General features: G+C 41.8%; 3 protein-coding genes across 8 annotated transcripts; all 3 read right to left on the bottom strand.

Moving 5' to 3' along the window:
- Positions 1-18,057: 18,057 nt before the first annotated feature.
- Positions 18,058-36,194, bottom strand: LOC137328011 (coiled-coil domain-containing protein 34-like). 4 transcript variants are annotated; one of them, XM_067994072.1, is made up of 8 exons: positions 36,127-36,194; positions 33,439-33,772; positions 29,509-29,760; positions 27,451-27,592; positions 25,870-25,977; positions 20,926-21,084; positions 20,354-20,495; positions 18,058-18,483 (listed from the first exon to the last, which is right to left on the bottom strand). In XM_067994072.1, the coding sequence occupies exons 2-8, from the start codon at positions 33,753-33,755 to the stop codon at positions 18,278-18,280; spliced, it is 1,326 nt and encodes a 441-aa protein (XP_067850173.1). In that variant the 5' UTR covers positions 33,756-33,772; positions 36,127-36,194; the 3' UTR covers positions 18,058-18,277. The 4 variants fall into 4 exon arrangements, with proteins under 4 accessions (XP_067850173.1, XP_067850175.1, XP_067850172.1 ...); XM_067994074.1 differs by having other exon boundaries at positions 33,439-33,769; positions 36,127-36,165; XM_067994071.1 differs by lacking the exon at positions 36,127-36,194 and adding an exon at positions 36,034-36,090.
- Positions 36,195-56,034: 19,840 nt separating this feature from the next.
- lgr4 (leucine-rich repeat containing G protein-coupled receptor 4) lies at positions 56,035-203,118 on the bottom strand. 2 transcript variants are annotated; one of them, XM_067994065.1, is made up of 17 exons: positions 202,776-203,118; positions 152,736-152,807; positions 133,772-133,843; positions 125,778-125,849; positions 108,605-108,820; positions 102,166-102,237; positions 101,253-101,321; positions 98,845-98,916; positions 98,676-98,747; positions 92,595-92,666; positions 91,701-91,766; positions 81,441-81,512; positions 80,892-80,963; positions 79,325-79,450; positions 73,929-74,053; positions 63,021-63,092; positions 56,035-61,034 (listed from the first exon to the last, which is right to left on the bottom strand). In XM_067994065.1, exons 1-17 carry the CDS (start codon positions 203,057-203,059, stop codon positions 59,758-59,760), a joined length of 2,883 nt encoding a protein of 960 aa, XP_067850166.1. In that variant the 5' UTR covers positions 203,060-203,118; the 3' UTR covers positions 56,035-59,757. The 2 variants fall into 2 exon arrangements, with proteins under 2 accessions (XP_067850166.1, XP_067850167.1); XM_067994066.1 differs by lacking the exon at positions 133,772-133,843.
- Positions 203,119-247,258: 44,140 nt separating this feature from the next.
- lin7c (lin-7 homolog C (C. elegans)) lies at positions 247,259-274,435 on the bottom strand. 2 transcript variants are annotated; one of them, XM_067994085.1, is made up of 5 exons: positions 274,349-274,435; positions 267,608-267,726; positions 266,954-267,001; positions 257,936-258,145; positions 247,259-250,474 (listed from the first exon to the last, which is right to left on the bottom strand). In XM_067994085.1, the coding sequence occupies exons 1-5, from the start codon at positions 274,383-274,385 to the stop codon at positions 250,313-250,315; spliced, it is 576 nt and encodes a 191-aa protein (XP_067850186.1). In that variant the 5' UTR covers positions 274,386-274,435; the 3' UTR covers positions 247,259-250,312. The 2 variants fall into 2 exon arrangements, with proteins under 2 accessions (XP_067850186.1, XP_067850185.1); XM_067994084.1 differs by having other exon boundaries at positions 266,930-267,001.
- Between the last annotated feature and the right edge of the window lie 13,923 nt (positions 274,436-288,358).

Below are 288,358 nucleotides of genomic sequence, written 5' to 3' on the forward strand. Positions count from 1 at the left end.
ACTGGGGGAGTTGGGGAGAAGAATCTCTGGCATGAGCTGTTAAGAGTTCCATCATGAATTGGTGTGGGTAAGAAATAAGCGCCTCCCTGTGTCTGCATGAAGAGTCTCAGGATGAACCCAGTGCAGGGGAGTGGAAGGAGGGAGAAGAGTGCCAACATGAACTGTGAGAGGGGAGAAGAAGCATCAACTGGTGGGGTAGGGGGAGGAGATAAGACTGCCTCCATATTATTGTGACAACTGTATAAACAATTTAACAATACGATTTAGCAACAGAGTAACAATTCCTAGCCGCAATAGTAAATAATTTTCCTTTAAGAGGAAAGTACCCACAATTTTTACCACAATCTTCTGCTATACAAGGGATAGAATGAATATGCCTGCAGCTTAAGTTATGACAAGCCCGTGCTATGTTCAAGGCTATTTTCCAGTTGTCAGCTTTTTTTGAAGCTGTTGGTCAATTTTTGTTAGTTTTTTATGTTGGCATTTATGTGAGTCAGGGAATTATGACACATGTCATCTTTGCAGGTAATTTCAACAATGTACATTCTTCCAGTAATATGAGTAATACAGACAGTAAAGCAGAAGATAATTCCGAATTGGTGTACAACTGAGACTATTTGCTTACAATAATCCAGAATCAGCTGCTGAATCAACCAATAAACAAGTTCTTACATGAACAATATTTTTATCTGCATTAAGTTCCTGAAAAACCTGGCTGATATCAAATAGCAAAAAGATGTCTTGACTGTGAACTTTTATAGATTGTCTATGTTGTACTGAAGTTCAACAAGTTATCAGAGTACTCCAAATAGTAACCTCTTTCTAATGAAGCCGGGTTGATTGATCAACACTAGCTCAGTTGATATGGTCTCTCAACACAATGATCTACAAAGTAAACCTTTTTCTTTCAGGTTGCTATTTACCTGTTCCTCTGAAATTTTATAACTTATTGGCAGGTCTGTTTCAAAAGTTTTTGCTTGCTGGAACTGGCTGTGTCTCCAACCAGTGACTGTGTTAGCTGGAAACTACTAGTTCTGTTCACAAAGAAGGCTATGACCTTTGGGAAAAAAGCATAGGTTTCTTTTGAGCAGGATGTGTTGCTACTGACAGCTGGAGCTCTCGCTTGTCAACACTTTTGGACAGTCCCACGCTCTCCCAGGAAAGCATCAAAGAGGATGAAGTTTCAAATTATTCTTCTGGAAACAAAACTAAACACTGACCAAAAAACTGAAGACCCTTCTGCATTGGACAAGGCTTTGTTGTTTCTGCACAATCACAGGAGATTTTGATTACTACTTTAGGCGATTTTGAGTATCTTCATGAACTTCACCCAGACACCTATGCCATTCTCTGTATCGAAGATCCGAGGCCTCTGCTACAGTTACATCACAAAAAACTTTTTCAAAATCTTTACATTTACTTCCATATTGTCCTCAGGTTCAAAGATATAATTTTTCCATCAGCCGGCTGCAGTTTTTGAACTGAAACTGAACTGAAATTTAATCTGTAAATTTCATGTATCTCAGCTTTTCTCACAGATTTTAAGAAGAAAGAAAAAATTGCATAATAAGAAAACAAATGGATACACATACATACATTTATCTATATATATATATATATATATATATATACACAAACACATATGCACACATCTAATGGAGGTGTCTATAATGACAAATGGATTCAATAAGGTAGATAAAGATAAATCATTTCCTCTCTTGGGGGAATCCAAAGTAAAGGAGCATAATCTTAGAATTAGAGCTAGCCCACATACACATACAGATATAAGCAGATTTCCCATGATGTTGCTATGATGTATCAAAGGTTATGCTGTTCCAAGCCAAGATGGAAAGGGGTGCTGGGATGTACAAGCAGGGGAGGAGTACACATCTTCAGTGAAAGCATTTAGAAATAAGTTTGTAAGAGATCTTGTCAGAGACAGTGATGCAAGTGTTCATGATTGGTTCCTGGAAAATAAATGAAACAGTGTTTTCCTTACTTAAATTATGAGGACAGTTTGCATAAACTTGGCTTGTATTCCCTTAAGTGTAGAAGATTGAGGGGTGATCTAATCAAGGTGTTAATAATGATAAAAGGATTCAATAAGGTAAATAAAGATAAATAATTTCCTCTGGTGGGGGAATCCAAAACAAGGGGGCATAATCTTAAAATTAGAGCTAGCCCATTCAGGAGTGAAATCAGAAAGCACTTCTTCACACAAAGGGTAGTAGAAATCTGGAACTCTCTCCCCCAAAAAGCTATGGATGCTGGGTCAACTGAAGCTTTCAAGACTGAGATTGATAGATTTTTGTTAGGTAAGGGTATCAAGGGCTATGATGAAAGGTGTGTAATTGGGATTGAGGTACAGATCAGCCATAATTTAATTGAATGGCAGAAGAGGTTAGAGGGACTGAATGGGCTATTCATGTTCCCATGTTGGTTGAAACAGGGAGCCAGAACCTGGTTCATATGCTTTAGTCAATGTAATACACTCAGCTAAATGTTTTTCTTTAACTACATATTGAGTTACATTGATGTTATTCTATATTTAAAGCTAAGGGAGGTAGAACAAGTCCAGGGAACTATAGACTAGCTAGCTTAACGTCGATGGTAGGAAAGATAATGGAATCTTTACTCAAAGATGTCTTAGAAAAACATCTAGTGAACAAAAATATAATAAAGAATAGTCAGCACAGATTTCAGAAGGAAAAGTCATACTTGACCAACCTTATTGAATTCTTTGAAGAAGTAACAGAAAGAGGAGACAAGGGTAATGTAGTAGATGTAATATATTTGGATTTGCAAAAGGCCTTCGATAAGGTACCAGATTGTAGACTCATCACTAAGGTCAGAGCATGTGGAGTCAGGGGACAGGTAGCAGAATGGACAGCAAGTTGGCTGCAAAACAGCAAACAGAGAGTAGGGGTTAAGGGTAGCTACTCAGACTGACAAAAGGTGGGAAGTGGGGTTCCACAGGGATCGGTGCTGGAATCACTGTTGTTCACAATTTACATCAACAATTTGGACTTGGGAATCAAAAATACAATTTCAAAATTTGTGAACGACATGAAATTGGGGGTGTAGTTAATTCAAAAGAAGCGATATGAGGAAATATTTTTTTATGCAGCGAGTTGTAATGATCTGGAATGCACTGCCTGAAAGGGTGGTGGAAGCAGATTCAATAGTAACTTTCAAAAGGGAATTGGAGAAATACCTGAAGAGAAAAAAATTACAGGGCTATGAGGAAAGAGCAGGGGAATGGGACTAATTGGATAAGTCTTTCAAAGAACCAGCACAGACATGATGGGCCATATGGCCTCCTCCTGTGCTGTACCTATCATGATACCATGAAAGAAAGAATGCATTAAAATACAAGAAGACAGTAATAAACTTGCACAATGGGCATGTAATTGACAAATGAATTTCAATATAGATAAGTGTGAGGTGGTGCATTTTGGTAGGAAGAATAAGGAGGCCACATACTGCTTGGATAATAAGAGTCAAAATGGGGTAGAGGAGCAAAGGAATCTTGGGGTACAGATACACAAATTACTAAAAGTAGTGACACAGGTTAATAAGGCCATAAAAAAGGCATGATGTGGAGATGCCGGTGATGGACTGGGGTGGACAAATGTAAGGAATCTTACAACACCAGGTTATAGTCCAACAAATTTATTTTAAAATCACAAGCTTTCGGAGATTATCCCCTTCGTCAGGTGAATGAGTGAAAAGGTTCTCAAATCGCATATCTTATACTAGGCTGGGACAGCATCACACCAATCAAAAGGTGTCGTTGTTATTCAAACAGGCCAGTCACGGAGAACAGCACGTCCCAGTACACTGGATATACATTGTGTCAATTACACAGACGGACAGAAAGAAACCCAAATGGCAGAGAGAGAGAGAGAGAGAGAGAGAGGGAATATTAAAAACATAATTTTTTCCCCCTTTTTGCTGGTGGAGTTACGTGTAGCGTGACATGAACCCAAGATCCCGGTTGAGGCCGTCCTCATGGGTGCGGAACTTGGCTATCAACTTCTGCTCGACGATTTTGCGTTGTCGTGTGTCTCGAAGGCCGCCTTGGAGAACGCTTACCCGAAGATCGGGGGCTGAATGTCCAAGTTGAGTGGTTAGAATGTAGAATGTGCTACCACAAGGAGTAGTTGAGGCAAACAGCATAGATGCATTTAAGGGGAAGCTAGATAAGCACATGAGGGAGAAAGGAATAGAAGGGTATGGTGATAGGGGTAGACGATGTAGGGAGGGAGGAGGCTCATGAACGCTGACATGGACCAGTTGGGCCGAATGGCCTATTTCTGTACTGTAGACTCAATGTACATCAAGTTACAACAAGTCTCCAGCACAGAAACAGGCCATTCGGCCCAACTGGTCTATGCTAGCGTTTATGTTCCAATCGAGCCTCCTCCCTCCCGACTTCATCTACCCCAATCAGCATATCCTTCTATTCCTTTCTCCTTCGTGTGCTTCTCTCACTTCCCCTTAAATGCATCTATGCTATTTGCCTCATATCTGGCTTTTTGTTGGTTAATTATTGTATCTGACAATAATGAGCTGGTCTCAATGAAACTACAGTACTACTTTGACTGAATAAAAGTAATTGTTTCAACCACACCTTGCAGACATCGTAACTAATGGTGTGTGAGAGTAAGTGAGTGAGACAGACACAATAGTGTGGCCAATGACAAATATAGGGAAATCTGTAAATTTACATATAAAAGACTTATGTTTGTCAAACTCCATAATGTCATACTTTGTTACAAATGGAAACAATCTATCGAAGAAAAGAAAGCCATGCATTTCATCCTTGTCTGAAATTTACAAGTATTCTGCTGGCCCCTGTTTCACTGTAGAAATTTACAAGCACCTATAACTACTTGGATTACTAGAGAAAGCTGCTTAAGCATTGGCTGTAAAAGGACTGGCCAAGTCAGCCGCTAAACATTACAACTGTGCTCCAGACCAATTCAGAATTAACAGCCAGCAAACGGCTTCCAAGTGCAAGGAGACGGGGAACCGCTGAAATAGTTCCCAAATTTGAATTTTTTTTGGCTGCCACCCATGTTTTCTCAGTGAATTGGTGTCATTACTAAATATAAGTTTACTAACTTAACAGAAAAAATTCTATAAAATTCACATTAAAATGATCAAATAAACCTATAGAATGTGTGTGTTGGGCATATCTCTCAATTTTTTTTCTTAATCTCTGAGAAGCATGGGCTTGACCTCACAAAGGTACCCAAGAGCTGTCACTTAGGAACATAGGAACAGGAGTAGGCCATTCAGCCCCTCGTGCCTGCTCCGCCATTTGATAAGATCATGGCTGATCTGTGATCTAACTCCATATACCTGCCTTTGGCCCATATCCCTTAATACCTTTGGTTGCCAAAAAGCTATCTATCTCAGATTTAAATTTAGCAATTGAGCTAGTATCAATTGCCGTTTGCGGAAGAGAGTTCCAAACTTCTACCACCCTTTGTGTGTGGAAATGTTTTCTAATCTCACTCCTGAAAGGTCTGGCTCTAATTTTTAGACTGTGCCACCTACTCCTAAAATCCCCAACCAGCAGAAATAGTTTCTCTCTATCCACCCTATCTGTTCCCCTTAATATCTTATAAACTTCGATCAGATCACCCCTTAACCTTCGAAACTCGAGAGAATACAACCCCAATTTGTGTAATCTCTCCTCGTAACTTAACCCTTGAAGTCCGGGTATCATTCTAGTAAACCTACGCTGCACTCCCTCCACGGCCAATATGCACTTCCGAAGGTGCGGCGCCCAGAACTGCTCACAGTACTCCAGGTGCGGTCTAACCAGGGTTTTGTATAGCTGCAGCATAACTTCTGCCCCCTTGTACTCTTGTCCTCTAGATATAAAGGCCAGCATTCCATTAGCCTTATTGATTATTTTTTGCACCTGTTCATGACACTTCAATGATCTATGTACCTGAACCCCTAAGTCCCTTTGGACATCCACTGTTTTTAACTTTTTACCATTTAGAAAGTACCCTGTTCTATCCTTTTTTGATCCAAAGTGGATGACCTCACATTTGTCTACACTGAATTCCATTTGCCACAGTTTTGTCCATTCACCGAATCTATCAATATCCCTTTGTAATTTTATGTTTTCATCTACACTGCTTACAATACCACCAATCTTTGTGTCATCGGCAGACTTTCTATGCCTTCATCTAAGTCGTTAATAAATATTGTGAATAATTGAGGCCCCAAGACAGAGCCCTGTGGGACTCCACTAGTCACATCCTGCCAATGTGAGTACCTACCCATTATCCCTACTCTCCGTCGCCTTTCGCTCAGCCAACTTCCTAACCAAGTCCGTACTTTTCCCTCGATTCCATGGGCTTCTAACTTAGCTAACAGTCTCTTATGTGGGACCTTATCAGCAGAATGAAGAAACTTAACCAGGGAGTAGAATGTATCTCCAGCATGGACCAGTGTCACTGTAGAGAGGAGGGGGGTGGGGGGGCGGGGACGGAATGGTGGGAAAGAGTGTGCTCTCTTGATTTTTTAAAATTTTAAATTTTTTTAGTTTCAATCTGCTTCTCTAATCATTGGCAGTTGTGACATATTGGGCTTGATTTTTGCAGCCCCGAGCGGGTGCGTTCGTGGCGGGGAGGCTGCGAAAATTGGGGATTCCCGGGGCGGGTCCGGAGCCCGGCTCCAACCCACCCACTTCCGGGTTCCTCAGTGACGCGCTGACATGCACACGCAGCCCCCGCATGTGGGACTCCTGCCGGCAATTAAAGCCGGCGGGGTGCCACTTAAAGTGATCATTAAGGTATTTCAGGTCGTTTAGAGACCTGATCAACATGACATTTTAGGAGGGGTGGGATTTTGCAAACAACTGGGACTGTCTCCCGTACTGGGGGAAACACTCCCAGTTCAAATGGACGTGTTGCAGCCATCAGCCTGTGGCAGCTGCAAAGGTCCATTTGACAGGTGGGGACCCTCACTTATTGCAGGAGGCCACTCTGTCACTTTGGGCAAAGTTTGGCCTCCACCACTCTCCTAACAATAAAATTCACCAACTTGCACACTTACCCGGTGTCCGGACCCCCTCAAATGTACATCTTCCAGCCGCCGTAGCTGCAGTCATGACCAGCCTCGCCGTCCACCTCTGACACGTGGAGCTCCACAACACAGTGCTGTGACACATCCACCTGCACAGCAGGAGGGAGGGCAACGGCAGAGAGAGATGCGTCGCAGAAGGCACTACCCTCGCCACAAGGTCTACAGACTGAGGCTCAGCTTCCTGGACCTCTGTGAGCAGCAGTGCACACGAAGGCTCAGAGTCACTCGACATGTAGTCGTGGACATCTGCAGCTTCCTTCATGTCGAGCTGCTCCTGGTTGGCCCAAGCACCATCTTCTTACCTGTCGCTGTCAAAGTCACCACTGCCCTCAACAACTTCTCCTCCGCATCCTTCCAGAGTGCCACCGGGGACATCGCCGACGTCTCTCAGTCGTCTGCACAAAAGGGCCCTGCAAATACACCTGCACCCACTCTGCAGTGACACAATGGGTGGCATCAGTTGTGGGTCTTCATAGTGATCCTCAGGAAAGGGCATTATTGCACAAACCAGACAAGATTCGCAAAGACGTGGCAGTAGTGGTGACAATATAATATGTTATGTAAGTTGATCAGAAATTAAATATAGGTAAAAACCATGACAAACCCTCAAACACCCTTGTGCATCCCCTTCATGCTCACGACACGTTTGCCTTACACTTCCTACTGCACATATGTGATGCATGCCCTGTGGCTGCAGCACAAGTAGTGGCAGGTTGAGTGAGGCTGACCGTAAAAGAGATGCATGTGAGGGTGAGTATGGGATAGAGCCATGAGATTGTATGAGGATTGGGTTGAGTGGTGGCGGTGGGATCAGTACTGGCGAGGTGAGTAAGTGCAGGTAAAATGAGGATGAGCTTTGAGTGGGTGTGAGGAGTGATGTGATAGAGTAGTATTGGCAGTGCAGAAGGAGATGTGGGGTGGGGGCAGTGATGTGGCAGACGGAGTGTAGGGGAATGAGTAAGTGTACTCACTTCGGCTGACCTACTTAGGTCATTGAAGCGCCTCCTGCACTGTATGCAAGTGTGCGATATGTTGGTGGTGCAGGAGACCTCCTCTACCACCTCGAGCCAGGCCTTCTTGGTGGCAGAGGCAGGCCGCATCCTCCCGTCTGCCGGGGGGAAGATCTCTGTCCTCCCCCTCCTCCTCACCACATCCAATAATATCTGGAGTGAGGCATCATTAAACCTGGGAGCAGCCTTCCCCCTGAGCTGCTCCATGCTGTAATTTTTCCTATTTCCTGCAGCATCAGTCAGTGGAGGACTGCCCCTTCAAATAGGACTCCTCCAGCTGACAGGCTATGCTGCGCAGCTTTCCAGCGTGAAACCCGGAAGCAAAGGTAAGTGGCTCCAATTAGCCTGTGATTGCGTGCGGAGCACACTGATTTCACCGGACGCGTTACCCACGCGCCCAGTTGACCCCCCCGCTGCGAACCCGCCGCCTCCTAATATCGGGCCCATTAATTGCACATGGAGGTAGCAAGTAGGAAAAAAGGATGATTGTACCATAATCCTTATAGCAGAATCCAAATTGCTGAAAAGAATACTGATTTCAAAACTTTGAATTTTTAAAGGGCTATTCAATAACTTTAAAGATCTTTGAGTAGGATTAATTCAAATTCATATTTTCACTAGAACTATTATGGCAATGGCGTATATGGCAAGAACTACAAATAATACCATGTAGACAAAATCCAGAGGAAACAACAAAAATAAGTGCCTCTCTATGGTTAAACGCTGTCCAAATTCATCCTATTGTACGCTTGTGGTCTCTGAATAGATCGTCACAAAATTTAACACAATTGAGTCTTATATGATTACAGGTATCAGAGGTGATATTATAAACGTTTCCATAATAGTATTCAAATAAGGAATGGTGAGACACCTATTCAAATATTTTAAACTACAATACAAGAGTGAATTATGACAGCTGCATTTATAAACAATTTTACTTTTACTCGTTCCAATTTCAAGTAGTTTAAAGTATTATTTCTCTGTCAATGATTTGACATAGATGCAGCCCTTATCCCCTTTGATCCAAAAGCTAGACTTTTATCAGTAACCTGCTTGGTGCAGATTTCATGACCTTGAATTTTAATGACCCTTATTTGTTGTAGACTTCTTACTGGATTACCTATGCTACGATATGGCTTTTTAGAATTGGTGAAATTAAGTTCAGCCTGGAAATTTTACAGACTACAATACTTATATTTACAATAAAAATAAAAACCCATAACATTTGAATTCTGTAGTACTAAAACAAATGTAGGTATAATATTCACAAGAGGTTAATTACCCAATTTAATAATTACCCAATTCTGCAGAAGTTGTGAGAAAGTCCTTTAAAAAAAAATAAGAATCTCTCGTTGGGCAAATGCTGCCCAAATTCATTCTCTCGTACGCTTGCAGCCTCTGAATAGATCTCCACTTGTATGTAATGCAGCTTTTGCTTTATAGAGTTCCTCCTTCTATCTCAGAGCTTAGGTCAAATAGCAATTTGCAGCACAAGGTCAGTATTTAACTTCTAAAATTCCTTTATGATGAGCTAATATAAGGTTAAGATGAAACTGCTTTTGCATGCTTGATGAATAGGTATCCTGAATACGTAGATGCCTACAAAATGATATACGATTTAAACATACAATGGCAAATATTTTAACAACTTCAAAACATATGTATTTGAGGAATGCATCTGGAACTACACCTTATACAGCAGAAACCAGTCTCCTCTCTGTGCAGTCTCCAACCAGCACACATATTTCCAGACAAATGAGCTTGTCAACTTTGTGTCACCAGATGTTCCAATCAATCACTCGGTCATTGAAACAAATCCTTCTGAACCTTGGATTTTTTTTTTTAAAAACAGCCTATAAATCTTGAACAGCCGCTATCGCTGACCATTGTTTTTAAAAAGGCCATAAACAAAAGCACAAATTTGCAACATTTCGGTTGTGTTATGTCAAGATGAGTAATGGTATTAACAATGTGTCAGAGTTCTATACCATACAATTAAGTAATAAAATAAATTCAATAGAATACAACAACTTGCATTTAGATAGTGCCTTTAGGATAAAAAATTGTCCCAAGCTGCTTCAAAATAGGCTTCTAACCTTATACAGGTTCCTTACCGTACCAGTCTATTTGGCTATGATCATTTAAGTGTCTTGCTTACTTTTCAGAGAACTTCAATGTGGCTAAAAACGCTAAAGTCACAATGTCTGTATTTTGTAAACTAGTTGTGTCACTGAGTTTGATCTAAATAGTTATGCATTTAAGCCCAAGAGAATAAAGTGACAGTAAGATAATCAAATACAATGACAAATTATGTTAAAACATTCCATTATAACTAGATGTTCATGTAAATTTGGAAATAATTCAGAACCAAATTTGGGGGGGTGGCGATGAGGGGGGATTTCATTCATTATACTGCAATAGATACAGGACTCATCTACAAGTATACATTGGCTAGAAGCATGAATAGTTTTAGAAGCAGCCGTCAATGCTAACTATGAAAAAACAAAATTGCAGCTGTCCTAAATATACTTAATTTAGGACAACATATTCAGGATTTGTTTACATACTCTGTTTGAAAAATTGCAACCATTTTAGCAACGTAAACAACTCATCGTTTTATTTACCTTCTGGGGTCCAAGGCTCAAAAGTTCTAATGTATATTTTCAGCTGTAGTAACACTTCTTATGTATACCATACTTTCAACACTGTAAACTTGTGTAGATACTGCACCTAAGAATTTAAGGAAGATATTTTGAAATCCAATTCTTGACATGCAATTCCTTTAGGACAAACCTAGGGCTAGGATAAAGGTTATTTTTCAAACATTAATTTACACTTTTGAAACAAATATTTACAAGAAATTTAAGAACTCTGCTACAAAGACTTTCAACAAAACATATAAAACATACATTAAACACAAAAACAACTGGAGAATTTCTCCAAGGACTTGCAAAAATTATCAGGCTAATGAAGCTCCAAGTGGATAATCCATAGAGAATCTTTCCCATCCACCTCAACATTTTAGGAAAAACTAAATTACATGCTGCTTTTTTACATAATCCCTAAAGTATGATTCATACACAAGTTGGAAATCATAGCATCTTACAACAGCTTTCAGTATTTTTTCTTCCTGACTTTATGGTTTTAATGTTTGTCTAAATTGATGCTTACTTCATTTTAACATTAAATTATAGTCATCATGGCAATGGAAATGTTGCACTGCCCTCAGTATGAAAAGGATTTTAAAAGAACTGCAGAAACCTTTTACTCAACAGACTTTCTTATATCTACAACGTTGCTATTTAAGTATGATTATGGATTCCGGCACATTTATCTATAGTGATTTAAAAATTACACCCAACCATGCCTCTCCTGCAGTACCCGACATTACTGCCTCACTCCAGGAGTAAACTTTGTACTGCAAGGGAATTTCTGGTTTTGAGATAATCAAAAATTTCCACTTGAAGCACAGAGTCCATTCCTGCAACAGAACAGCTGTGTTGGGACTTAGTACAAGAAGGTCATGAATAGTACATTAAGGTGATAAACAGCCTGTGTGACCTGGATCGGATTGGGAGGAGAAAGTGCCTTTTTGACCTGTGGGGTGTGTTCAGGAGGAGTGACTCTGTGAACTAAGGAGATTGAGAGTGACTGTGTACTGGGGAGGAGGAGAGTGACTGTGAACTGGGGAGGAGGAGAGTGACTGTTGACTGTGAACTGGAATGGGGAGTGCCCCGGTGAATTGGATGGGATTGGAAGGGGGAAATGTCTGTGTTAACTGGATGTGATTGGAAGGAGAAAGTGCTCTTGCAAACTGGAGAGTTGAAGGGGGAAGAATGCCTCTGAAACTGGGGATAGAGTTCTATGGGGAAGAGCGTCTCTGAACTGATGAGGGATTGTTAGGAGAGACTCCCTTTATGAACCAAAGGGATTGAAAGGTAGAGTCTCTCCATAGTGGGTGAGGGGTTAAAGGCAAAGAGTACCTCTGTGAACTGGGGGGGGGTGGGGTTGGAGAATGGAAGGAGGAAGTGCCTCTGAAGTGCAGTAGACAATGGGAAGGGGATGGGGGGGGGGGTCGGAGAGAATGGCCCCGATATTTACGGGGAGGCGGGAAGGGAGCATGTTTGTGCAGGAGAAAACCAGAAATGCCGGGAACGTGGGGGTCCTGCTGAATTTAATGGCAAGACCTCATCATCATTTTTTAATTTCATTTCCCAGCTGGCAGCCAGATAGATTGAGTAGCGGTCGACTGCCGGGCGGGAAAACCTGTGGTAGAAGTGTGCAGCCGGGGAGCGCTTTTCCGATTTCCGGGGACGGTCTCCGGAAAGCGGAAAAGAATGGGGCAGGATGGGAGGGCTCGGAGGGCGGCAGTGAGGAAGGGAAAGATCAGTGCATAGTGGGGGCAGGGGGGGTGTTGGCAGATGGCGGGAGGGAGGCAGATCAAGGGGCAGGGAGGCAGATGGCCAGGTGTCGGCAGATCACGTCAGAAGATTTGCTCGAGGGGGAGGGGGAAAAGCATTCCTGCTTCTCCTGGCCCATAAGCAGTGCTTTAAAAAGCACTTACGTGCTGGATCTGGCAGTTCCTGCCTCCCTCCTGAGCCCTGGGAAACCCGATCCACAACCGTTAAATTTAGATGGCTGCCAAAATGTGAGGAACGGAGCTCCATTAACTTATTATAATCACGGCCCGCCTCTCCAGAGCGGGTTACTTGGACGCCCTCAAGCGTGCCACGGTTAGACTGGAAGTCGGCTCATTCACGGTGGGTTGGGGTCAGGGTCAGGTGAGAGAATGAGTGAACCTCTGAACTGCAGTAAGGAGAGTTAGCCTCTGTGTACTGGGAAAGACAGTTGAATGGGGAAGTCCCTCTGTGTAGCGGAGTGGGGTAGGAAGGAAAAAAATGTTGTTCAACTGAGGGGAAGGTGGATAGGGGAGAGTGTGTCTTTGAATAGGAGAGGGGGGGGGGGAAGGGTGCCTCTGAACTGTGGGGCATTAGGAGAAGGAAAATCTCTGAACTGGGGAATGCGTTAGATTGAGAGTGTGTCTCTGAACTGTGAGGAGGGGAAATTACAGAGGGAAGAGTGCTTCTATCGACTGAGACAGAAAATTACACAAAAAGCAATTTTTCTGAACTGGGGAGATTTGGAATTGAACTTGGAGGGGAGGTTGCGAAGAAAAAAACATCTCTGAGAACTGCGAGAGTTGGAGGTGTTTGTGGAAGGAAGTGAAGAATTGGAGTGCCTTTTTAAAAATATTCATTCCTGGGATGTGAGCGTTGCTGGCAAGGATGGCATTTATTGCCCAACGCTAGCTGCCCTGAGAACGTGGTGGTGGGCCTTCTTGATATAGCTGAGTTTCGGCAGGTTTCCTTCCCGAAAGGACATTAGTGGACCAGTTACGTTTTTACGACAATCCGACAGCTTCATGGTCACTTTTACTGAAACCAGTTTTTTGTTTCCAGATTTTTAAAAACTGAATTTAAATTCTCAAATTCTCAAGCCATGATGGGATATGAATTTACAGTCTATGGATTATTAGTCCAGTAACATAACCATTACGCTACCATATCTCTGAACTGGGGGAAAAAGGGGCTAATGAGCAAGAATGCCTCTATGAAAGGCGAGTACAGAGGTAGCTTTTGGGAAAGTAATAGCTCGGTTGCTCTGTTGAATAAGAAAAACAACTTACATTTATATAGCGTATTTCATGTTCTCAAGATGTTCCAAAATATTTTATAGGTTTACTTTTTGAAGTGCAGTCACTGTTGTTAATGTTGGCAGATATGGCTGTCAATTAGCACACTGCACGGTTCCACAAACATTATTGAGATAAATGACCAGTTAATCTGTTTTGGTGGCATGAGTGGAGGGATAAATGTTGGCCAGGGCACTTATTCTTAATACAAGATTAAAAGTAAATTGTGAACTAAAAGGTGTTTAAGATTAATCAGAATACATCAATTTTAGTGCAAAAATTCTATCTTTCAACATTTGATACAATTTTAAATTTGCTACCTATGTTCGCTCCCTGTCTCGGCTTTAAAACAAAGTCAGTTAGAACAATGCTCTGCAATGTAACATTTTGCTTTTTCTTGAAGTATTTCTTAGTGAAGTATTTGCTTGCAATCTAATCAGATGGCTTTAAAATGCCAGTTTTGGTTCAGAAGTTGATGTAGAATAAGTCTGAACAAAAGCTGTTTATAAGATATAAATGTAGGTTTTTGTCAGTGAGTAAATTAAATAAGGAAATGGATAATTGCTGCTTGAGGGCACATAGGAGATGTGGTGGCACTGGTTAAAACAGAATTGTTAAGAAGCAATTGGGCTCCAGGCTCAGTTCCATATATAGAACAGGACAATTTGAATTTGTCGGCATTGCTATTTTAAAAGTAACTACTGTAAACAGTGAACGAACGTATCAGTAAATAAATGCACCGCATGATGTGACGAACTGTACAGACCAGGAAAGTCCCATTTTCAATCCCTGGTGTGGGCGCCGAGTTAGCTGATTTCCCGACTTTCAGTCAGCACTTAATTTGCTGAAACTCCCCTTCTCCAGAAGTTCTTGATATGCAAGAAACTCAGGTCTACCTTACATCCAGAATGTCATTAGGTATGAGCGTACATTGAAATATTTAAATAATCAGAAGTAATGTTACTGTTCCAATATTTCTCATAATTACTGAGATCTGATTTCCCTAGATGTCAAATTTTGCTACAAATTTTTTTTGAACTGAGTGATCCTCAATAACGGCACATTTGTACTCCATCAGTGGAACTCTGAGCAAATTGCTCCCAAGTTTGCTTCACGTTTGGAGTCTCCATTCAGACAAGCACTTCTGAAATATGACCTTGAGAGGATTAATTTGGTGGTGATGTCGCAATGTATAATACACAAAACAGTTCGGTAATTTTTTAACCTTTACAATTATTTCTAACTTTATTCCCAGGCGGGTCAACCAATTGGAGGATGAGGTTTTACATTTTACGGATGTTTCTATTCTTGACCCTATTAAACATTGCCCTTTGGGACCCAAATTGCAAAAAAACTGCATTTATTCTACACTTTGAGATCTTTATCTTGGGTCAGAAACCACCAGACAGTCAAGTCTAGATATCACTTTGATCTGCTCTCAACTCTGTTTACAGAACATCTTTATCATTGCTGTGAAGTGGCAACCATTTTGCAGTTTTGAGGCATGGGAAGGAAGGAGTTAAGTTGAAAATGAGCAGGAAGGACAGTTGGAACATATGATAATGTGTGCATGATTAAATTAATGCTCTCAAGACCAACCGCAACATCGTCATCAAACCAGCGGACAAAGGAGGAGCCATAGTCATACAGAACAGAACGGACTATTGCAAAGAAGCATACCGACAACTGGACAACCAGGAACACCACAGACGGTAACCCACAGATCCGACCAAAGAACACACCCACCAGCTCAACAAACTGATCAAGACCTTCGATCCAGACCTTCAAAGCATCCTACGCACTCTCATCCCACGTACTCCCCGCGTGGGAGACTTCTACTGCCTCCCAAAGATACACAAAGCCAACACACCCGGACGTCCTATCGTATCAGGCAACGGAACCCTGTGTGAGAACCTCTCTGGATACATCGAGGGCATCCTGAAACCCATCGTACAGGGAACCCCCAGCTTCTGTCGCGACACTACAGACTTCCTACAAAAACTCAGTACCCACGGACCTGTTGAAACAGGAACACTTCTCACCACGATGGACATCTCGGCACTCGACACCAGTATCCCCCACGATGATGGCATCGCTGCGACAGCATCAATACTCAACACCAACAACAGCCAATCTCCGGACGCCATCCTACAACTCATCCGCTTCATCCTGGATCACAATGTCTTCACCTTCGATAACCAGTTCTTTACCCAAACACACGGAACAGCCATGGGGACCAAATTCGCACCCCAATACGCCAACATTTTCATGCACAAGTTCGAGCAGGACTTCTTCACTGCACAAGACCTCCAACCAACACTATACACCAGATACATCGACGACATTTTCTTTCTATGGACCCACGGCAAGGAATCACTAAAGAGACTACACGATAACATCAACAAGTTCCATCCCACCATCAAGCTCACCATGGACTACTCCTCAGAATCAGTTTCTTTCTTGGACACACGAATCTCCATCAAAGACGGGCACCTCAGCACCTCACTCTACCGCAAGCCCACGGACAACCTCACGATGCTCCACTTTTCCAGCTTCCACCCTAACCACGTCAAAGAGGCCATCCCCTATGGACAGGCCCTGCGAATACACACGGTCTGCTCAGACGAGGAGGAACGCGATGGACACCTACAGACGCTGAAAGACGCCCTAGTAAGAACGGGATATGACGCTCGACTCATCGATCGACAGTTCCGACGGGCCACAGCAAAAAATCGCATAGACCTCCTCAGGAGACTAACACGGGACGCAACCAACAGAGTACCCTTTGTCGTTCAGTACTTCCCCGGAGCGGAGAAACTACGCCATGTTCTCCGCAGCCTTCAACATGTCATCAATGAGGACAAACACCTCGCTATGGCCATCCCCACACCTCCACTACTTGCCTTTAAACAGCCACCCAACCTCAGACCATCGTTCGCAGCAAATTACCTAGCTTTCAAGAGAACAGCGTCCACGACACCACACAACCCTGCCACGGTAACCTCTGCAAGACATGCCAGATCATCGACACAGATACCACCATCACACGAGAGGACACCACCCACCAGGTGCATGGTTCATACTCCTGTGACTCGGCCAACGTTGTCTACCTCATACGTTGCAGGAAAGGATGCCCCAGAGCATGGTACATTTGCGAGACCATGCAGACGCTGCGACAACGGATGAACGGACACCGCGCAACAATCGCCAAACAGGAGGGTTCCCTCCCAGTCGGGGAACACTTCAGCAGTCATGGACATTCATCCACCGACCTTCGGGTAAGCGTACTCCAAGGCGGCCTTCGAGACACACGACAACGCAAAATCGTCGAGCAGAAATTGATAGCCAAGTTCCGCACCCATGAGGACGGCCTCAACCGGGATCTTGGGTTCATGTCACGCTACATGTTACCCCACCAGCGAACAAATGTTATCTGTTTTTAATATAACGGGTCAGTTGCTGTCTTTTCTATGTTTCTACCTCTCTATCTCTGTTTTTTTTTGTTTGTTGTTTTTTTTTGGTGATTTGTATATTCTGAGACCTGGCAGGTAACACCTGTCTGTCTGCACACTGATTGCCTTGGCAACGGGCAGTTGAAAAAACTGTCTGTAATCACCAAGCATTGTTCTGTGAATTATAAATGCGATTTAATTTCGAGGATTTCATTTTCACATCGTTCACCTGACGAAGGAAGAAGCCTCCGAAAGCTTGTGAATTTAAAATAAAATTGCTGGACTATAACTTGGTGTTGTAAAATTGTTTACCATGATTAAATTAGCAGAAGACAAAGGCCCTGATCACCTCAGCAATTGATTAAATTAGCAGCTTGAAAACTCATTTACCACAGGCCAAAACTGGGAGCAGCTGAAACGGCTGAGGGTAGCACAAACAGAAAAGAGTAATGCATCATATAAGGCAATGCACAAACTTATAACCAATCATGGAGTTAAGGGAAATAAGTGGGAGATTTGAATGTATAAAAAGGGATGATTCGAATAAAGCTATGGTACTGTCTGAAGAGCTTGTGCCTAGGCTGGACTGTATCCTGCTTATTGCACCATAACATTGAAATAAAGGCAAGACAAGAAACAAGGACAGAGTCTGCCTATCATTTTACCCCACGGATTTAACTTCATGCAGTAACACTAAAGATGATGTGTGAATGCATCATAAGCCAATTATTTTGCTTATCTCCACAACTTTATATTAATGACTGGCCTTCTGAAAGAAACACTCAAAACTGGATTTCATATTCTAGTGTATTGTTTAATGGCAATTAGGTACAACAAGGAGCAAAAGCAACTCTGATGAAACTTGGTGGGGAATATGAAACCATTTTTTAATTAAAATATAAATCTGCGATAAAAAATGTGTGATCATTACATTACTACCAAAAGAAAAAAATACAAAAGTGAAAATTTAAATAATGAAATGTATTAATGCTGTTAGAAAAAAAAAATAATTGTCATCTTGCTTTCCTAACAATAAGATTGTCCTTTGGTCGGAAAGCCACATTAGAATGCGCTCTATATAGATAAGTGGATTTTGGCTTCTCTTTTTGCTTGCAGGTTATTTTTTTAGTGTTATCTTCTGAACGTGGCACAGGGATGGGCTTCCATGGAATTGGATTGCAGTAACTTGGAACCGGATACGAAGTTCCATCATAGTACCCTGAAATACATTAATTACAAAATCAATGTAACAGGTACAAATCGCCTAAAAAGATACCACCCATTTCGTTGATACAACAAGAAATTTTGTCTCAAGACAACTCAGCCCACTCAATTCAAAGAAAAATATATGTGGAGCAGTGGGATATTTAATCTTTCCAGGACTGAAGCAGCAGTTGCAATCAAATGAAGGGCAGTAAAAAAAATAGAATTTTCATTACTTTCTTTAAAATTCAGCAATTTGCAGAAAGCCACTTCTAAGAAAAAGTCATATCTTTTTTCATTTCTGAAAGGAAGCAAGTTGGTGAATTGATGCTTCATTGTACTCTGTCATGAAGTGTTAGATTTGTATTCTTTTCACATTTCTCCATGAGTTTTGAATTTCAGCAAGCTGTCAAGGAGAGATGTAGAGTGGAGGCTAATGTACTTCACTATAGGTCATTTAGAATAGAAAGGAACTATTGTACATAAACAGAAGAAGCATTTCTTCCGCACAAGGCAAAATGTGAAAGAGAAAGAAACCCACCATATATGGCAAAAATTAGAATGTCCTCCAGTTTTGACACTGGAGAGAAATGTAAAATGAAGGCAAAAGACAAGGGAAACCTGAACCTTCTGCATATCTTCACAAACACTGATGGAAGCTGGAAGACATTTGTCAAACTGGAGTGCAGTAAACAGGAGACTGTTCTGGTTGTTATCAACCAAACAAGGGATGACAGCACTCAGCAGCACCAAAGCACTGCCATAGGGCAGGCTTACTTCCATACAGCACAACAGAAAACAGCAATGTGCAAGCAAAACCAGCTGTGAAGAACTGATTGAAACAAAGGCTGCTGATAAGATACCATAAGGAGATAGTACCAAAACACAGAAAGAACAAACTCTGAAGTCCCAGTAATGTTTTTATGGAAGCTATTTGCAAGCATCTTGGTGCCCTACAGGCAGCTGTCTGAAATTTGGTATGCGCTAGAAGCACAAAGTTAAGGATGGTCAAAAGAATGGAAGGTGGGATCTTGTGTGCTGCTTGAGTAGGAGTAGAATTTAATCGCTGACTCCTCAAAGAAAAATAATTATGTATTTTTTCCTCACTTGATTAAATTGGTGGTTAGTTTTCAGATCACAAAAAAATGAATATAGAGCACATTTTCAAACAAAAATCAAGAAACAATATCTGGCCACACTTCCATCAACAGCCCCAGATCATGCAATTAATCTCAAGCTCATTTGCATTGTACATTCTGCTTCACATCACGCTACCTGCAAAGCTCAAAGACAAATAATAAACAATACGTATAAAAATTCATAGAAGCTATAAGAATTCCTTTGCAGCCGCCAATCAACTAACTTCCAATTATACTTCTAGCCTAGTATACGCAAGCAGGAGCTAACCGTCTGTTGCCGCCTGTCATGGCGCTCCCATGAGCACAACCACTTAAAAAAGAAATGTGACTATATTTCCACTTATTATGCATATAACATACATGGGAATGTGTTCCAAGGCAGTAACGTATCTCAAGGTTAAAACATTCAAGCTTCACTAAGTTCACTTTGCGTCTAGTGAGTCATTTCAACCTTTCAACAAGCTATAATCTTGTAATATATTCCAGATCCTGCATTGTCCTATTTAATTCATAACGCTATTAAAGATTAAAAATTTACAAATTAGAGACAGCCCTTTGGAATAACAAAGTCTGAATACAACAATTTACATTTTATATCCATTTTATTCCGTGGCAGAAAATTTCAATTTCAATGTATGGTTTAATTTGCATTTCATAAGTGCAAAGTATGGTTTCAGTGGTGGAAAAGCTCACGTGGTAACAAGTGGTAACATTTAATTTAATTAGATATGGAAAAGTGGCACAAACCTGTGAGTTTACCATTAGCATAACCAAAGCTGCTTGGAACAGTCCGAGGTCTGGTTTTGACTTTTTCTAACCACTCTTGGAAAACCTTGTCTGCCTTTGCCTTCCTCTCTTGTGTTTCAGCTGTTTTTCTTTCTTCTTCATCCTGAACATACGAGACAAAAGAAATATTGTTTGCAATATTGCACAGCTATTGCTTACAGCAGCAAACCAGAACCAACAAGACAAGGAAAAATTCTCCTATTTGAAATGTGCTGATAATAATACAAGTGGAGACTGCTTACTATTTAATGCAAGGCACAGAAGCAGAGCAGTTCAACACTGCAGTTTAGTAACATATTGTCCAGAAACTATATACGCAATTGTCTTTTTAAAAACTGACTATAGCCTAGAAAATGTATACAAAGTCCTGTTATTGGGATGCTGTACCAGTTGCATTTAAAATTAAATTGTAGTATTTTTAAAAAAGAAATGTCATGGGTTACAGTGTGATACAGTTTTACAGTGTCATACTGTTTAACCAGATTCTTGTCAACATCACCAGAATAAAACAATCACAGGAAAGGTAATCTTACTTTTTCAATCTTTTTTGTCTCCATTTTCTGCAGCTTCTTTTTCTTAAGCCATTCTTGAAATTTTTCACTTGCTCTTTCTGCTGCTTGCCCTCTTTCTTGTTCCCTGGCCTTCTTTTCCTCCTGCTCCTTGTGAAGCTTCATTTCTTTCTCCAATAATTCCTGTATTCAATAAATTGCCCACACAATAAGCACGTGTACAGATTCATATTAACTTTCTTTACCTGCATCAGGCAGCTCCTTAGAATAGGATACAAAGACACATCAATTATCAAACAACAGGACAGAATATTCAATATCCAAAACTTATTTACACTACTGTGAAAGCCAATAATGCTAACGTTGTCATTTTCTAGGAGTTATGTAACAAGGTGGCAAACATGGTAGCATTATGTTCCCCCCCCCCCACCACCCCCCAACTTTTCCACAATAATTCTGACTGTAGTTACATACAACTCTCATTGACTAATATCAAGACCTCAGGTACTATTTTTATTTCAGTTATAACTGAGAACAAAACTCCTGTCACAGACACTTCTATGCTAAATACAAAATTTGACTGCAATAGACTCCTCAAATTCTACACCAATAAATTATATTTATACAGTATTCATATAATTAAAAATAGTGTGTCTAGCACACATCCATAGCTCTATGTATGACACCTCAACAGGGTACAGTAACAGAGTAGTTATGGCACTGGATTGGCAACCCAGAGGGCACAAGTTCAAATCCCATCCACAAAGGCAAGTTGTGGAACTGAATTCAATAAATCTGGCAATTTGTGGGCTAGCACTAGGGCTGCTGTAAAAATCCAACTGTTTTATTAATATCATTCAGGGAAAGAACCTGGACCACCTGGCCTAGATGTGACTCCAGTACCACACTACATGGTTGGCTCTGAACACTCTCAGGCCAATTAGGGACAGGCAATAAATACTGGGGGGAGGGGGGAAAGAGAGAATGGGGCAGAGAGCGAGAAAGGGAAAAGGGAAAGAGAAAGTGTTCACGGGATGAACAGAAAGAGTGGGTGATGCACAATGAGGGACATACAGAGGGGGTGAGATGTCATTCTCTTCCTGTAACTCTATCCATTGGTGCTGCAGAAAGAAATGCAGAAGTTAGGCAGGCACACGCAGAGCAAGCGGGAGACACACAGAGAGGAAAAGTGAAGTGAGAAAAGCATACGAGATGCAGAGAGAAAAAAGTGACATGAAAAGGGAATTAGAACGAGTGTAAGACAAATAAAGGTGGAGATAATGGGAAACAATGTGAGTTCCAGGAAGAGAGTCTGTTTTAATTTTTGTCTATGAACAATGCCACGCGAGTCAACTGGTATATCTAGATTATTTTATAAAAAGGGCTCAAAATATCTGCTTGGATGAATAATCACAGTGCAGGGAGGATATACTTTAGGTCCATTGTCACCTCTTAAGATCATAGCAATAATATTTTTTAAGTTCATTTTTAAATTTTGTGTGCTACAAACAGTGGTAAGGAGTAAGGAAGTTCTCCCGATGTCCTGGCCAATATTTATCCCTCAACCAACATCACAAAAACAGATTATCTGGTCATTATCACATTGTGTTTCTAGGACCTTGCTGTACGCAAATTGGCTGCCACATTTCCCTACATTACAATCGTGACTATGCTTAAAAATTATTTCATTGGCGGTAAAGCATTTTGGGATGTCCTGAGGTCATGAAAGGTGCTATATACATGGATGTTCTTTCTTTAAGTACCATTCAAAATATAATTAAGTACAATGACAAAATAACATTGTGAACATGTCATGTAATAAATGCATGGTTTTCTACTTGGTTATTGAAAGACAACAAATATCTCACTCTTCCAAAACTCCCTTTCAGCATATCATGCTTTTAAATGGCATCCAAAAGTAAGATTACATGGGGTTTATTGTAGCATGAACCAGAACAAGAACCCTGTCGGATTCAGTATTTGGTAATTAAAATCTCAGAAGGTGTGCTCTCTACAGTGCAAGATCTAAATATCAACTTTAGAATTAATTTGTTCTTGAACAAAAAATTCTAAGGAATTTCAACATGAATCAACAGCATGCACAATGGAGACAATAACTGCATATAATTCAAAGTCGAAGCATCACAACACAAAATCAAGCTGCGCACCCAGCCTACAAAGATACATCATCATGAATATGTTCCTTGGCAGCTACCTAATCCAGATTCTTTCATGAAGGGAGCAACAACCTGGGAGTAAACCTCTGACTCGCTGTCTTCAATATGACTTCATGATTGTCCAAAGGAAGGTATTTACACAACTGAACTGTGTAATATCTCTTCCTTCCCCAGAAAGTAAAGTTACAACATTTAAAATGATTCCATCCAGCAGATCAGCTGAGAAACAGATGAAACCCATTCCCAGCTTTGGAAAATGGATTTATGTGACAAGAAAAAATTGTATTATGACTAATTGGTTGAGAGGAGACCAGTTGCTCTCTGGATGTTTTCAAACATGATACCCTAAATTTTGTTCTCATTTGGGCACAGTATGAAGGGTAATATTTGCAGAAAAAGCTTAAAATACAACACACACAAATAAGCTAAATTTTGCTTTCTGTCAAATAACAACAATTTAAGTTTGATCTACTTTATGTCCAATAGTCTTTCAGTTAGTTATAACAATTGTTGATACTGATCCTTACCTTGGATGACCACATGGTACTGAAGGAATGTGCAAAAGTGTAAAAGGCACTACACTATTAGGCAAATAGAGAAATTAGGCTAAAACTAGGGTGCAATTATGTACCTTCTAGGCTACGTTCTAGTCAAGCCGTTTAAATTTATTTGAAAGGAAGTAAGGTTTTACATAGTATTGACAAGCTATAGTTCCTTTTTGCCTGCTGACATTGCTTAGTGAAAATTATTGCTGGCAAACGACAATTACCAGGAAATTGTGAAAGGTTTCTCAACAGGTGTCACTGTTTCAGCCATTTTATTTAATGTTATGTACACACTAGTTGATTGCCTGTGGTATTACACATGGGAAATCAGACAATATGAAGTGTTGAAAAGTTTCATAAGGAAAGTTAAAGGGTTCCAGAAAATTTGGGTCTTGTAAGTGCAGCTAGTGGCAAGAGGTCCAAGCAGAGAAAGAGGAGTTAGGGTTGTTACCATGAAAAAATGATGAGAAAAAAGTGAGGAAAGGTAAAAATCATCTGTAATTTATTAGAATTGGGGACATGAGTCTTGGGAGGATTTATAGTGTGTAGAGTTTTAAAACAAAAACACTGGGTGGGTGAGTAATAAAATGCCAGACAGGGAGTTAGACTAAAAGAAACAGCAACTCTGATAGTGTGACTTAAAAGAAAACACCAGAGATGTGGTTAAAAACAGAAACACTCAAGAGTGGCACTAAAGAAAAACACTAATATGGGGAGCAATAGTTCAAGAAAATAGCTGGATTGACACAAATGAAAACATGAATAATGCTATAGGGTCAGCTCTGACATACTGAACCCACCGCCCATCACAGAGCAAGATTAAAGCGACAAGAAAGAGACCATGGTCGAAGCAAAATTACAAAGCCCTAGGGCCAATTTAAAAAGAATACATTTCCTATAGAGCTCTGGTGGTCTGATTGTCGCTGGGGAGAAGAAGGCCCGGTGTGCTTTCCTCTCAATTACATTTTTTATTTTAGTCAGTGAAAGCTGAGCAACTTGTTTTTGAAAAGTGGCAAAAAACCTGCAGGCTCATTATCTGAAACAGGTTTAGGGAGCTTTCTCTCCTGTTGAGTTTTCTTATTAATGCCATTCTCCTCCAGCAGAAACAAAACACTTAGATTTATTTTTAAAAAAACCTTTTTCGCTGCCAGTTCAAGAGGGAGTGCAACCTGTTCCCCAGCTGGTGCTGTAAAGCAAATAGATAGTGCATCCCAGAAAATGACTCGCCCTCTAGGAGAGAGTGCTTGGCCTTTGTTTGTCACCTCCTTCTGTAGGGCATGTTGTAGTTTGGGAAATCAGTGGAACATTCCAAAATTCATATTCCATCTCTTGAGATGCAGCACATAGGTATTCCAATTTGCTGGATGCCATTTTTGAATGACAGTTTAAACATTCAACTGACAGCGTAGCAGAGTGTTTCTCTAGTTACTTGAACAATGGTGGTTCCTATATTATAACAGTAGCATTACAATACATGGCCATATTCTAAATATCATGTAGGAAGATAAAGTTTCTGACCCCAAAGTACTTGGGGAAGCGCAGTTGCAAATCTAATAATTCTTCTCAAACATAAATGTCTCCGTTGGCTTGGTCATCTATATCAGATGGAAGATGGACATATTCCAAACAATCGTTTGTATGGAGAGCTCACAGACTGCTTAAAGGCCATAGGTTCAGGTGCAATGATGATTGCAAAAGGGACGCCAAAGCATTTAACATTTACACTGCAAGATAGGAATCTGTGGCAAGCAACAGGCCACAATGGAGGACTGTGCTGCATCAGGCAGCCAGACGCTGAAGAGAAATGGCTCCTCTGCTCTTTCCCCATAGCCCTGCAATTTTTTCCTTTTTAAGTATATATCCAATTCCCCTTTGAAAGTTACTACTGAATTTGCCTACACCACCCTTTCAGGTAGTACATTCCAGATCGTAACAACTCGCTGCGTAAAAAAGTGTCTCCTCATCTCCCCTCTGGTTCTTTTGCCAATTATCTTCAATCTGTGTCCTTTGGTTATCGGCCCACCCGCCAATGGAAACAGTCTCTCCTTATTTACTCTAACAAAATCTCTCAATTTTCATTTAAAACTCCCCCTAAACCACCTCTGCTCTAAAGAGAACAATCCCAGCTTCTCTAATTTCTCCACATAACTGAAGTCCCTCATCCCTGGTAAATCTCCTTTGCATTCTCTCAGTTGCATGAACTGCCATAAATCAGAGCAAGGGACCCAAATTTATATTTTTTTTACCTTTTCAATTTTTCTATGCACCCAACGTTTATGCACTTCTTCTGCAAGCACTTTCTTCCTTTCAAGTTCTTCTTGCTCTTTCAACTTTGTCTGCTTTAATATCATCTCCTGCAATGTATAAAATATTTTTTACATTCAAAACTTAACTAAAGAAAGGCTAGAGAATGTTTAATCATTACAGTGAAATTTGTTTGTGGGAAAATTTTAAGTTTTACATTCTGTTGGATGAAATTTTTGACTGTCTCAATCAAAGCCAATGATATATAGATCACAAGATAGTTATAAATGAGGAAGGCTATACAGCCCATTTTAATTGATCAATCCAGAAAGATCCTAAAAAGATTCCAGAGTTTTCACCTCCACTATAGTTGGAGAACACCATTGTTTTTGATCCATTAATATTGCAACACTTCACAAGTAATCTCTTTTATATTGGTTTATACACTAATAGATTAGTTGCCTTAAACCAGAACATTTGGAACAACATCACAGATCTAATGTTCTTTCATTTTGCATTCCCATATCAATCGTCTCCATACATCAATCTCCCACTGATAGGAAAAAGCTTTTTTGACTCCTTGGGAGTTAATTCCCATTTTCTGTGGAATGCATTTTCCCCCCTAGTGGAACAGTCTGTTTTCTGCGAGATCATGTGTAGTGCTTGGTGCAGCATTTCAATGTCATGGCTTATAGGCTAAATACCAGCTATTACTGGGCTTCAAATGGTGCAAAGCAAGCTCAAATATTGTTTAATGGTTTAAATTGCTATTGTCACTAGAATTTCTGTAATCAGTTAAGCAATTGTACCTTGAAGCACCAAAGACTGGTTTTGCCAGACAAAAAAAAAAGCAGGAAATAACAGAGCTTCACTGCACTATGAAACACTCAGAAAAACATTCAAGATGAACAGTTGCAATAACTATTACTGTAATTTTATGGAGACCTGCAGTTGACAAAAAGTTGTCAAAATACCATTACTGGTATTATGAAAAATACAAATTAAAGAATACTCATGTTAAATCTAACTTGATTGGATGGTATAATTTATAACAAGACTATAGGAGAAATCAGATCAAAATTATATCCAGGTAACAGAAAAATCAATACGAATGCAGATTACTGCCAGTTTAGGAAGGGGAAAACAATTTTTTCACAATAAAAAAATTGGGGACAGTCTACACTAAAGATAGTTTAAATGACAGTCATACATAAATCTTTCCACAGTTTTTTGGGTCTCAAAAATATTTCAGGGCAACAGATTTAACCTGCTAAGGACTATTCCTGAAATTATTTTCATTCCTCACAAGCATTTTGTAACTAAAAAGCAACCACTAAATTGTGCTAAACAAGCTTTTTCTTCGAATTCCATTATAATCTACTAATCCATCATAGAAGCAACATTATTCACAGCAGCCTTTTAATGTCTTTGTTCTATAAACTTTAGCTATGCTTTTGTTTTTGGAATACTGAACTGAAAGCAAACAAAGACAACAGCACAATTTACTACAAATCCATTAGAAGCAATCTATATCATTCAATCTTTCAAGTACAGTAACACTGAAGCATAATTGAAGCACTTGCCTGTTGAGATTTGTTTTGTATTTCAATACGTTTTTCCTTTGCTTTTTTGATAAGCCACTCTTCCCAGGCAGTAAGATCAACTTCCTTAAAACGTTGTTCCTCCTCTTCACTTAGTTTTGCCTTTCTTAATGAAGCTTTAAGTCTTTGAAACAAATAAATTACTTTATTACAAAATTTATACAACACAGTCTACAAAAGGATTGCTGCAGACATTAAATGCATGAGCACCTGAATATATAGCACAGGAACAATGCAACGTTCAGATTTATCTTATTTTTATGGGTCCTCAATAACCTACACAGAAGATAAACAGCAACCAACAGTGATTTACAAACTACATCCCATCAAGCAATGAAATACAAAACAATCCAGGAGCATTGCACATGAATGAAAAAGAGACTAACAGTGCATTCATACTGCAGCTACCATTCAGAGATCAGTAGATAAAAGTAGAGGCACTAGCCAGGCAGCTACCTATTTATACTGCCTGGCTCCAATTCAATTTTTTCAACATTACAGGGGCTCTGTTAACACACAATTATATCAATTTGTGAGGATCCTCTCCCAGCTGCTAAATTTAAATGAGTGTGCAGGTGTGAGCGTCGACATTCTCAATATGTTTAAATAAGTTCTAGGTATGTTTACAAAGTGCTTAGGAAAGCTAACTTTTCAAACCAGATTGGATACTGAATTAGAGTTACACTCCATGTGGTTTCAAAGCAAAGTGATGTGAGGTTCCATTATCCAGGGGTCTCTCAACAGTTCCCTCTGGAGTTAGTCGGGACCCAACTTTGAAGTTAATACTAATACTTTAGCAGAAACTAGTTTGCAAGGACAGTGAAACTACAGTGTAAAGGTGCCCTAACATTTTTTGGTACAGGTTCTAACAGTGTAAATAAGAGTGTCTTTGGACCTAAATAAATTAATTCAGTGCTGTGCAGTTTAATTATATGATATCCATTGTTAGATGCATTTAATGAAATAATCAGTTCTAGTAACAGAAATCAATTACTGCAATCACTACAGGATTCTGTTTTCATTAGTCTATCAGATTATAGATTGCTCTTAAAGATTTAGATAGTGGGTTCTAAACCATGAACCTGTACAGTTTTAAACCACTGGAGTGGGTTATATGATCCATCATGACAGGTACTTTTTGTATTTGTAGTTTATACCACTTTTTAAGACAGAAACATATTAACAGCTTATTTCTAAAGCTTTTATAGAAGTACTGATTTGAAAACTGAAAATTAATTCTTCACTTGTTGAACCACACATGCATTAATTCTACTTTGTATACTGCATGGATATTCAAATATCTGTGTATTAAATTCTCTTTGAATCGTTCATCGTTTTCCTATGCTTTTTTTGCTAATTTTCTCCTGAAGGTATTGACTCCTTCAATGGCTCAAAAATCACTCTCCATTACGGCATCCAAGTGGCCATTAAACAAACATGAGCCTTGACAATGTCTATTTAACTGTGTGGGAGCATCATAGCAATTAATAAAACACAAACACAGAATGGTGCTTAACTGATACTTATTTGTATGAAAAATTTTAAATTCTTGAGTATCAGTGGCCTGTAAAATAGTTTAATAATAGGATTCACTGCTATTACATGCTAACAGTTAAACAGCATTCTTTGTTGATAAAAATGTGCAAAAAGTTAAAATTGTGGTTGAGGATTTCTCACGTATCTACATACTTAAGACCACTCTTGATAACTAAAGATTGATCTGAAATTCAGAATCACTCTTAATGTCCAAATATACTTTACTATCAATGGGCTGTAAACTTTTCTTGTCTTCACAGGAAACTGTACTAAACTATCCCGTTTTCACCCTATCTAAAATAAATATCAATATCAGCAGCAGGTCTGTTCAGATTCTGCAAATAGCCAATAAGTGTTTTTTTTAAACTGTAATCAGTGAGAATGTAAGCATCATTTTCCATATTTTTGGTTAAGGTTGAACTAAAAGTTTAATTTAGAAAATTAGTGTAATAATGAATTAATAACCGGTAACAGAACCAACAGGTGTATGGTGAAATGATGTACCTGGATGTTTGTGGTCTGACTGGAGTAAATATTGTTGATCTCTCTGACACAGCGTCCATCCGTCTGTTTGTAGTAGATGTCACCTTTTTATCTGAAGCTCTACTTGCAGGTGTTTTAGGGGCCTCAATCTCCCCCTCCTCACTTTCATAGCTGTCATGGTAAATAGGAGAGAGCAGAGAAGTGGTGGAATCTCTTGAAAACTCCAAATTACAACTCTTGTGTAGGGTTTCTCTTTTCAACCAACTGTTCTGCCTACATGGAATCAGAATAGTAGTTTAGAATTTTCCAGACTTAATTTGGAATAAACTTACCGCACAAGACAACATATTTTGTAAGCATTCCTTAAGTTGCGCAAATGTCTATGACAACACAGGTCTTCCGCACTATGAAATAACTATTATACCATATCACCTCTTTTATGAATGACATGATGTCAATGACAAACACTGGGCCAACAACCTATGATACTATAGCTAGTTGGTACAACTTTAATCAATAGATTTTAAATAATAAATATAAACACACTTGTGCTGCACTGAGGAATTCAGGCTATGATGAAGCAGAATAAGCCTGAGAACCAAATGACAAGCCTACAAGCTATCTACATGTTGCAAATGAACATGCAAATTTCTAATAAGGAAGTTACATGTTTAATGAAGAAATTAGCCCCATTTCTTGATGAAAAATCGTTCCATTTTAGCTTTGGCTGACAACTACAAGTACATCTTAAATTGAGTTTGAACAAATAATGTCAACAACCAATTAGAATGCAGGATGTCCATTGAAATGAATGTCGATTACAATAAGATATAAAGAAAACCCACAGGAATGAGCTCAATAATTATTTTTACTATGTTAGAAATCATCTTCATATGTGAAATTTAAAAATTACATCAATTAATCACAGGCTATATATACAGTTTTTCTGTTAAAAACACTAAACAAAAATCAACATTACTGTGCTTAGAGGACTTTACTGTAGATATAAGGTGAATGAGAACTGCAGATAGTGCTGAATGATTGTATCAGCCATGAATCCTTTCTACAGGATTGTGTGTAGGCCACAAGTAGCATGCAAATGGCACTGTGTTCAGTGCAGGTTATTCAACCACTTATGGACCAATTTTCAAGGCATAAGAGATTGTGGAGTATCAGCACAATAAAGGACACAACAGCTTTAACTCACAGCAGAAACAGAATTTGATTTTAAAAAACACAGATCAGTTAACATTGAGAAAGAAAAGACAAGTTAATGTTCCAGGTAGAACTCTTCTTCAGAGATGAAAATTAAAAGATAAACAAGCATTTCAGTACAATCAAAGAAAGGAGAAAAAAATAGACACTCCAATAAGAGGGCATTAAATGGGATGTGCCAGAGGACTGGAGAACCGCTAATGTAGTACCATTATTCAAGAAGGGGAGTAGGGAAAAACCGGGGAACTACAGGCCAGTGAGCCTAACATCAGTGGTAGGAAAATTATTGGAAAAAATTCTGAAGGACAAAATTAGTCTCCACTTGGAGAAGCAAGGATTAATCAGGGATAGTCAACATGGCTTTGTCAAGGGAAGATCATGTCTGACTAATTTGATTGAATTTTTTGAGGGGGTGACTAGGCGTGTGGATGAGGGTAACGCAGTGGATGTGGTATACATGGATTTCAGTAAGGCCTTCGATAAAGTCCCCCACAGGAGACTGGTCAAGAAGGTACGAGCCCATGGAATCCAGGGTGCCTTGGCACTTTGGATACAAAACTGGCTTAGTGGCAGAAGGCAGAGGGTGATGGTCGAAGGTTGTTTTTGTGACTGGAAGCCTGTGGCCAGTGGGGTACCACAGGGATCGGTGCTGGGTCCCTTGCTGTTTGTGGTCTACATTAATGACTTGGATATGAATGTAAAAGGTATGATCAGTAAGTTCGCTGATGATACAAAAATTGGTAGGGTGGTAAATAGCGAGGAGGATAGCCTCAGTCTGCAGGACGATATAGATGGGTTGGTCAGATGGGCGGAACAGTGGCAAATGGAATTTAACCCGGAAAAGTGCGAGGTGATGCACTTTGGAGGGACTAACAAGGCAAGGGAATACACAATGAATGGGAGGACCCTAGGCAAGGCAGAGGGATCTTGGTGTGCAAGTTCACAGATCCCTGAAGGCGGCGGAACAGGTAGATAAGGTGGTAAAGAAGGCATATGGGATACTTGCCTTTATTAGCCGAGGCATAGAATATAAGAGCAAGGAGGTTATGATGGAGCTGTATAAAACACTGGTTAGGCCACAGCTGGAGTACTGTGTGCAGTTCTGGTCGCCACACTACAGGAAGGATGTGATCGCTTTGGAGAGGGTGCAGAGGAGATTCACCAGGATGTTACCAGGGCTGGAGCGCTTCAGCTATGAAGAGAGACTGGGAAGATTGGGTTTGTTTTCCTTGGAGCAGAGGAGGCTGAGGGGGGACATGATTGAGGTGTACAAAATTATGAGGGGCACAGATAGGATGGATACGAAGGAGCTTTTTCCCTTCGTTGAGGGTTCTATAACAAGGGGGCATAGATTTAAGGTAAAAGGCGGGAGATTTAGAGGGGATTTGAGAAAGAACTTTTTCACCCAGAGGGTGGTTGGAGTCTGGAACTCACTGCCTGAAAGGGTTGTGGAGGCAGGAACCCTCACAACATTCAAGAAGCATTTGGATGAGCACTTGAAATGCCATAGCATACAAGGCTACGGACCAAATGCTGGAATATGGGATTAGAGTAGACAGGGCTTGATGGCCGGCGCGGACACGATGGGCTGAAGGGCCTCTATCCGTGCTGTATAACTCTATGACTCTATGAATGACTTGCAATCTGCTGAAAAGAAAAGGGGGATATTGTTAGATGATATAAAAGATCATCTTAGTGAGTGACTGAAAAGACATTAAAAACAAACGAAAATGAGGCCTACAAAGAAAAAGGTGTGAAAACAGAGGAAATTGGGAGGGGGGGGCGGAGAAAGCCTATAACTGCAGGTCTAAATATGAAAACCGAAATGCTAGAAAAACAGTGAATACATCAATAAAGAAAGAACAGGCCAACATCAACAGCACAGCCCCTTCATCAGAACTGTCTTTTACTTTTCCTCAGACAAACAGCTCCTCCACTGACCACCCCCCCCACCACAATCACCAGTATTCTTTACTGTAAATAAATTGAAGAATATTGTTAAGGTCTTAAGTTACTAGAGTCAATGATCAGTCCAGAGGGCTGTAGAGTGCCGAGGAAAAAAATGAAACTGTTCCTGAAGCTTGCAATGAACTTGGTTGAGACAGTGTAAAAGGCCAAAGACAGAGAGGTCAGAGTTAGAGCAAGAGGATGATCCACAGGTAACTCAGGGGCACACTTGCAGACAGAAGGGTATGTGAGGCAGAGCAATTACCTAATTGGCACTTTGTCTCCCCAGTGCTGTGGGGGCTACAGTGAGCAGAGAATACAGTATGGGATCGGAGGAAGAACATGTAAATTGTTGTTTTGCATAGAAGAACTGCTTGGGGCCTTGGACAGTGGTGCAGGAAGAGGGGAATGGACAGATGTACCTGCTGTGGTTGCATGGGAAAGACAGCTGAAATTAGAGTGGTAGAACAATGAACAAGCAGACTGGAGAAAATGGTCTCTCCAGAAAGTTAAGCTGGGAGGCAAAGATATGCATGATGCTGGAGTCATGTTGTAGGTGGCAGAAATGGCAAACGATCTGGCAAATTCAGAGGCTGATAGGACAGGTGGTTAGGAATAGGAGGGCAAGGGGAACCCAGTTACTGTTATGAATGGAGGAGGGGGGTGAAAATAAAGGTATGGAAAATAGGACTGACACTCAAGGGTTCTGTCAACCACTGTTGGAGAGAAACTTCTGTTGAAGAAAAGGAGATCATTTAACCTATGGTAGGCTGAAATGCAAAGGTATACCTCGATTCTTTTTGTCTGCCTGGAGTAGAAACTATTGGCCTTTTAGAAGTACTATCTAGCCAACTCCTTGGAGTAGATTCTGATTCTCTGCTTGAAATTCTGTTTGTCTGCTTGTTTGGAGACTCATTTTCCTCATCTTCACTTTCATAACTTTCATGGTAAATGGGAGAGAGCAGAGAAGTAGTAGAATCCGCTGAAGAGGATAAATCACAACTCTTGGGTTGGGCTTCAATTTCTGACCTAATGTTCTGCTGATATAGATTTGAATGGGAATTTTTTGTTTTCACATCTTCTTTTTCACTTAATGTTGAAGACATTCTTCACAGAAACTCTTCTGGTCAAAATAAAGACAGCATCAGAAGATTAAGGCTTCAAAAATGATACCAACCTTTATTAGAGATTTGCACAACATCATTTTACAGATCTTATCTGAAAGCTAAATGACATATTAGACAAATCAGTGCTGAAATGATAGCATGAAAAGGAGATTCCATTGCTGTACAATGTCACAATGAGGCATATTAAGCATATAGGAAAAATCTATTATGAGGAGTGGGAAATTCACACTAAGTTTTAACAATGTGCCAAGATTATATTAATTCATCATTTCAGACTGCTCTCATTATTAACATGTGACAAATCTGTAATCACCAATATTTCACCCTGGAGTTATATAGCTCAAAGTACCCTCTTCAAACGTGATCCAGGTTTGGAAGACCAAAATTGATAGTCTAACTGTACTATAAGGTGTTTTTCATAGCTCGTAGGTACAGTACAAATAGTTGCACATGCCCACCATTACAAAAATCCCGAGGACAAGTTACTGTATTAAAAGGATCTGTGGTATCCCACTTGCATTACTAGTTAAAAAAATCAGATCCCAACCCAATTGAGTTCATCACATTGATTTGGTTGTAACGTTTTACTTATTTGATGGAGGCAAAACAAAAGTACAACTTCATGGCTTTAATAACATGCTTGATCGATGTAGTTTGAATATGTACAGAAATACCTTTTTAAAAGGAAATTAAGCATTCAAAAGGTGCTCATAATCATGGCCAACTTTACATGATAAAAGCTACAATTAAAATGAGTTTATTTATTGCAGGCAGCAATAATTAAAACAAACTCAAGAGACTGGAGCCCATGATCATAGAATCATAAACAGTTACAGCATGACAACAGGCTACGTGAACCACAAAGTCTGCGCTGGTGCTATTCTCCACATCAGTCACTTAGTCTAACCCCACACACCTGTTCACCTTTGATATTGCTCTTGATTCTAGCTATTTAAGAATACAATTGTAGAGTACAATTGTACTTTTTTCACTGGCATTACTGATCTTGTGATTTTTTTACTCTTGCCTGGTTCTATGTTCTTTCCAACAGATTCAACACTTAAAAATCAATCTGCTGGCTGGGAATTTGTAAAATCAACAGTTCCTCTTTCTAATGCTCAGCTAGCACTTTGTTATTAATATTGATTACTTTGTACATGGAATGAATGTATAAATACTGAATCGATCCAAATTATAAATGCACCAGGAGACTACTTCAGATTTGCCAGGCAGCAAGCAAAACCAGTATGTACAGCTGCAATGCATAGTGAACTCACAGTTCCTGATTCCTACAGCCATATCTCCTCCCTAAATCTGAACCTGCCTAGGATGCAAGGAAAACTGCAGACCTTGATATCAGCAGCAATTTATCTCCCAAAACAGATTCAGACTGGGCTGATAGAACAAAGTGTAGAAGCACGCCCCTCTTACTTTCCCCCAACACACAATAGCATCTCCAACTACCTTGCCTGCCTCGACCTCTCTCTCCTCCTTTAAGACGCTCCTTAAAACCTCTTTGACTAAGCTTTTGGCCACCTGTCCTAATAGCTCATGTAACTCAGTGACAAATTTTATCTTACAATGCTCCTGTGAAGCACCTTGGGACGTTTTACAACATTAAAGGTGCTATATAAATACAAGCTGTTATTGTTGTCTACCGAGCCCTAGGAGTAACATCTAGTGCTTGATACAACCCTGAGAAGAAAAAAGGACTCACCACCCCCAAACTGACACCAACAAGAGCAGCCCCACAAAACATGGTACGTTTTTTTTCTCATATCAGTGGTTTTTCCCACAATTGGCCATGTCCAAAAAAAAGTTACAATTTTTGTGTGTGCGAAAACAAATACAGAAAGTGACAGCAGTGGTGCCTCTCCTTTCCTGGACCCATTGCTCCAGTTTTAGAGCCGTGACCTGCAGGGCTACGGACCAAATGCGGGAAAGTGGGATCAGTGCTGGGTGGCTCGTTTCCCAGTCGGCGCGGACACGATGGGCCGAACGGCCTCCTTCCGTGCCGTAAATTTGCTGCGATTCTATGATTTTACTTGTGCAAAAGACGTTCACGCTGCAAAGCGAGGGGGCTGCAACGTCCAGTTGGTCTGCACCTTGGCGCTGGGTCAAGGCGCTTCTTTTTTTTTTGTTTGCGGGTCCCGGGGCTTCGCAACGATGGTCACTTAAAAGTTAACGCAGAATCACCGCCAACAACACAGGCCGGACTCTCTCTCTCTCTGATCAGCTAATTCAGCTCTTTCTTTACCTTTCTGATCTGATCTGGCCTCAGCCTCTCCTCTCTCCTCTCTCCTCTCTCCTCCCCTCCCCTCTCCCCTCCCCTCACCTCACCTCACCTCACCTCCTCTCTCAGCTGCTGCGACAAACATGTCGGTCCCAAGGCCGGCCGCTCCCCACAATCCTCCGCGCGATGCTCCGGTCTCCACCAATCCGGGAGGCGCCCTGACACGCGGTGACGTCGCCTCCATGGTAACGGGCGCGGCCCAGCTGGCGAGAGGCGGTTTGTTTCGGTTGGTCCGTTGGTCAGCGCCGGCCGCTCACTCGGTGTCAGACTCACTCATTCCACTGTCGGGCTCTGGAAAAATGACACGCAGCTCCCATCTTATTTTTTTCTCCTCTCGTCAGCTTGCTGCCAGGCCTACTCTGCATTTCGGTATTTATTCCAGGTTTTTAAAATTTTTCTCTCTTTGCTCATAAATCTTTACTTCAGAACACATTTCACAAACTGTACAGATGATCCTTAAAAGTACGATAAATTTGCTGATGTTGACAGGTCTGAAATTTCGTGACATTCAAAAATGGCACAAATGTAGTTTTCACCTAGTTCTCTTCAGCTCCTCCTTGCCTGCTTTCCTCTATTGAATGTGGTGACTCATACTGGGTTATAGTTCCAATCACCGGCAAGCATTGGTATACCACCAAAGTGACAGTTCTTTATTTTTCGCTCGGCTTTTTCTTTAATTCGTTCATGTGATGTGGGCGTTGCTGGCGAGGCCGGCATTTATTGCCCATCTCTAATTGCCCTTGAGAAGGTGGTGGTGAGCCGTCTTCTTGAGCCGCTGCAGTCCGTGTGGTGAAGGTTCTCCCACAATGCTGTTAGGAAGGGAGTTCCAGGATTTTGACCCAGCGACGATGAAGGAACGGCGATATATTTCCAAGTCGGGATAGTGTGTGACTTGGAGGGGAACGTGCAGGTGGTGTTGTTCCCATGTGCCTGCTGCCCTTGTCCTTCTAGGTGATAGAGGTCGAGGCTTTGGGATGAGCTGTCGAAGAAGCCTTGGCGAGTTGCTCCATTACATCCTGTGGATGGTACACACTGCAGCCATGGTACGCCGGTGGTGAAGGGAGTGAATGTTTAGGGTGGTGCATGGGGTACCAATCAAGCGGGCTGCCTTGTCCTGGATGGTGTCGAGCTTCTTGAGTGTTGTTGGAGCTGCACTCATCCAGGCAAGTGGAGAGTATTCCATCACACTCCTGACTTGTGCTTTGTAGATGGTGGAAAGGCTTTGGGGAGTCAGGAGGTGAGTCACTCGCCGCAGAATACCCAGCTCTTGTAGCCACAGTATTTATATGGCTGGTCCAGTTAAGTTTCTGGTCAATGGTGACCCCCGGGATGTTGATGGTGGGGGATTCGGCGATGGTAATACCGTTGAATGTCATGGGGAGGTGGGTGGACACTCTCTTGGAGATGGTCATTGCCTGGCACTTGTCTGGCACGAATGTTACTTGCCACTTATCATCCCAAGCCTGGATGTTGTCCGGGTCTTGCTGCATGCGGGCACGGACTGCTTCATTATCTGAGGGGTTGCGAATGGAACTGAACACTGTGCAATCATCAACGAACATCCCCACTTCTGACCTTATGATGGAGGGAAGGTCATTGATAAAGCAGCTGAAGATGGTTGGGCCTAGGACACTGCCCTGAGGAACTCCTGCAGCAATGTCCTGGGACTGAGATGATTGGCCTCCAACAACCACTACCAGCTTCCTTTGTGCTAGGTATGACTCCAGCCACTGGAGAGTTTACCCCCTGATTCCCATTGACTTCAATTTTACTAGGGCTCCTTGGTGCCACACTCGGTCAAATGTCGCCTTGATGTCAAGGGCAGTCACTCTCACCTCACCTCTGGAATTCAGCTCTTTTGTCCATGTTTGGACCAAGGCTGTAATGAGGTCTGGAGCTGAGTGGTCCTGGTGGAACCCAAACTGAGTATCGGTGAGCAGGTTATTGGTGAGTAAGTGCCCCTTGATAGCCCCGTCGACAACACCTTCCATCACTTTGCTGATGATTGAGAGGAGACGGATGGGGCGGTAATTGGCCGGATTGGATTTGTCCTGCTTTTTGTGGACAGGACATACCTGGGCAATTTTCCACATTGTTGGGTCGATGCCAATGTTGTAGCTGTACTGGAATAGTTTGGCTAGTTCTGGAGCACAAGACTTCAGCACCACAGCTGGGATGTTGTCGGGGCCCATAGCCTTTGTTGTATCCAGTGCACTCAGCCGTTTCTTGATATCACATGGAGTGAATCGAATTGGCTGAAGACTGGCTTCTGTGATGGTGGGCATATTGGGAAGAGGCCGAGATGGATCATCCACTCAGCACTTCTGGCTGAAGATGTTTGCAAACGTCTCAGCCTTGTCTTTTGCACGCACGTGCTGGACTCTGCCATCATTGAAGATGGGGATGTTTACAGAGCCTCCCTCTCCCGTTAGTTGTTTAATTGTCCACCACCATTCACGACTGGATGTGGCAGGACTGCAGAGCTTTGATCTGATCTGTTGGTTGTGGAATCACTTAGCTCTGTCTATAGCATGTTGCTTCCACTGTTTAGCATGCATGTATTCCTGTGTGGTAGCTTCACCAGGTTGGCATCTCATTTTTAGGTATGCCAGGTGCTGCTCCTGGCATGCTCTTCTACATTCCTCATTGAATCAGGGTTGATCCCCTGGCTTGTTGGTAATGGTAGAGTGAGGAATATGCCGGGCCATGCGGTTACAGATTGTGCTGGAATACAATTCTGCTGCTGCTGATGGCCCACAGCACCTCATGGATGCCCAGTTTTGAGCTGCTAGATCTGTTCTGAATCTATCCCATTTAGCACGGTGGTAGTGCCACACAACACGTTGGATGGTGTCCTCAGTGTGAAGATGGGACTTCGTCTCCACAAGGACTGTGCGGTGGTCACTCCTACCAATACTGTTATGGACAGATGCATCTGCGACAGGTAGATTGGTGAGGACGAGGTCAAGTAGGTTTTTCCCTCGTGTTGGTTCGCTCACTACCTGCCGCAGGCCCAGTCTGGCAGCTACGTCCTTCAGAACTCGGCCAGCTTGGTCAGTAGTGGTGCTACCGAGCCACACTTGGTGATGGACATTGAAGTCCCCCACCCAGAGTACAATCTGTGCCCTTGCTACCCTCAGTGCTTCCTCCAAGTCGTGCTCAACATGGAGAAAGACTGATTCATCAGCTGAGGGAGGCCGGTAGATGGTACTTAGCAGTCGGTTTCCTTGCCCATGTTTGACCTGATGCCGTGAGATTTCATGGGGTCTGGAGTCAATGTTGAGGACTCCCAGGGCCACTCCCTCCTGACTGTATATTACTGTACCGCCACCTCTGGTGGGTCTGTCCTACCGGTGGGACAGGACATACCTAGGGATGGTGATGAAAGAGTCTGGGACATTGGCTGAAAAGTATGATTCTGTGAGTATGGCTATGTTAGGCTGTTGTTTGACTAGTCTGTGAAACAGCGCTCCCAATTTTGGCACAAATCCCCAGATATTAGTGAGGAGGACTTTGCAGGGTCGACTGGGCGGTTTGCCTTTGTTGTGTCCGGTGCCTAGTGGTCCAATGCCGGGTGGTCCGTCCGGTTTTATTCTTATGATCTTTTGTAGCGAGATCGCACAACTGAGTGGCTTGCTAGGCCATTTCAGAGAGCCTGTCTTTGTTTGAAGGCATTGAATCATTTTTTGCGGTACAGTTCTACAGGCACCTCTAGTACCTCACCCAAGTTGCCGTTTTTCACATTTGAGCTTAGCAGAGAGGGTTGGGAAGTTATCAGACCACAGGGCCCAACCCAATGCTGTCCAAACAATCACAGCAGGGATCAGGAGCAGGAACCATAGCCCATTTTCCATCCTTAACTCAGGGGCGCTATCAGCTAACTCAACACTTGGGGACGTGGGGGGAGAAGGAGATGAATCCTAGCAAGCATCTCAGTGCTGTACCTCTGGAGAAAGGTGGTGGCACCCATTTGCTTGGCTGCAAGACAGGTGTGAACTAGGGGGCCAGAAGAATTTTTAAAAAACAAGCCCATGAGTTTCTCTAATGATTGTTGTCAGGATAGACAAAGCCTACAGTCTTTGTCTCTATACCAGGAATGGGAGTCCTAGGCACCAGAGTCAACACTTAAAAATTTATTGGTGGAAATGATGGAGAGAACATACTTAACGCTGCAAAGGCTGCAGAAGACCTCACATTACAATCACTGAGCTCAATATTAGGACGATCAGCCCTCGGCTTTTCTATCTTTGCTGATGACTGCACAGTGTTCAGTTCCATTCGCAACCCCTCAGATAATGAAGCAGTCCGAGCCCGCATGCAGCAAGACCTGGACAACATCCAGGCTTGGGCTGATAAGTGGCAAGTAACAGTCGCGCCAGACAAGTGCCAGGCAATGACCGTCTCCAACAAGAGAGAGTCTAACCACCTCCCCTTGACATTCAACGGCATTACCATCGCCGAATCCCCCACCATCAACATCCTGGGGGTCACCATTGACCAGAAACTGAACTGGACCAGCCATATAAATACTGTGGCTACGAGAGCAGGTCAGAGGCTGGGTATTCTGCGGCGAGTGACTCACCTCCTGACTCCCCAAAGCCTTTCCACCATCTACAAGGCACAAGTCAGGAGTGTGATGGAATACTCTCCACTTGCCTGGATGAGTGCAGCTCCAACAACACTCAAGAAGCTCGACACCATCCAAGATAAAGCAGCCCGCTTGATTGGCACCCCATCCACCACCCTAAACATTCACTCCCTTCACCACCGGCACACTGTGGCTGCAGTGTGCACCATCCACAGGATGCACTGCAGCAATTCGCCAAGGCTTCTTCGACAGCACCTCCCAAACCCGCGACCTCTACCACCTAGAAGGACAAGAGCAGCAGGCGCATGGGAACAACACCACCTGCACGTTCCCCTCCAAGTCACACACCATCCCGACTTGGAAATATATCGCCGTTCCTTCATTGTCGCTGGGTCAAAATCCTGGAACTCCCTTCCTAACAGCACTGTGGGAGAACCGTCACCACACGGACTGCAGCGGTTCAAGAAGGCGGCGCACCACCACCTTCTCGAGGGCAATTAGGGATGGGCAATAAATGCTGGCCTCGCCAGCGACGTCCACATCCCGTGAACGAATAAAAAAAAGTCTCGCTTTTTATAACCTAGCTGTAAACCATTACCTCATGTTCTACATCCCGACCTTTACGCTCAACATTCATTAGCTCAGCATCTGAGAATGGTCATCTGCCCGATCCAGTTGGTACCGTTCAGGTAAGGGGTGCCTTAGCCTTCAGTCCATCCTTCACTGGTGGTCTCAAGGTAGAGAATGAGCTTCCAGCATGATAATACTCAGGGCTCAGGAAATTACATCATCTCTCTGCATGGTCAGGTTAGCCATGATGTGGAGATGCCGGTGATGGACTGGGGTGGACAAATGTAAGGAGTCTTACAACACCAGGTTATAGTCTAACAGTTTTATTTGAAATCACAAGCTTTCGGAGGCTTCCTCCTTCGTCAGGCTTCCTCCTTCCTCCTCACCTGACGAAGGAGGAAGTCTCCGAAAGCTTGTGATTTCAAATAAAACTGTTGGACTATAACCTGGTGTTGTAAGACTCCTTACATTGGTCAGGTTAGGGAGACGGTAAAAACAATTTCTTACATGGTTATAAGGCAAATATGCTTATCTACAAGAATGTCAAAAACTACACAAAGAACAAGTAACTGTCTTCACAAATCCATTTGCTACCAACCACGGGGGAGAGGGGGCGGACAGAAAGGAGACCTAAGGCCTTGCGAGTTATGCCTTATTTGAACATATTTTAAAATGCCGCCGCCAGCAGGTCCTGAAGAACTGTCTGCTGCATAATGCAGCCTTTAACACAAAATGGATTCCTTAATACAACCTTTCATGCAAGTGCTCCTAATATTGTCACAGGATCTTAGTTCTTTTCTCACTTTTATCTCCCTGTTCTCTGCTACTAATCTTTTGTCTCTCTCCATCTACGGATTTGAAGCATAAGCCAAGGGCAAGATCCTTGAGGTTTAGGAGACAATCGGGGACAGAGATTAAACCAGTTGCTTGAAGTTGACTCTTATGTTTCCTAATACTCCAACTTAGTATCATTGGTTTTAATTGTTACCATCCATTGCAGACACAAAAGGATAAAGAGCACGTATTGTGTCTGACCTCATAACTTATGCCAGCCTCACAAATTAGATATCAAACTGTTCCTGGTGCAGCATTCTATTTATACAAAAACAGTATGTTAAATTTCTTAATTTGTGACGTGCTTTTTTGTTAGTTTGGGATATAAAAGATTCATTGCTGATGGAATAATGGAGTCAAGAAAACTGGCACCTCAGGTTATTTTGTGGCCAACATTCTCAGTGGTATATTGGACTATTTTGTGGAGAGACGTGGCAGCCAATTTGCACACAGCTGGGTCTCACAAACACCAATAAGTTAAATAACCAATTAATCTTTTTTTGCTGCTATTGGTTGAGGGAAAAATGTTGGTCAGGACACTAGGAGAATTCTTCTGGGCTTCTTTGAATAGTGCCATGGGATCTTTTACATCTAACTGTGAGGATAAATGGGGACTCAGTTTAATATTTTCCCTCAACCAATAGCAGCAAAAAAAGATTAATTGGTTATTTAACTTATTGGTGTTTGTGAGACCTAGCTGTGTGCAAATTGGCTGCCACGTCTCTCCACAAAATAGTCCAATATACCACTGAGAATGTTGGCCACAAAATAACCTGAGGTGCCAGTTTTCTTGACTCCATTATTCCATCAGCAATGAATCTTTTATATCCCAAACTAACAAAAAAGCACGTCACAAATTAAGAAATTTAACATACTGTTTTTGTATAAATAGAATGCTGCACCAGGAACAGTTTGATATCTAATTTGTGAGGCTGGCATAAGTTATGAGGTCAGACACAATACGTGCTCTTTATCCTTTTGTGTCTGCAATGGATGGTAACAATTAAAACCAATGATACTAAGTTGGAGTATTAGGAAAGCAAGGTTGAATCGCAAATACGCAAAACAACAGTGAGCGCTCATGCAGTAGTCCCAATATAAGCAATTGATGGTACTTATCGTGCAGTAGTCCCAATATAAGCAATTGATGGTACTTATTGTGTGGCCTAGGAAATACTGTCAAGGAAAGCAGACTTGTAGATTGCTTCCTCCAGATTGGAGAATTGTACTCGGCCTTTTTGCTCTGGACAGTGTTTTATTCGTGGATACCATAGACAGACCATTATTGCTCAGAACAGAACGTTATTATAGTTGACAGGCCTGAATTGCTGTGGACAAACTAAAAATGCACACGTGAGTCAGGCTCGAACCTTTACTGGTCCTTTCAGGCTGCACTTTTTATTCGTTCATGGGATGTGGGCGTCACTGGCAAGGCCAGCATTTATTGCCCATCCCTAATTGCCCTTGAGAAGGTGGTTGTGAGCCGCCTTCTTGAACCGCCGCAGTCTGTGGTGAAGGTTCTCCCACAGTGCTGTTAGGAAGGGAGTTCCAGGACTTTGACCCAGTGACAATGAAGGAACAGCGATATATTTCCAAGTCGGGATGGTGTGTGACTTGGAGGGGAACATGCAGGTGGTGGTGTTCCCATGTGCCTGCTGCCCTTGTCCTTCTAGGTGGTAAAGGTCGTGGGTTTGGGAGGTGCTGTCGAAGAAGCCTTGGCGAGTTGCTGCAGTGCATCCTGTGGATGGTACTCACTGCAGCCACAGTGCGCCAGTGGTGAAGGGAGTGAATGTTTAGGGTGGTGGATGGGGTGCCAATCAAGTGGGCTGCTTTGTCCTGGATGGTGTCGAGCTTCTGGAGTGTTGTTGGAGCTACACTCGTCCAGGCAAGTGGAGAGTATTCCATCACACTCCTGACTTGTGCCTTGTAGATGGTGGAAGGGCTTTGGGGAGTGAGGTGAGTCACTCGCTGCAGAATACCCAGCCTCTGACCTGTTCTTATAGCCACAGTATTTATATGGCTGGTCCAGTTAAGTTTCTGGTCAATGGTGACCCCCAGGATGTTGATGGTGCGGGATTCGGCGATGATAATGCCGTTGAACATCATGGGGAGGTGGTTAGACTCTTTCTTGTTGGAGACGGTCATTGCCTGGCACTTGTCTGGCGCGACTGTTACTTGCCACTTATCAGCCCAAGCCTGGATGTAGTCCAGGTCTTGCTGCATGCGGACTCGGACTGCTTCATTATCTTAGGGGTTGTGAATGGAACTGAACACTGTGAAATCATCAGGAACATCCCCATTTCTGACCTTATGATGGAGGGAAGGTCATTGATGAAGCAGCTGAAGATAGTTGGGCCTAGGACACTGCCCTGAGGAACTCCTGCAGCAATGTCCTAGGCCCAATGAGATGATTGGCCTCCAACAACCACTACCATCTTCCTTTGTGCTAGGTATGACTCCAGCCACTGGAGAGTTTTCCCCCTGATTCTCATTGATTTCAGTTTTACTAGGGTTTCTTGGTGCCACACTCGGTCAAATGCCGCCTTGATGTCTAGGGCAGTCACTCTCACCTCACCTCTGGAATTCAGCTCTTTTGTCCATGATTGGACCAAGGCTGTAATGAGGCCTGGAGCCAAGTCGTCCTGACAGAACCCAAACTGAGCATCGGTGAGCAGGTTATTGGTGAGTAAGTGCCGCTTGATAGCCCCGTCGACGACACCTTCCATCACTTTGCTGATGATTGAGAGTAGACTGATGGGGCGGTTATTGGCTGGATTGGATTTGTCCTGCTTTTTGTGGACAGGACATACCTGGGCAATTTTTCACATTGTCGGGTAGATGCCAGTGCTGTAGCTGTACTGGAACAATTTGGCTAGAGGCGCGGCTAGTTCTGGAGCACTTCTCCTCCAGCTTGCTTTGTTTCTTGATGCTAAGTTCTTCCCAATCAGATCCTGTAGTAGCCAGCTCCCAGCTGACCCAACCTCTAGTGCATCAGCCAGCTACCTGCCCAATCTGGCCTAGAGTGCAATAGATTATAGGAGAGAGGTTAATTTTTGAAAAAGTACATTACATGCCAACTCTCCCTTGGCAGTGGAGGCTGGAAAAGTCTGATTTTAAGCTACCTGATGTCACCCCATGTGTTACAGTAGCTCGTCTCTCTGTGAATGCACTGCATCATCTCACAAACACACACACACACACAGAATAGGTGAGTTCTGGTTGCTTCAAGAAATCCTAAATCAGCTGTTTTGAAGCCACCAGCATGAAAAGTATATTTGTTGTGCCAGTGTGATCGTATACAGCTTTGCACTAATGATTCAACACACAATGGTGTCAAATCATCCTTCCAGGGAGGCACCCAGCAGAGGCTTGGCATTTTGCACATGAGGGAAGGAGAGTCATCTCTTGGACCACTCTGATGCAGCTCGAAATCATTAGCTTTATGGCAGGTTACCTGCTTGTTTAATTAGCCATAGATTTTGGCAGGTTACCTGCTTGTTTAATTAGCCATTAGCGGCAGAGGGTACGGTAGCATAGTGGTTATGTTACTGGGCTAATAATCCAGAGGCCTGGACTAAAATCCAGAGTCATGAGTTCAAATCCTGCCATGGCAGCTGGCGAATTTAAATTCAATTAATTAATTAAATTCAATTAATTAAATAAAAATCTGGAATTAAAATACTAGTATCAGTAATGATGGCCATGAAACTACCGGATTGTCGTAAAAACCCATCTGGTTCACTAATGCCCTTTAGGGAAGGAAGCCTGCCGCCCTTACCCGGTCTGGCCTATATGTGACTCCAGACCCACAGCAATGTGGTTGATTCTTAATTGCCCTCTGAAATGGCCTAGCAAGCCACTCAGTTGTAAAATCTCGCTACGAAAAGTCATAATAAGAATAAAACCGGACGGACCACCCGGCATCGGACCACTAGGCACCGGACACGACAACAGCAAAACACCAAGCCCAGTCGACCCTGCAAGGTCCTCCTTACTAACATCTGGGGACTTGTGCCAAAATTGGGAGAGCTGTCCCACAGACTAGTCAAGAACAGCCTGACATAGCCATACTCACAGAATCATATCTTTCAGCCAACGTCCCAGACTCTTCCATCACCATCCCTGGGTATGTCCTGTCCCACCGGCAGGACAGACCCACCAGAGGTGGCGGTACAGTGATATACAGTCAGGAGGGAGTCCTCAACATTGACTCTGGACCCCATGAAATCTCATGGCATCAGGTCAAACATGGGCAAGGAAACCTCCTGCTGATTACCACCTACCGTCCTCCCTCAGCTGATGAATCAGTCCTCCTCCATGTTGAACACCACTTGGAGGAAGCACTGAGGGTAGCAAGGGCACAAAATGTACTCTGGGTGGGGGACTTCAATGTCCATCACCAAGAGTGGCTCGGTAGCACCACTACTGACCGAGTCCTGAAGGACATAGCTGCTAGACTGGGCCTGCGGCAGGTGGTGAGCGAACCAACACGAGGGAAAAACTTACTTGACCTCGTCCTCACCAATCTACTTGTCGCAAATGCATCTGTCCATGACAGTATTGGTAGGAGTGACCACCGCACAGTCCTAGTGGAGATGAAATCCCGTCTTCGCACTGAGGACACCATCCAACGTGTTGTGTGGCACTACCACCGTGCTAAATGGGATAGATTCAGAACAGATCTAGCAGCTCAAAACTGGGCATCCATGAGGCACTGTGGGCCATCAGCAGCAGCAGAATTGTATTCCAGCACAATCTGTAACCTCATGGCCCGGCATATTCCTCACTCTACCATTACCAACAAGCCAGGGGATCAACCCTGGTTCAATAAGGAGTGTAGAAGAGCATGCCAGGAGCAGCACCAGGCGTACCGAAAAATGAGGTGCCAACCTGGTGAAGCTACAACTCAGGACTACATGCATGCTAAACAGCGGAAGCAACATGCTATAGACAGAGCAAAGCGATTCCACAACCAACGGATCAGATCAAAGCTCTGCAGTCCTGCCACATCCAGTCGTGAATGGTGGTGGACAATTAAACAACTAACGGGAGGAGGAGGCTCTGCAAACATCCCCATTCTCAATGATGGCGGAGTCCAGCACGTGAGTGCAAAAGACAAGGCTGAAGCGTTTGCAACCATCTTCAGCCAGAAGTGCCGAGTGGACAATCCATCTCAGCCTCCTCCCGATATCCCCACCATCACGGAAGCCAGTCTTCGGCCAATTCGATTCACTCCACGTGATATCAAGAAACGGCTGAGTGCACTGGATACAGCAAAGGCTATGGGCCCCGACAACATCCCAGCTGTCGTGCTGAAGGCTTGTGCTCCAGATCTAGCTGCGCCTCGAGCCAAGCTGTTCCAGTACAGCTACAACACTGGCATCCACCCGACAATGTGGAAAATTGCCCAGGTATGTCCTGTCCACAAAAAGCAGGACAAATCCAATCCGGCCAATTACCGCCCCATCAGTCTACTCTCAATCATCAGCAAAGTGATGGAAGGTGTCGTCGACAGTGCTATCAAGCGGCACTTACTCACCAATAACCTGCTCACCGATGCTCAGTTTGGGTTCCGCCAGGACCACTCGGCTCCAGACCTCATTACAGCCTTGGTCCAAACATGGTCAAAAGAGCTGAATTCCAGAGGTGAGGTGAGAGTGACTGCCCTTGACATCAAGGCAGCATTTGACCGAGTGTGGCACCAAGGAGCCCTAGTAAAATTGAAGTCAATGGGAATCAGGGGTAAACTCTCCAGTGGCTGGAGTCATACCTAGCACAAAGGAAGATGGTAGTGGTTGTTGGAGGCGAATCATCTCAGCCCCAGGGCATTGCTGCAGGAGTTCCTCAGGGCAGTGTCCTAGGCCCAACCATCTTCAGCTGCTTCATCAATGACCTTCCCTCCATCATAACGTCAGAAATGGGGATGTTCGCTGATGACTGCACAGTGTTCAGTTCCATTCGCAACCCCTCAGATAATGAAGCAGTCCAAGCCTGCATGCAGCAAGACCTGGACAACATCCAGGCTTGGGCTCATAAGTGGCAAGTAACATTCGCGCCAGATAAGTGCCAGGCAATGACCATCTCCAACAAGAGAGAGTCTAACCACCTCCCCTTGACATTCAACGGCATTACCATCGCCGAATCCCCCACCATCAACATCCTGGGGGTCACCATTGACCAGAAACTTAACTGGACCAGCCATATAAATACTGTGGCTACGAGAGCAGGTCAGAGGCTGGGTATTCTGCGGCGAGTGACTCACCTCCTGACTCCCCAAAGCCTTTCCACCATCTACAAGGCACAAGTCAGGAGTGTGATGGAATACTCTCCACTTGCCTGGATGAGTGCAGCTCCAACAACACTCAAGAAGCTCGACACCATCCAAGATAAAGCAGCCCGCTTGATTGGCACCCCATCCACCACCCTAAACATTCACTCCCTTCACCACCGGCGCACTGTGGCTGCAGTGTGCACCATCCACAGGATGCACTGCAGCAACTCGCCAAGGCTTCTTCGACAGCACCTCCCAAACCCGCGACCTCTACCACCTAGAAGGACAAGGGCAGCAGGCGCATGGGAACAACACCACCTGCACGTTCCCCTCCAAGTCGACTTGGAAATATATCGCCGTTCCTTCATTGTCACTGGGTCAAAATCCTGGAACTCCCTTCCTAACAGCACTGTGGGATAACCGTCACCACACGGACTGCAGCGGTTCAAGAAGGCGGCTCACCACCACCTTCTCGAGGGCAATTAGGGATGGGCAATAAATGCCGGCCTTGCCAGCGACGCCCACATCCCGTGAACGAATAAAAAAAAAAGATACTCTCTGCACTGTGCACTAAGAAAGGAAAAGTAGATCATTTTGTTAAGAAAATGTCATTCTGAACTAGAAAATCCCAAAAATTGCACTGATGGGCAATAATATAAAATGTAAACATAGGGGGAAAAAATCACCAAAATATACTTTTTAACAAATTTTGTGCACTTCAGTTATGCAGAGATAAAGAAGGAAAGAAAATACACAAAACAACTCAAAATATCAGCTTTATTTCAGGACAAAGTTTTCATTTCTATCAAATATCACCTTAAACATATTCAGATGTTTCAGTTGTGAGCATTTGTTGTGGGAATATCAGAAAGAATAGGTAACTGCACCCATTCCCTAATCACATGGATCTGGACTGCAATCCAATACTAAATTGTCATAACTGCACAATAACAGAGGAACGCATTTCAAGCAGATTCCACTAACAAACAGACAATAATAGTCAGCTTCCAAATGGGTGCCACACTTTGTGAAGCTCCCTTCTTACTGAGCACCAAGTGAATGATGACTGACTCCAGGGCGATCATATTCTTTAACTTTGTTTAATCATTTAGAATCCCTGTTTAGAAAAAAAACTTTGAATTCCTGAGAATTACCTTGAATACTTAGCGACAGGGCGACAATGGATACAAATCTGATTTTATGGTCCTGGCTGCCAAGGCAAAAGCATACTAATCTATCTGCGTAGATACTATTGCACCAGTAAACATACCAGAAAAGTGCCAGTGCTAGTTTATTGGCTCTAATTCAATAAGGAGGATTTGCTTAAATGGTAGCTGAACTGGTCTGAAATCTGAAACAAGCCAAGCTGCAACACTACTACTCGTCTCCTCACTGGGGAAATGGAATCACAACGCACCAGTAATAAATCTCTCCTTAAAATGTCCTTTATTCTAAGTCCTGTCGCTCCCTCACATCGGCCTCCCTCTTGTTCATTAACTTTTGTCCTAATCCTATCACATCTATTTTTTTTAAAGTAAGTCCTTCAAAATTCTATGTGAAATTAAACAAAAATAAAAGGCTGAACTTTTTTTTAAAAAAGCACCAGATAACAGATCAATGTTGAATTTTACACGCAAGATAAGGGATGTCAGTGCTGAAAAATGGAATGAATTGAAATGCCTATCTTCAATCTCTGCCTCCTTTCAAACTACCACCCATATCAAACCTTCCTTTGTGTCAAAACACTTGAATGTATCACTACTACTAAGCTCCATGCTCATCTTTCCCACAATTCCATTTGAATCCTCCTAGTCCAGTTTCCATCACTGAGACGACCCTGATCAAAGTCACCTGTAACACCCCCTGCAACTATACTGAATTATCCCTCTTTATCTTCCTCAACGGTCAATATGATCGACTGTTCCTCTACTTCATGGTCCACCTCAGTGGGACTGTTCTTACCTGGTTCCAATCCTACCTATCCCAATGTAGTCAGCACACCTTCAGCAACGGCTGGTCATCTCCGGAGTACTCTAAAGGTCCATCTTTAGCTTCCCTTCTTTTCTTCATTTACAGGTTGTCCCTCGGCAACATTATCCGAGGCATAGGGCTAGTTTCCATAGGTATTTTAAACCACCCAGCTCCACCATTACCCACAACTTGATGACCCATGTGCTGTCAAATTGCATCCTCCCTCCCAACTGACATCCTTAAGCATGCTTTTGTTACTTCGAGACTTGATTTCTCCAATGCCCTCCTCACTGATTTCCTGACGACCACACTACACAAATTCCAACTTCTCCTAAGTTCTGGTGCCACATCCTGACCCTCGTTAACTTCCACTTGTCCGTCCTTGGCTCATTGTACCTCAATTCACCCAATTAAAAATCCTCCATTTCATAAATAAATCCCTCCATGAACTCAGCCCTCCCAATCTATAATCCTACATACCAATCCATAGCCTTTGCTTCTCTGACTTAGATCTCCTGTGCGATCCATCTTTCCTTTACTTCCCTCATCAGTAGCAGAGCCTTCAGCAACCTCAGCCTACTTGCTAGACCTTTTAGCAGTTACTACTCTCTCCACCTTTACAAGTCTACTCAAAATCTATCTTTTTGACCACATTGCTGCCACCTCTTAAATTTAAAAAAAAATTTGTTCATGGGCTGTGGCCGTCGCTGCCGAGGCCAGCATTTATTGCCCATCCCTAATAGCTCTTGAAAAAGTAGTGGTGAGCCGCCTTCTTGAACCGCTGCAGTCCATGTGGTGACGGTTCTCCCACAGTGCTATTAGGAAGGGAGTTCCAGGATTTTGACCCAGCGACGATGAAGGAACGGCAATATATCTCCAAGTCAGGATGGTGTGTGACTTGGAGGGGAACGTGCAGGTGTTGTTGTTCCCATCTGCCTGCTGCCCTCGTCCTTCCAGGTGGTAGAGGTCGTGGGTTTGGGAGGTGCTGTCAAAGAAGCCTTGGCGAGTTGCTGCAGTGCATCCTGTAGATGGTACACACTGCAGCCATGGTGCGCCGGTGGTGAAGGGAGTGAATGTTTAGGGCAGTGGATGGGGTGCCAATCAAGTGGGTTGCTTTGTCCTGGGTGGTGCCGAGCTTCTTGAGTGTTGTTGGAGCTGCACTCATCCAGGCAAACGGAGAATATTCCATCACATTCCTGACTTGTGCCTTGTAGATGGTGGAAAGGCTTTGGGGGATCAGGAGGTGAATCACTCGCCGCAGAATACCCAGCCTCTGACCTGCTCTCGTAGCCACAGTATTTATGTGGCTGGTCCAGTTACGTTTCTGGTCAATGGTGACTCCCAGGATGTTGATGGTGGGAGATTCGGCGATGGTAATACCGTTGAATGTCAAGGGGAGGTGGTTAGACTCTCTCTTGTTGGAGATGGTCATTGCCTGGCACTTGTCTGGCACGAATGTCACTTGCTGCTTATCAGCCCAAGCCTGGATGTTGTCCAGGTCTTGCTGCATGCGGGCACGGACTGCTTCGTTAACTGAGGGGTTGCGAATGGAACTGAACGCTTTGTAATCATCAGCAAACATCCCTATTTCTGACCTTATGATGGAGGGAAGGTCGTTGATGAAGCAGCTGAAGATGGTTGCATCTAGGACACTGCCCTGAGGGACTCCTGCAGCAATGTCCTGGGGCTGAGATGATTGGCCTCCAACAACCACTACTATCTTTGTGCTAGGTATGACTCCAGCCACTGGAGAGTTTTCCCCGATTCCCATTGACTTCAATTTTACTCGGGCTCCTTGATGCTACACTCAGTCAAATGCTGCCTTATTGTCAAGGGCAGTCACTCTCACCTCACCTCTGGAATTCAGCTCTTTTGTTCATGTTTAGACCAAGGCTGTAATAAATCTTTTGTCTGTTCCACTTCTGTAAAACGCCTTGGAACATTTTACTATGTTGTACTATATAAATGTAATATGTTGACTACTTTACTACATTAAGCATCCATTATCAACATCAAGCCATCCGAGGCAAGAAGTCGTATGCTCGATGCAGAATGAACTTTCTATTCTGTGCATGTCATAACCCGAAATTCATAGCAGTATCTTGGGTTGTTCCACTGCAATTTTTTTTTCAGTTTTTACACACCTCCATGTCGCATAGGGTTGCCCATTTATGTTCAATCATGGGCAGTTTTGTATTATGAACCCACATACACAAGACACTGGGTTCAGCCTGCCAAGCCTAATATCATGTGAGCATCTTACTGCCAGCAGAGAGAGAAAACTTTAATTTCATTAGTTTGGACTGAATCAAAACTCAGGTCCTACAGATCAAAGGACAATAGACTTACCAACTACAGCATTTAAATCAAGTTTTGAAGAACGAAAACAGACTTTTTCAAACTCTGCCTTGGGTTGGTGTCCTGTGCCAGAGTGGCGCGGAGCAGGTTCATATCAATGTTCCCTGAACAGGAAATTCGTAACCCCAGGGAAAAAGGGATAAATGATAATCATTCTGGGTTAATAGCATTCATGCTTTTGCACCCAAATGTAGATTGGTATAAGCAGAAGTATGAAAGTAGGTTGTATGGCAGACATGGAACAGACAAAAAGAAACAAACATTTTTTAAAAAATGTGAAATGTACTTCTCAAAACAAACTTTGCCTTTCTTTAAGCTTGTGTAAATAATAAAATAAACCCACAGACTCAATTGTTTACACAGGGGAAATCTTCCAATAATATTTAGATCTACACAGTACACCTTTGAGAAAAAATACCTTTAGCATTTTATGGACAAAGTCTTTAATGAGGTTTGGTGCTTTCCCTCCCAGGTAGTGGTGATTATCTAACACTAGCAAGAGATGGGATGTTTTTGGTATGGCGGGGGGAGGGAGGCTAGAAGAAGTGGAAGACAGCAAGATTGAAGAAATATGAAAAATAATAAAGTGCTTATAGTTCAAATCTAAAAGTTGCATCATTCACTGGGCACCTTTCATCAAATGGACCTGATAGTAACTGTACATACATGTGCAGACAGCAGGATCTATAAACATGCTTAATGCCTTATCATTCAAAGAGAGACCCCATGCCATAATTCAGATAAATCTTTCCTGTCCATGAAGTTTCAATCCATTGCCATAAAATATAACATGCCGTTGCTTGAGGTATAAGCTATAAACAGATCAAGGATTTTATAATGTATGTTCATGCTTTTACAAGTTTGGAACTGCCGGGGCAAGTTAGTAGAGCTTCCATAATTATATTGAATATGCTCAGTGAAGCAGCTTCATCATAGGTCATTGGCATTTTGCCCATTGGCAGAGTCAGATTAGATTAATTAGTTTTGAAAAGTAGCAGTGGACCAGATAATGGTTATGATTCAGTAGTTGTGACCATGAGTACAAAATGGACGTTAGGCAGTCAGAACAATGGGAAGTAAGCAATCATGTTCCACATGTGCACCAATGATGCGCAGCTCAAAGCCCTCCACCATCGTATTGATCCTAAAGGCAGTTGCCACTCTATCCAAGTGCCTATCCAACTTTGAGACCACGATGAGGTGAAACTTCCTCCAAGTAAACATCAGCAAACCTGCCACCCTTTTAGATTCCTGCAAATAGCTGAGCACCACCAGTCTTGGTTCCATCAACCTTTCTGGCTTCCAAGGCTAAGCCTTGAGGTGCGGATTCTTGGTTTACTGTTCAACCTCAAACAGCTTTCTCCCTCACACCTGATCAGTCACTATGACTGCTTTCTTTCACCTCCAAATTATCGCCTGCCATCGCCTCACCTCTTCCACTCTACTAGTGAAACCCTTATCCATGCCTTGATAACCTTAAGGCTTGATTCCGTCAATACTTTCATCCCCACCCCATTTGCCCCACAATTGGCAGCTATGCTTTCAGCCACCTGGGCCCCACACTCTGGAATTCCCTCCCTAAACTCCTCCACCTCTTCCTTAAAACCTATTTCTTTGATCAAGCTTTTTTTCACCTCCTAATATCTCCTCCTTTGGCTCAGCCTTTTTTTTTGGTTACGCCTCTTGAAGTACTGTGGGATGCTTTTCTACATTAAAAGGTGTATATAAATGCAAGTTGTTGCTGCCAGTCTCTCCCTCCACAAACTACAACTCATTCAAAATGCAGTAGCCTATGTAATCACTTATACTCATCATCTCTGTGCTCATTAAGGCCCACTGGCTTGCTCTGCCCTAGCAAATTGACCAAGATGCTCAACCTCAAGTTTCTCCATGGGCTAGCCATACCCTACATCTCCAGACATATGACTGTGCATGTATCATCTGCTCTTCAGACACCATACCACTCCTTGTTCCCTGCACTTTGCTCCATTAACTATGGCAACTCTTTCAACCACCAACTATCCACCACTTCTGGAAATCTGTCCCAAACATCTGAACCTTTTGATGTCTCTCACTGCCTTCAAAAGCTCAGACACTTCTCTGCTATTGTGCTTCAGTTTTTCTAAGGAAAAAACTTGCATTTATATAGTGTCTTTCACAGCCTCAGGACATCCCAAATGGCTTTGTTGCCAATGAAGTACTTTGAAATGTAATCACTGCTGTAGAGAAATGTGGTAGCGAATTTGCATACAGCAAGGCCTCACAAACAACAGATAAATGGCCAGATAATCTTTATTTTTATAGTGATGTTGGTTGAGGGATAAATATTGGCAAAACACCAGGAGAACTTCCCTGCACATCTTTCAATAGTGCCACAGAATTTTTTTTACATTCATCTGAGACATCTTGATTTAACAACTCATCCAAAAGATGGCACCTCCAACAGCACTCCCTCAGTCCTACCCTGAAGTGTAACCCTAGGTTATGTGCTCAAGTCTCTGGAGTGGTGCTTGAACCCATAACCTGCTGAATCAAAAGGTGAGAGTCCTCCCACTGAGCCAAGGCTGACATGTTTCTGCTTGATGTGCCCTTTGAGTGATTTACAGGACATCTCTCTGCATGTGAGAAGTGCTATATAAATGCAATTAAGTTGTTCATGAAAAGCCATCTTTCATGTTCATCAATTTCAAGTGATGTAATTTATGCACTTTGCTATTATCGTAATCACACTGTATATACAAAAGATACAAGATTCATTAAAACCTTTTACCTATATAGCAGTTATTGTACTTCAAAACTAATCCATTGTGTAAAATGTTTTAAGACATTGATAGCGTGATAAATGCTACATCAATACAAGTACGTTTTCTTTAAATACTTTCATGAATATATGGTGCCTGTTTGGGATTTTATATTTCAGTTTAGAAGTAAACAAAAACATTTGAATCTAATTTAGAGTATGAAGTGCACTAACATTTCTTGTAACTTGTGTATGAGATCATATTTAGAATTTTTCTATAAAAAGTTTGAAACCTATATTTGTGCATTTTCACTGTGGATTTTTGTGAAGTATTGTTAGGACAGACATACTTTCAAGTCTTCTTTGAGATATAGCACAGGGTTATCCTTTTGTATTGTTGTCTCTGTCGTAAGATTTATTATGAAGCAAGCTTTGAATCCTTTGGAACTTTAGCTCTAAATTTAATTATATTTGAATGCCAACCGATGTACAAGGTCTGACAACGCTAAAAAGACTTTTTGTGTTTATCTTTGCAAGAAAAAACAGTACAGACAGCTTTTGCATCTATAGCATTTAAAATAAGTACCTCAAAAACAAATCAAACACCAGAAAAGAATACACATAATAATCCGGCAATGTGAAACATACCAGTTTTATTAACATAATCAACTTTCTTAATGGGCCATAATTTGCTGTACCAGGGCACCTAACGACATCTGCTGTTTAGTTAGACTTGCCAGTTTAGGTTTTTAAATTTTTTTGCATGGCAAATTGCTGAAAGTGTGAGCTAGTAACATCACAGTGAGAGAAACACTGCATCTAGGACCTGAGTGAATAGAGCAAGCAACTGTGCATCTCCTTAACCAGATTGAAGGATTGTGAAATTAACAGCAGGCTGAGAAGTAAGTGTAAATTAGAGGGGGTGAATTCAATGTTAAATCAAGTACAGAAAGAGAAATAAAGAGAGGGAAAGATAGGTTGGAATGAGAGAGAGAGAAAAAAAGACAAAGGGAAAGCAAAAAAAAATGTTTTTACTTTTAAAAACTCCAACAATTAAAACTTGAAGGAATGAGACTCCGCACTTGTAATAGTTAATTTTCAGTGCCAGAGGTGTTGACTGGCAGTAATTAACACTTATCACACCGTTAAAAGGGTACTTAGACTGAAATGGACAAGACTGTTCTTTCTGTGGCAAGTTTAGTTCGTATCTACCGTGAAAATACAGCAACTTCTTGCCGTTCAATGCATTTCAACGGTGAGGCAGACAGAGAGATGCTGATTTCACGAAGCTAATGGCAGAGTGACACATCTTGGACAGCAACTTTTGGATATCCGTGTTTAACCACACATCTGCCCCTCCCCTGAAGTTGCTGTACCATTTGCGCATAAATAACAGCGAGCACCATTACCCTCACTGCTATTTTGATAGCAAATTCTGGCCCTATGTTGCAGAATTATTCCACCTTTGTTGCATTGGAAGTTAAACTTTTTTTTTTGGAATAAAGATAAAATAAATCTACAATTCTTGAGTTAGTTTGAGTGGTTTGCTTGATGTTTTGAGAGTATCTTTTCAGAACACGTCAGCTGAGAGAACAGACACAAAAAATACTTGGCATTTGTTGATAATACTGTGTATCTCTAAATAATTTCAAAAACCTGCTTCCAATAAAAGCTTTACAAATGCTTCTGGTCCACAAACAGTTTTGTTCTGTTGCCATTCCCAGTATTCAGTTGCTTGGGAGTAAATTAGTTCGAAACAAAATCAAGGATTTGACTTTCATGTACCCATACATCATGTGCTTACTTTCACACCCTGCAGCATGCTAAATATCCACTAGGAAATGTACAGAACCCTGAGAAACATGCCACCCAAGCATCAATACCTGATCAAGTGGATATCATAAACTAGTTATCAAATATTTGTCATGGGTAGTTAAATAAAACTTAACAGAAATGTAGGAAATGTCCCTGCCATTACATAATGGCACTAAATGTATTCCACAGGACATCTTGAACTTGAAGTAATCTTATACCCAACTTATTGCTGCAAAAGGGACTGAATGAATGCATTATTTGACATGCAACTAGGACTACAGATGAACAGCTTTCTAAAATATAACCATATGAAAGCGCAAAAAAAGCATCTAATCTTAGCCTCTGCTTTAATGACAATAGTCCCAGTACCTTGAGGCTCGCCTTATAACTATAGTTTCCCATTCCTGGCATCATCCTGGATTTTATTCTCCCTATGGCCCTAATGTCCTTCCTATAATGGGGCACTCAAAACTACACAATAATCCAAGTGTGGTCTAATTAAAACATTACATAATTTTATTATTCCTTTACTCTTGTATTCTATGCCCATTTCTAAATCCCCAAATGCTGTTGGCCTTTTTTTTTAAAAAATGACTTTGCCTACTTGCACTTTGAGAACTATGCATTTGAACCCCTATATTTCTCTCTTCATTCACACCTTTCAACATATTCCCATTTGTTTTTCCTCCCAAATTGTCTTGTCTCACATTTATATCCATCTTTGCCATTTCTCTGCCTATTCTGCTAACCTATGTCATCCTCAAGTCTTTTACAAGTCCTCTTCGCTATTTTCCAAATCCTCTAATTTTGTGCAGTCAGCAAATTTCACGCTTCCCATGCCCAAGTCCAAATCATCTATAAATACAGAAAACAAAACAGGATCCAGCACTGGCCCCTTTGGTATATAATTTCCAAACCGTCTCCAATTCAAACATCCATTTACTCAAACCCTTTGTTTCCTGTCTGTCAATCAGAGTCCTATCTGTGCTTGTGCAAGCTGCTGTTTTAAGAAGAAATGCTTATACTGTTGATTTTTTTTTTAAGTAACTGACACCCCCTCCCAAATGTATGAGATAGATGACTGTCTCAGTAAGTGAAAACACTGCACGACTGGTACAGTGGGGGAAAGGGAGCGGGGAGAACAGCAGAGCTTCAGGCACCCAAGCCGTATTTATTCACCTTCACTTTTATGCTTCTGCTGGTAAAAGCACCCTGAACAGTAACTGGGGCAGTTATAATCAGTAGTACAAAGAAAATCCATAAAGTAGAATTACCTTTCAAAAAAAAAACCTGACTGCTTTCTGTTAAAATATGTGCACAGTTGTAAGACATGTTTGAACTCCTTAATTCCGCCAGCAGTCGATGCAATCAATGTCTTGCAGGAAATTCCCTTCAACTTCATGTCATTGCAGGTGTTGATCCTGTTTGGGCATTATGTGGCTTTTGTTAAAACAGTGCTTTACTTTTAACCAGTTTTATATTATTTACAAGATAGCTATACTCAAAGACACAGTAATATGAAGTCAATTTCTGAGAAGGCTTTTTTTGTGATCAGAACAAATTACACAAAATTGAAGACTGGGGATTTTTTTAATTTTTACTTGTGAATATTTTGGCTTAAAATTACAGTATTAATCCCTTCCACATAGTAAAAACTACAAAAAGTTACATTTTAATATTGATTTACAAAGATTCTGTTTTATTTTTATAACATGGTGATAATGTACATCCAAAACTATTTACAAGACAAGAATTGCTAAAACCATGTACTGTATATAGACCACAGTCAGATAAACAGCTACTGGTGGTCAACTTTATTTAAGAGGTAGTTACCATTATTTAAAATGAGTACATAAATGCATACCCCTTTATATTTTTAATCCAATAATTTACAATACAAATTTGAAAATGTGTCATATGCACAGTATCTACAATCCATTCCTGAAATTTCAGTTTTGGAAGTAATTTTTTGGCATCTCCTAATCTCCTGAGGAACTACAAGTAATGAACCCACAAAATGGTATTCACATTTGTTTATGCTAACTGTGTGGAGCTTCTGTTTATTCTGCAGCGCAGGCAAGTGTTAAGTTACTCAGCAGGGAATGTGCTGTGAAGAAACAGCAATACAATCTGGCAGTGAATTTTTCATAAAATGACATTTAACCGTAAATGTAAGCAAACAGCTACATGAACAAAAACACAGCAAAATTTCATGATTAAGGGACAGAATGCACCCTAAAAATAGTAGCAATTTAAAAAATAAATCTTACTTGTCAACAAGTTTGCAAACACCATTTAAAAGTCTGTAGTTATGTAACTAACACACACACACACACACACACACACAATTAATCTGTTTGGGTAATTCTCTTTTTGTAAGAACAGATGGCTCAAAAAACTTACTGAACGTGATTCCCTTTTCTTTTGACAACTGTCAGATTGATGAAAAAGTGCTTCCCAGAATAAAAGTTCACACAAGGAAAAGTTAGATTGTTTCTAAGTGTTCATACATGTACCTTCCTGGTATTAAGTCTTCTGCAGTTAGTCTTTGATCCTTGGAATATTATACGCATAGTGAACCAAAGGAAATCCCCGACTTTGATAGAAGCAGGCCCTCCCACAGGCCTGTACTTGGTCGGAACTATCCGAAACAAAGGAGTCTCCCTCATCAGCGTATTCTGAATGAGCAGACTGAGTCCCACAGTCTGACCAGTAGCCGTTGGGCCGCTGGCAAGGCACCACAGCCAGGGCTGGGCAGCTATGTGACTTCACTAAGTGTTTGCATGTTGAAGGTTTTGTCAATAACAATGATTCACAACAGTCACAGACAGTGAGATTACCCTGTAGGTGGGTATACATTCCGCAGTCATAGAAGAATTCTGGTGTCACACAGCTGCTTTGAGTATTCACTGTAACTGCAACCGATTTGTCTTTTTGTTTAGGGCGCCATTTCAACATATTCCAGTCATCTTTGAATCGCGGGTTGAAGAAAACATACAAAACAGGGTTCAGACAAGCAGGTAGTGGGAAGAAGATTAGCGTTACGGACTTCATTATTTCAGGGCTGATGGAGATTGCACTGATCAGAGGTGCAAATGAAAAAAAAGCAACAGGACAGAAGAAAATACAGTTGGTAAAAATTAACCAGGCAACATGCTTAATCATACTGGACTGGGAGTTTTCGGCAAGATCCTCTTTCTCCAAGTTGCAGTAGAGCTTTGTGTAGACAACTGCCATTAGCAGGAAGGCTATTGAGTTTAGCAACACCAGAGTTACCGTATAACCCAAGGAAGGAGACTCTCCAGTGGGGAAGGGCAAACAGAGTGGAGATGCTGAAAATTCTCCAATATGAAACCATGGCAGGCAAGCTATCACTGCAGCAATCAAGACAGCAAAGGCAGCAGCTATCTGAAAGTGTACCAGACGATGGCTTTTCCCTTTTTTGATTAGGTCACGTGCAGTCATGGTCCTTTCGAAGGACGCCAAGGTGAGGAAGAAAATGGATGCTTCAGAAGAGAACATGGCAAGGAATCCAGCAATTTTGCAGCCACTTCCTGTCTCCCACCAGGCACCAAATCGAGCAAATTTTCCCCAAGACACTGAATCTAGAATAGTCAGGGTACCGGTATATACTCCCATTAAGAGGTTGGCTGCTGCAATTAGACCCACAAACAGCTTTGCAGAAGACAACGGTGCACATGATGCAAATGTTGTTACGACAACAAGAATATTGAAAATTAGGGCCACTAGAAAGATGAACCACACAGTCAGACGAATCATCCAGCTTCCCAGCAAATGTTGGCATGGTTTGAATGCACCTAGTAGAGATAAAATTAAACTCATTACTAAAGGATCATTTGTTTACTTGAGTGGATTTGTAGCCATATACACCTCTTGAATAAAACAGCCTCTTTCTTTCTCCCTGTCTAAGGATAAATAACTTTCATGAATTTCTGGAGATAATAGGCTCTTCAGATGTTCTGAAGCACCAGCAAACTGTTTCACTAGACACTACAATGCTTGTTCTTTCACATCCACATAATATGGATGGCAAAAAGGTTGCTAGTCTCCCCCAGATGCCCTCAATTAAGCACCCAAGGGGAGGGACGCTTGTACAGTCTGTTCTTTTTGTTTCAATTTGTGTCTTCTTACCTATCAAACTATGTATGGTCCAAGCAGGTAATTATCCCTTCAACAGCAGTACATATCAGTCTATTTATGTTGGTGAAACTCCTGTATTCTGTTCTTTTATTATGCTAGCCACACTTTGTGGACTTATCTGCTCAATCATCACAATTTTTGTGCAGAGATTAATTTTTTTAACAATTTTTTTTTAATGCTCCATTATTTAAAGTAAAAGTGCATTACAGCAGAACATCTTTTATCCATCATAACAGAAGATATTCATTTCTTTGTCCCCCACCCACCATCATGTATATTTCCAGTTTAAAAATGGTTGTTCATTTGAGTGCTGTCAGCAACCACTGTTCCTTATAGGAAATGTCCATTTTTAAATTACGCAACAATCTGCAATTATGTAGCACCTTTAATGTAAAAATATGTTCCAAAGTGCATCACAAATAGAAATTGTGGTTGTGGGGGGGGGGGGTGCGGGGGGTGCAGGGGGTGCAGGCGTGGAGAGAGAGAAACTGAGAGCCTGGTCAAAAAGATTGGTTTTGAGAAGACTTTTAAAGAAGAGAGAAGTGGAGAGTTCCAGATAGTGAGGCCAAGGCACCTGATGGCTCTTCTATCAATGCTGGGGTGAAGGGTGGGGGCACAGTAAGAAAATTTAAAAATATCTATTATTTGCTGTCTTTCGATGATTAAATGAATATGGATAACTAAATGGGTTTTGTCTGATAGATCCAAGTAACATTCACCATCAGTCAATGAATTGTTCTGAAGGATTTCAGTGTTTTCTCTGCTTATGTTGACAGAAGTGCTGTTCTTGCTACATTTGCTGGCAGCCTCAAATGCTGCTGCTGCTCTCCTGTGTTAGCTGTCAATCAAGTACAACTGACTTCAGTCTCTCCAGACACTTTGGTGGGGGGGGGGGGGGGGGGGGGGTGGCGAGAATGAGCCAGGGCTCACATCTCTGATCACTATCTAACTATCCCTCCTGTGAGAACAGAATTGAACTCACATGTGATATGTTTCACAATTGAACAGCCTGCCACCACTTACTCTCTCAGCTTAATATGGAGAATAACCACTTGGGCAAGATACCAAAAGGCCACCAGCACCCAATGAACCATACGCCAGCTTGGGGGAAAAAAGGATAAAATTAAAAGAAAATTTCCTCCTTAAACATACTGTAATGTGTGTACTATTCTAAGCACATTTGCAATAATAACTATAGTAATATTGCCACAAAAACCTCATATTTGCAATGAAACTGCACAATTTTCCCTGCAGTAGTTTCTGCATTAGCACTCCCTCACGTTCGACTGAGTTAATTAAATGACTACTTGCATGTGACAATTGTATTGTGCTGTAAACTGCACAAAACTCTTTCAGCTGTACTAAGGTAATTACTCCAGCTGCTCCCTGGAGATGTGAACAAGTAATAAAAGTGTGTTGGGTTACTTCTCAGGCATAGTCCTTTATTTCTAATCCATTTCCTTTTAGATGGCTTAAAAACATTCCCTATGGAGCACCATACCTTTATCTATTTCTGTTTAACCCCAGAAATGGCACATAAACAAATCAGCTTAAGAGGAAACTAGCATTAAGCTACTTTCTCATAAGTAGTCACCTACCACCACATGCACAGTAACTTAAACATAACATTTTGTGAATAGTACCTGGAGATGGAGTACAGTGCACTGTGAGTTGAATCCTTTCTTCTTCATTTTTAATCTCATCAACACTTTGACCTAAAGGAAAGACAACAGGAAATCATTTATCCCATCTTGCAGCATATCCAGAGAGTTATAAAAGCTCAATTTGATCAAAGCAATAAGAATGGTGCCAGGATGCAGAACTTACAGCAGATGGAAAAGATTCTGCAAAGGGACAGTGAGTGGCTAGAAATTTCAATTTATGTGAAAAACAATGATGTAGGCAAGAGAATATTTAGAAGCTAGGTCAAAGACTAAGAAGGACAGCTTCCCTCCCCCAGTTATGGAGAGACAGTTAAGGCAGGCTGATGTGTGGCTTAAGACATGGTTTAAGAAAAAGGATTTCACAATCCTGGAGAAGAAGAACAAATTCTGCAGCAATGGAAAGCTATACAGTTGGATTGTCTTTGCCTGATCTGAAGTGGCAAATAGGATAAATAGGATAGCAAGGAAGGTTTTAAACTAGTACTGTGGGGGGTAGGGAATAATGGTGAACACAGAAAAAGTTAAGGAAAATTAAGTAGAGTATGGTTTGTGAAGGATAACCAAAGTTGCATTTGTATGAATGGAAGGAGTATAAGAAATGGAAGTGAGCTAGAAGTGAAATTAATAGGAAACAAGTAGAATATCATAGCAGTAAGTGAAACTTGGATCAAGAAGGAAGATGAGGACAAACCAGCAGAATTGTGTGCACTTTAAGGACAAAGCAGGAAAGCGTGGGATTGGAGCGGCATTATTCATCAGGGAGACATTATGTGTAAATGAGAAAAAGGACACAGTCTACTAATAATTCAGACATTTTTTGTGGCACATAAATTCAAATTATCCAATACTTTGAATTAAGTAACTTTGAATTAAGTAACTTTGAATTAAGTAACTTTGAATTAAGTAGACGACTATATTGGAAAAAGTTGTGAAGTGAATATGCTACAGGCGACCAATCCAAAGGTAATAAACATGCTGATTCGAGAGGCCATAAAGTTGTTGATTTCTCAGTTATGATCATGAATCACTTCAATCTTCCCAACATTGATCGGGTTGTAAATTGGGGATAGCCTGCATGTGATTGGGAATTTATTGGAAATTGTAAGAGAACGCAATACTAGATTTGGTATTAACTAACAATGAGGGGGTAATAAGCCTAGTACAGCAAGGGACCATCTAGGATCTAGTGATTATAATCTTGTTAATTTCACAGCCGAGATGAGAGCGTAAAAGGAAGCATATTAAACAAAATTTTACAGCAAGTTGACGGAGGGAATTAATAAAAACATTCAAATGGAATGAACTATTTAGAGAAAAAGAAGTAGAGGAAGAAAAACAGAGGAAAGGATTGTTTTAAAAATATAAAAGCAATTTATCCTTGAAATAAGTCAAGGATAACCAAAAGTTATGGAAGACACTGCGGAGGAGGAAGCATACAACATTCTAAAACATTCACATAAGAAATAGGGGCAGGAGTAGGCCATACGGCCCCTCGAGCCTGCTCTGCCATTCAATAAAATCATGGTGATCTTCGACCTCAACTCCACTTTCCAGCCTGATCCCCATATCCCTTCATTCTCCGAGAGTCCAAAAATCTATCTATCTCAGCCTTGAATATACATCTTGAATCTCCACATCTTGAATATACTCAATCACTCAGCATCCTCAGCCCCCTGGGGTAGTGAATTCCAAAGATTCACAATCGTGTGAGTGAAGAAATTCCTCCTCATCTCAGTCTTAAACAGCTGACCCCTTATCCTGAGACTATGCCCTCTAGTTCTAGACTCTCCAGCCAGGGGAAATCAACTCACCACCTACCCTATCAAGCCTCCTCAGGATCTTTTTTTTTATTCGTTCACGGGATGTGGGCGTCACTGGCAAGGCCGGCATTTATTGCCCAGTTGTGTGTATCAATGAGATCACCTCTCATTCTTCTAAACTCCAGAGAGTATAGGCCTATTCTACTCCATCTCTCCTCATAGGACAACCCTCTCATCCCAGGAATCAATCTAGTCAACCTTCATTGCACCACCGCCAAGGCAAATATATCCTTCCTTAGATAAGGAGACCAAAACTGTACACAGCACTCCAAGTGAGGTCTCACCAAAGCCCTGTAATTGTAGCAAGACTTCCTTACTCTTGTACTCCAATTCCCTTGCAATAAAGACAAACATGCCATTTGCCTTCCTAACTGCTTGCTGTTCCTGCATGCTAACTTTGTGTTTCTTGTACGAGGGCACCCAAATCCCTTTGAACACCAACATTTAATAGTTGCTCACCATTAAAAAGATACTCTGTTTTGCTATTCTTCCTTCCAAAGTGAATAATCTCACATTTCCCCATATTATACTCCATCTGCCATTTTCTTGCCCACTCACTTAACCTGTCCATATCTCTTAGCAGACTCTTTGTGTCCTCCTCACAGCTTACTTTCCCACCTAGCTCTGCATCGACAGCAAACTTGGATACATTACACTTAGTCCCTTCATCTAAGTCATTAACATAGATTGTAAATAACGGAGGCCCAAGCACTGATCCTTGCAGCATCCCTCTACTTACAGCCTGCCAATCTGAAAATGACCTGTTTATCTCTACTCTCTCTTTTCTGTCTGTTAATCAATCCTACGAACATACGAATTAAGAGCAGAAGTAGGCCATTCGGCCCCTCGAGCATGCTCTGCCATTTGATGAGATCATGGCTGATCTGATTGTGACCTCAACCCTACTTTCCTGTCTACCTACTATAACCTTTGACTCCCTTCTTAAGCAGGAATCTATCTAACTCAGCCTTAAAAATATTCAATGACCCTGCCTCCACCGCTCTCTGGGGAAGGGAGTTTCACAGACTCACGACACTCAGAAAAAATTTCTCCTCATCTCAGTCTTAAATGGGAGACTTCTTATTTTTAAACTGTGGCCCCCAGTTCTAGTCTCTCCCACAAGGGAAAACATCCTCTCCGTATTTACCCCTTCTAGTCCCCTCAGGATCTTACATGTTTCAATAAGATCACCTCTCATTCTTCTAAACTCTAGTGTATACAGGCCCAACTTATCCGACCTTTTCTCATAAGATAACCCCCTCATCCCAGGAATCAGTCGAGTGAACCTTCTCTGAACCGCCTCAAAAGCAATTATGTGCTTTCTTAAATCAGGAGACCAAAACTGCACAGAGTATTCTAGATGTGGTCTCACCAATGCCTTGTACAACTGTAGCAAAACATCTCTACTTTTATATTCCATTCCCCTTGCAATAAATGACAACATTCCATTTGCCTTCCTAATCCCTTGCTCTTCCTGCATACTAACTTTTTGTGATTCATGTACGAGGACACCAGATCCCTCTGTACCTTAGAGTTCTGCAATCTCTCTCTATTTAAATAATATACAGCTTTTCTATTCCTCCTGCCAAAGTAGACAAGTTCACATTTTCCCACTTTTACTCCATCTGCCAAATTTCTGCCCACTCACTTAACCTATCTCTATCCCTTTGCAGACTCCTTATGTCCTCTTCACAACTTACTTTCCAACCTACCTGTGTGTCATCAGCAAATTTAGCAACCATACATTCGGTCCCTTCATCCAAGTCATTGATATAGATTGTAAATAGTTGAGGCCCAAGCACTGATCCCTGTGACACTCCACTTGTTACATCTTGCCAACCTGAAAATGACCCATTTATGCCTACTCTCTGTTTCCTGTTAGCTAATATGTTATATGCTAATATGTTACCTCCTACACCATGAGCTCTTATTTTGTGTAGTAGCCTTTGATGTGGCACCTTGTCAAAAGCCATCTGAAAATCCAAGTACACCACATCCACAGAATCCCCTTTTATCCACGTTGCTTGTTACTTCCTCAAAGAATTCTAATAAATTAGTCAAACATGATTTCCCTTTCACAAAGCCGTGTTGACTCTGCCTGATTGCATTGAGATTTTTTAAGTGCCCTGCTATGACCTCCTTAATAGTTTCTAGCATTTTCCCTATGACAGATGTTAAGCTAACTGGCCTGTAGTTTCCTGCTTTCTGTTTCCCTCCTATCTTGAATAGAAGAGTTACATTTGCTATTTTCCAACCTGATGGGACCCTTCCAGAATCTAGGGAATTTTGGAAAATTAATACCAATGCATCTACTATCTCTGCAGCCACTTCTTTTAAGACCCTAGGATGAAATCCTTCAGTACCTGGGGACTTGTCAGCTTTTAGTTCTAATATTTATTTTCAGAACCCTTTCCCTGGTGATTGTAAATGTTTTAAGTTCCTCCTTCCTTTTCACCTCTTGATTCACAATTTTTTCTGGCATGTTATTTGATCCTCTACAGTGAAGATGGACGCAAAATATCTGTACAATTCATCTGCCATTTCCTTATTCTCCATTATTAATTCCCCAGACACTCTCTCTAGAGGACCAACGCTCACTTTACTTACTCTTTTCCTTTTTAAATACCTGTAAGAACTCTTACTATCTGTTTTTATATTTCTAGCTAGCTTTCTCTTGTACTCTAATTTCTCCCTTTTTATTTTTTTAGTCATTTAGATTTTTTTTATATTCTGTGCAATTTTCTGACCTGCCACCAATCTTTGCGGAATTGTATGCTCTTTCTTTCAGTTTGATACTATCTTTAACTTCCTTAGTTAGCCACGGATGGTACGTCCTTCCCCTAGTCTTTCTTTCTCACTGGAATGTATCTTTGCTGAGTATTATGAAATATCTCATTAAATATTTGCAACTGCATCTCTACTGACCTATCACTTAACCTAACTTCCAAGTTCACTTTAGCCAGCCCTGTCTTCATGCACTCATAATTGCCCTTATTTAAGTTTAAAACACTAGTCTTACTCTTCTCTCCCAATGCAAAATTCGATCATTGTGATCACTGTTACCTAGAGGCTCCTTTACAATGAGGTCATTAATTAATCCTGTCTAATATCATATTACCAGATCTAGAACAGCCTGCTCTCTGGTTGGCTCTAGAACATGCTGCTCTAAGAAACTGTCCCGAAAGCACTCTATGAACTCATCTTCCTGGCTACCTTTGCCAATCAGATCCTTCTAATCTATATGTGGATTAAAATCACCCATGATTATCGCTGTTCCTTTCTCATAAGCCCCCATTATTTCTTCCTGTATACCCTGTCCTACAGTGTGGTTACTGTTAGGAGGTCTATAAACTACTCCCACAAGTGACTTCTTGCCTTTACTATTTCTTATCTCTACCCAAACTGATTCTACATCTTGGTCTTTAGAACTAAGGTCATTTCTCTCTATTATACTCATGTCATCCTTAATTAACAGAGCTACCCCTCCACCTTTTCCTAGCTTCCTATCCTTCCGAAATGTCACGTACCCTTGAATATTCAGGTTCCAGCCTTTGTCATCTTGCAGCCATGTCTCTGTAATGGCTATCAGATCATACATATTTATTTTTATTTGAGCTGTCAATTCATCCATTTTGTTACAAATGCTACGTGCAGATACAAAGCTGTCTTTTTACTATTTTTGCAACATCTAGCCTTATATGCTGGCGCACTCTTAAGTTTGCATGCTCTGTCCCTTCCTGCCACTCTCTGATTATCATTTCCCTTTTGTTACCTTGCTCTCTTGCCTTGTCTTCTTTCTTTAATTTATCACATCTTCCTTTACTTGATCCCTCGCCCCCACTATTTAGTTTAAAGCCTTCTCTACTGCCCCAGTTATACAATTCGCCAGAACACTGGCCCCAGCATGGTTCAGATGAAGCATGTCCCAACGGTACAGCTCCCACTTTCCCCAGTACTGGTGTCAGTGCCCCATGAATTGAAACCCATTTCTCCCACACCAATCTTTGAGCCATGAATTTAACTCTCTAATCTTATATACCCCATGCCGATTTGCTCGTGGCTCAAGTAATAATCCAGAGATTATTACCTTTGAGGTTCTGCTTTTTAATTTAGCCCCTAGCTGCTCATACTCCCTTAGCAGAAGCTCTTCCCTCATTCTACCTATGTTGTTGGTACCTACGTGGACCACAACAACTGGATCCTCCCTCTCCCACTGCAAGTTCCTCTCCAGCCTAGAGCAGATGTCCCGAACCCTGGCACCGGGCAGGCAACAGAGCCTTCTTGTCTCTTGTTCTCGGCTGCAGAAAACTGTGTCTACCCCCGACTATACTGTCCTCAATCCATGCTAATATATTACCCCCAACCCCATGAGCCCTTATCTTGCGCAACCACCTTTTATGTGGCACCTTATCGAATGCCTTTTGAAAATCCAAATATACCACATCCACTGGTTCCCCTTAATCTACCCTTCCAGTTACATCCTCAAAAAACTCCAGCAGATTTGTCAAACACGATTTCCCTTTCATAAAACCAAGTTGACTCTGCCTTATCTAAGTACCCTGTTACCACTTCCTTAATAATGGATTCCAGCATTTTCCCAATGACTGGTGTCAGGCTAACTGGCCCATAGTTCCCTGTTTTCTCTTTCCCTTCTTTCTCTAATAGCGGTGTTACATTTGCTACCTTCCAATCTGCTGGGACTGTTCTAGAATTTAGGGACTTTTGGAAGATCGTAACCAATGCATCCACTATCTCTGCAACCACCTCTTTTAGAACCCTAAGACGTAGGCCATCAGGTCCAGGGGATTTGTTGGCTTTTAGTCCCATTAATTTCTCTAGTACTTTTTCTTTACTGATATTAATTACTTTAAGTTCCTCACTCTCATTAGCCCCTTGATTCCCCACTGCTTCTGGTATGCTCTGTGTCTTTTACTGTGAAGACCGATAGAAAATATTTGTTTAACATCTCTGCCATTTCTTTATGCCCCATTATAATTTCTCCTGTCTCGGCCTCTAAGGGACCCAATGTTTTCTTTAGCTGCTACTCTTCCTTTTTAACATACTTGTAGAAGCTCTTACAATCTGTTTTTATATTTATTGCTAGTTTACTCTCATATTCTACTTTCTCCCTCATCATCAATTTTTTGGTCATCCTTTGCTGGTTTCTAAAACTCTCCCAATTCTCAGGCTTACTATTCTTCTTCGCAACATTATAAGCCTCTTCTTTCAATCTAATACTATCCTTAACTTCTTTAGCTAGCCACGGATGGATCACTTTTCCCATGGAATTTTTATTTCTCAATGAAATGTATCTTCATTGAGAATTTTGAAATATTTTATTAAATGTTTGCCATTGCTTATCTACCCTGATACCTTTTAATCTAATTTCCCAATCTAGCTTAGCCAACTCACCCCTCATACCTATGCAATTGGCTTTAAGTTTTCACGAATGGAATAGTATATGAATATCTATAAAGACAGGCTGAGAAATGCAAAAAAAAGTACAAGATGCCGAGGGAGAAAATGAGCAAAATATAACTGAAACAAAAGAATGGCAAAGCCTTCTTCAAATAGGTCAGAAGCAAGCAAAGGGCACAGAGGCATGGAAACATAGAAAATAGAAGCAGGAGTAGGCCATTCGGCCCTTCGAGCCTGCTGATCCTCTATCTCAATACCATATTCCCGCTCTCTCCCCATACCCCTTGATGCCTTTTGTGTCCAGAAATCTATCTAGCTCCTTCTTAAATATATTCAGTGACTTGGCCTCCACAGCCTTCTGTGGTAGAGAATTCCACCACCCTCTGAGTGAAGAAATTTCTCCTCATCTCAGCCCTAAATGTCCTACCTCGTATCCTGAGACTGTGACCCCTCAACCAGGGGAAACATCCTCCCTGCATCCAGTCTGTCTAGCCCTGTCAGAATTTTATATGCTTCAATGAGATCCCCTCTCATTCTTCTAAACTCGAGTGAATACAACCCAATCTCTCCTCATACGACAGTCCTGCCATCCCAGGGATCAGTCTGGTGAACCTTCGCTGCACTCCCTCTATGGCAAGTATATCCTTTCTTAGGTAAGGAGACCAAAACTGTACACAATACTCCAGGTATGGTCTCACCAAGGCCCTGTATAACTGCAGCAAGACATCCTTGCTCCTATACTCAAATCCTCTTGCAGTGAAGGCCAACATACTATTTTCCTTCCTAACTGCTTGCTGCACCTGCATGTATGCTTTCAGTGACTGGTGTACAAGGACACCCAGGTCCCTTTGGACATCAACATTCCCCAATCTATCACCATTTAAATAATACCCTGCCTTTCTGTTTTTCCTTCCAAAGTGGATAACTTCACATTTATCCACATTATACTGCATCTGCCATGCATTTGCTCACTCACTCAACTTGTCTAAATCGCCTTGAAGCCTCTTTGCATCCTCCTCACAGCTCACAATCCCACCTAGTTTTGTGTCACCAGCAAACTTGGAAATATTACATTTGGTCCCCTCATCCAAATCATTGATACATATTGTGAATAGCTGGGACACAAGCACTGCTCCCTGCGGTACCCCACTAGTCACTGCCTGCCACCCCGAAAAAGACCCGTTTATACCTACTCTCCGTTTCCTGTCTGTTAACTAATTTTCAATCCATGCCAGTATATTATCGCCAATCCCATGTGCTTTAATTTTGCACACTAACCTCTTATCAAAGGCCTTCTGAAAATCCAAATAAACCACATCCACTGGTTCTCCCTCATCTATTCTACCAGTTACAACCTCAAAAAACTCCAGTAGATTTGTCAAACATGATTTCCCTTTCATAAATCCCTGCTGACTTTGTCTAATCCCGTTGATATTTTCTAAGTGTCCTGTTATCACATCCTTTATAATAGACGCTAGCATTTTCCCTACTACTGATGTTAGGCTAACCGGTCTGTAGTTCCGTTTTCTCTCTCCCTCCTTTTTTAAATAGTGGGGTTACATTTGCCACCCTCCAATCTGCAGGAACTGTTCCATAATCTATAGAATTTTGGAAGATGACAACTAATGCATCCACTATTTCCATGGCTACCTCTTTTAGTACTCTGGGATGCAGATTATCAGGCCCAGGGGACTTATCAGCCTTCAGTCCCATTAATTTCTCCAGCTCTATTTTTTTACTAATACTAATTTCCTTTGGTGGGCCATCAAGTCTTTAAATGGGGAGGTGATAGCTGAGGACTGGGAAGGTGCTGAAACTCAAAACCACTGCCTTGCAACATTATTCACCACTGAAATAATAGGAAAGGAAACAGTTAACAGTACGTGCTAACTAGAAAGCTTTAAAATTGCAAGGGACTATATAGCGAAGGTTGCAGAAGCTCAAGGTCGATAAGGCCCTGGGCTCTGATAACTTTCATCCAGGGTTCCGAAAGAGTTGGCTCAAAAGATTGCGAATTCCCATTCTGATATTTTCAAGAGCCCACCAAAGTCAGATCACAAAGGATCGGAAAATTTCAAATATGATTATATTCAAAAAGGGGTTATCAGCAAATAGCCCAAATTACAAACCTGTATCCTTACTTTGATTGTGGGGAAATTGCTACTATGCTGGGGGATATAGCATAAGGACTCGTTTATTGGGACAGGGTCACTTAGAGACAGTCGTTATAATTTTAGGAGCAGCAGCACCAGGTTACGCTTAATCGATTTATTAGATTCTTTGAGGGAGTTACGTATGGATAGAGGCAAGTCAGTGGATGTTATATACCTGGTTTTCATGCTTAACAATGCCTCACACAATAGACTATTATATAAGATTCAGACCCAGGGATAGATGGCAATGTGTTACATTGGATTACCAATTGGCTGGTTGGGGGGACAACAGTATGGTGAGGTATCTAGGTTGTTAGTGATCTGCCACAGTGGTCAGTATTGGTCTGCTTTTGTCTTGAATTTTATAAATATTGGAGGATAGAATAATGATCAAGCAATCTAAATTTGCAGGTTACAACAAATTGGGAGCTGTGGAAAATGATCAAGGTGCACAAATCCCAAAGGATTTAGAGAATTTAGCCCCGATTTTAACCCAACGTGCCCGGTAAAATTGGGGGGCATTCAGATCAGATGCCCGATTTACACACTGCCCGATTTTATGTTCCATTGACTGTACCATCAGGAGGCCTGAGCTTGTTAACAACAGAGCACTGAATATCTAGAGGCATCAAAGACAGGAACATAGGAATTGCTATGTGAAAAAAGGCCACAGTCGATCTAGTTCTCCTTCTATCATCCTGGTAATTGCATGATACAACAATAATTGAGTAGTTGATTAATCATGGCAATCAATTTCTATCAATCCGCCTACAACAGACCCAGACGTGAGGCAAGGAATACACTCAGTGATTGAAAGCTTTGGGAATGATACGTCCAAAGTCACCTCTTCGTCCCAAGGATGCTATACTTACCAAGTGTCATGAATCCAATTACTCATATACTGTATTCCAAAATATTACAATCTCAGCCACACAACTTTGATAACTTTCAGCCAGGCCACAAGATGGAGCACTTCACAGCAGTCTTAAAAGGGGTAAAAGCTAGTGGACCCCCACCCCAAAAAAGCACACTTCATATTATCAGATTACAGCGCAACATTGGTGGCAATAGGGTAGGCACCTGAGCTTCAAGCTATCCCGTCCTTTCATGGTGATGACAGTAGTGGGTAATTGATATGGGCAATTTAAAAAAACCACAAATACTGAAACCTTGGAAAAAAAGAGTAAACAAAAGGTTAAAAAGTGCAACAGGAATTAGTCTATCAAGTACGCTGTGGTAATTTTCTTTATACCCGCCTCAAAAAAATTGCCTTCTATACTCAGCAATCCTCTCAAATAGAAAGGTTGGATAGCTTGCTTCACCCCCTCAACCACGGTCAACATTTTTTGTCTAGCCACTAAGCAGTGTTTTTGCAGTGGAGCATACTGTTTCCTTTGTATCCACATGGTCCTGTAGCTGTTGACCATCTGAAACCGGTGGCTTACCATCTAGAAGCAGACAAGGCAAGTGTTCAACAACTCATGGGTTGTACTTACTAGTTTTCTTTTCTGATGGAGGAATACTTGTTTCCTGATTTTTGATGCCTTCAATATTCAAGGCTTGATAGGAATCACAGCTACTAAATGCACAGCACTGATAGGCATATGGAACCATCAATGTCCTATAAAGTGTAAAACAGTACAAGCTTGTTTAAAATTAAACATTTGCACATTTTAATTATTTGAACTATTATTCTCTAGTATTGAATATAAAAACTAAGCATTGGTGAGTATACAGTGCTAAAGAATCACTTACCTCTCTCAATTAAGGTGCAAACTTTCTTACTCCTCTAAATTGTGCTATGATTAGGTAAGCTGGGTTGCAATGACATTCTCTAAGAATTATAGATAAGTTTCTACAGACTGATCAGGCAGGAAAGAATGCCATGGGTCAGTGATACCCATGGAATTATGTTCTCTTTTAAAGAAACAGTAAGTTGATTGTCATTCATGTGATTTTAGCTGTGACAGGAGCACAATGCAAGACAAATCCGTATTGGCTCAAAGGCATTAATCTATCAGGAATGACTAATAAAGATATGTTGTTCTGATCTTACAATTAGGCATTTGATTCTGCATTGCAAGCTACACTTAGACAAGCAGTTTGATATTGAAACCTTTTTTTAAAAAAAAAGCAAACCTTTGCAATAAAGCACATGAAAGACTTCAGGTTAACTCGGGCACAGACAATAATGTTAACTGAACTATTGCCTACTTTGTACTTCATGCATGGTATGGTACAGGAGCTTTGCAGAAACGGGGGACAAAAGAAAATCTATAACAAAAACATCAGTGGCCAAAGGGTAGCAAGTAACCAATTCCCAGACACTTGCCAATGCCATTTTTTTACTGGCTTAGTGGCACAAGTTAACGTATAATCATGGATTACAGCACAGGAGGTAGCCATTTGGCCCATTCTGCTGGTGCTAGCTATTCAACTGAAACCAACTACTTTAATCCCATTTCCCTGCTCTTCCCTTGTATCTTTTTATATTCTTTTTCAAATACTTACCTAATTCCCTTTTAAATGATGTTATAGTCTCTGCCTCAATAGCCACTTCTGGTAAACTGCATTTGTTCCAATAATCCTCAGAGAAGTAAGTTTCTTTTAACTTCTCCCCTTGTGATAATTGTCAGTTTACATTCCACTATTTGATAAATCAGTAACAAGGGAAACAATATTTTGCTGTTTACCCTCTCAAAACTCTTCATAACTGAAAAAACAAGTTTTCAAACAGACCCTTTAACATAGAAAAATGCCCCATGACGCAAGAAGAAACAACAGGCACAAAGGGGTGCCAAATGTCTGTCAACGTGGACGGGTGTGGTGGGCAAGAGGGACTTGGTGCGGGATAGGATATAGGCAGAATTTTGGATGAGCTGAATTTTATGGAAGATGAGATTCTGAAAAGGACCCAGTGGATTGGAAAACCGCAAACGTAACACCCCTATTCAAGAAGGGAGTGACAGAGAAAGTAGGTAACTATAGACCAGTTAGCCTAAAATCTGTCATTGGGAAAATGCTAGAATCGATTATTAAGGAAGTAGTAGCAGGACATTTGGAGACTCAATACAATCAAGGAGAGTCAACATGGTTTTGTGAAGGGGAAATCATGTCTGACAAACGTATTATTTGATCAGCAAAGTAGTCAAAGGATATGGGGAAAAGGTGGGGAAAGTGGAGTGGAGGTAAAATCAGATCAGCCATGATCTCACTGAATGGCGGAGTAGGCTCGAGGGGCAGAATGGCCTACTCCTGCTCCTATCTCTTATGGTCTCTTATTATGGTATTATTACAGTTGTTTGAGGAAGTCACGGGCAGGGTGCATAAAGGGAAACCAATGGATGCAGTATATTTGGATTTCCAAAAGGCATTCGATAAGGTGTCACATAAAGGATTGCTGCACAAGAGCTCATGGTGTTGGGGGTAATATACTGGCATGGATAGAGGATTGGCTAACTAACAGAAAACAAAGGGTCGGGATAAAAGGGTCATTTTCAAAATGGCAATCTGTAATTAGTGGGGTGCCGCAGGGATCAGTGCTGGGGCCTCAACTATTTACAATATATATCAATGACTTGGATAAAGGAACTGAGTGTCTTGTGGCCAAATTTGCTGATGAGACAAAGATAGGGGAAAAGCAAGTTGCGATGAGGACACAAAGTGTCTGCAAAGGGATACTGACAGATTAAGCGAATGGGCAAAAATTTGCCCGATGGAATATAATGTGGGAAAACGTGAAGTCATCCACTTTGGGAGGAAAAATAAAAAAGCAGAATATTATTTGAATGGAGAAATTTTACAAAATGCTGCGGTACAGAGGGATCTGGGTGTCCTCGTACATGAAACACAAAAAGTCAACATACAGGTGCAGCAGGTAATCCGGAAGGCAAACGGAATATTAGCCTTTATTTCTAGGGGGATGGAGTATAAAAGCAGGGAAGTCATGCTACAACTGTACAGGGTGCTGGTGAGACCACACCGAGAGTACTGCGTACAGTTCTGGTGCCCTTATTTAAGGAAGGACATTCTTGTATTGGAGGCAGTTCAGAGAAGGTTCACTAGGTTGGTTCCGGGTATAGGAGGGTTGTCTTATGAGGAAAGATTGAACAAGTTGGGTCTATACTCATTGGAGTTTAGAAGAATGAGAGGAGATCTTATTGAAACATACAAGGTTCTGAGGGGACTCGATAGGGTAGATGCTGAGAGGATGTTACCCCTCATGGGGGAGTCTAAAAACTATGGGGCATAGTCTCAGAATAAGGGGTCACCCGTTTAAGACAGAAATGAGGAGGAATTTCTTCTCCCAGAGGGTCGTGAATCTTTGGAATTCTTTACCCCAAAAAGCTGTGGAAGCTGAGTCATTGAATACATTCAAGGCTGAGTTAGACAAATTTTTGATCAGCAAGGGAGTCAAATGATATGGGGAAAGGGCGGGAAAGTGGAGTTGAGGTAAAAAATCAGATCAGCCATGATCTCATTAAATGGCGGAGCAGGCTCGAGGCGCCAAACGGCCGACTCCTGCTCCTATCTCTTATGGTCTTATGGACTGGTCAGGAGAGCGTTGGAGTAATTAAGTCTGGACGTGACAAAGGCATGTATGAGGGTTGAGGTAGGGGAGGAGGCATGTGAGGAGGTTTTTGTAATGGAGAGGATAAGGGGTCAGAAGCTCCGCTTGGAGTTGAACATGACGCAGAGGTTGTGAACAGTCTGGTTCAGCCTGAAACAGTGGTCAGGGAGGGGGATGGAGTTGGTGACAGAGCCAAAGACTATGGATTCAGTCTTCCCAATCAATTGACTCCCCTTTCAAATTTCCCTTTCCTTCAGTGGGGAAAAATCACCTTAAACCACAAGTATTCCAGCAAAAACCAAAAGTCATATGTAGAATTGTGGTCACAAATTCACATTCTACAACTTTGTGACACTGCATCATGGTTTAACACAGAATTTATTTGGAGAACTTCGAGTGTGACAAAGTTATATGTATGTAAAATCTGGTGTAATGGTCACAGCACAGACAAAAGAAAATTGAACTGATAGAAAAATCCATCCATTCTCAGACTTGCAAAACCAGAATGAAGGTTAAAAACTTGTATGAACATAGGAAGGAATATAGTAACAGGAATAGGCCATTCAGCCCCTTGAGCCTGCTCTGCCATTCAAAATAGATAATGGCTGATCTGTATCTTAACTCCATCTACCTGCCTTGATTCCATAGCCCTTAATACCCTTACTTAACAAAAAATTATCAAGCTCAGTTTTCAAATTTTCAATTGACCTTGCCTCAACAGTTTTTTTGGGGGATGAGTGTTCCAGATTTCCCACTACCCTTTGCGTGAAGTGCTTCCTGACATGAACTCTGAACAGCCTAACTCTAACTTTAAGGTTATTCCCCCTTGTTCTGGACAACCTCCACCAGAGGAAATAGTTTCTCTCTATCTACCCTGTCATATCCTTTAATCATCATAAACACTCAAGGGAATATAAGCCTAGATTATGCAACCTGTCTTTATAATTTAACCCTCTAAGCTCCAGTATCATTCTGATGAATCTGTGCTGTACCCCCACCAAGGCCAAAATATCCGTCTTGAGCTGTGGTGCCCAGAACTGAAAGCAGTACTCCAGATACAGCCTAACCAGAGCTCGAAACAACTGTAGCATAACTTCCACCCCTTCGTAATTCTTGATCTCTATGAAACACGGATCAAGAAATTACAGATGACGAATTTTAGGAGTACAACATATATTACATTCAACATATATTGCATTATTAGCATTCATTCTCCACATCATAATAATACAAGTTTTACTACAGATTAATTACATTAAAATAGAATCAAAGAAAGGTTACAGCACAGGTGGCCGCCATTTGGCCCATTGCGTCTATGCTGGCTCTTTGCAAGAACAATCCAGTTAGTCCCATCCCCCCGCTCTTTCCCCGTAGCCCTGCAAATTTTTTCCCTTCAAGTATTTATCCAATTCCTTTTTGAAAGCCAGGAGTGAATCTACTTCCACCATCCTTTCAGGCAGTTCATTCCAGATCATAACTATTCGCTGCATAAAAAAGTTTTTCCTTATGTCGCCTTTGGTTCTTTTGCCAATCACCTTAAATCTGCGTCCTCTGGTTTGTGAACCTTCCGCCAATGGGAACAGTTTCTCTTTATTTACTTTATCTAAAACTTTCATGATTTTGAACACTTCTATCAAGTCTCCTCTTAACCTTCTCTGCTCTAAGGAGACCAGCCCCAGCTTCTCCCGTCTATCCACGTGACAGAAGTCCTTTATCCCTGGAACCTTTCTAGTAAATCTTTTCTGCACCCTCTCTAAGGCCTTCACACCTTTCCTATATTGCCCTGAATTGGACACAATACTCCAGCTGTGGCCAAACCAGTGTTTTATAAAGGTTCAACATAACTTCCTTGCTTTTGTACTCTATGCCTCTATTTATAAAGCCCAGGATCCTGTATACTTTTATTTAAACTTTCTCAACCTGTCCTGCCACCTTCAAAGTTTTGTACACATGTACCCCCAGATCTCTCTCTGTTCCTGCACCCCTTTAGAATTGTATCATTTAGCTTATATTGCCTCTCCTCATTCTTCCTGCCAAAAAATATCATTTTGCAGTTCTCTGCGATAATTTTGTCTGCCACATGTCCACCCATTCCACCAGCTTGACTATGTTCTCTTAAGTCTATTACTATTCTCCCCACTGTTAACTACACTTCCAAGTTTTGTGTCATCTGCAAATTTTGAAATTGTGTCCTGTAAACCGAAGTCCAAGTAATTTATGTGAAAAAAGTAATGGTCCTAGTACCAACCCCTGGGGAACATCACTGTATACCTTCCTTAAGCTTAAAAACTAAAACGTGACCAGAGAATACAAATAGCAAACCTGAGCTTTTGGAGGTCCTCTGCCATCAGCAGTTCCTTTAGGCCAGCATTTCCAGAAAGTTTAAGTTGATTTAGTCCTTCCAGCCCAGCAGTTGGGAAATAATTCAACTGATTCGAACTTAAGTCTCTGAAAACAAAACAAGTGAATTTTTTTTTTTATTCGTTCATGGGATGTGGGCGTCGCTGGCGAGGCCAGCATTTATTGCCCATCCCTAATTGCCCTCGAGAAGGTGGTGGTGAGCCGCCTTCTTGAACCGCTGCAGTCCGTGTGGTGACGGTTCTCCCAGTGCTGTTAGGAAGGGAGTTCCAGGATTTTGACCCAGCGACGATGAAGGAACGGCGATATATTTCCAAGTCGGGATGGTGTGTGACTTGGAGGGGAACGTGCAGGTGGTGTTGTTCCCATGTGCCTGCTGCTCTTGTCCTTCTAGGTGGTAGAGGTCGCGGGTTTGGGAGATGCTGTCGAAGAAGCCTTGGCGAGTTGCTGCAGTGTATCCTGTGGATGGTACACACTGCAGCCACTGTTCGCCGGTGGTGAAGGGAGTGAATGTTTTGGGTGGTGGATGGGGTGCCAATCAAGCGGGCTGCTTTATCTTGGATGGTGTCGAGCTTCTTGAGTGTTGTTGGAACTGCACTCATCCAAGCAAGCGGAGAGTATTCCATCACACTCCTGACTTGTGCTTTGTAGATGGTGGAAAGGCTTTGGGGAGTCAGGAGGTGAGTCACTCGCCGCAGAATACCCAGCCTCTGACCTGCTCTCGAAGCCACAGTATTTATATGGCTGATCCAGTTAAGTTTCTGGTCAACGGTGACCCCCAGGTTATTGATAGTGGGGGATTCGGCGATGGTAACGCCGTTGAATGTCAAGAGGAGGTGGTTAGACTCTCTCTTGTTGGAGATGGTCATTCCCTGGCACTTATCTGGCGTGAATGTTACTTGCCATTTATGAGCCCAAGCCTGGATGTTGTCCAGGTCTTGCTGCATGCGGGCTCAGACTGCTTCATTATTTGAGGGGTTGCGAATGGAACTGAACACTGTGCAATCATCAGCGAACATCCCCATTTTTGACCTTATGATGGAGGGAAGGTCATTGATGAAGAAGCTGAAGATGGTTGGGCCTAGGACACTGCCCTGAGGAACTCCTGCAGCAATGTCCTGGGGCTGAGATGATTGGCCTCCAACAACCACTACCATCTTCCTTTGTGGTAGGTATGACTCCATCCACTGGAGAGTTTTCCCCCCGATTCCATTAGTGCATTCTACCTGATAAACCTGGAATAATGTACTGCTCTGCATAAACTGACAAATAATCAAACATATTAAAATGATATAGTTTAAGCTAAAATTACACTGCCTCTGTAGATTTGGACATTAGATGTTACTTATGGAAAAAGCTTTCACCAGAGTTGATATGATTTTCAAATTCATGAGTTGGCAAGCAATGGTCAAAAGTAAAAGTATCACTCGTGTTATCCAAGTCATTTATTACAAAATTGAATATTTTAACCTAATGATCATAATGCAAAATCAACATGAATGAAGTGCTCGAAACAATCTGAGTCACTTACAAGTTAGTCAGTTCAGTCAAAGAAATTAATGCATTCTTGTGAATTGTAGAGATCTGGTTTTTACTTAGGTCACTATAAAGGAAATGGAGAAAAAAAGATCATTTGTGCATTATTTCAAAAAGAGGACCTGGATTGCATTATGATTTTATTAAATCAACAGCAAGTTGTTACTTTTACAAATCAATGACAATTATGGCATGTTCCCCTACAACTCAATTCACTCAGTAGTTACTGTTATTAATATCCCAGAAATACAACTTTATAAGATTCCACTGCCAGAACCATTTTCCTATGTGCATACTGCATACGTTGCTTGGTTAGAATACCTTTAAGACACAACATTCCTGTCTAGAATTTCAAACAAGACTTCTGTACCTGCACAAATTGAAGTTCAATCAAGAAAGGGAGAGGTCTTACAGCTATGCTTACATTTTACACCTCGCCTTAGAAGATAAGGTGTTTCATCTGTCACACATGATGAATGAAAGTCTGGGTCTAGTTGTGACAAAATTAACTGAGCAACTAGGAAAAGAGAAAAAGTGTACTCACAGCAAATGCAGAGACACCAGTCCCTGGAATGTGTCTGTTTTGATCTCTTTGATTTCATTGTGCTTTAAGGAACTGTGAAGATAATTTTAAAAGAAACACAGGGTTTGGTTAAAAATGTAATGGAAAAACATCTTGTGGCAATACATTTGCTTTCATTACTAAAAAAAATGGAAAAAACAAATTTAGTTTTATTGCTCTTAGTTTATTTTTTATGCCCATATCCAACGGGCCACTACAATGGATTAATATAAATTGCAGGTGGAGGAAAGTTGAAGGGACATCTTGCCAACTGATCAGTTCTTTGTAATCCATGTTAAATGTTGCCTACTGTAGTTTATCACAGCAATAATTAGCCTCTGCAGCCAATATAAATAAAACCACCTACTTAACCATCAATGTGGCAGTTAAGAAACAAAGTTATTGAAAAGGGGTTTATGGCATTTGTTTGGGAACACTAAGATGACCATGGTCATATGCATTTGTAAACTATGAGGATAAAAAATTGGTGCTTAAAATAGACACCTTCAAGTTATGTAAAATCTGAATCTGCTAACCAGCATATAATTTGACGAATGGACTTACTTCGTATCTGTGGTTACATGTTTAAGTCCTGCTTTACAAAAAAGTTCCAAGAAGCTTCAGTCATTTGATTTTTTTTTAAAAAGGTGTAGATATGGTTTGCCTATACCTACTGTTAATCAATTCAAGTCCCATGAATCTTATTCAGAGCAAAAACTTCCCTCTTTCACAAGCAATATACATCCATAGACTAAACTCTCAGTAGCACAGCATAAATATAGTTCAGTCGCTGTTGTATCCCCTTTGAGACAGGCCATAGCTTTTCAGACAAGACAGCACATGAATGCAAGGCCACCACAATGCTGTTTACAGGATGAACCTGCATGGTACACCACTTCATGATATTACCTTTACTTGTCCTTCCCAGAATTTGTGCTTTGAATGGTTAACAAACAGTAAAGAGGCAGAAGAGAATTCACTTTGCTTTGTGTAAATGGATGTACTGAATAGAACTGTTGTTGCAGAGCTGCATCATTGAATATTTCTCAGCTTGCATACAATAAGAACGTAAGGAACAGGAGCAGGAGTAGGCCATACAGTTTCTCGAGCCTGCTCCGCTATTCAATAAGATCATGGCTGATCTTCGGCCTCAACTCCACTTTCCTGCCCTATCCCTGTAATCCCTTGACTGTGTCCAAAAACTATCACTTTCAGTCTTGAATATATTCAACGACTGAGCATCCACAGCCCTCTGGGGTAGAGAATTCCAAAAATTCACAACTCTGAAGAAATTTTTCCTCATCTCGGTCCTAAATGGCCAACCTCTTAAGTTGAGACTATGAATCCTAGATCTAGACTCTCCAGCCAGGGGAAACAGCTGCTCAGCATCTACCCTGTCAAGCCCTCTAAGAATATTATACATTTCAATGAGATCACCTGTCATTCTTCTAAACTCGAGAGGGTATAGGCCCGTTTTACTCAATCTCTCCTCATAGGATAACCCTCTCATTCCAGGAATCAATCTCGTGAACCTTTGTTGCACCCCATCTAAGGCAAGTATATCCTTCCTTAGGTAAGGAGACCAAAATTGTAGAGGTGTGGTCTCACCAGAGCCCTATATAATTGCAGCAATACCTTCTTACTCTTATACTCCAACCCCCTTGCAATAAATGCTAACATACCATTTTCCTTCCTAATTGCTTGCTGTACATGCATGTTAACTTTGTGATTCGTGAACAAGGACATCCAAATCCCGCTGAATACCAACAATTCTTAGTCTCTCACCGTTTAAAGAAAAATATTGTGCTTTTCTATTCTTACTACCAAAGTGGATAATTTCACATTTCCCCACATTATACTCCATCTGCCACCTTCTCGCCCAATCACTTAATCTGGCTATATCCCTTTGCAGCCTTTTCGCATTCTCCTCACAGCTTATTTTCCCACCTAGCTTTGTATCGTCAGCAAACTTGGATACCATTACACTCGGTCCCCCCATCTAAGTCATTAATATAGATTGTAAACAGCCAAGACCCAAGCACTGATCCTTGCGGCAGCCCACTAGTTACAACCCAAAAATGACTCACTTATTCCTACTCTCTGTTTTCTGTCCGTTAACCAATCCTCAATCCATGCTAATATATTACCCCCAATCCCATGAGCCCTAATCTGTGTACCATCTTATTGAATGCCTTTTGAAAATCCAAATATACTACATCCACTGGTTCCCCCTTATCTACCCTGCTAGTTACAACCACAAAAAATTCTATTAGATTTGTCAAACACAATTTTCGTTTCATAAAACAGTGTTGACACTGCCTAATTATATTATGATTTTCTAAGTGCCCTGTTACTAGCATTTTCCCTATTACTGATGTCAGGCTGACTGGCCGATAGTTCCCTATTTTCTCTCTCCCTCCTTTCTTGAATAGCAGGGTTACATTTCAGCTGAAGGACTTAATAGCAGCAGTAGGCTGTACAGTTCTACTAGCCTATACCAATGAATAAAGCTATCTTAGCAGATGAGGTGACCATTTCTTCTCTTCCCCCACCCAAAGAAAAGCTCATAAAAAACCTGTAGAATAAGGACTGATGATACCTACAAGAAACTGTAAGCACATACAGTAAGTATGCCTAGGTTCTGTGGGAACCAACCACAACTTTTAAGTAGACTACAAAGTGTGTAATGATTTAAGTCACTTGATAAGACAATATCCATTACATCTCCACATTAACCTCATTGTTACGTTAATATAAACACATATCCATTAGCAAAGTAAGCCAGCCCAGCTCTGGGGCATGTGGTACTATTTTTTTTTAAAAATCACTCAACATTCCCACTGGCATTTATCCTCTTTGTTCGCACTCCTTACACCTGCTTAAAAACTGGAATCTGAATGAAAGCTGAAACCAGCAGGTCTTTATAAGCCAATAACATTTCTTAATCTCTCCAAAAAGTCAACACATAAGCTACAAACCACAACAAAACACAATTAGTCACACAAACTAGGAGGAAATCTATATAACTGAATGCCAAAAAGCATATTATATGTCTATTCATAAAAATCCTACAAGTTCTTAAATCTATACATTAATATATTATAGTACAATCCATCACAGGGAATAACTAAAGGATGTGTTGCAATGTAATTTCACGTCTGAGCTCCTAATTGATGGTTGGAATTGACGTTATGTGGTCACTACAGGTTTCACTGCATCATTAATCCATTAAATAAAGTCCCCACCATTATAGTGGGCGCGTTCGTGTCAACGCAATTTGCCTGACATACGTGGTGGCTGGTGTAACCAACATTTTTTTAAAAAAGCATGGAGGGAATCTTTGTCCTCCGTCTCTCCACTTCCCGCTCTATGTACATTTACAGTGCCGTTAACTCAATACCTCGTGTACCCAGACTCTACATTCTCCTTGAGAAAAATGCCCCTTCACTCCAAGCTGTATGAAAACTTTGTCGAAGAATCCGACGTTATCAACAATGTTATATTGCAGTTCATGGGAGAGTCCAGATAAGCCATGACTAGGAACCTGAGCACTTGTGTCGCGCACCTGAACCCACCCTGGAATGCCGAGGATCAAGATACAGAGTACGGATTCACCAAGGCCCTAAAACTGGTCGGCTTGGAGTTTCTCCACAGGCTGAAATTTTACCACAAATCCTGGATCCCAGCTTGGGTCCTGGTGGTGGATGCAATTCGGAACTGGTTTAAGGAGGATCCCAGTGGGGTGATTGTGGCTCTGGTAAAGGCAGCCTGTGTTTGGAAGGAGCATCTCTTCAGCCTGGAGAAGGATCTGAACATCGAGCAATCCATCAAGTTTGTATTGTACGCGGACCAGCGTGGCCAGTGGCGGGAACACTGCAACTTTGAAATTGACATTAATGCAAATGATTGATGGATATGGCATTTTGGCAGATATAAGCGACTGCCCGTTTTAAACGTGGATGTTTTAAGTGGTGGGGACTGTATTTCAACTCAAAGCACTGCTGCCTTCCTGCCTATATGCCACTAATTAATTAAGATTAGTAAAGGAAAAGTACTGGAGAAATTAATGGGTCTAAAAGCCGACAAATCCCCTGGACGTGATGGCCTACATCCTAGGGTTCTAAAAGACATGGCTGCAGAGATAGTGGATGCATTAGTTTTGATCTTCCTGAATTCCCTAGATTCTGGAACAGTCCCTGTGGATTGGAAGGTAGCAAATGTGACCCCGCTATTCAAGAAAGGAGAGAGAGAGAAAACGGAACTATAGGCCAGTTAGCCTGACATCAGTAGTACAGAAAATGCAAGAATCTATTAAGAACGTAGTAACAGGGCACTTAGAAAATCATAATATGATTAGGCAGAGTCAACACGGTTTTATGAAAGGGAAATTGTGTTTGACAAATCTATTCGAATTTTTTTGAGGGTGTAACTAGCAGGGTAGATAAGAGGGAAATCAGTGGAAGTAGTATATTTGGATTTTCAAAAGACATTCGATAAGGTGCCACAAAAGAGGTTGTTACTTAAGGGTAAGGCTCATGTGTTAGCATGGATTGAGGATTGGTTAACAGACAGAAAACAGAGAGTAGGAATAAATGGGTCATTTTCAGGTTGGCAAGTTGTAACTAGTGGGGTGCTGCAAGGATCGGTGCTTGGGTCTCAGCAATTTACAATCTATATCAATGACTTAGATGAGGGGATAGAGTGTAATATATCCAACTTTGCTAACTATACAAAGCTAGGTGGGAAAGTAAGCTGTAAGGAGGACACAAAGAGGCTGCAAAGGGATTTGGACAGGTTAAGTAAGTGGGCGAGAAGGTGGCAGATGGAGTAATAATGTGGGGAAATGTGAAATTATCCACTTTGGTAGGAAGAGTAGAAAAGCAGAATTTTTTTTTAAAAAAGCTGAGACTAAAATGTTGGTAGTCAGAGGGATTTGAGTGTCCTTCTACATGAATCACAGAAAGTTCACATGCAGGTACAGCAGGCAAATAGTATTTGAGCCTTTATTGCAAGGGGGTTGGAGTATAAGAGTAACAAGGTCTTGCTGCAATTATATAGGGCTCTGGAGAAACCACATTTGGAGTACTGTGTACAGTTTTGGTCTCCTTACCTAAGGAAGGATATACTTGTCTTAGAGGGGTTGCAACGAAGGTTCACTAGATTGATTCCTGGGCTGAGAGGGTTGTCCTTTGAGGAGAGATGGAGTAGAAAGGGCCTATATTCTCTGGAGTTTGGAAGAATGAGAAGTGATCTCATTGATACATAAGTTTCTTAGAGGGCTTGATAGGGTAGATACTGACAGTCTAGAATTAGGGGTCAGACATTTAGGAAAGAGATGAGGAAAAATTCCTTCACTCAGAGGATTGTGAATCTTTGGAATTCTCTACCCCAGGGGGCTGTGGATGCTCATTGAGTATATTCAAGACTGAGATCAATGGATTGTTGGACACTAAGGGAATCAAAGGATATGGGAATAGGGCGGGAAAGTGGAGTTGATGCAGAAGATCAGCCGTGATCTTATTGAATGTCGGAGCAGGCTCGAGGGGCCATATAGTCTACTCCTGCTCCTATTTCTTATGTTGTTAATTTGTATTCATCTAGTTCCTTTAATGTAAAAAAAGTGTCTCCAGGTCCTTTACAGAGGAATAAGGAAAAATGGACACTGAAACAAAGAGTAAAAGATTCAGAAGGGTGACCAAAAGCTTGGCCAAAGTGGTGGGTTTTGAGGAGGGTCTTAATGGAGGAGGGGAAGGTGTAAAGGGAGAGGGGATGCACAAGAGGCCAGTCAGAGGAATGGAGAGTTTGGGGCTGGAGGAGATTAGAGATAAGGGAGGGGTGAAGCCATGGAATAATTTAGTAACAAGGAGGGAAATCTTAAATTTGAGGCACTGGGGAACTAGAAGCCAATATCGGTCAGCGAGGACAAGGGGATGGGTGAACGGGACTTGGTGCAGGACAGTAGAGTACTGGAGGAGCTGAAGTTTACAGATGGTGGAGGATGAGAGGCCGGCCAGAAAGATTAATCCAGCCTGGCATCGACAAGGGTTTCAGTGGCAGAGGAAGGTTATGTTACGCAGGTGGAAGTAGCCAATCTTTGTGATGGAGAAGATAGGGGAGCAGAAACTGAGCTCAGGATCAAACATGACGGTGAGGCCATAATCAGACCAGTCATGCCTCAGGCAGTAGCAAGGGAGGGGAATGGAGTCAGTGGTAAGGATATGGAGTTTGTGGCAGGACCAAAGACAATGGCTTCAGCCTTTCAGTTCAACAAAATGTAGCTCATATAGCACTGGATGGCAGACAAGCAGTCTGACAGCACAAACACAACGAAAGGGTCAAGAGATGGTGGAAATGCAGAGCTTGAAGTTATAGGCATACATGTGGAAATTGACCCCATGGTCTGCAGATGATATTGCCAAGAGGCACCATGCAAATGAGGAAGGGGGCCTCTGGAAATGACAACATGGGGTTGAGAAGAGAAGCCATTGCTAGATAGATGCTCCAACTGCAAACAAGAGTGGAAGCAAGTGAGGGCAACCCTCTAATCTGGACAATGGAGGAGAGGCATTAGAGGAGGATAGTGTGATCAACCATATCAAAGGTGGCAGAGTTCAAGGGTGAATTTATTTTCCCCCTGCAGTCTTCCCTGCGTGGCTACTGAAGCTTCCCACCAAAATCAAAAATGCATGCTGCCGACGATCAGAGGCTGATGGGACAGTGGTAGACGGCTCTCAACATTTCCTGCCTGTACAACCAAATGAAATTTCAAACTGTCTTCTGCCATACAGCGCACGTGCTAAATTAACTAAAACATTAAAACAAAGAACTCTTCAGGACAAAGATAACAAAAGAAGTGCAAATCAACTTTTCTGTAAATTACACATTTTTCTCTGGCAAATTTTCCCATTAATACACATTTCAGATCAAAACTCTCAAGTTTCATTACTTTCCTGTGTGCTCTGCCTGGAGGGACGTAAGGGGAGGAAAGGAGAGAAAAAGAAAACCTGCCAATCTAAAAATTCTGCCCTGTTCTTAATAATGCTGATATGAGCTTCTGACCAACATATCCGCTCCATCACCAAGACCACTTACATCCACCTCCACAACATCACCCGTCTCTGCCCCTGCCTCAGCTCATCTGCTGCTGAAACCCTCATCCATGTCTTTGTTACCTCTACACTTGACTATTCCGATGTTCTCCTGGCCAGCCTCCCATCTTCCATAAATTTAAGCACATCCAAAACTCTGCTGCCCATATCCTAACTTGCACCAAGTTCCATTCACCCATCACCCCTTGTGCTCACTGACCTACATTGGCCCCCAGTCCAGAACGTCTCAATTTTAAAATTCTCATCCTTGTTTTCAAATCCCTCCATGGTGTCACCCCTTCCTATCTCTGTAACCTCCTCCAGCCCTACGACCATCTGCGATCTCAGCGCTCCTCTAATTCTGGCCTCTTACTTTTCTCCAATTTTAATCGTTCCATCATTGGTGGCCGTGCCTTCAGCTGCTTAGGCCCTAAGCTCTGGAATTCCCTCCTTAACCACTCCTTCTCTGTACCTCTCTTGCCTCCTTTAAGACGCTCCTTAAAACCTACCTCTTTGACCAAGCTTTTGGTCACCTGTTCTAACATCTCGTGTGGCTGGGTGTCAAATTTTGTTTGATAATCGCTCCTGTGACGTACTTTGGGACATTTTACTACGTTAATGGCACTATATAAGTGCAAGCTGTTGTTGTTTTTTCTCCTTCACTCTCAATACTTTATATACTTTGTTATACTCAGTACTTTTCTTGTTATTCTAAAACTTACATTTTTCTCCTCACTGCTTTTTTCTATTTTCTCTCAGTTTCTATCAATCCTTTTAATGTATTAGCTCACTAAATTCCATTAAACATGAATGTAGCCATGATACAATATATATTAAAGAAGATTCACTGTACTTGTACGTATTGTAAGTTGTGTATATGGGAGCAGGAAGTTACAAAGGGACATAGACAGACTAAGTGAATGGACAAAACTGTGGCAGATGGAGTTCAATGTGGGGAAATGTGAGGGTTTCACTGTGGATATGAGAAAAATCAAATCAGAATTTTAAAAAAAAATGATGTCCATGCATCCAAATCATTAAAAGCTAGTACAATTACCTAGAAGCTAGGCCAATTACCGCCCCATCAGTCTACTCTCAATCATCAGCAAAGTGATGGAAGGTGTCGTTGACAGCGCTATCAAGCGGCACTTACTCACCGATGCTCAGTTTGGGTTCCGCCAGGAACACTCGGCTCCAGACCTCAACAAGAGGGCACAATCTTAAAATGAGAACTAGGCCATTCAGGAGTGAAATCGGGAAGAACTTTTCATGCAAAAGGTAGTGGAAATCTACCCCCACGCCCTCCTCCTCCCCTACCCCCCTCCCTTCCCCTTCCCCTTCCCCTTCCCCTCCGTGAATGTTGGGACAATTGAAATTTTGAAGACTGAAACTGACAGATTTTTGTTGGGTAAGGGTATTAAGGGATATGGAACTGAGATACAAATTAGGCATGATTGAATGGCGGAACAGGGTCGAGGGACTAAATAGCCTACTCCTATTTCTATTTTCTTATGTACCTGGCTTGAGTTTTGTTGCTCAACACCACATGGGGCGAATAAGTTCATATAACTCAAATCTTTACCTGTTTTGTTCTATCAATGTGATTTCTTGGTTGTAAAAGCTTGTAACAGAAAGAAATTTTAATCTGAATGTTTTAAAGTAAAACTTATTCATTACACTGCCCAAAAAGACTTGTGCCTTTGCAACAAATGGTAGCTGCTTTTGTTTCAGAACATTGACTACATGCACAAACTTTCACTTTTCGCCATATGATAATTTAATTCCAAAAATTAGCTAATAATGTTTACAGGATTGGTGCAGCAAGGCAACAGCAAAATTGTTGAGACACTTTCTGAGCTGATATAATTTTGCCAGTTAAAGTATTCTACAAGAATCTACAAAGCATTTCCCACCTGATTAAAGAACATGTACAAAGGCTCCTTAATTGGCTGCATTTAGCAACATTGATACAAAGTTCATTTTGTGAAAGAAATATGATCGGTTGCTGATGGAACAGTGGTAAACAGCCTGCAACATTTCACACCTGTTTGCTCTCTCATATTGCAGCATTGGTACAAAGTTCATTTTATGCAAGAAAAATGTTTTGGCAGACTATTGCAATACTGAATACTCAAATCTCTGTCATAAAATAGGATATGATTAAAAACACTCAAATGCATCTGGAAATTCATGCATTCTTCCAGCTTTGCTCCCAAGATTATTCATTTTAAACTGTTGTATAAATATTAAATTTTTCCCAAGAGTTGTCAGTTTTGTACTTAATCTGGTATGGCTAACAGAAGCCTTGCTACGCTGCAATCCTAAAAGCTGCTTAATAAAAAATATGAACATAAACATGTACACTGTATTTAAAATTACAAGTGAAATAGCATTTCTACTACTTCAAGTTCAACATTTTGAATGCACACAGGGAACTTCAGTTTGACCACACTGCCTAGGCGGCATCTATGAGACTCATTGTTCCAGAATGAGGACACATATTGAAGTATTGATTACCGAATAATCCAGAAATAAAAATTTAAACAGTATCCTCCAAAGAGATAACGATGAATTGTTTTATTTATAACTAAAATTTTAAAATAGCTTGTTTAACACCTTAAGTATTAACGGGGTTTGTGGGTACAGTAACCTACTGGTTGTGGAATTGTACCAGCAACCTAGAGGTTAAGGTCAAATCCCACCATGGCAAACTGTGAAATTGTTCTCAATAAATCCGGTATTTTGTGGGCTAGCTCCAGATAGAATGACCATGAAGTCGGCCAGATCTTCGTGAAAACCAAACTGGTTCACTAATGTCCTTCAGAGAAGGGACTGGTCACCCCTATCCGGTCTTGTCCACATATGATTCCAGCTCCACACTGTGTGATTGACACTTAATGCGCTCAGGGAAATTAGGTATGGGCAATAAATACTGCCTTGCCACTGTCTCATACATCCCAAGAACAAAGACGAAAAAACATTATAGTTATTGTTCAAATTTGTTTCCTCCACACTCCTTATAGGATTTCAGTCACTGTAATCATGGGTTTGTAGCTGAAAGGATCAAACGTAACACCATTTTGGAATTAAGTGTTGAGTTAACAGAGCAAAAGAAAGAACTTGCATTAATACATTTTTAAAAATGTAAACTTACATTTCCTCCAACGCTGAACAACCCTGGAAACTTGGTAGCTCCTCTATCTGATTATACGACAAGTCCCTGTGACGAGTAACACACATTTTGTAAGAGAAGGTTTTTTAAAAAAATACATACATCCCTCCCCAATTACTGAAAGTCTAATCCAATTTCAAAATAAAATACATTACACATTCTTATCCAAATGTTTCTGCAAAGTTCCAACTTCTGTTTGGTAGTTCAGAAAAACTTTGATCAAGTTCTCAATTTATAAATGCTGGAATTACCCCAGAACTCTGAAAAATGCTTTCTAAAAGTTTATTCCATTTCTTTTGATATTAAAGTTAAAACAGTAGATAATAAAATGTTACATTTGTTACTGAGTTATTGAACACTGAACAGTTGCTAATGTGAATAGTTTATCTATTTGCTAGCTTAATTGCTATATCACCAATCTGGGGGCTTACGAGAGGCATCTTAGTTCTGGGTGATGACTTATCCTCCTTCAACTCTGTTATACACAGTATCACATTCCATATAATTTACAGTACCCCATGCCTTAAAGTCCTCAGTCAGTGCCAAATAGCTCAGCTCCTCCTTGACAAAAGAGGTGACTGAAAACAGTGAGACTGAAAACTCAACTAAAACCTCAACACTCCTTGCTCTGTAACCACAGCAATTACTGGACCATCTTGGCTTTCATAGCTAAAACTGTAACTCCAGACATTCAAGCTCTTTTGATATTATTTGATATAAACCCTCATATATTTACAAGAGTTTTACACCCTGTTAATGCTTTATGTTTTGCAGTTAGCATTAAATATGAAAAAAGTAAAAACGAACATTTCAAACTTGTTCAACTTCACACATTGACAACTTGCTTTTCAAGTGATGATAAAAGTCCAAACTTACAAAAATCTAAGCATCTTCAGTTGTTGGCACAAGTCAGGTGGGATTCTGCTTATTCTGGTTCCTGTCAAGGTGCTGAATCATAGAAATATACCAAAGCAAATACGTTAATATAATGTTTCACTGTACGTATCTAGGAGGTTTAGTAAAAAGGCTTTCAGAGAATAAAAATGTTGGTAATTTAGCCTTGAGTTCTTTTTGAATAACGTGTGTATAACGGTTAAATTAACTCACTGCTCCCTCATTAATACTAGCTGTGAGGGTATGAAGGCTCAGCAGTGACAACTACATTTGCATTTGGATGTCATTTCAGCGCTGAAGATTAAGCTGGTCACAATTTTGAATCTGTCATTCCAATCTTTTGAATTGATGCTTTTTATTGAATGGTTAAAAAAAAAATTGGGAGGCAGAAGAATGCAAATGAAGCATTTAAAAAAGCTTTAAAAAATTCACAGAAGCATGTACATGCATATGTGAAGTCAATGTACAATTTTGTTGTACAGTACTTAGAGGAAATTACATGAGTTATAAATATTACAGAAATATTGTTCATTTTAATATCAGTGTGTAAGCTGAACAAATAAAATAAATCTGATCCAAGAGTTTCCCTGAATTGCTAGCATTCTTAGGATTAAGTAGGCTGGCAGTTACAAATTGGTCAGATTTCTAATAATCTAAAAAAAATTCTCTGTAGTTCAAAGAGCAAATCAAAACGCCATGGCTAAATTTTCACTGATGTTATGAAGCCCTCATGTTACTTATTTGTGGAAATAGAATTTTACAGTACAAAAGGTGGTCTCATTCCTGTGCAGGCTCTCAGAGTTATACACTTAGTCCCATTCCCCTGCCATTTCCCATACCCTATAAAATTTTAATTTTTAAAATATATATCCATTTCACTTTTAAAAGCAATTCTGGATTCTGCTTCCACCTATTAACATAGAATTAAATAGAAATTACAATACGGAACCAGGCCGTTCGGCCCAACCAATCTGTGTTTGTATTTATCCTCCACATGAGCAGTTGTTCCAAATCCCATAAGCCTGCCCTGTACCCATATCCTTTTATCTCCTTTTCCTTCAACCAACTTTTTAACCTATTCTTAAACGTTGACATGTTTTCTGCTTCAATGACCAACTCCAAGTCTTGCTTTCCACAGCCTCACAACCCTCGGTGTACAAAAAGTTTCTCCTGCTCTCTGTCCTTTAAATCATAAACAAATATGTCAGTTCATCAACTGTGCAAATGTCTAAAGTGTGACGTTTCACACAAAGCTAGATTAAACAACAGTCAAGTCCACCCATATGTAATATGGATTACTTCCCAGCAAGTCTGGATACAATATGTGTAAATTATTACTGGTGCCCAATTTCTCCCCTCAAACATTTAAACAGATGTGCTGCTCCCATCATGTACACAGCTAGTTATGCACAATTTTGAACCATCCACACCCACCCAATACAACAAGAGTCCACCGCATATACTGTAGGAACACCTTTAAAATTAATACATTCAACACAGAACAGAATATATTTTGTATCTCTTTTGTTTCCCCCAGATTCACCTACATAAAGAAGATTCACCTCACGGACATGCTTAAAGGGGGTTCGTCTTTAACAAAAGAAGGGCGCTAAATTGGGCCGTGTAGTGCCCGTTGTTTCGGCGCTACACGGCCTCTCCAACATCCAAGATGGCGCCTTGGACGCGCACGCACGTTTCCAGCATCATGTGTGCCAGGCGTCATCTTGGTATAGGAGTTAGCACAGGCGCAGATAACGAACGCTGGAATCATGTAAAGTAGGGAGAAAATGGCTTCAATGTGCAACGCTGATTTAAAGTGATAGACACCATTTTGGGACATAACACTCAACTCAACGCACAGTTTTAACCCCGACCATCTGAACGTGTTTGAGTGCCTGGAGGACCCCCCACTGGCGCTATTTAAAGGGACCATGCAAGATTTACAGGTTAATGGCTGGATTACTGCTTCTGGCTGCCAAGACATTTGTAACACTTGAATACCAGGACACGGGGACATAGCCTAACATTTACAGCCAGGGTATGCAGGAGTGAAGTTATGAAATGCTTCGGCACACAAAGGGTGGGAGACGTTTGGAACATTCTTCTGAAGATGGCAGTTGATGATAGCTCACTTGTGAATGTTAAATCCGAAATTGATAGATTTCTGTGAATCAAGGATATTAAGGGATATGGGGCTAAGGCGGGTATATGGAGTTAGGTCACAAGTCCACCATGATCTCACTGAATGGCGGAACAGGCTCGAGGGACTAAATGCCATTGCCACTTGCGGCCTCCTGATATGCGTCACCTTCTCCTGCAAGAATGTGGGACGTGTGTCTGGGTGATGTGCCTGTCATGGTTGAATAGCTGCCGGTGTGTGTGGCCTGTGAGTTGTGGGTGGGTGGCTTGAAACAGTGGTAATGTGTAAGGGTGAGAGGAAGCATCTGATTGCAAGAGTTGAGTTCTGATGGAAAGAGAGAGTTTGTTGGTATGTTGGTGATGGGGGGTGTAGTGCGTGGAGCAGTTGGTAGGAGACGCCACTTGACAGTTGACCTCACTCACCTTGACCACTCACGTCAAAGCATTGAACATCTTCCTGCATGTTCATGATGCAGTGCGCCTGGCATTGGCATTGACTTCATCCCCCGCTGCCTCTTGGATATATGTCTGGAGGGCCTCTTGCGCCCCTCCCCCCCCCGCAGATATAGGATGTCCCTCCTTCTGTCCACCTCTTGCACCAAGGTCTCTAGTACATCAGCAGAGAACCTGGGTGCATGCACTCTCGCAGGCCTGGTACCAACTCAGATCTGCAGATTGGTGAGGTCTGGCGCGCAGATTGGAGGATGTGGGATTTGGTAGTGCACAACCTTTATTCAATGTTTGAACAAAACTCATCAGTGTGTAAACATAGGGACGGGATCTGCATCTGTGTTTTATGTGTGCGATGTCTGATCTCCATTCAGACTCTGTGAAGACAGCAGACTGTTATTTTCAGCAAATAACAGGTACCAGCTACCTTTAAGAGATTTCGAAGAAATATTCTCCCTTTAAGAGATTGAGCTCCCCTGGTGATGGAAAGTGCAAATTGGATTGATTCCACCTGCAAGGCCTGGAATGGAACACTGATTGCAGGTAAGTCCTCAGGTGGGCTGAAACTTGCGTCCTGCCTGCACAGGGGCCACTGGGCCTGGGGTAATAGCACATCACGCTACCTACGCCCAAAAACAGCCCCATCCAATTTTTCCCCCGAAATGCCCTAACAACCCATCTGCATAAAAAAATTCCTTTGGTTCTTTTGATGATTATCTTAAAACTATTCCCTCCAGTTACCAACTCACTGACCGATGGAAATAGTTTTTTTTTTCTCATTGACTTTTTTTTTAACCCCTCAATTTTGAGCACCTCTGGCAGGATTCCTCATAACATTATTTGTTCTAATGAAACAGAGCCCCAGTTTCTCTAGTCTCTCTCCTTCTAAAGCCTCCCATCCCGTGGATCACCTCAGTGAATTTCTTCTGAATCTTCTTCGTGGCCTCGACATCTTTTATAAAATGTCACCTAAAACTGGACACAATTTTGTAACTGCAGCTTAACGACTTATACAGGTTATATATTGCTGTCTTTGCTGTTCTACAATTACTCTTCCACTAAGGGCAAGAAAATGTTATCCCATGCCAGCAATAGCATTTTTTTTATTAGATGAGCTTATGATACTAGCAACAGCACAATAATTCAGTTATTCCTGATGTAGCCTCAATTCATTGAAACAACTGACAAGGTTCAGTATAGTGAAAAATTCAAGATAAATTAGGTTTTTCATCAGCATTTTGATAATATTTAAAAGGAAATGTTTCATGCATCTGTAATTGTCCACAGAATATTATATTTTGGAAAATAAAGCTTATAATTTAAGATCTGACATCAGAATATATAGGCTGTAATTGTCCTATGTCATTTACCTTTCCACTTTCTATATTGACCATTCTACATGTTTAACCAAAGCCCAGTCTATTTTTTGGACATTGGGGTAGTTTGTGTTGCTTTATAGCTACTAAACTTTAACTTAAAACTAAAGGAGTTCAAAACAGCTTGAAGATATGCCATAAAGTGCAACTCTGGTGCATTGCCAACAATCTTTTAATAAAAGGTGAGCTTCACTGTTAGCTCAGCAGGTTTACAAAGAGTGAGCAGATGAGCCACAAGGACCAGAAATGTCCCATGTTCAATCCTCAGACTGTGCTGAGTTAGCTGATCTTACTTCAGATTGTAATAGCAGCACAGACATCCTCAGCACCCCTGGATTTGGAGGAGGCAAGGGAAATCATCTGGAAGGCAGAGGTCCCCACTGCTCATTGCTATGCAGCGAACCCTAACAAATGGATGTCTGCTGAGGACAAGATTGGGGTGAGCTTTGATGCTACGACGGTTAAGCACCCGAGTCCAGACTAATGCTTAGATTTTGTAGTGACCTGAAACACAATGTGTATTCTTGTCCTTGAAACCCTGCATGGCCTTGTCCCACCATCCCCACACAATCTTCTACAGCTTTATATTCATCCCAGAATTCTCCATTCCTTTGACTCCAGGCTTTTCATAGAATCATAGAAAATTTACGGCACAGAAGGAGGCCATTTGGCCCATCATGTCTGCGCCAGCTGAAAATGGGCCACCGAGCCTAATCCTACTTTCCAGCATTTGGTCCATAGCCATGTAGGTTACAGCACTTGAGGTGCACATCCAAGTACTTTTTAAATGAGTTGAGGGTTTCTGCCTCTACCACCCTTTCAGGCACTGAGTTCCAGACCCCCACCACTTTCTGGGTGAAATTTTTTTTTTAAACTTCCCTCTAATCCTTCTACCAATCACTTAAATCTATGCCCCCTGGTTATTGACCTCTCTAAGGGAAAAAGTCCTTCCTATCCACTCTATCTATTTATATATCACCTCAATTAAATCACACCTCACATCCTCCTCTGTTCCAAGGAAAACAACCCCAGCCTATCCAATCTTTCCTCATAGCTAAAATTCTCCAGTCCAGGCAACATCCTCGTAAATCTCCTCTGTACCCTCTCTAGTGCAATCAAATATTTCCTGTAATGTGGTGACCAGAACTGTATGCAGTTCTTAAGCTGTGGCCTAAGTAGTGTTTTACACATTTCCAGCATAACCTCCCTGCTCTTATATTCTATGCCTCGGCTAATAAAGGAAAGTATTCCATATGCCTTCTTAACCACCTTATCTACCTGTCCTGCTACCTTCAGGGATCTGTGGACATGTATTCCAAGGTCCTTCACTTCCTCTGCACCTCTCAGTATCCTCCCATTTATTGTGTATCCCCTTGCCTTGTTTTCCCTCCCCAAGTGCATTACCTCACACTTCTCTGGATTGAATTCCATTTGTCACTTTTCTGCCCACCTGACCAGTCCATTGATATCTTCCTGCAATCTACAGCTTTCCTCTTCACTATCAACCACGTGGCGAATTTTTGTATCATCTGCAAACTTCTTAATCATGCCCCCTACATTTAAGTCCAAATCATTACTATATACCACAATAAGCAAGGGACCTAGTACTGAGCCATGTGAAACCCCACTGGAAACAGCCTTCCAGTCACAAAAACACCCGTCGACCATTACCCTTTGCTTCCTGCCACCGAGCCAATATTGCATCCAACTTGCCACTTTCCCTCGGATCCCACGGGCTTTTACTTTTTTGACCAGTCTGCCACGTGGGACCATTTTGCATCCCCCTTCCCTTTTGCTACACCATTGGCAGATAGCTTCAGCTGCCCGAATTCTACTCTCTGGAATTCCTTTTCTAAAACTCTACACCCCTCTCTTTCTTTAAAAAACCTCCTCAAAACCCATCCATTAAACCAAGTTTTTGGTCACCCCTCCTAATCTCTTCTGTTTTCCTGAAAGTCCTTGAGATTTTTTTTACATTAAAAGGGACTGTAAAATAAATAGAACTTGTTCAAGTCAACATTAAGACACTGGTCTTTCATAAGTAATGTCAAATTTTACATTTATATAATCATCATTTTGTCCAAGAACTTATACTTACAGAGACTGGAGCTCAGACAGATTCTGAAATGCAGAAATCCCCACAGAGGAGATTGGGTTATCATACAGGTGTCTGAAAAATAAGAAAACTGGTCAGCTAACCTACCAGGAGGCAACCATGAAACAAAAACAAACATGACAAGAAGCTCATTGGGGAGAGTTCTACTTACATAGTCCGTAGCAAAGGGTTCCCACTAAAAGCTTTATCCGGAATTACTGCAATGTTGTTACTATGGAAACCACTGCAACAAGAAGCAAAACACACAAGTTTTAAGCTCATTAAAGTCAAAACAAAACACTATGCCAAAATATCTGACAGTCTCCAATTTCTTGGTGATTACTTTTAAAAATATGGACAATCAGATTTCTCTGGCTTTTGTTTGACAGGTAAAATGAACCTTAAAACTGACAATTTTGTTTAACTCAGTAATTTGATCTGTTTTGAACTCTACATTTTGATTTGATGTTTTAGGTCACAGTCTTTCAGACAAACCTATATTAAGGTTTAAGGGCAGTCTTGAATTACATAGGAATTGCTAGATGAAAAAAAGACCAAAGTCCACCTAGTTTTCCTTCAACCATCCTCGTAGTCGCATGATACAACGAAAATGGAGTTGTTGGTTAATCATGGCAATCAATCAGCCTACAACAGACCCAGACAGGAGGCGAGTAAACTCCCAGTGGTGAAAAGCTTTGGGAACCATACTTGGGATGTTTTACTATATTAAAGGTGCTATATAAATGCAAGTTGTTGTTGTTATAGGTCCAAAGTCACCTGTTCCTCCAAAGCTTGCTACACTTACCAAATGTTGTGCCTCAAATTACTCATCCGCTATATCCCAAAATATCATTTTCTGAAAGAAATATCTAATTTGTTTTTTAATGAATAGATTGTATCTGCTTCTACTGTCTCTCTCAGAAGCCTGTTCCATAGATTTACCACTCGCTCCGAAATTGTCCGTTAGCTTTGAATTTACCCTCCTTCAAGCATAGGCAGTGTCCTCTGGTTCTACTATTCTGGACAAGGTGAAACAGCTCATCAGGGTATATATTATCTAATCCCCTAAGAATCCTAAAAACAGCAGTCATATCACCTTGTCTTTTCCAGTGAGAACATGCCCAATTTACACAATCATTCTTCATAATGCAATCCCTCTATCCCCTCAATCACTCTGGTTGCTCTCATCGGTATCCATTCAACAGCTGCAATATCCTTTCTGCACTGAGGTGACCAGAACGGTGCACAATATTCGAAGTACAGTCGCACCAATGATTTATAAAGTGGCATGATTACCTCAATAATGACTTTTTAATACATCCCAACATCTGATTTGACTTTACTCACTGCCACAGAGCATTGTTGCAATAGTTTCAATTTATTGTCAATCAGGAACCCAGGTCTCTTTCATTTCCATGCACATCATTTTCTTCCGTTTACATAATTGTCCCTTTTTAGATTTTTTGTCCCCATGTGAAGCACTTTGCATTTCTCTATAGTGAATTTTATCTGCCGCCTGTCTGCCCAACTCTCAAGTATATTAAAATCCTCCTGTAGCTTACCCTGTTCAGTTTCCACCGGAGCATTTTATCATCTGCAAATTTCGCCGTTGTGTTTGTGACCTCTGGACGTCCCAAAGCGCTTTGCAACCAATGAAATACTTTTGAAGTATAGTCACTGTTGTAATGTAGGGAAACACGGCAGCTAATTTGCACACAGCAAGATCCCACAAAACAGCAATGAGACAATGACCAGACAATCTGTTTTAGTGATGTTGGTTGAGGGATAAATATTGGCCACAACACCATGAAGAACTCCCCTGCTCTCTTTTGAATAGTGCCATGGGATCTTTAACGTCTACCTGAGAGAAGACTGACCCTTGGTTTAAAGTCTCATCTGAAAGAAAGCCCAGTACAGCACTGATGTGTCGCCTAGATTATGTACTCAAGTCTCTGAAGTGTGAATTGAACCTGCAACCTTCTGACTCAGAGGCAAGAGTGTTACCACTGAGCCAAGGTTTACAATTAAGGAGGAGACTGATCTATTCATGAGGCGAGACATAATTGAGACACCGTGGATTTTTATTTGATAAAGCGCATATAATTATTGTGAACTCTCTCTCCCCCGCTCCATCACCCTTAAAGAAATCAACTAACAGTAGCATTAAGATAAGGCACTACAACATTTTTGTTTTTTAGTGTTTCATGCTAAAAGGTAATGGGGGTCCAGCAGCTTTAATCCTGATCCAAGGTCTCTTTCTGTCAGAAAAATCTTTGGGCAATAACAAAATAATTGAAAGACTGGGACTAAACAAACTATCATCTATGCACCGCAGCTCAATCAGCTTTAGCGTGGTTTAGCACTGTTCTCCCAGAGGTCATGTGAGTAAGACAGGAAGGGGTTCTTAATGCAGTTTGATATTAAGTAATCAGGACTCCGGAAACCATGCTTAACTTATTGTCATCAAGTTACTTCCCAAGCACTGAAACAAGTGATAATGAAGGCCAATGTTATGAATAGTTTCCATTCGGTTTTGATTAGCTTGAAGCACTGGAAATAAATACAGCATATTTCACTCACAGCTCTTTCAGATTCCGAAGGGACTTGATGGCTTCAGGAAACTCCATCAGGTTATTGTAGTTCAAGTCCCTAATGATTAAATACAGAAGCTAAAACATCAGTTAATAATTATCATTGCAAGCTTTGTGAACAAGGACTAACTGAAAACTTTAAAAAATGCACAAATTTCCACCAAGGTGAACTTCGTATCAGAGTTCAAACTCCATTCAAATTCAATTGCTGATAATGATTTGTGCATCGTGGAACAGTGTAAAATAGATTTATAGTATACTGTCAATCCACATTCTCTCGCAAATAGTCAATCCACAAACTTTGTGCGTAATTAAAAATGGATACAAGTGCAGGTCAACAGATTAGTACTTTCAGAAGATCTAACAAAAATGTAAAATAGAAAACTAGAGGAGAATAAGTGTAATTGGGAACAGAATTTAAAAAATCATTGCTAAAAATAAGACAAGCAAAATTGCTTCTCAGAAAATAGAAGTTAAAAAAACAAAAATTTATGATTCATAGAATCCATTCTGTAAATGTTAATTTATGAAAAGCCAATTAAAGGGAAAAGAAATCTCTGCTGGAAATGTAGGAAGTTATAAAATTTAAATATAAAACTAGTTTTTAAAAACCCAGATAATTTTGCTACAATTGCACAGGAAGTGGATCCTGCCCATTTCCTACACATAAGATCTAAAGATCATTAAAAACCAACAAGCTAAGACATCGGTTAGCACAAAAAACCACGAAGCAGAACAGAAGTGGTTTCAGCAAATATTCAAATATACTGAGAGTGGAATTTTACAGATCATTCATCTGCAGTTGGAGTTCATAGTTAATGAAATATGATAGCAGTGAAGCATAAATCTGAATCTATGTCAGAAGCCCAAAAATAAACTTTTAATCAAAAATTAGTACTTACAGTGTCTCCAGGTTGTCAAGCCCATCAAAGCAATGCATATCTATTGTGTCAATTTTATTATTGTGAAGATGTCTGAAGGAAAATGAATGAGGAAGAAAGCAGAAGGGTCAGCATCAAAAGGCAAGAAAGTATTTGTACACTGCAGCCACTCTTTACACATCAACAGCAGGTTTTAGATAAAGGCTGGCTCCTTACAAAATGCTTCATCACATCCCAAAAACTTCTCAAAGTCCTTACGTACAATAAGTTACTTTGAAGTCCAATGAATTGTTATGTAGGCAAAAGCAGCAGTTATTTTGCATAAAGTGAGATTTCATAAACAGCAATGAGCTATGTGATCAGTTAGTTATTTTTGGGGAGTTGGTTAGGAAAATTGCTGGCCAGGACATAAGGAGAAAATTCTACTCTTTGAATGGTTCCATGGGATTTTTAACACCCACCTGTACCAGTGGAACAGGGAGACAGGGACTTGGTTTAACATGTCATCTGAAGGACAGCAGTTAGTACTGTAATGCAGGCTATGGGCTCCGACAACATCCCGGCTGTAGTGCTGAAGACTTGTGCTCCAGAACTAGCCGCGCCTCTAGCCAAACTGTTCCAGTACAGCTACAACACTGGCATCTACCAGACAATGTGGAAAATTGCCCAGGTATGTCCTGTCCACAAGAAGGACAAATCCAATCCGTCCAATTACCGCCCCATCAGTCCACACTCAATCATCAAAGTGATGGAAGGTGTCGTCGACAGTGCTATCAAGCAACACTCGCTCACCAATAACCTGCTCACCGATGCTCAGTTTGGGTTCCGTCAAGACCACTCAGCTCCAGACCTTATTACAGCCTCGGTCCAGAGATGAGGTGAGAGTGACTGCCCTTGACATCAAAGCAGCATTTCACCGAGTGTGGCACCAAGGAGCCCGAGTGAAATTAAAATCAATGGGAATCGGGGAAATCTCTCCACTGGCTGGAGTCATATCTAGCACAAAGGAAGATGGTAGTGGTTGTTGGAGGCCAATCATCTCAGCCCCAGGGCATTGCTGCAGGAGTTCTTCAGGGCAGTGTCCTAGGCCCAACCATCTTCAGCTGCTTCATCAATGACCTTCCCTCCATCATAAGGTCAGAAATGGGGATGTTCGCTGATGATTGCACAGTGTTCAGTTCCATTCGCAACCCCTCAGATAATGAAGCAGTCCGAGCCCGCATGCAGCAAGACCTGGACAACATCCAGGCTTGGGCTGATAAGTGGCAAGTAACATTCGTACCAGACAAGTGCCAGGCCAAATGACCATACGAGATAGGAGCAGGAGTAGGCCATTCGGCCCCTCGAGCCTGCTCCGCCATTTAATGAGATCGTGGCTGATCTGATTTTTACCTCAGCTCCACTTTCCCGCCCTTTCCCCATATCCTTTGACTCCCTTGCTGATCAAAAATTTGTCTAACTCAGCCTTGAATGTATTCAATGACTCAGCCTCCACAGCTTTTTGGGGCAAAGAATTCCAAAGATTCATGACCCTCTGGGAGAAGAAATTCCTCCTCATTTCCGTCTTAAACGTGGGTAACGCGCCCAGCAAAATCTGTGTCCTCCGCACGCGATCGCAGCCTAATTGAAGGTACTTACGCGTGCTTCCGTGTTTCCCGTTGCAGACCTGCGCAACGGGCGCACCCGCATCACAGGCTGTCAAGCAGGTGGAGCCCTATATAAAGGGGTAGTCCTCCAATGCTCCTCTTGCAGCAAAGATCCATATTGTCAGCATGGAGTAGGCCAGAGGCAAGGCTGCTCCAAGGTTCTCTAACTCACTCACTCGATGGGGTCAGGAGGAGGAGGGAAGCGTTTTTCCCATCGGACGGGAGGAAGTGGCCTGACTCTGCCACCAAGAAGGCCTGGCTCGAGGTGGCAGGGGAGGTCAGCAGCAGCAGCAGCAGCAATGTCAGCTGAACCTGGGTCCAGTGCAGGAAGTGCTTTAATGACCTAACCAGATCAGCCAAAGTGAGTATACTTACGCATTCTCCCACACTCCATCTTCCACATCACCTCCACCACCACACAACTTCTGCACTGCCACCACAATGCTCTCGCATCACTCCTCACATCCACTCAACCATCATCCTCAGCTTGCCTGCACTTACTCACCGCCCCAGTTCCCATTTGAACACTACCACGCAACCCAATCATCATCCAATCTCATGGCTATGTCTCACAGGCACCCTCCCATGCGTCTCCCTCACTGTCACCCCAACCCACACCAATGCATGCAGCGGGTCACTATGCAACCATCACTCAATCTCCGTGTTTTGCCTTGATAGGAGAAGGGATGCCAGAATGCCCAGGAGAGGGCAAGGACCGGAGGGGGCCCGCCACACCAGGTGGTCCTAACAGACGCAGAGCAGCAGGAACTAGAAATAAGCCACATATGCCGGAGTGCCTGTCTGTGGCGGACGCCAAGACTGGGAACGCACAAGCGGCTGGTGACAGAAATCCAACACTCAGCACTCATGATAGCGAATGATCTTATCACCACCTGACATCTGCAGCACCTCAACATCTGTCCACATGCTTTCTGTTCTCTTGCAGGGCCATCTGCAACCGCCGTGACTGCGGAGGGAGATTCCTCAGAGGACCTGCCGGTCTCTGAGGGGGCATCGTCACATCAGAGCCAGCCATCCACCAGCGCAGATACACACATCTCGATGGGTCCCCGTCCTCACTTAGTTGGGGTTGCACGTGGTGAGTCATCACGCACGTGAGCACAAGCAGACCCTGGTGGCAAGGGCAGCTGTGGAGAGTCCGCGTCGGTAGGAGCACTCTTCTCCAGGCTCTGCTCAGCTGGACCCAGATGCTGAACCCTGGGGGCCAGCCATGAAAAGGAGAGTCATCGAGGGCCAGCAGCACATTGCCGAGGTACTGCCACGCACACTCTCCACAATCACGCAGAGGATGGAGGAGTCCAATTCCTGCATGAGTGGAATACTGTCACAGGGACGTGAAGGCATTTCTGAGATAGTGTCACGGGTAGGTGCGGGAATGTCTGCGATGGAGGGAAGGCTAGCCTCCATCGAGCTTCAAGCACAGCTCAACAATGAGTCCATTCAGGCCCTGACAATGGCCGTTCGGATTCAGGATGAGCAACATTCTGCCGCCTTAAACAGGCTGACATATGCGTTACAACTGGCCTTCCAAGGCTTCACACAAGTCCTCCAAACTGTCGTCCAGCAGGGTGGAAGGAGTGATGTGGGCCTGAGCCAGGAGAGGGATGATGGCGAAAGGGGACATGGAAGTGGGGACACCACTCAAAGTGCTCCCATGTCTCAACCGTTGCCCCCCTTTCAACCAGTACCCGCAATGCTGCCTCCTCTCCAGGTGGCCGAGTCTGTCCCTGAACAGGTGCAGGTGGAGTGGTCTTTGGAGGGGTCCTCATGGGCACTGAAACTCAGAGGGCGGCCGCGCAAAGCATCTCATCGGTCAGGGCATGGGCAAGAGCAACCTGCCACTACCTCTGCTGAAGCCACAGGGGTAGCACCATGTGGGGGTTCCCGTAAATGTAAGGCTACGGTTTTGTGAGCACAAAGGGGATGCACAAGGGTGTATGACAGAATGTCATGTGTTTCATTTAGATTTGTTTCTTTTGCCAACCATATTAAATGTTGTTATCACCACTACTGCCACGTCTTTGCAAATCTTGTCTGGTTTGTGCAATAACTCCCTTTCTTGAGGATCACCATGAAGACCCACACCTGATGCCACCCATTGGGTCACTGCAGAGTGGGTGTAGGTGTATTTGCATTTGCAGGGCTCTTTTGTGCAGATGACTGAGAGACGCCGGCGATGTCCCCGGTGGCACCCTGGAAGAATCCAGAGGAGAAGTTGAGGGCAGTGGTGACTTTGGCAGCAACAGGTAAGATGATGGTGCTCCGGCCAGCCGGGAGCAGCACAAGTCAGGAGTGTGATGGAATACTCTCCACTTGCCTGGATGAGTGCAGCTCCAACAACACTCAAGAAGCTCGACACCATCCAAAACATAGCAGCCCACTTGATTGGCACCCCATCCACCACCCTAAACATTCGCTCCCTTCACCATCGGCGCACTGTGGCTGCAGCATGTACCATCCACAGGATGCACTGCAGCAACTCACCAAGGCTTCTTCGACAGCACCTCCCAAACCCGCGACCTCTACCACCTAGAAGGACAAGGGCAGCAGGCACATGGCAATACCACCACCTTCACGTTCCCCTCCAAGTCATATACCATCCCGACTTGGAAATATATCGCCGTTCCTTCATCGTCGCTGGGTCAAAATCCTGGAACTCCCTTCCTAACAGCACTGTGGGAGAACTTTCACCACACAGACTGCAGCTGTTCAAGAAGGCAGCTCACCAACACCTTCTCAAGGGTAATTAGGGAGGGGCAATATGTGCTGGCCTTACCAGCGACGCCCATATCCCATGAATGAATTTTAAAAAAAACTCAACCATGCCCATGCTTAGCAGTCGGTTGTACATATGTACAGAACTCTAAAAACTCAGTGAATTATTTTTCGAATTAAATATTCCTCAGATGAAAAGCTGATCTAGGATCAAACTCATTTTAAAACTTTCCATTCATATGGTGTAAAGTAGCATAACAGAACTGGGCAGTCATAATGAAGTACTCATATTCCAATAGCAAAACAGGTAAGTTCATAAAGATAGAAGCCTGGTTTGTACACTACTGCAAAGATACGTGCAGATGAGACAGGCTGTTCAGCCCATTTTGCTCTTTCGCTCTTCCTTCTACAGAAAATTATAGTTCCTTCATCATAGCATCTAACTCCAGTTTGAGTCATTCCCAAAGTTACCTCCACTAGCATATCTAGAAGACATGCCATATGTTGAACATGCCGCGTGAAAAAGTGTTTCCTAACATCAGTCATGAACTTGTGAACTTCCCTTTTCCCAGTTTATAAGCATGGCCTCTTAACCTGCAATCATGGTTTAAAACTGTGTTCTAAATTTACCTTTTCTATTCTTCACACCACAGCTGAGTTTTTTTTAAACCATAGCCCACTGACTAAAGAGATCAGTCTTGTTAAAAAATGTGAACGGGGAGGTGGGAGAGTGTTAGAGGTCTGCAACACTTCGGGTGGGACTACATTCACAAAGGGCTCAACTTGCCAAACAGCCTTTTAACAAACTCCCAGACATCTGTTACTCTCTCCATTATACACATTATTACAATTTATTCACTTAAGGGCTTACACGCAATTAAAAAATAAACTGCATTAACCTTCCAACAGTTCCCCGAGGGCAAAATTCTGTAATTGTTTGCATCAAAGAGTTTTAATAGCTTTTAGTTACCGCCATGTGGCATAGCACGCACAGCAGGGAACAAATATGTGCAGTGCCAAGATACCAGTTTTAGAAGCTATTTTTATTCCCTTTTTAGGGCCCTTGCACTGTGCATCATTCCTCAGCTGAGGGGTTTTGAAATGAGGACCTCCATCCAGGACTCTGCTTATGCTGTTCCAAGCAAGCCACTAGAAACTTCTAGCTTGAGAACAGCATCAGCAGAGTACTGAATGAAGCCCCTCATTTCAAGCTCCTTCAGTTGGGAAATGATGCACATGGAAGGGGCTCTTAAAGGGAAACAAAATAGTTTCTAAACTTCTGGTGACTTGGCATGGCACATATTTATTCCCTGGCTTGCATGCTATACCACACCACATGGCGGTACCTAAAAGCTATTAAAACTCTTTGATGTAAACAAATACAGGATTACACCCTCGGGGGACTAGTAGAAGGTTAATGAAGAGACTTGAGGTGCTCATTTGCACAAAAAAATCTCCAAGGTCGGGAGCTTACTAGGTGAGGGACTCCATGCACACACTCACATCCTGCCATTCCATGGCAAAATGAGCTTGTGCACCACCAAAAACTAGGACGCTTTAAATTAGCTCAAAAAATATGTGCAATATGTATTGCGCAAAATAAGAGAAATCAAGGGGAGAGGACAAAGCTATGATGCAATGTAAAGATTTATATGATTTTAGTGAACTATGTGATTGTTGTGCACATGGTTTACGATGTCACCTGAAGCCCTCATTGCGTTACAACCTTTAACTATCTCTCAGCTATTGTTTTTATTCTCGAAAATGTAAATTATAGGTTGTTTGACATGATACTTTACACCCAGTTTTATCCAACAAGCTAGAATATAATAATGGGTCTGCCCAAGAAATGTAGGACTCTTTCAATAGAGACTGGATTAAAGCTGGTTATAAAAGTACTATATTAGAAATATTCTAATGATTCCATTTCCTCTGCTGCTTGAAAGACAGATTTAACTCTCACCAGCTCACTGATGTGTTATTTGAAAATCAGTGTATTTATATTACACAACCACGTTCTCATAAAATTGCATAGATGTAACATTTAGAATGCTGCCATATTTAAGCAACCCACTTACAGCACAACGAGGCTGGAGAGATTTGCAAAGGCAAAATTGGGTATGTGTGTAATTTTGTTCAACGCCAGTGTCAGGGCTTGAAGTGAAGGTAGTTTGCTCAGCTGATAGATAGGAACTTCAGTTAGGCTGTTATCATCGAGCCAAAGGTGCCGCAGTTGAACCAGACCCTCAAAGCTGTCTTCAGGGACAGATGTGATGTGGTTTGCATCCAAGCGCCTAAGGATTAAAACATAAAGCTATCAGAAAACATGCTCAGCCTTGTTACTTGCACTTGCTGTAATGTCCAATCACCACCTTGCTTTAGGAAACAAACATGATTATTTGTGATGTTGTCAGAAGTCATTAAGTAATATTAAAGGGATGTCTTGGTGAGTTGTTTCTCCATGAAAAATGTTAGGCAAATCTTTTCTGGTTTAATGAGAAAAGACTGGGAAAAGTAGACTTCATTTTCACTGAGGTTAACATCACATACTTAGCAATGAGGAGTTTCAACACAGTTATGTCATTATATTTATAAATAAATAAGCAAAGTTTTACTGAACAACTTTTCATTAAGACATTTTCTAATTATCCCAGAATCAATAGTACAGAAACTCTTTTTCCTTTTCCCCAAAAGTGATTTTTAATCCAGCCTGTGACTTGAGCCCATTACTAAAACAGACACCAGAGCACACTGGCTAATACAAACTGCTATCATTCACACAAAATTTTAATGCAATTGGCTCATTTGAATGGACTTAATGAGTCTTAAATGTCTTATGAAATGCCCTGCAAAGCGTATTACTAATCCACTGACTGAAAACAAACAGGGATGGGTTAATATTCTGAAACAGATGTAATATTATTTAATTCTATAAGTTTCCTTTATTTTACGGTTTAGTTCTCTTTTAGTTGCGCTCCAATTGCTCAGAATGCTTATTTAATGAGTAACTACGCTACACAGACCAGATGTGGGGATGGAAATAGGGCTACGAAAATAGTTAGGTGGCAGATGGGATGAGGGGTGGGGTGAAGAGAGAGAAGGGAAATCAACAAGGGTTCCCACTCCTAATTGCTGCTGGAAGGGCCAAGTACGTAAACATCAGCAGTGGATAGGGTCATGGTCTACTGTGATACCCCCACTATTGAGTACCCTGCCAATATTCACAGTGAATACCGGCCATGTAGGTGGGTGATACCGGATTCTGTGGAATTATAACCAGCAAGGCATCAATGCTTTTAGGAGAGAAGAGCAGGAGAGACATTGAAAATTAAAAATTGCAAAAGACACTGAAGATAAAGACACCAATACTTCTGCAGATTAAAAATGATCTAACATCTTACTAGGCACAATGGAAAATCTTTACAACACAAAGTAGTTTTCTAGACCCTCTCTGACAAAATCATAGCATGCTACAAACCAAGTTTGAACAATACAAATCAAATGAACTGTTTGATAATGCAGCCCTGCTGAATGCTGGCTGGAAGTTACCTGCCTACCTTGTTGACTGAATTCCTTCCCCCTCCCTGAAGATCAAAGGCATTGTTTCCACTGCCTGGAATGAATCTGGCAGTGATGTGCTAACAAATACTCATGCCTTGCCTCTACAAAAGGTTTTGCACAGGCACGCAACATTAGGAAACTAAACTGATTGGAGGGAAGGAGCGGGGTGGGGGGTGGGGGGAAGAAGAGGAGGAAAGAGAGAAACCTTCCACTTGATCACTATAAAAGATGTACCATTAGGCCAAATTCTGCTAGAAGGAAGAGTCCCTCTCCCAGAAAACGTACTCAATAGTACTGATTAGTAAAGGGAAGCTTAGCAGATTTTTAAAAAAAAATTAAAATCTATTTTATTCTCCATTCTGTCAACCATGCCAGCCTGAAAAAAGGAGAAACACAGCTCGTTACCTTGAGTTTATTTCCCAGATGAGCAGTGATATTTTGCTCTTTTTTGTGGACAGGTTTCCCACTGAAAATAATGCCAGATGGAATAAACATATTCACAAATATTGAAAAATTATGAACAGAATAAAACATTGCATCAATTATGGTCTACTTGGAAGTCTATCCACAAAGACAACAATGTCGACAATGTCAGTAACCCATGGTTTTAAAAAGTACAGGTCATTTCAGTAAGTTAATTAGACAACTTTAACCTTCAAGGTAGCAAGGGTTCCACCACCTATGGAACTGTACCTCACCTTGGAAAGATTAAGGGTAATGGGGATCAAATTGGAGGGGTGGGAAGGGATATTTACTTTCAAATCTTCCCTTTCCAGTCTATAATCCACTTGTAACCTAACTGACATTTATATCGCGCCTTTCACGACCTCAGGATATCCCAAAGCACTTTACAGCCAATTAAGTACTTTTGAAGAGTACTCACTGTTGTAATGCTCAGGCACCATTTGCCTTGACTTTCTAAATCGCCATCACCAGCCTCCTCAAATGCCCCACCTTCAACTCCTCTGTCCTTGCAAACTACCACCGCCAGCTCCAGCCTCCATTTTCTCTCACATTCTTGAACCTGCTGTTGTCTCCCATTCCCATGCTCATCTTTCCTGCAACTCTTTCAATTCCTTCAATCAGGTTTATACCCCTCTCCAAGCACAGAAACAATTCTGATCAATGTTACAAACATTCTGAGACTATAACCAAGGTGTATTATTTCTTCTCGCCATCTTTGTAGCCTTTGATACAGTCGACCACACCATCTACCAACACGTCTCAACTGTCCAGCCGATTGGAACCAAGTGAGGGCACAGACTGCCCTCACTTGGTTCCACTCTTACCTACTCGATCGTAGCCAGAGCGTCTCTACCATGACGTCTCTTCCCACGCCTGAACTGTCACTTCGAACGAGATCCACACGGATCTATCCTTGGTCTCCTCCTCTTCCTCATCTACATACTACACCGTGGTGATATCATCCGCAGACACGGGGCTAGCTTCCACATGATAACCAGCTTTATGTCTCCATCAGCATTCTTCATTCCTCCACTCTCTCTGTGCTATCAGACTGCTTGCCCAGCATCCACTCTTGGATGTACAACAATTCCTTCTGGCTAAACATTAGGAAGACAGAAGTCGCAATCTCTGTACCCTCATCGCCAAATTCATTCCCCTCCGTGTCCCAGGCTGCCTCAGACTATTTGTAACTTCAGCATTTTATTTGTCCCTGAACTGTGCTTCTGATCCCATATGAGCAGATGATAATGGATAGAATAGTGCCAATAGTGGAACTATAGTCAGCAGCTAGCTGATGACTAAGCTGGTTTCCGCCCAGGATGTTCATGCTGTGGATAAGTTTCAAATCTAACTCAATACATTGAATACGGCTCCGAAACCTGCAAAACTACAGGGGTTGTGTTTGTTGATCTGTCAGCTGCTTAAGACACTATGAACCATTGTTCAATTCTACTGAAACTGGCAAAAATTTTGAGAAACAGCAAAATGATCCAAGTAATCTCTGCCCTGCTCTAGAATTTATGTTTCTTTGACGAGGTAGATGGTCAGTGACGTATTCATGGGAATGGAGTTCCCCAAGGCTCAGTGCTAGCATCCCTGATGTTTAATGCCCATCCAAATGACCAAACAGAATTCCCCAACATGTGAAGATTCATCTGTGCAGATGATCTCTGCATCGCCACCCAGTCAGACATTCAACACATCGTAACTGACTTCAAGTGCACTTGCAGAGAATAACATGATCCCTGAATGCCAACCTTGCAAGACACAAGTACGTATTTTCCACTTGAAACATCGATAGGCCAAACAAACATTCCAGGTGAAGTGGGACTGTACAATCTTTGAGCACCATGAGTATACAGTGTACATTTAAGTCACATTAGACCGAACGCAGACGTTCAAAGAGCACATCAAGAAGCTGTTTAAAAAAAAGGTTAAGTCCAAAAACTGGCCAACGCAAAAGTGGACTCCAAAACACTCCGAGCAACCAGTCTTGCCCTATGTTACTCAGTTGTGAAGTACTGTACCTCAGTACGCTCACGCTCGAGCCGTGCACACAAAATTCTTACTGAATTCAATCAATCCTTTAGGAGCATCATGGGGACCTTGATACTGACTATCACACTACTGCTATACTGCCTCACGGGGATTGCACCAGTGACACACGGTGCCTTCAGTAAAAAGGAGAGAAAGAAGCAGATGCTTAATCCGAGACACCCAGTACACTGACATATTCCATCGTCCAAGGGGCTGAAGTCCAGAAAGAGCTTTGCCACTGAAAATCCTTTACCCCAAAATACTACTATGGAAGGCTACAAAGTAATAAAATGGCAGGAAATGTCAATGATCTTAGAGAATGTGGTTCCTTTAGAATTCCTCCCTCCAGGCAAGGACCTTGAATGAAAACACTGGGGCAGCTTAAATTGAGCGAGAGCTGGGGTTGTAAAGACTGGTGACAATATGACCAAGTGGAAGCTGAGAAATGATCCCAGATGTGAATGTGAAAAGCCTAGCTCAACACTTGAACATTGCCTGATGCAGTGTTCCCCCCATCAATATCTTGTACTCCCGAGTAACTATTAGAGATAAATGACAAATCAGATCCTAACTGCAGTTTTGTCGCGACGAGCTGATGATGATGATGACAACCCCATATCTTCTCCATTACAAAGACTGCTGACTTTCACCTCTGTGGCATTGCACAACTCTGCACCTGCCACTGAAACCTTCATCCATGCATGTGACACCTTCAGACTCAACTATTTAATGCTTTCTTTGCAGGTCTTTCATCTTCCATAAACTTCAGTTCATCTGAAACTCTGCTGCCCATATACCTATCCTTCACCAAGTCTCACCCACCCATCATTCCTGTTCTCACTGTCCTACATTGGCTCTTGGTCCACCAACCCCATAAATATAAAATTCTAACTCGTGAGTTTAAATTGCCTCCTTGACCTTGCCATTCCCTACTTTGCAATATCCTCCAGCGCTACAGAACTCCCATTCAAATTCCCTGCACCTTTGACTTCGACCTCTAGTGCATTGCCCTCTCCTTGCGTCCCATCATTGGCGGTATGCCATCAGCTGGAATTCCCTCCCTACCTGTCCTCTTCTTTCCCTTTGAAGACCATCCTTAATACCCACAATCTTTGATCAAGCTTTTGGTCACCCGACCTAATACCTCCTTTGGTTCAACATCCTTTTTTCCCTCTTACCCCTCTGTGAAGCACTTTGAGATGATTCTCTATATTAAAGTAGTTATATAAATGCAAGCTGCTGTTGTTGCATTCAAGAGTATGGCCTGTCAATGCACTTAAGTTTAATGAAATGATATCATACTCAGCCGTCCTAAAAATATGAACCTTCCAAACTTTGCTACCTATCACTTTTTAAAAAAATACAAGACTTGACCAAAAGTATACATAAATCCAAATTTTTCCAAATGTGCAAATAACCAACTATGAAACTAAATTTTCTCAGTTTGCTAAATCTGCCAGGATGAGTCACCTCTTGACATCTGTTTGCAATACTCAATTCCATGGGGCTGTACTCATTGTTTTTGCTCATTCTAAGAAACCTTTTTCTCTGCCTGCATGTCTTATGAACAGGAAAGATTACTTAAAATTATTCTATAATCAATTTTTTTTTAAATGGTCAGCATACTGGTAACTGTGCTCATTGTAGCATTAATGCACTCCCAAAGAATGAGAATGACAGCATTTCACAGAAGCACAAGGAAATAAAATGGACGTTGACCCAAAGGAGATATGAGGAGGGGTGACCAAAAGCTTGCTCTCAGGTGGGTTCTAAGAATGGTCATAAAGGGCAGCCTTGAGCAGTACAACTAAACTGGATTGTAGTAAGGGCATAAGATCCAGAATGGAATGGAGCAACCCCATCAAAAACTTCCTCTTTGTTCTAAATTGATATGAATACCTCAATCTTTTCAAGCAGATTTTTATTATCTGGGTAATCCAACATGCAACAAAAATCTGCTTACAGAATCCAGAGGTGAAGCGTTGCCAGGAAAACTAAGAATTTAAGATTCCTGTTGTGTTAAAAACAAGTAATAAGTGTCTGAGCTTCAAATATTTGAAAACTGCAGAGATCTCAATTTAATTGTTCAGGTAAGGAAAAGGTTCAAAAAATGTAGAAGTCTCTTATTTCTGATTTCTGCATATTTTGATGTAATTGTCCCTAAATTTTACTGTTTCCTCCCATTGCATATTCCAGTACGATTATCAGAACACATTTTATGGTGCATTTTCTGAATGCAGAAACCATAAATAGCTCTCTTTGATTCACAAGACCTCAGTAGCCCAAGTTGGTTACCACTCAGTGACATCCAAGCTAATCTGATGGAGAACATACTTAAACTTCACTAGACGAGCTCAGGATGCAATTTTTCGAAGTTACTGCTGACTGAATTGCAGTAACACCAGGAATCCATCACCAGAAGTACATCTTTAGTCATGTTTTGCAGATCACTTTCAAAAAAAAGAGGGAAATGATGGTAACAGGTTTCTACAGCAAGCCAATTATCTTCCACACATTGGATGATGTGATTATAATCCATCGGTGGTTTAAGTCTTAAAAATAGATGCCTTGTTGCCATAAACAAAGATGTGCTATTCCTGTTGTGTCGTGTTACCATTTTCTACTAGCTAACAACCACTGCAAGAAACTACACTAATCAGCCAACATAAAATATCACTTTTCTGAAGCTCCTCTCCCCACCCCCCCTCCCCCAACCTAAATGCTGACATTAACTATAAAGGTCACCATAAGGAAGCATCAAACCAGGTGATATTTTGTGCAAATAAACCAAGTTTTACCACTCATCTCTTACCCCCAATAGGAACAGATCACGAAAGACTACTGTTCACCACAGATTCATAGTTTCACACCATCGTTAGTTGTGCAGCCAGTAGTTACAAAGCCTGTTGCACCTCGCAAGTCATATTGAGTGGCTGGATGCATACAGAAAAATCAGCTCCCTGGGCAGCTAATTTTAATGTTATAAGTGTGTGGCAGGAGGGATGCTTCTCATAACATTTAAATGTTTCCATACCAACTTTTAAAAGTTCCCAGGCTGTCCAGTGGACCACCCAGATACTTTTAAAGCACGTCTTGCATTTGGTTAGAGTAATACTGCAGAGCCCAGACAATGAGAGATCATCTACTACAGGTTATTTCATATCTCCCAGTTTCAGTGTGCTGGAGAGGCACAAGTTAAACTACCACTTTCATGTCATGAAAGTGATAGTGTAAAGGCAACATAAGTGCTTTCCATCCACTTGCCTAAATCAGAACTATACAGGTGTGATCAACTAAAATCCTTGCCATTGACAATTTCCTGTAGTAATTACAATAGTTGTTTGCCAGTGTAAGTTTCTGGAGAGTATCAATCAACACTTTAGCCCAACATTCTTTGTAACACATTTTTTTCCAAGCAGCAAATCTATGTAACAGCTACCTTGTGCCTTTCTTTACAACAAATGAAATCCTAGTGTAGGTTCTAAACTCTTGCGAAGACTTATGCCCCTATAGGTTCTGCCTGCTAATGTAGCACTTTGCATAATTTATGCTGTCAACTCATTTATACATAGGACACAAGTGTCATACTGACAACCCTAATGGGCAATATCTATGCAGGTTTAGAAAACATGCTGACAACTTGATATATGTGGCTTAACTTACAGTTATAAATTTGTTGCATGTCTTGGATGGGGAGAGGAGCAAAAGGAGAGGGAATAGAGGATGAGAAGGCGAGAAAATGCTCGATTTTTACTGCGGTAGCTCTTTTCAAATCATATGGTGAAGCATGGCCAAAGTTAAGGTTGAAATTATAGCATCTCCTCGTTAGGACACCTCAAACTGCCTTTGTACTCAATGGGAATGCAATGAGGCAAAAATATATCAGCATCTTAGGAAGAAGTTCCTAACTTTTGAGTGTAGAAGTTGTAGCAGACTGGGACTCAGCTCAGCAGCTTCCAGTAGGGCCACAGGCTCCATGCACTGAAATAGTAGTTGATGTCAGGGAGCAGACATGCTGACCACATTTATAAACACACCCAAAACACACTAACCACTCGTGAACTCATACATAACAATTAAAAATAATTACTCCATACCCTGTTACGAGCATGCAGAATCAGAAAACAGCTGATCAGTTCAAAATAGACCATTCCAATTTTCACCAACATTACTAGGAACACTTATGACTCCTACAACTTTTGCCATGAATAAAAATTTAAATCTGGATGTGGAGCAGCATTTGTTGTAGAAGGCCTACCTCAATACAGAAAATAATTCTTCGGGATCAAACAGGTCTTTTTCACTCTTTTAAAACAACTGACATGCTTTGCAAATGATGAATCAGATTAGATAGCGTATTGGCAATTAGCAAGTGATAGCCAGCATTAAGTGTTCATAAGTAAAGTTTGAGCACAAACTTATTTGTAGTGCTCAGGTTCTCCCCTCCCTATGTGGTTAAAATCAGGCCATCACTTGTGGTCAGATTCAAAATATGATAATCACCAGGGTCCGAATACAGGGCTGCAAGTTAGCAATTTTTCTTTTTCCTATGGACAGATGTCCAGTGAGACCAAAACAGAAATTGCAGTAACTCACTTTACTGGTGACCTTTGCAATAACTGATCTGAATTTCTTTTCCCCCTCAATTCACCTGGATTTGTGGACTAATTTAAAAAGGGGCAGGGATTACAAAGTGTTCAGCAGCACTGCACCATCTGAGCCACCCAGTCCAAGGATTTAAAAAATAATTCGTGGATGCAGCACTTGTGGCATTTTATATTTTAAAAAAAGAACTTGCATTTATATATCACTTTTCACGACCTCAGGATGCCCAAAGCGCTTTACAGCCAATTAAGTGCTTTTGAAGTGTAGTTACTGTAGTAAAGTAGGAAATACAGCAGCTAATTCACACACATCAAGGTCCTACAAACAGCAACGAGGGACCAGATATTCTGTTTTAATGATGTTGGTTGAGAGCTAAATATTGGTCAGTACACCAGGGAGAAGACCCCTGCTCTTCTTCGAATAGTGCCGTGGGATCTTTTACACCCACCTGAGACAGACAGCTCATCCAAAAGACGGCATCGTTGACAGTGCAGCACTCTCAGCACTGCACTGAAGTATCGGTCTAGATTATGTGATCAAGTCTCTGGAGTGGGACTTAAACCCACAACTTCCTGACTCAGAGGCAAGAGTGCTACCACTGATCTAAGGCTGACACATCTTGTAATAAGAATTAAAACCACAAAAGTTTTAATTCATTTGAATTGTGCAGAGGATTGGCAATAGGCCAAGTGTGATGGACACATATTTGAATGCAATACTTCGGAGAATAATTGTACACTTTACATTCCTGGACAAATAGTTCATAAGTATAGTACAAACTTGGTCCATATGTACAATTTTGTATTAAAATAATTGCTCTCTTATTTTACAATAGCCATTTCAGTAAAAATTCTTTGAAATGTATTAGCTGTTCCCCCGTGATATTATTCATTGGTAGCCCAGGGCAAAAGCTAGGGAGTATAGCAGGAGGGAAAAGGGACACACGGAGGGTAAGGGAGCAGAGTAATCAGAAGTGCAAGCTGGAGCAGGGATGCAAAGCTAGAGTTGAAGCTGGGATGGAGAAGGGGTCGGTTTCCTATTACCTAGCAACTGAGAACAGCAAAACCCAGGGCCTGAGGCTTAGGGCAAAGGCCTGAATGCTGCATTTTAAATTGTCAGTTTAAAAAAAAAGAAATTCCTGATGCATTATGCACCCTATGCCCCACTCTGGCTACATTAGAACTACAATCAGAAGGGAGGTACTCTGGAAATTGTAGTGCAGAGTGACACTGATGATATTGCTACAGTTTTGTCTGCAAGAGTGCATTCTGGGAGTTATAGTCTGATACTTGTTTAAGCCTCTTCATTCAAGAGGCAGATTGATAGCTCTGGGATGCCCAATGAACTTAAGCCCCAGGCTTCTTAGAGAAACAGAGAGCTGATGGAAAATAGTGAAGAAATTTCAAACACACAAAAGACAACTATACAACTATGTTTCATTATTTTCTTGTGAATATTGTAATTTTATGTCTCTATTAGAAACTTTATTCTCAATATTAAATGCTCAGCTTAGAGCATATAGTGGCCGAAAAGGTTCTTTTTTTAAACACTGAATGATTTCACTGGTTTCTGTTCCTTTCCTTACTTTCATTTTATGGGGGTGGAGCAGAAGGGTAGGGGGGAAAACAGAGAAGTAGTCAGAATCAGAAGGTAGTGGACTGGAATGTAGGGAAGGAGGAGGAAGTCACAGTGGCAGGGTGGAGCAAGGTTATAAAAGAATGTAAAAATGAGGATGAAGATGCTGATGCAAATACTTTGGGAAAATAAGTAGCCAGTAGAACTCGGCAAGGACAAGGGCAATAGATGAGTGGACTTAATATGGGATTGTATGGAAGTGTCAGAGTTTTGGACAACGAGTTTATGTAGTGCATATCAGAAAGCTGGCACTGAGAGTGATGGGGTGGGATTTAGGAAGACTACACTTGAATCAGGTATAGTTGATTCAGAAATAACTTGTGTATAAAAATTAGATGAAGAGATTGGTTACAAATTTTCTTTTACCCCCAATGGTTCTATGCAATTGATCGTGAAGGGCTTTTCCTAAAAACAATCTGTTTTAAAGTGGTTGATGCCCTGTGGGTATTCACATGAGTTTCCCTGGCTAAAGGTAAATGAGCACAACAGCTTATGATTTGTTCTATTACAACTTTTAGAACAGTGTAAAATTCAACCGGTTAGTGATTTCTGTATACTTGGACAGAGGCTTAAATCAATGTAAATTAATTGAGGTTTATTTTTTAAATTACAAGCTCATGCAGACTAACAAAGTGGCTCTGACCAAGGTTTTTTTTTAAATTTGAGGTCCTTTACCAGCTATAATGAAGGTACCACCAGGTCCAGAAAGTTATACGGGACTTCACTATGGAACCTTGTGTTTATAGCTTCAATATTATGCTTAAATCCTGCCACTTGTACTTCACGTGCATCAGACATTAAAACTATTGTCAACCAACAGTTAATTTGGATAGGACAGAGTTAAAGCAGATTCAAAAAAAAAAGTTGCATCACTATCAGAAACAACAACTTGCATTTAAGTACAGCCTTCAACATAGTAAAATGTCCCAATGTGCTTCACAGGAGTGATTATTGAACAAAATTTGACACCGAGCCACATAAGGAGATATTAGGGCAGGTGACCAAAAACTGAGTCAAAGAGGTAGGTTTTAAGGAGTGACTTAAAGAAAGAGAGGGATGAAGAGGCGGAGAGGTATCGGGAGGGAATTCCAGAGCTTAGGGCCTAGGTAGCTGACGGCACTGCCGCCAATGGTGAAGCAAAGAAAATTGGGGGCGCGCAATAGGTCAGAATTAGAGAAGCGCAGAGATCTCGGAGGGTTATAGGCTGGAGAAGGTTATAGATATATAGAGAGGGGCGATGGCATTTGAAAACAAGGATGAGAATTTTTAAATCGAGACGTTGCCGGACCGGGAGCAAATGTAGGTTAGCGATTACAGGGTACGGTAGCATAGTGGTTATGTTACTGGGCTAGTAATCCAGAGGCCTGGACTAAAATCCAGAGTCAGGAGTTCAAATCCCGCCACGGCAGCTGGCGAATTTAAATTCAATTAATTAATTAAATTCAATTAATTAAATAAAAATCTGGAATTAAAATACTAGTATCAGTAATGATGGCCATGAAACTACCGGATTGTCGTAAAAACCCATCTGGTTCACTAATGTCCTTTAGGGAAGGAAGCCTGCCGCCCTTACCCGGTCTGGCCTATATGTGACTCCAGACCCACAGCAATGTGGTTGATTCTTAATTGCCCTCTGAAATGGCCGAGCAAGCCACTCAGTTGTAAAATCTCGCTACGAAAAGTCATAATAAGAATAAAACCGGACGGACCACCCGGCACCGGACACGACAACGGCAAAACACCAAGCCCAGTCGACCCTGCAAGGTCCTCCTTACTAACATCTGGGGACTTGTGCCAAAATTGGGAGAGCTGTCCCACAGACTAGTCAAGCAACAGCCTGACATAGCCATACTCACAGAATCATATCTTTCAGCCAACGTCCCAGACTCTTCCATCACCATCCCTGGGTATGTCCTGTCCCACCAGCAGGACAGACCCACCAGAGGTGGCGGTACAGTGATATACAGTCAGGAGGGAGTGGCACTGGGAGTCCTCATCATTGACTCTGGACCCCATGAAATCTCATGGCATCAGGTCAAACATGGGCAAGGAAACCTCCTGCTGATTACCACCTACCGTCCTCCCTCAGCTGATGAATCAGTCCTCCTCCATGTTGAACACCACTTGGAGGAAGCACTGAGGGTAGCAAGGGCACAAAATGTACTCTGGGTGGGGGACTTCAATGTCCATCACCAAGAGTGGCTTGGTAGCACCACTACTGACCGAGCTGGCCGAGTCCTGAAGGACATAGCTGCGAGACTGGGCCTGCGGCAGGTGGTGAGCGAACCAACACGAGGGAAAAACTTACTTGACCTCGTCCTCACCAATCTACTTGTCGCAAATGCATCTGTCCATGACAGTATTGGTAGGAGTGACCACCGCACAGTCCTCGTGGAGATGAAATCCTGTCTTCGCACTGAGGACACCATCCAACGTGTTGTGTGGCACGACCACCGTGCTAAATGGGATAGATTCAGAACAATTCTAGCAGCTCAAAACTGGGCATCCATGAGGCGCTGTGGGCCATCAGCAGCAGCAGAATTGTATTCCAGCACAATCTGTAACCTCATGGCCCAGCATATTCCTCACTCTACCATTACCAACAAGCCAGGGGATCAACCCTGGTTCAATGAGGAGTGTAGAAGAGCATGCCAGGAGCAGCACCAGGCGTACCTAAAAATGAGGTGCCAACCTGGTGAAGCTACAACTCAGGACTACATGCATGCTAAACAGCGGAAGCAACATGCTATCGACAGAGCTAAGCGATTCCACAACCAACGAATCAGATCAATGCTCTGCAGTCCTGCCACATCCAGTCGTGAATGGTGGTGGACAATTAAACAACTAACGGGAGGAGGAGGCTCTGCAAACATCCCCATTCTCAATGATGGCGGAGTCCAGCACGTGAGTGCAAAAGACAAGGCTGAAGCGTTTGCAACCATCTTCAGCCAGAAGTGCCGAGTGGATGATCCATCTCAGCCTCCTCTCGATATCCCCACCATCACGGAAGCCAGACTTCGGCCAATTCGATTCACTCCACGTGATATCAAAAAACGGCTGAGTGCACTGGATACAGCAAAGGCTATGGGCCCTGACAACATCCCAGCTGTAGTGCTGAAGACTTGTGCTCCAGAACTAGCTGCGCCTCTAGCCAAGCTGTTCCAGTACAGCTACAACACTGGCATCCACCCGACAATGTGGAAAATTGCCCAGGTATGTCCTGTCCACAAAAAGCAGGACAAATCCAATCCGGCCAATTACCGCCCCATCAGTCTACTCTCAATCATCAGCAAAGTGATGGAAGGTGTCGTCGACAGTGCTATCAAGCGGCACTTACTCACCAATAACCTGCTCACCGATGCTCAGTTTGGGTTCCGCCAGGACCACTCGGCTCCAGACCTCATTACAGCCTTGGTCCAAACATGGACAAAAGAGCTGAATTCCAGAGGTGAGGTGAGAGTGACTGCCCTTGACATCAAGGCAGCATTTGACCGAGTGTGGCACCAAGGAGCCCTAGTAAAATTGAAGTCAATGGGAATCAGGGGGAAAACTCTCCAGTGGCTGGAGTCATATCTAGCACAAAGGAAGATGGTAGTGGTTGTTGGAGGCCAATCATCTCAGCCCCAGGGCAATGCTGCAGGAGTTCCTCAGGGCAGTGTCCTCGGCCCAACCATCTTCAGCTGCTTCATCAATGGCCTTCCCTCCATCATAAGGTCAGAAATGGGGATGTTCGCTGATGACTGCACAGTGTTCAGTTCCATTCGCAACCCCTCAGATAATGAAGCAGTCCGAGCCTGCATGCAGCAAGACCTGGACAACATCCAGGCTTGGGCTGATAAGTGGCAAGTAACATTCGCACCAGATAAGTGCCAGGCAATGACCATCTCCAACAAGAGAGAGTCTAGCCACCTCCCCTTGACATTCAACGGCATTACCATCGTCGAATCCCCCACCATCAACATCCTGGGGGTCACCACTGACCAGAAACTTAACTGGACCAGCCATATAAATACTGTGGCTACGAGAGCAGGTCAGAGGCTGGGTATTCTGCGGCGAGTGACTCACCTCCTGACTCCCCAAAGCCTTTCCACCATCTACAAGGCACAAGTCAGGAGTGTGATGGAATACTCTCCACTTGCTTGGATGAGTGCAGCTCCAACAACACTCAAGAAGCTCGACACCATCCAGGACAAAGCAGCCCGCTTGATTGGCACCCCATCCACCACCCTAAACATTCACTCCCTTCACCACCGGCGCACAGTGGCTGCAGTGTGTACCATCCACAGGATGCACTGCAGCAACTCGGCAAGGCTTCTTCGACAGCTCCTCCCAAACCTGCCACCTCTACCACCTAGAAGGACAAGAGCAGCAGGCACATGGGAACAACACCACCTGCATGTTCCCCTCCAAATCACACACCATCCCGACTTGGAAATATATCGCCGTTCCTTCATCGTCGCTGGGTCAAAATCCTGGAACTCCCTTCCTAACAGCACTGTGGGAGAACTGTCACCACACGGACTGCAGCGGTTCAAGAAGGCGGCTCACCACCACCTTCTGAAGGGCAATGAGTAAATCTCAGGGTCGAAGTCTTGAGGAGCTACATATAATGCATCCACTTACAAGGTTTTTGGTCTGTGACAGAACATTATTGGCCAGGCTTCTAAACTACTTTCTGTGGAAACCCTGCACATTCACACTTGTTCACGGATGATAAAATTATGTTCAGGCTGCTACCAAAGAAGAGTTTTCAGATCCTAAATCTGTGAAGGAACATGCTAATATCCTAAGGTGCTACACATCAAGTGTGCATTGACTTCAAAGACAAAAGATACATAATTCTGTCTCTTCTGTTCAGTAGCTTAAATTTCATTAATATTTTTTACATCCTCTTGGCAAACTTCATTCTGATTAATATTCCATTCACAAAGCACCTGCTGGAAAAGAAATCCAAACATTCTGCCAAAAAACAACTTCATAAATTTGTCTTGACCCTTAAGGAAACCTACCACTTTGAAATAAACTATCTTGAAGTAGGTAATTGCTTAATTTAAATTTATGAATGGAATATATGTTGCTGATCATTTCTTAATTTCAATAGTGTCAATAAAATGCACAAACCACTGTAAAGTCAAATCCTGAATATATAATAAGAATGAACTTTTTACATTAAGAAAATGTCCTAGGTCTACCACAATGGCTCAATGTATAAATGCACTGCATGGCTTGGTACTTAACTATACTGAGCAGCAAAGACCCAGGTTTAGTTCATGGTCTGTGTTGAGGCAGGGTAGTGGTAGACCTTGTGTGTTCTCAGGTTGGGGGGAAAAGGAAGTGAAAAGTATGGTCTTTCCTTCGCCAAAAAGTTGCACATTGCTTTCAAAAAATTAAATCGATTCAGACTCACTCAAATCAAAATGATTCATTTAAATTTTTTGTTGATGACCAATCATTTGGGGAGTCAGGAGGCAAGTGACTCACCACCTGACTCCCCAAAGTCTTTCCACCATCTACAAGGCACAAGTCAGGAGTGTGATGGAATACTCTCCACTTGCCTGGATGAGTGCAGCTCCAACAACACAAGAAGCTCGACACCATCCAGGACAAAGCAGTCCGCTAGACTAGCACCCCATCCACCACCCTAAACATTCACTCCCTTCACCACCGGCGCACAGTGGCTGCATTGTGTACCATCCACAGGATGCACTGCAGCAACTCGCCAAAGCTTCTTCGACAGCACCTCCCAAACCCACGACCTCTACCACCTAGAAGGACAAGGGCAGCAGGCACATGGGAACAACACCACCTGCACGTTCCCCTCCAAGTCACACACCATCCCGACTTGGAAATATATCGCCGTTCCTTCATCGTCGCTGGGTCAAAATCCTGGAACTACCTTCCTAACAGCACTGTGGGAGAGCCTTCACCACACGGACTGCAGCGGTTCAAGGCAGCTCACCACCACCTTCTCAAGGACAATTAGGGATGGGCAATAAATGCTGGCCTTGCCAGCGACGCCCTCATCCCATGAACGAATAATAAAAAAAAATTTCAGATGTGTGGAGCACCAGATAAATAAGACAAGTGTAAAATACTTACAATTTGTTAACTGTTATACATTGATCAAATACATTTTTGATCAAGTTTTGATGAACTGGAAGATACTGCATATTTATGCCATAATCCAGGGTCAGCAATCAAATCAGTGCAGATGGATTGAGATACTGTATTTATACTGCTGGCCAGTATATTTGCATACAATTCAACTTTTACACAACAAGCAATAATAAATAATTTTTCTAACTTTTTAATGAAACAACCTTCAAAGTAGCATTTTGCTACATAGCAGATACATCCTTGATTCTATTTGTATTTGTCAAGTCTACTTGAAGAAAAACATGTACCATGACCTTCTCTTTGTTGAGTGCCCATCAAGTATCAGAAAACGTCGTACTGCAAACAAGCCTTTTGTGTACTACATACGATCAACATTATCTGGCTTCTTTACAAGTAATCCACAAGTCATGAGGTTTACTTAACATAGCTCAAGCTGGTAGCCCTAATGTACTACGTTATCAGTACTACAGCATGCAAGTAAGCAGGTTAATTCCTGTGAATAGCACAGTCTGCACTCCAGGTGGTACCTATTCATCAATCTTAAAGACAAAATTGTAGAGTTTTTTTTAAGTAAACAAATCCAGTCTTTTGTACTGAAAGCAAGGGTGAAGATTTAAACTTCAGAAATTATTTTTTAAAGTTTGCTAAAACAAAAAGGAAATAAACAAATTGGACAGGACCGTTCCTCCCTCAAGCTGAAAGAAAATAAAACTGTCAGTGCCAAACATGCTATTTTTTTTTGAACAGCATGACAGAATTATTCTGGAATATCAAGAGTGCTTCAGTAGGTTGAAAAAGAGAGCTAAAATGGAGCTGCAAAATGCTACTTACAGTGATTGTAGTGTAGACAGTCCTTTTAGGGCTTCACTCGGGACAGTTTTCAATTGGTTGTTCTGAAGCATTCTGGAAAAGGAAAAAGCTCGACAGGTCAGAATTTTCCAATGTAGCCTTACAGTAAGTAGTTTCAGTGCACCCCAATATCACAACCACCACAAAAAGTCTCAAAACAAAACTGAACGTTACTGATATATATCAACATTCACTCTGGAATCATACACTGACTGCTTTCAGCCACTATATTTGAAAAACTATTACTCTAGCTCACAAAGTCGGCTGTACAATTGCCTTACAATTAATGCAGTGAATACTGATGGAAGGGTATCCAAGACCAAAATTACAAGATACCAACAAATTCATTCATATAAATAACATTCTATGGATCGACATATTTCCCCAATTCTACTATATAATATTCAGCATCAGGAATATACAGAGAACAAGACCTACAAATTGTAAAATAAAACTGGTCACGTTATGACAGTTGCAAAGAATATCAGAGTTTAAAAGGATCAAAAGATTAATCTTAATACTTGCACAAAAGCCACTACAAAAATTATGGGCTCTATTTTAGCACCCGCGATCGGGTGCGTTCCTGGCAGGGGGGCTACAAAAATCGGGGATTCCCAGGGCGGGGCGGGAACCCGGCTCCAATCCGCCCACTTCCAGGTTTCCCACTGACATGCGCACGCAGCCCCCGCATGTGGGACTCCCGCTGGCAATTAAAGCCGGCGGGGTGCCACTTAAGGTATTTAGTTTGGTATTTCAGGTCGTTTAGAGACCTGATTAACAAGATATTTTAGGAGGGTTGGGATTTTACAAACAACTGGGACTGTTTCCCATACTGGGGGAAACACTCCCAGTTCAAATGGACGTGTTGCAGCCATCAGCCTGTGGCAGCTGCAAAGGTCCATTTGACAGGTGGGGGGGGGGGAGGAGACCCTCACTCATTGCAGGAGGCCGCTCTGTCACTTGGGACAAAGTTTGGTCTCCACCACTCTCCTCCTAACAATCAAATTCACCAACTTGCACACTTACCCCGTTGTCCAGACACATGTACCTACCTTGCGGACCCCCTCAGATGTACATCTTCCGGATGGGGGCCGCCGTAGCTGCAGTCGTGACCTCCTTGGAGGGCGAACAGCATCACCAGCCTTGCCGTCCACCTGACACGTGGAGCTCCACAACACAGTGCTGTGACACATCCACCTGCACAGCAGGAGGGAGGGCAACCGCAGAGAGAGATGCGTCGCAGAGAGCACTACCCTCGCCACAGGGTCCACAGACCGAGGCTCAGCTTCCTGGACCTCTCTGAGCAGCAGTGCACACGGAGGCTCAGTCACTCGACATGTAGTCGTGGACATCTGCAGCCTCCTTCATGCCAAGCGGCTCCCGGCTGGCCCGAGCACCATCTTCTTACCTGTCGCTGTCAAAGTCACCACTGCCCTCAACAACTTCTCCTCCGCATCCTTCCAGGGTGCCACCGGGGACATCGCCGACGTCTCTCAGTCGTCTGCACAAAAGAGCCCTGCAAATACACCTACACCCACTCTGCAGTGACACAATGGATGGCATCAGTTGTGGGTCTTCATGGTGATCCTCGGGAAAGGGCATTATTGCACAAACCAGACATGATTCGCAAAGACGTGGCAGTAGTGGTGACAATATAATATGTAATGTGAGTTGATCAGAAATTAAATATAAGTAAAAACCATGACAAACCCTCAAACACCCTTGTGCATCCCCTTCATGCTCACGACACGTTTGCCTTACGCTGTCTACTGCACATATGTGATGCATGCCCTGTGGCTGCAGCACAGGTAGTGGCAGGTTGAGTGAGGCTGACTGTGAAAGAGATGCATGAGAAGGGGAGTATGAGATCGAGCCATGAGATTGTATGAGGATTGGGTTGAGTGGTAGTGGCGGGATGAGTACTACTGGCGAGGTGAGTAAGTGCAGGTAAGATGAGGATGAGGTTTGAGTGGGTGTGAAGGGTGATGTGACAGAGTAGTGTTGGCAGTGCAGAAGGAGATGTGGGGTGGGGGCGGTGATGTGGCAGATGGAGTGTAGGGGAATGAGTAAGTGTACTCACTTTGGCTGACCTACTTAGGTCATTGGAGCGCCTCCTGCACTGTATGCAGGTGGGCGATATGTTGGTGGTGCAGGTGACCTCCTCTGCCACCTCGAGCCAGGCCTTCTTGGTGGCAGAGGCAGGCCTCTTCCTCTCGCCCGCCGGGTGGGGGGGGGGGATCTCTGTCCTCCCCCTCCTCCTCACCCCATCCAATGATACCTGGAGTGAGGCATCATTAAACCTGGGAGCAGCCTTCCCCCTGGGCTGCTCCATGCTGTAATTTTTCCTATTTCTTGCAGCATCAGTCAGTGGAGGACTGCCCCTATAAATAGAGCTCCTCCAGCTGACAGACCTTACTGCGCATGCGCAGTCCGCCCGCCGCACAGCTTAGCAGCGGGGAACCCGGAACAAGAGGTAAGTGGATCCAATCAGCCTGCGATTGCGTTCGGGGCAGACTGATTTCACCGGGCGCGTTACCCACGCACCCAATCGCCCCCCCGCCGCCCTGGTAATAATCGGGCCCAATGTGTCTAAAGTTAATCTGAATCTGTGATATTACTTGATATGCACCTGAAGTCAATCCATCTACACCCTGACCTACCAAAAACGTTTAGCTGGGCAACAAATTACAGAATTATATCCTCCCCTCTAACTGAATGCACTTCTCAGCTGGCAATGCAGTATACTTGTCTGTTCACATATTAAGACAAGTAAAGTGCTTCAGTTGAAAAAAAATAAATAATTACAGTGTGAAGGTGCAAAGATGATATCAAGATTAATGTATGAATAGCAACTACTTGTAGATTTTCAGGCTGCTGAATGGTGGAAAAAATGCATAGTTTCTTGGTTTGCCTAGGCTCCAATTCAGAAACAAAAAATTGCATATTGTGACAAAATTGAAGCATTTTTTGTCTGTGCTGTAGTATGGTATTGGTTCCTTTCTTTGTCACCATACAAGGTTATAATCCAGGCTCACTCATAGAAAATTGCCCACATTATTCTGGGTCTATTGTAACAAAACAAAGACATGGGGGGGTTGATTTTAAACCCCAAGAACGGGTGGGTTCGGGTGGGTGGGAGGGAGTTGAAAATAATTGTTTTTTTTGAGTCGCAACCGCAAAATTTTCATACTTTGCATTCCCAGTGGGAAGCCTGTACTTTTACGCGCCGACGTTAAACCCGGAAATAAAGCCGGGTTGCGGTCGCGACCCGATAAACAACTATTTTCAACGCCCACCTCTTCTTGGGGTTTAAAATCACCCCCATGGTGTATGGCCAAGGGTCTGAGGGAGAGGCCAAGACACTCAATTCAAATACAAAAGCATCTTGTTGATTTTATTTGTATGTGTGTTTGGTTAGCAGCTCTTTTTGAATTGAAGAGACAAATGTTTAAGTTTTATCTGTCATGGCCAGACTTTGAAAAGTAGTTCACAGCCTATCTGGCTAAAAATGAGAGCCAACCTGAACTCGGTGAGAGACAAATCATCAAGAGACTTTGTGAAGGTTAGCAACAAACCCTCAAGGAAAAGGTAATATTCAAAAAACTTGTAACTGCGCTGTGTCATTGCTTCTTGTGCACTTATCTATTTACTGTTTAATAAGTAAGTTTGCCAGTTTTAACTTAACCCTGTTCTCTGAAGCTGCAGATGATCATGTAAAGTCATGTGCTTTAACTAGTAGCCATAATACAGTAATAAGAGTTTTATATTTGATCCACAGGCTCGCTATAAATTATCTAGATATTGGAAAAGAACGAACTTGCATTTATATTGCATCTTTCACAACCTCGGGACTTCCCAAAGCATTTCACAGCCAATATTGGTCAGTAAAAGGCACATTTTGGGTCAGAGAGTGGAGGCTCACCTACAGGAGGGATCTAAGTCACTGCACACAAGAAAAATATCTGGAGTAAAAACCCGAAAGTGGAGCACATTTAAAAGAAAACATTTGCTGGTCCTCTCAAAAGTTGTCTACATGATTTCTGTATAAATTCAATGTTGCTGCACAAAGAAAAGTAGAAAATATTGAACATTGAATTTTATTATTTCATGAAAGTTTTTTTTTGGAAACAATGCAAATCTTAGTGCAGAAGAGTTTAACTGTACATTGTCAAATGATTGATAACTAGAATGTTGTTGTTTGACAGAAGCTTTATTCCTGAAAACATTAGGTTCGCCCAATCATCTGCTGAAATTGTTTCAAGGACATTTGTTAAAAAGCTTGAAACAATCTTCATTTGTTCAGTGTATTTTAAACAAAAAAAAAGTCTTGATAAGAGCTTAGGAACAAACTTTCTTTCAACTGATTGTGAGAAAGTTTTAAAAAAATGAAAATGTAAAGTACCCTATCAAATAGGTCACATTGAATTGTTTTAACATAAACACTGCTTTCTATAAACTTTAAAGGATTAAAAGCAAAACAAATTAAACTGATATAGCAAACTTTAATTCTCTTTAGGTACTCATTTTTTTTCTCCAAACAATGCTCCAATATATTTCACAAGCCAACAATAATTGCACCACGACATACATCTGACGTTTAAGAATTCTCATTGAAATATTACAGTACATCATGTGGAAATTCAATATTAAGGGCATATATTACAGTACTGTCCAAATAAAACAAAGCAAATCTACCTAATGCATATGCGTTTCAAAATTAAGTTAATCAAAGCTATCCATCCCTCTCTTCTCACTGCCCCCCCCTCCACTGAGGGTGCCAACTCATGCTGGGCCACCAGTTCTACGAGTGCCAGCAGCTCTCTGGCCCCTCACCCATGTGGCCATTCTTCATGCAGAATCCGATAGCGAGTTGGCAGCTTATTCAACCACAATTGGTTCCACAGCCAAGCCTAATACTGCTTTTGCCTATCGTCTACACTTACTTTCCAGCAGATAGCAATCAATGACATTTAACTTAAAAATAATGTTCAAAAAGTAATTAACAGCATTGATACCATACTGATTAAAATACTTAATATTGATTTTAGTGAAACAATATACACCAAGCAATCTGAAGCCAAAAACATTTTCTAAGCAGCAAAAACAGCTCTTCGAATTTTCAACAGGTGATCTATTATGCTGTTAACTGATATCATTCTTTGTTGGCCCCACTGAAATTACAATGCATCACAACTCTGGCATACAAGCACTTTTCCAATGATTAATCAGTACAAGAGGAAAAATCTCCAGAAAGAAAATACAACATATCTAAATTACAAGAATGTTAGTAAAACTTGTTTTCTGTACTGAAGTCACAATATCCCCTTGACCTACATAGCCTGCAGCTCCCTTGGAGCGCAGCCTAGAAAGCAAACACATTTATTCATGCCACAGTACTTTTCAATGTGTCCTAGGAAGAGAACACGCAAAGCGGAAATCTGGTTCTCCCTAAAGAGCCAGCCACAAAGTTTCACAAAAAACTCACCTACTCTCTCTTTCTCCTGCCCATCCCCCCACAAACGTTTTGCTTAAAATTTGTGGGGAGCATCTGCTCAATATGGCAAGGTTGGCCTTTCCTAACTTTTACATGGACTTTTCTGCAGTTTTCAGATCTTCTCCATCTGACCAAGTCAGTAAATTACCATTATTGTTTAGAATTACAAAGCAATGGGTCAGGGTAGATAAAAGCAGACTATTTCCAATAGTTGGATCTAGAATGAGGGGCCATAGAAACAAGATTAAAATGTAAGAGATTTAGAACAGAGAGCAAGAGAAACTTCTTTGCACAGACAGTTGCGAGGCTATGGAATTCACTTCAGGGTTAGTGGTTGAGGCAGAAACTATGACAACGTTCAAGATTAGATTGGATAGGTGGATGCAGGAAAAGGGGATAAAAGGATACAAGAACAGAGCAGGTAAATGCGATCTGGATCATTTGCTCATATAAAGGGTAAATGCTGACCCGAATGATTGGGCCGAATGGCCCGATTCCATGTTCTAACTTCCCCCAGGAAGCTGTGGAAGCTACATCATTAGATAAATTTAAAACAGAAATAGACAGTTTCCTAGAAGTAAAGGGAATTAGGGGTTATGGGGAGCGGGCAGGAAATTGGACATGAAGCTGAGTTCGGATCGGTCAATGCCCTGTGGGTGGCGGAGAGGGCCCAGGGGCTATGTGGCCGGGTCCTGCTCCGACTTCTTGTGTTCTTTAGATTTGTGGTTGGGATCAGATCAGCCATGATCTTATTGAATGGCGGAGCAGGCTCGAGGGGCCGATTGGCCTACTCCTGCTCCAATTTCTTATGTTCTTATGTTCTTATGTTCTATGTATGACTAGAACTAAAAGGTTAACGTGACATGCTCTGAACTGCACTAAACTGTACAGTGGTTTTTCAGGGACTCTACAATTATATTTGAATTGCAAGCAAGGGAAAAACACAAACAGGCTAAAGAAAATAAGTTACAGCATCTACAGACACAAGTATAATCTTGCTGGGAAGCCAGCCGAACACACCTTAAGTACTTGTGCAAACAAATGAACATTTTTATCACATGGGTGAAACAGGTCGTCACAAGCTGCACCATGCACTTTTTCCTGTCTGTTAGGTAACATAATTGGATGCAGCCACAGGCAATTGCGTCAAGGATTTATGTCTCTCAAAACTGACCACAGTGATTGCTGAAGTACAGAAAGAACCAGAGAATTTGTATTCTGGCGGCAACAGACAAGTCCAGCCCCTTTCCACGCGTGCTGAAAATCTAAATTTGAGGGAACTGGATAAGTTGCTTCAGTATCTTATAATCAAATGACCATCTCCATCATGTCTCTCGCCCACCCTCAAAAAGAATTTTTGATATGTACAAACGGCTTCATTTTTGTACTATTTGTAAGCTATGTGATCCAAAATCCTTTCGGTACACAATCACAAGAATGGAGAATACCATTTAAACCTACATCCCTACTTCGTGTGGGATTAGAACATATTTCAAGATGCTAAACTGTAATAATAAGAAAATCAATTTTCAAAGAAAGCTCACTTTTAAACTACAAATACTGATAAGTGACTAATGCATTGATCCAATCTCGGATTTCAGGTGGCATTCATAGTCCAAAACGACCCCTCAACTGCATTAGTGCAGTGTAATTCACTCTGAGCTATCCTTAAGCTACCATACAATCATAATACAATTCCCGTGGACAACATATACTTTGTTTGATTTGAAAGCGAAGAAAGGAAATCTATTTATAGAATTTATATCCAGTTGAAAAGTTTATTTTTGGCTCAAGTCAAGCAGGTTGTTTCAAGTAATCAGTAGTGCTCATTAAAGACAGACCACTTAGAAGTTGACTGTTGATGATCAATTACAACTGCGTGCAGAAGCAAACAAATCAGTCAGAGCTTGAAATATTTTAAGACCGAATTCCTCATTTCTCGGTACTGTGGCAAAGAATATTCATGCATCAACGTGCAGCACTCTAAAGTTATATGATGCAGGTTTATACCCTTGGTGAGTTTTCCATCTCAGCCAGCCTAAAACTATGCCAGCTACGGAAACTATGGTAAATAGATTTGTTTAGAAGGTAAGTCAACCCCCTCAGCATTAGTTTGCAGTAGTCGATATGCACTATACAGCAAAGGCTTGGAAAATGTCACCTGTACCCACCCAGGAAATGGAATGTGGAGGGTAGGACAAATTATTACATTCAGGTGAAAAAGCATAATCTAATTATAGGGAATGTTAGCATTAATAATGAACCACAGTACTGTACTCCACTATACTGTCAGTACGACTGCTCTATAAAATTAGATTTAACTTGCAACCACTTAACATTTTAAAACCTCACATTATACTCAGTCATCTTTGGCACAAGACAAGTCCTAACCCATTTTTATGGATCACTGACCAGTCTTGGATGGCTGTATTGAGTATATTTTGAAGAATTCCTGAGCTGGAAAGAATGGACAAATACTTACAAAACTTTCAGTTGGTACAGTCCAGACAAAGCGTCCGGGTGAATGTAAGACAGGTCATTGCCAGCCAACCGCCTGTAAAAGAAAAATAGTGGTCATGTAACCAAGTTCAGAGACCAAAAAAAACTTACCAAAGCAGGAAAGAGAGACATCCATCAACCATGAAATTAAAATACAAGTCAAGCTTGTTGAAGAGCACTTTAATTTGTAGGTTATTTAGTGTTCTACAGCCCACATATCACTGTAAGGTACTCTGTAGTATTTGGTACCCTGCAATTGTGCTAACTGCAAATATCTGCAAAAAGTATAAAGACTTTTAAAAATTATAACAGCATTTCTTAACCCCACGTCCATTAATGGGCTTTTTTGAACTATCCTACTTTGGAGGCAGTTAACAATTTATCAGGCAAGGTACAGAAATTACAGGTTGTTGAACCAATGTCATTATCTTACAGCTCTGGGCCACATGGGGATTCATTTCAAACACAAATTGGGCTGGAGTGTTTTGACCATGTGTAGTCAGACTGCAAATTCTGCTCAATAGCAAAAGTCCCAATGTTACACGAATTTTGCATGAAAGTAGAAAAATTGTGGCATTTATATTGCAGAATCCATAAAAGCTACCACGATCCTCACCAACCTCAGTCACCAGTCGTACCCGATGCTGCTATTGCTCTGGGGGATCAAACTGTGCGACATGCTGCCATGAAAACTCCCGACCTTGCAATAATTTTCTCAGATCATGATTTCCTGTCCGCAGCATTCAACATACTTTGATCTCCCAGAGCAAAAGCATCAACATCTACATTGTCTAAAAGCCAAAAGGAAGCGACTGTGGTATGAACTGGAATTGGGGGGGGGGGGGGGGTGGGGGGGGGGTGGAGAGAAGAGAGGGGACCCAGGTGGTATGGGAAGAGGTGCAGAAAAGTGCCAGTGTGAACTAGTAGTATGAGATGAAGTGCCAACATGAATAGGGAGTAAGGATGGGGAGGGGAAGAAAGTGAGAAGAGGTAAAGGGTGTCAGCATGAACAGATAGATGGGGATAGTGGGAATAGGAAGTGAAGAAAGTGACAATGTAGACACTTGGATGAAGGGGGTGGGAAGGAACAAACTGAAGGGGGCAGGGGGAGAAGAATGCCTCCATGAACTGTGATAAGGGGAGGATTAACAACTTTAAAATAAATTTTCAGATTTTGCAACAGAGGGTACCAATATATCCTCAATAGCCCACAATTTTTCTGCGGGAAAGGAGAGCAAATCCCTACACGTTTTATCACAATCTTCTGCAATTTTCTACTGGCCTTAGTCCTGGCTAACCTTAATCATGTGTCTGTTTAAAACCAGTGATGTATTGGGTGGTAGCACAAGTTTAATTTATGCATATTTTCTTCTAGCAATTTGAGTTCCTTTTAGGACAGAAAATAATTTGACAGAGAAAACCAAAATCTTGTAATAGTCAATGCAAGTAAAACTATTAAAATAGTCAAAAATATTTTTTAAAGTTCATAACATAAGTGATCATAAAGCATACTCCTTTGGGGCTGAGTGGAGAAGTGGAAGATTCATTCATGAAATGTCAGGATTGGCCACAGCAATCCTCTTGCATTGATCTCAAAATGAGGCTCATGGGGCAATAAAAGTGAAGTCATATGAATATCCTTCTTGTGTGCTTCAGAACTGCTGACACCATTTTATATCAATTCAGATGGCCACACTAGTTGCTGCATTATTTTTAACACTAGAAATGGCAATGTCAAACAAAATTTGTGCCCATTAGGCTCAAGGTACTAATATGTGCAGATTATTCTTTCCTTGCTTCAGAAATGGATGTGATGGGTTGGCACCTTCTCAGTGACCTTAAAAGTGGATTTAGTAGCGTTGCCAGGCAACATAGGAAATTAGAATGTTTGTGCCACACAATATCCAGAGCTATTTACTGATACTATAAATAAATTCTGCCTTACATGCATTTTGTTGACAGTTATATTGTATGTTGTACAATGACCATGGTAGATTGACCACATTTTACATAAACACACTTTACCCAACCCAGATATTTATCAGTTTGTACAATGACTTAATTATGTATCACTAGTTATGTTCTAAATGTATTATACAAACACATTCAATGTTGTGCCACATAAAAATGTTTAAAAATTACAAATTACAATGGGCAAATTTACAGCAATGGCTCGGTGAAGGACTGTAATTTAAACTTCCACAAACTCAACTGTTTTTTAATATTATGTGTAACACCAAACGATAAACTTGGTGCTAACTCTTCCACAGGAACTGAAGGAAATTAACCATCAATGTCCATTTCTCCTTATGCTGTTCTCATCCAATCATACATGCATTTTCCAGCAGGAGTTACTGGACAGGATCAGGAGCTGAGACACTAGCTCATTTTTCCTCTCCCTGGCACAATAGGCAACCAACCTCATCACCAACCTGGCCGGGTCAACTAATTCAGCACTGACTGGCGATCAAACCTAGGACATTTTGGTTTGTATACACACATGGTGTATTTACTCACTTAGCCATTGGGGGAACCTTGTTACATTAAACTTGGACACTGGTTCACAAAACAGCTGAAATTCATGAATCAGGAAGCAGCTAATTCCTCAGCTACAGCGTTGCGAACTTAAACTTCATTGTCCTCAGGGCCAGGATCTTTACGTGAAGAAGCTTTTAAAGAAAATGCTCAATTTTGCTTGATCTCAGTTCAACTGATTGAGGTGCTGTACTTAGAAGAACTTTTGATTCAAAAGACCTCGAAACAAATACATTTCAATAACTCTACCTTATCCAGAGTTGTGCCATGTGACTGTCCTTTTCAACCAGAAGGATATTGGAGTTGGGCTCAGTGTTGGATTATCTACCACTAGTCCTTGAACCTTGCTTGAAGATCTTGCCATCTGCAATGATCCTCAGACTAACTGCTCTAATGAGCTGAAGACAAGCTCTTTTAAATTATAGTTTAAAAATATAAACTATATTCCCTATCCTTTTGGTAACCATTTGACAAAGAATTTCTGCTTTTTGGCACTGAATGAATTTTTCATTAAGCTAGGCTGAGAGAGAATATGCCAGTTAGATGCTTGGAGAGAGTGTGTTTGACCCCTGCCCTGCTGAAGTCTTAGTCATCTGACTGATAGATGGAAGCTAATCCAAAGTAGTAGCTTCCAGTTTGAGAACACTTCAATTGGCATTTTCAAACAGCCAAATCTATTATGTCTGGAGTTTTTTTCTAAATATCAATGGAAGGTCTGTGGACATAGAATAAATGGTGGACAGACTTGCCAATTGGTGCTTTGTTGAATGTTTACAGGTGTTCAGAGCAGTTTTTTTTTGGTTAGGTGCCTTATGCAAAGAAATCCATTACCTTGCTTAAGAGTCTCCAATTCAAACTGCTGAGAAACCCATGAAAGTAATGTTGCAGTTTGCTCAGTTATCTTGTAGCCAACTTAATGTTTACCTTCTCCTTCTCCACCTCAGGAGGATAGTCACTAGATGGTCATTAGGCAAGTGAAAAGCAGAGATTTGAGCTCTTGCTAGGTCAGTCAATCCCAGGAACTCCTCCCAAAAGGCATTGTTAGTAGCACAACAATGTGTGAATACATTGCCGCCATCTTCCTGACCACAATATAGACACATGCAAACCATATCAAACATTGATTTGATCAACTGAAGTGCAGAGCTCCAGCAGCAATTGCTTGCCTCTATACATGTGAATCCTGAATATATGAGTGGGTGTTTACAAACCCAAGGTTCTTCCAAAAGTGAGTTTCCTCATCAACTACATGATGGACAACTGCCTGCAGGAAGGATCTTGCAATATGTCAGTCCCTTTGATGTTCTAGGCATCCAAGTGCAGTGCCATGTACCATACTCACATATCACCAATGCTAATCTGGTTTAGACCATTAAAATACAGAATCTTTTTGCTGCTGGCTGCTAAATTCATAGACAGCCATGACAGAAAGACAGAGACAGACAAGGCTTAAGCGTGACAGAGAGGCAGGCACAGAGCGATTCCCTGCCCTTATAAGTACGTGTTGACAATTAAAGTGAGTATTGACACCACTGTGTCAGCCAATGAGTTGGAGGTCGGGTGGGACTTACGACAGGACTTATAGCAGTCTGTTTTACAGCAAAAAAAAGTCTCTACGAACTACAGCAAGAACCTCCCGATAAAAGCAGGATTATTTCTCCAGTAAAATGCAGTGAGTAGAGGATAGTTACATAATACAAATTATGTACATAAAATCAATCCCAGCAGTGCAGGACTGACAGGAGAATCAACCAATCATTGCCATTCGTGATTTGTGGTGTCACTACATGATTTATTTAATCCAAATTTTTTTTAAACCAATATTTAATGAAGACAATATTTATAGATTGTATGATCAATGAACGTGCCTATTTCAGTTAACTGATCCGTAGTGTCTTCCCATTGTTTGCAGCTACAATAACTCACAGAAGTAAGCCATGACATTGCTGTGGTGTCTAGTGTTCAGCTGCAATGACAACCCCACTGCACCCACCCCCCACCCCAACCACATGCTGATATTGGCCCAGAAATTACTTACCTTGGATGCCGCACCGTAACGGCATCCATCCCAACGGCCGTTGAATCTGTCTGAGCAAGTTTGTGAATGCGCACATGCGCAGTTAAGCCCGGAAATCGCGAACTTGCTCCGATTGGTTCAATGGCATTTTGACAGTTCCAAATTAAAGGGCCACCTACACTACAATCAATACAATCACCAAACAATCGTAAACTTACCCATCTGCCCAGCTGGAATGAAGATGCTTACACCACGAGAAGATATGCTTGAAAATACCAGCCCTACACTACTTTTTAAAAGCGCGGAGACTTATAATGACTGCAAAACAACAAAAAATTAAATTTTTAAAATGTGGAATGTCTAATTATTCTTACTTTAATATTTTTTGATAAAATATATTTTTCAATAAATTTTTTAAAAACTTTTAACTTCTGTATGTTTCAAGTACATTAAATCATTTCCTTGCATGTTTATGTAAGTTACATTTTTATTTAGACTAACATAAGGAATGTCATTTTAGATTAATGAGTTTTACTTGTCTGCTTGTGGGTGGGGCTCGCATTCCCACAGTCTTTGCATGCGCACATGGCCTGCGCTGATCTCGGAGCATACCACTGGAGAAGATTTCAAAATTCAGCAAATGGACGCTGTGGCCTACGCTAGGAGTACATTCGTACTTTTTAAATCCCCAGGACGTGTGGAGGGCCTTGCCCCGCCAGTGGCAGCAAGTTCTGGCCCAATAACTAAAAGTAAGCCATGACATTGCTGTGGTGTCTCGTGTTCAGCAGCAATGACAACCGGTTCCAGCCCAATAACTTTTTTTAAAATCCAACTCAAGCAACACAAAAATCAATACATAATCTAAACTAACTTCAACGCTGTACTGAAGAAGTGCTGGATTATCAGACTTCCAGCTAAGATGTTAAATCGTGATCTGACCTGCCTGTTCAAGTGGATGTAAAAGATCCCTTGGTACTTTTTACAAAGAGCAAGGAGTTCTCCCAATCCTGGTTAACATTTATCCCTCCACCAACACCTCCAAAACAGATTAACTGGTCATTCATCTCACTGGTGTTTGTAGGACCTTGCTGTGTGCAAAATGCAAAGCATTTTGGGACACCCCGAGTTTGTGAAAGGTGTTATATGAATGCAAATGTGTTCTTTCTACATTCATTCTGCCCAAAGAGGAGAATCTCATGGCAGCATATCATACTTGCAACCTTACATAGTAAGGTTTCTCTATGATTCCTGGGTCTCTATTATTTACCTGGATAGTGGGTTGGTGAAGGTACGCTCCAGAATGTACAGGGTGCGAGTTCCGATGAAAAGGAGTGATCAGTGGCACTAGATACTCTACTCAAGTTTAGCATGAAAGCCCAAAAAAAGTAGAAAGCACATGGAGTAGATGCTCCTTCTATTTTCCAATCGATATATCAAAGATCCCTCGAGCTGTGCATGTGGGAGAATCTGAGCAGCCCATTGTTCAATATGGCAAGCAGAGTGCATTAGATTCTTTCAGAAATGCCTGGAATAAATACTCCGAGACCATCCCTTATGATGCCACCCAACAAATTGTTGATGCCGCCAAACGTATTGTTGATGCAGGCATAAAATCAAATGAGTGACAATCTTGCCTGATTCTCCTTTTGAGGCAGCTAGATTTGGTAAGTCTCCTATCTATCCTTACATGGGTTTTGCAGATGGCTTACACATGCTGATCATCCAATATTGAGCCAAGCACTCCCACAGCTTCCTCATGAAGGCCGCACGAGGATACTAGATTGAAAGCCTGATGCAATAAAAAAAAATTATTAAAAGCAATGCAAGTGCATTTCCCCTGGACCTTATGATGTACTGCAACCTCATCTACAGCTATAGCCAGGACAGTTTGTCAGTGGTGGATCCAAGTAGATGTTATATTTAATTAGGAAGCAAATCAGTTCATTGAGACCATTTGCCACCATTATATAGAGTATGGCTGTGTCAGTTTTAGGTTTGCTTAATGTCAATCCTCATGGTGGCAACTGATCTTGACCAAGAGAATATTGAACTTCCAGGGCAGTTAATATAATTCTAAAATTAGACAGGGAGGCTAAAAGGAAAGTTTTCACACTACATGGTTCCCAAAAATTAGGCTCAAAAACTATAAATATTTGTAAAATGTAAATTTGCATTACCTGTCAAACAACTGCCAGAGCCACCCATGTCGAAGGCCAGGTTAGATGGTACAGAAAGTTTGGAGTCCTTTCACTAAACCTTCCAAGAATGGGATATGAAACCGAGGCCACTGTTCTAAGTATTCACATCTGCAATCATTACTGTGTTGTCAGTCAAGCAGTCTGACATTCAGTCTTGGATCAGCCAGAATTTCCTCCAGTTGAATACTGGGAAAACTAAAGCTGTTGTTTTCGGATCTCGCCACAAACTTTGTACCTGTGCCGCAGATTCCACCCCTTCCCCAGCCATTGTCTCAGACTGAACCAGACTAATATCAGCACCCTATTTGACACCAAGCTGAACTACCAACCCCATATCCTCTCCATCACAAATAACAGCCAACTTCTACCTCCATAATAGCACCCACCGCTGCCCCTACCTCAGCCCATCTGCTGCTAAAACACTCATCCATGCCTTTGTCACCTTCAGACTCAACTATTCCAATGCTCTCCTGGCTAACCTGCCATCCTCCATAAACTTCAGCTCTTTTAAAACTCTGCTGCCTGTATCCTATCCCACACTGCTTGACCATCACCCCAGTCCTCGCTGTCCTCCAATGTCTCATATTGAAAATTTTCATTTTCATGGTTAAATCCTTTCATGGCCTCATCCCTCTCTAACTCATAGAGTCATAGAGTTATACAGCACGGATAGAGGCCCTTCGGCCCATCGTGTCCGCGCCGGCCATCAGCCCTGTCTACTCTAATCCCATATTCCAGCATTTGGTCCGTAGCCTTGTATGCTATGGCATTTCAAGTGCTCATCCAAATGCTTCTTGAATGTTGAGAGGGTTCCTGCCTCCACAACCCTTTCAGGCAGTGAGTTCCAGACTCCAACCACCCTCTGGGTGAAAAAGTTCTCTCTCAAATCCCCTCTAAACCTCCCGCCTTTTACCTTGAATCTATGTCCCCTTGTTATAGAACCCTCAACGAAGGGAAAAAGCTCCTTCGTATCCATCCTATCTGTGCCCCTCATAATTTTGTACACCTCAATCATGTCCCCCCTCAGCCTCCTCTGCTCCAAGGAAAACAAACCCAATCTTCCCAGTCTCTCTTCATAGCTGAAGCGCTCCAGCCCTGGTAACATCCTGGTGAATCTCCTCTGCACCCTCTCCAAAGCGATCACATCCTTCCTGTAGTGTGGCGACCAGAACTGCACACAGTACTCCAGCTGTGGCCTAACCAGTGTTTTATACAGCTCCATCATAACCTCCTTGCTCTTATATTCTATGCCTCGGCTAATAAAGGCAAGTATCCCATATGCCTTCTTTACCACCTTATCTACCTGTTCCGCCGCCTTCAGGGATCTGTGAACTTGCACACCAAGATCCCTCTGACCCTCTGCCTTGCCTAGGGTCCTCCCATTCATTGTGTATTCCCTTGCCTTGTTAGTCCCTCCAAAGTGCATCACCTCGCACTTTTCCGGGTTAAATTCCATTTGCCACTGTTCCGCCCATCTGACCAACCCATCTATATCATCCTGCAGACTGAGGCTATCCTCCTCGCTATTTACCACCCTACCAATCTTTGTATCATCAGCGAACTTACTGATCATACCTTTTACATTCATATCCAAGTCATTAATGTAGACCACAAACAGCAAGGGACCCAGCACCGATCCCTGTGGTACCCCACTGGCCACAGGCTTCCAGTCACAAAAACAACCTTCGGCCATCACCCTCTGCCTTCTGCCACTAAGCCAGTTTTGTATCCAAAGTGCCACGGCACCCTGGATTCCATGGGCTCGTACCTTCTTGACCAGTCTCCTGTGGGGGACTTTATCGAAGGCCTTACTGAAATCCATGTATACCACATCCACTGCGTTACCCTCATCCACACGCCTAGTCACCCCCTCAAAAAATTCAATCAAATTAGTCAGACATGATCTTCCCTTGACAAAGCCATGTTGACTATCCCTGATTAATCCTTGCTTCTCCAAGTGGAGACTAATTTTGCCCTTCAGAATTTTTTCCAATAATTTTCCTACCACTGATGTTAGGCTCACTGGCCTGTAGTTCCCCGGTTTTTCCCTACTCCCCTTCTTGAATAATGGTATTACATTAGCGGTTCTCCAGTCCTCTGGCACATCCCCTGTGGCCAGAGAGGTTCTGAATATATGTGTCAGAGCCCCCGCAATCTCCTCCTTTGCCTCACACAGTAGCCTGGGATACATTTCGTCCGGGCCTGGGGATTTATCCATTTTTAGGCCTGCTAAAACCGCCAATACCTCCTCCCGCTCGATGTTAATATGTTCGAGTATATCACAGTCCCCCTGCCGTATTTCTATGTCTACATCGTCCTTCTCCATAGTGAAAACAGATGCAAAAAATTCATTTAGAACCCCTCCTACATCTGCCGGCTCCACACACAGATTGCCATTTTTGTCCCTAATGGGCCCTATTTTTTCCCTAGTCATCCTCTTACCCTTAATATACTTATAAAACATCTTAGGATTTTCCTTTATTTTGCTCGCCAGTGTTATTTCATGGCCCCTCCTTGATCTCCTAATTTCTTTTTTAAGTATCCCCCTGCACTTTTTGTACTCCTCTAGGGCTTCCTCCGTCTTTAGCCTTTTGTATCTGCCAAAAGCCCTCCTTTTTTTCCTAATCCATTCTCATATATCCCCTGACATCCAAGGTTCCCTGGAGTTCTTGGAACCACCCTTGACCTTTACGGGAACATGTTGCCATTGTATGGTCTCAATCTCCCTTCTGAAAGACTCACATTGCTCCGATGCGGATTTTCCTACAAGCAGCTGATCCCAGTCCATTTTGGCCAGATCCTGCCTTATCCTATTAAAATCAGCCTTCCCCCAATTTAGAACCTTTATTTCCGGCCCCTCCCTGTCCTTTTCCATGACCACCTTAAATCTCACCGAATTATGGTCACTGTCACCAAAGTGCTCACCTACTAGCACTTCTTCCACTTGGCCGGCCACATTCCCTAGAATTAGGTCCAGTACCGCCCCCTCTCTTGTAGGACTTTCTACATGCTGGCTCAAAAAGCTCTCCTGGATGCACGTTAAGAATTTTGTACCCTCTAAGCCTTTTACACTCTGAGTATCCCAGTTAATATTGGGGAAGTTGAAATCCCCCACTATTATTACCCTATTATTTGCACAATTTTCTGAGATTTGCCTACATATCTGTTCCTCTATCTCCCTCTGACTGTTTGGGGGCCTATAGTACACTCCCATCAAAGTGCTTGCCCCCTTTTTGTTTTTAAGCTCCACCCATATGGCCTCATTAGAGGAACCTGCTAATATATCATCCCTCCTTACAACCCCTTACAACCCCTCCCCCCACCGAAAACTCTCATTTCTCTGACACCAGCCTCTTGTGCATCCGTGCCCCCTTCAACTCACTGTTGGCAGCTGTGCATTTTGCTGCCTAGGCGCCATGCTCTGGAATTCCTTCTGGAAGCCCTGTCTTCTCTCCCCCTATCCTCTCCTTTAAGATCATTCTTAAAATCCACTTCTTCGACCAAGCTTTTGTTTACCCTTCCAAATATCTCCTTCAGATGTCCAGGTGTCTATTCTTTTCCAATTACAACTCAGTGAAGCCCCTTGGCACATATTTCTATATTAAAGATGCTACATAAATGCAAATTATTGTTTAAACATACTACTACTTTGGCATCTTATGCTGAAGTTAAATTATGGAATTCTTGAAATCTTGCATGTCCAAATTCATCTCATTATTCTATGACCAATATACAGCTGGTATAAAGAATGGAAAGGAGGAAGGTAGACAATAAATAAAGCTTAATTGCTTTTCACAATGCCCCATCGGTCCATCAACCCTACCTAAGCAATACCCCAAAAGGAGAAACATACAAGTTAAGTATCAATGAAGCCATTTGAAGGAGGATGGGAAAGGTTGGCAGTTATCATATTAACTCAGCATCACAAATTCTAGAAGGTAGCCGGCCACAATCTAATTAGAACTCCAAATTTGCAAGATGGTTTAATTTCACTATTCGTAGTGGCAAATCAGAGGAAATAGCTAGATTTTTATTATGATGTGGAGCGCTGTTTTTATTATGATGTGGAGCGCTATTTATTGACAGCGCTGACTTGCTATTGTAAAGATTTGATATGCTGCTGGGAGTGCACCACTGGTTCTCCACTACAAATAATAATGTAGGGAATGTTACAAACTATATTCTTTGGTAACAAGTCGGTTTTGGCAGAAGATGATCCTAAATCTGGTAGTTGCTAGGAAGAAAAAAAAAGTGTTACTAATCAAGAGCTAGTCAATGTGCTACCCAGTCATGTTTCAAAGAATGGAACTTTTGGAGCCAGCATATGTCTGTGGTTTCTGCCTGGACATAGTCAGATGACTATTAAGATATGCATGTGCTTCTAATCAGTTTATCGGCCTCTGCAGTTACTTTAAAACCAAGAAGCTAGAGAGGGTTCCTGGGTGTGGCATGAAAATAACATTTTACACAGTTGCAGACATGATAGTGAAATTATCAGCACATTCCATCTTTGTCTTCAAGTACTAGAGACAGATACAGAGAAAAGCCATTCATATGCTGTAGACTGGCAAAAATACATCACCATGTTAAGCAGGATTAAAAAGACAGGGATTTCCTGTGCTCTTTGACCAATTAAACATTCAACTTCCTGTTAAGTAAAGTTCCACGTGGGACAATAACAGTATACTTTTCATTACTGTATTCCATTCATAATGTTCACATCCTTATACAACTAAAAAGTAAATTGAGGACACTGCATTTTTAATTTATGGAACACTGTTTCTGTACACCCTGGTAGCATGAAGCAACAGTTAGATTGCAACCTCCCTTTAGACAGACCTAAAATGTTCCTTCAAACTAAATGGCAATAGAGGTGCCTCACTTCACATTTTCTTTGCCTTTTCCCATCATAAGCTTTCTTTATAGTCACTCTGAATAAGATTGTGTATACGTAAATTATTTGTGGAGTGTGGTCTCATTTCTGCCAAGGACTGGGTTTCAACTACTTCAAATTCTCAATTTAGAGCCCTTAATAACCAGAGTGAATTTTTCCCCTCAAACTGGATTTGAACCATGTTTCTGGTGACAAGAATCTGCTCTAAAGCACAGAGCCCCAGTTTCGAGAAGATACATGCGCTAATACCAGTATGTAAAAATGACATTAAACATCCCACTAAAAAGCTGTAAAAAGCTTCATTTGTATGACAATTGTACTGTGACTGGATAACACAATATTTGGAACCCCTTCTCCAATCATTCAAAAAAGTACTCTGATTACATTCAGGAAATCAAGGTGTCCATCTTTACTTCTAATTCCGTGTTCATTGTCACTACAGGATGATGTTCGTTTACTGTAAATTCCAATTTGAAATATGTCTTCATCACACATCGCTGTGAAGATGTATGGGGTTTCTCTACAAAAGCAGTAAAACCACAAGCTTTCCAGAGTAGTTTTAAACAGGTAATTTTGTATAAAGTGATTTACCAAAACCCATATCTTTAATCTAAGTGACATTGTTGCTTTCTTAGAGAGATCAGATCAGTTATTTCAGAACCTACAAATTAGACACAAACTGAGCAGACATGGGCCTTGCATCACTAATTCCCAGCGCCACGACAACAGGAAACATAGCAAATGCTTCACATTTGGAGACACCAATCTATGAGAGGAAATACTTCATTTCTTTGTTCTACTGAATGTGGTTAGCCTGGCATACTAAAGGAGTGATTTGCACTTAACTTGAATATTGCACTGCAAAAGGTAAACATATTAGAAACAAGAACTTTGCTTATCAAAATGAGGGATGTCAATAGTCCACTATACCCACTGACAGAGCAAACACTTATAGGTAAAAGACTGCAATATTAAACATGACTATCACATTTTGGAGTTAGTACACTAGACACTTTCTTGGTAGCCTATCCTTTGACTTATGTCCAGGTGGCTTGGGACCACGCCCACATCCATCCTGAAAGAAAAGCAGTAGACAACTGCGCCTCTCAAATATATAAGACGAAAGAGCCATTCATCAATCCTGAATGCAGTCAAACTCTGGCAATGACACAAGATGCTTGTCATTGAATGCAATAGTTTCAGCCAATTCACATCTTGAAATATGTACTGTTCTCAGCCTCATCAATTGACACTTACAAAGATCACTGCAGACAGCTTGTCTGGAACTGAACTAATTGGTTGTAAAACTCTTTGGGATGTACAGAGGTTGTGAAAGGCACTATATAAATGCAAGTCTTTCTTTTTAGTTTGTTTACCTTTGAAAAATCCTGAGACCTTAGGTGTTAACCCCTTACATGATGTTGCTAGCAATGCAGAATACAACTTAAAATTTTAACATGGACCAAAAAAAAAACCCATTTTTGTCCCAATGCCTTCTGTCAAACTTCAACACAGGGTTACTGCAGTTCACCAGCTGATTATTGGGATTCAAGTTGCTTTCAGTCTTGCAAAGCTTAAAAAATATAGCGGTTTCTAACAGCAAGCTCATCCTGTCATCTCCAATCCTCTGTGTAAGCTTGTTCGCCCTTGCTATTTTTTTTTTGCAACTTACCCCTTAGTGGCATTTTGCAGTTCTTCCCTATCCCATTAACTTAGTGGCCCTTGGCCCTTGGCTCTTGAAACTTGCAAACAATATGCTTTTTTAGGACTTAGTCTGATTAAACTTTAATCAAGAAAAATATTTAGAAGAGTTTGAAAAAACCTTTATTAGCAAACAATTTTGTTCAAAGCCTTTTCTCAACACTAAGTATATTAATTTGCATCAAGATGATTGGAAAAATAATCACAAATTTTCATTCTACAAACTCTGTATTAGAAGCCCCCTTATAGCAAGGCAACCAACAGTGGCAAGTTCAGGGCAGCATTTAAAAACGCTAACAACTTTCTTCATACAATACTTCGAGATATTCAGATAGTTTGTTCTATGAGGTGAACCGGTTTTAAGTAAATTCTAGAAGGAGGTTAGGACGGAGTTAATATTTTAGCAAGTTGTAAAGAAACCACAGGAACACAAAACTGTTGAAGTTGACACCACAAATAAAAATTGAAATGATTAGAGTAAATCTTTTAAATCTAAATAACAAGGTCCCTTTGATAATGTTGCCGGCAATTTCAGGTGTGTAGTTGCCAAACTAGAAACCTTTTATACTGTATACGCTTTTACAAATGACATTTTTATTACTACATGAGCCACAAAGCATTGGGCCAAGAAGTGGCAAAAATTGTAAATATTGTGCATTAGCTGGCCGACTTTCTAATTACAGAGAGCGCTTTGTAGAGGTCATGGCATTTTTATAAAGCAGTTACAAAAGCTTATCGTTAAATCCCATTATTACAATAAAAATTGAGATCAACCTTCAGGAGTTCAAGACTGGTTTCGAAATGGTTATTATGGGCATTCAGGTTGCTTCCAGTAAAACGGTATTGGAAAGGTCATTTTAAGAATGCATAAAACAGAACAGTTGTATAGCGGGCACATGGAAATTTGTTTCCTACTTTCTAATATATAATCCAATAAATGTTGTGATCCTAACATAGGGTAAAACTTGTAGCTTATCAGACCACTTCAATAATAAAGCTTTTCCCCAAAACTACCCACTGGTTTCCATTAAGGAAAATACCTCCAATATTGGTAAAGTCTTTGCTGATTTCAGATTACACAGTTGCATAATTCAATAATTATACGAATCATTTGGGCATCTGATTTTGTTTGCAGAACAATAATATTTTAACATGCAAGGAGTAGCAACTAATAGGAGGTTTTGAGAATCTAATATGCCAAAAGGGAAGAGGTAAGGAAAGAAAAAGGATCACAATCACCATCTACTGATTACCAAGACACACCAAGTAGATGAAATGTCATAAAAATATTATATCTAATTTTCAGATTTGATTTTTTTCCCCCTGAATTTGGGTTAAAAAAAAATGGAGCTAGAAATACATGCTTTTTCCAGATTGAAAAAAAGTTTGTAACAAATAAAATACTTATAATTAAATTAAAAAATGCTAACAACTGTCTTCACAAAGCCATCGCTATCCCCCATTGGTGCAAAGCATGCTTCATTTTGCTGTACCAACAGGGAAACAGCCACCTGCACTAAAATATACCATTATTGACATTTGCAGGTTTTATCGAATTGGACTCTAATTTTGGAATTCATTTTTCAGGTGCAAGAGGGTAATTATTAAGATTAATCAGATTTAACCCTAAAATCAAAGAACTCAATAACATAACAGTGTAACCTGTTAAGTTTAACTAAAAATCTGCCTGTCTTATTTGTCAAGTTAAAAAGATTGAAGCTATAATGCATTTTTACTGCTAACTCATATAAGGCAGATATGCTGTGAATTGTTAATGCAGTTTGATCTGTGAATCTTAAGTATAGGAACCGTAACTTGCTCATTTCAATCTTTCCCAAAAGAGACCTATCACACTATCAAATGTATAAATTTCTCAAAATTAGCAATCACAAACTTAAGGCTTTTAGAATCAAATCAAACAAATGCCCAGTAAATGCCCTGATGAGACTGGAGAACATTTAGGTACCTCAAGGCAACTACTGTTTATTCAGCCTGTTGCAACTGACCAACACTTCCGCTTTTCCACATTCTGGCAACCCTCCAGAAGACAGGATACAACTAGCTGAAAGTGGGAGGCTCTTGCAGAGCAGTTCAGCCAGAATCTATTTATCATCATTCATCAAGGCCTAGGGGCTGTATGCTTCTTCAGTGGGGATCCAGTAAGGTTTTCATCATGGCAAGACTAACTGATTAATTCACTATTGGCAGCATTAGCAAGTAAACCAACAAGGCTGGCAAAGTTTACAACATGAAACAATTATACAATCGATCAACTGTCAAAGCAAGCAGTCATACAGGCACCATTTAACCTTCTCCATACAATATGACCACACCCATACCATTTCATGATACTTTAATCATACAGTATACAAGTATTTCTCCTACATCAACAAGAAACTACAAAAAGTAGCACCAACAGCAAGCTTAACTTTATTATACTGAACCACTGAATAAACACTGACAAAAGAAAACATTCTCCCCCATTATTTCTTCTTGGCACCACACACAAAGCTGAGCAGGTAAGCAGAGACCGTTTCAATCTTAAGACAGTTGCTAGGAACTGTCCAAGAGTCAGCATTCATTTGCTCACCAGTATTCCATCTAGGCACATGACATCCAGTCAGGCCAAAACTAGCTGCCACACCCAGCAATCTTCTCTGCCCAACCAGAATTGGGAACTACCCACATGGGAAATCAGACACAAACCTGCATTCTGTCACTCTATGGTACTACACATTAGCACTCTACCATGTGAAACTTCTCATTTATGGACTTAATCACTACTACTACGAAAATTTTATTTTAACATTTTGTAACTATAGTCTAAATTGACTTGCAGACAGATTAAGACATAAAGCAGGAACCATTAATGAAGTTCTAATTGGAAGTTTTGTGAAAATGTACTTAAAGCATCAATTGTAAGAGTAAATATGACTATATGGATACTCATCTGAAGCTACTCAAACTTAAGCACAAAGGCTGGGATCAAAGATGCCAGTTATAAGAGCTGCATAGTGTTATTACACTTGAAAGTTACATCAATGTACCTGACGTAAAAATAGTTCTCCGATTTGGTTAAATTAAAACTTCAGGTTATAGGTAGTAGGAAAATTACAAAACATTTAACTGAATGATGCTCACAGTGAGGTTCAATAAATGCCTGAACCTGCCTATGCGGTTTCTACTAATGTCTATTTTAAAAAAGGGTTATATATTGAAAATAAACCATTTTTATATGTAGGAGTATGGTTAATTTAGAGATAATAGAAGAAGCATAAATCTAAACTTTTAAAACTTTTTAAGTAATGGGTGAGGGAAAAGAAGCAATAGTCCTTTAATGACAGGTTCTTGATCTTGTCAGGCAGTTTCATTTCACCAATGAACAATTTTACTACAACCACCATCAATTTAAAACCAAATTACACAAAAGGATAAATTACCCTTGCAGAATACTATATACATCTTTCAAGTTTGGCTCAAACAGAATATAAACAGTCAGGCTATACTGATGAGCAATTATGGCTGACCTCATGAATATCATAGCAAAATTTACTGAATGCGTACTGATCTTACAACAAAAAAAAACATGGTATTGAGCACCAATTATCCAAGGATAAAGCTGTAGATTTTCCAAGCTGCAGGATTTCTAGTATGGGCAATTCAAAAATATTTCAGCAAGATCTTAAATTTGTTACCCAACCTATTAAATACAGTGACACTGAGCTCTCTGATGATTCCAATGATAAATGCACTGGACAGTACCGTGCCAACCAAGAAGGTTCCAAGTGTAATTCCTGGTCTGTACTGAGTTAGTTCATCTCTTCAGAGCTCTACAATTGGCCTCAGAACTCCCAGACTGGGCGGGAGAGAAAAAAAACATCAGCCAAGACTTCCACCCACTCCTGATTATTATTAGTCATGAGTGGAAGATGGAGGTGTAACATCGGCTTTATTTTCAGAGATGCATGCAAACAGCCATTTTTATGCTGCCTTCTTTCAGTAATGTGACGTTGAGCAATGGAAAGCACTGCGCATGTACACAGATGGTGGTGCATTACCTTGAGTTGCACAGACATTTATAAATGACTGAAGAGAGCCAAACTGGTTAAGGTTTTTTTTGATAAAAGTACCTTTTCATCAAATGTTTCCACCAGCTGAGTTTATGCTGCAGTCAGCTGACACTTAAATGTTGTACAGCCATCTCTTCTAGGTGGTCTCACACCCAATCCACCGATTCCCATTTGCCCACTAATAGTGCATTGTTAACATCACATTAGTACCCACTAGTAGACTGCACCAACACCAAAACCACAGTTTTAAAATGGCACCAAGTACCACAGTGACCCAGTTAGGAAGCCAGTACTGAAACCATGGACTGCAGCCTTGTGCCAAGTTAAAAAAAAATTGAAACTAATAAAACAAGACTCTGAAGCACAAAAGCATCCGACATTAAATTAAACCCATTGTGTTTTACGTTAATAAAATAAAATGAAATGCAGCTGTTAACATGAATACATTCTGCTTCCATCAGTGATCATTAACTAGGTTGCTATACAAAATCTAGATGCATGGCATCATTCAAATCACCAAGCCAATGTCACAGAGAAAAATGCTTGCCGAGCAGACGTCGTGGGAGCAAACTCCAAGTATGAACCAGTCGACCGTTTGTTGTATAATTAATTCTCAAGTCATTATGATTCTGCGCCAATTTTTCATTGGCGAGTAAAGAAACAGTAGGACACAAAGAAAAGCAATAAAGTATTCATAAGAGCTATCAATTTAACTCCATTTTAATATTTGAGTAATGTTTTTGACATACTGCAGCAGCCTGAGAAATCATAGGCATACTTGCATAATAATGACAACAGTTTGAAAATTTTGGCAAAAACACATTTAAGTCTTAAATAAACAGCTCATTGCACAGGACTTGCTTATATGTGTAATGTTTATTTAATGAGGTTAGCTGGGCTTTCAGCTTGAAAAATGCAACCATGTCTGATTAACAAAGTTTTGACCTGTGGCAGGGGAACCAAGGTTGGGGGGTGGGGGGCAGGGGGGGAGAAAGAGTGATGAGATTTAGAGGTGGACTAGAAGTTCTTGAAAGGGTTATTTTTGCAATTTCAAATAAGAAAGCAAATTTATTCCTGATTTATAGCCCTGGTCACAAGTTACCAGGTTTACTTATTCTCTAAAGATGGATGTTGATGCAGCATATATTTAATACATGAATTCCAGCCATGTAAAACTTAAATTTCAAAAACAGAAGGCAATGTGTCAGTTTTGACAAAAAAGGATAAAATGTATTCTCCTCATCCATACATCAAATATGCCTGCACATATTTCACTTCAGCTTGGTTTATTTGAACTATTTGCCCTTGGGTTAAATCAGTGACCTTCAATGGGCAATACGGTCCCCCTTATCCCCTATTTTAAAATGCTGGTTATAATGCAGACAATTCTATAGGTTCTAGTGAAATGTTGAACAGCAGTCCTAATAGTCTGTAGAAAAGTGTAATTTGTCAATCTCATAAAACATACTTGAACAAAATCACATGCCCTGTCAGTTACATCTTGTATGATATATACTCATCAATGTACTTACAGTTCCTCAAGGTATGGGAGCTTTTGGAAGGAATCAGGTTGCAGCTCAGTTATGTTATTCATGCTTGTATCTCTGCAAAAAAGTTTACAATAACCCATTATAAACATGTGTTTTTGTTAACATTTGGGAATATGCATCGTTCAATATAAACATTTACATTTTCAACAAATGGAGTTATTTTTCCTCTTAGCAATTTTTTTCAACCCTTTTCTTGGAGGTATTGATTCCTTGCTAGGGTAATGTCCACCAGCACTATCAGGTACCTTGCAACATAATTCACATGACCTTTGATCGTATCAGACTATTCAACTGTGTAGCTTCACAGCTGACCCAAATCCTTCCAACATCCAATGACAAGAAGGATGACGAGATAGTGATCAGGAGTGGAAACCTGGCTGATTTCCCCCTCTAACGGAGCACTGAAGCTAACTGCAGCACCTCTTTTGCTGCCTTAGCTGAGCCTAACTCATTACAAACCAGGAACTGAACATAGGAACTTAATGGTCTGTTTAGCTCAGCTACTCAATGGATAAATTAGAATGAGTCTGGAGTTAGGTTTAACAAAATGAAACTTCAGATGCTTTATGCCTCCACAAAGGCAGCATTCTCAGCAGAGATAAAATGACCCGGTTTCTAGCAGCCTGACTAATCAGAAAACCAGTCAATACTATAATTAATGTAACAACTCTTCAGGTTGGGCTCATTAGATTAACTTCTAGAACTCGCCAAGATTCAACAAAGGCAAGCCTATTCCATTTCTCCTTGTGCATTTTATATACAGATAGGAGTTTATAGCACAGGAGGCAATTCATCCAATTACATCTGTGCTGGTGCTTTGTTAGTGCAATCCAAAACTGATCCCACTACCCTATACAGATAAGGAGATAACTGGGACAGATGCAGCATTTAACCAAGAATATTCTGCTACAATTATCAGGGTTAAAGTCACCTTTTACGTTGACATCATGTCCGTGTTTACAAACTGTATGTTGCAAAACACAAGTGTCCAATCTTCTTTGTGGGCTGCTTAGGTGCACACAGCATGGAGGCCACATGTGTTCCCATTAAATTGCATGCATCTTAAGGTGCCAATCTAGATGTTCTGATTTAGAATTATTTTAAAATGATAAAAGATTTGGACAAATTGTATCCAAGAAAGCTTTTTTGCCATGTACAGAATTTAATCACAAGGGGTCATAATTACAAATTAAGGGCAACAAAAGAAAACAGGAAATACAGGAGGAACTTTTTTTTCACTAAAAGGGTGGTAAGTATGTGGAACAGATTACCGGCACAAGTGGTGGAACAAGAAATCTTAATGGGTTTCAAGAAGAAACCAAACAGATTCTGGTCAACAAATGGTATTACGGGCTATTAGAAATACATCATGGGAATACTGTGAAGAGGTGGGCTAGATGGATCAACTGTCTTCTCCTGTCGGAAACTGTTACTATGTTACTAAGATTTAATCCACCAATGAGATAACAGCACTAATAATAGCTGTTTCTAAACCTCCAGCTCCATGAAATTTAAAACAGATAAACCAGCAAGAAAGAAATAAGAAGCAAGAAATAGAACAGAGCTGCTTGGGCACAGTGAACCAAATTGTTGGGGCTCATGAGGTACATATGGTCCATGGTCATGATTTGGGAATCCCTGCTGTAGCGCTCATTACTTATTCTGGCATTTTTAAACACACACACACACACACACACACACACACACATACACACAAGGTCTCTGGTGCATAAGGTTATACAGACCGTCCATGCTGAAAATAATCAAAAGTCATATAACTCAAAACAGTATTCCAAACCCGATTATCGTATTTTCAAATAGATTTTCTGGGGAAGAGAGATATTTATTAAATTACATTTGCTCTGTTGTAAAACTTAAAATTGGCAGATTCTTTACCCACAGTGTAGCTGTACTTATCAAACTCAGTATGACAGAACGTTTTACTGAGGAATCTTATCTTGAAGTATGGAACAGTCTGTACAGTTACACAGTGTCCTAGTGAAAGCTGTTTTTTTATGGTTTTTACATTAAATCCAACTTTACTACATCAACTTAACACAAAATGTTCCTTCTTTTATGTAAAAAATCATTTTTCCCCAAAACAGTTACAACTGTACAAAGTTATATTTTATATACAATACAATTTAACCATAAGCTATGAAAAGATCTAAAATTTTGAACCAAACTATGCCATTGTTTACTTTTCAATACATTGTGGGATATTCAGCCAGCAAGATTTACATTGAAATTGGGTTGTCAAAAAGTCTTGACCATACATGCATGAGATAACCTTTAGCATGTTAGGACAAATACAATACTAAGTCTGCTTACTGAGCCGTGCAGGTGCATTTATTGACCATGAACGAACAGCTTGAAACAATGAAAATACAAAAAGGTATCATATGTTGCACTATTTAACTTTTGAAGGTTTTTAAGCTGCACTTTTGAAAGTAAAAAAAGTCAAAAGCAATTCTGTTCAGAAATACTCAAATGGCAATTAAAAACTGCAAGGACACCAGTACATCCCTGCCAAGAAAATATGATTTTTATTTAACAGTGAGCAATCTGTGTAAGATGACAATATATAATGAACACCACAATTATCAATTTACAACTAACAGCAATAGCTTCAAGTGATTTAAGGAAAATCCTTTCAGAAGCTGAATAGACAAGTGCTTACATGCAAAGCATGTAAAAAGGATGCTCTACATCTAGGTGGGGATCTCCCCTTCTCCCCCCACCCCCCCAACTTTTTCCACTGAGAATGCAAGTAACTTCTTTGTTGCATAATGTTTTTTGGATTTGAAAAAAGTTAAATAATATATTACGAATCACCTGGAAATCATAACACAGAACAATGACTAGCCTCATATCAGAGTAAAACTTGGCAAGTCTGGCCAAATAAACTTAAATTTTAAAGTAGTGTATTATACTATTAACATACGATACTCACTCAACATTACTATGGTTGCATTCTATTATGACTAATACTCAAATCTGTCAACTGTGCAGTACTTTGTACTGCTGCTGTCAAGGCCCAAGCTGGGGCATTTTTTTGTCCCAGGTAAAGTGGCAATATTGTCTCAGATTTTTGTTTCAACACTCATGCCTGGTCTCGGTTTCCAAACAGGTTCTTTCAAAGCTGAAATTGCTTTCACTTTATATTGATTTTTAATACATTTTTGAAGTAGTTAAAAAGTAAGCAGTGCACAGTAATGAATTTAATGCACCACAATGCCAGTTTATCTGGCTAAATGCCTAAAAGGTACCAGTTATCCCACATCTTCACGACTTTTATTTATAGACCTACCTGTAGTTATCAGGTAATCAAGAAAATGGCAGCATTTTATAAAAGGTTTGCTACAACTGAAGCTATGTGGTATAGCTATTAAAACTCATTACAGGTGGCAAGAATATTATTTCAACTCAAGTGATAGTTATGGTAGAAACAACAATACCTTCAAAACTCCAAAGAATTTAGGGACATTCTTTTCCAACCTAAAAAATCCTGACTCCTTACTGAGCCAGTGTGAGCACATACGAAGGCAATCATATACAGTTTTAACTACAAAAATTGAAGTGGGCATGAAGCCTCCTTCTCTTCCCTCCCCTGTCCCTCAACTGCCATTTGAATTCACGTAGAGTATAGTTACTGTTACTACATTTTATTGTACCATATTCTAAAACAGTACTAGAACTTTATTTAATACTAAATTTGAATATATTATTATATGGTACTACATTCTAATACATGACAAACATTAAGGCCACTAGAACCATAGAAAAGATACAGCACAGAAGGTGGCCATTCGGCCCATCGTGTCCACGCCGGCTCGAAGAACAACCAGGTGCCCATTCTAATCCCTCCTTCCAGCACCCGGTCCGCAGCCCTGCAGCTTACAGCACTTTAGGTGCAGGTCCAGGTACTTTTGAAAAGAGTTGAGGGTCCCTGCCTCCACCACCAATTCGGGCAGCGAATTCCATACACCCACAATCCTCTGGGTAAAAATTTTTTTTCTCATGTCCCCTCTAATCTTTCTGCCAATCAGCTTAAATCTATATCCTCTAGTTCTTGAACTCTCCCCTAGGGGAAACAGGTACTTCCTGTCTACTCTCTCTAGGGCCCCTCATAATTTTGTACACCTCAATCAAGTCTCCCCTGAGCCTCCTCTGCTCCAAGGAAGACAACCCCAGCCTATCCAATCTCTCCTCGTAGCTGCAATTTTCAAGCCCTGCAACATTCTTGTAAATCTTCTCTGCACTCTCTCCAGAGCAATTACGTCCTTCCTGTAATGTGGTGACCAGAACTGTGCACAATACTCCAGCTGTGGCCTTACCAGCGTTCTATACAGTTCCATCATTACATCCCTACTTTTGTATTCTATACCTCAGCTAATAACGGAGAGCATTCTGTATGCCTTCTTCACAACCTTATCTACCTGTACTGCCACCTTCAGGAACCTGTGCACATGCACTCCAAGGTCTCTCACTTCCTCTACCCCTCAATATATTCCCGTTTACTGCGTATTCCCTTTTACTGTTTGCCCTCCCTAAGTGCATTACCTCACACTTCTCCGGGTTAAACTCCATTTGCCACTTTTCCGCCCACTCCACCAACCCATTGATATCTTCTTGGAGTCTACAGCTATCCTCTTCACTATCAACTACACGGCCAATTTTTGTGTCATCTGCAAATTTGCCAATCATGCCCCCTACATTCAAGTCCAAATCATTAATATATACCACAAACAGCAAGGGACCCAACACTGAGCCCTGTGGCACACCAATGGAAACGGATTTCCATTCGCAAAGACATCCATCGACTTTTACCCTTTGTTTCCTGTTACTGAGCCAATTTTGGATCCAATTCGCCACATTTCCCTGTATCCTATGGGCTTTTACCTTTCTGTCCAGTCTGCCATGCGGGACCTTGTCAAATGCCTTACTAAAATCCATGTATACAACATCCACTGTACTACCCTCATCAATCCTCCTTGTCACTTCCTCAAAGAATTCAATCAGATTTGTACGGCATGACCTTCCCTGAACAAATCCATGCTGACTATCCCTGATTAAACCATGCCTTTCCAAGTGACAGTTTATCCTATCTCTCAGTATTGATTCTAATAGTTTGCCCACCACGAGGTAAGACTGACCGGCCTATAATTGTTTGGCCTTTCCCTCGTACCCTTTTTAAACAATGGTGCTACGTTTAGAACATAAGAACATAAGAAATAGGAGCAGGAGTAGGCCAATCGGCCCCTCGAGCCTGCTCCGCCATTCAATAAGATCATGGCTGATCTGATCCTAACCTCAAATCTAAATTCATGTCCAATTTCCTGCCCGCTCCCCGTAACCCCTAATTCCCTTTACTTCTAGGAAACTGTCTATTTCTGTTTTAAATTTATTCAATGATGTAGCTTCCACAGCTTCCTGGGACAGCAAATTCCACAGACCTACCACCCTCTGAGTGAAGAAGTTTCTCCTCATCTCAGTTTTGAAAGAGCAGCCCCTTATTCTAAGATTATGCCCCCTCGTTCTAGTTTCACCCATCCTTGGGAACATCCTTACCGCATCCACCCGATCAAGCCCCTTCACAATCTTATATGTTTCAATAAGATCGCCTCTCTTTCTTCTGAACTCCAATGAGTAGAGTCCCAATCTACTCAACCTCTCCTCATATGTCCACCCCTTCATCCCCGGGATTAACCGAGTGAACCTTCTTTGTACTGCCTCGAGAGCAAGTATGTCTTTTCTTAAGTATGGAGACCAAAACTGTATGCAGTATTCCAGGTGCGGTCTCACCAATACCTTATATAACTGCAGCAATACCTCCCTGTTTTTATATTCTATCTCCCTAGCAATAAAAGCCAACATTCCGTTGGCCTTCTTGATCACCTGCTGCACCTGCAAACTAACTTTTTGATTTTCTTGCACTAGGACCCCCAGATCCCGTTGTACTGCAGTACTTTCCAGTTGCTCGCCATTAAGATAATAACTTGCTCTCCGATTTTTCCTGCCATAGTGCATAACCTCACATTTTCCAATATTGTATTGCAATAGTTTGCAGTCCTCCAGTACCTCCCCTGTATCTAGTGAGGATTGGAAAATGATCCTCAGAGCATCCACTATTTCCTCCCTGGCTTCCTTCAATAGCCTAGGAAACAATCCATCTGGCCCTGGTGACTTATCAACTCAAGGATTTCAGTCCCTCAAGTACTTCCTCTCTCATTATGTTTACCTTATCCAACATTTCACACCTCTCCTCTAGACACTAGACCAGCGTCCTAGCGGAAAGGATAAATAGGGCTGTGGAAAGAACTTTTAAACTAGTAAGACGGCAGGGGGTGGGGGGGGGGGGGGGCATCTGGTGAAAATAACACAGGCCTGAAGATAAAAGAAATAGATGAGAGTAAAAGTCAGACCAAGGTAAAGAATAAGCGTAACATAAACTGTCAGAGAACAGATACAGTTATAAAACATAAGTATTAAATTACTTAAAAATAAAAAGTGAGTGGGACAATTAATAAAAACAAATTAAATTGCCTGTATAGCAATGTGCACAGCATCCAAAACAAAACTGGGGGACTGGAGACAATAATTCGTAGCGAGGAAAAAAAAACACCCTTGACTCCTCTATCCTTGCGAACTATCGCCCCATCTCCAATCTCCCTTTCCTCTCCAAAGTCCTTGAACGCGTTGTCACCTCCCAAATCCGTGCCCATCTTTCCTGCAACTCCATGCTGGAATTCCTCCAATCAGGTTTTCGCCCCTGCCAATGTACTGAAACGGCCCTTATCAAAGTCACAAATATGACATCCTATTTAACTGTGACTACGGTAACCTATCCTTCCTTATCTTTCTCGACCTGTCTGCACCCTTTGACCACACTATCCTCCTCCAACGCCTCTCCTCTGTCGTCCAGCTGGGTGGGAGTGCACTTGCCTTGTTCCATTCTTATCTATCCAGTTGTAGCCAGAGAATCACCTGCAATGGCTTCTCTTCCCGTTCCGTCACCCAAGGATCTATCGTCAGATTCCACATGTACGCTGACGACACCCAGCTCTACCTCTCCACCACCTCGCTCTACCCCCTCACTGTCTCTCATTTGTTACACTGCTTGTCCGCAAAAATTTCCTCCAACTAAATAATGGAAAAACTGAAGCCATTGTCTTTGGTCCCCACCGCAAACTCCATTCCCTAGCCACTGACTCCATCCCTCTCCCTGGCCACTGTAAGGCTGAACCAGGCCATTCGCAACCGTGGCGTCCTATATGACCCTGAGATGAGCTTCCGACCATATATCCGCTCCATCACCAAGACCACAAACTTTCACCTTCATTACATCACCCGTCTCTGCCCCTGCCTCAACTCATCAGCTGCTGATTCCCTCATCCATGCCTTTGTGACCTTAAGACTCGACAATTCCAATGCTTTCCTGGCTGGTCTCCCATCTTCCACCCTCCACAAACTTGAGCTCATCCAAAACTCTGTTGCCCATATCCTAACTCGCACCCAAGTCCCGTTCTCCCATCATCCCTGTGCTCGCTGACCTACATTGACTCCCAGTCTGTTTGAAACGAATAGAAATTAGCCTTTCAGTTACCTCACATTAAATCTGCACACTGACCCAATAAAAACAAAATCAGCCTCGATTTTAAAATTCTCATCCTTGTTTTCCAATCCCTCCATGGCCTCACCCCTCCCCATCTCTGTAATCACCTCCAGTCCTACAACCCTCCTCCAATTCTTGCCACTTGTGCATCCCCAATTTTAATCGCTCCACCATTGGCGTTCGTGCCTTCAGCTGCTCAGGCCCTAAGCTCTGGAAATCGCTCCCTAAACCTCTCTACTTCTCTCTCCTCCTTTAAGACACCCTTAAAACCTACCTCTTTGACCAAGCTTTTGGTCATCTATCCTAATATCTCCTTATGTGGCTCAGTGTCAAACTTTGTTTAATAACATTTCTGTGAAGAGCCTTGAGATGTTTTGCTACATTAAAGGCGCTATGTAAATGCGAGTTGTTGTTGTTGTTGTATTTAGAAAGGATAGCGAAGGGAGGGGGGGTGGGGTGGGGAGTAGGGTAGATGTCATAATTAGAGATAACAATGGCAGTAGAAAAAAGGGACATAAGTAACATTAAGATAGAAACAGAATCCATATGGATTGAGGCAAAGGATAAGAAGGGATCGATCACGTTAATCGAGATATTCTACAGATCACGTTAATAGAGATATTCTACAGATCACTTAATAGTGGAAGGGAAGTGAGAAAGAAATATGTAGGCAAATCTATGAAATGAATAAGAGACATAAATAATCATGGGTGATTTCAACTACCGCCAAATAAACTGACAAGAAGGAGTATGGAAAGGGAAAAAGGGAAGAGAGTTTTTAGTGTGTTAAGGACTCCTTTCTTACCCAGTACCCAAGAAGCGAATCACTACTGGATCTAATAATGGGAAATAAACCAGAGCAGATAAGAGAAGTTAACATAGGGGAACATCAGGCAATAGCGATCATAATATAATAAGGTTTAAAATAATGATTGAGAAAGAAAAAGACCAAAGTAACAGATTGGGAAAAAGCTAATTGAGGGGATGAGAATGGAACGCGGTACAGTAAACTAGAAAAAAATGTTGACAAAGAGATAGAACAGCAGTGGGAAATATTTAAAACGTTGAGTTCAGGAGGAATATATTCCTCTCAAAAACACGAGCAAACTAGCCAATAATGCAGTACCGTGGATGAATAAAGAGATATGGGTAAAATTGAAACCAAAAAAAGGCATATACAAAGTACATAGACAAGAAGAGGATGACAAAAGGGAATAAATATGAAGTTAAGGAGGAAGTCAAAAAAATTAGGAAACCAAAGAGGAACTACAAAATTAAATTATCAAAGAATATAAAAATAGTAAAGTATTCTACAGACACACAAATAACAGAAGAAAAATCAGGATAAGGATAGGGCCACTAAGGGATGCACAAGATAAACTCACAGGTAACGACAGCAAAACGGCAGAAATATTGAATAATTACTTTAACTCAGTATTTACCAGGGAGATTAACAAGGTGGGTATGAAATTAGAAGAAGAAATCAAAAAAATATAGATATTTAAGATAGAAAGGTGGGGGGGGGGGTGGGGGAGATAATTGATAAATGAATCAAACTTAGAGAGGATAAAACCCCTGGTCCGGATGGATTGCATTTGCGAATATTAAAAGAAGTTAGGGAAGAGATAGCAGAGGCACTATTACATGTATATAAAAATTCATTAGAAAAGGGAATAGTGCCAGAGGACCGGTGGACAGCTAATGTTATTCCTTTATTTAAAAAAGGGAGATAGAACTATAATGTCAGTGGTACAAAAGAGAATGGAATCTTTACTCAACGATGTAATAGAAAAAACATCTAGAAATAAGGACTAGTCAGCACAGATTTCAAAAGGGAAAGTCATGCTTGACCAACCTTATTGAATTCTTTGAAGTAACAGAAAGAGTAGACAAGGGTAATGTAGTAGATGTAATATATTTGGATTTTCAAAAGGCCTTCGATAAGGTACCACATAGTAGACTCATGACTAAGGTCAGAGCATGTGGAATCAGGGGACAGGTAGCAGCTGGCTGAAAACAGAAAACAGAGAGTAGGGGTTAAAGATAGTTACTCAGATTGGCAAAAGGTGGGAAGTGGTGTTCCACAGGGATCGGTGCTGGGACCACTGTTCACAATTTACATTAATGATTTGGACTCGGGAATCGGAAATACAATTTCAAAATTTACGGACAACACCAAATTGGGAAGACATTAATAAACTTGCAGAATGTGCATGTAAATGGTAAATTAATTTAAATATAGATAAGTGTGAGGTGGTGCATTTTGGTAGGAAAAATTAGGCCACATACTGTTTGGATAATAAGAGTCTAAATGGGGTAGAGGAGCAAAGGGACCTGGGGATACAGATACAAATCACTAAAAGTAGCGACACAGGTTAATAAGGCCATAAAAAAAAGCAAACCAAGCAGTGGTTCATTTTGAGGGATAAAATTGAAAAGCAGAGAAGTTATGTTGATCTTGAATAAAACCTTGGTTAGACCACACTTGCAGTATTGTGCAGAGTTCTGGTCTCCATATTATAAAAAGGATATAGAGGCATTGGAGAAGATGCAAAAAAAAATTCAAAAAGATGATACCAGAACTAAGAGGATATACTTATCAAGAAAGGCTGAACAGGCTGGGGCTCTTTTCTCTAGAAAAAAGGTGACCTGATAGAGGTCTTTAAGATAATGATAGAGTTTGATAGGGTAGATGTAGGGAAACATAGGGGATGTCCAAAACTAGAGGTCATAAATATAAGATAGTCACTAATAAATCCAATAGGGAATTCAGGAGAAACTTCTTTACCCAAAGAGTGGTAAGAATGTGGAACCCGCTACCACAAGGAGTAGTTGAGGCAAATAGCTTAGATGCATTTAAGGAGAAGCTAGATAGCACATGAGGGAGAAAGCAATAGAAGGATATGCTTATAGGGTTAGATGAAGAGGGGTGGGAGGATGCTCATGTGGAGCATAAACACCGGCACAGACAAGTTGGGCCGAATGGCCTGTTTCTGTGCTGTAGACTCTAACTATGTAACTCTATATAACTATATTCTTCAATACGGTATCGAGTGTGTGCTGCATTGTCAGAGATGCTGTCTTTTGGATAAGACATTAAACTACGGTCTGATCTGTTTGTTCAGGTGGACATAAAAGATCCCATGACACTTTTTCGAAGAAGGGAGTTATCCTGGTGTTCTGGCCAACACTCCTCAATCAATACCGCAAAGAACAGAGTATATGGTCATTGATCTCGCTGCTGTTTGTGGGACCTTGCTGAATGCAAACTGGCTGCAGCATTTGCCAACAGAAAGTGTCTGCACTTCACAAGTAGTTAATTGGCTGTGAAGCACTTTGGGATGTCCTGAGGATGTGAAACGTATCGTACAATATGAAAAATCTTTCTTTACATCTAAATGCACTGTTCAAATTAATTAGTCTACAATATTTACAACATCTTCACTAAAAAAAAATGCCAATTTTTCTCCTCCTTTCATGAATATGTTAACTTGTGCTAAGGTATTCCTATTAGCTATACTCTGGTACCTCATCCAAGTAGTCATTCTTGATGTGTGAGCCTACACAGTGAATGCTGGCAGCCTATTTGACCACTGGAAGGCATCACAACTGACCCTGATCCTGTCCTCACCCAACATCCACACATATGCATTTTCCAACACAAGTCAACAAAATAGTGGTAAGGAGTGGGAATCATCGCTGGTTCTACCATTCCTAGCTCAGACACCTAGTCAAATTGTAGTGCTCCCAACTGCCACCCCTGATGAGATCAGTGAACACTAGTAAATTTTTAAGTTACATTAAAACGTAGCCATCTAGAGCTCTATGTAGAGTTGCAACCTTTTTTTAAAAAAAGTAATCATTTAAGAATCAAGTGCTCTTTTCACATTGTTTTAAAAAAGGCGAAACATAACTATTCAGAGTGCTTTTAATAAGGCAGATGTTTTGTCCTACATGTGTAATGTTTTAAATATTTTAATGCTACGTTGAGACATGCTGAGAAAAGTGGCAAATAATAGCTTGCCTGCAAAGAATGTCACACATTGGCACAAGTTAAACTGCTGAAACAAACTTGCAATGTAGTACAGAAGTTAAAATTCTATTGTACAAAGCAATAACCATTTTCAAAGGAAAAGGCGAAAACTTTGATTGCAGTTGCATGACTGAGTTGAATAAAACTGATAATGTACGAAGCAAGATAATGTAGGACCTTTCAAAAGTAGTGACCAGTTCAAGCATTAATCATTCCCCTTTTTCTCCCCTCTTCAAGGAGCTGTCTCATGCTGGGGTATGGTTTCCTTGGTGCCAGGAGATTTGCAGGAGCTTGTCCAAAAGACAATTCTTCATGTGTAAGACTAAATAGCAAGCATCAGCAGACTATCCACTTAGATTTCACCATGAGCCCAATTCCAACCTTACTGGATGTGCATGGGGCACTCGCGTAGTACCCCACTACTTCCCTGGCCTACATCAGCTAACTCAGAGACCAGAGATAGAACCTGCGACCTCCCTAGTATGACTGGCTCATCACTACACTAAGATGGCGCATTTAGCCACTGAACCATCAGGAGAAAGTCCATGGAGGGGAAAATTATGCAATTAAAAGCACTCAATCTTCACTCTTTTAGTTTATATCATGAGAACATTGCTTTGTAACAACTTCTCTATCCATTATATACCATTCAAACGTAATAATTTTATCTGGCTAAATGCCAAAATGAATAATGTGCAAAGTTAAGACACAATTTAGGTTTTTTTTAAAAAATCACCTGTAAAGGACGTTGGGACGCATCATGCTTATATTAAAAAAAAATCACCTTCAAACCATTTTGAATAGTTATGAAACACTCCCTTGAGACGGTGAATTTTCTTTGCTAAGTGACATTGTGCAGTGCCTTAAACAATTTTTTAAAAAACTTCCAGGATTGTAGGTGCTTGATCGAATGTCAATGTCGAGCAATGACTAATGGCTAGCTTTCACAGGATCTGTATTGCACCAACATAAATTAAACAGACAGGATAAATGAACATTCAAGAAATTTGCATTCAGAAATGGTTATTAAAAAAGCCCATAAAAATTTTAGAAGAGGTGAACACTCTATATACTTGTCAGTGTGCTGGATGGTTTTGAAGTTATTTTGATGCAAGTGGTTCAAGAAAGTACAAACCTCTAACACAGTGCTGTCCAAACTTCAGACCACGGGCCAAATGCAGTCCAATGAATCCAGCCGATGATGCTCAGTGAACTGAGCTCTATTCATGCCTATATTTATCTGCTGTTCTGTCCTATTTGAATTTTGAGAGTCTTGAGTCTTGGGAAGGGCTGTTCTTACCACTGTTGCCACAAAATTCCTAAATCAGAATATCTCCAACTTGCATTTATATAGCGTCTCTAATGTAGTAAAAACGTCCCAAGGCACTTCATAAGAGCATTATCAAACAAAATTTGACGCCAAGTCATATAAATAGATATTAGGACAGGTGATCAAAAGCTTGATCAAAGAGGTAGGTTTTCAGGAGCGACTTAAAGGAGGAGAGAAATGTAGAGGCAGAGGAGTTTAGGAAGGGAATTCCAGAGCTTAGGGCCTAGGCAGCTGAAGGTGCCGATGGAACGGCCGCCAATAGTGGAGCGATGAAAATCGGGGATGTGCAAGAGGCCAGAATTTGAGGAGCACAAAGAGCTCGGAGGATTATAGGGTTGGGGGAGATTACAGAGATAGGAAGGAGCGAGGCCATGGAGGGATTTGAACACAAGGTTGAGAATTTTAAAAATCAAAGCATTGCCAATGGGAGCCAATGTAGGTCAGCGAGCATAGGGGTGATGGGTGAACAGGACTTGGAGCTAGTTAGGATACAGGCAGCAGAGTTTTAGACGAGCTCAAGTTTATGGATGGTGGGAGGCCAGCCAGGAGCGTATTGGAATAGTCGAATCTGGAGGTAACAAAGGTATGGATGAACGTTGCAGCAGCAGATGAACTGAGGCAGGGGTGGAGATGGGCGATATTACAGCGATGGAGGTAGACGGCCTTGGCGATAGAGAGGATGTGGGGTCGGAAGCTCAACTTTGGGTCAAATAGGATGCCACGGTCATAAAAGGAAGCATGAGAAACCATAAAGTGTACACAATCTAGTCATAGACTAGTTGTAAAAGCAATATTATTACCATATTTTGCCAGTGCAATCATATGCACGAGAGAGCAGGACAAGCAAGTCTTTTTAGTGATCATAAGAACTCGAACCAACATACTTTGTTCATATGTTCTCATTTTGTAATGGTCATACACAATGGTGGCTATCTTTTGAATAGTTAAACACTATACAATCTACTCCTAATAATTCAATCATGTTTTGTACTAAAAAATTGAACTACCAAGAATTTGAATTAAGCAACTGAACTGAGAAAGAGACTATATTCTCAGTCCAATTTATTTCCTCCCTCCCCTCTCTTACTACAGGCAGAAAAAAATTGATACTAGTTTTAAGAGTTGTGCACTGTCAGGATTCCTAGTGTTCAAGATTTACACTCAAGAAACTACCAAAACTTTTTCAATACATTAGCAAACTGTCAAATCTCAATGATAACTTTACTAGTCATTAACATTTTAATGAGACAATCCTTCTCAATCAAGAGAAAGATGGCCATAGTCACATCTCAAGTGTAGTTACACCAATGATTCAAGATGATCTGTATGTCAATTCATCAAACCAACATTTAAGCTAGATATGTTTCACTCATCCGCTGATGTGCTTTACCTTACAGGATTCCCACTGACAGCAGTGACGTTTCAAGGAGCTTCACGGAAAGGAGGAAGAATTCACCTAGCAGAGTCAGCAAAGCATACAGAGAAATGGCCAATGGCACCAACAATGCAGAAGTCCATAATCCAAAATAAAAACAGAAAATGTGAGAAACACTCAGCAGGAAGACCACATACACAAGAATAGAAAAAGAATGACCTGTAAAGTAATTAGGTGGAAAACAGGATATGGTTAAATGACTAAAATGAAAATAACGCAAGACAAAAAGAGGCCTGATGAGAGAAATACAAGACATACACGAGGCCCAGAGAATAGTATGTGAATAGTTAAAAGCAGGTTCGCTAAGTGGAGAGGAAAGTTTGAACACCTGGCAAAGCGGAGCCAGCTCCAGTGACCCAATGATGGAAGAACTCCCATCCCAAACATCAACCCACTCCCTCTCCCATCACAGATGATTAAAACCTGTTTATTCAGCTCCTCCAACCCCACTGTCCAGAGCCTCACACATTCCTTCTGTATGCCAGCAGTTTACATGAGCCAAGAGAGGCCTGTAGAGTGTGGCCTCAGCAGGAGGGATTGGGATATAAATACAACATTTTCATTTATATAATTTTAACTGCATTTTGAAATTAAATTTATTTTAATTTACTTAATTTCAGCTTTTCAATTCTAGGTTCTGTTTAAAGTTGTTTATTTGGTGCCTTAACTATGAGCTTGTTTGCAGTGGTAATAGGTAATTAATTAGTTCATTATACTTCATTGGCTGTAAAGCACTTTGGGACATCCCGAGGCCATGAAAGACGCTATATAAATGCAAGAGCTTTCTTAGTTACGATGTGGAAATGCCGGTGATGGACTGGGGTTGACAATTGTAAACAATTTTACAACACCAAGTTATAGTCCAGCAATTTTATTTTAAATTCACAAGTGTGATTAGCTGTTCATTGATGCTTTTTTCCTGTAGCAGTTGTGTTATTATGTAAAGCAAGAAAGTATACATTTGAATTGAGTGGAAAGAGCTTAAGCTGCAGCAGGCCAGTGCAGGGTGGAAGGCCAGAAGAGTGAGCATGTTTAGCTGAACAGTAATTTTTTTCTCCTAAATTTAATACTTGTATAAAGTGAGCAAGAGGATTTTGATTCTTATGACAGTTTGATGCTGGTGGGTGTTGAGGCTAATACCATCTACAATATTTAAGTTAAACAAAAAGGAATGGAATTTTTTTTTTTAAAACTTTTAGTAAAACATTACAAACATGTACAATTAAAACCTAGCATTGTAATAAAGTATATAAACAATAAGCATTCACTGGGTATTGTTAGAAAATTAGCACATTACATATTCAAACATTCTCATTAGATATAAAACCACACTCAAAAGCCATCCATAACATGCAACTTTCGTAAAATGAAGCACTAATCCTGTCCGATCTGAAATCCAGAGGTAAGCTGGTTGTGTAACAGTAAAGTTATTGTCCACATAATACTAATGTGTAAAAACTAACATTCGGACAAATTCAGAAATCAGGATTTAAAGCACAGATCCAAGTCTGAAGTTTCAATATATGGACAAACAATGCAAGAAAAGTGGAGAACTAATCCTAACTATTCTCTCCCCCTCCTTTTGGATCCAAGACACAGACAGACCCCAAGGCAACATGCTACCATTACTCTGATGGGTTACTATTTTTACGGCAGTCATCAGCATTTATGTTGGTTGCTATTGCTTCAAATAGTTGCAATAATGGACAAAAAAAAAATGGCAGGAAATCCAGGCTTAGACTTTCCAATTGTAACACTGGCAGTGACCCATTTAAAATGAATGGGTTACTACTGGCATTACAATCAGAAAACCTAGACCTGTGTGTTCAGGAGAGGGATAGGATCTCCTGACTAAGCATCCTGCTATCTGCATATGCGCAATGACAGGCAAATGAATATAAGTCTGCTCCAGAACTAGCCGCGCCTCTAGCCAAACTGTTCCAGTACAGCTACAACATTGGCATCTACCCGACAATGTGGAAAATTGCCCAGGTATGTCCTGTCCACAAAAAGCAGGACAAATCCAATCCGGCCAATTACCACCCCATCAGTCTACTCTCAATCATTAGCAAAGTGATGGAAGGTGTCGTAGAGAGTGCTATCAAGCGGCACTTACTCACCAATAACCTGCTCACCCATGCTCAGTTTGCATTCTGCCAGGACCACTCGGCTCCAGACCTCATTACAGCCTTGGTCCAAACATGGACTAAAGAGCTGAATTCCAGAAGGGAGGTGAGAGTGACTGCCCTTGACATCAAGGCAGCATTTGACCAAGTGTGGCACCAAGGAGTCCAAGTAAAATTGAAGTCAGTGGGAATCAGGGGGGAAAACTCTCCAGTGGCCAGAATCATACCTAGCACAAAAAGATGGTAGTGGCTATTGAAGGCCAATCATCTCAGCCCCAGGACATTGCTGCAGGAGTTCTTCAGGGCAGTGTCCTTGGCCCAACCATATTCAGCTACTTCATCAATGACCTTCCCTCCATTATAAGGTCAGAAATGGGGATGTTCGCTGACGATTGCACGGTGTTCAGTTCCATTCGCAACCCCTCAGATAATGAAGCAGTCCGTGCCCGCATGCAGCAAGACCTGGACAACATCCAGGCTTGGGCTGATAACATTCGCGCCAGACAAGTGCCAGGCAATGACCATCTCCAACAAGAGAGAGTCTAACCACCTCCCCTTGACGTTCAACAGCATTACCATTGCCGAATCCCCCCACCATCAACATCCTGGGGGTCACCATTGACCAGAAACTTAACTGGACCAGCCACATAAATACTGTGGCTACAAGAGCAGGTCAGAGTCTGGGCATTCTGCGGCAAGTGACTCACCTCCTGACTGCCCAAAGCCTTTCCAACATCTACAAGGCACAAGTCAGGAGTGTGATGGAATACTCCCCACTTGCCTGGATGAGTGCAGCTCCAACAACAATCAAGGAGCTCGACACCGTGCAGTACAAAGCAGCCCGCTTGATTGGCACCCCATCCACCACCCTAAACATTCGCTCCTTTCACCACCGGCACACTGTGGCTGCAGTGTGTACCATCTACAGGATGCACTGCAGCAACTTGCCAAGGCTTCTTCCACATCACCTCCCAAACCCAGCGTCCTCTACCAACTGGAAGGTCAAGGGGTGCAAGCACATGGGAACACCACCTCCTGCACGTTCCCCTCCAAGTCACACACCATCCGGACTTGGAAATATATCACCGTTCCTGGGTCAAAATCCTGGAACTCCCTACCTAACAGCATTGTGGGAGAACCTTCACCACACAGACAGCAGCTGTTCAAGAAGGGGGCTCACCACCACCTTCTCAAGGGCAATTAGGAATGGGCAATAAATGCTGGCCTCGCCAGCGACGCCCACATCACATGAATGAATAAAAAAAACTGTTTAATTCAAACCAATACAGATTCAAAGTATTTGCCTAAACAAGTTAACCATTGTAAGATCAGCCATGGTCTAATTGAATGGCGGAACAGGCTCGTGAGGTTGAATGGCCTACTCTTGTTGCTATTGTTCGATCAAGTTTCCACCATTGAAGTTGCACTTCAAACTACCTTTAGCAAAGGCAAACTCAAAATTAAGACACACACATGTATAGATTGTACGCTAGAACTGCAGCAAATACAATTTCAGAACCTAACAACTTGCTTTCATATAGTACCTTTTACGCAAGAAACTCCCCAAGATGCCTCACAAGTAGGCATAAGGAACAGACACCAAGCCAGGGTGGGATTTGGTGAGGCAAATTATGGAAAACTTAGAGCAGTTCATTTCAAATGATGTGCACCATTCACTGGGTTTCAGATTTTCAAATCTTCAACCTGGTTATTTGACCTTCAATGTATATAAACTGCTGATATACCTCTGTATTGAATTTAAAGAATTGACCTACCAAGTGCACAATGGAGGTCAAGAATTTCCAAACTAGACCAAAGCACATTCAAACTATAGGCTGTTCAAATGTCGACTTAAAATATGGAGCATGCAAACTTGGGAGGGAAACACAATGACTTCACACTGTATTTGGATGCAAGTCAAACCACACTAATAGAAGGAGGTTTAACCTCTGATTAGATGCATATTCGTTCTTTTAAAAAAAACAGTACTGTTCAATTTCCACTGAAGCTTAATGCAAACTAGTTATGAATTATAAAATTTGCAGTGCAAAATTACAGTAATTTGAACACATTCCAATAAAACCCAAGTCAATTAAACTTACTGCAGGAAAAATCTTGAAGTACCAGTTATGTCATGCATTAACTGGTAGCATTTTGCAGTTTTAAAATATTTTTATGCTAATTTCAATGGAGTCAAGTTTTATACCCTCAGGAATGGCATCACATCACAGATACTGTGTGATGCTCTGCAATGTACACCACAGTCCTGATAGATAGAAAAGAAATCAAGGAATGCTACCGCAGTGAAGCCCAGGATTACAATCTTCAGTAGACACTTTTTTGCCTCTAGATTTTTCACTGATTTATACAGTTGCTTGCAGACCAGCCTGAAGATGTTCAGTTTAACCAGCTGTACAGCTTTTCCTCCTTTCAGGACTCCTTATCCTGGAAAAGAGCAATAAACACTCCCACAAGACTACTAAATCAGCTATTCACAGAGTTATCACTGTTTAATTTGGAGAGTCTGAGCATAGGGTTCAGGAGATGAAGAGTTGTATTTGGCAAAGTGCCTTTTGTGACTCCATTTTTAATAGGTGCCATCAGGGTGGAGCTGAAAAACCTCCAAGCACGTATATATAATTAATAAATATATCTATATACACATATATTGGTTCAGCAGACAGAATATGCAAGTATGGGTTTAGTATCAGTCTATCCTCAGAGGTATACACACTTCAGGCTAAGAAACACTATACCATGAGATATTTATTCTGGAAGAAAAATTTCTCCCATTACAGGCCACCCACAATTATGCATCCACCTTCTCCAGCTGGAGGCCGGAACTGTCTAGACCACAGACATCTTAATAAGCACTGGCAATGTCACTCCATAGCAAACCAAGAGCAGGAACAAATATAGCTATTTGAATGATGTACTTAAAAATTAATTGTACAGCAACCCCCACCCTAATATCGGTGAGTGAACGCATATGGTGTGGCACTAAGCCAGACAAAAAAAAATGTCCCAGGCCTGTGTTGAGATAGCCATCTTAACCAACTTGGTTTAGGGTACAGGACAACCAGGGTTTTTATAGCAAGCCAAGTGAGGACAGTTATGCACAGCTATGAGGGCCCCATCTAGAGTCAAATGAGTTACATTGAAACTACAGCACAGAAACAGGTAATTCGGCCCAAGTGGTCTATGCCGGCGTCTGATGCTCCAAATGAGCCTCCTCCCTCCCTAATTCATCTAACTTCATCAAGATACCCTTCTATTACTTTCTCCCTCACGTGCTTATCTAGCTTCCCCTTAAATGCATCTTGGCTATTTGCCATATCTACTCCCTGTGGTAGCACGTTCCACATTCTCACCACTCTTTGGATAAAGATCTTTCTCCTGAATTCCCTGTTGGATTTATTAGCAAATATTTTATATTTATGACCTCTAGTTTTGGATTCCCCTCAAGTGGAAATATTTTCTCTACGTCTACCTATCAAATCCTATTACCTTATAAAGGCCTCGATCTCTCTCAGCCTTCTTTTTAGACAGAAGAGCCCCAGCCTGTTCAGCCTTTCCTGACAAGTATATCCTCAGTTCTGGTATCATCCTTGTGAATCTTTTTTGCACCCTCTCCAATGCCTTTATATCCTTTCTATAATTACGGAGACCAGAATTGTGCAGAGCACTCAAAATGTAGTCTAACCAAGGTTCTATGCTTTTCTTTGCTTTTCAATTCTATCTTTCTTGAAATGAACCTAGTGTTGGATTTGCCTTTTTTATGGCCTTATTAACCTGTGTCGCTACTTTTAGTGATTTGTGTATCTGTACCCATAGATCCCTTTGCTCCTCTATCCCATTTAGACTCATTATCCAAGCAGTATGTGGCCTCCTTATTTTTCCTACCAAAATGCACCACCTCACACTTACCTATATTGAAATTCATTTGCCAATTACATGCCCATTCTGCAAGTTTATTCACGTTCTCTTGCATTTTGACGTATTCTTACATTGTATTAACTACACCCCTCCCCCCAATTTGGTGTCGTCCACAAATTTTGAAATTGTACTTCCGATTCCCGAATCCAAATCATTAATATGAACTGAACAACAATGGTCCCAGCACAGACCCCTGTGGTAGACCACTTCGCAACTTTTGCCAGTCTGAGTAGCTACCCTTAACCTCTACTTTCTGTTTTCTGTTTTGTAGCCAGCTTGCTATCCATTCTGCTACCTGTCCCCTGACTACACACGCTCTGACCTTAGCCATGAGTCTCCAATGTGGTACCTTATCGAAGGCGTTTTGAAAATCCAAAGATATTACATCTACTATGTTACCCTTGTCTCCTCTTTGTTACTTCTTCAAAGAATTCAATAAAGTTGGTCAAGCATGACTTTCCCTCCTGAAATCCACGTTGGCTATTCTTTTAATATATTTTTGTTCTCTAGATGTCTTTCTATTACATCTTTGAGTAAGGATTCCATTATCTTTCCTACCACTGATGTTAAGCTAACTGGTCTATAGTTCGCTGGGCTAGTTTTATCTCCCATTTTAAATATAGGAACAACATTAGCTGTCCGCCAGTCCTCTGGCACTTTTCCCTTTTCTAGTGATTTTTTATATATATGTAACAGTGCCTCTGCTATCTCCTCCCTAACTTCTAATTTTCGAGGATGCAGTTCATCTGGACCAGGGGTCTTATCCACGCTTAGTTTGATTAGTTTATCAATTATCTCCCCACTTTGTATCTTAAATGTCTTTATAGCTTTTTCGACCTCTTCTTCTAATGTCCTGCCCAACTTGTTAGTCTTCCAGGTAAATACAGAGGCAAAGTAACTATACAACATTTCTGCCATTTTGCTGTTGTTACCTGTGAGTTTACCTTGTGCATCCCTTAGTGGCCCTATCCCTATCCTGATTTTTCTTCTGTTATTTATGTGTCTGTAGAATACTTTACTATTTCTTTTTATATTCCTTGATAATTTAATTGCGCAGTTCCTCTTTGGTTTCCTAATTTTTTTTTAAAAACTTCTTTCCTAACTTCTTCGTATTCCCTTTTGTCACCCTCTCCTTTGTTGTCTACGTACCTAGAGTATGCCTTTTTCTTTAGTTTCAATTCTACCCTTATCTCTTCATTCATCCATGGTGTTTCATTATTGGCTAGTTTGTTCTTGCTTTTTTAAGAGGAATATATTTCTTTTGAACTCAATTGATCACCGTTTTGAATATTATCCACTGCTATTCTATTTCTTTGTCAAAAAATGTTTCCAGTTTACCTGCCCTAGTTCAAATATCATCCTCTCAAAATTAGCTTTTTTCCAATCTATTACCTTGGTCTGCATCTTACTTATGTCTTTCTCAAATCATTATTTTAAACCTTATTATGTTATAATCGCTATTGCCTGGATGTTCCCCTATGCTTACTTCTCTTCACTGATCTGGTTCATTCCCATTACTAGATCCAGCAGTGATTCCTTTATTGTTGGGCTTCTCCCATACTGGGTAAGAAAAGCATCATGTAAGAAGGTAAGAAATAGGAGGAGTAGGCCATTCGTCCCCTCGATCCTGCTCTGCCATTCAATAAGATCATGGCTGATCTTCGACCTCAACTCCACTTTGCCGCCCTATTCCCATATCCTTTGATTCCCTTAGTGTCCAAAAATCTATCGATTTCAGTCTTGAATATACTCAACGACTGAGCATCCACAGCCTTCTTGGGTAGAGAATTTCAAAGATTCACAACCCTCTAAGTGAAGAGATTTCTCATCTCGGCCCTAAATGGCCGACCACTTATCTTGAGACTATGCCCCTTAATTCTAGACTCTCCAGCCAAGGGAAACAGCCTCTCAGCATCTACCCTGTCAAGCCCTCTCAGAATTTTATACATTTCAATGAGATCACCTCTCATTCTTTTAAACTCCAGAAAATATGGGTCCATTCTACTCCATCTCTCCTCACAGGACAACCCTCTCATCCCAGGAATCAATCTAGTGAACCTTCGTTGCACTACCTCTAAAGGCAAATATACCCTTCCTTAGGTAAGGAGACCAAAACATTACACAGTATTCCAGGTGTGGTCTCACCAGAACCCTGTATAATTGCAGCAAAGCCTCCTTACTCTTATACTCCAACCTCCTTGCCATAAAGGCTAACACACCATTTGCCTTCCTTATTGCTTGCTGTACCTGCATGTTAACTGTGATTTGTGTACAAGGACACCCAAATCCCTCTGAATACCAACATTTTAGTCTCTCACCTTTTGAAAAGTGTTCTGTTTTTCTATTCTTCCTACCAAAGTAAATAATTTCACATTTCCCCACATTATACTCCATCTGCCACCTTCTCGCCTGCTCACAGCCTGTCTATATCCCTTTGTGTCCTCCTTACAGCTTACTTTTTCACCTAGCTTCGTACAGTTAGCAAACTTGGATACATTACACTCGGTCCCCTCATCTAAATCATTGATATATGTTGTCAACAGGTGAGGCTCAAGCACTCATCCTAGCGGCACCCCACTAGTTACAGCCTGCCAACCAGAAAATGACCCGTTTTCTGTCCGTTAGCCAATCCTCAATCCATGCTAATATATTACCCCCAATCCCTTGAGCCCTAATCTTGCGTAATAACCTCTTGAGACAACTTATTGAATCCCTTTTGAAAATCCACACTGTCAAAACTCCATTCCCTTTTTTCCTTTCCTACCTCTGCTTGCCAGTTTATTTGGGGTAGTTGAAATCTCCCACGATTACTATTCAATGTTTTTTTACTCATTTCGTCAATTTGTCTACATATTTCTTCCTCCACTTTCACTATTAGGTGGTCTGAAGAATATAACTAGTAACGTGATCAATCCCTTATCCTTTGTCTCAATCCATATGCTTCTGTTTCTATTTCAATGTTACTTATGTCCCTTTTATTGTTGCCATTATGTTGTCTCTAATTAGTACAGCTACCCAACCCCCCCTTCTTCCTTCCCTATCCTTTCTAAATAAATTATATCCTGCAATATTTAACTGCCAGTCCTGCTCCTTATATAACCATGTTTCAGTTATCCCTATCACATCTGGCTCCTTGCTATGAATTATTGCCTCCAGTTCACCCGTTTTGTTTCGGATGCTGTGCACATTGTCGTACAGGCAATTTAATTTGTTTTTAGTAAATGTTCCTCTCCCTTTGCACTTATGTTCTATAACCATATTTGCTCCCTAACCGTTTATGTTACCCTTATTCCTTGACTTGGTCTGACCTTTATTCTCATTTCCTATTTCTTTTTTCTTCGGACTTGAGTTCTCTTCCCCAGATTTCCCCCCCAACCCCACAACCCGCCATCCGTCTTCCTAGTTTAAAAGTACTATTGACAGACCTATTTATCCTTTCCGCTAGGACACTGGTCCCATCGCTAGGACTGGTACTGAGTTTGCAGCTTTGGCATCAGGCCAACAGTTGAATGAGCTTTTCTGCTCATTAGTTTAAATAGGACCATCTCTATATGGCCCTAAAGGTGTCCAAACATGGCTAACAAAAGAATTTAAGAATAGTATTAGATCCAAAGAGGAGTCATATAAAGTTGCCAGAAAAAGTAGAAAGCCTGAGAATTGGAAGCAGTTTAGAATTCAGCAAAAATGAACCAAGAGATTGATTAAGTGGGGGAAAATAGAGTACAAGAGTAAACTTGCAAGGAACATAAAAGTGGACTGTAAAAGCTTCTACAAGTATGTAAAAAGAAAAAGATCAGTGAAGACAAATGTAGATCCCTTACAGTCAGAAAGGGGAGAATTTATAATTGAGAACAGGGAAATGGCAGAGCAATTAAACTGGTTCTGTCTTCATAAAAGAGCACACAAATAACTTCCCAGAAATGCTAGGGAACCAAGGGACTAGTGAGAAGGAGGAATTAATGGAAATTAGTATTAGTAAAAAAAGTGCTGGAGAAATTAATGGGACTGAAAGCCGATAAATCCCCTGGGCCTGATGATCTGCATCCCAGAGTACTAAAAGAGGTAGCCATGGAAATAGTGGATGCATTAGTTGTCCTTCCAAAATTCTATAGATTATAGAACAGATCCTCCAGATGGAAGGGTGGCAAAAGTAACCCCACTATTTAAAAGAGGAGGGAGAAAACAGGGAACTGCAGACCGGTTAGCCTAACATCAGTAGTAGGGAAAATGCTAGAGTCTATTATAAAGGATGTGATAACACTTAGAAAATATCAACGGGATTAGACAAAGTCAACACGGATTTATGAAAGGGAAATCATGTTTCACAAACCTACTGGGTTTTTTGAAGATGTAACTGGTAGAATAGATAAGGGAGAACCAGTGGATGTGGTTTATTTGGATTTTCAGAAGGCCTTTGATAAAGTCTCACACAAGAGGTTAGTGTGCAAAATTAAAGCACATGGGATTGGGGGCAGTATACTGGCATGGATTGAAAATTGGTTAACAGGCAGGAAACAGAGAGTAGGTATAAATGGGTCTTTTTCGGGTGGCAGGCAGTGACTAGTGGGGCACCACAGGGATCAGTGCTTGGGCCCCAGCTATTCACAATATATATCAATGATTGGGATGAGGGAGCCGAATGTAATATTTCCAAGTTTGCTGACGACACAAAACTAGGTGGGATCGTGAGCTGTGAGGAGGATGCAAAGAGGCTTCAAGGCGATTTAGACAAGTTGAGTGAGTGAGCAAATGCATGGCAGATGCAGTATAATGTGGATAAATGTGAAGTTATCCACTTTGGAAGGAAAAACAGAAAGGCAGGGTATTATTTAAATGGTGATAGATTGGGGAATGTTGATGTACAAAGGGACCTGGGTGTCCTTGTACAACAGTCACTGAAAGCAAACTTACAGGTGCAGCAAGCAGTCAGGAACGTAAATGGTATGTTGGCCTTCATTGCAAGAGGATTTGAGTATAGGAGCAAGGATGTCTTGCTGCAGTTATACAGGGCCTTGGTGAGACCACACCTGGAGTATTGTGTACAGTTTTGGTCTCCTTACCTAAGAAAGGATATACTTGCCATAGAGGGAGTGCAGCGAAGGTTCACCAGACTGATCCCTGGGATGGCAGGACTGTCGTATGAGGAGAGATTGGATCGACTCGGCCTGTATTCACTCGATTTTAGAAGAATGAGAGGGGATCTCATTGAAGCATATAAAATTCTGACAGGGCGAGACAGACTGGATGCAGGGAGGATGTTTCCCCTGGCTGGGGGATCCAGAACGAGGGGTCACAGTCTCAGGATACAGGGTAGGGCATTTAGGGCTGAGATGAGAAGAAATCTCTTCACTCAGAGCGTGGTGAAATTCTCTACCACAGAAGGCTGTGGAGGCCAAGTCACTGAATATATTTAAGAAGGAGCTAGATAGATTTCTAGACACAAAAGGCATCAAGGGGTATGGGGAGATAACGGGAATATGGTATTGAGATAGAGGATCAGCCATGATCATATTGAATGGCAGAGCAGGCTCAAAGGGCCGAATGGTCTACTCCTGCTCCTATTTTCTATGTTTCTATATTTCACATTTCAGGTCGAAGACCTTTCATCAGAACGCACTTGCTGAGCTTTTCCAGCATTTTCTGTTTTTATTTCACCCTTCCTTAACTGTTTCATCTTCCAAAATCTCTCCAAAATTCAGAATGAGAAACAAATGGGTAGCTTTGCAGAATTCTTCGTCACATCCACATCACTTACATAGGAAGCAATTTTGCATACCCAATAAAGCCTGAAGGCTGATTAAAACTGCAGCTGTGATGAGGGATCATGAGGTTTTCAGAGAAGCTGCTGCTGAGCTTAGAGTGCATCAGCATTAATCAGAGGCTGCAGAATGAGGAGTTTTTTTTTTAAAAAAGCTATAAAATCAAGGGATAATTAATCATAGAATCATAGAAGTTACAACATGGAAACAGGCCCTTCGGCCCAACATGTCCATGTCGCCCAGTTTATACCACTAAGCTAGTCCCAATTGCCTGCACTTGGCCCATATCCCTCGATACCCATCTTCCCCATGTAACTGTCCAAATGCTTTTTAAAAGACAAAATTGTACCCGCCTCTACTACTGCCTCTGGCAGCTCGTTCCAGACACTCACCACCCTTTGAGTGAAAAAATTGCCCCTCTGGATCCTTTTGTATCTCTCCCCTCTCACCTTAAATCTGTGCCCCCTCGTTATAGACTCCCCTACCTTTGGGAAAAGATTTTGACTATCGACCTTATCTATGCCCCTCATTATTTTATAGACTTCTATAAGATCACCCCTTAACCTCCTACTCTCCAGGGAATAAAGTCCCAGTCTGTCTAACCTCTCCCTGTAAGTCAAACCATCAAGTCCCGGTAGCATCCTAGTAAATCTTTTCTGCACTCTTTCTAGTTTAATAATATCCTTTCTATAATAGGGTGACCAGAACTGTACACAGTACTCCAAGTGTGGCCTCACCAATGCCCTGTACAACTTCAACAAGACATCCCAACTCCTGCATTCAATGTTCTGACCAATGAAACCAAGCATGCTGAATGCCTTCTTCACCACCCTATCCACCTGTGACTCCACTTTCAAGGAGCTATGAATCTGTACTCCTAGATCTCTTTGTTCTATAACTCTCCCCAACGCCCTACCATTAACGGAGTAGGTCCTGGCCCGATTCGATCTACCAAAATGCATCACCTCACATTTATCTAAATTAAACTCCATCTGCCATTCATCGGCCCACTGGCCCAATTTATCAAGATCCCGTTGCAATCCTAGATAACCTTCTTCACTGTCCACAATGCCACCAATCTTGGTGTCATCTGCAAACTTACTAACCATGCCTCCTAAATTCTCATCCAAATCATTAATATAAATAACAAATAACAGCGGACCCAGCACCGATCCCTGAGGCACACCGCTGGACACAGGCATCCAGTTTGAAAAACAACCCTCGACAACCACCCTCTGTCTTCTGTCGTCAAGCCAATTTTGTATCCAATTGGCTACCTCACCTTGGATCCCATGAGATTTAACCTTATGTAACAACCTACCATGCGGTACCTTGTCAAATGCTTTGCTGAAGTCCATGTAGACCACGTCTACTGCACAGCCCTCATCTATCTTCTTGGTTACCCCTTCAAAAAACTCAATCAAATTCGTGAGACATGATTTTCCTCTCACAAAACCATGCTGACTGTTCCTAATTAGTCCCTGCCTCTCCAAATGCCTGTAGATTCTGTCCCTCAGAATACCCTCTAACAACTTACCCACTACAGATGTCAGGCTCACTGGTCTGTAGTTCCCAGGCTTTTCCCTGCCGCCCTTCTTAAACAAAGGCACAACATTTGCTACCCTCCAATCTTCAGGCACCTCACCTGTAGCGGTGGATGATTCAAATATCTCTGCTAGGGGACCCGCAATTTCCTCCCTAACCTCCCATAACGTCCTGGGATACATTTCATCAGGTCCCGGAGATTTATCTACCTTGATGCGCGTTAAGACTTCCAGCACCTCCCTCTCTGTAATATGTACACTCCTCAAGACATCACTATTTATTTCCCCAAGTTCCCTAACATCCATGCCTTTCTCAACCGTAAATACCGATGTGAAATATTCATTCAGGATCTCACCCATCTCTTGTGGTTCCGCACATAGATGACCTTGTTGATCCTTAAGAGGCCCTACTCTCTCCCTAGTTACCCTTTTGCCCTTTATGTATTTGTAGAAGCTCTTTGGATTCACCTTTGCCTGATCTGCCAAAGCAATCTCATATCCCCTTTTTGCCCTCCTGATTTCTCTCTTAACTCTACTCCGGCAATCTCTATACTCTTCAAGGGATCCACTTGATCCCAGCTGCCTATGCATGTCATATGCCTCCTTCTTATTTTTGACTAGTGCCTCAATCTCCCGAGCCATCCAAGGTTCCCTACTTCTACCAGCCTTGCCCTTCACTTTATAAGGAATGTGCTTACCCTGAACCCTGGTTAACACACTTTTGAAAGCCTCCCACTTACCAGACGTCCCTTTGCCTGCCAACAGACTCTCCCAATCAACTTCTGAAATACAATGACTAATGAACCTCAGTCGTCAGCAGTATGAAAATACAACACAGCATTTAACCATCTGGCTGGGTACGCAATGCAATTGAATGAAGGCAGCAAGGTTTTGTGCACATTATCTGCAGGAATACTAGAAATTTTGGTAATGCTAATCATCTAATATGCTATGAGCACTACAAAATCTGTCCATTTGGTCTACATCATACTCCAATATTACGATCACATGCTCATTTCCATTAATGGCATGTACAGCATTTGATATGGAGCCTTTACATGCAGGCATTACGTTAATTTATAATTTTTTTTCAATTCTTTAAGATCAAATGGTTTTTCCAGCCCATGATCCAACAACCATAAGAATAAGCAAAGTGACTGAAGTGAATAAATCCTTGTTAGTTTCTTCTTCACCATCCCATTTGCTCCAATGACTCCATTTTCCATACCAGCTTTTGAAATATACATTATCCTTCACTAAGGTTTGCATTGGACAGTTGAACTATGTCCACCCGCCACATTTCCTATGCCTCTGCTGTCACCCTTTCTACCTCTTGTAACGACAGAATTAACGTTGACTAGATCATCTTCCACTATCAGCAACATGATCCCACAACCAAGCATGTTTTCCTCTTCGCTCCCCAGAAAGCCTGTTCTCCCCCTTATTTATTCTTCTGCCACCTCATTTCAAGCATTTCCTGCTTTCCCAGGTACCCTCCAGGTACAATCTCCATCCACCTCTGTCCATCTTTTACATTTGGAACGTGCACTAGGCTCCACTATGTGCCCGGCACATAGAGGCTTCCGAGTGGATTTTCAATATTGAGGCACCACCCACCTTACTCTTTTATATTTTAAAAAAATGGAGGCAATACAAAGGTAAGTTTGATTCCCTAGCATCACAGATTAATCATTTAAAATGAAAATTGATTGGTCTGGCTCCCTGTGTTTTTGCTCCTACAGCAAACAACCTTAAATCAGACAAAAATTCAGAGAACTATAGATATCTGCTACTTCTGTTTATATTTAGTCGTACAACCAATGCTCGGTGAACCAAGCCTCTAGTCAGCTGCACTCCTTTAACATACAAGTGCCTTAAAATTAGTGCAGTAGATTAAAAGCAGACTATCCATTTTTCAAACATATTACTGTAGTAATCTAAAAATTATTCATTTGCATTGTAACAGATATATAACAATGGAAATTCTGCTTTTCCAGGCTTATGGCATTTGTGTGCAAACTTCAACTGAAATTGCTTCCACAATTCAGCTTACACTGCAGATTACAGTTAGAAAGTACTTGGAACACGCAAGATTACATGGATTAACTGTATTCTTAAAATTGGATACCATGGGGAGATAGGACACACAGGACAGCATAACATAGGATTTGGGAAATCATTTTAGGTCATAATAGCCTTTATATATGTATACCAATTTCACAATGCTCTATGCACACAATAAAACAGGGAGTCACTAGCGAACACTAGTTACATATACTTTGATAATGGTGTGTTCCTACTAGTGCAAGAGTAGTCAACGGTAATCAAACAAAGTATGGTAAATAAGGTTGGTGAGCTGCAGACGCAAATAGCCACGTGAGAATACAATGTTGTGGCGATAATGGAGACCTGGCTCAAAAAGGGCAGGATTGGGTACTAAATAGTCCTGGATACAAGGTTTTCAGGGAAGATAAGGAAGGAAAAAAAGGAGGGGTGGGGGTAACAGTATTAATTAAGGAGAATATTGCAATACTGGAGGGAGAGGAAGTCCTGGAGGGGTCAAGTACCGAATCTATTTGGTTAGAGTTAAGAAAGAGTTAAAAGGTGCCATTACACTACTGGGTGTATTCTATAGGCCACCAACTAGTGGAAAGGAGATAGAGGAGCAAATTTGCAGGAAAATTACAGAGAGGTGCAAAAGCTATAGAGTAGTGATAACTGGGGACTTCAACTATCCTAATATAGACTGGGATAACAATAATAAAAGGGGCACAGAGGGGGAGGAATTTTTGAAATGTGTTCAGGATAACTTTCTTAACCAGTATGTTTCCAGCCCAACGAGGAAGGAGGCATTGCTGGACTTGGTTCTAGGGAAATGAGGCGGGCCAAGTGGAGCAAGTGTCAGTGGGAGAGCATTTAGGGGGCAGCAATCATAGTATCATAAGGTTTAGAATAGCGACGGAAAAGAATACAGACCACTCAAGTAAAAATACTCAACTGAAGGAGGGCCAATTTCAATGGAATGAGAACAGATCTGACCTGTGGAATCAAAGATTGGCAGGCAAAACTGTAATTTAACAGTGGGCGGCCTTTAAGGAGATGGTTCAGGTACAGACTAGGCACATTCCCACGAGGCAGAAAGGTAGGGCAACTAAAGCCAGAGCTCCCTGGATGACAAAGAAGATAATGAGCAAGATGAAATGGAAAAAAGGCACGTGTGATAGATGTTTTTTATTAATTTGTTCATGGGACGTGGGCATCACTGGCGAGGCCAACATTTATTGCCCATCCCTAATTGCCCTCGAGAAGGGGGTGGTGAGCCGTCTTCTCGAACCAGGTCAGGTTGATAACAAAAAAAGTGAGAACCAGGCAGAATGTAGAAAGTTCAGAGGGGAAGTGAAAAAGGATCTAGAGGGGCAAAGAGAGAGTATGAGAATAGACTGGCGGCCAACATAAAAGGGAATCCAAAAGCTTTCTACAGGCACGTAAACAGTAAACGGGTAGTATGGGGGGGGTGGGGGGGGGCGATCAGGAACAATAAAGGAGATCTACTCATCTACTCATGGAGGCAGAGATACTAAATGAATACTTTGCATCTGTCTTTACCAAGGAAGGTGATGTTGCCACAGTCTCAGTAAAGGAAGATATAGCTGATACTGGATGGGCTAAAAATTGATTAAGAGGAGGTACTTGAAAGGTTAGCTGCACTCAAAGTAGGCAAGTCAAACGGTCCGGATGGGATGCATCCTAGGCTGCAGAGGGAAGTAAGGGTGGAAATTGCAGAGGTACTCGCCATAATCTTCCAAATGTCCGTAGATATGGGATGGTGCCAAGGACTGGAGAATTGCAAATGTTGTTGAACCTTGTAAAAAAAAAGGTTCTAAGGATAAACCCAGCAACTATAGGCCAGTCAGTTTAAGCTCAGTGGTGGGGAAACTTTTAGAAGTGATAATCCGGGACAGAATTAATGGTCACTTGGACGAGAGTGGATTGATTCGGGAAAGCCAGCACGGATTTGTTAAAGGCAAATCATGTTTAACTAACCTGATAGAGTTTCTTGATGAGGTAACAGGGAGGGTAGATGAGGGCAATGCAGCTCATGTGGTGTATATCGATTTTCAAAAAGGCGTTTGATAAGCCTACCGTGCGGCACTTTATCATGAAAATTGCGGCCCATGGAATAAAGGGGGCAGTGGCAACATGGATACAGTATTGGCTAAGGGACAGGAAACAGAGAGTAGTAGTGAATGGTTGTTTTTCAAACTGGAGGGAGGTGTACAGTGGTGTTCCCCAGGGGTCAGTGCTGGGACCACTGCTTTTCTCGATATATATTAATGATTTGGACTTGGGTGTACAGGGCACAATTTCAAAATGTGCAGATGACACAAAACTTGGAAGGGTAATAAACAAACAGTGAGGAGGACAGTGATAGACTTCAAGGGAATACAGACAGGCTGGTGGCATGGGCGGACATGTGGCAGATAAAATTTAACGTGGAAAAATGTGAAGTGATACATTTGGGTAGGAAGAACGAGGAGAGGCAAAATAAACTAGTGGGCACAACTCTAAAAGGTGTACAGGAACAAAGATTTGGGGGTATATGTGCACAAATCGTTGAAGGTGGCAGGGCAGGTTGAGAAAGTGGTTAAAAAAGCATTAAGGATCCTGGGCTTTATAAATAGTGACACAGTACAAAAGTATGGAAGTCATCTTGAACTTTTATAAAACGCTGGTTCGACCACAACTGGAGTGCTGTGTCCCGTTCTGGGCACCGCACTTTAGTAAAAATGTGAAGGCCTTAGAAAGGGTGCAAAAAGGATTTACTAGAATGATTCCAGGGATGACTGACTTTAGTTACGTGGATAGCCCTCAGATAATGAAGCAGTCCGTGCCCGCATGCAGCAAGACCTGGACAACATCCAGGCTTGGGATGATAAGTGGCAAGTAACATTCGCGCCAGACAAGTGCTAGGCAATGACCATCTCCAACAAGAGAGAGTCTAACCACCTCGCCTTGACATTCAATGGCATTACCATCGCCAAATCCCCCACCATCAACATCCTGGGGGGTTACCATTGACCAGAAACTTAACTGGACCAGCCACATAAATACTGGGGCTACAAGAGCAGGTCAGAGGCTGGGTATTCTGCGGCGAGTGACTCACCTCCTGGCTCCCCAAAGCCTTTCCACCATTTACAAGGCACAAGTCAGGAGTGTGATGGAATACTCTCCACTTGCCTGGATGAGTGCAGCTCCAACAACACTCAAGAAGCTCGACACCATCCAGGACAAAGCAGCCTGCTTGATTGGCACCCCATCCACCACCCTAAACATTCACTCCCTTCACCACCGGTGCACTGTGGCTGCAGTGTGTACCAGCCACAGGATGCACTGCAGCAACTCGCCAAGGCTTCTTCGACAGCACCTCCCAAACCTGCGACCTCTACCACCTAGAAGGACAAGAGCGGCAGGCACATGGGAACACCACCACCTGCACGTTCCCCTCCAAGTCACACACCATCCCGACTTGGAAATATATTGCCGTTCCTTCATCGCTGGGTCAAAATCCTAGAACTCCCTTCGTAACAGCACTGTGGGAGAACCTTCACCACACGGACTGCAGCGGTTCAAGAAGGCAGCTCACCACCAACTTCTCAAGGGCAATTAGGGATGGGCAATAAATGCTGGCCTTGCCAGCGATGCCCACATCCCATGAACGAATAAAAAGGACTGGAGAAGCTGGGGTTATTCTCCTTGGAACAGAGACGGTTGCAAGGAGATTTGATAGAGATATTCAAAATCATGAAGGGTCTAGACAGAGAGAAACTGTTCCCATTAGCGGAAGGGTCAAGGACCAGAGGACATAGATTTAAGGTGATTGGCAAAAGAACCAACGACGACATGAGGAAAAACTTTTTTACACAGCGAGTGGTTAGGATCTGGAATGCATTGCCCGAGGGGGTGGTGGAGGCAGATTCAATCATGGCCTTCAAAAGGGAACTGGATAAGTACTTGAAAGAAAAAAAATTTGCAGGGCTACGAGGAAAGGGCAGGGTAGTGGGACTAGCTGGATTGCTTTGCATAAAGCTGGCACAGACTCGATGGGCCGAATAGCCTCCTTCCATGCTGTAACCTATGATTCTATAATTGTCATTTGATATCAGGTGACTCATTTGCTAACAGTACCTCTAATTTTGGCAATTGTGTCTTGGGTTCCCACTTCTTTCCGCGACCTCCTCTCAACCCATGCCCCCCAAAAAACACATCAACCATCCTGATCGTCACATGCTTTTAGGCAATTTATTTTCCAACTACGCATCAGTGGTATTCAAGAAGAGTTGACTTTTACGCTGGCACTTACTTGGGTTGGATCCCATAATGGGCGAGAATCAGGTTCTGAGGTTTATTGCTGCCAAACCCGACTCTTACCCTGGTGGCAGTATCACACAATCATGAAACACTGGTCCTGTGAGTCTGTCACTGGGAAAGGGGAACCAGATTTAATAATGTAAACACAGAGCAGCTCAATGATGTCAGATTGCTAGAATCCAACCTAAACAAGCACCAATATAAAAGTGGCTAACCTCTCCACTTCAACACTGGCACCTACCCAACAAAGTGAAAAATTGCCCAGGCATGTCCTATCCACAAAAGGAAGGACAAATCCAATCCGGCCAATTACCATCCCATCAGTCTACTCTCAATCATCAGCAAAGTGATGGAAGTTGTTGTCGACAGTGCTATCAAGCGGCACTTACTCACCAATAACCTGCTCACCGATGCTCAGTTTGGATTCTGCCAGGACCACTCAGCTCCAGACCTCATTAGAGCCTTGGTCCAAACATGGACAAAAGAGCTGAATTCCAGAGGGGAGGTGAGAGCGACTGCCTTTGGCATCAAGGCAGCATTTGACCAAGTGTACCATCAAGAGGGTGGTGGGAGTCTGGAACTCACTACCTGAAAGGGTGGTAGAGGCAGTAACCCTGATCACATTTAAAAAGTACTTGGATATGCACTTGAACTGCAGTAATCTACAAGGCTACGGACCAAGTGCTGGAAAGTGGGATTCGGCTGGGTGGAACATTTTCCGCCGGCCCAGACACGATGGGCTGAATGGCCTCTTTCTGTGCCATAAGTTTTCTATGATCAAGGAGACTTGTAAAACTGAAGTCAATGGGAATCAGGAGGAAAACTCTCCAGTAGCTGCAGTCATACCTAGCACAAAGGAGTGGTTATTGGAGGCCAATCATCTCAGTCCCAGGACATCACTGCAGGAGTTCCTCAGGGCAGTGTCCTAGGCCTAGCCATCTTCAGCTACTTCATCAATGACCTTCCCTCTATCATAAGGTCAGAAATGGGGATGTTCGCTGATGAGTGCACAGAGTTCAGTTCCAATCGCAACCCCTCAGGTAACAAAGCAGTCCATGCCCACATGCAGCAAGACCTAGACAACATCCAGGCTTAGCCTGATAAGTGGCAAGTAACATTCATGCCAAACAAGTGCCAGGCAATGACCATCTCCAACAAGAGAGAGTCTAAGCACCTCCCTTGATATTTAACGGCATTACCATCGCCAAATCCCCTACCATCAACAGCCAGAAACTAAACTGGACTAGCCACGTAAATACTGTGGCTACAAGAGCAGGTCAGAGGCTGCGTATTCTGTGGCGAGTGACTCACCTCCTGATTCCCAAAGCCTTTCCACCATCTACAAGGCACAAATCAGGAGTGTGATGGAATACTCTCCACTTGCCTGGACGAGTGCAGCTCCAACAACAGTCAAGAAGCTCGACACCATCCAGGACAAAGCAGCCCGCTTGATTGGCACCCCATCCACCACCCTAAATATTCACTCCCTCCACCACCGGCGTACCATGGCTGCAATGTGTACCATCTCCAAGATGCACTGCAGCAACTCGCCACGGCTTCTTTGATAGCATCTCCACCACCTAGAAGAACAAGGGCAGCAAGAGCATGGGAACACTACCATCTGCACGTTCCCCTCCAAGTCACACACTATCCTGGTTTCGAAATATATCACCGTTCCCTCATCATCGCTGGGTCAAAATCCTGGAACTCCCTACCTAACAGCACTGTGGGAGAACCTTCACCACACGGACCGCAGCAATTCAAGGCGGCGGCTCACCACCACCTTCTCGAGGGCAATTAGGGATGGGCAAAAATGCTGGCCTTGCCACTGACGCCCACATCCAATGAATGAACTTTTTTTTTAAAAAAAGTTCCATGCCCCTGGGTAGTGCATCTAGCAGTGGCTTCTTGACACCTGGCTCGATCAGACAGTCTGCATATTACCACTCTATTGTACAAGAGACTGCTGCATTTTGGCATTACTTTTATCGCCCATTAAAATATTTCTGAATAGTTTCAAGTATAAAAAGCTCCCAAGTGAGACATTTCCATTTGCCACACTGCACATCCTTCAGAATAAATAGTCAAAATTAATGTTTTCTATGCATTATGGACTCATCTCCACTGTGAATTGGGTCAAGATGATCCAAACTCATTTATGTACCTATTGCATTCACACCTTTTTTCATAAAAAGCATTACTTTTATTTTATGGAATTTCTTATACCAAAGGTTAACATTTAAAAAAAGCACAGGATGAGAAATGGCCATCAGATTCCTGACTTCCATAGATTGTGTAAAATCTGTCTAAAACCCTGTATATTGCCCTCCTTCTCCAGCTGCAGACTTTATAACCTGCAGATTATTAAATCATTTCAGTCTATACATATTCCTGTAACCTCCAAACCCGTTTCCAATGAGATAATTATCTTTCTGAAGCACTTTTTTACTTGCCGTTTTTCCCTCTCCCCTCCTGAAGGCATGGACTCCTTGTTGGGGGGACAGCTCCACAGGTACCCACTTGAATTTCTCATAACTTAAAATCCTACGACACAGAATCGGCTTTATTGATATCAGCTTTTTTGATCTTTTTGAAAGTAAAGCGTCCAAAATTGCACACAATATTCTAAACGTGGCCTTGTCAGTGATCTACACAAGGTTAGAGTAACTCGCAACTTACTAGGATACACCTCAAGGGTGTTTGATTGTATCAGTTCTGTATGTTTAATACTGTATAGTGATTGGAGATATAATTTCACCAAAAAAAAGTTACAGATGCAAGCAGTCAAGAAAATAAGATACTGTACTGCATTGGACTGCCAGAAGTTTTCTGGGTCTGAATTTGTCTGAAAGAAAACTAGTACATTTCAGGAATGGTGATTGGAGGGGAATGGCCACAACACTTCCTACAGCAAGTGAAGACAGAGCTGAAACTGTCAGGAAGCTGCTAAGAGACAGGATGTCAGCTGTCACCACTGAAAAGGCCATATTATGCAGAGATTGAATCCATTAGCTCTTTGACCAACTTTCTCACAATACTCATATACCAAGCTTCTCTCGCTACCCTATATCAGCCCCACCCTCCTCCTTAAAAAGATGCATTGCCCTGTGTTTATTTTCTATTTTTGAAAGCTATCTCAAGAAAAACACTTGCATTGTGGAATTATCTAATGGATACAGTGCAAGCTACTGAAGCTAAATTTCAGATTTTTTCCAACCCTAAATGGTGGCTTAAGAACTGTTCTCTCCTCCAACCACCTCCACCCTGCCTATAAAATTTACTAGTACAAAACTGGTGGATAGGTCCAAAAATTGTTTTTGAATCAAACTTCTTTCCTCCCTCCCAATAATTTTCTTCCCTCCCCTTCTCACCTAGAGGCATTAGTCCACAGGCACCAGCTACCCTCTAGTACATCTTTAAGTAGCCATTATTCAAATGTAAACGTGGACGAGTTCTGCAAATACAGTTCTCGACTGTAAAGGACATCACAGAAGATCTTGATCCTGTCCTCACCGATATCTATTTCCAGCAAAGGATTTGCCCCTCCCTAACCTAGGAGCACGAAGGTCAATTGTAGCTCCCTTACCGAAATTATCTAATTCAGCACATATCCCTTTAGCTAACCATCAGGGAAATGCCCCTTAATTTGTCAAAAAAAAAATCTTCCTGTACAAATAAGCAAAGTCAATGTTTTTGCAAAAATTTCATATGAATGATCCAGCATGAAATTAATAGCTCAAGGACCCAAAACAGCTCCTAAATGATAAACAGACATAGTAATAGCAGTATAACAGCTCTTTGTTTACCCTCAAACTGGAATCATTTTCTCATCAGTTGTATAATAATCAAGACATTAACAGTCACTTCAGTTTTCACTAGTTTCTATACATCAAATAGCCTTCCACTGGTCCCTTAACATCGAACTGCACAAAGCTTTACAAGGAAAACATCTTAATGATTCACTCACATTCCCGACTAAACTTAAAATGGTTGGAAATTTCTATTTACCTTCAGTTTAATCTCCCATGCTTGCAGCTGCCCATAGAAAGAAATGCAATAATTGGCTTCTTTCACCTCTGTTAGCCCAGAACAAAAGTGTCATTCAGTTTAAATTTACAAAATGCACCAATGGATGGTCAACTAGCAGAACCAACAGGGTGAAACAACAATAACTCTGTAGCATTTTCTTCCTTCTTTTGTTTAGCCTTTCAAAGCCGTTAATTAAGACTTACACAATGCACCCCCGTGGCTTTTTTATCTGGAGGCATTACACGCTTGTAATTTTTTTTATATATAAAAGATAAAGAAAGTTGAATCCTGAGACAGACATGCTAAATTATACAGGTTACGATTCTTCTTATTTTGAAGAAAAACCACCACGTAAACTTACAGTTTCAGAAAGAACAGAATTGTTTACTTCACACTACGGTTGGTTGGGGTCTCTATTCATTTCATTATCCTGAAAAACTTTGGATTCTTTCTTAATGTAAGCAAGTGGAATTAGGAGGCAGCAGAAGGGGCCCAGGACAGGAAAAAGGGCTACGAAATAAAGACAAATCCGTAATTTAAACTCCAACTTTTGTCTTGACAGATCCTAGACCATTTTGGCAAGAACCTGACTGTTCCATTTTTTTCTTTCTTCATGATGAGAGACTGAGTGACAGATTAATGTGATTGCTTCTTTTCATGGTTCACTGGGGGTGGTTTTGGGGGAGGGTGCTAAACAGGAACAAATGCCTAACAATGCGCTCATTCTGAGGAGTAATTTTCAATCCGTCAAAGAGTAATCTGGCCCCATTCTATTGTAAATGTGTTTATTCTGTGGCAAACAGCGCTGGACCTGTTTCCATGCAGCAGCATGACAGTAAGATGGAGAATGCAGGCCACAAAACTCCCAGGCTCCTTCAAAGGAGCCAACATAACAATCAACCTCAACATAACCTTTTTTGTATAGGAATTACTCCGACTCCAGATCTAATCGTGCATGGCTTTCTGAGAGGCTTCTGTACATTTCCCTCCATTGGGTTCACGACCATTTCTGAGTCCTTTTAGCAAATTCAGCTATACACACACACAACTGACACCCCCTGCACACTTTATTCCATTAACTTGTAATGCTCTTTTCAGAAGCAACAAATCCTATTACAGTAACATCTTTAAGAGACTTTCAAATACTCACAAATAAGTTTAGCAAGAGGCTTAGGGAGACAGGCATTTAATACAACAAGAGGTCTGTGTGCATGATATCAGTTTCCGTCTGCTTTTTATCTTAACCAACTGTTTAGGCGCTTGCTAAGGGATTCCCAAAAATAAGCTATCTTCTTGTCTGCTCAGCACTGGCTACATGGCAGGTTTTATTACTATTGCACACAATGGAGTTAACAACCAGACATACTGGACAATAGATGTTTTACTATTCTATCAGCAAAAAGCAGCTCAACTTCCCCACCTCAAAAACATTGTTATTTGACATTGTACAGTACATTTCTGAAAAACACAATCAATAGAAAATTTTAAAAACACTTTGGGTACAAGACTCAATAAAGAAAGGGGAGGGGGGAGCTCTCACCCTTTACCATTTGCTAATGGAGTTTGTAATTTGATATACTGCAATTAGTTAGAGCAGTAGAACCTCAGGGCTACTTCAAGGACTATAATTATATGGGGAAGGGGGCAACAAAGAAGTAATGTTAAACCAATAGTTAAATTATTGGTACGAAGGATTTTACTTCCTTCATAATAGCTGCCAAGGAGTTACTTTTCATCAAAATAAATATGATCGATAAGTTGTGGGCACTGAAACTTTATGGTATTGGCAATTGAAATAGTTTGTGAGAAAGCAACTCAATGTAATAATGGACGCAGCAGCCAGCTTCTCATGATTCAATGCAGTAAACATGCAATGTGCTGCAGCCTTGAACTGGGCAGTGTGGTGCAATAAATCAGGAATACGCCATTCAGGCTGTTCTCATTACCTAATGGTAGGACAATGCACGGCCTCATTCCAGCACACGTTTTTTTGCCTCCAGCTTCTACGTGATGGCTGTAAACTAATTAACACCTACTATAGAGAAATAAGCAGTCCAGCCCACATTGCTAGCAATAACAAAACAAAGAAAAAGGTACTAAAAAAAGGAGGGGTTGATCTGGCTTATTTGACAACCTATAGTTTTCAATAAATGAATGTACTTTCTACAGCTACGTCAACGTTACCCATGCCTGTCAATTAACAATTACCTGAATACATATTCTTTACAGGTGTGGAACAAAATACCAGAGATCCAAGACAGTGCCTCCTTTGCATGCTAACGACAATTCCACATATTTTAATGTCTTCACTCACCAAACTGGTTACATATCAAAAGCTAATTTTACAGACCAAATTGATGTTTTTTGGGGAATTTAGTCTGTCGTATTGCTGTATATCAATACGTCACAAATGTTAGTCACTATGAAAACTTTTACTCACAAATAATGGATAAATCAATGAACCCTGAACATGTAATGGTTAACACACATTAAACATTACCAATAGTTCAGCAAGTTTAAGCCATTATTAAAACTGCAACAAAAAAAAACCTACTTAATGTGTATACAAGTCCTTTTTAATGTGTGCACATTTGTTAAAAGATGAGATAACATTTCTTTTTGAATTGCACCAAGGGTAGTCAAAGCATAACTACTTTTCCAGGTCAGATACAAGGCAAGTTTCCTCATACAGCACCAAATTAGTTATTCTAACCTCCTGGAGCAGAGATGTTGGAGCAGAGAGAACTACCAGTGTAATTCATGTCTGTTTTACACTAAGTTCTTGCTCACTTAGGATTGGATTTGGATCAGCAAACTCAATTCACCTCTGACCTCAAAGTCAAAAGATAACAAGAGGTAAATCATTTATCATAAAAAAGTGCAGATATTGGAACCAGAGTTCTGTAGTTAGTTGTTAAAGCAACGGCTTCCCAATCAGTGGGTCACAGGTTTGAATGCCAAGGCTACATTTTACTCAAATCCATATCAGTTGAGATATATTCAGTTCATAGCTATAAGATGGAGAATCTCTCAAAAATGGATCATTCCAACTTTGGGGAGTGGAGGGGTGGGTGAAGAGAAAGAAAAACAATTCTGACTGCTCTTCCCAATTAAAAGAACATTTCTCGTCAGGTTATCATTAAAGTGTGGTTAATTGTAGTTTCTCCAGTAGCGAAAAAAAGTGTAAGGAATCTTACAACACCAGGTTATAGTCCAAAACTGTTGGACTATAACCTGGTGTTGTAAGATTCCTTACATTTGTCGACCCCAGCCCATCACCGCATCTCCACATCATGAAAAAAAGTGTGAAAGTGACAGCCAATGTGGGCAGAAAAACCAAGAGAAAAGCATCTTTAAAGTGACCTACTGACTGTATAATTAAAATAACCAGTAGTGCTAAAACTGCAGTGTCTTGTATTAAACAAAGTACCAGAAGCCATGTCCATGTTAAAACCTGTATAGATATAGATCACATGCACAATCTTTACAAATTATACTGACCAAACCTTTGATGCTGATTCTAAATCAGCATATTTTTCTACCCACATTATACAAAAATATAAATATTTCAGAAATTGACCACATTGCACCGTTAAAAATTTAACATTTTAATTGATATATGATTCAAAACTCGATTGTGAATGCAGGGTGCAAAAAAGAGGAAAAGAAAATTGTCAACAAGATTCCTGGTAAATTGCAAATTCTGTAACCAATTGCATTAAATCCTTAAACAAAATCTGAAGTTCAAAAAAGGGGACAATGTGCTTTAATTTTTTTTCATGGATAGCACAGTGATTAATAGAAGTCTAATATTGAAATAATTACATTTCTAAGAACACCATGAACTGCTCAGAACAACAAATTATTAAGCCCAGGAGGACTGCCTGGCTTTTGCACACAGACACACATAAGTTATCTAAAAAGGAAGCTTAAGTCACTGTGTGGTTTAATTGCTTACCGACTAACACTCCCTGAAAAACAAATTAAACATCCAGGCGTTTCCTGGGTGAAAGGGCACAGAACTCAATTACTGGAAGGAAATATCTCACTAGCCAGAGAGAATAATCAACCCTGCATGTCATTAGCCACATCAAGATTTAAAGTCAACTTAATGAGGTGGAAAAGGGGGCAAACAAGGAACAGACAAAGTAACAACTCCACCAGGCTTTCAGACTATTTATTCCTGACAGGATGACTGTTATTTGGAAAGAGAGGTGGAGGGATTTGTAGAACACAGAAACAGAACTACTTTTACATTCTGCAAGCGAATGATTTATAAGAAAAGAATTCAGGGACTCTTGACATCCATGACTTCTGTAGAGCATGCTGCATCACAGGCTGGAAAATTGCCCTTGAAACATCTAGGCTTGCTCTACGCTTCCATACAGAACAATTCTGTCAAATATTAACCGTTCTGTTAATGTTTAGAATTCCAGATCAAGGTGTTAAAACAAAAATCAGATTTAATTTTTTTTCCGATATATCTATATGTACATAAACACATACTTTGCAGTTCAGAGAGTGGCACGTCAAGATTGCTTCATTACAAATCATACTAACAGTACTAAATTAAATGCAAACTTTTCATTTTATCTTATTGTAATGCAAAGTTCAATGTGCATTGCAAAATGCTTAACTTTCTTATTTTATAACTATGCAAAAGTCCAGATTCAAACACCAAATTCTCAGCTACATGGGTTCTTTATACAAAATATCAGTGAAAAGATAGGTCAATGATGACCCCATGTCTTGAAACTGATGGTTATATGAAGCACAAGTCACCAAGCTGTACCACCCTAGAAGGGGAAAGTGAAATATTCCATATGTTTTCTTTGTTACCAGCAAGGTTCTTGCCATAAAGCCCACATCAGCTTCCCTGTGGAGGGACCAGGTCAAGGGCCCATGCAACTATTCATATGCAACCAAGTGGAAGCTAACAACTCATTTCAAAATGGATACTGTGAAGCTTGCCAGAAAACATATTTCTCTACACTGCATTTTTGTCACTTTTTGAAAGTTTACATTTCAAAATTACTTTAAGCTATAAAGCTATTTTTAAAAAGATACATTTGCAGACAACAAAATCCATATTCTAAATTAACTGAAAAGATTTAAAAATGTATATTTTACACCCGCATTTAAACCCTCTTGCGTTAGTTACATTTCCTGGCTGAAATGGTCGTAAGGCAATCTGCTTCCAGGGTTCTGATGCCTCAAATGGCCATTACAGATTCACGTGCTTCCTGGATGGATTTTCCTGCCAATTTTTCTTTCCTCCTCATGAAAAACCACCTCACCTCCACTTTGGCCATTTTTCCCTCATCTCCCCCACCCCCCAAAACATCCCAGCCAAGATTGCAACTCATCAGGTTGGCTAAATGCCAAAGTGAAATCATCCCTTCCTGGGACTTTTACAGATCAATTTTGTATTTAATTTTATAACACCATCCTTGCTTTAGAATTTTATTATAATGGATTAAGTATGAATCATCACTTAATAAAACTTGCAATGATTGTGGACATGATACCGCAACAATATGCAACAGCTGTCATGTCCACCATAGAATCGTTTCAGTAACAGTTCTATATCTTCACAGAAGCTCATCTTGATCAAGTTTCATTTAGGACCTTGAAGTTTTATAACTTTACTTGTGTTTAGACGTAATATTTCCAAACAAAATTCAAGCATCAAACCTCAGAAATGTAATGTATCCAATTTCAGAATTTTGGAATTCAAGTTTAGATTATAAATTAATTCAGAGCAAATAGAATCTGGTTTTCACAGCAAGGCCGAATTAGACATTATTCTCAGGCCCTCAACACTGATTTATTAATTCAATAATAAAATCATAGAATCATAAAGCACAGAAGGAGGCCATTCGGCCCATTGTTCCTGTGCCGGCTCTTTGAAAGAATCTCATTCTAGTATCTTTCTCAAACATAAGCACTAGCCCATAGATATCACTAGGACGTTGCATTACTGAGTTTACTTTCTTCACTAGAGTCACCTGACAACTTCAGCGAGGGAAAAAAAAATGGACTGAATTTTAGAGAACCATGAAATCAAGTCATACATCACCACAACAAAATAATTTCCCATTTATTCAAAGAAAACACTATGAGCTATTCTGTGCCTCCATATAGAGTTTTCAGCTTTTAGAGTTTTCAGCTTTTAAAATTTACAACTTTTTTTAAAGATGTTCCAGAATGATAGTTGGGAGTAAATTTTTTTGAAGTTGCAAAATCTATACCAAGGCCCATAGTTCAGGACACCACCAGGACTGGAAATCTTACAACAGAAAGAAAGATAAATCAAGACCTGGACATTAGGTGACAAAGCTTGGATTTTAAAAGCCTGTACTTTGTAGGAAGAGGGGGAAGAAACTGAGGGAGGTAGGGGGTTCCCTCATTCCTAGGAAAGAATAAGTTAAGAGTTAGTGCCTTATTAGTTTAAATAATCCAAATACAGTGCACAGCATTTCCAACATGCAGCACAGTGGCCATAGGTTTTGCACTTACTAGCATAAAATTTTAAAATGGTTATAAACGTTGGTCCACATCGTGGTCACTGTTTAAAGTTACAAGTTGTTTTTGTATTTTACTGCCATAACAAATAGCTGGTCAGTGATTTCACTTTGTAACTAGAAAGGTTTTAGTTAACAGTCCACCAAATCATACATTAAAGATATCCAACTACTTTTCTGTCAGTCAAACCAAGCTGGCAGCTAACCATTTTAGACTTGATAACAACAGAATGTCAGTAGCATAATACATTAGTTTGCGCACAAGGTTGACTATTTACATTATAAATTCTTGATTCCCAAAAGTCTTTGAATCTTCATAATTATAATACAGTACTAGCCAGTTTAAAGCTATGTACAAATGTAATTATAGTTGAGTCCAGAAAATACACACCCACACCATAAAGTTGCAATCTACAATTAACTATTCATGGCCAGTATGCAGAAAATCTTAATCAAACCAATTACATCATTTCTTGACAAACTAGTTATGCTTTTTGTTGCATTAAGAATTTAATCCACTGAGTCACAAAGCAGGATGGTCCGAGGTTCAATCTAGCTAATAACCAGAAGGGTAGCAGAGGTATTAAAATTGACTTTCAGTGCCCCGGATTAGGAAGGGGGAAAAAAAATGTTTCCATTCCTGATCACTATCCAGGGAATGCTGTTTGTGTGTGAACATCAGGTAAGAACAGGATAGGGCTCAGCTTTGATGCACCTTTCCCCACAGTGAAATAGCCTGCCAACACTCAGCATCAAGGCTCATACGTAACGAATGGCCACTTGGGCCAGTTACCAGAGGGCACCAACACTTGGTGGAACCATACCCCAGCAACAAGTTGTAGCTTCAGAAGAGGAGGTAGAAGATTGGTTAGAAAAAACATAATCCAGATCAGCAGCACCACCTTGCTTGCTTTTTATTAGCTCAAGTGGTCTACAGTAACAAACCAGCACTCATTTAAACGAAAGTTAAGCAAAAACATATACAAGATCTTACTACCATTTCCAAACTTGGCTGGTGCATGGGAACACCATCACCTCCAAGTTACACACCATCCCACCTTGGACACATACCGGTCGGTGTTCCTTCAAGGTCGCTGGGTCAAAATCTTGGAACTCCCTACTTAACAGCACTGTGGGAGTACCATCACCGCATGGACTGCAGCGGATCAAGGCGGTGGCTCACCACACCTTCTCAAGAGCAACTATGGATGGGCAATAAATGCTGGCTTTCCTAGCGACATTCATATCCCCGAGAATTAATAAAAACACAAAATATATCACATACAGAAAGGCAGCTAAATAGGGATCTAAGTTCACTCAACATTATCTGGCATGGCATTTAGAACTGATTAAGTCAGTATATGTGAAAGATTTTACTTCCTTGTGATCTGCAATATTTCATAGTACAGCCGAACGTTAGTTGGAATACTATTTTACTAAAGCAGTTTTATGCGTTGTCCCAGTTGCAGAAAAATACACCTGCATTCTTGCCAAATACTTATTCAAAGGTTCAACATACCCAGCAACAAAAGCTGTACATTTCTGAAGTCTCAATCAAGTAAACACATTGAATACCTAGCTCACCCATTAGTTTCTTGGGCACCTTATCTGCACAAAATGACAGAAACACAAGTTTTGTTTTATTAACAATGTGTAACTACTCAAGTAGGTAAATATGAGTAAACCACAAACTATCCCAATTTATGGCTACCAGGTGCAAATCAATACTGAATTGGTTATATTTTCCCCTCCTCCCTTCACTTACAAGTTATGTTCAGACCATATAAATGCAAAAGCAATATATAACTATATACCAAGCTATCATTTATAAAATTATCTTCTTTGTAAAGCAAAAATTGTGGAATTATGAAGCTATTAAATAACTTACAAACTAGCATGCAGCCTTATTTGACAGCTATTCTTCTGTAATCACTATTTCTACCTTATGAACTTTGATGTGATTTGGTTGAAACAGTTTAGAAATATGGGTTCAATCAGATTCATAAATGTAGATGCGGGCACCGCACAAATGGCTCAAGTGAATTATTCAGTCTTTTGAACTGCTGAAAACTACCCATCAATCTTATGATATTCTATCAAAGTATTTGCTAAAACATGAAAATCTTTCACCAGGCAAATGTGTTATCGTGTGCCTGCTTTCAAATACTCCAATGTGCCCTTTTCAGGCTATAAAATTATCAATAATATCTGCATTTCACAAAATTAACATTCCAATTGCAGCACATGATGCAAGTTAAGCATATAGGTAGGCAATTTATCGCAGCAGGCTTAGAGTAAGAAGTAATAACCTTTGAACATACAAGGCTCCAGGCAATTATTCTAAAAAAGATAACACTAAAATATTTAGTGGCTTTAAAAATACTGCAGTTTTGATTGACCTGAGATCAGTGCATTATTAACAACCTTCCCATTTGCAAATGACTTTCTACCATCAAATATTTACGGTAGGATATTTCTAAGTACACAGTTTAAGTTAACATTGTTCTTTCCATCTGTAAATACTCAGTGCTTACAAGTATCATAGTTACAAGGGTCTTTCTCACCAATAAAAGGAAGCCAAAAAGACACACTATCAATGCTAACACTTTTGTTTATTCTAAGAGCTTAAATTGTTTGGGGGCAACATAAAACAATAACATGATGTTTTGAAACAATGCATACAATTGGAATTCTTTAAGCAATAATTTATTGCAGTGGATCATTTTTCACTACTATAAATATACTTTTGAGTTGTGAACAAAATCCATATTCATATTATAACTGCATTTTTCCATTTAAAAAAGTGACACACAGTACTAGTAATAGCAAATAAGTATCCAACATCTATCAGCTCAGAACCACTTCAATGGAATCTATGTTAGCTGAATACATAGTTTTACTATAATTCACAATCACTTGCTCAGTATATAAATAATCTTTTAAATTTCATATGTATGGAAAAGTTCTAAATTTATCACCATTTTACTGCAACACTACAGGTCGCACAGTGACTTTAACCCAGTGTGTAATTATGAAGTAGGCTGGTGCCTGAGTTACTTTACCTGCTGTTTACTGACAGCGTCTTAGCAATTTTCAACTGCTCACTGGTATCAAACCATCCTAGTAAACCAAAGGGAGTCAAAAAGAGGCATTTCCACTGTTAACTGTTTTTATATAAACCGTACAGTTCATTTGTTTTTGAAAGGATCATCTAACAAGGTTAACTCAACTCAGGACAGTTTCAACTGATTGAATTTTAATTTTCTATCAATTCCAGCTACAACTGCAGAATTCCTAACAATCCTACAAATATACACTTTCCAAATCCATGCTGTGGTTTATATAAAGAAAACTTACATTCTGCAGCAAAACATAACACAAAAATCCATTCTCAGCTGAATACAAGAAGTTTATCATCATTTTAGGGTGCACACCATCTGGGTCATAACACATTTTTGGCTTTAATTCTTTTTGAACCTAGCAGGTTTTACTTTTTTTTTTAAGAAAGGAAGCAAGAACAAGCTAAAATACAAAGTTGGAGCAGTGTCTTATATTAGGTAAACATCTCCAACCCAACACAGAAATTCAACAGATTGTTCAATAAGGCCATTAGTGACTATAATAGACAGAAAATTACATTTCCTGGTGTATATACGAGAGGCAAAGAAGCTGACCCGTTAAATCAAACTTCTTCCTGGCATCATTCATTAAAATATTCAATATTCCAGAGAGGCCATTTTTAGGAACATGTCTATTGTATATTCAAGCTGCTGACCTCATATTTTGCCTCAGTCCCCCAACTTTCTGGCAGGAAACCAGAGCAAAATGTGGAAGGGGTGGGCATGAATGCAAACAACCTACTCCTGAAATTAATCTCCATTGCAAAAACATGAAAATCTTCACAACGAACAACAGGAAGCGATAAGTGGAACAGATTGACTTTTCCACTACTTATCTGAAAGTCAGAAAGGAATTTTCTAAACAGCAATGGGGCACAGGGGTGTGCACCTTTAAAACTGTTCCAATGAGAATATATTAAGTTACTCTGCTTTTTTAAAAAATATATACATGCACTAATGTCCAACTTACACTGCACCAAGCAGCACTGTGACCTAGCAGCCACAACTACATTGCCCACTTTCATGTTTTGGGAGGTGGGGGGGGGGGGGGGAGGAAAGAGGAGGTTGAGCTCCACATGTGTGCACACACAACACACTGCTCATCAGCATCTGACTACTGGTGATGAAATCTCTAAGAATAGTCAGCTTCTTTAGTCTTCAGAAACTTATATTGCAGTACAGAAAGAGTATATTTTTGAAACTTTATAACTTATAATTCAAATAGCTAATTGGAGTTATTCGACAAGCCAGTGGCATTCCTACGGACATCAAACTGCCAATTTCTACAAAATCAGCAGTGTTACTCTCTGCATGTTGATCTTTGTGGTCCAAAATATTGCCCAACGGCAAAACTAAAACATACAATATAACTGAAGCACAAGAATATAGAAATTATTCTTCAACTCAAGGATCTTAACTGAGAACTGATTGCTGGTCAGCCAGAATCTGATACTTTACTCAACAGTACATTTAATTTTAAGAAATAGGCTCACAGAAAGCACAGCAGAAATCTGTTTACATCATAAAGCCTGCATTTTGTAATTTTAAACCACAAGTATGTAATCTGATGGGATTCGTCAATAGTCTAATTTGCAATGCAAAGCAGATTTAACTGCAAATTGTCTGCATATCCAGTTTCAAGCTTGACTGTACATAAATAGATTAATTACCTGGTTTGACATAATTTAAGAAAAATCAAAATGACCCATCATGCTACAAAACGTCTTTCCATATCACACACACACACACATATAATATAAAGTTGCACCATACAGTTGTAAATCATTCCAAAACACATTATACTCGTACTATATTTTACATAACAAGTACATTTTTGTAAGTTCCAACAGGGCACTTTCTTGCTTTGAATCAACCTGGAATCAACCAGGTCGGTGCTCACGTTCCTGCGAATCGCGATCCCGATACTCCACAAAACGATTAATATTTACTACAATCACAATTATAAAAATCACAACAAGCGAACACCATGTCTTCCCCCCCCCCCCCCCCCCCCACCTTATATTTTTTCTCCTCCCTCTTGTTTCCCTGGCGTTGTCTGTTAAGACATGCCAGCGTTTATTAAAAACAAATCTAAATGCACCGCAGTGACAGCACCGCTACACGGTCTCTCTCCCCCCTCTCTTTCGCACCAGATGTGGGAGAATACAGTAAAAAAATTCTATATTGAATGGTTTGTACTCACAGGAAGAAGGTGAAGATGCTGAGGCCTTGCGGGACGGTGGTTAATCCTCGGCCGGAGCAGTCGACCCTGAGCGCGGCTCCACCGTCGCCCTCGCAGCGGCACACGGCCGGACACGGAGCGGCCACATTCTCGCCGCGGCCGCCGCTCGATCCCACCCACACCACCACCAGCAGCAGCAGTTGAAGAAGAAGAAGCGGCGGAGCCGGGCAAAGCCAACCCGACGACGACGACGACGGCCGCCGCCGCCGCCGCCTCCACCGCCGCGACCCACACAACCGGCACATGGGAACAGAGCGAGTTTTAAAAAAAATATATATAAAATAAACCAAACAACGGACGGAGTTTTACACACACAGGGAAAAAAAATAAACCCTCTTTCCCACCCCCTCCCCCCCCGCCCCGCTGCGAGTACCACGTACCCAACGCCCCCTCCACTACCACCACAGACAGACAGACTTTCACTCCAGCGGGTTCCGCAGGACCGCAGCTCAATAAACAGCTGACGTTTGGGTCAGAGAGAGTCGGGCAAACGGCCGAGCCCCGAGCCCTCCCTCCTCCTCCTCCCCCCCGGTCACCATTGGATACCGCGCGAGCCCCGGGGAGGAGTCACCACCTGACTGACACCGGCTCGTGCTGCTTGCTTGGCTTGCTGCTCCAGCGCTGCAATTAACCTGAAACTATGCACGATCCAACCCCCCCCCCCCACCCCCCAAAAAAAAGAGCCTTCTTCGCTACAAGGTTATTTCCATCCACATCTTTTTTTTAAAAAAAAATCATGATATAAATGTAATGACTTGAGAGTGTCACGTCTCGTTCTCGCTGGGCCCATAAAGGTGAAACGCACGCACCGCTTAATCGCACACACACACACAAAAATGAGAATTGTATTTATTATCTACGTTGTAATTCGCTCTCTATTTGGCTTTGTAGGTTGCAAAACTTCAATGAATGTTTAGGGGGGGGGGGGAAATAGAAGTACCGATATCAGCAAGTTTCAAATGTCATTTTTTTTGTATTATTTGCTGAAGAGGGGATTCCAGAGAAAAATACCTGATGTGATTCGAGTGTAACTCTGTTCGAGAAATTCCAGCGGACCAAATTACACTCCGTTCACTCCAGTTGTATTGCATTCCTCGTCCAGACAAAGGATCTGAGTACAATGTCCTGTTCTCAAGCAGAACATACACTATTCAATCAACTTGTTTTTTTTTTAAATGGCAAAACCCATCTACCGAATTCAAAGACAAGTAAAATATGTTTTAGCTAAATGAATTTAGCTGCTCCATAAATGATTACACTGACCGTGATAAGAGACTTTAAAATTGGCTTTATTCATAAAATATTTTGGTTTAGTCCCTCACAAAGATTTGGATTAAACAGTTGATGGCGAGAAAGCCCAGTTCTCAGCACTGGCCGTCTGGAAGATCAAGGTGATTGCCACGTCCTTACACTACACTGAAGGCAGATGCTGTCATATAGCTGATGAGAAAACCTTAAGTGACAGTTGCTGAAAGGAATTACCTAGAGGCAGAGTATGAGAACATATTCTTCAGTGCCTATCATGATCGGATTTCAGAGTGGCAAGCAAATGCTACTGAAGCTCTGTACCAACAATTGGGGGAACAATGATTTGATGAAGTACCGGCTGTAGTCAAGAGGCAATGCACTCTTAAAGTAAGTTCATCTGCTCACAATGTTGCTCGTAAGGAATTGTCCACCTAAAGTAACAATGTCCACCTCTGCCCCTACCTCAGCCCACCTGCTGTGGAAACCCTTATCCAACCTCTGTCACCACCAAACTTGACTATTCCATGTCTCTCCTGGCCAGCCTGCCACCCACCACAAACTTTAGATCAACCAAAACTCTGCTGTCTGTATCCTATCCCACACCATGTTCCACACACCCATCATCCCTGTCTACACTGACCTACATTGGCTCCCAATACTCCATTGCTTCGAATTTAAAATTCTCATCCTCCTGTTTAAATCTCTTCATGGCCTTGACTCTCCCAATCTCTGTAACCTCCTCCAGCCTCCCCTCCCCCCTAAACTTCTCCGACCATCTGATTCTGGCCTCTTGTGCACCCCTGTCCCTTTGTCCCATCATTGATGGCCATGCCTTCATTCGCCTAGGCTTCATGCTCTGGAATTCCCTCCTTAAACCCCTCCACTTCTCCACCTCCCTCTCCTGCCTTAAGATCTTCCTTTGACTACATACCTCTTTGACTAAGCTATTGGTCACCCCTATCTCCTTCTTAGGCTTGGCATCTATTTTCTTTTGATTATACCTCTGTGAAGCACCTTGAGATGCTTTTCTACCTTAAAGGTGCTAAGTAAGTGCAAATTGTTGTTGTACAGAAGGTTCAAATCCGTGCTTTGTCTAATGGCCAACTACTGACTATTCTCCAGGGGAGGGGAAGGTAAATGGGCTCTCTTTGGGTTGAAGTGGCTCCAAGATAACATGAAGGTGATGGAAGTTCATAACCCAGTCAACCCTCTGTGGTAGATCTGGTAATTTGATATCTGTGCCTGGCAGGTCCACAGTACTCCAAGGCATTGTTCAAGATTGACCAGCCAACTTGGTTAACTGATAGAACCTGGAGGGGTACATCTGTCAATGGGAGATGGTACTCTTCCCAATAAACTCCAGATAATCCTGCAATCAGTGGATAGGTGGTCCCTAGGCAAATATGCAACAGAAAGTCTACTAGTGCTCTGTGCTTGTAGGCTGTGCAGTTTTAGCTGGTTAAATTCTTGCAGTATCCCTGTACACACTTTTGGACCCTAACCCTTCACTCTGCCAATCTCCATCTAAGCTCTCTGGATAAGTCGGGTATATTCCAATGAGGAGGGTGTGTGCACTTTGATTGGGCAAACAGAACTTTTCATGTGATGATTTTTCAGCAGCTTGGGTTAGAGGCTCTTAAAACATAGTTTCCACATGCCAAACACCCAGCTGACCAAAAGAAAAAATAGTTTTGGCTACCAATGAGCTACCACCAGAAATGTTTTTGTCTGGTGCCATGTCAAGATGCAGAATTCAAAATGTCAATTTTTTTTTTCTTTGGCAGTCCCTCAGGGTCGAGGATGACTTGCTTCCACTCTGGGAGGGTGGGTTCTGCGGTGGCTGAATAGTCCAATCCTGGAGCCGCAGACTCTGCCACAGTTGGGGCAGGTAGTGTTTAATAAGGCGGGCGGGTGAGACGCTCTGGATTCTGCGCGCTCTTTCCGCTGCTTACACTTGGTCTCCACGTGCTCCACTCGGTGACGCTCGAGGTGATTGGCGCATTCGCGGATGCTTCTTCTCCAGTTTGTGCGTTCTAGGGCAAGCGATTCCCACGTGTCGCTGGGGATGTTGCATTTTTTTAGGGAGGCTTTGAGAGTGTCCTTATAGCGTTTCCTCTGCTCTCCTAGTGATCGCCTGCCATTGCGGAGCTCGGAGTAGAGCACTTGTTTAAGGAATCTTGTGTCTGGCATGCGGGCAATGTGGCCCACCCATCGCAGCTGGTTGAGCGTGACCAGTGCCTCGATACTGGGGACGTTAGCCTGGGAGAGAACGCTCACGTTGGTACGCCTATCCTACCAGTTGATTTGCAGGATTTTGCGGAGGCAACATTGGTGATATCTCTCCAGGGATTTGAGGTGTCTGCTGTACATTGTCCATGTTTCTGATGCGTACAGGAGGACAGGAACCACGGCTGCTCTGTAGACCATGAGCTGGATTTGAGGTCTCGGTCTTCGAACACTCTGTTCCTCAGGCGTCCGAAGGCTACACTGGCGCATTGGAGTTGATGATGCAACTGTCAGCCAAGTTAAACTTGATGATGATATGCCCATATCATTGGCAATATTGAAGAAAACTCTTTGGGTGCATTTGTACTGCAGGAGCACAGCTAATAACAGATGTGCACATTTCAGATGCACTGCTCAGTGTAAATAGTTAAGGGAACATGACATTGTAGAATGAATATGAATCTGCCAATGGGCTATGGGCATCTGTATGTGTGTGGAGCTGGTCCCCTACATTTGCACTCAATAGCTATTGAGTCTTTACATTACATAGCAGAGCCCAGAGACCAACATACAACTGAAAATACATAAAAAGGAGAAATCACTACGTGGAGGTTGCGTCCCTAGACAAGAAATTTTTTACATGTAAACATAAAAATATCTTTGCTAAGGCTGAACCTTTGTCACAAGTGTTACAAACCCCATGATTTTCAATCTTGCCTGCAATTTTTGCTCTCCTCTGATCCCATCTTACTTTTCTTGGATAGGATGCAAAAAGACTCCATTTATTCCATACAAGTATCCACCAAATCTGAAATAGATTTGGATTTGGAGTGAGTGAATCGCTTGGGGTGCATTTTTAAGCCATTTATATATTGTTGCTGCTTTAGTTCAGATTCCAGGAGAATGGCATCTGTCAGCTTGCTCATGGTAATTACGCTACTAAATTCGGCTCTCTTATCCCATTGGCAGACTCATGGACCCAGCTATTTGCTCACAGATGGGTCTCTGGAAACGGAACCAAAACAGCACCAATACAAGTGGCTTTAGCTTGGATCCACTCAGAATTTCTACATTCAATCCATGTACACAGGACTTCTTAATATAAATTACAAAGATTCAGCTGAGGGCTAAACCAGTGAGTGTTCAATTTGTAAAAACCTGCTGGCAGGTTGAATGATTGTAAAAAAAATGGCTGATCTGTCAGCTGGGATTTTACAACCTGTGCATTTCCTATTGTTACACTTATATCAGAGGTAAAGTTCTGCCACATTTTTTGACATTTTTATAGAAATCTGAATTTAAGTACTTTTCCCGGTAGCGTTATTGAACATTTGAACTATATTTAGGTGTTTTATGTTAGTAGAATGATGCAAAAAATACTTCACTAAAATCACATACACTATTACAATTTTGCAGTTAATGTTCTCAAAGCAGACACCCTAAGGACTATGGAACCCAGGTGATAAACACTGCACTGAAAGTTTATCACCTGCTTAACCACCACAATTCATTTTAGGTGTGTTCATTTGTTTTTCAAGGGTGGTTGCTTTATTGAAGTCTAAGTTTTATTTTTCTAATCTTGGGATCAAGATTCCATGAACCTACAAAATGTAAATGCATTCAGTCTACTTTATTATCTACAATATCCTGGATCGGTACAATTTTTGCAAGAAACTGAGACTTCTGGATTATTTTTCCATTTTACAGTCAGGCATGATAAGAAACAGAAGTGATGACATTATGATGAGTGAAATGAGGGGGATACAGTGATGGAGAGAAATTTAAGGAGTTAGTGCTATTTTCACCAGAGTTAAGTAAGATTAAAGTATTGGTCACTCGAGATTATGAAGGGTTATGGTAAGGTAAAATAGTGATAGATTCTTTTCACCAATCAGCAAGACATTAACAAAAAGGGTACAGATTTAAGTTAATCACAAAAAAGAATTAAAGGGAGGGTTAGAAAAGATTTCTTTACACAGGGGTTGATGAGAATTTGGAATTTGCTGCCACAGACTGCTATTGAAGCAAAGTACATAAATTCTTTTAAAAGGAAAGTAAAAGTTAATTAAAAAAGAGGAATATTAAAGAGTGTGTGGATCAAGCAAGAAAGTAGGATTAGACTAGATGGCTCATGTGGGGAAAGCACTAGAACAGACTTGATGAGCCAAATGACTTGTTTCTGTACTGTAACACGATTCTACTATTTTAAGATCAGTTACAGCATTTTGATGTCAGATTTGATTAAAATATTACAAATGGGGCCTTTGGCTTTAATAGTAAATTTAATAGTCATTGATCGCAAATGATGCTACTTATTTGCAACTGTAATATAGCGGAAATAGCTAAAACCAGTTGAATGCCCATCATTTCCCGAACACCATCATGAGAACTGCAGTAGTCTAACAAAGAGACTCAGCACCATTTTCTAAGGTAATAAATATGGACTTGCCAGGATCACCTACAGCCAGAGTAATTTTTTTTGAAAATCTGCAATGGCAATTCTCTGATGGAAGATCTTCCCTTCTCTTTCATGCAAAACTCCCGACCCTGTTCAATCATGACATATGTCCTATTTAATTAAATTGAAAACTTGAAGGGAAAAAATTGCAGGGCTATGTGGAAAGAGCAGCGGAGTGGGACTAATTGGATAGTTCTTTCAAAGAGCTGGCACAGGCACAATAGGCCAAATGGCCTTCTTCTGTGCTGAATCATTCTATGTTTGTTGGAAGAAAAATGAGTTAATCAAGATGTGTGATTGTTTAATTTATTAACCAGGGTGAGTTTCACTGCTTTTAGGAATCTGTCAGTTAAAATGGAAAACCAGAAAATTCACAGATATACATGTAGAAGCAGCAGGACATTACTAGAACTGGAATGAAATCCACAAGGAAGAAGAGTATCATATAATTCAATTGTAATGGAAACAAAGGTTTATGAAGGAATCAGTGCAAACTTTGTGCACATCAAAATCATAACCAGGTACAAAAACTTTTGCCAAAGAAATTAAATTTTGAAATGAGATTTCTTCGATTAACATTCTGGACCCATCGATTATTTTGTTTTACATTCATAGCAATGCCATTGTATCCAGACTGTGCATCAGGGCACATAAACAAAATTCTCCTAATACAGAATACAATTTTCTAAAGTGAAGTCAACAGCAACCTTACCTATAGTCTCAAAGTTTGTAAAATTATAACTAATATTTTTTTTCAGTTACATTGGAAAGCCTATTTTCTCACCTTCCTTTCCTGAGAATGTTGACCCCTTGATTGGGATATGGTTCCATTTCTGGCACCTCATCCAAGTGGCCACTATTCACTTGTGGGCCCAGATAGTAACTGTAGGCAGGTTATTTCACTGGGCTCGATTCTGTCCCCACCCAATATCCACATGAGCACTTCCAGCAGAGGTTGCTAGATAGTAATCAGGTGTGGGAGTCATAACAATTTTTTTCTTTCCTGACCTCAGCGCACTGCAGCCAATTGTAGTACTCCTTCAAGTGACCTAAAATCAGCTAACTTATCACTGACTTAATATTGAACATAGAACCTTCTTGGCATTTGCTTAGCTACAGACTGCGGGACTGGGATAGTCCATTTTCTAGTAGAATTTCCAGAGGGCGTTTCCCCCAGTGGTCTCACAGGTAAAGGTATTACTTTGGTGTAACACTAAGCCACGCAGACCAGAAGGTTCCAGTTTCATTTCCTGATCTTTGTTGATTTAGCTGGCCTAGGCAGAAGGAGAAAAAATCAGCCAGGGTTCCTATTACCAATCGCTGTCTAGTGACTCCTATTACAAAATGTATATACACCTCAATTGAGACCAGAATCAGGCTCTGTGGGCTGTGATGCTCTTCTTAGTTGAAATGCATGTCAACATCATTTATATACTTTAAGTGGGTAAAATGATCTAATAAGACTGTGTCACTAAGATCTCATTTTGTTTCCAATATCACAATGTCCTTTAACAGGCACAATCAGAACTGTGGAATCCTGATGACTAATGTTGCAGTGAAAGTTTACCACTTACACCACACCCAACTATAATAATTAAATGAAGTGTGATCATTTGTTTTATAAGGGTGGTAACAGTAATGAAGTCTCGACTAACATGAAAAATGACCTGTTGATTAAAGTAGCTGAGGGCTGCAGAGCCCGTGGAGGCATAACCCAGTACGGGTCAGTGCTTTAAGGGAAGAAATTTGGGGGAAGAAAGAATTCCTGGAAGGAAATTATAGTAAAATATAATTAGCTCGTTATTGAAATTTTACAATGTTGTAATGATACAGATAATTAGCTGGTTATTGATACTTTACAACCTTTGAAAAGGTTTCTATTTTCCAGATATTAAGGAAAGTCTGTTTTATTAATGTAATTTACACTTGTATATTGCATCTAATCAGCAAGCTGTGCTATTGGGAATAATCTAGTCCTTATAACTCCATGTTTCACAATGGTAGAACTCACTTTAAAAATAGTTACAGGTTTAAAAAATACAGTAAATACTGAAAATATAGAGCTGGTTCTTCTATGTATCTGTAAAGATGTTTAACATTTTAGGTTAAGACTCTTCATCAGAACTGGAACCTGGAAGATAGGGCTGAGGAAAACAATTACAGGTCTAGTCCCTGGTCTCTGCAGAGTTAGCTAATCTCAGTCAGGGTGGCAGTAGGGACGCGATAATTGCCCTGGATTAGGAAGGGGAAAATAGGCTAATGTTCCAACTCCTGATCATTATACAGCGACCCTAGCTGAAAGTTCACACGTGCCAACAACGAATAAGGACAGGATTGGACTTGATTTTGATGCCCCCTGGTGTCAAATAGAATACTAACACTCAGTATCTAAGCTCACATGAATAATGACTTGCTTGGGCAAGGTGCTAAAGGACACCTGGCCCACTTAGAACAGTATCCCAGCACGCAATCAATGCTTTCAATAGAGGAGAGGAAAAAATTGATGAGGATAATAACATGGTTACATTGGACAGTGTGTTCTCTAATTAAGCTTACTTACAAATGCAAATTATCTAATTAGCCTAATTAGTATAATATCCCCAAATTGTACTATTATCCCCTCAAATTTACAAGACTTGTACTTTTTCAATCACTAAAATCTGAGGAGACTTGCATTTATTCCTTTTCATCTCATATACTTTAGCCTGTTATGCAAATATCAACATTCTAATTACCTTTAAACATAGAAATGTGCTCTCCCACTTTGATAAGTATTTTTATACAGTGTAAATTCATAAAATCTGGTATCTAATATTTATAGCTGAATGTGATCAATTCTGATTTTAAAAGATAAATGGGCAGTGCACCGTGTGATTATATTATAGATTGGTTTCACTTCTTAATTTTTTTCATTGTTAATATATTGGGCCAAATTTTGCTGTGGCAGGGCATCTAACGGCATCTGCCAAGGACTGAGAAGGAAGCGTAAATTAGAGTGGATGAATTCAATGTCAAATCAGGTACAGAAAGAGAAATAAAGGGAGGGAAAGAAAGATTGGATTGAGAGAAAAAAGATACAGAAAGGAAAAGTAAAAAAAAGGTTTTTTAATTTAAAATTTTACATTTTTAAAATCTCCAACAACAATTAAAACCTGAAGGAATGAAACGCCACATTTTAAAACTGTAGTTAATTTTCAGTGCCAGAGAGGTTGATTAGCAGTAATTAACACTTAGCATATCGTTAAAAGAATCTCTGACAGCTAAAAAGCTCCCTTTGTCTGAATCCAGGCTTAATCAAATATGTGAGGATCTTAAATGGCTCCAAGACAGGCTCCTTGCGTCACTTCAGACCAGTCCTAACTATCTGTGGTGAGTTTAGTTCGTATCTACTGCACAAATACAGCTATTTCACGCCATTCAATGCATTTCAATGGTGAAGCAGACAGCGAGATGCCATTTTCGCGGCACAACTCGGACAGCAACTTTTGGATATTTGAATATAACTGCACATTTAGCCCTCACCTGAAGTTGCTGTAGCATTTGTGCACAAATGACGGCGAGCGTCATCAGCCTCACTGTCATTTTGACAGCAAAATCTGGCCCAATGGAACTAATACAGAGAAGCTGCAAAATAATATAATTCTAGCTCCCAGTGATTTTTTGAAATTTTCAATCTTCGAAAAATGGTGTAAGGATAAACCCGGCAACTACAGGCCAGTCAGTTTAACCTTAGTGGTGGGGAAGCTTTTAGAAACGATAATCTGGGACAAAATTAATTGTCACTTGGACAAGTGTGGATTAATAAAGGAAAACCAACATGGATTTGTTAAAGGCAAATCGCATTTAACTAACTTGATTGAGTTTTTTGATGAGGTAACAGAGAGGGTTGATGAGGGCAATTCGGTTGATGTGGTGTACATGGACTTTCAAAAGGCATTTGATAAGGTGCCACATAATAGGCTTGTCAGCAAAATTGAAGCCCATGAAATAAAAAGGGCAGTGGCAGCATTAAAATGAAATTGGCTGAGTGACAGGAAACAGAGAGTAGCGGTGAACGGTTGTTTCTCGGACTGGAGGAAGGTATACAGTGGTGTTCCCCAGGGGTCAGTACTAGGTCCACTGCTTTTTTCGATATGTATTAATTACTTGGACTTGGGTGTACAGGGCACAATTTCAAAATTTGCAGATGACACAAAACTTGGAAGTATAGTAAACAGTGAGGAGGATAGTAATGGACTTCAAGAGGATATCGACAGGCTGGTGGAATGGGCGGACACACGGCAGATGAAATTTAATGCAGAGAAGTGCGAAGTAATACATTTTGACAGAAAGAACGAGGAGAGACAATATAAACTAAATGGTACAATTCTAAAGGGCGTGCAGGAACAGAGAGACCTGGGGGTATATGTGCACAAATCTTTAAAGGTGGCAAGACAGGTTGAGAAAGCGGTTAAAAAAGCATACGGGATCCTGGGCTTTATAAATAGAGGCATAGAGTACAAAAGCAAGGAAGTTATGTTGAACCTTTATAAAACACTGGTTCGGCCACAACTGGAGTATTGTGTCCAATTCTGGGCACCGCACTTTAGGAAGGATGTGAAGGCTTTAGAGAGGATGCAGAAAAGATTTACTAGAATGGTTCCAGGGATGAGGGACTTCAGTTACATGGATAGACTGGAGAAGTTGGGGTTGTTCTTCTTTGAGCAGAGAAGATTAAGAGGAGATTTGATTGAAGTGTTCAAAATCATGAGGGTTTTAGATAAAGTAAATAAAGAGAAACTGTTCCCATTGGCGGAAGGATCGAGAATCAGAGGACACAGATTTAAGGTGATTGGCAAAAGAACCAAAGGCGACATGAGGAAAAACTTTTTTACGGAGCGAGTAGTTATGATCTGGAATGCACTGCCTGAAAGGGTGGTGGAAGCAGATTCAATTGTGGCTTTCAAAAAGGAATTGGATAAATATTTGAAGGGAAAAATTTGCAGGGCTACAGGGGAATGGGACTAACTGGATTGCTCTACAAAGAGCCGGCACAGGCTCGAAGGGCCGAATGGCTCCTTCTGTGCAGTAACGATTCTATGATTCAATAACAAATAAAAGTACAAAGAGAGCTGTGTTGGCTGGGCTTTGAGGGCCAGATTACCAGAGTCACAAATGCTACCCGTCAGAGTTTAGTGCGACATGTCAGCTTTTTAGGGGACCAATCAGTGTGTCAGCATTTACCTTCATTCTTAGGAAGTGGGCGATGCCGGCAAGGCCACAGTCATTGCCCATTCATAGTTATCCAGACAATTAAGTAGCTTGCTAGGACACTTCTGAGAGCTTTTAGTCAACCACATAGTGTGGGACTGGAGCCACAGGTTGGGCAAACTGGGTAGGGGCAGTAGGTTCCCTTCCCTGAAGGAGATAAATGACTTATATCAGTACAACAAGTCCCCCTCTTACATCCCCATCCCATTCTCCCAAATTTGGTGGCTAATGTACCAGACTGGCTCTGCAACTGCTCTTCATGCGCACCCACTGCTACTGGTCCCGACTGCCATCGTTGTATACTGGAGGTGTGAACCCTTGTGAGTGCGTGAGTTCCTGGCTGCTGTATAAAGTAGCAGCAATAATGGTCAGTAGTGCTGGGAATGGGGCATGTCTGGTACATTAGCCACTGGACATGGTGGGTGAGGAGGGTAAATGGATGCAAAGGGGAGGGGAAGGGGGGAAGAGAATAAAAGGGAGTGCGAGGGGGCAATGAGCGAAGAGACTGCAAATGAAGGGGAGGGGAGAGTGTTTGCAATGGAAACAGAGGGGGAAGAGAGTGCAAGGAGAGGGCAGAAGAAGGGGACAGAATGCAAGGAAGGAGAGTGTAGGGACAGAATGCATGAAAAAGGGAGATAGCACAATGCATGGCAAGGGAACAAGGCATAGTACAAAGCAATGGGAAGGAATGCATACCAATAGGTTAGGTAGGGGCACAGTGCATTGCCAGGGGAAGGAAATGGGCAGTTTACATGGCTATGAGAGGGGAAAATGAATGGGAAAGAGAGGAGGCAGATTGCATGGCAAGGGAAGGGGCAGATTGCATGGCGAGCGAAATGGATGGGGAGGGGGAAAGAAAAAATGGAGGGAAGAGGTGAGTGAATGGCAGTGAAAGAATGACATGGATGAGAGTGAAGGGAAGAAGAATGGGGGAATATGAAGGGGAGAGGGAAGGCCAAAATCAATGGCAATGAAGGGTAGCGGGAAAGGGGGGAAATCTGGAACCAATGCGTTGGGGGGAGAAGAGAAGAGAAGCTGGGAGTGGTGCTTTGGTGTGGGAGGCGGGAGAATGCCAGCATTAATAGAAGGAGTGGGAAGTGATAGTGTCGGCACGAACTGGGGGTGGCAAGAGTGCAAGCATGAACTCGATGGGGAAGGGAAGCACACCAGCTTAACTAGGTTGCGAGGGGGAGAAGAGTGCCATGTTGAATTGTTGAGGGAGAGGGAGAAGAGTGCGAGTAGGAACTGGGATGTTTGGAGAGAAGTATGTCACTGTGAAAAGGTGGGGAGTTGGATGGGATGCAGTTTATCTCTGAGTTGGGTCTGGAAGAGATAGAATGCCTTTGTGAACTGGGGCAGTGGAGGATTAGTTGTGGGAGAGTGGCTCTTGAGGTAACTTTCAGCTCTGTTGAAAATACAATTTGGACCCGATATTTATGGGGAGGTAGGGATGTAATGGCGGCTCGTGTCAGTGGCCTGGAAACCTAGAAATACCGGGAAGGCGGAGATCCTGCCGAATTTAACGGCAGGACCCCATTAGAATTGTTTTACTCCATTTCCCGCCTAGCAGCCGGCCAGATTAAGAGGAAAGCCTGTGGTACAAGGCAGCAGCCGGGGACCACAGGGGACAGTCTCCGGCAATCGAGAAGATCAGGGATCAGCGGGGGCGGGAGGGGGAGCTCAGAGCGTGGCAGCGAAGAGGGAGGGAGAGGTCACGGGGAGGGAAGAGATCATGGGGGCCCCTGATCGTGGGAGGAGGGTTTGGAGATCACGTGGGGGGGGATCTGGAGATCACGGAGTTGGGGGGGGGGGGTGGCCCATCGTTGGGAGGGAGTGATCGCAGCAGAAGATGTGCTTGGGGGGCCGGGGGGAAGCACTCCTGCTCCTCCTGGCCCACAAGCAGTGCTGGAAAAGCTGGATCCGGAAGCTCTCGCCTCCCTTCAGCTGCCGGGTTTCCCGAACCCTGGGAAACCCGGCCCGCAGCCGTTAAATTCAAATGGCTGTCAAAATCCGAGGGACGCAGCCTCATTTAAATATTATAAACACTGACTTGCCTCTCAAGAGCCCGACCCTTTCTCGCCCGCCGTGGCGGGGGGGAGGGGGGTGTTAAAATTCCCCACTTTGGTTTCCTTTCTAAAAATTAAAAATCTATTAATTGTGAAGTATAAAAATGCTTACAATTAATTTCCCTTGCCATGCATTCTGCCTCCTCTCTTCCCCATGTATTTCCCCCTCCCATTACCAAGCAAACTGCCCCTTCCCAAGTTTGTTGCTGAGCCATTCAGAACAGGAAATCTCGAGTTTAAATAGTAATAAGGATCTGGTCAGACACTGCATAAATCTTAACATCCTAATAGCACACTCATAGTTAAAAGGATAGGTTTCATGCATTATATCTGCAATTTAGAAAAGTAGCGAGACCAATAACACAATACTGTTTGGAGATAAGTTTTGTAAATATATTGCACAAAGATCAACATTGATAAGGGGACCTTAAGATAAGAGAGACTGGGTTGACCTCAGAGAAAAATACCAGCTGATTAAATTGTTATCACAATTAAATGAAGTAAGCACAAGCTGGGCCTGAGCACTGAATTCATAGTGGTGACTCATTCTCAACAGCATTGGAACAAATTTTGAGTAAGGTTGCATTTGAGTCACTGGAGCTGTATCCGAAGAATAATTCTTTCAAACAGGGCAACCTGTTCCATCTCACCCTTCCAGCTGACAGCACTTATATTGCACTGTTTCCAATAGCATAGAATTACATTTCTGGCAACCAGGAGCTAAAGCAGCACCACTTATGTTTTCTGCTTAGCGTTGTGCAATCATGCATGCCAGCCTAGAAAACTAGCAAAAGCTGACAAACAGCTTCCACAATGCTGACATAATCGGAGAAAAATGACATCTCCAAAACAGCCCTGAGTATAAGCTTATGGCATGTGAAAACAAATAGTTACATGGGCTTTGCAACTTGAATTGTCAGTACACCTAACATTTCTTTACTTGTATTGGCCAGAAAAAGAACACTTAAGTACATGAAAGCCTGAGGGGGGTAAATAAAATGGTTGCAAGCAGAAATATGGCGAATTTTTAGACTAAAAATTATGTATTCTGGTTAATTGTAAGCATTTTATACTTCTCAATTGAAAGATTTTTAATTAAAAAAGAAAAACAAACGTGACATTTGGATTTTGCACAGAGAAACCAGACCATCACTTCCTCAAAAGTTACCTCAACAGTCACTCTCCCACATCAAACCTTCCCTTTCCGACCCCATTCTAGGAGACAGTCTATCCTCCTCCAGCATCAGTTCGCAGATCCACTGTTCCCCATCCAACTCTTCACCCTTTCACAGAGACACTCTTTCCTCCTTCAACCCTCCGGGTTTATACTGGCACTCTTCTCCCTGCTCCCCCCTTAATTAAACCTGGCAGTCTTCTCCCCCTCCAACTAGTTCAAGCTGATACTCTTAATCTCCACCCCCCATTCAAACTGGCTCTATTGTTTCCCCCATACAAGACAACCTTTCAGTTTAAGGAGGCATCCTCTCTCATCTCAAGCTGGTATTTATTCTCCCCCAAGTTCACACAAGCCTTTTGTCTCCTACCCCCCCCCCCCCCCCCGCCCTCTGAAATACTGACATTCTACCTCCCCACTCTCTCTCAATTAATGCTGGAACTCACCACCTTTCCCCCTCCCCCAAAACATGGTTTCCAGTTGTTGTTCTGCCCTCTCCCCTTCATTGTTATCCACTCCCTGCTTCCTTCTCCCTATCCCCACGGTGCTGCCCCTCCTGAGTGTTTCTGCTAATAGAAGTGATTGTGGTTGCCTCAAACTGCAAACAGAAGCTCCTATTGAGACTAGAATTCCTGTCTACTGAACACAGTGGCCACAATCACTTCAATTAGGACTGAGGGGAGATTTTTGTCAGGCACATGACACGTGGCACATGGACCGAGCACCTGATATGCCAACAGAGCATGAAACGCTGACCGTTGGCATTTATGCACAATAAAATTGCATAACTCAAAATACCAAATGCTGGAGAAACAGAAATATATCGAGGAAAGGAGAGGAAGAACAAACTCACAGCTCTTGGATGTTCCCAGAGGCGACATATATTGCCTCCATCTATATCATCACTGCATAACATTTTTAGTCATATGCATTTGGAATAGTTAAGTGAGATAGTATGAAGCCGATTTTCTTGCATTACAATCCTGGTCTTATTCCCTCATACTGTTGGTAAAACTCAATGATGATACTGGAAGATATAAAACATAGAAACATAGAAAATAGGAATATATCTATCTCCTTCTTGAATACATCCAATGACTTGGCCTCCACTGCCTTCTGTGGTAGAGAATTCCACAGGTTCACCACCCTCTGAGTGAAGAAATTTCTCCTCATCTTGGTTCTAAATGGCATACTCTGTATCCTGAGAATGTGACCACTGGTTCTGGACTCCCCAGCCATCGGGAACATCCTCCCTGCATCTAGTCTGTCTAGTCCTGTTAGAATTTTATATGTTTCGATGAGATCACCTCTCACTCTTCTAAACTCTAGTGAATAGAGTACCCTTCGTCGTCCAGTACTTCCCTGGAGCGGAGAAACTACACCATGTTCTCCGCAGCCTTCAACATGTCATCGATGACGACGAACACCTCGCTAAGGCCATCCCCACGCCTCCACTGCTCGCCTTTAAACAGCCACCCAACCTCAAACAGACCATCGTTCGCAGCAAGTTACCCAGTTTTCAGGAGAACAGCGTCCACGACACCACACAACCCTGCCACGGCAACCTCTGCAAGACATGCCAGATCATCGACACGGATACCACCATCACACGAGAGGACACCACCCACCAGGTACATGGTTCATACTCCTGTGACTCGGCCAACGTTGTTTACCTCATACGTTGCAGGAAAGGATGCCCCGGAGCATGGTACATTGGCGAGACCATGCAGACGCTGCGACAACGGATGAACGGACACCGCGCAACAATCGCCAAACAGGAGGGTTCCCTCCCAGTCGGGGAACACTTTAGCAGTCAAGGACATTCAGCCACCGATCTTCGGGTAAGCGTTCTCCAAGGCGGCCTTCGAGACACACGACAACGCAAAATCGTCGAGCAGAAGTTGATAGCCAAGTTCCGCACCCATGAGGACGGCCTCAACCGGGATCTTGGGTTCATGTCACGCTACACGTAACCCCACCAGCAAAAAGGGGGGAAAAAATTATATGTTTTTTAAAATTCTCTCTCTGCCATTTTGAGTTTCTTTCTGCCTGCCTGTGTAATAGACACAATGTATATCTAGTGTACTGGGACGTGCTGTTCTCCGTGACTGGCCTGTTTGAATAACAACGACACCTTTTGATTGGTGTGATGCTGTCCCAACATAGTATAAGATATGCGATTTGAGAACCTTTTCATTCATTCATCTGACGAAGGAGATAATCTCCGAAAGCTTGTGATTTTAAAATAAATTTGTTGGACTATAACCTGGTGTTGTAAGATTCCTTACATTTGTCCACCCCAGTCCATCACCGGCATCTCCACATCCTAGTGAATATAGGCCTAGCTGACCCAATCTCTCTTCATATGTCAGTCCTGCCATCCCAGGAATCAGTCTGGTAAACCTTTGTTGCACTCCCTCCATGGCAAGGACATCCTTCCTCAGATAAGGAGACCAAAACTGCAGACAATACTCCAGATGTGGTCTCACCAAGGCCCTGTATAACTGCAGTAAGACATCAAATCCTTTTGCAATGAAGGCCAACATACCATTCGCCTTCCTAACTGCTTGCTGCACCTGAATGCTCGCTTTCAGCGACTGGTGTACAAGGACACCCAGGTCTCGTTGCACCTCCCCTTTTCCCAATCTATCACCATTCAGATAATGATCTGCCTTTCTGTTTTTACAACCAAAGTGGATAACCTCACATTTATCCATGTTATACTGCATGTGCCATGTTCTTGTCTACTCACCCAACTTGCCTAAATCACATTGGAGCCTCTGTGCATCCTCCTCACAGCTCACATATGAAGGCAAAAAGTTGGTAGTAGAAGTGCAAAACAAGCGAAATGACAAAACTCAGGAGTGATAATCTATGGCTGGAAACTCAGCACGACTGTTACAGGCAGCATTATCTAAAATATAATACAAACTAACATACTTACCATTCTGTGTATAGGAAAGTAATATATCCCACTCCCAGAGGGATCCCCCTTGGATTTTAAAAAAAGTATCATATCAAAACATTGACACAGGGGTGGATATTGCTCACTGCGGGCCCTAAAATTCAGGTGCTCCTGAATCCAAAGTCAGGTCCTGCTAATGTAACTTGGTGCACTAGCCTATCCATGAGCACAGAAGGATTTCAATCCAAACAGACCACCAGAGATGTTTTGATATCTGCCAGCCAGCACTTGCAACAAGGTCAGAGTTAATGACAGAGGAGATCCATGCCATCACTAGTCCACCAGAAAGTAAGGTGAAATAGTTGAAGTTTTAAAAATTTGTTCTTGAGGTTTGGGTGACAACGGCAAGACAGTACGAATTGCTCACCCCTAGTTGCCCTGAGGGCACTAAGAGTCAACCACAAGTTAGACATAAAAAACATCTGCACAATAGGAGGGGGTCATACAAATGTGTTACATGTTTGTACACGATTCTTCTTATATCAGAGGTGTGAGGGGACTGTGGTGTCCAATAACTTAGCAAGTTCTTTCAGCTCTAAAATCCGGGTTTGAAGCCACCCAAGCTTGATGGTTGAGGATGAAAATCTCTCTCTGTTCCATTCCCTAGACCACGATTTGATGAACCACCCTTTCCCTCTAAAAAGATTATTTTACTTAAGAATCAATTGCATCTGAACTAGAGGTGTTCGAATTCAGTCAGATTCTGATATTTACAAATTAAACTTGCAAACGTGTTCGTAAACTGATAAAGTGCAATGGCAATAGTCTGTTGTAGTCCTTTTGTTCTAGACATCTATTTTATTTTAATTTATAGAAAGCTATTTCTAATATTTTTGTCAAAACCTTTTAAGCATTTAATTGGTCTTTTTTTAAAAAAAGGTGCCTCTGTGTTACTGCCAGTGAGGATCTTATTGGCAGAAACATACTTTACCTTCTCTTACTTAACTTTTACGTTCTTAATACTGCTCTGGGCACTCTTGGCTCCATTCTCTCATCTCTGGATATTTCCAGTTTCTCCCACATCCAGCATTCTCTCGTTCATTTCTCCTCTTTCCTTCTTCCTTTGTTTGCATGATACCACACAATGTGCCTGCTTGGTTGTAAATGTTCAAAATGACCATATACATATTGTTTGGTAGCCACGATGCAATCTTGGGAGTCACTTTTGCAGCATGGATCCACACAGCAGAAAAATGGAAAAGATAGTGGGACCTGCCTCAATGCCCACAATAGTATCACTGACCCAGTGGGATTGCACACAAATGAAACCCAGGCTGCAGATGAGAACAAGAAAGATACCTGGGAATGATATGGAAAAACAGGCCTCAGTAAACGCCTGAAAAATTAAACTGAAACAAGACGTTTCTGGGAGAAGGAAACTGTTGCTCAGAATTTATTGAAAATGGAAAAATATATAAGATACAAAGGAACACTGACAATTAAGTACAATCAAAATAAAAACTTGGGTGCAAGCTACATTTTCAGCATCCTACGTGCTTTTCCACATAGAGGCTAGTGACACAAAACAGTGGTTGCCTGCCCAGTATAAACTCTGAATATATGGATAACAATAAATAACTTAGAAATGCTGCATAGACACAGCCCAAAGACAATAATGGTACTTTGTGAATTAAGATACCCACTAGTGACATGAAAAATATTAATCAACAAGTTGGACATTTGAAAATCTGTCTTGAATGTAACACCATGAGTTGGAAACCAACGTGTTTGTGACCTTAGTCAACAACATTGCTGGAAGGAAAGTGCCAAATAGAGGCAGGAAAGAAAAAAAAATCAGATGGAAAGTCTCTATCTGGTTGTTCTTTTGCTTCCTAACAGCTTGCCAAGGGCAATATTTTGGTGGGCCAGGAGTAGGCTTTCCACATCATCATCACACACAGGGTAGACTAGCAGAAGAGAAAAAAATGGGGAGCATAAAAGGGTATGTGACCTCAAAGGAGCGAATGTACTCTGGGAAAAAATGCCTGAAATCAAAATGTACCCTTTTGCCATCACAGCAAGCTATCTTCGGAGGAGGAGAGTTTGATAACATTGACTTTTTTCAAAGCTTCACTTTGTTTTTGCTATTCATGTTGTCACATGCAACTGGTTCTTTCACTACACCCCCCCACCCCCACCCCCGCCTCTTGAAAGAGCAATCTTCTTCATCAAGGTAAACATGATTAATGTGGGATAGCTCTTAGAAAACTCAACATTTTCTAGTTAAGTTCATAAAATGTTTACCATTCATGCCTTGTGAAGATAAAATAAGAAAAAGCAAAAGAACAGCTCCACCCAAATTATAATTGAGAACAAACTACAACATTACATGATTTAAGAACTTGTTAGTGTGGATTACATTTTACTGCTGGTAGTCACTTGATTTTGTGTTGAGGTTATTAGCATTTATTCTTCAGGATTCATGCAACTAAACAGAAAGTCTTGCTGCTTAATTTCCTGATTAGATGGAATGGTCATACAAAATCTGTAATTTGTAATCTTTCACATTGCTACTTTCTTGTTTATGTAGGATTACAAAAGTAGAGTATTTTTTAAACTGCTAGTGAATCCCCCATGGCATTGTTCATCATGAATTGGAGGGTAGGGAAGAAATGGGGGTGGGGACCTTCCATTTTGCACCATCCCTTTACATCTGGATCCTCCCTTTTGCTGTCGTATTTGTTGACTATTACCCTATTCCTCTCTCGTGCATTTGCCACCATCCTTTTACCCCCATTTGCACCCATCGCCTTATGCCCACTTCCCCATCTGCACCCCTCCCATATTATATGCCTCAATGCCTCAGCTATCTCACTTACCCACAAATTTTTTTTTTTTTTATTCGTTCACGGGATGTGGGCGTCGCTGGCGAGGCCAGCATTTATTGCCCATCCCTAATTGCCCTCGAGAAGGTGGTGGTGAGCCGCCTTCTTGAACCGCTGCAGTCCGTGTGGTGACGGTTCTCCCACAGTGCTGTTAGGAAGGGAGTTCCAGGATTTTGACCCAGCGACAATGAAGGAACGGCGATATATTTCCAAGTCGGGATGGTGTGTGACTTGGAGGGGAACGTGCAGGTGGTGTTGTTCCCATGCGCCTGCTGCTCTTGTCCTTCTAGGTGGTAGAGGTCGCGGGTTTGGGAGGTGCTGTCGAAGAAGCCTTGGCGAGTTGCTGCAGTGCATCCTGTGGATGGTGCACACTGCAGCCACAGTGCGCCGGTGGTGAAGGGAGTGAATGTTTAGGGTGGTGGATGGGGTGCCAATCAAGCGGGCTGCTTTATCTTGGATGGTGTCGAGCTTCTTGAGTGTTGTTGGAGCTGCACTCATCCAGGCAAGTGGAGAGTATTCCATCACACTCCTGACTTGTGCCTTGTAGATGGTGGAAAGGCTTTGGGGAGTCAGGAGGTGAGTCACTCGCCGCAGAATACCCAGCCTCTGACCTGCTCTCATAGCCACAGTATTTATATGGCTGGTCCAGTTAAGTTTCTGGTCAATGGTGACCCCCAGGATGTTGATGGTGGGGGATTCGGCGATGGTAATGCCGTTGAATGTCAAGGGGAGGTGGTTAGATTCTCTCCTGTTGGAGATGGTCATTGCCTGGCACTTATCTGGCGCGAATGTTACTTGCCACTTATGAGCCCAAGCCTGGATGTTGTCCAGGTCTTGCTGCATGCAGGCTCGGACTGCTTCATTATCTGAGGGGTTGCGAATGGAACTGAACACTGTGCAGTCATCAGCGAACATCCCCATTTCTGACCTTATGATGGAGGGAAGGTCATTGATGAAGCAGCTGAAGATGGTTGGGCCTAGGACACTGCCCTGAGGAACTCCTACAGCAATGTCCTGCGGCTGAGATGATTGGCCTCCAACAACCACTACCATCTTCCTTTGTGCTATGTATGACTCCAACCAATGGAGGGTTTTCTCCCTGATTCCCATTGACTTCAATTTTACTAGGGCTCCTTGGTGCCACACTCGGTCAAATGTTGCCTTGATGTCAAGGGCAGTCACTCTCACCTCACCTCTGGAATTCAGCTCTTTTGTCCATGTTTGGACCAAGGCTGTAATGAGGTCTGGAGCCGAGTGGTCCTGGCGGAACCCAAACTGAGCATCGGTGAGCAGGTTATTGGTGAGTAAGTGCCGCTTGATAGCACTGTCGACGACACCTTCCATCACTTTGCTGATGATTGAGAGTAGACTGATGGGGCGGTAATTGGCCGGATTGGATTTGTCCTGCTTTTTGTGAACAGGACATACCTGGGCAATTTTCCACATTGTCGGGTAGATGCCAGTGTTGTAGCTGTACTGGAACAGCTTGGCTAGAGGCGCAGCTAGTTCTGGAGCACAAGTCTTCAGCACTACAGCCGGGATGTTGTCGGGGCCCATAGCCTTTGCTGTATCCAGTGCACTCAGCCGTTTTTTGATATCACGTGGAGTGAATCGAATTGGCCGAAGTCTGGCTTCCGTGATGTGGTGGGGATATCGAGAGGAGGCTGAGATGGATCATCCACTCGGCACTTCTGGCTGAAGATGGTTGCAAACGCTTCAGCCTTGTCTTTTGCACTCACGTGCTGGACTCCGCCATCATTGAGAATGGGGATGTTTGCAGAGCCTCCTCCTCCCGTTAGTTGTTTAATTGTCCACCACCATTCACGACTGGATGTGGCAGGACTGCAGAGCATTGATCTGATTCGTTGGTTGTGGAATCGCTTAGCTCTGTCGATAGCATGTTGCTTCCGCTGTTTAGCATGCATGTAGTCCTGAGTTGTAGCTTCACCAGGTTGGCACCTCATTTTTAGGTACGCCTGGTGCTGCTCCTGGCATGCTCTTCTACACTCCTCATTGAACCAGGGTTGATCCCCTGGCTTGTTGGTAATGGTAGAGTGAGGAATATGCCGGGCCATGAGGTTACAGATTGTGCTGGAATACAATTCTGCTGCTGCTGATGGCCCACAGCGCCTCATGGATGCCTAGTTTTGAGCTGCTCGATCCATTCTGAATTTATCCCATTTAGCACGGTGGTAGTGCCACACAACACGTTGGATGGTGTCCTCAGTGCGAAGACGGGACTTCATCTCCACGAGGACTGTGCGGTGGTCACTCCTACCAATACTGTCATGGACAGATGCATTTGCGACAGGTAGATTGGTGAGGACGAGGTCAAGCAAGTTTTTCCCTCGTGTTGGTTCGCTCACCACCTGCCGCAGGCCCAGTCTAGCAGCTATGTCCTTCAGGACTCGGCCAGCTCGGTCAGGAGTGGTGCTACCGAGCCACTCTTGGTGATGGACATTGAAGTCCCCCACCCAGAGTACATTTTGTGCCCTTGCTACCCTCAGTGCTTCCTCCAAGTGTTGCTCAACATGGAGGAGGACTGATTCATCAGCTGAGGGAGGACGGTAGGTGGTAATCAGCAGGAGGTTTCCTTGCCCATGTTTGACCTGATGCCATGAGATTTCATGGGGTCCAGAGTCAATGTTGAGGACTCCCAGGGTCACTCCCTCCTGACTGTATATCACTGTACCGCCACCTCTGGTGGGTCTGTCCTGCCGGTGGGACAGGACATACCCAGGGATGGTGATGGAAGAGTCTGGGACGTTGGCTGAAAGATATGATTCTGTAAGTATGGCTATGTCAGGCTGTTGCTTGACTAGTCTGTGGGACAGCTCTCCCAATTTTGGCACAAGTCCCCAGATGTTAGTAAGGAGGACCTTGCAGGGTCGACTGGGCTTGGTGTTTTGCCGTTGTCGTGTCCGGTGCCTCGTGGTCCGATGCCGGGTGGTCCGTCCGGTTTTATTCTTATTATGACTTTTCGTAGCGAGATTTTACAACTGAGTGGCTTGCTAGGCCATTTCAGAGGGCAATTAAGAATCAACCACATTGCTGTGGGTCTGGAGTCACATATCGGCCAGACCGGGTAAGGACGGCAGGTTTCCTTCCCTAAAGGACATTAGTGAACCAGATGGGTTTTTACGACAATCCGGTAGTTTCATGGCCATCATTACTGATACTAGTATTTTAATTCCAGATTTATTTATTTAATTAATTGAATTTAAATTCGCCAGCTGCCGTGGCGGGATTTGAACTCATGACTCTGGATTTTAGTCCAGGCCTCTGGATTACTAGCCCAGTAACATAACCACTATGCTACCGTACCTGCTTTGTCGTCCTAATTAAGAGCCTATGCCTTCGCCCCTTTTCTCCCTTCCTGTCCTCCTTCACCACCTATACCCCTCCATCATCCTTCCACTGATTACTCCTAATTTGCAGAAAGGATTGGTGGCCCAAAGCAAGCAAAGAGGTTTACAGAGGGGTGGGAAGAGGCAATCAGTGTGGGAGGAGGCTCGTGTGGAGTATGAACACTGGCAGGGACCAGTTAGGCTGAATGGCCTTGTTCCTGTGCTGTATATTCTATGTAATTCAACTGGCCAGCCAACTGGGGAGGATGGAACTGGGTCCAGGACTGAGAACTGGTCAAGGGAGTTGAGGCTGGGGCTCTGACAGGGCAGGAGTGGTTGATTAGGTGTGGAAGGAGGCCAAAGGTGTCAAAGGCTACAGCTCTGACTGGGAGCAGGAGCAGGAGTGGCAGACTGAATGTGCAGGAAAAGCTCAAGCTAGAGTTTTAACCAGAAGTGGGGCAGGCTAAGAATAGACAGCAGCCCCCAGGTGTGTGAAAACAACAGATAGCGGGCGAACAACGGGAATGGGGAGGGCGGGGAGCATCAGAGCAGGATCAAAAATGAACCTCCCACAAATCTAGACAAGCATGGGGAAACAGGTGATGCTGCAAAGTTACAGCGTGACCTAGCTTCTGAAGGCCAGACTGGTGAATAATAGATAAACTGTACAAACACAATAAATACAAACCTTCTAGTGAGAGGGAGGAACTGAAGGAAACCAGTATTAGTTAAAGAATAGTGCTAGGGAAATTAATGGGGCGAAAGGCTGACAAATCTCCAGGGCCTGATAACCTACATCCCAGAGTACTAAAGGAAGTTGCCCTGGAAATAGTGGATGCATTGGTGGTCATCTTCCAAAATTCTATAGACTCTGGAACAGTTCCTACAGATTGGAGAGTGGCAAATGTAACCCCACTATTTAAAAAAGGAGGGAGAGAAAAAACAGGGAATTACAGACCAGTTAGCCTAACATCAGTAGTGGGGAAAATGCTCGAGTAAAAGATGTGATAACAGAACACTTGGAGGGCATTAACGGGATTGGACAAAGTCAGCATGGGTTTATGAAAGGGAAATCATGCTTGACAAATCTACTGGAGTTTTTTGAGGATGTAACTAGTAGAATAGATAGGGGAGAACCAGTGGATGTGGTGTATTTGGATTTTCAGAAGGCTTTTGATAAGGTCCCACACAAGAGGTTAGTGTGCAAAATTAAAGCACATGGGATAGGTGGGAATATAGCGGCATGGATTGAGAATTGGTTGACAGACAGGAAACAGGGAGTAGGAATAAACGGGTCTTTTTCTGGATGGCAGGCAGTGACGAGTGGGGTACTGCAGGGATCAGTGCTTGGGCCCCAGCTAGTCACAATATATATCAATGATTTGGATGAGGGAACTAAATGTAACATTTCCAAGTTTGCAGACGACACAAAGCTGGGGTGGAATGTGAGCTGTGAGGATGATGCAAAGAGGTTCCAATGTGATTTAGACAAGTTGGGTGAGTGGGCAAGAACATGGCAGATGCAGTATAACGTGGATAAATGTGAGGTTATCCACTTTGGTTGTAAAAACAGAAAGGCAGATTATTATCTGAATGGTGATAGATTGGGAAAAGGGGAGGTGCAATGAGACCTGGGTGTCCTTGTACACCAGTCGCTGAAAGCGAGCATTCAGGTGCAGCAAGCAGTTAGGAAGGTGAATGGTATGTTGGCCTTCATTGCAAGAGGATTTGAGTACAGGAGCAGGGATGTCTTACTGCAGTTATACAGGGCCTTGGTGAGACCACATCTGGAGTATTGTCTGCAGTTTTGGTCTCCTTATCTGAGGAAGGATGTCCTTGCCATGGAGGGAGTGCAACAAAGGTTTACCAGACTGATTCCTGGGATGGCAGGACTGATGTATGAGGAGAGATTGGGTCGACTATGCCTACATTCACTGGAGTTTAGAAGAATGAGAGGTGGTCTCATCGAAACATATAACTTTCTAACAGGACTAGACAGACTAGATGCAGGGAGGATGTTCCCGATGGCTGGGGAGTCCAGAACCAGAGGTCACAGTCTCAGGATACGGGGTATGCCATTTAGAACCGAGATGAGGAGAAATTTCTTCACTCAGAGGGTGGTGAACCTGTGGAATTCTCTACCACAGAAGGCAGTGGAGGCCAAGTCATTAGATGTATTCAAGAAGGAGATAGATATATTTCTTAATGCTAAAGGGATCAAGGGATATGGGGAAAAAGCGGGAACAGGGTACTGAGTTGGACGATCAGCCATGATCATTTTGAATGGAGGAGCAGGCCCGAAGGGCCAAATGGCCTACTCTTGCTCCTATTTTCTATGTTTCTATGTTTAAGATTAAAACTCTTACATGCAGATGTGAATTTGTGACTAAAATGTGACACAGGAATGAAGTGTCACATGTCCAGCTGAACAGGCTGAACGGTAGCATAGTGATTATGTTACTGGACGAGTAATCCAGAGGCCTGGACTAATAATCTGGAGTCATGAATTCAAATCTCCGCCACGGCAGTTGGAGAATTTAAATTCAATTAATTAAATAAAATCTGAAATTAAAAAAAATTAGTATCAGAAATGGTGGCCATGAAACTACCGGATTGTCGTAAAAATCCATCTGGTTCACTAATGCCCTTTAGGGAAAGGAAACCTGCCGTCCTTACCCGGTCTGGCCTATATGTGACTCCAGACTGACAGTAATGTGGTTGATTCTTAATCGCCTCTGAAATGTACATTGTACACTCAGTTATACAATCTCGTTACAAAAAGCCATAATAAGAATAAAACAGGACGGACCACTAGGCACCGGACACGACTAAGGGCAAACCAAGCCCAGTCAACCCTGCAAAGTCCTCCTCACTAATATCTGGGGACTTGTGCCATAATTGGGAGAGCTGTCAAGCAACAGCCTGACATAGCCATACTCACAGAATCATACCTTTCAGCCAATGTCCCAGACTCTTCCATCACCATCCCTGGGTATGTCCTGTCCCACCGGTAGGACAGACCCACCAGAGGTGGCGGTACAGTGATATGGAGTCAGGAGGGAGTGGCCCTGGGAGTCCTTATCATTGACTCCGGACCCCATGAAATCTTGTGGTATCAGGCCAAACATGGGCAAGGAAACCGACAGCTGATTACCACCTATTGCCCTCCCTCAGGTGATGAATCAGTCCTCCTCCATGTTGAGCACCACTTGGAGGAAGCACTGAGGGTAGCAAAGGCACAGAATGTACTCTGGGTGGGGGACTTCAATGTCCATCACCAAGAATGGCTCGGTAGCACCACTACTGACCGAGCTGGCTGAGTCCTGAAGGACATAGCTGCCTGCGGCAGGTGGTGAGTGAACCCACACGAGGGGAAAACCTACTTGACCTCGTCATTACCAACCTACCTGTCGCAGATGCCTCTGTCCATGACCACCGCACAGTCCTCGTGGAGATGAAATCCCGTCTTCGCACTGAGGACACCATCCAACGTGTTGTGTGACACTACCACCGTGCTAAATGGGATAGATTCAGAACAGATCTAGCAGCTCAAAACTGGGCATCCATGAGATGCTGTGGGCCATCAGCAGCAGCAGAATTGTATTCCAGCACAATCTGTAACCTCATGGCCCGGCATATTCCACACTCTACCATTACCAACAAGCCAGGGGATCAACCCTGGTTCAATGAGGAGTGTAGAAGAGCATGCCAGGAGCAGCACCAGGCGTACCTAAAAATGAGGTGCCAACCTGATGAAGCTACAACACAGGACTACTTGTATGCAAAACAGTGGAAGCAGCATGCTATAGACAGAGCTAAGCGATTCCACAACCAACGGATCAGATCAAAGCTCTGCAGTCCTGCCAAATCCAGTCATGGAATGGCGGTGGACAATTAAACAACTAACGGGAGGAGGAGGCTCCATGACAATCCTCATCCTCAATGATGGCAGAATCCAGCAGATGAGGGCAAAAGACAAGGCTGAAGCGTTTGCAACCATCTTCAGCCAGAAGTGCCGAGTGGACGATCAATCTCGGCCTCCTCCCGATATCCCCATCATCACAGAAGCCAGTCTTCAGCCAATTAGATTCACCCTACATGGTATCAAGAAATGGCTGTGTGTACTGGATACAACAAAGGCTATGGGCCCCGACAACATCCCGGCTGTAGTGCTGAAGACTTGTGCTCCAGAAGTAGCTGTGCCTCTAGCCAAACTGTTCCAGTACAGCTACAACACTGGCATCTACCCGACAATGTGGAAAGTTGCCCAGGTATGTCCTGTCCACAAAAAGCAGGACAAATCCAATCCGGCTAATTACCGCCCCATCAGTCTACTCTCAATCATCAGCAAAGTGATGGAAGGTGTCGTCGACAGTGCTATCAAGCGGTACTTACTCACCAATAACCTGCTCACCGATGCTCAGTTTAGGTTCCGCCAGGACCACTCTGCTCCAGACCTCATTACAGCCTTGGTCCAAACATGGACAAAAGAGCTGAATTCCAGAGGTGAGGTGAGAGCGACTGCCCTTGACATCAAGGCAGCATTTGACCGAGTGTGGCACCAAGGAGCCCTAGTAAAATTGAAGTCAATGGGAATCAGGGGGGAAAACTCTCCACTGGCTGGAGTCACATCTAGCACAAAGAAAGATGGTAGTGATTGTTGGAGGCCAATCATCTCAGCCCCAAGTCATTGCTGCAGGAGTTCCTCAGGGCAGTGTCCTAGGCCCAACCATCTTCAGCTGCTTCATCAATGACCTTCCCTCCATCATAAGGTCAGAAATGGGGTTGTTCGCTGATGATTGCACAGTGTTCAGTTCCATTCGCAACCCCTCAGATAATGAAGCAGTCCGTTCCCGCATGTAGCAAGACCTGGACAACATCCAGTCTTGGGCTGATAAGTGGCAAGTAACATTCGCACCAGACAAGTGCCAGGCAATGACCCTCTCCAACAAGAGAGAGTCTAACCACCTCCCCTTGACATTCAACGGCATTACCATCGTCGAATCCCCCATCATCAACATCCTGGGGGTCACCATTGACCAGAAACTTAACTGGACCAGCCATATAAATACTGTGGCTACGAAAGCAGGTCAGAGGCTGGGTATTCTGCGACGAGTGACTCACCTCCTGACTCCCCAAAGCCTTTCCGCCATCCACAAGGCTCAAGTCAGGAGTGTGATGGAATACTCTCCACTTGCTTGGATGAGTACAGCTCTAACAACACTCAAGAAGCTTGACACCATCCAGGACAAAGCAGCCCGCTTGATTGGCACCCCATCCTCCACCCTAAACATTCACTCCCTTCACTACCGGCGCACAGTGGCTACAGTGTGTACCATCCACAGGATGCACTGCAGCAACTCGCCAAGGCTTCTTCGACAGCACCCCTCAAACCCGCGACCTCTACCACCTAGAAGGACAAGGGCAGCAGGCACATGGGAACAACACCACATGCACGTTCCCCTCCAAGTCACACACCATCCCGACTTGGAAATATATCTCCGTTCCTTCATCGTCGCTGGGTCAAAATCCTGGAACTCCCTTCCTAACAGCACTGTAGGAGAACCTTCACCACACGGACTGCAGCAGTTCAAGAAGGGGGCTCACCACCACCTTCTCAAGGGCAATTAGGGATGGGCAATATATGCTGGCCTTCCAACGACGCCCACATCCCATGAACGAATAAAAAACAACATTTTGAATGCATTCCTGGTGGATTTCCTATGGTATTGCATATTGTAAGTCAGAAGATATGGGCCCTAATATTTGTGGGGAGGCAGGGAGAGAGTGGGGGTGTGTGATTGCGGCTGTGAAACCTGGATATGCCGGGAACACGGAGCTTCTGCTGAATATAAGGGCAGGACCTCATTAGCATTTTCTACTCTGTTTCCCGCCTGGCAGTGGGCCAGATTGAGAGGCTGCCGGTTGGGAAAACCAGTGGTCGAAGGCCACAGCTGGGGATTGCTGGGGATGGTCGCTGGCAATCGGAGAAGGTTGGGGCATAGTGGGGTGGGATGGGCTCGGGATGCAGCAGCGAGGAGGGAGGGAGAGAGGGATAGATTGTAGTGGGGGGGGGGGTGGGGAGTGAAGGCTAATCACGGGATGGAGTGATCGCAGCAGAAGATTTGCTTGAGGGGCCGGGCGGAAGCACTTCTGCTCTAAAAAGCACTTATCTGCTGGATTCAGCAGCTCTCTTTGGCTGCCAGGCTTCCCGAGCCTTGAGAAACCTGGCCCGCAGCCGTTAAATTCAAATAGCTCCCAAAATCTGAGGAACGGAGCCTCATTTAAATATTATAAACATACTTTTGAATAGGGTGTAATAGGTGGTGTGGCATGGTGGGGAAGGTTTTGTATCATTGTCATGTTGCTCTGCATTTGAACTCTCCCCATCCTATCCCTTCTGTTCTTGTATCTACTTTGCTGCACTCTTTGGCTTGCCATTTCCCCTCTAATCCTAACCTGTGGTTTTGCCCTATAGCCTTACAGTTCATCCTATTCCACTACCATCCCCAAGGGCTCATTTTATATCTGTTCTGCTGTGATCCTGTTGTTTAGCTCCATTGGTTCATCTGTTGCTGCTTTTGCACTAAAATTGCTTTTCATTGTAAAGTACATTACATTGTAACTACAGCACAGAAACAGGCCATTCAGCCCAGCTGGCCTATGCTGCCATTTATGCTCCACATGAGCTTCCTCCATCCCTATTTCATCAAACCCCTATCAGCATGCTCTTCTATTCCTTTTTCCCTCATGTACTTATCCAGCTTCCCCTGCAATGCTTCTATGCTATTTGCCTCAATTACTACTTGTGGTCGCACATTCCACATTCTTACCATTCTTTTGCTAAAGAAGTTTCTCCTGAATTCCCTAATGGATTTATTAGTGACTATTTCATATTGATGACCTCTAGTTTTGGTCTCCCCCCACAAGTGGAAACATTTTCTCTACGTCTACCCTATCAAATCCCTTCATTACCTTAAAGACCTCTATTCGGTCACCCCTCAGCTTTCTCTTTTCTAGAGAAAAGAGTCCCAGCCTGCTCAGCCTTTCCTGATAAATATATCCTCTCAGTTCTTGTGAAGCTTTTTTTTCAAGGTGCAGCTTGTATCTATTATAATGTAAGTTATTTGGGACTGTTCGTTTTTTGCAGGTGTCCATTTGTATAGGTTTCACTGTACTTCGAATGGGACAAGGCTGGGTGATGTGGAAGAGCAGAGGGATTTTCTGGTTCAGGTTCACAAGATATTAAAAGCAGCACCTCAAGTCGATAAGACCATAAAAAGCTAATGAAATACTGGGTTTTGTGTCAAGAGGTATAGAATATAAAAGTGGAGATGTAATGGTGACTCCACGTAACACCTTAGTAAGACCACATTTGGAATACTGTTAGCCATATAGATATTGGTGATAAAGGTAAAGCAGAGATTCACTTGATGCTGCCTGATAGGAGGAATTACAAATACAAAGAAAGTTGTTTTCATTAGAACAGAGAAAAATGCGAGGTGATTTGATAGAGGAGGTGAAATTATGAAGGGGTGGGACAAGATAGATAGAAACAGAATGATTCAGTGGTTGAAGGGTCTAGAACAAGGGGACAAAGTATAAGATTAAATGTAAAAGATTTAGGGTCGAGCAGATAAAATGTTTTCACACAGAGGGCTGTGAACCTGTGGATATGTTACAGAAGATGTTTCAGATTGCAGTTAAGCAGGTTGATTGGTGTGTAGCAGTGCTGGGGAGCTGAAGGGGCTTTGTGAGTTGGTAGTGTTGGGATAGTGGTCTTGGGGTGTGGGGAGCATTGTTGGGAGGGGCGGTGCGGGGCTGCATGTTGTGTGAACATTGGGAAGGGTAATTGTGGTGTTTGAGAGCACCAAGGAAGGGGTCATGAGAGTAGGAGGGGCTGCTGGGCTTTGTGAATACTGCCAGCAGTGGTGGCGGGGGTTGGGGTGGGGAAGAAGAGGTTTGGGAGAGTGGTCCTGGGGTGTGGGAATACTGGGAGGGGGGAGCCAGCAATGATAATGGTAGCAGGATGAACTTTGTGTGTGGGAGCGATGGGATTGCAGTAGTGGAGTTAGGGAACATTGGTAAGGTGGGGAGGGTGGATGCTTGGCCTGGGATTATTGGGTTCTGATGGAGGGGTGGGAACAATGGGAAGGTGCCACTGAAAAAACACACTGCAATTGGGGTTTTTCAGTTGTGGTTCAGCCAAGTGGGAATGGGCAGGCATGGTTGGCATGAAGGTATAGTGGGAGCAAGGAGAAGCAGTAGGAAGAAGTAGGAAAGGGTGAAGGAAATCTCCTACTGCCCCAACCCCTTCAGTGAGAAAAGCCATATTCCTGGCCTTTTCTGAGAACTGGCTTGAAGTTCTTTAATTTTTTTCAGTGCTTTTAAACCATGATTAAAAGTGCAGAAAATGCTTAAAAAATGTTTGGCTGCTGAGAATATGAGTTTTCAGGGTGCAGGATGGAACTTTGGAATTGGGGACTCTGGGTTGGGGTGGCAGCAGTCATGTTCTGGTCAGGGTTCGAGTGTCACATTGGACAGTAGTGCTGTGTGCGGAGGGAGTGGCAGTAGCTATAGATGGCAGCAGACAGGTATGAAAAGCACCCAGGCTTTTTGGGCTAGAGGCCTGATTTTATGTGCAGTTTTGGTCACTCAATCATAGGCAGAATATTATGGCCTTTCAGAGGCTACAGTGGCTTACAATTAAGATGATTCCAAGTATCAATATTCCAAGGTATGAGGAAAAGTGAAGGAAATTGGGCTAATTTTCTTCAGAAAGAGAGAGTAAAATCTTTGAGGTGACCTAATTCAAGTTTGGGGAATTGTCAAAGTTGCTCCAGGCAAATTTTTCACTTCAAATACTGGTAGATACAGTGAAGAAAGTAGGACTAAGAAGGAAACTTAGCAAAAGTTTTTATTTTACACATAGGGTAATGGAATAAGGAAGGCTGTTGGTGAGTCAACTCAAGATTGGAGAAAGGAAGGATTGAGGAATGTGGTGAAAAGATGTGCAAGGTGGGGTTAAGATGAATCAAAAATGACATTCTTACTGGTTCAAATGACTTTTTCTTGTTCCTAATATGTCCTACTGTCTCATGTCATATTTTTACAATAGTTTCAGTATAATGAATATATCAAGGCAGCTGTATTGCTTCATCTCATTTTGTTCAAATTTGGTAGAGGTTTGCCATCTAGTGGGTCATAATCATAGAGCGGTCACTAAACTGCACCTAGAATTCAATTTGAATGGGCCAGCATCTTTATTAAGGTCATCTAAAATAGATTAAGTTCTGTAACTGCAATTAAAAATGATTGCTTTGTAACTATTCTTAAAATGCATATTTTACTGCTTCACCTTATATTCATAGCATTTAATGAAAAACAGAAGTTGAAGTGGAAGGAACAAATGACACCTAAAAATGTTCTTATGTACTATTCATTTGTCAGGATAGCACAAAGTAATGACATCCAACATACTGTGCCACAAAGTTTCAAGTCATGGTTTCTCTATGTTTCTCTACATAGCAAGTTCTCAAATAGATGGGTTGCACTATCAGCTAGGAATACCAAATGGAGGTGCGTGCTTTCTCAGTGATGTGTTTGTTGGGGGGAAATGAGAAGTAAATAAAATCAGAATGTGGCTAGACTTGAACCAATCAAAAACCAATTGTATTCATCAGCGAGGTAGGACAAGCTATTTTTTGCTAAGTTACCAGTGGCTATGCATCATCACACATCCAAATCCTGTTGAGTGGTAGATAAATAGTGCTTCAAACGGTCGCCCGTTATACTCCTCTCGCGATTGACTAGGGAGGGGTGTATAATGGGCAGCTGATCCGATATCGGCCAGTTTACACAATCGCCAAAAATTAAAATTACCCCCATTGTATCCGTGAAGCCTGTATCTTTCAGTATCAGCTTTACCACATCAATCAAGTGATATATGCTTCAGTAAATTTGTTGTTACATTTAGGCTGCTACAGGATATGGGATCGTTCATGTCCAGCTGAACAGGCTGAATGATAGCATAGCCTCTTAATAATCCAGAGGCCTGGACTAATATATCCAGAGTCATGAGTTCAAATCCTGCCACAGCAACTGGGGAATTTAAATTCAATTAATTGAATAAAATCTGGAATTTAAAAAAAAACTGGTATCAGTAATGGTGGCCATGAAACTACTGGATTGTCATAAAAACCCATTTGGTTCACTAATGTCATTTAGGGAAGGAAAACTGCTGTCCTTACCCAGTCTGGCCCACAGCAATATGGTTGATTCTTAATTGCCCTCTGAAATGGACTAGCAAGCCACTCAGATGTAAAATCTCGCTACAGAAAGTCACAATAAGAATAAAACTGGACGGACCACTAGGCACTGGACACGACAAAGGCAAACCAAGCCCAGTCGACCCTGCAAAGTCCTCCTCGAACATCTGGGGACTTGTGCCAAAATTGTGAGAGCTGTCCCACAGACTAGTCAAGCAACAGCCTGACTCATGGAATCATATCTTTCAGCCAACGTCCCAGACTCTTCCATCACCATCCCTGGGTATGTCCTGTCCCACCGGCAGGACAGACCCACCAGAGGTGGTGGTACAGTAGTATGCAGTCAGGAGGGAGTGGCCCTGGGAGTCCACAACATTGACTTCAGACCCCATGAAATCTTGAGGCATCAGGTCAAATATGGGCAAGGAAACCTCCTGCTGATTACCACCTACCGCCCTCCCTCAGCTGATGAATCAGTCCTCCTCCATGTTGAGCACCACTTGGAGGAAGCACTGAGGGTAGCAAGGGCACAGAATGTACTCTGGGTGGGGGACTTCAATGTCCATCACCAAGAGTGGCTCGGTAGTACCACTATTGACCGAGCTGGCCGAGTCCTGAAGGACATAGCTGCGAGACTGGGCTTGTGGCAGGTGGTGAGTGAACCAACATGAGGGAAAAACCTACCTGACCTCGTCCTCACCAATCTACCTGTTGCAGATGCATCTGTCCATGACAGTATTGGTAGGAGTGACCACTGCACAGTCTTTGTGGAGACGAAGTCCCATCTTCACACTGAGGACACCATCCAACGTGTTGTGTGGCACTACCACCATGCTAAATGGGATAGGTTCAGAACAGATCCAGCAGCTCAAAACTGGGCATCCATGAGGCGCTGTGGGCCATCAGCAGAATTGTATTCCAGCACAATCTGTAACCTCATGGCCTGGCATATTCCTCACTTTACCATTACCAACAAGCCAGGGGAGCAACCCTGGTTCAATGAGGAGTGTAGAAGAGCATGCCAGGAGCAGCACCAGGCGTACCTAAAAATGAGGTGTCAACCTGATGAAGCTACAACACAGGACTACATGCATGCTAAACAACGGAAGCAACATGCTATAGACAAAGCTAAGCTAAGGAGGAGGTTCCGTGAACATCCCCATCCTCAATGATTCCAGTGTCCAGCACGTGAGTGCAAAAGACAAGGCTGAGTGTTTGCAACCATCTTCAGCCAGAGTGCTGAGTAGATGATCCATCTCGGCCTCCTCCCGAGATCCCCACCATCACAGAAGCCAGTCTTCAGCCAATTCGATTCACTCCACGTGATATCAAGAAATGGTTGAGTGCACTGGATACAGCAAAGGCTATGGGCCTCGACAACATCCCGGCTGTAGTGCTCAAGAATTGTGCTCCAGAACTAGCCACGCCTCTAGCCAAACTGTTACAGTACAGCTACAACACTGACATCTACCCGACAATGTGGAAAATTGCCCAGGTATGCCCTGTCCACAAAAAGCAGGACAAATCCAATCCGGCCAATAACCGCCCCATCAGTCTCCTCTCAATCATCAGCAAAGTGATGGAAGGTATCGTTGATAGTGCTATCAAGCAGCACTTACTCACCAATAACCTGCTTGCCCACGCTCAGTTTGGGTTCTGCCAGGGCCACTCGGCTCCAGACCTCATTACAACCTTGGTCCAAACATGGACAAAAGAGCTGAATTCCAGGGGTGAGGTGAAAGTGACTGCCCTTGACATCAAGGCAGCATTTGACCGAGTGTGGCACCAAGGAGCCCGAGTAAAATTGAAGTCAATGGGAATCAGGGGGAAAACTCTCCAGTGGCTGGAGTCATACCTCGCACAAAGGAAGGTGGCAATGGTTGTTGGAGGCCAATCAACTCAGCCCAGGGCATTGCTGCAGGAGTTCCTCAGTGCAGTGTCCTAGGCCCAACCATCTTCAGCTGCTTTATCAATCACCTTCCCTCCATCATAAGGTCAGAAATGGGGATGTTCGCTGATGATTGCACAGTGTTCAGTTCCATTCGCAACCCCTCAGATAACGAAGCAGTTCGTGCCCGCATGCAGCAAGACCTGGACAACATCCAGGCTTGGGCTGATAAGTGGCAAGTAACATTCGCGCCAGACAAATGCCAGGCAATGACCCTCTCCAACAAGAGAGAGTCTAACCACCTCCCTTTGATATGCAACGGCATTACCATCGCCGAATCCCTCACCATCAACATCCTGGGGGTCACCATTGGCCAGAAACTTAACTGGACCAGCCACGTATATACGTGGGGCTACAAGGTCAGGTCAGAGGCTGTGTGTTCTGCAGCGAGTGACTCACCTCTTGACTCCCCAAAGCCTTTCCACCATCTACAAGGCACAAGTCAGGAGTGTGATGGAATACTCTCCACTTGCCTGGATGAGTCCAGCTCCAACAACACTCAATAAGCTCGACACCATCCAGGACAAAGCAGCCTGCTTGATTGGCATCCCATCCACCACCCTAAACATTCACTTCCTTCATTACCGGCGCACCGTGGCTCCAGTGTGCAGTGTACAGGATGCACTGCAGCAACTCGTCAAGGCTTCTTCAACAGCATCTCCCAAACCTGCGACATCTACCACTTAGAAGGACAAGGGCAGCAGACACATGGGAACAACACCACCTGCACGTTCTCCTCCAAGTCACACACCATCCCGACTTGGAAATATATTGTTGTTCCTTCATTGTCGCTGGGTCAAAATCCTGGATCTCCCTTCCTAACAGCACTGTGGGAGAACCTTCACCACACGGATTGTAGCAGTTCAAGAAGGTGGCTCATCATCACCTTCTCAAGGGCAATTTGGGATGGGCAATAAATGCTGGCCTTGCCAGCGACACCCACATCCCATGAACGAATAAAAAAAAAGGCAGATGGGTTCGCCATTTAATGCCTCATCCTTCCGCCAGGGCTACTGAATGCAGCAGTCCCTTGGTACTGTACTGAAGTGGCGGCCTAAATTATATACTCAAGTGCTGGGGCAGGTCTTGGACCCACAACCTTCTGACTCAGACAAGAATGTCATCACTTGAACCAAGCTGACGAGAAAGGGTCTGATAAAATCAGGAGTAGGAAATACACAATTATAGGAAGGGAAAGATAATTGTGAGAAGATTTTTAAGAATGTTTTTTGGGAGCAACACGAGAAATCAACTAGTTTAAAAATAAAATACAGTGATGTTGATCAAGGAAAATATGAATGTTGGGAAGATCTAGAAATATAAAGCAGATATTGAAATATGGTTTATAGCAGAATTTAAAAAGTGATGTAAATCACTTTTGCATTGCGGTTATGGAGCAAAGATAACATTATAGGCTTGATTTCAGATAAATTCTTCTTACTGAACTATTTCACATTCACCCTCATTATATAGAATTTATGACTTATGAATAACACTTATAAGCAGTTATAAGGAGATCTAGAGGTGTAATCGCAGTGTTAATACAGGCAGATTGAGTGGACCTGCCTTGGTTACATTGTATACCTGTAGTGGGTCACCATCATGGTTGAAATTGTTTTCTGTACATCTGCATTAATACACAATTGGACTAAAATGGTTGCAATAGCAGGCAGAACAAATGGATACAAGATGCAATATGCAAGGAAGTGTAGTGATCATTACAGTACGTGGCGGGGGATTGTGTTGGGGGCTGGGGCAGGGCGCTCAGGAACCAGTTATAAGATCCCCAACACCATATACTTGCAGCCAACTGAGTGGGCATCAGCATCAATTCAAGTTCCATAATTGAATCCTGTTTACACTTGCAGTAAATTGGAAGGTATAAATTGGCCGGAGTGTACTATACGTTTCAGGTTCAATGTAGATTACCATTTGATGTCTCTGAAATACAATGTGACTATGGCAGTAAATGCAAACCCTGATGCAAGCATAAAATGCTAAATTTTTTATGTATTTATGGTAATAAACAGTTAACCCATTGTCAAATTCTACTGAAAAAAAGAACCTCACTAGAAATCTCGTTACTTTAGTGCACATTTTCTTCAGTGTTTTATGGTTAGTTTAGATTGAATTCCTGAGTTAATAATTAAATAAGCTGTAGAAAATCAATTTTACAACTGTCAATATTTATCTGAAGCTTACAAATATCCTGATCAAACATATTTCTTGCCAACAGTTACATGTTTCAGGATTTAACTGTATATATTATGGGCTTCTTCTACATTTCATTATTGTGCTCTCTTTTGTGGAATACACATCACATTGCTGGAATGTACACTTACCCAAAGTGGTGATGGCCATAAAATACAGGGCTGAGCTGATGGTTGAGTGGACGATTATCCAAGAAAACTTCAATTTTGCTTTCATATTATACCAACAAATATATTGTATTCTACAGACATGTTAACAGTAAATGGGTAGTAAGAGGAGGGGTGCAGCCGATTAGGGACCATAAAGGAGATCTACTCATGGAGGCAGTGGGCACGGCTGAGGTACTAAGTGAGTTCTTTGCATCGGTCTTTACCAAGGAAGAAGATGCTGCCAGAGTCTCGGTAAAGGAAGATATAGTTAAGATACTGGATGGGCTAAAAATTGAGAAAGAAGAGGTATTAGAAAAGCTACCTGTACTTAAAATAGTTAAGTCACTTGGTCCGCTTGGGATGCACTCTAAGATGCTGAGGGAAGTAAGGGGGGAAATTGCGGAGGTACTGGCCATAATCTTCCAAACATCCATAGATAAGGGGGTGGGGTGGGGTAGAGGACTGGAGAATTACAAATGTTACACCCTTGTTCAAAAAAGGGTGTAAAGATAAAGCCAGCAACTATAGGCCAGTCGGTTTAACCTCAGTGGTAGGGAAGCTTTTGGAAACGATAATCCGGGACAGAATTAACAGTCACTTGGACGAGGGTGGATTGATTAGGGAAAGCCAGCACAGATTTGTTAAAGGCAAATTGTGTTTAACTAACCTGATAGAGTTTCTTGATGAGGTAACAGAGAGGGTAGATGAGGGCAATGCAGTTGATGTGGTGTATGTGGATTTTCAAAAAGCATTTGATGAAGTGCCACATGGTAGGCTTGCTATTAAGATTGCTGCCCATAGAATAAAGGGGGCGATAGCAACATGGATACAAAATTGGCTAAGAGACAGGAAACAGAAAGTAGTGGTGAGCAGTTGTTTTTCGGACTGGAGGGAGGTGTGCAGTGGTGTTGCCCAGGGGTCGGTGCTAGGACCACTGCTTATCTTGATATACATTCGTGACTTGGCCTTGGGAGTACAGGGCACAATTTCAAAATGTGCAGATGACACAAAACTTGGCAGGATAGTGAACAGTGAGGAGGATAGTGATAGACTTCAAGAGGATATAGACATGCTGGTGGCATGGGCAGACATGTGGCAGATGAAGTTTAACATGGAAAAATGCGAGGTGAAGCATTTCGGTAGGAAAAATGAGGAGAGGCAATGTAGAGGGCACAATTCTAAAAGGGGTAGAGGAACAGGGGAATCTGGGGGTATGTGTGCACAAATCGTTGAAGGTGGCAGGGCAGGTTGAGAAAGTGGTTAAAAAAGCATACGGGGTCCTGGGCTTTATAAATAGAGGCATAGAGTACAAAAGCAAGGAAATCATGATGAACCTTTTTAAAAAACTGGTTCGACCACAACTGGAGTATTGTGTCCAGTTCTGGGCACCGCACTTTAGGAAGGATGTGAAGGCCTTAGAGATGGTGCAAAGGAGATTTACTAGAATGATTCCAGGGATGAGGGACTTTACTTACGTGGATAGACTGGAGAAACTGGGATTGTTCTCCTCGGGAGAGAAGGTTGAGAGGAGATTTGATAGAGGCGTTCAAAATCATGAAGGGTCTGGACAGAGTAGATAGAGAGAAACTGTTCTCATTGGCGGAAGGGTCAAGAACCAGAGGGCATAGATTTAAGGTGATTTGCCACAGAACCAAAGGTGACATGAGGAAAATCTTTTTTAGCAGCGAGTGGTTGGGGGTCCAGAATGCACTGCCCGAGGGATTGGTGGAGCCAGATTCAATTATGGCCTTCAAAAGGGAACTGGATAAGTACTTGAAACGGAAAAAGTGCGGGCTATGTGGCTAGGGCGAGGGAGTGGGACTAGCTAGATTGCTCATGCATCGACCTGGTGCAGATTTGATGGGCCGAATGGCCTCCTTCCATGCTGTAACCTTTGTATGATTCTAAGCTGTAAAACAAAGCTAAGTGGATATTAAATCATACTTTCAATGCTTTCTCTTACTATATGGAAATTGGTTTATAAATTCTTACTGCATAATAAAACTGGTTATGGAGCTCTCAAATTAATAGCTACGAGGCAATGATCAGCCCACTTGTGATTTCTTGAGTTCAGTGTAATGGTCACATGACAAGAGGCAAAATTAGTATTTTAAGAAGACTGTGTACCTTCGATGTGGTCTTTGAATGCAGTTAATCTTCTCCATGCCGTAGAGTAACATCTGGGAAGGTGGGGGGGAGGGGGCAACAGTGTACCCCTAGACTTACAAATTTTAAGGTCTTTCTACTCCCATAATTCATAGCAACCCTGCCAGGGTCCAGTTCTCAGTATCTTCGATAGTAGCAGCCTTCAATATAAAGTGCTTACACAGTTAAAGAAACAAGTTATCAAAATGAGACAGCAATGTCCAAACATCCTGCTTCAGATATAAACAATGAGGAAGAAAGATGCGAATGAGGTACGTGGAGAAAAAGCTACGCTAAGTAAACACCAAAAGTTGGCAAACTTTCTGCCGCATTCATTTATCTTCCACATGTCTTAATGTCCACTGCAATGTCCACATGACAGTAATGTTTCAAAACTACCTAGAACTTGATATAAGCAACAACTTGCATTTTTATAGCACCTTTAACTTAGAAAAACATCCTACACAGAGGCTTAATCAGACAAAAATGGATGTTGAGCCAAAGAAGAAAATATTACGAGTAATCAAAAGGTTGATCAAAGAGGTGAGTTTTAAGGAGAGTTTTGAAGAAGAGGAAGGTGGAGAGGTGAAGAGGTTTAGCGAGGGAATTCCAGTGCGCAGAGCTTAGATGAGTAACGGCATAGTCACCAATGGTGGAGCAAAGAGGGGGAAATGCAGAAGAGGCCAGAGTTGGAGGAAGGTAGAGTTCTATGGGGGCAGGCAAAGACCAGCTGGTCGGACCATCATGGCTAAATATTCTTCCCTCCCCCCCCCCCCTCCCTCACACCCACCCCCACAGCCATGTACTCTCCTAGGAGAAAAACAGAAAAAAACAAGGCCAATAAGGGAAAAGATATTCTGAAAAATTCCTCTCCACCCCGCTTCAGGTGATCAAAAGCATTCCAGAAGATCGCATGGACCAAGTGTTGTCTATAAAGACACTCACCTTCTATATGATGCGATCTCTGCCCCAGTCAGGAGCCGGTCCAGCTCCCTCTTGAAGGCATAGAGTCAACACCCACCACACCAGCCGGCAATGTATTCCAGAGGCTCACAATTCTCTGGGAGAAGAACTGCCTAACATCCAGTCTATTCCTACTCTTACATAGTTTAAATTTGTGTCCCCTGGTCCTCCTCCAACATGTTAAACTCGAATAATCTATCAATAGGGATGCTAGCCAGCTCTTCATTTATTTTATAGACCTCTATCAGGTCACCTTTAAATCTACGCTACTCTAAATAGACCATGGTCCTTAAGCCTACCTGAATAGCTGAGGTTCTTTAAGCTAGGAATCATTCTTCTAGCTCTCCTCAGATATAGCAGCTTTGGAAAAGATCCACAACCATGTGGGGGGACCAAAATTGGGCACAGTGCTCTAGATGCGGTCTGACCAGCGACCTATATAGTGTCAAAATGGTGTCCTTTGATTAATACTGAGTAGTTCGACTAATACAATACCTGGTTAGCTTTAGCTACAACTTCTCTACATTAGTCATGAACCTTTAGTGATCTGTGCACAAAAACACCAAGATTTTTTTGTTGCTCAACCTCTTTCAGTATTGTTCCATGCAAACGATAAGTGTATTCTGTGTTGGCCCTACTAATATGCATGCTACATTTATCTAAATTAAACGCCATTTGCCAATGTGTGGCTCGCTCCCTTAGCACATCTGTATCTTTTTGGATGTGATTGTACTCCTCTACTGATTTAACCCTTGCACAGATATTGGTGGCATCTACAAACTTACTTACCATACTCCCAACACCAGTGTCCAGGTCATTAATAAAGACACTGAAATGTAGCGGGCCCAGGACCGACCCCGGAGGACATCACTAGTAACATGTCTCCAAGCTAAACCACATCAGTTAACAACTTTTTGACTGCAGGATTGGAGCCAATTCCTAAGTCATCTTGTCAAATTTCTACTGATATAAGATTATATCTTGTGAAGTAACCTAGTGTGAGGTACCTTATCAAAGGCTTTCTGAAAGTCCAGGTAGACAATGGCTACCAGATTACCCTCATCCACTACCCTGGTGACTTCCTCAAAAAACTCATCAAATTCGTTAGGCATGACCTATTTTTTTTTAAGAAGCTATGTTGTGTATTTCTAATAGCCCCTGCCCTCTCCTGGTAATCAAAAGGGCATCTCTTACAATCCCTTCTAGCATCTTCCCAATTATTGATGTCAGGCTGATAGGCCTGCAGTTCCCTGGCTCTGATTTGTCCCCTTTTTTGAAAATAAGAACTACATGGAGGGCTGGAGGAGTTTACAGAAATAGGGAGGGGTGACACCATGAAGTGATTCAAACATGATTTTAAATTGGAGGTGTTGGTGGACTGGGAGTCCATTTAAAAAAAAAATACACCTCTGAAGCACCTTAGGAGGTTATAGCGCTGTATAAAAACAAGTAGTTGTTGAGGCCAAACTGGAGACAGTCCGACACATCAGGGAAGAGAGGTTTCTGAAGCAAGAGTTTCAGAGAGCAGTCAGCCTGCTGAGAGATAGTGAGCTGGCAGGGGTAGAGGAAGGAGTGGTGACTATCCACAGGTCAGGGCAAACAAAGAGGGGCAGGACACAGCAAAAACACCCAAAGCAAATTATCCTTTCAACAAAGTTTGAAGCACTGGCCTCCTGTGGCGAGGATAAACACTCTGGGCAGGATAATGAAATGGATTATAATGGCAGCAAAAAACATGAAATGATTTTTTGGGGGCGGGGGGATAAAGGAAAGAGGTTGGAGATTATTTCAGTTAGGAATGCAAAACTAATAGGGGACTCAATAGTTAGAGGGATAGACACTATGATTTGCAGCCTAAAGAGCCCCCAATGCTTTGCTTGCCAGGTACCAGGTTTTGGGGCCATTTTAGACTGACTTAAAAATTATTGGACGGGAGAGAGAATACCAGTCATCGTGGGATACAATGATATAGGAAAGGCCTGAAGTCCAGCCTTCTAGCGTGGCAATCTCTGGCCCTCCAACCCCACATGCTAGAATAGGGAACAATAGCAACATTAGGGAGCTCAACATGTAGTTAAAGGGATGGTGTCAGGAAGAGGGTTTCCATTTAATGGGGTATCCATAACAACTGGTTAAATTTGAACAGGAGGGAGCTAATGAACTGGCTAAACAGATAAACGGGGAAGTGAAGAGTCAGTTAAACTAGGAAGGAAAGAGAGCAGGGAAAAAAAGCAAATCAGAAAGAGCAAATGGGAAGGTAGAAATAGGTGAGGTTAATATACAAATAAAGAATTTAGAAAAAAGGATAGCAGCAGAAGGAATAAAGGGAGTAGAGGAGGAAAATAGAAGGGGACAGGGTGGGAATAGGTCATTAGAGTGGGTGGAGTATAAACACTGGTAGACCAGTTGAGCTGAATGGCCTGTTTCTGTGCTGTAGAATCTGTGTAATGCTATGACCAGTTATTGGCAAGAAAAAGGCTGAGATAAAAGGAATGAGGTATGAGCTTGGACAAAATAAAGATAAAAGGAGCAGCTATCAATACAAATAGAAAAAAGACAAAATGTATGTATTGAAATGCTGAGTGAGAGAAATATACTGTGGGAATTAGAAGCAATTGTCACAGGATGATATAGATTCAATAGCATTAGCAGCAACCTGGCTGCAAATTGGGCAGGAGTGGAAAATACTTGAAAAACTTCCTGACATCAATCCTAAACTAGCCTTTTACTAGCATGTGTCCCTTTATCCTTGTCTCACAATTTAGTTTGAATTCCAGATTTATCTCTCTCATATTGTTTATATATCTCCAAGATTGATTCTTCAATTCCTCCTTTCAGAGCTGAAAATGTACAAGTTTCATCACTGAAATCTGACACTAGAGATCTGTCTCAGTTATTTCGGTCTGTCTCCTTCATGATTTGGTGACCAGAACTGAACACAGTACTCAAGGTGTGGTCTGACTAGTATTTCCATCACCTTTAGCATTCAAAGATAAATTGTTTTCACAACATTTTCCCCACTCCATAATTTGTTAGCCACATTAAAAAGAAGTTCTTGCTTTAAACTAAAAATGGGTTTATAAATTATGCAATTAATGAAAAGTGAGCAAGAACAATCTAATATAAAATGATTTAATGTAAAAATGCACTATTAGAATGAAGACATTTAGAAAAAAGTATACCATTTGATGAAGCACACCATTACATATATAATTTTATTTTAATTAAGTACAAATTGCAATATCACAAATCAAAATAGACAAAGATCAGATTAAAAGAGAGCAAAATGTATGCTCTGAATTGTAACTGTTTACAAACTAGACCCTCAGTGCAGGGTAGATCTACCTTTGAGAAAGTTTGTATTATATACATGAACAAAATTAGACACTGTTCACAATTACGTTTGGGCTTCAACCACAAAAAGCAGCTCTTTGGGTACTACAGTATCATTTTTCCCGCTCAAATATAGGACATGAATTTTTATTTTCCTTCAGTGCTAATAATCACGGTTGATTCTAAAAACTAAGGATTTATAAATTGGCATGGACCACAATTATCAAAATGCCATGGTTTTGAGGCAACATTTTAATATTAATTGCTGCAGTAACTTGTTCCTGCTAGGAGACAGAGGTCTTCTAATAGCAGATAGGCATTGCTGCAACACAATTCAAGTTCCACAGATGTTATCAGACCCCAAAATATCAGGTGTCTTGACCAAGTGGTGATGAAGGCTCATTTGTTCTATATTTGGTTCCCATCATTTGGTGTTAGACATTTTGGAAAAGTCCTCAAAAGGATGATAAAATGCATTTAAAATCAAGATACATCATCAGTGCATGAAGTAAACAGTCTTCACACCATGTTGGAACCGAGAAACAATGAGATAATTTTGAAGATGGAAAATACAATGTTCTGTAACAAACAAGTTAACAATTCACCAATAAGACATCAGAACATAATTTAATAAAAATATTGTACATCAAACAGACCAAAGGCTTTTTAAAACCCAATTTTTTGGCTTTAAACAAATCTGTGGCTTTACCTTTGAATGGAGGCAAGAAAAAAATACATGGTTTAAAGGAATCTCAATCATTAAATTCAGTAAAGTTGTCAAAGTTGTGACAAATTTGTGAAATGTTTATTTCCCATATAACAGATATGTGGGTTCCTGAATTTAAGGAATTGCACTGCTCAGCTACAAATAAACAATTTAGCTCAGCAAACTGGATGTACATTTGAGCAAAAAGAACGATTGTCAACATCAGCAATGTCCAGTCTGATTTCTATTTAAACACAAGTACAAAAATGGCTTATTACACAGCACAGTAGGAATTAGCAGGACAAAAAAGCATATATTTCAAACAAGCAGAGTTTTAAAAAGTTACAAGGTTTTCTTACAATCAGTTGTATAATACTCTATTTAATTGAAATAGTCCAGTTTTACAAATAAAAATGGAAACAGTACAAAATTATTCTATAAGTAAACAAACACGAACATGTTGGTATTTTCTGTAGTACTAGTTAAGTCAAAACAAGCCAATAGATAGTAGTGCTAGAAAAAGGCTTCTTTTAAATATCTACTTATTTAAACAATCTACAAGCAAAATAATCAGATTTGTTTCAGTTCCTATCACCATGAGACATTTAGAACCATTAGAATGTATCATGTTTGAAGATCTTCAAAAGGGTCAAGTGGTTGCTTTTTTGGTCTTCAGTGCATGACTAAAGATTGAAGAAACTAACACATGATTTTTATGCATCCAACCGCCTTTTTTTAAAAAAAAGTTGGTACAAAAATTAAGATGCCCAAATACAAAAATTGTTCTGTAAAAATGATTGGTTTTATAAATGGTAGAAAAGCTGAATCAAGAGTCAATTAACAGAAGCCTCATATAAAAGTGTATTCAACTTGAGTCTAAAAAATTTAGTAGTCACTGATTCATTGCGGAGTAAAAAAATGGTGGAGGCAGAAACTTAAAGTGAACCCGCAATTAATTTTATACAAATGTGAGCTAAGAGTGAATTTATAATCCACCTTAAATTAGCCCGTATACTTCATGCACTGGATAGGTCAAAGCAGCATGGCTGTGCAGGCCATTACTTTTGAGCTCGGAACAATGTAAAAAACATAAAAAGGGATGCAAATCACGCTTGAAGTGAAGTCAAGCAGATTTGTCTCCCATTCACTCCTTGTAAATAGGGCTGAAGTGACGAATACTGGGCAGTTAATAACAAGCGACACCAACATGCTGACACATCACAAATTATTTGGTTTTGACTGTAACTCATTTATTTCTGTCATCAAATTTGCAGGAATGGAAACCTGAAGAGCAATTCAGTTACCGAAAGGAATGAGATCTCTTCCAGGATAAATAGCATAACAAATTATTCATGTGAATAGTTGTGCATAAAATGGACAAATCTTAAATATTTTCAAGAGGACATCTCACCATTAGTGCTCCTTTTAAGTAAATTAAAATCAGAACTTGGGAACTCAGCATCCTTTTATTTTTTTCCTCTATTTTGTTGATTGTTTTCAACACTTGCTAATTAATTTAATAGGGAAACCACAAGGACGACTGAGCCAAATTAATACTGGAACAGTTCAAGTAACTCTATTCCTGAATTATCCCAAGTTACTGTCTTGCTCTGGTGATATTAGGCAATTATCATCTGGACATGGACAAACTCAGCAACTCCCCTGCATTCTATAGGTCTTCTTATAACTGTTGGTGAGGGTCCAGGTAAATAGCACTTAAGTCAAAAACCATAACCTGGGCAGTGTTCTCCCTCTTTTACTATACCTGTACTGTCTGCTCTCTTTGGAAGATCAACAGAAAGAGGTGCTTGTTTTCCATGTCTCCAACTTTTGCTGTTGCAGTTGGGTCCCAGGCCACAGAGGCAGTTTGCCTCAATTACAATATAATGCGCTATGGGTAGAGGGAATGTCCCATTCCTGCCACTGACAGCACACCATCAACTTAGAAGTGCCTCACGATGTCTTCAGCACTTGCGAGTTAGGAAAAACAGATTCAGGAAAAGAAATAATTCTTTGAATGTTTGAGTACTTGAGGCATATTTAAACTGACTTCATTGTAAATCTAACACTGGATGAACAATAAGCAAAAATGCTTTGTGATGTACAGTGTTGGAGCTCTGACACAGCCCGATCATGTCATATCACTATCAAGTACAACACTGAGAAATTCCAGCTGTCATGTAAAATAACAGTAATGAAGTATTATGTTAAAACAATTAATAGTTGATTTGCTGCCTGCGTTTTGCTGACCTCATTTTCTCAAATCGCGATTCCATTTCTTCTAGCACTTTTGGTGTGTACCTAACGACTAATTTAACAGTTCCATGGGCAGCTTTCAGGAGCTCAACCGCCTTTTCATGGTGCTCTCCTTCAACGCTCTATATAACAAAAAAAGTGGTTTTCATTATTTCACTGCATACTTTTTGTGGTATATTATTGACATCTTTCAAGAAATGTCAGCTTTGCTCAGTTGGTAGCATTTGCACCTGAGTCAGAAGATTGTGGGTTCAAGCTTCACTCCAGGACTTGAGAACATAATCTAAATTGATACTTCAGTACAGTATTGAGGGAGTTCTGCATGCTGGAAGTGCTGTCTTTTGGATGATACATTAAAACAGGCTGCTATCCACCTGTTCGAGTGGACTTAAACAATCCCATGGTGATATTTGAAGAGGAGCCAAGAGTTCTCTCATTGTCCTGGTCCAACAGTGATCCCTTACCCACCACCACCAAAAACAGATTAACTGGTCATTTATCTCATTGCAATTTGAGACACCTTATTAAATGCAAATTGGCTGCCACATTTGCCTACATATTACTGACTACTCTTCAAAAGTAATTCATTGGCTGTGAAATGCTTTGGGGCGTCCTGTGGACATGAAAGGCACTAGATAAATACAAATTATCAGTAAATGGCAGTGTTGTCATGAAGGAGCATTGCTCCATGAGTGTGCGAGAGTAATGTAAATCGGACTTATTCCCTCTATGCTGACGTGCTGTTCCAGCATTAGTTCTCATGAGGTATGCTTGTTCTGGAATAAGCTGGACAACTGATTCTAGCTCAATTGCTAAATTTAAATCTGAGATAGATAGCTTTTTGGCAACCAAAGGTATTAAGGGATATGGGCCAAAGGCAGGTATATGGAGTTAGATCACAGATCAGCCATGATCTTATCAAATGGCGGAGCAGGCACGAGGCGTACTCCTGTTCCTATGATACAAAAGAAATGCTGGAAATACACAGGTTGGTCAGGTCAGGTCAACATTTCAGGCAGGGCCATTCTTCATATCTGAAAATGAAAGCAAGCATTTTAACAGAATTAGAAAAAAGGCAAAGGAGGGGAAATAATAGGTGTGCCAGGATTTTCTATTTTAATTTCTGACTTGCAGCTGCAGACTCTGTGCCTGCATTATCTTTTTGTCCTTCCCGTTTTCTAATGCTATTAAAGTTCTTACTTATATCTTTTAGTTTCCGGTTCTAAAGAAAATGTTGCCCTGTCCTTTCTCTCTAGAGTTGCAGACTGACTGAGTATTTCCAACATTTTGTTTTTGTTTCCAGCATTTGCAGTTTTTTGCTATTTTCAGCAATCAATTGATCCTTCTGTCATTCTATTATCAATGTAGACAAAATTCATTACAGGCCTAGCTAGTGGCCAAGTCACCATGAAAATGATTCATTTCTTACAGCAATCTCATTAGAGTTGCTCAGCTTTCAAATGAATACAAGTTACAGTTCAGAAGCAAAAAGCAATATCAATATCTAGTGAACGCTCTTCCTATGGCTCAGAGAGTATATCCAATGAGTAGCTGAGCCATAATAAGGACCAGAAATATCCCAGAATCAAGTTCTATGCTGAGTTAGCTGATGTCAGTCAGAATGGTTGTACAGATGCTACCACTTGCCTCAGCAGTCTGCATTTGGGAGAAAGAATAAAAATGTACCCAATTGCTATCCAGCGATCCATGCTGTATGTGTGGGGATGTCACATCAACACAGGATTGGGCTTGGCTGTGATGCCCACAATCAAATATGCTACGGACACTACTTGGGCAGGCTCACTCCTGAATAATGGCTACTTGGACGAGGTGATCTAGGGCAACTAGCACCTATGAGACGACATCTCAACAAGGAGTTAATGTCTTCAGGAAAAGGGGAGAAAATAATTCTAGTGAAGAATTAGGACACAGTGTCAACGTTTTAAACATTTGACTTATGGGCAAGTTGTTCGGTTTTAATTGCTCAGATTTCACAGGGCCGCAGAACAAAATTAATTCTTTTTCTCTAATTCTTTTCCTCCACTTCCCCTCTTAAACTACTGACTTCCAGACACACATCTTTTGCAAAAGCACCAGATAGCAGGATTTTCAATTTCTTAATGATAAACATAATGTAAGAAATAGGAGCAGGAGGCGGCCATTTGGCCTCTCGAACCTGCTCCGCCATTTAATACGATCATGGCTGATCTTCAACCTGAACTCCGTTTTCCCACGTGATCCCTATATCCCTTGATTCCCTTAGAGTCTAAAAATCTATTGATCTCATTTTTGAATATACTCAATGACTGAGCACCATAGCCCTCTGGGGTAGAGAATTCCAAAGATTCACAACCCTGAGTGAAGAAATTCCTCCTCACTTCAGTCCTGAATGTCCAACTCCTTATCCTGAGACTGTGCCCCCTAGTTCTAGACTCTCCAGCCAGGGGAAACAGCCTCTCAGCATCTACCCCGTCAAGCCCTCTCAGAATCTTATGTTTCAATGAGATCACCTCTCATTCTTCTAAACTCCAGAGAATATAGGCCCATTCTACTCAATCACTCCTCAAAAGGAGAACCTTCTCCTCCCAGGAATCAATCAAATGAACCTTTGTGGTACCATCTTTAAAGGTAAGTATATCCTTCCTTAGATAAGGAGACCAAAACTGTACACAGTACCCCAGGTGTGGTCTCACCAAAGCAGTGTACAATTGCAGCAAGACTTTCTTATACTTGTACTTCAACCCCTTTGCAATAAAGGCCAACATACCACTTGCCTTCCTAATTGCTTGCTGTACCTGCAATGTTAACTTTGTGTTTCGTGGACAAGGACACCTAAATCCCTCCGAACACCTACATTTAATAGCTTCTCAACATTTAAAAAATACACCATTTTTCTATTTTTCCAAAGTGAATAACCTCACATTTCTCCTCATTATACTCCCTCTGCCATCTTCTTGACCACTCACTTAATCGCTCTCTTTCCCTTTGCAGACTCTTTGCATCCTCCTCACAGCTTACTTTCCCATCTAGCTTTGTATCGTCAGCAAACTTGTATACATTACATTCGGTCCCTTCATCTATGTTATTAATATAGATTGTAAATAGCTGAGGCCCAAGCACTGATCCTTGCGGCACCCCACTAGTTACAGCCTGCCAACCTGAAAATTACCCGTTGTTCCTACTCTCCGTTTTCTGTTAACCAATCCTCTATCCATGCTAATATATTACCTCCAACCCCATGGACCCTTATCTTGTGTAACAAACTTTTGTGTGGCACCTTATCGAATGCCTTTTGAAAATCCAAATATACTACATCCACTGGCTCCCCTTTATCTACCTTTGCTAGTTACATCTTCAAAAAAACTCCAGTAGATTTGTCAAACACGATTTCCCTTTCATAAAATCATGTTGCCTCTGCCTTATCATATGATTTCCTAAGTGCCCCATTACCACGTCATTAATAATAGATTCCAGCATTTTCCCGACTACTGATGTCAGGCTAACTGGCCTGTAGTTCTTGGTTTTCTCTCACCCTCCAAACACATACGTACCAAAGTATATTTAATAATAACTGGTAACAATGATACAAGTCAGCAACTACAACACCACTTCATTTCTCTCAATTTACACACAGATATGTCTGGGTTTTGTTTTATATACCCAACTTGTCTCTCCAGCTCCCCAAAAGGTGGGAGGAGCCAAAGCTCAGTCTTCACAGGACCGTTACACTATGCTGCTCTACAATAGGTTTCGTGGAGATGCCTCCCCCTCCCTCCCTCCCGCACAGACCCTCCCTCCCGCACAGACCCTCCCTCCCGCACAGACCCTCCCTCCCGCACAGACCCTCCCTCCCGCACAGACCCTCCCTCCCGCACAGACCCTCCCTCCCGCACATAAAATCGCTAACCAATTTTTGTGGAATGAATCGTTGGTTAGTTTTTAGAAGTTTTTCTCTGTACACCATATTTGAGGAATCTTACAACACCAGGTTACAGTCCAACAATTTTATTTTAAAATCACAAGCTTTCGGAGATTATCCCCTTCGTCAGGTGAGTGAATGAATAAGAGGTTCTCAAATCGCATATCTTATATTAGGCTGGGACACCATCACACCAATCAAAAGATGTCATTGGTGTTCAGACAGGTTAGCCACGGAAAACAGAAGGTCCCAGTATGCTGAATACACATTGTGTCAAATTACACAGACAGAGAGAAAGAGACCCAAAAAGCAGAGAGAGAGAGAGAATATTAAAAACAGATATCTTTTTTTTCCCCCTTGCTGGTGGGGTTACGTGTAGCGTGACATGAACCCAAGATCCCGGTTGAGGCCGTCCTCATGGGTGCGGAACTTGGCTATCAACTTCTGCTCGACGATTTTGCGTTGTCGTGTGTCTCGAAGGCCGCCTTGGAGAACGCTTACCCGAAGATCGGTGGCTGAATGTCCTTGGCTGCTAAAGTGTTCCCCGACTGGGAGGGAACCCTTCTGTCTGGCGATTGTTGTGCGGTGTCCGTTCATCCGTTGTCGCAGTGTCTGCATGGTCTCGCCAATGTACCATGCTCCGGGGCATGTCCATCATGTCCACAAATCTCCATCAAAGACGGGCACCTCAGTACCTCACTACCACAAGCCCACGGACAACCTCACGATGCTCCACTTTTCCAGCTTCCACCCCAACCACGTCAAAGAGGCCATCCCCTATGGACAGGCCCTACGAATACACAGGATCTGCTCAGACGAGGAGGAACGCGATGGACACCTACAGACGCTGAAAGACGCCCTCGTAAGAATGGGATATGACGCTCGACTTGTCGATCGGCAGTTCCGACGGGCCACAGCGAAGAATCGCATAGACCTCCTCAGAAGATAAACACGGGACGTAACCAACAGAGTACCCTTCGTCGTCCAGTACTTCCCCGGAGCGGAGAAACTACGCCATGTTCTCCGCAGCCTTCAAACAGCCACCCAACCTCAAACAGACCATCGTTCGCAGCAAATTACCCACCTTCAGGAGAACATTGTCAACGACACCACACAACCCTGCCACAGCAACCTCTGCAAGACATGCCAGATCATCGACACGGATACCATCACACGAGAGGACACCACCCACCAGGTACATGGTTCATACTCCTGTGACTCGGCCAACGTTGTCTACCTCATACGTTGCAGGAAAGGATGCCCCGGAGCATGGTACATTGGCGAGACCATGCAGACACCGCGACAACGGATGAACGGACACCGCGCAACAATCGCCAGACAGGAGGGTTCCCTCCCAGTCGGGGAACACTTTAGCAGCCAAGGACATTCAGCCACCGATCTTCGGGTAAGCGTTCTCCAAGGCGGCCTTCGAGACACACGACAACGCAAAATCGTCGAGCAGAAATTGATAGCCAAGTTCCGCACCCATGAGGACGGCCTCAACCGGGATCTTGGGTTCATGTCACGCTACACGTAACCTCACCAGCAAGGGGGAAAAAAAGTTATCTGTTTTTGATATTCTCTCTCTCTGCCTTTTGGGTCTCTTTCTCTCTGTCTGTGTAATTTGACACAATGTGTATTCAGCATACTGGGACCTTCTGTTTTCCGTGGCTAACCTGTCTGAACACCAACGACACCTTTTGATTGGTGTGATGGTGTCCCAGCCTAATATAAGATATGCGGTTTGAGAACCTCGTATTCATTCATTCATTCACCTGACGAAGGGGATAATCTCAGAAAGCTTGTGATTTTAAAATAAAATTGTTGGACTATAACCTGGTGTTGTAAGATTCCTTACATTTGTCCACCCCAGTCCATCACCGGCATCTCCACATCACCATATTTGAAGATGAGTTGTAATGAAATTCACAAAATAGAAAAATGTTCTTACCCACTCTCAATTAGCACCAATTATTGATTGTTCGATTTTCCTAAAAGTTTTTAGCCCCAGACAAAGCACTAATCGATGGTCCCACCACCTGCAATTTCTCCCATTACTTTTCTCCCACTTAAGAATGAAATTATAGCATCCCAAGGGTTAATAAACTGTAACTATCTGAATTTCCCTGTTAACTGGAAGTTTGCCTTCCACATTACACCCTGGGTGAAGTTCAACTCGTGTGTATCTTAATGAGTGGAAAGCACTCTTCCAATTTGTTCAACCTGTATTGTCCACAAAGTCAGTCTGGTAGTTCAGGTATGAGAAGGTAGCACTATATTAAGGACAGGATTATAAACACAAGCTTTAAACTAATATTTCACAATGTTAAAGCTGAAGATCTTAAATGGAACTCAGGACAAAAAGTAAAACATGATTTTTTTTATTCGTTCATGGGATGTGGGTGTTGCTGGCGTGGCCAGCATTTATTGCCCATCCCTAGGTGAAGGAGTAAAGATAATCACCAGTCAAAAATGTATCAAAAAATCATTGCACCACAGTTGTGCTGAATACTTTCTCATAAATAAAAGATAAATGCATTATTGTTTGGAAACATGAGCCCTTAGGTACCACATGGTTGAATGTTGAAACATAAGCCTCAAGAACCCACAAAACCTTCAGGCTATTTTCAACAACAGACACTTTCTACAGAAATGCTATCACTGTTGCACAGGGTTAATTAGTGAAATCCATAGAATATAGTTCTTGAGGGCATAGCTGTTTCCTTCAAAAAAGTATAACCAAGAAAAAATTTATGTTCCTAATAGGATTAAAAACAAGAGCATTTCAATTTATCTCAAGCATGAAAATGTATTTATTTCCCCATTGAAAGTTAGGATTTCCTGATTCTGTTTTTGTTTCTAAACTCTGGGGAGGGAGGGGAAGCTCAACTTCAATAGAGACATAGGGACTCATTGCTCGCCAATGTACACTTTCAGAATTGTAGAACAGTTAAGTGGAATAGCTAAGTACAGACATCAAATGTTATTAAATTAATATAGTTGTACAGAGAATCAGGAACAAAATTGCACTGGATAAACACCTACTTGGTAATCAAATTAAGAGATTGGTGAAATCAAAAAATAACTTTTGTACACATTAGAAACTATCTATAGTCACAAGTATAATTTAATGTATGTGGATTTCTCTGCCAATTTTCTCATTGAAGGTGCTTACTCTTGCTGGAGTAAAGTTGGCACCCCATCAGGCCAGTACCTTGTCCAAGCAGTCATTCTTCACATGAGACTGGATAATGAGTGCCAACAAGTTATTCTATTCTTAATAAACACTCATTGATAAATACTTTCCAGCAGGAATCACTGGATAGTGATCAGGACTGCTAATTGTGAAGGATTGTTCCTTCCCTTTCTCAGAGATGCAAGCCAATTTGTTGATCAGCTAACTCTGTGCTGACTGGGAATCGAATCTGGGATCTTCTGGTCTGTATGGCATAGTGCTATACCAAGGATGACCTTTACACACAAACATTGGAGGAGTCCTCTACTATATGCAGATTTAAATGTATCTTTGCCTACATAACAGTGACTGCACTTCAAATGTCATTAATTGGCTGCAAAGTATCTTGGGACACCCCCCCCCCCCCCCCGAGGATGTGAAAGAAGCTATATAAATGCAAGTTCTTTCAAGAGTACCCAAAATACCTACCACTCCATTTACAGATAGGAGCTGGTCACCACGCTTCAGACCTCCATGCCGATCAGCAATACCAGCAGGGATTATGCGGGATATGTATATAGGAGAGTTTTGCTCCTTTCCACCCATGATATTGAATCCTAGTCCTTCATCTGTTTTGGGTAGTTCCACAACTCTTGGATGTGAGTGACCTTCACTGGCAGCAAATGCTGCCACTGTTGCCTGATGAGACAAATTGATCATTTATAATCATGTCAAATTCTGCAAAACTCAAAACTGATAAATATATTACACACTTACTCATTCCAAACATTACATGCAGACAGTGAACACACAGGGGAGAAATCTCCAACTCCCCATGAGTCCCCCCCAACTGAGGAGAGAGAGAGAATCTTCTCCTAGCTCCAATCCCTTTCCTCTCTCTTTTTTCAGAATGCCCTGAAGTCGCTTTTTCAGGAAAACTAAAGTCAGTATTTTCATCTGGTAGATTTGCATCATATAGAGGTGTATCAATACTGATCCATAATTATGCGAGTGGATCTCCCATGGCATTGCACACAGGAGTTGCTGAATACACATCTAGAGTGTGTTATACCATGTACTGCACAATGTATTCTGTAATATAACTGACCTCATGTGCTGTTGTTCCTGGAGAAAAAGACCAAAATTGACTGTAATTAACAAAATAGTCTACCTGCCTGCAATAATGCCTTTCTTTCTCCCAGTAGCCTCGCGGCTATGATACGGGACCCGCAACCTACAGGTCACGGGTTCAAACCCCATCATGGCAAACTGAATTCAAAAAACAAATCTGGTAATTCATGGGCTAGCACCAGAAAATTAACATGAAAGCTGCTGGATTATTGTAAAAAACCAAAAAGGTTCACTAATGTCCTTCAGGAAAGAGAATGTGCCACCCATTGGTCTGGAATACACATGATGCCAGTTCCACACTTGTGTGGTTGACTATTAATGATATCAAGGCACCCAGGGATGGGCAATAAATACTCTCTTGCCTGTGTCCACATCCCATAAAGAAATGAAAGCTCTAACTCTTGTAGTTCTCTAGATGTTTCTGCTTGTCTTCTACTCTTTTTCTCTGTATGCCTTTCAGACCTATCTTTCATTGCAGTGCTCATTTGTTTCAATCTTTTGTCTATCACACAAAATTCGTTTTCACTGTGTCTCTTCCAAATTATCTGTATGATTATTTATCGATTTAATCAATTTCTGTCTCATTTTATTTAAAGTACAGGATAGGTAGCAAGATTGTAGGTAATGGAGAGGTTCAGAGGTGAACAATGGGATCAGGCAAGAACACTGCCCAGGAGATGGTAGAAACATAGAAAATAGGAGCAAGGGTAGGCCATTCGGCACTTCTCCGCCATTCAAAATGATCATGGCTGATCGTCTAACTCAGTATCCTGTTCCCGCTTTTTCTCCATACCCCTTGATCCCTTTAGCATTAAGAAATATATCTATCTCCTTCTTGAATACATCCAATGACTTGGCCTCCACTGCCTTCTGTGGTAGAGAATTCCACAGGTTCACCACCCTCTGAGTGAAGAAATTTCTCATCTCGGTTCTAAATGACATACCCCGTATCCTGAGACTGTGACCCCTGGTTCTGGACTCCCCAGCCATCGGGAACATCCTCCCTGCATCTAGTCCTGTTAGAATTTTATATGTTTCGATGAGATCACCTCTCATTCTTCTAAACTCTAGTGAATATAGGCCGAGTTGACCTAATCTCTCCTCATACGTCAGTCCTGCCATCCCAGGAATCAGTCTGGTAAACCTTCGTTGCACTCCCCCCATGGCAAGAACATCCTTCCTCAGATAAGGAGACCAAAACTGCACACAATACTCCAGATGTGGTCTCACCAAGGCCCTGTATAACTGCAGTAAGACATCCCTGCTCCTGTACTCAAATCCTCTTGCAATGAAGGCCAACATACCATTCGCCTTCCTAACTGCTTGCTGCACCTGAATGCTCGCTTTCAGCGACTGGTGTACAAGGACACCCAGGTCTCGTTGCACCTCCCCTTTTCCCAATCCATCACCATTCAGATTTTACAACCAAAGTGGATAACCTCACATTTATCCATGTTATACTGCACCTGCCATGTTCTTGCCCACTCACCCAACTTGTCTAAATCACATTGGAGCCTCTTTGCATCCTCCTCACAGCTCACATTCCACCCCAGCTTTGTGTCGTCTGTAAACTTGGAAATGTTACATTTAGTTCCCTCATCCAAATCATTGATCTATATTGTGAATAGCTGGGGCCCAAGCACTGATCCCTGCAGTACCCCACTAGTCACTGCCTGCCACCTGGAAAAATACCCGTTTATTCCTACTCTCTGTTTCCTGTCTGTCAAGCAATTCTCAATCCATGCCAGTATATTCCCCCCAATCCCATGTGCTTTAATTTTGCACACTAACCTCTTGTGTGGGACCTTATCAAAAGCCTTCTGAAAATCCAAGTGCACCACATCCACTGGTTCTCCCCTATCTATTCTACTAGTTACCTCCTCAAAAAACTCCAGTAGATTTGTTAAGCATGATTTCCCTTTCATAAACCCATGCTGACTTTGTCCAATCCCGTTAATGCCCTCCAAGTGTTCTGTTATCACATCTTTTATAATAGACTAGTATTTTCCCCACTACTGATGTTAGGCTAACTGGTCTGTAATTCCCTGTTTTTTCTCCCTCCTTTTTTAAATAGTGGGGTTACATTTGCCACCCTCCAATCTGTAGGAACTGTTCCAGAGTCTATAGAATTTTGGAAGATGATCACCAATGCATCCACTATTTCCTTTAGTCCTCTGGGATGCAGATTTTCAGGCCCTGGGGATTTGTCAGCCTTTCGCCCCATTAATTTCGCTAGTGCTATTTTTTTTTAACTAATACTGATTTCCTTCAGTTCCTCCCTCTCACTGGACCATTGGTTCCCTAACATTTCTGGCAGGTTATTTGTGTCCTCCTTTCTTTGTTCCCTATTATAATTTCCCTCATTTCTGACTGTAAGGGACCTACATTTATCTTTACTAATCTTTTTCTCTTGACATATTTACAGAAGCTTTCAGTCAGTTTTTATGTTCCCTGCTAGTTTACACTCAGACTCTATTTTTCCCCTCTTAATCAATCTCTTTGTTCTCCTTTGCTGAATTCTAAACTGCTCCCAATCCTCAGGCTTGCTGCTTTTTCTGGCAATTTTATATATCTTTGGAACTAATACTATCCCTAATTTCTTTTGTAAGCCATGGTTGAGCCACCTTTCCTGTTTTATTTTTGCACCAGACAAGAATGAATAACTGTTGTAATTCCTGCACACGTTCTTTAAATATTAGCCATTGCCTATCCACTGTCATCCCTTTTAGTAAAGTTCCCCAATCTATCATAGCCAACTCGCACCTCATACTTTCGTAATTTCCTTTAGATTCAAGACCCTAGTTTCGGATTCAACTACTTCACTCCATCTTAATGAGGAATTCTATCACGTTATGGTTGCTCTTCCCTAAGGGACTCCGCACAACAAGATTGTTAATTAATCCCTCATTGCACAATACCCAGTCTAGGATCACCTGTTCTCTAGTTGGTTCCTCAACGTATTGGTCTAGAAAACCATCACATACACACTCCAGGAATTCCTCCCCCACAGTATTATTGCTAATTTGGTTTGACCAATCTATATGTAGATTAAAGTCACCCATGATTATAGTTGTACCCTTCTTGCATGCGTCTCTAATTTCCTGTTTAGTGCCCTCCCCTACATCTCCACTACTAGTGGGGGTTGTCTATAGGCCCCCAAACAACGTTTTCTGCCCCTTGGTGTTTCTTAGCTCCACCCATACAGATTCCACATTGTGATTTTCCAAGCCAATATCCTTCCTCACTATTGCATTGATTTCCTCCTTTACTAACAACACTACCCCACCTCTTTTCCCTTTTTGCCTGTCCTTCCTAAATATTGAATACCCCTGGATGTTCAGTTCCCATCCTTGGTCACCCTGCAGCCATGTCTCCGTAATCACAACTATATCATACCCATTAATATCTATCTGCGCTGTTAATTCATCTACCTTATTGCGAATGCTCCACGCATTAAGACACAATGCCTTTAGACTTGTCTTTTTAAGATTGCTAGTCATCTTAGTTTTACTTTGCACTGTGGCCTTATTTGTTTTTCACCCATTTTCTCTGCCTTCCACTATTGCTTCTTCCCTTTTTGTCTTTTGTTTCTATCCTTGTTTCCCCCTCCTCTGTCCCCCTGCTCAGGTTCCCATCCCCCTGCCATTCCAGTTTAAACCTTCCCCAACAGCGCTAGCAAACACCCCCACGAGGACATCAGTCCCGGTCCTGCTCGGGTGCAACCCGTCCTGCTTGTACAGGTCCCACCTTCCTCAGAACCGGTCCCAATGTCCCAGGAATCTAAATCCCTCCCTCCTACTCCATCCCTGCAGTCACGCATTCATCTGGTCTATTCTCCTGTTCCTATACTCACTAGCGCGTGGCACTGGTAGTAATCCTGAGATCACTACCTTTGAGGTCCTGCTTTTTAATTTATCTCCTAACTCCTTAAATTCACCTTGCAGGACCTCATCCCTTTTTTAAAACCTATGTCGTTGGTACCGATATGGACCACGACTACTGGCTGTTCACCCTCCCCCTCAGAATGCCCTGCAGCCGCACCAGGAAGGCAACATACCATCCTGGAGTCACGTTTGCGGCCGCAGAAACACCTATCTGTTCCCCTTACAATTGAATCCCCTATCACTATAGCTCTGCCACTCTCATTCCTCCCCTCCTGTGCAGCAGAGCCACCCGTGATGCCACGAACATGCAAGTGAGAGAATGTGGGGTTTTGGAGACTCAGGCAGGAAGCAGGGGTGATGGGGTTTGGAGGAGTGGTGCAAAGGGGGCAGAGGATCAGGGTCAGATTGGTTGTTGCTTTCTTGCCTGGGAGCATTTGTTGAGGAGAGAGAAGTTGGAGTTGGAGAATACTGAGAAAGGTTCAGAAGCAATTGAGGTAGACTAGTGCCTTAAGCACTAGTGGGGGTGTTCTAGGTCTGGCAGCATGGGAAGGCAGTGGGGGGGGGGGGGGGGGGGGGGGGAGAAAAAAAAAAGAGGAATCCCGGGTTTGTTCGCAGTGGGGCAGAAAGTAGAGAAGTCCTGTACTTGACACAGTTCAAGAGGGCACAGAAACTACAGCAGCACATAACAGCTGCAGTTGTACAAGGAACAGAACAACTGCCCCAGGATCAAACTCAGCAGCAATAGCTCCTGTAAATAAGACACATCAACTGCACAAATCAGTGCACAGACAATAGGGTTGCACATGCAGGAACCTCCAAGGAATTTTGGATGGTAGGGCCCAGCTGAAGAATGCAAGGTCTACGCCTAACAAAGGGTAGACTTCTATAAGCAAAAAACTTATTGGCTGGATTTCTAACAGGACCCAAGTAATTTTATGTACAAGTTTATTATTTTTTTGCCAATTAAGTTTTTATGTATTTGTTATTTGTTATATATTATGAATTGTATTCTTACCCATATAAAGTCAATTGGCTGAGGAAACATGGCAACCAAAAGAAATCAGAAAAAAAATTGTTGAATGATTTGATTAGTAGTTTTTCATATTTGCCTACTGGTGATTGATATGTTTTCTTACTTGACTATATTTGAACAAATCAGCATAATTAACCTAGTCATTTGACCCAATCAGGTGCAAGTGTGATGTACATATCCCATGCATTACGGACACAATAGATGCAATACATTTAATTATATAGATGCCATAAAAAGTCAAATTTGTCCAACTTTCATGCAAGCATTCATATACACAAAAACAGATAAATTGATATAGGTACATACCAACCTTGTGTAATATAAATAAGCATTTTGAATAATTGGATCTAAATAGGTTAGACAACAGTCCCGATCTATTTTACTATGGGAAATGTTAAGAGTACTTCCGACTTATTACACAGCAAAGAAACTTTGGATTAACTCAATTTCCCTTTCCAATATTCACTGGTGAATTCACATTTCCAAATCTTCATAAAAGGTCACTCCCTTCCCCATTCAGACGGTTTGTGCCCAGGAAAGGGCAAACAAAATGCATTTTTACATGCATGTAAAAAAAAACTGTATGGCTCACCATAAAAACAGTTTCCTATTCTTCAAGAGAAGAATTGGTTAACAACAAATATGTTTAATTTTCTGTCAGCAATAAATATTAAACTGGTTGGAACTTTGGCTATACTTAAGAGATCTACTGTCCCAACCATACCATTCAGGAGAAGTATTATGTAGAAAGTGGCAAATCCAGCATGGCTATATTTTCCCTTGAATTATGATATTTGGGGTTGTATCACATGCCAGCCCTTCTAACACACAAGACTGCTATTTTATTACAACATGGCATCAACAACATAGAGCTCCCTGGGGTAGTGGGACTGAACAGTAATACCAGATACAAATAGAGGCACAAGGACTATTCTATTTAGTTCCCAGTAAAACAATGAAATACCAAGTGGATGATGTAGCAGGGTAGAAGGAAGAGATTCATGCCTAGGTGGTTCGTGGCACCTCATGGCAGCTACAGCATGATACCTTGCAGCCATTATCTCAGCTGCAAGGTATCATGCTAGGAAAACAAACGAGAACAGAAGGTGCAAAACCTTCCCAAAAAAATTTTTTTTAGAAAGAAATCCATCTCGGTGTACTCACTTAACTTTGATTCACATGCATATGTAGTGTGATACTGATCTATATTATACTGTTAAGAGATTGACAAGGTTTTCCCCTTTCCTGAGGAAAAGACTTCTTAGGGCACCGTCTCTCCCTTACTGTGTTTCCCCACACCATACAACCCTCCAGAACCAGAGGGCATAGTCGCAGGATAAGGGGTCGGCCATTTAAGACTGATGAGGAGGCATTTCTTCACTCAAAGGGTTGTGAATCTTTGGAATTCTCTACTCCAGAGGGCTGTGGATGCTGAGTCGTTGATTATATTCAAGGCTGAAATAGATAGATTTTTGGACTCCAGGGGAATCAAGGGTTATGGGGATCAGGCAGGAAAGTGGAGGTGAGGTTGAAGATCAGCCATGGTCTGATTGAATGGCGCAGCAGGCTCGAGGGGCCGTATGGCCTACTCCTGCTCCTATTTCTTATGTTCTTATGTTTTCTCAACTTAGAAACCAGATTATTAGGCTGCTCTCTGTTCTTTGAAACTGGCTGTTGGCAGGTGAATAAATGGAACCCCTATTTTTGTTCCTTGTGGAAAGTGCATGGTTTGCAACTGGCACCTCCCCTTAGTGCCACATCTCTGTTAGAGAAGAGAACCAAGCCAAGCTTGCTTCCTGTAAGGATTTTTTTTGAAGAAGGGATTTCAAGAAACAATTTAGACTATTCTCATTGGGTTTGTTTCCTACAAAGACAGAGACAAACAATCAGGACCTTGGGGTGAGGCAAAAAAGATTATGTACTATTTGAACACTAATCTGGCAAGCATTCAAGAGGTAGCAAATTAAAAACTGCCTAGCTTAAACAAATGATTGCGTCAGCTTTGATCATGTGGAGAAAGACACTTCTGAATTATCACTGTAGAAAAAAAATAAATCCTAGTAATGACAACAAGGCACAATGAAAGGAAGTATTTGCATACTGGACTTGTCAATCTGGCTACTCAATGGACCTCCTATCAAAAGGCAAATGGATAAGACAACTTAACTTAAAAAAGGGGAACCCTTTTTAAGTGTCCTAGGCCCAACTATCTTCAGCTGCTTCATCAATGACCTTCCCTCCATCATAAGGTCAGAAATGGGGATGTTCGCTGATGATTGCACAGTGTTCACTTCCATTCGCAACCCCTCAAATAATGAAGCAGTCCAAGCCCGCATGCAGCAAGACCTGGACGACATCCAGGCTTGGGCTCATAAGTGGCAAGTAACATTCGTGCCAGACAAGTGCCAGGCAATGACCACCTCCCCTTGACATTCAACGGCATTATCATCATCGAATCCCCTACCATCAACATCCTGGGGGTCACCATTGACCAGAAACTTAACTGGACCAGCCATATAAATACTGTGGCTACAAGAGCAGGTCAGAGGCTGGGTATTCTGTGGCAAGTGACTCACCTCCTGTATCCCCAAAGCCTTTCCGCCATCTACAAGGCACAAGTCAGGAGTGTGATGGAATACTCTCCACTTGCCTGGATGAGTGCAGCTCCAACAATACTCAAGAAGCTCGACACCATCCAGGACAAAGCAGCCCACTTGATTGGCACCCCATCCACCACCGGTGCACTGTGGCTGCAGTGTGTACCATCCACAGGATGCACTGCAGCAACTCACCAAGGCTTCTTCGACAGCACCTCCCAAACCCGCGACCTCTACCACCTAGAAGGACAAGAGCAGCAGGTACATGGGAACACCACCACCTGCACGTTCCCCTTCAAGTCACACACCATCCCGACTTGGAAATATATCGCCGTTCCTTCATTGTCGCTGGGTCAAAATCCTGGAACTCCCTTCCTAACAGCACTGTGGGAGAACCTTCACCACACGGACTGCAGCAGTTCAAGGCGGCTCACCAACACCGTCTCAAGGGCAATTAGGGATGGGCAATAAATGCTGGCCTCGCCAGCGATGCCCACATCCCATGAACGAATAAAAAAAATCCAAGCAAGCATCGTTCTGTAGAAGAGAATATTCAGAACAGATTTGTCTGCTCAAAGTATATACAAAATAAAAATGTGAGGATAAGTTTGGCAGGGAAAAGGGTACAGAGGGAAAATATCAGTGCAGTTCGTACAAGCTGTGGTGCTTTTGCAGCATAAACTTGCCTGGACAGCAATTTCAGGAAATATTCTTGCTTTAAGTCTCCCTACCATGAAGCAATGCCCAATTAAGTAACTATCCTGAAGAATTTAGGTTGATAGACATTAGTTCCTATTGTTTGAGATCCCAATAATCTATTTACAATATATTTTTTTACCTTGGCAGTAGCATTGGCTCTCACCTCTGGACTGCTATTAATATCCACAGTCTCATACACGTGCTCGTAAACCTGTAGGCAACAAAGTGGACGTTACTGCTGGGAATTGACTAATTCTCAGGCTTAAGACTTGTGATTTTTTTTTTTTTTTTTTTGAGTAGAACAAAATCAGCTGCAAGCAAAACAAATTTTAATGCCAAAAATGGAACAAAAAATTTGTTATTAAAACTTCAGGTTTAATTGGGAAATCACAGCAAATGAAACACTGCATTCAACGAGCCATGTCTTGCAAGTCAACTTACTTGTTTATGGTTGGGAGAAGGTGGAATAATTTTAATTTTATGGCATTGTTCAGTATGAAGATGTTTGCATTTGGGGTATTATTGAATTAACCTAAATTTAGGAATTCATCTTTCAGTGGGCAATTATCAGGTTAAACCCTAAAATCAGAAAGTCTACTTATTTAAAATCACCAACCATTTAAAACTGGAGGGAGTGGGGTATTCTGCATTAGCTTGATGTATCCATTTCACAATTCTACTTTTACATTGTACATGATTTTTCTAAACTGTTTGCCTGTAATAAAGCGCATAGGCCTTATTGAGTACAGCAATTTTCAAACAGCTTTGTTACTTCATTATTAATGATTGAGAGGGGAGAAAATGTACAAGCACATACTTCTCGCACTGCGATGCAGAATTCACTCTGAAGTACTCTTTGCAAAGCCTGTAACTTCTGGGGTGGCACCTCTCCACTCCTTTGCAACTTCTCCAGTAGTTCAATAGCCCGGGAAACATCTGGAAAGCCAAGTATCGATTCAAGTACAGTCAGATACAGAGCCAAAACCAATTCTTTGCAATCAATTAGTTCAAGTATAAAACAAAAAAGATTGTCCCACTGATCAAGTTCTTATACATTCCAGATAATTTATCCCACACACTATACTGCTAATCAAACAATCTTTTACTTGCTGCCCTCCATTGTTCAGTTTCTTAATCTCTCAGTCATGTTAACATCAGACACATTATCCTACAACGACATGATTTCTTCCCCCCTCCCCAATACAGTCTCTGAGAAACCCACCATGAAACCAAGCTTTGGGTTTCTCAACAGAAGACAGTGTTAGAGGCATTTCAAAAATGGTAGTGCTATTATATAAGTGAGTTTAATCATTTTCTCGTAAATTTTGCAATTGTTTTATATGCTACAAAACTTTATTGCTAATACTAGGTTTCTCAGTTTTAAGAGAGTCCAAGGTGACAGAAAAAAGGATCTTCAAAAAAATTAAGGAATTTCATTCGTTCAGCTTTTTTCTAATTGGGCACTTTTGATTACTGCTCAATGTTGATGGGATGTTTCATGCAGCCAGTCATTTTTCATTTGAATTTTTCAACTTATGATTGGTACATTCCCTCCCCATTTAATTGGCTGGTCACTGTTTTATGAATGCGAAATTTAAGTGAATCAGGTGCAAGCATAATCCAAACTTTGTATATAGAAGAGAGATGCTATTTTTTGGCAATAAATAACAGGAACCACAATTCTGCCATTTAATACTGGAAGTTACTGTATATTGTTGCATGAACCTTATTTCTACTAGTTTGTGGAAATTCTAGCAAATAAAGTCTAATGCTTATTTGGTCACAACTCAGTCTTCATAATATCTAAACACTGTAAAAGCAAGGAATTGAAATGTTGGCATAGTTAGCCACCAAAATAATAAGATTTAATTCTAATCCAGTAATAGAATTATTCAAACTGCTGTACTGTGCTAAACATACTGCACAATTTGCACAAGTTTTCAGACTTTCAAGGGGCTAGGCATGTGTCACACTGCAGTAGTGAAAATTGGTATATGGCCTTTATAACTGATATTTACACATTTAAACATCTTTTCAAAACACATTTATCAACAATTACCATTGTTTTACATTTAAGCAATCCTTTTTAAAAAAAAAAGTAAACACTGGAAAAAGAAATGAAACACTTTTGCGCATTCCCTGTATGTTTCTATTAACATTATTGGGGCAGAAATCGCTCGCACCACTCACCGTTATTAGTGGCAGAATGGAGGAGCAAATTCCGGCATTCGCACACTCGCAGTGAAACGCAGAAATCCGGAACTTGCTCCTACTGGTTCGCAAGCGATAGGACAGCTTCGAATTAAAAGGTATATCACACGCTGTAATCAGGGAAATCGTTGAAAAAGTGCAAACTTGCTTATCTGCCCAGCTGGAGAGTAACTAATTAAGCCACAAAACAGGTACACTTAAAAATACAGGTCCTACCTAAGTTTTAATGATTGCCAAACAACTAAAAATTAGCATAAAAATGGGGAGTCTCATTACTCCTTATTTTAATAGTTTTTGGTTATTGAAAAATTTTAAATTTAAAATTTTTAAAAAGCTTTTCCCTTCTCTCTCATTTAATTCAATTATTTCTTAACCTCTTTTTTATTCCCCGCTGTCTATAACTGTTTTTACATTGATTTTAATGTTGTACCTTTCACTTCCTGGTTTAACGCTCCAAGCCCGCAGAGACAGTTAATGCAGCTCATCAAAAATGCTGTGATCTGACTGGTCGAGGGGAGAGATCGATCCTTTCAATTCTCCCAGTGTCCTAGCTTCACTTGAACTAATGCTCTGCTCTTCTCCGCTCCCCATTCGAGGAAGTGTCCGAAGAAAAGACCGTGGTAAGTTAGTGGGTTAGTATAAATCTATGGAGCGGTAGCACTGTTGGTTCGTCGCTCCGAACAATTTCTGCCCCAATATAAATATCCTAGACATTCACTTGAGACAGTTGGAAGTGCAAATACATTATTGCCTTCAAAAGTACACGTTTATGTAGCAGACATGGGAAAGTAGAGTGTTTATCCCACTTAAGGGGAGATCTTATAGAAGTCTATAAAATAATGAGGGGCATAGATAAGGTCGATAGTCAAAATCTTTTCCCAAAGGTAGGGGAGTCTATAACGAGGGGGCACAGATTTAAGGTGAGAGGGGAGAGATACAAAAGGGTCCAGAGGGGCAATTTTTTCACTCAAAGGGTGGTGAGTGTCTGGAACGAGCTGCCAGAGGCAGTAGTAGAGGCGGGTACAATTTTGTCTTTTAAAAAGCATTTGGACAGTTACATGGGTAAGATGGGTATCGAGGGATATGGGCCAAGTGCAGGCAATTGGGACTAGCTTAGTGGTATAAACTGGGCGACATGGACATGTTGGGCCGAAGGGCCTGTTTCCATGTTGTAACTTCTATGATTCTATGATATATTTGTACTGTACTGTGCTAATTATGAGTGGAATGTAAAAAAGATATAGGCCCTGAAATTATGACATGGGATATAGTAGCGTAGGCATTCGTCCGAAATTCCCCTCTGCAACTTTCACATGCGCCTTATCCCATTTATTTTAAACAGATTAACAGCTTTGCTAAAACAGAGGAACTTCAAACAAAAGTGTATGATAGCATCCCACTGTGCAATTTCAGGACAATGATGCATCAAATCAAATACAGAACAAACGTGAAAGATATCTACTAAATATTTTTCCTGTCTTTATGCAATTTAAAGTTCCATGCTATAACATCAAATTATTGTTTTTAAAAAATCCTATTGTTAGTTTTTTGTTCCAGTTACAAATTAGTAAAATAAAAGTTATACAAACACAAATTTAAAAAAATGTCTGACTTCAAGTTTGACATGCAATGTTCTAATGTCCATCCTAATTTTATTACCATCTGTAACTTTATGTCCAAAAACACTGACAGGAACTAGCTACAAACAACTCAATTTGTCACCGTAAGACGACTTTATCTGCTGGTACAAGTCCAATTTTGGGGAAAGTATCAACTTACACTAAATGACAATGGTACTATATAACCACTATATAACTGGGCGACAGATTCTAGAAACAGCCCTTTGTACACAAAACTTTGGATTGTATGATGATGTCTAAACTTACGGGATGACAGCAATAATGTTATTGTCAATTCAGTGGACAGCTGTATTTTTATGGTCACGATTACAGTACTCTCTCTTTACTGCAGTATTAGTACTTGGTTCTTATGTCGTCACTGTCACATTCACGTTCCAAGGTATATTTAGAAAACCTCTGAAAAATAGTCTGACCATTGTAATGTTTGTGTTTCCAAAATAGTACATTTTAAATTGTACGATTATGCTGTTTGGTTTTGCTGTTATGGTGATTTTTATTGTATAATCTGGAATGAGCTGGTGACGATCAGTTCTTTTGCTAATCCCAATTCAATTAGTGTCCTGACAGAGTTAGAAGTAGCAGTACACTGTTAATAGAATGAGTTAAATTGAGTTCACACACACACACCAACCAACTTCCTTATTCACTTGCAGCTTCTAATTTGTTCCAAATATATATGGTATTTTCTGCTTCATAGAAAGATTTGCAACTATATTGCTCCTTTCAAGTCCTCCTGATATTACAAAGCATTTCACAGCCAATGAAGTACGTTTTGAAGTATAGCAAAAAAAAAGGGAAACACAGCAGCCAATTTGTCCCACAAACAGCAATGAACTTAATGATCAGATAATCTGTTTAGTGATGTTAACTGACGGATAAATGTTATCCAGGACACCGAGAGAATGCCCCTGCTCCTCTTTGATTAGTATCATGGGATCTTTTGTGTCCACCTGAAGTTAGACAGAACCACGGTTTAATAACTCATCTGAAAGGCAGCTCCTTTGACAGATCTTTCCTGCCCCCTCTATCCTCCCTTCTGAAAATGATACAAGGAGCTAGTGGACTATTTGATTCAAGGCATTCATGGACTATTTCCTTTCTAAACTCAGGGCATATGCTTGGGTTGTTCTTCCTCCTCAGTCTTACTGTCCCTGCTGCCACCACTCAACAGTCTAGTTTCATTCACACTTCCTTCCCCCTCCTATTCCACATCAGACAATTTAATCCACAAAATTCCATCACCTGCTACCTTGAGCCCTCCTTGCTAAGCTCCTTACCGCTCAACAGCTCAAAAGCTCTGAGACCTCCTCAGGCCATCTTCAAAAAACTATTATCCCACTCTTAAAATCATACCTTCAACCCCTGTTGTCTTGAACTACTGACCCAACTTCAACCTCAAACACATCACCGACTCTATGCTTATCTCTCCCAGCACTCCTTGTTTGACTCCCTCCACTCACTATTTGACTCCTTTCACTTGGTCTTTGTCCTGAGACAGATGAACGTAACTGACAGCATTATGTGGGATTCCAATGTGATATCCATCCTCCTCAGCCTTGATCTCAGTAACTTTCAATACAGTCAACTACTTCAACCTCAAATGTCTCTCCTGTGTGGTCCACCTGTATGGTCCTCTTGGTTCCATTCCCACCTGCCCCAACAGAGTCAGCTTCCCTGTCAGCAGCAATGCAATCATCGTCAGTATGCTCAAAGCTGCAACCTTAACCCCCTATAATTCCTCATCTATATGCTGTGGCCTGGCAGCAATATCCACAAGTATTGGGCCAGCTTCCTAAGTACACTGATGATACCCAAACCTATTTCTTGGCAGCACCCTTGAGTTTAAATCTGTAGGTTTTAGAGACATAAGCAGTAAGTGGCTAATGGATAGGTGAAGTTAACCAGAGTTAGTACCTGCAGCCAATCCCATAGCCTAAACAACATTTGCTGACACAGTACAGATAGGAGACACATTCTTGAACAAAAGCAGTTAGAAAAGGGATGAGCTCAGTTAAAAAGTAAGGAATACAACTGTGCAAAATTACAGAAAAGGATGGGGCCCAAATGCAGCTTTAGTCATGAAGGTAGAGGCCTGTCAGGTGACACAAGTTATTTACTGTTCGTTGCCCACTCCCTTTGCTGCAACATCAGAAGCTGATTCTGCAGTCAATACACCCCTAATGTTTGGGGATCTCTCCCAAAACCAACTTGCATTGCTTATTCTTTTCCTTCCTTCAAAATCCTAAAATCTCTCTCCTACTGTACTTTTAGTTCTCCCCTCCCCCCACAAATTTTCCTGCTTTGCACTCAAATTTTCCTTCTCCACCCCTTGTAAAGCACTGAAACATTGTTCTCCATGAGGGATGTTATAATCACAAATCACTCTGCCTTTCAGGTCTTTGCATATGCAGTCTCACCATCTGAGCTTTAGCTTCTACCTGGTCCTTTTCCCAGCAAAAGCCCATTCCATCATTTCCCAAGCTACCAGCATATATGCCCTTCCCAAACTTCAAACAGACATGCCACTCATAAGTAATGCATTAGTCACTGTTCTCCCAGCTGATAGCCACATTCACCTTACACAACATATTCCAACAGCAGCTATCCTTTGCTTCTTTATCAGACCGAGTTCTCAGCATGTACAACAGCACCAACTAGATGCTTGCCTCATAGGTTCTCATTTCCATATCGCATGATACAATTCTTCCCTTCCAGAATGGTTTGCATAGTCTGTCAGAAGCCAGAGCAAAATAACTTTCTCACATCCCTTAGGTCAGGTACATAAAGACATTTAATATTTATCTTCAGTAATCAGTTCCCCTAGCGAAACATGCTCCTGTCTCTTAAGTTAGACGGTTTTGGGTTTTAAAACTCGCACTGGGAATTGAGCTCACAAGCTAGGCTGATGCATCTAAACTCTCCCCCACCTTGAAATAAAACAAATTATTTATTTTATATATATATATATAGGTCAATGCTTTCCTAATTTTATATTAAAAATAATTATATTTGACCAGCAAGTGTGTTTTGTAACAATGAATTTTGAACTGTTATTTTCACCCAAAAATGCAACCGTTTTTAACAGAAGCCTACAGTACTGAGGGAGTGCCGCACTGTCAGGGGGAGTGCCGCACAGTCCCATTTGCCTGTTCCTGTTAGAAGTTCAAAGATTGCAGCTCCTGATTCCATGAAGAGCAGGGAGCGCTCGGTGTTTCGGCTCAGGATTCCTCCCTGAACGGACAGCCCGACTTGTGATTCATCCCATTGCTGTTTATGGGACGATGCTGGTTCAGAATGGCGTCTGTGTTTGTCGACATAACATTCAGGGGGAGGGGAGGGAGGAGGAGGAGGAGGGAGGGAGGGGGAGGAGAGGGGTCACTACACAAATCATCGTGTGTGTGTGAACCACCGGATACAAGGAGCTAAACAGGTGCCGTTTCTCCCTCGGACAGCGCGCCGCACAGCCTGTCTCACTCCAGTGTTTAATTTACAGGTAGTGCGGGTGACTCGGATCCCCGACCAGCCGCCCGGAGCTCGGTGTTGAAAAGGCCCAGCATCTGTCACCCAGGATCGGGCCGGCGACGGCAAGCAGCAGCACTACTCCTCCTCCTCCTCCTCCGTTACCGCGACAGGGCCTGCACCGCGGGCAGCCGGTGCGATCTCAACCACCAGCGCTCGTTAACGAAGGCCGGGCTGAGACCTCTTACCTCTGTCCAGCCGGATCGGCTCCATCACCAGCGCCATTCCAGACGCTTCCAGCAGGGAGGGAAAATATAAAGACCGGAAGTGACGCGCCCCCCCCCCGCCCCGCTCGTGTTCACAACGTCACCTAGGGGCCCGAGGTCGCATTACACCCACTGGTGTTAAAACTGAGGGAGGGGCGGGGGAGCAGAGGAGAGGGGAGAAAGGAGGAGTCCCAACACCCCATCCAATTCACCACAGGCTCATGTCCAATACCCAACCTGAGGCATGGGAGAAATCTTGGCTTTAAAATTTTGCATGCTCCCTTTGGTGTGGCTGATAAAAATTAATTGCAAGCCGTAACATAAAGAGTGTTTCCACACACACAGAGAAATGAGTGGAAAAACAGGCTTTTAAAAATATGTATTCGTCAAACTGCTGTGGCACTGCACAAGGGTGGCCAAGAACAAATGTCTTCAGGTGAAGTGGGTTCAGAGGTTGGGGGAATAATTAGAAAAGGGTGCACAAACATAATTCAGTCCCCATAAAGTCATGCATTCTGCCAATGTTTTATGTAATATTTGATTTGATATTATTACCTACAACATGTGAGACAGACTTACATCAGGAATTTAAAATAAAATTGCTGGACTATAACTTGGTGTTGTAAAATTGTTTACATCAGCGTAAACTTTAGTTATAAATTCCTATATCCACATTTATAATGGCAAGTGTCTATGTAAACTTGTCAGACATGTAATTACACCCTCCTGCCAGTGGTAGCACCACTGCTGGGCAGAGTGTGCAATAACAGTGTAGACAATATGCAGCTGGTCTAATTATTCCCTGACTTTTAATCTCACTTCACTTGAAGACTACACTTGGGTGTCTGCTGGTACACTTGAGGCTTTCCATGACCGGTGGGCACCACAGGGACTGGAGTGCATTCTGGATCGATGTAATAAAATTATTATTTGACACTTATTTTGGGTTTATTGGTTTACTGCACATGAACACACCCTAACCCCCCTTCCTATAAAGGGGGGCCTAAAAACACCAAAAAGACTAGATGAACCTCATTTATAAAAGGGGGGGCCTAAACAAAAAAAAGACTACACTTGATCTTCACAACCCCTGTGCATAATATTTTAAATATGGGGAGTCAAGACACAATATAGTCTTCAGGGGAAGCAGGGTTAGCGAGTGTGGCATAATTTAACCAGGGAGTTTAGATGTAATTTTAAGTCATACATTATGTTCTTATTTTTGTATTTCTATTGTAAATTCCTAAGTCAACTTTCATAATGGAAACTGCCGATGTAAACTTGTCATGCTGTAAATAGGCCCTCCTGCTATTGATAGTGCTGCAGCATCTTCACTGGAGGAAAGGAGTAATTACAGGGCGACAAGTTTTACATGGACAGTTTTCATTATAAATGTGGACTTCAACACCCCTCACTCAGGAAAATGTTTCAGACTCATGCCAACCTACATAACGTGGAAAAGCTGACAAACAGCTTCAAAATAGTTAACATAGCCCAAAAATGCTGACAACTCAAAAAAAATGCACAACTGGAAAATTGCCCTGAATAAAGGCCTATAACTAAGTATATTCAAGACTGAGATCGATAGATTTTTGTATTCAAAGGGAATCAAGGGATATGGGGATTGGGCAGGAAAGTGGAGCTGAGCTCGAAGATCAGCCATGATTTTATTGAATGGCAGAGCAGGCTCAAGGGGCCGAATGGCCTACTCCTGCTCCTATTTCTTATGTTCTATTGTCACGTCTTCAAGTTGACTAAATAATGTAAATTCCTGTTTATTACACATATAGTTGTCAAATATGAACATATGAAAATGACAGACAGGAAAAGATCCGTTGGTCCATCTAGCATGCCCTATATAGTTGTGATTCCTAGTGCATCACAATACAGACACTCCCTACTCACCCAAAGCCATGTAATTTCCTGGGAGAGGTGAAAAAAACAAATAACAACCCAAGCCAATTAGAGAAACAAATCTGGATAATTCCTCTTTAGGTGATCAAAACTGGTCCAGAAGATCACATTGACCCTAATTTGTATTACAGGCTACCTACCTCTTGTAGGAGGTGATTACTGCCCCAGCCAGAAACAGGTCTGCTTTTTTTGTGAATGTCAACTTTCCCATACCCTAGTTACGCTGCTCACTTTACAACAATGTAATTATGCTGTAGCCATAGAATCAGGAAAGGTTACAGCACAGAAACAGGCCAAGTTCTACCTGGAGGCTGGGTATGAGAGTATGTGATCATAAATTCATTAGTTTGTCACCTATGATTGGGTCATAGAGAGGCTAGCAAATGCTGCTGATACTCCACCTCTCTAACTGGTAAAAGTATGGTGAGCACTCTGTGGTCAGAAGAATGGTAGCAATGCACTCACAATAGTGCTTCTCACCATCCCGATCATAAGGAATTCCTGGTCTCTGCTGTCCACCTCACAAACCCATATTTGTCAGTCATTGAATAACAATCTGGTAACTATCCTCCTTGAGGGGAAGGTAAAAAGTGTCTCTTTGAAGTCAAATTGTTCCAAGGTGACACTCCTGGTAATGGAAGTTTGGAACTGAGTCAACCCTATGTAGCAAACTGTTATCTGATACCCGAATCAGGCAGGTTTGCATTCCTCCAGGGCACTGTTGATTAATCTGCCAGCCAGGCTCATTAACTGGACTTGGCACTGGGAGCAAGAATTCTTCCTATTTAGCTCCAGATAACCCTGCAAATCCTATTCCCTAACAAATAGATTAGTCCTTGCTGGATAAGCGGAGGGAAGCTCATCAAGGGTCTGTGATAGTATACTGTACTGTTTATTTGTTTAAACTCCAGCAGTACTTCTGGGCATACCTAGGGGTCCCTAAGCTTTGGCTGTTGCCAATCTGCATTCATACTTTTAGGCTTAAGTAAATGGGTGTGCCCCTACAGGGAATGAACTTGCATTCCATATCAAGGAAACAAAAACGCTATCTCTGTGGATTTCTCAGTAGCTTGGTTTGGAGACTCTTAAGCATTATAATAAGTTTTTGTACATGTCAGATATCTGACTTGGGTTGTCAAAGCTGGTTGGACACATTCCTGGAGGCTTCATCATATGACCATCCACCTCCAACAACCCCACCCAGTTAAACAGACATTTTCTCCAATCTCCAACATTTTTATAACTAATAAACAAAAGTCTTGAAAAAAAACATTTTTTAATGCCTCTATGATTTTTCTCCCGGATTGCTCGCAGCAGTGTCCAGGATATTAATCTTTAATTGCTGGAGACTCCAGAACAATCCTGAAGGGTTGGCAATCCTACGTCAAACTGACCAAAAAAAATTCAAATAACCTCTCAGTTTTTTTCTGCTCTGTTTTGCATCACTTGTGACTTTCTGTTGTCCTTTTCCTTTAATACTGTTTGGTTTAGGTTAATGGCAGGGGAAAGGTAGTGGAATTTACTGAAGCAATGTTCCACATAAAAATTACACATAGAATACACTGTAGAACTGGTATGCACCCTCATTAAGGTACTCGAGGTGAAAATTACATTTGGAGAAAAGCCTTAATTCCAGACCAGAGTCTGAAATGGAAAATTCACTGTGCTAATAATAAACAGACTGGAAAATTGCCCCATTAACAGAGAAACTGTATAAAACACATACTCTGTAACACATTGCTCACTGTAATGCTTTTAATAGCTCTCAATTGTAGGCTTGTAGAGACAGTTCAGTATAATTTGTGTTCCTCCATGTCTATACATTTTAGAATGGCATTGTGTTTGAAAACACATGGGTGTGCTTTTAGCAATCTATTTTCTATTATTTTACACATTTTGATAGTTAAGAAGAGGATTATGGGATTACTCTGTCTGAGTTAGTCTGTCACGTGTCCCTTATGTCACAAATCCATTAGCTAATGAGTTGGAAAAATATGCACTCACTTCTATTCAGTTGTTAACTCAGTGCTTGCAATTTAGTTACTTAGCTTTCATTCTGAAAGGTGTTTTGCTTTGGAAAAAGATAGCATACTATAGATAGCACAAAGGAGGAATGTAGAAAATGAATATAGTACAGAGTGATTGAGCCTCTCTAACTGCATTCTTTGAAGATTAACTGACTCTGGTCATTCTTAGAAATGCTTTTATCATTTTCTGTTCATTTTAAGAGACTATTTTTAAGAGACATTTTTGTTTTGTATACACAGAAGTTTTTCATATTGTGCACCAGTTTATATTTGCACTGATTTTCAGCACATATGATGATACTAAGAATTGAACAGACAGTGTCGTAAGTGGGAAATGATCTGTATAGTGGTACAAACTCAGAATATGATTTGGACAATAAATGACAACATTTAGTGGTATTTGGTGTGATGTAAATTAATGGAAGAATATGCTGCTTTACATTCACTGCAAGATTCCTATGGGATTGTGATAGACTTCAAATCAAATCATTTATAGAAGGGACAGATGAATTACATCCAAACAGATGTAAAAATAAGGAAGGGTATACTTGCCTTAGAGGTGGTGCAATGAAGGTTTACTAAATTAATTCCTGGGACGAGAGGGTTGTCCTATGAGGAGAGGTTAAGTAGAATGGGCCTATACTCTCTGGAGTTTAGAAGAATGAGAGGTGATCTCATTGAAACATATAAGATTCTGAGGGGGCTTGGCAGGGTAGAGGCTGAGAGGTTGTTTCCCCTGGCTGGAGAGTCTAGAACTAGAGGGCATAGTTGCAGGATAAGGGGTCGGCCATTTAAGACTGAGATGAGGAGAATTTCTTCACTCAGACGGTTATGAATCTTTGGAATTCTCTACCCCAGAGGGCTGTGGATGCTGAGTCGTTGATTATATTCAAGGCTGAAATCGATAGATTTTTGGACTCTAAGGGGAATCAAGGGATATGGGGATTGGGCGGGAAAGTCGAGTTGAGGTTGAAGATCAGCCATGGTCTGATTGAATGGCGGAGCAGGCTTGAGGGGCCGTATGGCCTACTCCTGCTCCTATTTCTTATGTTCTTATGATCTTAAAATGTGTTAATGTAGCTTATAAGGGTTAGACATGCTGCATAAGGAACACTTGTGATAACATATGCAATTTGAACTAAACTAAGCCAAAATAAACTCGAGTTGACACAAAACATTGTATGATCCTTGGAAGTTCATATGTAGGATTGTTCATTGTAATAAAAAGGCAACTAAACTTAAAGTCATATAAGTCGAGTGAGTTCATTCTCATGTTCAAATCTCTTCATGGCCTTGTCCCTCCCTATCTGTGTAATCTCCTCCAGCCCTACAACCTTCTGAGAACTCTGCATTCCTCCAACTTTGCTCTCTTGTGTATTTCCCACTCCCTTTGTCCTGCTATTAGCAGCTGTGCTTTTAGCTGTCTAGGCCCTAAACTGTAGAATTCCCTCCCCAAACCTCTGTCAACTGCCTTTAAGACCCTCCTTAAAACCTGCCTCATCGACCAAGCTTTTAATTACCTCTCCTAATAATTCTTTCTTTGGCTCAGTATCAATTTTTTCTGATTACTGTAGGAACAATTCCCTGTAAAATTGCCTTCAAGGTTTGCCTTCAAGATTCATAAGGGAAATAGCCTGTAATCTGCTTGAGGTTGCCCATACAATATAGAGTTCACCTGTTGAACTGAGTACTGGGAAGTGAATAGTTAATACATGCTTTTAAACAATTAAATCGTAAAGTCATTATCCTTGGCTCAGGTCCAGGAAGAAGCAGTTAGTGAATCGTAAACAGGTCACAAACCCTCATATCTGTGTGAGTCCCTTTGTTAAAAGTAAGGCTGTAAGGTAAGGGGGATATAAAAGTGGAGCTGACCCGGCTGGAGATCAATGCTTCAGTAATGACACTTTGGGGATTATTGACACAACAAGAGGTGAGCTCTTCTGACACCTTCAGAAGCAAAGTTTTACTTTATCTTTGGTAGAAGTAACAGTCTTTCTTAGTCTCTGATTTCTCTAAAGTTCAAATCTGAATATCAAAAGTGCATCCAAAGCCAAAGCTGAATATTGAATATTTTTCTTCAAGCACCTTCAAACTACCTGTTACAATGGGCTTTGTGTATATTGTGTTGCCAAACTGAAAATAGGCTCAAACATTGACAGACCTGATTTCTGGCCTCACCGTTTCAGCTTCTGAAGCTTTGCCCAGCTCAGTAAAACAGTACACCCATGTGCATCCATTTTCACTAACTTTGTTTTGTCTGATTATCTCTTAGCCATTTGCTGAAAAGTGCAACACTGTCCTATTTACTAAATATCCACCTTTTCAATAGTTTTTGATCCGTCTTTTTTTTTATTCAGATAGAAAGACTGGCATTTATACAGTGCTTTATCACTTCTATCAGAAACATTGCAAAGCCCTTCACATGACAACTTACTTTGAAACGCACTGACTGTTATGCAAAAAAAGAAGGGACCAATAAATAAACACAATTATGTGGTAAAGTATTGCAGTGTAAATTCCATTTACGTCACGCACAAAATATGGATTTCACTTACAGTACAATGACGCCATCCAGTGGCAATTGACAGTTTCATGGGCACTGTTCAGGTAACTATTATTTTATGAAGGATTTATCTTGCATTTTGTAGAAACAAGTTTCAGTCAGTGTGATAAAAGACATAATAATATTTATTAATTATGTTGTGTGGTGTTCACTATCACAATATTTTCTTTTGATTTTGTCTAGTAGGACTTTTTAAGTCATGTAGGAAGATCAATTTTTTGAGGTTCAGATTTAATAAGGCCACATAACCAGTGGACATACACTAGGGTAGATTTTGGCTGCTGGCTGGTTTTGGGCTGCTGGCCTGCGGAGAGCACTTGCAGGCAGCTTGGTAGTCTGGACAGGAGGCCCGATCCATTTTGAGGGCCAAGCCTTATTAGCATAGGGTTGGTGGGCTAAGGTCAGAAAATAAGCACCCTAGGGCAACCCACTGGCTCTGGGCTGCCTCAATATCGGTCACCTCTCTCGGGAGGGGATGGACCCAGTGTGGCAGTGGCCCAGATTGTTTTTGTGGAGCCTAGAGGAGCACTTCTGCTCTGACTAGTATGGTCCTAAAATGGCAATCGGGTCCTATTGCCATTTTCCTATTGCAATAGGACCTCAATTTGCATATTAAAAGGGCCTAACACCTGACTCAGGTGGGCGTTAGGACTCCCAGTGGTAGGCCCTAGGGAAGCTAGGGATGGCACATCGACAGGAGGAATGGGGTGGTGAGTCATTCCCCACCGTTTTTGGGGTGCTACCACCCTGCTTCTGCCAGGCGGGAGGCCTCAAAACCTCTCCCACTAATTTGCAAGCCAAGAGATCTGTCCATCTTGATATCACGCCCACTATCCTGCTGTACATAAATGCTACTTCATTAAACAATAATTCCTTTCAGCTGTAATGATGGTCCTGCTACTTTTACAAATACAAATCCACATTAAATGATTCCTGGCTTTCTGCAATGCTTATTACCAGGGGTAATACAAATCTGCAGACACTTCTTGTTAAATTTGTATGGGTTTGGGGAAAATCTGCAGAGAATCTGTAAGTTTAATTAACTACATTTTACAAACATCAAATTATCAATAAAAACAACAATCGGACAAAATATTTAAAAAAAATAAAAATCACTAGCAATGGCTGGACATTTACATCCAATGATCCTGAGGGGAGCTAGATAAGAAATAATGGGGGGACTGCTGTAATTTTCTAAAATAATGTGAAAGGAAAATTGTGCCAGAAGATTGGAGAGTGGCAAATATGAAACCTCTTTGTTTTGTTTTTGAGTTTTTACTCTAATAGTTTTCTCAGTATCAGCAAAGACCACTCATGGAGTTACCCCTCAAGAGTCGATAATAAGGGAGAAAATGGTTAAGCACTCAGAGAAAAATGAGTTAATCAGGGCAAGTCAGCAAGGATTTCCAAAAAACAGGTCATTCTTGACCAACCTGATAGAATTCATTGAAAAAATAAGAAAGGATAGATAGACCTTAATTAGGCCACAGTTGGAGTAATGTGTACAATTTTGGGCATCTCTTTATAGGAAGGATATAAAAACAATGGAAAAGGTGCAGCATAGATTCACTAGGACAGTGGTTTTCAAAGTACGGCTCACAACCCAATACTGGGTCGCAGAATACTAATCATTGGGTCGCCTCCCAACTCTGATTGTGTGCCTGTGGTGCATGGTGTACACTGGTGGTGTGTACTGGCGGTGAGTTGGCGATTGGTGGGCGGTGTATTGTGTAACTGAATTCCTGGATTTTACCGTAATAAATCGCCGAAACTCCGTTGCGGACTCTGTTTTTGGCCCAGGGATAAGCTCGGTCTCATTTAGGGCAGTGAATTCCAGGCCTACACCCTCCCTGCAGTTCCTACCCCACTTACTGGATTTTGGTGTCACCGACCTGAGCAAATTGCTCCATTCGCCTTCAGCAGCGCCGCCATTCTCTGCCGGGAAATGGAAACGGTGACCCCACGGGCAGCGCCGCCAGCCGGGATACGTCGGTACTACAGCCTAGGAAGCAACTGTGGTATTGTAGCTTAGGAAAATGAGTGCTATTCATTGGATTATTATTATAATACTACATGCTGTGGCCTTTAACAGCGAGGTAATGGTAGTACATTTCCAAGTACAATTCATACAATCACCGAGTCTCTCTATTCAGTTCCTGGGGGTGCAAATCCACAGTGGAACATTAATCACAGGGTCACCCCCCAACTCCGGTTTGGAGTGACCCATTGACGGTTGACTCCAAATCTCTCCCAGCAGGAGGGGGGATCAAAGAGTGTTACAAAATAGTTTTGCTTTCAAGAGACGGTATGAAATCAGATTAGGAGGGGTTGGTGTGAGATATGAGCACGGTGCTGTTCTGCCCTTCCTCACCGCCAAAGCCATGGTGAGTGGTACCAGGCGGGGTCTAGGCCCAGTATCACGGGGAAAGGAGTCGAGGGGCGGCTTAATCATCAAACTTTAATCCCCAAAAATGGATAATTTCGTAATAAGAAAAAGAAGTTCGGAAACACAGTTATCAGACCCAGCTACATCTGAACATGAAAAAACTGGTGCAAGTACTTCGTCTGCAACAGAAAGTTCAAGTAATAACAGACATACTTATGCCATGTCGACCTCGTCTGAACCACCCACTAAGAAGAAAACCAAATCGTGGTGCTTTTTTGAAATATGATTTCATCAACTGCGCTAATGCAAACCTAGATCCAAAGCCTCAGTGTGTTACTTGTAGCGAGGTCCTTGCAAACGAGAGTTTAAAACCGTCAAAATGAAAAGGTCATTTAGAATCAAAACATTGTTGATCACCCGCTTGAATATTTTCCAAGGAAGCAATGGGAATTAAAGTTATCAGTGCAAGGTCTTAGTCGGTCAACTACTCTGAATAATAAGGCACAACTGATGTCATATTTGGTTGCATACCGTGTGGCAAAAGAGAAAATGGCCCATACAGTTGCCGAAAAACTTTTTCTTGCATCTCTGGATATGGTGCATATAATTTTCAATGAGAAGCCTGCTGAAAAATTGAGAAGCATTCCTCCCAGTGATAACACAATGTCTCAGCGAATATGTTCTATTGCTGAGCATTTAGAAGCCAAGCTTATTACTCGGCTACAGTCAGCCGGGGATTTTGCTATCCAACTTGACGAGAGTACTGATATTTCAAATTGTGCAACACAGTTAGTTTATGTGAGATATGTATGGCAAAATGACATTATGGAAGGTTTGCTGTGTTGTCTAACTTTACCAACAAATACAAGAGGAGCACAGATATTCAAAGCACTGGATGACTGCGTAGTTGGAAAATACAAATTGGACTGGGCTAATTGCAAAGGTAATGGTGCAGCAAATATGACAGGTAGAAATAGCAGAGTTGTGAGAAGAATATCTCAGGCAGCTGATAATGTTGTAATTTGAAATCACTGTTCATTCATCTTGAAGCTTTGGTGCCCAAGGGTATTTCCCCATATCCTATGGCAGTACTAACGGAAGTGGTGAAAATTGTTAATGTCATTAAAGGAAGCTCAATGAACTGCAGGCTTTTTGAAGTGTTATGCTCAGAAATGGGAGCGGAGCATACTCATTTACGTTTCACACTGAAGTACGATGGCTGTCAGGGGGCAGGGAGCTTAACAAGGGTGTACGACCTCAGGAAAGGGATTCACATTTTTCTGGTAGAGAACTTGGCAAATTTATTTTACGATGACAGTTGATTAATGAAGTTGTCATATCTAGCTGACATTTTCTTAATTTTAAATTAATTGAATTTGAAGTTTCAAGGACGAGGCAATGATTTGTTTTGACATTTTGAACAGATACAAGCATTCCAAAAGTCATTAAAACTGTGGCAAGCACGACTGAAAAGTAATTGCCCGAGCTATTACATGTTCCCAACACTGTGACAACACATTGAGGAGAACAGCATCAATGAAGAAAAAGTGAATGAAATGAAATATGTCGTACGGTTACATCTTACTGCTCTGTCTGACAATTTTAGTCGCTACTTCCCTGCAGAGGGGTTTGAAAATTTGAAGGAAAAACATTGGGTGAAAGATCCTTTTGCTTTTGAAAATCCTAAATCAATAATGAAGCTAAACTTGATGCCTGAGCAATAAAGCGAGCTGGTGCAACTCACACTGAAAACACGCCACAAGTCATTAGTTTGTCATCTTTTTGGATCAGTGTTTTCAAAGAATAACCGCTGTTAAGTAAGATCAGTGTTCTGTTGTTGCTGCCGTTCACAACAACCTACATGTGCGAACTGGGATTTTCGACTTTGACAAGGTTAAAAACAAGAGAAAGAAACTGACTCAACAGCGCATCTGATATGCGTGTAGCGCTTTCATCTTGTGATCCAGATTGGAACGAGATCATGAACAACAGGCAGACCCACCCTCACATTAAGTATGTGAAACTCAACCTGATCTTTTTTTTACTGTATTTATACTGTATTAAAAATGTTTTTCATGTAACTTCGATGACTAATTTTAGTTATGACTTGAAGTGAAGTGGTTAAAGCTAGTATGTATTGCCTAGCATGTAGCTAGTATTGCCCTTTATTGTGATTTCATGAAAACTCTAGTCAGAAGATATTATTGTTTTGGGTCCCTGGGGTAAGTGTTTTTCTTCCATTGGGTCACGAGAAAAAAAGTTTGAAGAACATTGCATTAGGATGTTACCAGGGGTGAAGGGCTGCAGTTATGAAGAGATTTGAGGAGTTATAGATTGTTTCCACTAGATGATAAAAAGAGGGCACAAATTATTAAATGTGAAATTCTCTGCCACAAAATGTTTCTGAAGCAGAGTCTGTAAATTATTTTAAAAAGGGAATTAAGTAGTTGCTTGAAAAAGAGAGATGTTGAATTGGAGGGGCGAGAGTAGAATTGGGATGGATTGTTCATAAGAAGAATTGTTAGGCTAAATGGCCTATTTCTGTGCAGTAGTATTCAATGAGATCTTCCATGGTTTTTATTATGTGAGTTGGAGTTTTGGAGTTTACACTGTCCTGGGGGGGGGGCGGATGGGGTGGGGTGGGGGGGTGCGGGGGCAGGGATGAAAGAAATGATTTGGAAAGAAGTTTGGTGGAGATTGCCCCAGAGATAGTAAAGTGGTTTTTGATTAGTTCTTGGATAATAAAAAGCATTTTCCTTATCTATTTTGTGTACATCACACTTACCTAAGTAAATAAATCTGTGCATGTAATTTGGAGAAGTAGCTCTTTATTTTTACTGTCCATCTGCTTAGGATGCTTGGTTTTATGGCAAAAGCCAAAAATATAAGAAATTTAAGAAAAATAATAGTCTAATTTGCATCTTTCTTTATTAAATAATACTATAACAGTATATAGTGTTACCAAAAAGTTCTGTAAATAAACATTTAAGTTCAGGACTTCTGTTCAGAATGGCATTCAAACCTAAATAATGCTACAGTGCTTCTAGAACTTACTGGAGAGAAAGAACTTGCATTTATATACCACCTTTCATGACCTCAGAACATCCCAAAACACTTTACAGCCGATTTGCACACAGCCTTTTGAAGTGTAGTCATTGTTGCAATGTAGGAAACAAGGCAGCCAATTTGCACACAGCAGGGACCCACAAACAGCAATGTGATAATAACCAGACAATGTGTTTTTAGGTGTTGGCTGAGGGATAAATATTGGCCAGGGCAAACTCCCTTGTTCATCTGAAAGATAATACCTCTGACTCCTTTAGTCAGCCTAGCATGTTCTGCTTAATTCCCTGGAGTGGGACTTGAACTCACAACCATCTAATTCAGAGGTAAGAGTGCTACCACTTAGCCACAAGATGGCAGATGAGAGTGTACTGAGGGAAGATAAGAGAGGATTTGGTGATTTGGTGCTGAAATGGATTCACTGAGTTACATCAAAACTACAGCACAGAAACAGGCCATTCGGCCCAACTGGTCTATGCCGGTGTTTATGCTCCACTCAAGCCTCCTCCCTCCCTAATTCATCAACCCCTATCAGGATACCCTTCTATTCCTTTCTCCCTCATGTGCTTACCTAACTTCCCCTTAAATGCATCTATGCTATTTGCCTCAGCTACTCCTTGTCGTAGCATGTTCCACATTCTTAACACTCTTCAGGTAAAGAAGTTTCTCCTGAATTCCCTATTGGATTTATTAGTGACTATTATATATTTATGACCTCTAGTTTTAGACTCCCCCACATGTGGAAACATTTTCTCTTCGTCTACCCTATCAAACTCTATCATTATCTTAAAGACCTCTATCAGGTCACCCCTCTTTTCTAGAGAAAAGAGCCCCAGCGTGTTCAGCCTTTCCTGATAAGTATATCCTCTCAGTTCTGGTATCATCCTTGTGAATCCTTTTTGCACCCTCTCCAATGCCTCTATATCCTTTTTATAATATGGAGACCAGAACTGTACACAGTACTCCAAGTGTGGTCCAACCAAGGCTCCATACAAGTTTAACATAACTTCACTGATTTTCAATTCTATCCCTCTAGAAATGAACCCTAGTGCTTGGTTTGCCTTTTTTATGGTCTTATTAACCTGCGCCACTATTTTTAGTGATTTATGTATCTGTACCCCTAGATTCCTTTGCTCCTCTACCCCATTTAGACTCTTAATATCCAAGCAGTATGTGGCCTCCTTATTCCTTCTTCCAAAATGCACCACCTCACACTTATCTATATTGAAATTAATTTGCCAGTTACATGCCCATTCTGCAAATTTATTAATGTCCTCTTGCATTTTGACACATTCTTCTTTTGTATTAACTACACCCCCCAATTTGGTGTTGTCCGCAAATTTTGAAATTGTACTTCCGATTCCTGAATCCAAATCATTTATGTAAATTGTGAACAACAATGGTCCCAGCACCTATCCCTCTGAACACCACTTCCCATCTTTTGCCAGTCTGAGTAGCTAACCTTAATGCCATCTCTCTGTTTTCTGTTTTCTAGCCAACTTGCTATCCATTCTGCTACCAGTCCCCTGACTCCTCATGCTCTGACCTCAGTCATGAGTCTACAATGCAGTACCTTATCGAAGGCCTTTTGAAAATCCAAATATATTACATTTACTGCATTTTTAAAAATCATTCATGGGGTGTGGGCGTCGCTGGCAAGGCCATGTTTTATTGTCCATCCCTAATTGCCCTTGAGAAGGTGGTGGTGAGCCGCCTTCTTGAACCGCTGCAGTCCGTGTGGTGACGGTTCTCCCACAGTGCTGTTAGGTAGGGAGTTCCAGGATTTTGACCCAGCGACGATGAAGGAATGGCAATATATTTCCAAATCAGGATGGTGTGAGACTTGGAGGGGAACGTGCTGGTGTTGGTGTTCCCAAGCGCTGCTGCCCTTGTCCTACTGGTGGTAGAGGTCATGTGTTTGGGAGGGATTGTCAAAGAAGCCTTGGCGAGTTGCTGCAGTGCATCTTGTAGAAGGTACACACTGCAGCCATGATGCGCTGGTGGTGGAGGGAGTGAATGTTTAAGGTGGTGGATGAGGT

The sequence above is a fragment of the Heptranchias perlo genome, chromosome 12, assembly GCF_035084215.1.
Source record: "Heptranchias perlo isolate sHepPer1 chromosome 12, sHepPer1.hap1, whole genome shotgun sequence".
NCBI classification, from domain to species: domain Eukaryota; kingdom Metazoa; phylum Chordata; class Chondrichthyes; order Hexanchiformes; family Hexanchidae; genus Heptranchias; species Heptranchias perlo.

Excerpts from the sequence above, each read along its gene's own strand:
- LOC137328011 (XM_067994072.1), bottom strand. The coding sequence starts at position 33,755 with ATGTCTTCAACATTAAGTGAAAAAGAAGATGTGAAAACAAAAAATTCC. Across the intron at positions 29,761-33,438 it reads GGCAGACAAAAAGAATCGAG|GCAGAACAGTTGGTTGAAAA; the intron begins GTATACCTTTGC and ends GATTCCATGTAG. Across the intron at positions 25,978-27,450 it reads TACAAAACAAATCTCAACAG|GAGATGATATTAAAGCAGAC; the intron begins GCAAGTGCTTCA and ends TATACATTGCAG.
- lgr4 (XM_067994065.1), bottom strand. The coding sequence starts at position 203,059 with ATGTGCCGGTTGTGTGGGTCGCGGCGGTGGAGGCGGCGGCGGCGGCGG. Across the intron at positions 152,808-202,775 it reads AGCATCTTCACCTTCTTCCT|AGATACAAGCATGAATAACA; the intron begins GTGAGTACAAAC and ends ACTTTTTTGCAG. Across the intron at positions 92,667-98,675 it reads CTGTCTGAGCTCCAGTCTCT|CACCTTGACAGGAACCAGAA; the intron begins GTAAGTATAAGT and ends TCTATGATTCAG.
- lin7c (XM_067994084.1), bottom strand. The coding sequence starts at position 274,385 with ATGGCGCTGGTGATGGAGCCGATCCGGCTGGACAGAG. Across the intron at positions 267,002-267,607 it reads TCTGCATCGCAGTGCGAGAA|GTTTACGAGCACGTGTATGA; the intron begins GTATGTGCTTGT and ends TGTTGCCTACAG. Across the intron at positions 250,475-257,935 it reads TCCTATCTGTAAATGGAGTG|AGCGTTGAAGGAGAGCACCA; the intron begins GTAGGTATTTTG and ends TTTGTTATATAG.